Below are 273,003 nucleotides of genomic sequence, written 5' to 3'. Positions count from 1 at the left end.
CGTGCTTCGCACCAGCATTCGTTTTCTTTTAAGCATCATAGCCTGTCTAATTTGGATTGAGAAAAAATTAGATGTCTTTCAAGCTGAATGTTTTTGCTGTTTAACATTCAAAGATTTTCCTCTCTCTGTTTTCCTGATTTGTGTATTTGGAATCCTCTCCTGAGGTCAACAGGAATTCTGAGGTTGATTCAACTCTGGGGGCGTGAAGCAGGATGAGGAGAAGAAATTAGTCCCTTACTCCCAAATCCTCAGGCCAGTGTACCTTTGAGTGTCCAATTCAACCTTGTTTCTACTTCGTAATTTCCAGTTCATGTGCCTTCTTTTTCATTTACTTCCCAGACACTTCCAATATCATCCAAGGTCAGAAATTTGAAGACTTCACTTTTCCTGAGTTTTCTTTAAAATTCATAAATTTATTTATTCTACCAAAAAGCATTTATGGAACACCTACTATGCATACTGACCTAGATGCAAAGAAATAATAGCCATGGTTGCTGCTAGAGCTAAAATCTAGGCAATATTAGAGTCAGGATCTATTATCTGTTGAGCTAGCACCTGCCCTGGGCCTCTCCCCTACCCCCACTCCCCACTTTTCTTCTTTAATGTCATCCCTCCCCTTTGCCTCTCAGGCTCAGTGTCCCACTGTTCTCTCAGCTCTCCCAATTCTTTTTTTTTTTAATATAGAACGCTTCACGAATTTGCGTGTCATCCTTGCGCAGGGGCCATGCTAATCTTCTCTGTATCGTTCCAATTTTAGTATATGTGCTGCCGAAGCGAGCACCAGCTCTCCCAATTCTGAGGGCAGAGAGAGTATGCTCTGCAAATGCTAGGTCCTCAATATTTGCTGAACATGGCAAACTCAATCACACTAAGGGATTAATATCTACTAAGGCCCAATGCATAGCTCCTTAAGTCATGCCTTAGTTTCTAAGACATTTTATATTATTCATTCCAAAGTGAATTTATTTATTTCCCAAATAGTTTTATTCATTCTTTTCAAAAAACTGTTTGATTCATATTAATTTTGCAATGTATCACTCAAAACTATCTTTAGTGTCTACTCTGGACCAAGCTTCATACCAGATGCTGAGAATGCAGGCGCAAATAAGACACACGAGGTCCCTGCTCTTGAGAGCTTATACTCTTCAAGGGAGACAGACACTAAAAAGGAAACAAATACATAAAACATTTCTGTAAGAGAAAGAAAAGAAGAAGGATGAAAGAGCGAGTGTGTGATATGATTAGATTGAAAACGACTAGGACAGAATACCACTTGCAAGGATGGCCTTTCTAAGTAGGCTACATTTGAGCTGAGATCTGAAGGATGGAGAGGCATCAGCCCTGCAAAACTCTGGGAGCAGAGCATTTGAGGCAGAGAGAAGAATACCATAGGAAGGGCCTGAGGCAATAGCAAACTTGACATGATTCAAAGTATGGAAGGAGCCAACAAGACTTGTTGGAAGATTGGATGAAATGGGTAAGGAAAATAGAGTGATCAAAGATGACTCAATTTTTGGTTTGAACAACTGGACAGATAATGGCACCATTGATTGAGATGGGAAACTAGCAGGGGACATAATAGGGCTGGAGAAAAGAGAAAATTCCATTTTTGACATATTGATACCAAGATACCTTTAGACATTCAAATGGAAATTCAATTCCCAGCTGATATGTAAGTCTGGACTTCAAATGAGAGGTCAGAGTTAGAGGTTTAAATCTGGGAGTCAACATATAGATGGCGTTTAAAGCTATGGCACTAGATAAGTTGATGAAAAGAGAAAGTTGATAGGGAAGAGGATATAGAAGAGCACAGCCCAATACGTTATATGTGAGCCACATATGTAATTTTGAGTTTTCTAGTAGCCACAGTAAAAAAGTAAAAAGAAACATATGAAATTAATTTTAATAGTCCAGTATACCTAAAATATTATTTCAATATGTATTCATATAAAAATTAATGAGATACTTTACATATATTTTCATGCCAAGTCCTTTTTTAATTAATTAATTAATCAATTAATTAATTAACTTATTTTTGGCTCTGCTGGGTCTTCGTTGCTGCACGTGGGCTTTCTCTAGCTGCGGTGAGCAGGAGCTACTCTTTGTTGTGGTGCACAGGCTCCTCATTGCGGTAGCTTCTCGTTGCAGAGCATGGGCTCTAGGCACACAGGCTTCAGTGGTTGTGGCACGTGGGCTCAGTAGCTGTGCCTCGCGGGCTCTAGCGCACAGGCTCAGTAGTTGTGGTGCGTGGGCTTAGTTGCTTCACAGCATGTGGGATCTTCCCGGACCAGGGCTCAAACCCGTGTCCCCTGCATTGGCAGGCGGATTCTTAACCACTGTGCCACCACGGAAGTCCCTATGCCAAGTCTTTTAAACTTAGAGAGTATTTTATGCCTACAGCATGTCTCATTTCACACTAGCCACATTTCAATTACTCAATAGCCACGTGTGCATAGTGCAAGTTTAGAACTTAGCCCTGGGAAAACTCAACATTTAGAGGTTGAACAGAGGAGGAGGAGTAGTCAGGAAAGGAGACTGAGAGAATGGTGCCATGGAAGTCAAGAGAAGAAAGTATTTTTTAAAAGAGACTGGTTAACTGTGTCCAATGTTTATAAGAGGCTGAGTAAGATGAGAAAGAGCGATAGAATTCAACAACATGGAGGTCACTGATGACCTTGACTGAAGCTGTTTCAGTGGAGTGATGGGTTTCCTGGAAGGAAGCCAGAATGGAGTCAATGAAAGGTAAGGAAGTGATGACAGCCAGTGTAAACAACTTTTTCCAAAAATTCTGCTGTTCAGACAAGCAGAGAAATGAAGCACTAGTTGGAAGAGGATGTAGAGTTGAGGGAGGGTTTTTACCAAACCAGGAGATGCTAGAGCATGCTTGTAAGCTAATGAGAATATTCCAATAAGAAGGAAGAAATAGTTGTGGGGAAAAAAGGGGATAATTGAGGAGGGAAGCCCTTCAGAAGACAAAAGAGGATGAGCATAATAGCACAAGGAGAGGGGCTGCTCTTGGACAGAAAAAATGATTCTTCTATTATAATAGGAAGGATGATAGAATATGGATACCATATCCGAGTACAGATACAGACTTGTTTATAGATCTGGGTAACAGGAATCTTCATTTTACCACAGGGCTGAAGCCATAGCAAAAAAAAGAAAAACCACGAAAAACATAGTGTGCTTGTGGAAGGGGAAAGATGGGGAACTGCATTCTTTTTCTTTTCATGATTAATGTTAAGTGAAGACTATACTTTTTTCACGGTCTGGATTATTGGTGTCTACTACCCTCCAGGGTACCCCTTTCTCTGGATCAGGTTACCTGGGAGCCAGTTTAGTAATCACAAGGTTGTTGTTTTTTTTAGTTAATTAATTCATTTATTTTGGCTGCATTGGGTCTTCGTTACTGCATGTGGGCTTTCTCTAGTTGCAGTGAGCAGGGGTTACTCTTCATTGCGGTGCACGGGCTTCTCACTGTGGTGGCTTCTCTTGTTGTGGAGCACGGGCTCTAGATGCGCGGGCTTCAGTAGTTGTGGCACGTGGGCTCAGTAGTTGTGGCTTGCAGGCTCAGTAGTTGTGGTGCACGGGCTTAGTTGCTCCGCAGCACATGGGATCTTCCCGGACCAGGGCTTGAACCCGTGTCCCCTGCATTGGCAGGAGGATTCTTTTTTTGGGGGGATTTTATTTTATTTATTCTTTTATACAGCAGGTTCTTATTAGTTACCCATTTTATACATATTAGTGTACATATGTCAATCCCAATCTCCCAATTCATCACACCACAAACCCTACCCCGCCGCTTTCTCCCCTTGGTGTCCATACGTTTGTTCTCTAGGCAGGCGGATTCTTAACCACTGCACCACCAGGGAAGCCCTCACAAGGTTTCTTGATGATCAGAGTCCCAGGGCAAAGAGAATAAATAATCTTGAGGTCATTTCATTCAAGCTGTAAAAAGAGCCTGAGGAACTATCTCTGATACATATAACAGGGTACACACGTTTGTCACATTCAGAGTCTCTCTCCCCAGAATAATCTTGGAAATGGAGTGATAAAATCACCTGATCCAATTTGTGGGACAATCCACCTGAGGCCTATTTAATCTTATCCCTAGTTGAAAGTCTAGGCCTCCTCCATGCCTTTAAGAATTTTGAAAGACTTCTAAAGGGGAAATGTACTGAGCAGGGTCCCAAGCAGGAAATAATATTCTACTCAAAAAATTTCACAGAGAATAATTTATTAAAGGGCCTGTTTACAAAGATGTGTGCAGTTCAGGAAATAGCAGGTATGTAGAGTCACCCAGGGATGAGCAAGAGTTTGCTAAAACCTTCCCTTCCCCAGACATGCAGGGGCAAGGTGAAGAAAGTGTTATGGGAGCCCAGAGAATGCTGGAGCCCCGCGAATGCTGGAGCCCCGCAGGAGGCGCTGTCAGGCAGCTACTTTGAGAACATGGTAGTAAAGTAGGGAGAAAGAAGGGAAAAGAAATACCCCGATCCCTCTTTCTTCCTGCTCTTCTTTCCACCCCTGTGCCAAGCTTCTGCTCAACCCATTGGAAGCCAGAGGGCAGGGGAACCCAGGTGATGTCACCCATAGAGATCAGTGCTCCATGGTTCAAAGCAGGATAGGAAAGGATGGAGAGTGAATCTAGGAAAGGGGGTGGGTCGGGGGCAAGCAGAGTATAATTAGCACAGGAAGATAAGATATCCTTACATGAAACAAAGAAACAACTAAATGAAAGAACATATCAATATTAGGAATATCAACTAAATAGGACTATGTATGGAGCACTAAATATGTGACAGAGATGAAGGGAGGAGAGAGGGAAAGCTGAATAAAACTAGCTAATTCATAAGGCTATAGTAACTCTTAGCTTTCTTTAAGTTTTCTTACTAGACCAGAGGTTTGGAGAAGGGGGGATTGATTATTTTGTGTCTTGTTTTATCAAAGAAAATGCTTTATTTTCCCTTTATTATGTACAAGGCAGAAAATCCGAGAGGCAAAAATATATGTTTGACTTTTGGAGAAAAGGGATCCTCTGTAGATTTTCATATCCTCTTATCCCAGTCTCCCTCCACCTGCACCACTGGAAAGAGGTCTAAACCTCCAGGAGACAGTGGCTTACTGAAGCTTAAATTTGGACAAAAGCTTGATGCAGACATTTGAGGTTACTAAGCTTCTGTCACCATATGGACACAATCAAACAGAAAGCAATACTGCATTGTGGTTAAGAAGGTAGGCTCTGAAGTCAGATTGCTTAGACTTAAACGCTTGCTCTACTACTCACTAGCTGTATGACCTTGGGCAAGTTACTCCTCTTTTCCTCCATGCCATCTGTAAAATGGGGATAATAATAGTACTTATTCCACAGGGTCATTTTATGAGGATAATATAAGACACTTCACATAAAGTACTTGGGATACTGTCTGGCATAAAGTGAGTGCTTAAAAATCTTATTAATAAAGCCAATTTCCTGATTCCAAAGTATTCTGCAACCAACTCCATTTCTCTTGAATAACCTGGTCTTGGTATCACCTCCACATCTTTAGATTTGTCTCTGGAAACCGCACCCCCTCCAAGCGTGCGCGCGCGCGCGCACGCGCACACACACACACACACACACACACACACACACGCAGTAGATAGTGGAGTCCACATTTATAGCAAAGGTATAATCATATACTTTTTTTTTCCCCCAGCGGGTTCCCACCTCCCCCAGGGACGCGGGGCGCGCGCGCGCGTGCGCGCACACGGCCCCAGCCAACACGACGGCCGCCGGGTAGCCCCCTCCCGACGGCCGCGGCGGGGTGGGGTGGGGAGACCAGTGGCGCGCAGCGCGGCGACCCGGTGTTCACATACTTTTAAATTCATTCATGTGCTCACATATTTATTGAGCACCTGTTATGTTCTAGATACTGGATTAGGTGCTGAGCACAATATAAAACTGAGAAAAAACAAACACAGCCCTTGCCCGAGGAGCTTGTGATCCAATGAGGTATACAGACACTAATCAGATTACTACAAATAAACACTGTATGATAGGGCAATGATAGGATCATTAGTGAATCATGATATTACAGCTCAGTTTTTTCAGATTCTAGAGAAAAGGAGTTAAGCGGGCTTCTGCGAGCTACAAGTGAGACATAAAGCTGTGATGTCCAGTAGGGTAGCCACTACCCACATGTGGCTATTTACATTTTAATTGTAAGCAATTAAAACTAAATAAATTTAAAATTCTGTCCTTCATTTGTACTTGCCACATTTCAAGTGCTCAAGTACCATATATGACTAGAGGCTACTGTATCAAACAGTAAAAATGCAGATTTCCTGTAGAAAAATAGGCAAAAGCCATGAACAGACGATTCACAAAGAGATATATATAGTCTTTAAATATATAAAAACATATCAACTTCATTCATAATAAGAACAATGGACATTATTAAAGCATATTGAGATATCATTTTTCACTCATTAGATTGACAAAATAATCAAAACCTTGACAGTACACTTTGTTGATAAGGATATAAGAAAACAGATACTCTCATACATTGCTGGAGGGAATGTGGCAAAACTACATACAAATATACCCTTCAACACAGTAATCCCATTTGCACAAATTTATCCTGAAGTTATACCTTTAATAACATAAAAATACACCTGAACAAGATTATACATTGTAGCATTATTTGTAATTTCAAGATATTGGAACCTCCCTAAATATCTAACTGAAGGAGGTTGTTTGAATAATGCACTCATACAATGGAGTACTATGCAGCTGTAAAGAAGAATGAGGAAGATCTCAATGAACTGATATGAAATGATTTCCAAGAGATATTAAATGAAAAAAGCAAAGTGCAAAAGAACATATATAATATGCTACCTTTTGTGTAAGAAAAAAGGGAAAAACAAGGAAACATGCATTATCATTACAAAAAGAAACATGAAGGATAAACCAGAAAACAACAAAATGTGTTTCCTACAAGGAGAAGGGGTGGAAGGAGTAAACAGAAGGGAGTGACCCTTCTCTGAATGTAAATTTTTATATAGTTTTGACTTTTGAAAGCTTGTTAATATCTTACATACTCAAAAATAATAAGAAGGGAGGAAAAGCTAAAACCAAAATCCAATCATACAAATGAACACACTTTATTTCAAATGAATACCATGACCACACTAAATGGGAATAAAATTTAAAAAGGGAACTAATCCAAGGAATTTATGGACACATTATATCCTAAGTTTTGGAGAGGGTAGAGAGAGAAAAGGGCAAACAAATCCTAAACTCTTTTTAGCATGATTGTTAATTATAATGGTATGGGCAAAGCAATTCTGAAACAATTTTATATGTAATCTAAGATTGAGGAAATTGTTGGGAACCAAGTTTCTCACTGTGGAAGAAAGGATACGTAAGTATAGAATAGGGAGGACAAGAAAGAATCCTGCAGAGATAGGTTGGAATTAGAGAAACTGGTGTGAACTCATGATTTCTAAAATATGAATATGTGTGTATATACATGTTTATGTCTGTACCCATGTATATGTACATATATGCCTATATTTCCTAGCTCTGGCTATTCAAAGGAAAGAATAGCCAAAGTAGCAAATATAACCCAATAGCAATGAGCATATCTGGTGTCCAGATCTTGGTTTCTAATACCATGCCCCACTAAAAGGAACCTGGGCTCCTTTGAGAAATGGCTGATACCAGCGCTGGGGCAATGTAGGTACAATTGGAGCCTGGAACATCTTGTTATGCCAGATAGTAAGTGCTAGAAGATGACAGGAGCATATTACATGGGGGCCAGCTTGAAGAGTCTCCCACTGGCCAAATCTGGGACAATCTGAGCACCAAACTAAGTAAAAACAATAATGAACTATACACCATTGAGAAAAATAGCAATCCATGAGTCCATAATCTTAGATAGATAGATAGACAGACAGACAGGTAGATAGATAGTCAGATAGATAGATAAATGGGGGAGAAGGGAGGCCTCTTGCTTAGTGCAGAATACTGAGGGCCTAGAGTCAACTTACCATTAGGCACAGTGTCTAAATACCATGATACTTTTTAAATAATTAATTAATTAATTAAATTTATTTATTTATTTTTGACTGCATTGGGTTTTCGTTGCTGCACCCGGACTTTCTCTAGTTGCAGCAAGCAGGGGCTACTCTTTGTTGCGGTGCATGGGCTTCTTATTGCGGTGGCTTCTCTTGTTGCAGAGTGCAGGGTCTAGGCGTGCGGGCTGCAGTAGCTGTGGCTTCAGGGCTCTAGAGCGCAGGCTCAGTAGTTGTGGCGCACAGGCTTAGTTGCTCCGCGGCATGTGGGATCTTCCCGGATCAGGGCTCAAACCCGTGTCCCCTGCATTGGCAGGTGGATTTTTAACCACTGAGCCACCAGGGAAGTCCCAAAATCCCATGATACTTTTAAAGGCCAATGAAAATGTTTTAATTTTTATTTCTTTTAAAAGAAACCAAAAGAAAAATAAATGTATAACAATAAATCTAGCTTGGATCATATTAATCTTTATACCAACATAGTCATAAATATAATTTTAAAAAATTTTTATGGAGTAAAGGGCCCAGGAAGGCAAAATATCATAGGGCTCATGAAAGTCATAATGCAGCCCTGTGAGGTACTAGTGGTAAATATGGACAGGGTGCTAGATGGAAAATCATCATTTGGCAGTGTTCATGGTAAAGATAGGATCAAGAGTCATCCAATAGATGCTAAATGTAAGAGAAATTTGGGGGAAGAATAGAATATATGAATGGTCTTAAATTATCCCCCCCACTTCTTATTAGTTGCAAGGAAAAAAATTAAAAGATGATTATACAGTGGAGGTAGTGGGTACCACCTTGACTGCATGATGAAAATTAAAACTGTATTACCTGTGAGGGACAGATAGACATCATGTGCCTTCAGATGTAATATCCTGAGAAGGTTATGACATCATCTGTACAGTATCCCTACTAAAAGTGTATGATGATATAATCACGAGGAAACATCAGACAAACAGAAAATGAAAAATGTTCTATTTTTTTAAAAAGGTGGAGGTGGGGCGGAGTTACATTCTTTAAAAATGTCAATGTCAAAAAAAGGCAAAGAAAAACTGGGAAATGTTCAAGATTTAAGACAGCTGAAGAGACATGGCAACTAAATACTGTACCTGACCCTAAAATTGAACCTGTCCTGGAAAGAGAAAAGCCTATAAGGGACATTAATAGATCAACTTAAAAATTTGGAATATAGACAGTGAATTAGATAAAAGTATTCTACCATTGTAAATTTATGAAGTCAATAGCTATAGGGCAAAGCCCTATTCTTCAGAAATATATGCTCAAGTATTTAGGGGTAAGAGCTATGATGTATGTAACTTACCTCAAGTGGTTCAGGAAAAAAATTGGCATTTATTATGTGTGTGTATGGAGAGAGAGAATAAACGACAAAGCAAAGGGGATAAAATAACAATAGGTGAATCTTTGTAAAAGGTATATGACTGTTCTTTGTACTATTTTTATTTTTGCAGCTTCTTATAAGTTTGAAATTATTTCCAAATAAGTTTTTTTTCCAAATAAGTTTTTAAAAACAAAAAATAAAAAAACATATTAGACTGTCACATACAGATGTATAACTAATACTGTATGCATAACATTGGCTAGATTTTTCACATTATAAATAGTTTCCCATGTTATTACATAATCTTTGAATCTATCATTTTAAATGTCTGCATAGCATTCTAACAAACTGACACTCTAGAGTTTACTGGGCCATTTTCTTTATTGTTAAACATTTAGACTATATTCATTTTTTCCTGATTTAAACAATGTTCACAATGATTAAGCTTAAGAGCCATAAAAAAAAAAAGAGCTATAGGACCATACTACCTATATTCAAATCTCATCCCTGTGGTTTACTAGCCCTGTAGCTTTGATTAAATTACTTATCTCTCTATGCCTCAATTTCTTCAAGTCAGGCATAATATATAGTATTTATAGAAATGATGTGAACATTAAACGAGATGCTAATGTAAAGAACTTACAGTGGTGCCTAGCACGTAGTCAGCATTCAACAAATATTAGCTATTTGTGTAATTTTTTGTGCATTCAGCTTTTTTTGTTTGGGGAGATCTAACATTTTGCAATATTAATAGTTTAAAATAAAAGCAATATTGATAGTTTGGGATATGGAAAAAAGTGCATAATATAGATATAATAATGGCAATATTTTGAACAATGAAACCGATGGTTTTATAATCCTTGATTTCTTTAATTTTTTAAAAAAGTATACAGGAATTCATCTAATAAACAAAAACACATCTCCTGCTATCCTAAAGTACACCACTAGGTGGCGATATAACCAATTAATTGACAATATTAATTTAGGTAAATTTCAAACTCAAATTTACAAAATCCCAAAATAGAAAGAGGGTTCTTTTAAAAGAAGTGTGGTCACAGCAGACACATTAAATCTACGGCTGGTGACTAAGCTGAGGTACATCTGTCCCAATACTTCACTAGGTGTTAGGTTGCCCAGACGTCTCTGAACTGATTCATCTTTCCTCTGACCCCATTTCCACCCAGCTTAAAAACCCTTTCCTCTTTCAGACTTTCCTATCTCAGTAAATGGCACTATTACCATCCACCTATGTGTTTAAGGTAGAAACTAAAAGTTACTCTATTGTGGGGTGTGGGGTTTTTTGTTGTTGATTTCTAGTTTTGTTATACTCTTGTAAAAAATGGATGTAGTCCATGTGATATCAATTCTTTTGCTATTTCTTGAGACTGGCTTTGCAGTAAGATGCTGTAAGTTTTCCGTGTGTACTTAATAACATGTAATCTCTGTTAGGTGAAGGATTCTGGCTGTATCCATGAAATCAATCTTGCTAACTGTGTTGTTCATATCTTCCAATCCTTACTAATATTTTGTCTGCTTTTTCTGTTTCTGTAGGAAATGTGGTTAAAAAAAACCTCTCCCACTGTAATTTAAAATGTGTTTATTTCTTGCAATTCTGTCAATGATATTTTTACTTTATATCTGTTGAAGATGTATTGTAAGTTACATATAGATTCAGAATTGCTATACCTCCTTGGTAAATTATTCCTTTATTACTTATCTTAAAAATAAATTTATGGGACTTCCCTGGCAGTCCAGTGGTTAAGACTCTGCCTTTCAATGCAGGGGGCGCAGGTTCGATCCCTGGTCGGGAAGCTAAGATCCCACATGCCTCAGGGCCAAAAAACCAAAAAACATAAAACAGAAGCAATATTGTAACAAATTCAATAAAGACTTTTAAAATGGTGCACATCAAACAAAAAGAGGTACATTTAAAATATAAATAAATAAATAAATTTATTTCTAACGGTGCTTTCCACCTTAAAGTGTATTTTGTCTGGTATTAATATCACTACATTAACATTCTTTTTGGGTGATATTTGCCCATCATATATTTTTTCCATTCATTTGCTTTCAAATTTCTATGCCTTTATGTTTTAGCTATGTCTATGGCAAACACATATAGCTAGATATTTTCCTTATTATCTAATATAAGCAGTTCTGATTTTAACTGACAAGCTTAATATATTTAAATTATTGACATATTTTGACTTATTTCTACAATTCTATGATGTGGTTTTATTTTTCAATTTATAATGCATCTTTTAAACTTTTTTTCCTCCTTGCATGCCTTTTATTGGATGGTTCTGGTTTTATTTATTCCTCTTTCTTCACCTTTATTGATTTAGAGCCTTTATGTTTCTATCCTTTTGATAATTATTCTTACCTTCTTAACATGCACATTAGAAAGTCTAAAGTTAATTTACCTATTCTCTTCCCGAGTAATCAAGGGCTTTGTAAAACTTTATCTCCAATCACTTTCCTTCCCATCTTGCTCACTGTCGTTATCTAATATTTTAGTTTTAACATCTTCTCAATCTAGATTTTAAAATCATTGTTAATGTTGTTTACAATAAATGCTTATTTAGATATGTTCACATGTTTAGCAATTTTCTTGCTTGCCACTTCTTGCATTATGTTATTCCCTTGATTAAAATTCTTCAGTAGCTTCACATTAGAAACAATAATATCCAAACCCTTTGCCATAGTATACAACACTTCACATGACCTGGTCCCTGCTTGTTTCCCCAGCCTCCTCTCTATCACTCTTCCCCATTGCTCACTGCCCTCCAGCTACAATCATCTTTTTTTAGTTTCTGGAACATGCTATAACTGAACACCAATTTTTTTCCCCACCTCAAATACTATGCACGTTCTTTTCCTTCAGTTCAGTATGGTCTTCTTTCTATTCTCCCTATTGCTGGCTCTCTCTCATTCTTCTCAGCTTAAATGTAACCTTCTCAAAGTGTTCTTTTGCCATTCTATATAGATTAGGTCCTCCCCATCCCATATAATAGCCCTCTGTTTATTTCCTCTATGTACTGATTGCAAGTCATAATTACATTTTCAAATATGTGATTCCTTGCTTGGTGTCTGCCTCTCTGACCATATTGGCTCTATAAGAACAGCAGTGGGAGTAAAAAGAAAGCAAGTGTGAATGAGAAACATTTTAAAAGAAGGGCTTAAATTTTTTTATATCAAATTAGATGAGAGGGCAAGTAGAAGGAAAAGTTAAATGTAATTAAGTTTCTCTTTTGGAAGACTATAAGGATAGAGATACCACTTGACAGAAATAGAATAATTGGGAAAATAATTCAATTTGAATGAAATTGAGGAGGGAGAAAATTACTTCTGCTTAGAAGTATTAAGCCTTAAGTAACAGTGGGACATTTATGTGAAGATATCACATAGACAATCTGAATTATGGTAAGTAGAACATAGGTATGAGGTCAGAACTGGAGATGTAGTTTGGGGAATAACTTACATATTTTTCATCCCTTATCAATTTAATATTCAATTTCTCATTTAGCCATTCCAAACCTTCTGCTTTATATATTCAACAAATATTCTTCCTGGCTCTGTGCTAAATACAAGGATACAGTAATTAACTAAGATGGGTGCTATTCCTGCTCTCAGGGAGCTTACAGCACAAAAGAGGAGAAACAAATAAGCAGTTGCAATAGCGTATGATACACTCTGCCATAGGGATTAGATAAGCATGCTATTAGGAACACACAACAGGAAAAGTTAACCTAGTCTATGGGCCAGGGAAGTCTTTCTGGGGGTGGGGAGAGTAATGCTTTACTGAAACGCAAAGGAGAATATGGAGTTATTCAGGAAAAAAGGAAAAGGAGAGACTCCTTAAGTGAAGGACACATGTATGCAAAAGCTTTAAAGCAAGAAAAAACGTGCGTGCTCAAGTGTTCCTACCAATACTTTTTCCCAGAAACTATTCTCTACCCAACCATTTAAAATTGTTTTTTTGGACTTCCCTGGTGGTCCAGTGGTAAAGAATCTGCCTTACAATGCAGGTGACGGGGGTTCAATCCCTGGTCCGGGAACTAAGATCCCACATGACGGGGGACACGACTAAGCCTGCGAGCCACAATACTGAGCTTGTGCGCCTCAACTAGAAAGCCTGTGTGCCTCTACTAAGACCCAACACAGCCAAAAATAAATATGAGAACTATTATTTTTTTAAAAATTGTATTTCAAGTTGATTGAGGTATAATTTATATATAGTAAAATTCATCCTTTTATGGTGTAAGTTTCTGTGCATTTTGACAAACTTATGCTGTCATGTAACAATTACAACAATCAAGATATGTAGTATTCCTATCACCCTAAAAAGTTCCATCACACCTCTTTGTACCTCCCCTACCCTCAGCCCCCTCGCAACTGCTGACTGGATTTCTGTCCCTATAGTTTTCCTTTTTCCAAATGTATAAATGGAACCATACAGTATGTAGACTTTCGAATCTGGCTTCTTTCGCTGAGCGTAATGCTTTTGAGAGTCATTTATGGCGCTGCATGTATTAGTAGTTTGTTCCTTTTTACTGCTAAACAGAATTCCATTGTAGAGGTGTACCACAGTCTGTTTCATGTTGATGGACATTTGGCATGTTTCTGGTATTTTTAAAATATGGACAAAGCTGCTATAAATATCCCCATAGAGGTTTTTTTTAATTTTTGATTTTTGATTGAAGTACAGTTGATTTACAATATTGTGTTAGTTTCAGGTGTACAGCAAAGTGATTCAGTTATATATATTATATATATATATTTTTTTTCAGATTCCCATAGAGGTTTTTGCATAGGTATAAGTCTTCATTTCTCTTGAGTAAATACCTAGGAGTGGGTTTGTTAGGTCATAGAATAAATGCATGTTTAACTTTATAGGAAATTACCAAACTGTTCTCCAATGTGGCTGTACCATTTTGCATTCCCACCACAAATGTATGAGAGTTCTAGTTTTTCCACATCCTCAGCAGCATTTGACATTATCAATTGTTGGTTTTGTTTTATTTATTTATTTTTAAGTCATTCTACTAGGTATGTAGTGATGCCTCATTGTCATTTTAATTTGCATTTTCCTAATGACTAATAGTGTCAAGCATGTGTGTGTCTTTTCATGTACTTATTTGCCATCCATATATCTTCTTCTGTAAAATGTTTGTTCAAATATTTTGCCCATTTTTTCTTTTTCTGTTTTTGATTGTTTTCTTATTATTGAGTTTAGTGAGTCTTTTACATATTCAGGTTAACAATACTTTATCAGATATGTGTTTTGCAAATGTTTCTTCCCAGTGTGTGCCTTGTCTTCTCATTTTCTTAGACTGACTTTCAAAGACCAGAATTTTTTTCTATTTTGTAAGGTCTAATTTATTCATTTGTTCATTTCTACCCAATGTTTTAATCCCATTCCTTTCCATTTCTTTCTAGAATAATCTTCTTTTTCTGCCTCCCATCATGCAGAAGTCTCCCACTTTTTGCAAAAATCTTCACTTGCAGTTATTTCCCACCCTACATTGTTACTGTCCTTTTTCTCCTTCATTTCCCTGCCAAATATTTGGAATGAATGTTCCTTACTACTTAGTCATTCCTGAAATCCCTGAAAATTTGCTTCCATTCACACCACACTACCAAAACTAACCTCTGGATGTCACCAAAAAACCTCTTACGTGTCGATTCCAATAATAGTTTCTAGACCCTAATTCTCTACTTCCTTTTAGCATAACCCTTCCTTCCAAAAATTATTTTTTAACCTCTTACTTTCAGCGTTCCCAAAATGCAGATCTAAGGTGTATAATAGCCCCTTAGGGATTAATTCAGTTGTTGAATGCCATGTAAACAAGAGTTTCTTTACTGAATAAATTCAACATTTTTTTGGTCTGAATTCAGACAGAAGCAATAAATATGAAATAGATGTTAAATTATTTACAGGTTATTAATTCCCTTAAATGACTTGAATATCACCATTTGTTTTTTCAATGACTTCGTTGTCATTTTTTAAAAATCTATACCCCCAATAGCATAAATTTCAGCACAACCCACAACTGATTTTTTAAATTCTGAATTACTAGAGTCCAAATGAGTGGAATTTTACTCTAGCTTTTTCATTATAATATATATGTTCATATATATTATATATTTGGAAGAAATACAATCCAGGAACAATCTCCAAGCACAGGGACAGAAGTAGTTATTAAAATAGCAAAGTTTGTTTCTAATATTTATTAGGTAGAGAAATACAGTGAAATAGATTTTTCCCCTAAAAGTAAAATCATAAAGAGGCAGAGCAAAGAAGTTTCAGTTTTGATTTTACCCCATTGGGACCATAAATAGCAAACAGTTTATTTCTCTCAAGTATTCCCCTAACCACCACTGTTTTCCTTTCCATTTGCCTTCCCTTTCTTTTTTATTTCCTCTAATTAGCATAATGACCAGACAATATGACTAAATTAAATCATTCCATTTCTCTCAACTCTAGGTCAAGGTAATTACTTCTGGTTACCCTATCTCTTCTGCCAGCTTCCCTTTACCTGCTGAAAAGTCTGCTTTCAGATGGACAGCTCCTGCTTTGTTCTTGGACAGAGCAAAGGCTGAAATTTTCCTGAAGTTCATTAGCGTCATAAGGCCAGGCTAGGGAAATCAGTGCTCTGAGGTCTTGTATGTCTCTAGCATGAGAATATCAGTACATTCTGAGCATATTGGGAGGCAGCATAATATAGTAGAAACAGCTTAGGAGTTAGACCCCAATTCAAATCAAACTTGACTGACACGTAAATAAAGTCAATAAATCCTCTGAGCATGTTTCCTCATCTGTGAAAGAAAGATAAATAATACCTACTTTAACCGGAAACATGAGTAAAGAATCTGATACTTAATAAGTACTCAATACAATTTGGTCCTTTCCTCCCCTCTCCAGCAAATTCTTTTAATCGAGAATAACTTTTTATTCATTTATTTATTTACTTGGCTGCTTCGGGTCTTAGTTATGGCACACGGGGATCTTTGTTGTGGCACACGGGCTTCTCTAGTTGTGGCATGCAGGCTTGGTAGCCCCACGGCATATGGGATCCTAGTTCCCCGACTAGGGATTGAACCCACGTCCCCTGCATTAGAAGGCGGATTCTTAACCACTGGACCACCAGGGAAGTCCCCAAAATGACTTTTTAAAATGTCACCCTTTCTTGGTCCACTGATGCCAGGCCAATCCTTTCATACTTTCCATAGTGTACACTGACATAATAGTGAGATAAGGGGATATACTGCCTCCTGAACATATTTGTGTTTTAACAAGGACTCTCAGGCTAGGAGCTTTTGATGTGGCAAGGGCAGTGCTAGTGGTGATTTCTGTATTATGTTCTGGGAAATCTAAAAGTTCTATGAGGCATCTCAAGAAGTTTCTGAAAACATGGTAACAAGAGACTTATTTCATTTCTGCCTGCTCTGTGACCTATATACACCACCTTGACAATAGATACATTGGTCATCCGCATTCAATTGTACTACTTTGCATATAAAGGGCTTACAGTGTTCTATGAAGATCACACAGGAAATACAAGTCTATAAATAATGTTCAAGGCACCTTGTATATTTTGTCCTGAAATAGTGTACATTTATTATATGAAATAAATTACACATTAACATTAATTTGAAATTCTTTTTGTCAGATTAAGAGTACACATGATCTTTTTTTTTTTTTTTTTTGGCCGTGCCCCCTGCAGTGGAAGCGCAGAGTCTTAACTACTGGACTGCCTGGGAAGTCCCAAGAGTACGCATGATATTTGACTCAATAATTATACTTCTAGGAATCTCTCCTAGAATACACTCATACGTGTGTACAAATATGTATGTAGAACCGTATTTATTGAAGCTTATTTGTACCAACAAAGACTAGAAACAATTGCTTAAGTATTATAGAATAGTCATACAACAGAATACTATGAACCCATTAAATAATAAACAATTATTAATTAAATAGCAACTACATGCTCAGAACCTTATTAAGTGCTGAAGGAGAATAAAAAGAACTATAAGCCATGGTTCTTATCCTGGAGGAACTTATGACTTGGTTGAGAAGGGTCAAAGATGCACAGATTCCTGGCTTTAAATTATATGTCTTCTATGTGAGTCAACTTTTTGGTTTGCGTTCTTTTAAATGTTTATTTATTTATTTATTTAGGCTGTGCTGGGTCTTAGCTGCGGCAGCGGGATCTTCGTTGCCGTGTGTGAGATCTTTAGTTGCGGCATGAGACCTCTTAGTTGAGGCATGTGGGATCTAGTCCCTGACCAGAGATCAAAACCAGGGCCCCTGCATTGGGAGCACGGAGTCTTAGCCACTGGACCACCAGGGAAGTCCCTGGTTTGTGTTCCTGAAGAAGAATCTTCTGGACTAGAGGATGGCAAACTACAGCCCATGGGCCAAATCCAACTCCTTGTCTATTTTTTGTAAATAAAATTTAATTGGAACACAGCCATGCCCATTCATTTACCTATTGTCTAGTCTACTTTCCTGATACAGAGTTGAGTAGTTGCAACAGAGATCATATGGCCCACAAAGCCAAAAATATTTACTAACTGGTCCTTTATGGAAAAAGTTTAACTCCTCTTGTAGGCCTTTAAAAAAAAAAAAAAACCTTTAAAAATGGTTTGGGCACTTCCCTGGTGGTGCAGTGGTTAAAAATCCTCCTGCCAATGCAGGGGACACGGGTTTGAGCCCTGGTCCGGGAAGATCCCACATGCCACGGAGCAACTAAGCTCGTGCGCCACAACTACTGAGCCTGCGCTCTAGAGCCCACGTGCCACAACTACTGAGCCCGCATGCCACATCCACTGAAGCCCACGCGCCTAGAGCCTGTGCTCCGCAACAAGAAAAGCCACCGCAAAGAGCCCGTGCACCACAACAAAGAGTAGCCCCTGCTTGCCGCAACTAGAGAAAGCCCGCGTGCAGCAACAAAAAACCAACGCAGCCAAAAACAAAAACAAATAAATTTGTTTTTAAGAATTAAAAAAAAAATTATTTTTTAAAAAAAGCATTGGAGTTAAGGATGGTGGTTTTAAAATATGTCCGTAAATTCTTTGCTACTCTTTCCTTTAAAAGATGAAGCTGAAGTGCTGGGGCCCCCGTGTCTGGGTGGTTCGTGTTTGCTGGTGGCAGCCGCGTTGCTTTCTGATGGAGGAATGAAGTTGGTGCCTGTGGCTTCTGGGCTGGAATCAACTGTGCTCTCCCTGGAGGCAGAGGAGCTGAGCCAGAACTACGGCCAATACACTGGTAGTCGTTAGACTGACCACTGCTGCTGCAGGATGTGCAGGCTGTTACGTTTTGCAAGCCATGAAGCATATGGAGCCTCAAGTAAAACATGTTTCACAGTCTATCAAAATCTGCCCTCACCAGTGGCTATTACAGAGGTGAGTGTGAACCCAAAATGACAAAATAGGAAGCAGCATTACTACTAGGAGTGAGCCCTACAGCCAATAAAGGAAAGAGATGCTCATTGACATATTATGCATTTAAATCACCCAGACAAGGCAGGATCTCCTTAGATAACAGTCAAAAATCAATGACGCTAAAGATTTACTAGAAGTTCAAGCTAGAAAATGAAGTATATGTATGATGAATTTTAAGTTCATTTTCGTCGATGTATATGAGTACCAGCTTTTATCATAAAATACCTCAAAGCTGCAAAAAATAAATAATTAAAAATAAAAGATGAAGCTTAATTCTCCTCTCTGTGAGTGTGGACTGAACTCAGTAACTTCCTTCTAATAAATAGAGTAATGTTCAGTGACTCCCCTGGCGGTCCAGTGGTTAAGACTCCATGCTTCCACTGCAGGGGGCACAGGTTCGATCCCTGGTCGGGGAACTAGGATCCCACATGCCGCACAGCGCGGCCCAAAAGTAAAATAAAATAGAGTAATGTGCAAATAAGAGTGTGTGACTTCTGACACTAGATCATAAAAGATGTTACAGACTTCTCCTTGCCCTCAGATCACTTGCTGGAGGAAAGCCGATTGCTATGTTGTGAGGACACTTAAGTAGCCCTGTGGAGAGGTCCATGTGGCAAGGAACTGAGACCTCCTGCTAACAGCTAGCAAGGAACCAGGCCTTCTACTAACAGCCATGTGAGGGAACCATCTTGGAAGTGGAGTCTTCAGCTCCAGGTAAGGCTTCAGATAGCTGGAGTCCTGGCTGATGTCTTGACTGCAGCTTCATAAGAAACCCTGAATCAGAACCACCCATTTAAACCACTCCTGAATTCTTGACCCACAGAAACTGGGAAACAATATGTCTTGCCTTAAGCTGCTAAGTTTTGGGGTAATTTGTTATTCAGCAATAGATAACTAATACAAAACTGAAAGCTATAGATGCTCTAGAGCAGTGGTAAACTTTCTGTAAACTTTGTCTAGAAGGGCCAGACAGTCAATATTTTAGGCTTTTGGACCATATGGTCTCTGTGGCAACTACCCAACTCTGCTGTCACAGCAGGAGAGCAGCCACACACAATAGGTAAACAAATGGGCATGGCTGTGTTCCAATAAAGCTTTATTTACAAACACAAGCAGCAAGCCCGTGGGCCATAGTTTGCCAGCCTCTGCTCTAGAGAAACCAATTTTAATGATATTAAGCAATGATTAGAAACGAGTAATAGGAGCTGGGGGATTTCTCAGCTAAAGGCTGCAAAGCCAACTACCAAGGAAACTCCTGATTAGAAAAGGGTATGTGCACAATATGGTCACAATTCTTTTTTTAACTTTCCCTGTAAGTTTTTTGCCCAGAGAAGAGAAATAAAATAATTGGAAGGGTGATGAGATTTTTTCCCCCCTAAGAAATCCTAGAATGAGGACTGAGAACCCACGAGGCAAGAGAATGAGAAAACTGAAAATAGGAGAAAACTGTTCTTATGGTCTTTTCACCAAGCTGCTAAGACCTTTGAGCACCAGTGCCAAAGCTGGTGTTTTAAACATGCAAAGCAAGTTTGTTAATAATAGGAGGAAGATTATCTTCCATTAACACCTGGAAATAGGACAAGGAACTAAAAAGTAGTTGATAACTGTTAGTGAAACTAAAAAGGGACCCAAACTTTACTTAAGTCTATTTCGTACCATTTTTCTCTAAGTGTATCACATTTTCTTTGTGGTCCTTAGAACTTAGTAATTGTTCAGATCTGTACACTTACTAAATGTATTATTATGGAAAAGAATCATAACTAACGGGAATAACATGCTGACCAGATGTCTGTCAGAAGGAAGCCTGACTGAATCTTACCACCATAGTGAGAAGTCACTATTTTTAGTGGCAACTCCTCAAATTGCAGACTTGCAACCGTGCAGCCATGCAACCCTGACCTGTTACAATCACAGCTAAGATTTACTGAATGCCTACTAAACACCAGGTGCTGGGCAAAACACATTACATGCATTATTTCATTTTATCCTTCCAATAACCCTATGAGGTCAGTAGTAGCGTTATCTTCACCTTACAGATGAGAAAAAAACTGAGACTCGGTAACTTATTCAAAGTCACTCAGCTAATAAGGGGCGGAGATAAAATTTGAACCTGGGAAGTCAACATATGGAGCCCACAGTCTTGACCTACACCTGCTGCAGACCCTGAGGAGAAAAGTTTAAGTGCAACATTGTGTGATAGCGATGACCTTACATTTTCTTTCAAAGACAGTAAATTTAGTTGGGTGAAGAGAATTCAAATGCATTAAACAATTGGAAAACACTCTTACAAAACACAATAGTAACAATCATTCATTGCTATCTAGTAGAATAGCCTCTAATGGGCAGTTGGTTCGCAAATCAACATGTAAGGAAAAAAACTGAACATAGACTAATTACTCTAAAATTCCTTTAAATTGCTCATAAATTACTATTCCATAGACATAGCTTTGTAAGGAAACAACAGATTCACATCCCCCTTCTCATGCTCACCCTGGGATATATCCAAATTTTGGGTAATGGCTGAGCTGTACCTTCAAAATTTGAATTCTCTCTCCTTCTCTCTTTCTCTCTTTTCCTCTTTCTCTCCTTTCCTCCCTCTCTTGTTGTGTATATTTGAATGTACATAATTTTAAAATACTTATGATGTTACTCCATTGTCATACGAACCTAGAATGGAACATAAATGTGAGGGCACCAAAGTAAAGAAAAATAATAATTTTTCTTTTATAAACACAGCACAGGAATAAGTACCTCAGGAATTATTCTGACACGTGTCTGTCATGGCATATACACACTGTCCATTCTCCTAAGCAAACCATCCTAGCCTACCCTGTGCACGGACATGATTCAGGCATAAGAGCCTCTATCACAAGCAGAGCAAATTTCTCTTCCCTCCTAGTTGTCTAAAATCAGTACAAGGAAGTCCTAGCCACAGCAATCAGAAAAGAAAAAGAAATAAAAGGAATACAAATTGCAAAAGAAGAAGTAAAACTGTCACTGTTTGCAGATGACATGATACTATACATAGAGAGTCCTAAAGATGCCACCAGAAAACTACTAGAGCTAATCAATGACTTTGGTAAAGTTGTAGGATACAAAATTAATGCACAGAAATCTCTTGCATTCCTATACAGTAATGATGAAAAATCTGAAAGAGAAATTAAAGAAGCACTCCCATTTACCATTGCAACAAAAAGAATAAAATACCTAGGAATAAACCTACCTATGGAGACAAAAGACCTGTATGCAGAAAACTATAAGACATTGATGAAAGAAATTAAAGATGATACACAAAAAAATGAAAAAGAATTGAGGGACTTCTTTTTTTAAAACTGTTCACACCAACAACGTAGTTTATTTGTTTATTTATTTATTTATTTATTTTTGGCTGCGTTGGGTCTTTGTTGCTGTGCACGGGCTTTCACTAGTTGCAGCGAGCGGGGGCTACTCTTTCTTGCGGTGCACGGGCTTCTCATTGCAGTGGCTTTTCTTGTTGTGGAGCACGGGCTCTAGGCGCATGGGCTTCAGTAGTTGTGGCTCCCCGGTTCAGTAGTTGTGGCTCACGGGCTCTAGAGCGCAGGCTCAGTAGTTGTGGCGCACGGGCTTAGTTGCTCCGCAGCAGACATGTGGGACCTTCCTGGACCAGGGTTCGAACCCGTGTCCCCTTCACTGGCAGGCAGATTCTTAACCACTGTGCCACCAGGGAAGCCCGAGGGGCTTTTTGAGATGACAGATGACAGAACTTGGGTAACCAGGATCAACAAATTTAGGAGATGCTGCTTAGAAAAAGAAAAGTCAAGCAAATAGGAGGACAGGAAAGGACAATTAAGAATGCTCTGCCAGGGAACTGATTTCAGAGAAAGAAGGCAAAGAAGGAAGGTGGAAAGAGAAAACACTCTCTGCAAAATCCAGTACATCCTGCATATTCCCAGGTCTCATTATATTGAGCCAAGTCCAGGAGGGAGCTTATTAACTAACAGAACTGTCAAAAGGTTAAAAAAGAGAAAAAGGAGGGATTGAAAAAGGACTAGAACTAGGGTAGGGTGAGTGACACACTCCCCTTGGGCACCAAATTTAAGAGGCACCAAAAACTCAATCATCAAGATAAATAATATTTTAATGCAATAGTTTAAAAAATCAAATTGGCAAACTACCCCAGACACCTGCTTTGCAAATAAAGTTTATTGGAACCAAGGTCAGGCTCAGGGCGATTGAGGCAGGGTCATAAAAGTGCACAATAGCATTCTGTCTTCATTTCAGATTTGGTTTTTGTTCAACATAGATTGTTTTGCTCTAATTTTGAATTAAAAAGTACTACACTAAAACATTATTTATCTTGACTGCTGATTTCTGGGGCTCCCCTTAAATGTTTTGCCTTACTCACTGCACATTAGTCCTGACCTGGGTTGTAAAAGAGAGAGGGAGAAGGCAGAAAGAGATAGTCAGTGGTTTAAAGACTTACGCAGGGATTTGGGGTCAAGACCTAAAGCAGAAAAGTTGGAGATTCCATTTTATCCTGCTGTGTGCATTCTGTGCCCTGGGCGCCCTCATGCCAATGAAGGCTGTTCTTTCATTGAGCTCCTTCTCTTGCTTTGGCAGCTGCACTCACTTTTATATGCAGGTTCTGGAATGCTGGGAGCTGTATGGCAGCCAACGTCTCTCTTCTCCCTTCTCAAACATGACATTCTCTGTAATTCACTTACAGACACCTCTTTCCTTAGCCTTCTCACCCAGGGAGCCTGATCAAGGAATCTAAGAACTAAGCCTCATTTGCCTTCTCTGGGTATGCAAGTGAATTTGCATATATCTTGTATCCATTTGCATTCTCCTCACATGGGGCATTTAGAATAAAAACAACATTCATGAATCAAAATGAAGCTTGTTCCATTCTTTCTCTGTCAAAGTATGGTGCAAGTAAAAGGATACCGCAGTGTAAGAAAAGGGCTGAAATTATATTTGCCATGGTTATGTGTAGTTTTAAAAGCAATCCAATTTGGTGGCATTTACCACCACAGAATTGGCGTTTATAGGTTTAGCCTAGAAGAACGTAATCATTCGTGACTGAAATGGCTACCCCCTTCCTCTACCATTCTTGTAGAAATTTGAGCCAAGGGCCACTAAAAGCTGAAACTGCCCTCTTTTCCTCCCCCTGGTCACCACTTAAAGGGTGGGAAGCCTGATGGTTCCAGTTAATTGATTTCTTCATTTGAGATGAAATGCATGAAGAACCAACTAAAAAGGAGAAAAGGAAGAAGGAGTGATGCTTCTCATCCTCCCTCAGCCCTTTGGGAGCTAAAAGAACTAAGGGAAGGAAAAGAGTAGTCTGGTATGAACACTGCACAGAATTTCATCTAAAGAAACAAAGTGAACAGTGGACTACTGGTCTCAAAATGAGAGGGAACCCAAAATGATGAAAACTGATATGATAAATAACAAGGGCAAGTTCATTATAGAGTTTTTTTTTTTAAGTAGAACTGTTAAGTAAGAATATGTCAACATGCTTCCAGCACTAAGAGAAAAAGTACCTAGCCAGAGTGTGGGATCCTTATAATCTGTGTGACAGGTGGATAGTTCAGTAAATAAGGATGTCTCAAACCTTCACAGCTTGAGAAAAATCCCCTTAGTGCATTTAACCTCCTTATCTTATAATACCCAGCTCTTGAAGCAACTTTCTGGTTATCAGATGATTTGTAACCAAGAAAGGGGGTGCTCTAGAGAATGGATTTCTATTTTCAAACAGATACACCTCTTACTATAACTACCGAAGTGACATCCTGGTTTATAATTCAGAGTTTTTGTTTGTTTATTTTTTGTGTTTTTAAATATTTATTTATTTATTTATTTTTGGCTGCATTGGGTCTTTGTTGCTGTGTGCGGGCTTTCTCTAGTTGCGATGAGCGGGGGCTACTCTTCATTGCAGTGCACAGGCTTCTCTTGTTGTAGAGCATGGGCTCTAGGCGCGGGGGCTTCAGTAGTTGTTGCTCATGGGCTCTAGAGCACAGGCTCAGTAGTCGTGGCTAATGGGCTAAGTTGCTCCACGGCAGGCATGTGGGATCTTCCCGGACCAGGGCTTGAACCCATGTTCCCTGCATTGGCGGGTGGATTCTTAACCACTGCACCACCAGGGAAGCCCCTAATTCAGAGTTTTATAAATTTAGTTTAATTGATGCCTAATTCAGCTCCTGGTTGAACTGATAAAATCAAGCTTCTGACCAACCTGTCAACAAGCCTTATCATTTCTGTCTTTAAAATGTCATATGCAGGACTTCCCTGCATGGGAATGGTGAATTCCACCATTTTGTCTTCCAGGTCACTTATCCGTTCTTCTGCCTCAGTTATTCAGTTATTGATTTCTTCTAGTGTATATTTCATTTCAGTTATTGTATTGTTCATCTCTGTTTGTTCTTTAATTCTTCTAGGTCTTTTTTAAACATTTCTTGCATCTTCTGGATCTTTTCCTCCATTCTTTTTCTGAGGTCCTGGATCATCTTCACTATCATTCTGAATTCTTTTTCTGGAAGGTTGTCCATCTCCACTTCATTTAGTTGTTTTTCTGGGGCTTTATGTTGTTTCTTCATTTGGTACATAGTCCTCTGCCTTTTCATTTTGTCTATCTTTTTGAGAATGTGGTTTTCATTCCACAGGTTGCAGGACTGTAGTTCTTCTTTCTTCCTTGGGAACAGTAGATTTTTATAAAATACTTCTATAACCATTTAAATTTTTACAATGGTCATGTAGTTCTTTTATATTAAACGTTAATTTATAGTGATTGATAATGTAGTAACTGAAGTAATTCATATACTCTATATGGATTTATTAATTCAAATATATTACACACACAAAGTGAGTGTAAAAGTAAGCACTAACACATGCAAAAGAAAACATGTCAAACAATTACAGAATTTCTCATTAAGTAGTGGGATATTAGATGATTTTTTTTTCCTTTAAAATTATTTTTCTAGATTTTTATAAGGATCCTGGTACAGTTTTCTTGCTGCAGATAGCACTCATTGTTTATTCTTTCCTCTTTTTTTAAAAAAATTATTTATTTATTTATTTATTTTGGTTGTGCTCGATCTTCATTGCAGTGTGCGGGCTCTTCACTGCAGTGCGCAGACTTCTCTAATTGCAGCACTCGGGCTCTAGAGCGCGAGGGCTCAGTAGTTGCGGTGTAAGGGCTCAGTTTCGGTATGTGGAATCTTAGTTCCCTGATCAGGGATCGAACCCGGGTCCCCTCCAGTGGGAGCATGGAGTCTTAACCACTGGACCACCAGGGAAGTCCCTATTTATTCTTTCCAAGTTATAAAAATTATTCATTTTCAGAGTAGAAAACTTAGAAAATATATAAAAATTTAAAGGAACACTATCAAAATTCACCTATAACTTCAACATCCAAAGATAACCATTGTTAACCTCTTGGTTAATATCTTTCTGGTCCTTTTGCAGTGTTTTTCTTATTAAAAATATGATCATATCTGCTCTGTGATCTATGTTTTTGTTTGTTTGACATATTATCCAGAATATTTCTCCATGTCCATAAAGTATTCTGCAATATGATTTTTATAACTGCATAATATTCCATAATAGGAGATATTATAATTTACTAAGCCAACTCTACTTCTGGACTGTCCCAATTTTTTTTAACATTCTAAATAACCCATCAATGAGCATTCTTTTGACTATATCTTCACATCCATCCCATTATTTCCTCTGGGTAGATTCCTAAAGTTGAAATTTCTGGGCCAAAGGGTAAGGCATAAATTTTTTGTGTGTGTGTGCTACGTGGGCCCCTCACTGTTGTGGACCCTCCCGTTGCGGACGCGCAGGCTCAGCGGCCATGGCCCATGGGCCCAGCTGCTCTGCGGCACATGGGATCCTCCTGGACCGGGGCACGAACCCGTGTTCCCCGCATCGGCAGGCGGACCCCCAACCACTGCGCCACCAGGGAAGCCCAGGCATAAATTTTTTATTGTGGTAAAATGCATATAACATTCAATTTACAATTTTAACCATATAAAGTGTACAGTTTGATGGCATCAAGTACATTTACAATGTTGTGCAAACATCACGACCAACTAGTTTCAAAACTTTTTCATTATCCCAAACAAAAATCTCATACCCCTTTAGCAGTAATTTCCTAGCCTCTCCTTCCCCTAGCCCCTGACAACCACTAATCTGCTTTCTACCTCTATTGGGCCATAGAGACTGATTTGCCTCAGTATCTAGATTTGCCTATTCTGGATATTTCATATAAATAGAAACCTACAACATTTGGTCCTTTGTGCTTGGCTTCTTTCACTTAGCGTAATGTTCTTAAGCTTTATCTATGTTGTAACCTGTATTAGTACTTCTTTCCTTTATATGACTGAATAATATTCCTTTCTATAGATATACCACATTTTGTTTATCCAGTCATCTGTGGGTATTTGGGTTGTTTCTACTTTTTGGCTGCTCTGAACATTTGTGTGCAAGTTTTTGTTTGAACATCAGTTTTTAATTCTTTCAAATATACAATTGACCCTTGAATAACACAGGGGTTAGGGGTGCTAACCCTCCGGGCAGTCAAAAATCCACATATAACTTTACAGTCCCTCCATATCCTTGGTTACGCACCCTCAGATTCAACCAATCTCAGATCCTGTAGTACTGTAATACATATTTTTTGAAAAAAATCCATGTATAAGTGATTCCTGGCAATTTAAACCCGTGTTGTTCAAGGGTCATCTGTATACCCAGGAGTAGAATTACCAGATCATGTGACAATTCTATATTTAACTTCTTGAGGAACTGTCAAACTGTTTTCCACAGTGGGCTGCACCCTTTTACATTCCCATCAGCAACGTATAGAGTTTGAATTTCTCCACATCCTTGTCAACACTTGTTATTTTCTGTTGTTTTTGTTGTTTTTTAAAATGACCATCCTAGTGGGTAAGAAGTGGTATCTCATTTTGGTTTTGATTTGCATTTCCCTAAAGACTAATGGTGTTGAGCATCTTGTCATGTTCTTGTTGGCCATTTGTGTATATTCTTTGGAGAAATGTATATTCAAATTCTTTGTCCATTTTTTAAAATTATTATTATTTTTTTGCCTGCGTCGGGCCTTAGTTGTGGCATGCGGGATCTTCATTGAGGCATGCAGGATCTTTTTCATTGTGGTGTGCAGGCTCTTTGTTGAGGCGCATGGGCTTCTCTCTAGTTGTGGGAATGCAGGTTTCCTCTCTCCAGTTGTGGTGCAAGGGCTCCAGCTCCAGAGTGCATGGACTCTGTAGTTTTGTGGCATACAGTCTCTCTTGTTGAGGCACGCAAGCTCAGTAGTTGTGGCACATGGGCTTAGTTGCCCCATGGCATGTGGGATCTTAGTTCCTTGAGTAGGGATTGAACCTGCGTCCCCTGCATTGTAAGGCCGACTCTTTACCACTGGACCACTGGGGAAGTCTCCTTTGTTCATTTTTTGTTGTTGTTGTTGTTGCGGTACGCAGGCTTCTCACCGTTGTGGCCTCTCCCACGGCGGAGCACAGGCTCCGGACGCACAGGTCCAGCAGCCATGGCTTACAGGCCCAGCCGCCCTGCGGCATGTGGGATCCTCCCGGACCAGGGCCCGAACCCACATCCCCTGCATTCGCAGGCAGACTCCCAACCACTGCGCCACCAGGGAAGCCCCTCCTTTGTCCATTTTTAAATTGAGTTGTCTTTTTATTGTTGAGTTGTAAGAGTTCTTTATATATTCTGGATACTAATCCTTATCAGATATGTGATTTACAAATATTTTCTCCCATTCTGTGGGTTGTCTTTTCACTTGTTGATAATGTTCTTTGATGCACAAAAGGTTTTAATTTTTATGAAGTCTAATTGTCTATTTTTTTTCTTTTATTGCTTGTGCTTTTGATGTCATAATTAAGAAACAACTGCCAAATCTAAAGTCATGAAGATTTGACACTAAGTTTTTTTCAAAAGGTTTTATAGTTTTAGCTCTTATTAAATATAATGATCCCTATCTTTGATCCATTTTGAATTAATTTTTGTATATGGTGTGAGGTCGGGATCCAACTTAATTCCTTTGAATGTGGATATCCAGTTGTTCCAGCACAATTTGCTAAAAAGATTATTTTTTCCCCCATCGAATAGTCTTGGAACCCTTGTTTAAAATCAAAGTATTACTTTGAGATCAGAAAACAAAATCAAATAAACATGTATATGTAGAATGTGTCTCCTCTTTTCTTCTCTATTACTTCTATTACCTTTCATCATGTTTTTATGCCCTCATACTCAGATTAATGCAATAGCCTTCTAATTACCCTGCTTATCAGTGACAGAGTAATATCTCTTTACTACTACCATGTTATTTCCTTACTCAAGAGTGGGTCAGGTTGCTACTGTCTAAATATTAATTGGTGACTAGACCTCAGAGCATAGTTACCTCACCAAAGTACAGTCAACTGTACCTCTTAGCCTAAAATAACCAGCCAGCTTTACCCATTGCTTCTACTATAGATGGATCTGAAGGAAAATTGAGTTAAAATATATTCAAGACTGAAGGAATAAGGAGATATATCCTTTTTAGCAGGATGTAAAAATAGTATTTTGAGCTCAAAATTATCTGTCATTTATTCTTTCCATAAGCATTAAGTGGACACCTACTACATCTCAGGATTACAAGAAGGAAGAAGATGCAGATGCTGTGCTCTAATTGCACAGAGTTTAGAAGAGGAGACAGTTATTTAAAAAGATAAATTATAATCTAACATTGTAAGTGCAATAATGAAAGTGTGAATAAAACATTGTGGAAACACCAAAGTGCAGCAAGTTTAATAATAGGAATATTTCTTTTTTCCTTAATAGATCTGTTAAATTGCCACTATAATTACCTAGAACTATTTTTGTAGTATTTCCCATCACCAGTTTATCTTTTAATTCATTCATTTACAAATATTTATTAATTGGCTACTCAATGCAAACAAAAGCACAAAGAAATTTCTAATCTGGTTGGGATTGAGGTATGATATATGAAAAGCTAAAAAGTAATATAGCTGTGAAGTTTTCAGTAACTTTTTTTTTTTTTTTTTTTGGCTGCGCTGGGTCTTTGTTGCAGCATGCGGGCTCTTCATTGAGGGCCTCTCTCTAGTTGCAGTGTGCGGGCTTCTCTAGTTGCAGTGCGGCGGCTCTCTAGTTGTGGCGCCCGGGGTTCCAGAGCACACAGGATCAGTAGGTGCGGTGTGCAAGCTTCTCTCTAGTTGCAGCACATGGGTTTAGTTGCCCCACAGCATATGGGATCTTAATTCCCCGACCAGGGATCAAACCCACATCCTCTGCATTGGAAGGCGGATTCTTAACCACTGGACCACCAGGGAAGACCCAACATTTTCCAGTTTTGTGATATGTTTAAAAATCATATAAAATTAATACGTTACGGGCTTCCCTGGTGGCGCAGTGGTTGAGAATCTGCCTGCCAATGCAGGGGACACAGGTTCGTCCCCTGGTCTGGGAAGATCCCACATGCCGCGGAGCAACTGGGCCCATGAGCCACAACTACTGAGCCTGCACGTCTGGAGCCTGTGCTCCACAACAACAGAGGCCGCCACAGTGAGAGGCCCACGCACCGCGATGAAGAGTGGCCCCCGCTCGCCACAAGTAGAGAAAGCCCACGCACAGAAACGAAGACCCAACACAGCCAAAATTAAAAATAAATAAATAAATAATAATAATAAATCATATAAAATTAATACGTTAGAAAAAAATAATATAGTATGAGTCAATAGCTCTGACCTAAGGGGAAGAACCAGGTGAGCAGTATAAATTATCAGTTCTCAACCATGATGCCTCAATACAGCAATACGTTACTATAAATTGTGCAGCATGTCATAGTAATGTGTATCCATAATTAAGTTCCATAACGTAACCATTATCAGAGTTTGCACTTTATTTCACACACACACACACATACAGAATTGAAAGTTGTTCTTATGACAACATCATTCTCATTTATTTTCATCCTAATATACTTACTTGAGTGGTCTAACTAACGAATTCTCAAGGGGGAAAGAAAAATGTATCCACAAGAAACTCCATGAGGAATTAAAAAAATGGGTAGTACTTAGAGATAAATTGGTCACAACCCTCTATGTGGGAAAGATGAGAATGTGCATGATGTATCAGGAGAAATAAATAGACTGACCTACATGAGCAGCGGTTTATAGAGGGAAGTATAGCAACAAATAAGTTAGGAAGTCTTATAGTAGACAATTGTTTTTGCTGTTCTGCATCCCTTTAACCTTCTTCTTGTAATTTCATCTTGCAAATCACCCTCTCCCTCTTTTCTGACTGGATGAACTTTGGGTAGGATTGACTCTAACCACAGTCCAGGAGTGAATATGTGACTCAGACCTGGTGAATCAATGTCATAGTCCTCAATTTGTAAAGATGATTCAGGAATGGGCAATAAGACGCAATGAGACTTTTACTAAGAGAGCCACATGGTCTTATCTTCTGAAATTGCTAATAGTAACAATGCTGTGAGCTTGGAGCTGCTGACAGGTGAGCACTTTGTGCCAGGAAATGATTCAATATAGCAGAAGGAAGAACTGAGAGATGAAGAGAGGGAGTAAGTCCCAGTGATACCATCCAGCTCCTGGATCAAAGCATGACTGAAACCAGTAACCCCTAGACTTTGCAGTTATGTTAGCTGATATATATATATATTTTTAATAAATTTATTTTATTTTTAATTTATTTTTGGCTGCGTTCGGTCTTCGTTGCTGTGCACAGGCTTTCTCTAGTTGCAGTGAGTGGAGGCTACTCTTTGTTGCGGTGCACAGTCTCTAGGTGTGTGGGCTTCAGTAGTTGTGGCACACGGGCTCAGTAGTTGTGGCTTGTGGGCTCTAGAGTGCAGGCTTAGTAGTTGTGGCTCACGGGCTTAGTTGCTCTGTGGCATGTAGGATCTTCCTGGACCAGGGATAGAACCCGTGTCCCCTGCATTGGCAAGCAGATTCTTAACCACTGCACGACCAGGGAAGTCCTATACTAGCCAGTAGATTTCCATATTTACCTAAGCCATTTTAAGTTATATTTTCTGTCATATATAACTAATTCTAAATTATTTGGGTCTGTTGGCCAGTTATTAATGATCCTATGGGACAAGGTTAGAAATTAAGACTTGACCCTATGAGGGGGCCACTGGAAAAAAAAGTAGTTTTTAAAGCAGATGTGGGACAGAATGAACATCATTTTTTTCATTATCAAGGAAGCAAATTACCACAAAGAGTAATTTATTTTGAGATGTGCATACAGGAGTAGAAATGAGATTACATCTCAGACTTCCTAGACTATGACCCTAAGCTGCTTGCCCTCTATGTCATTCTGTTGTAGCTAGAACTTAGTACTTTCCAAATGTCTAATCCTATCTTTTACTTAGTTCACGTTAGACACAGAGGTCAATTAGGCTTTGAGCAAGTGAATTTCTTAAAGTATGATCCATCTTAATATGTTCAAAATAATATGGGTTTTCAATGAATATGGTAGTGATAATGTCGTCTATACCTTAACAGCCAATGAAATGTAGCAGAAATATAGTGCCATACAAAGAATGCATCTAAAACCACTCCCCTGAATATGAAATCCATGTTTTCAATGTACATCAATAATTATATCAATAACTGATTTGTTAAAAATAAAAGTTCAAAAGGGAAAACTAAGAGAGTAGGGTCCTACTCATGATTCCTTAACAGTTTTGTATGATTGAGTAAATCATGTTTCCTTCTCTATGATTCAATTTTCCTACTTCAAAGATAGAAAAATGTTAATACTGAACTTAAAATACAAGAAGATTTAAATATGGCCTTAACCATCTTCATCCATGTTCATCAGACACTTGAAGAACATCAGGGAAAGGTACTCTAGGAATATAGAAATAATAATAAAAGTTAAAGTTGAGTACTTACTATGTTCTAGGCACCATTCTAAATGTTTTACATGTATTAAACTATTTATGCCTTACAACAGCCCTATGAGGTAAATATCATTATCATCCCCATTTTGCTGAGGCTCAGAAAAGTTATGATTCTTGCCCCAAAGCCCAAAACTAGCCAAGGTTTGAACCTAGGCAACTGTATACTGTCTTTCTACTTACCTAATAGTGCAATAGATAATCTATAAAAAGAATAATAAACGTGAAGGAAAAAATTCTGAACAGGCAAAAGCGATGTCAAAAGTTTTTAATGGGGCTTCCCTGGTGGCGACGTGGTTGGGAGTCTACCTGCCGATGCAGAAGACACGGGTTCGTGCCCCGGTCCGGGAGGATCCCACATGCCGCGGAGCGGCTGGGCCCGTGAGCCATGGCCGCTGAGCCTGCGCGTCCGGAGCCTGTGCTCCGCGGCGGGAGAGGCCACAGCGGTGAGAAGCCCGCGTACCGCAAAAAAAAAAAAAAAAAGTTTTTAATGTCTTTCATTTTGTCATAAGGGATTCCCTCAGGCTCAAGGCCTATTGACTTTCATCTTAGGTGCAATTTTTAAAAGCGTGTTGGTATTTTTTAAACTCATGGAAGGTCAGTACCAGGATGGTAGTATGTGAAAGTGGGGAGAGGTGGTTACATTCTGGATATGTTATGAATTATATTACACTATGAAGCTGGCTTTTTTTTTTTTTAATTAGCAATCCTCAATACATGTAAATATTTTCTATCAGTTCAGTTTTCCAGAGAAAGATCTCCCCCTATCTCCTGCCTGGGGATACCAGTAGTCTGGCTGCTAGCTTTCTAGAGCTGGGTAGGGAAAAGAGCAGAGTGTCCTGTTTAGAATGCAGACTTTCATGTTTTCATACCCATTCCTCAGAGTCTGGTATGTCCAAGTCCAGAGCCTCTCTAGTTCAGTTTCTCCAGAGGATGACACCTTCTGTCTCCTGCATGGAAGGAGAGAAACACATCTGGCTACTTGGGGTAGGTGTAGGGAATGAGGATGTAGGTTCTACATGATCCCTGCACAGACTTGTAAATAATTCACCCCCTTCTAGCCCCTTCCCTCCTTGCACATATTCTTTGCCCCTCCAATTCCTGTGGCTTTCTGAGGATCCTTGGGACAAATTTGTGTGCCTATTGCTGGTGTCTGCCTCATCTGCAGTATCTAAGGTTTACCTTTCTCTGACTTAAGCCATTTTTCTTTTGTCCACCCACTTTTAGCCTTCACATACTGTGCCTTGAGGTTAAAGATGTTTCCTAATGTCATTGAATATGGAATTGATGTTTTTCTTTCTTTTTTTTTTTTTTTTGCGGTACGTGGGCCTCTCACTGTTGTGGCCTCTCCCGTTGCGGAGCACAGGCTCCGGACGCGCAGGCTCAGCGGCCATGGCTCACGGGCCCAGCCGCTCCGCGGCATGTGGGATCTTCCCGGACCGGGCACGAACCCGTGTCCCCTGCATCGGCAGGCAGACTCTCAACCACTGCGCCACCAGGGAAGCCCTCATGTTTTTATTTCTTGTTCTCCTCCTACAAATACGTTTAAACATATTAAATATGCCTAATATCACTCATAGAAAACTGCAAATTAAAACTTCAACAAGATACCCCTTTCCATCTATAGGATTAGCAAAGATTATTTGCAAAGTTATTGGCAGGCCTCAGTTTCTCACTGGCTGTTGGCTGGAAACCTCATAAGCCTTTCCATAGGTAGATTGTCTGAGTGTCTTCAAGACATAGCAACTGGCTTCCTCTAGAACAAGTGATAGAAGAGAGAGAAAGCCGAAGATAGAAACTACAGGGATTTTTTTAAACAACAACTTTATTGAGATATACATAAAGTTACACACAGGTTTTTGACTGTGTGGAGTGGGGGCAGGGGTGTGGGAAGGGGCAGGAGTCAGGACCCCTAACCCCCTGCATTGTTCAAGGGTCAACTGTAATTCATATACCATACAATTCACACATTCAAAGTGTACAATTCAATGGCTTGTACATTTACAGTTTCGCAACCATCACCACAATCAGTTAGAGCATTTTCAGTACTTCCAAAAGAAACCCTGAACTAAGCTATTGCACCCCCAATTCCCCCACTCCAACCTTCCAGCCTAGGCAACTATCAATCTACTTTCTGTCTCTACAGATTTGCCGATTCTGGACATTATGTATAAATGGAATCATACAATATGTGGAATCTTATGACTGGCTTCTTTCACTAAGGTTGAAGCATGTTGTAGCATATATCAGTATTTCATTTCTTTTTATTACGTGCTCTCTCTTTTTCACTGTCTTTCAGTGAAATTCCTACTTATTTATATTTACATATCCAGGTTTTTCTCTCTCTCACTTTTTTAGGTACAAGAAGGACCTGGGCCTTCTTGGCTCAGGATCTGGGTTAGCACTTCCCAACCTCAGAAACAGGTCCCTTTAGAACTGAGGTTCTAGTTTGGCCTATGGTCTTCGGGTCCTTAAAGTCTTTTATAACCTAATCTTGCAAGTGACATACCACTACTTCTGCCATATTCTGTTGGTCAGACAAACCAATTCTCATACAGTGGGGGAGAGGACTACACAAGGGTGTGAATACCAGAAGGCGGGAATCAGGGCCTTCTTGAAGACTGCCTACTACAGTGAGGATGTTGTCATGTTGCAATCCATGTTAGAAGTAAAGGCTTAAACCTCTAGCTTTGCCTCGTCTTATAGATCACCACTTACAAGATCACAAAAGCAAGCAAACAAAAAGCTCACTTACGTTGCATGGTATAAAGGAAAAGCCCCCACTTAGAGGGAGCTTTGGCGGGAGTCAGTCTTACTTCAGCAGCACCTGATGTCCCTTGATTAGTATAGAAGTGAATATCTGGTATTATGGGAATGAGGAAAGGAGGCGTAACACTTGGTTTTAAAAGAGAACGTTGAAGAAACCAATGGCTGATAGCAACTTGACTAAACACAGTATTAGCTATATAAATAAAGTTGAAAAACACTCACCTGGCATAAATGTATTCACCCTGATGAATGATTATCTCCAAAAATAGCTGTAGTACAATAAAGAAGAAAGTAACTGCAGCTTTCTTATGGTTTGGTCATGAATATTCACTCAGTCATTTTGTCAGTCAACAAATATTAATGATACAGAGGGGACTTTTGCACTCAATTAATATTCTCTGAGTTTCCCTTTGGGATATGACACTGTATTTAATAATATAATAAAGAAACATAAAACAAATACACAGTCCCTGCCTTCAAAAATCTTTCATTCAAAGGCAAAAAAAATAGACAAATGACAAACTGATATTTGTTTATTTTTACTGTTATGTTTTATTTGATATTTGTTTTTAAAGACAATAAACACAAGGAGCTATAAATGTTCTTCTTAAAAATATACATATATTGCCACTTGTAAATTCTTTTTCCATCTCCATGTGTTTTTTTGTTTTTGTTTTTGTTTTTTAAGGAAGATGTTGCGGGTAGGAGTTTATTAATTAATTTATTTTTGCTGTGTTACGTCTTCATTTCTGTGCGAGCGCTTTCTCTAGTTGTGGCAAGCGGGGGCCACTCTTCATCGCGGTGCGCGGGCCTCTCACTATGGCGGCCTCTCTTGTTGCCGAGCACAGGCTCCAGACGCGCAGGCTCAGTAGTTGTGGCTCACAGGCCTAGTTGCTCCGCGCCACGTGGGATCCTCCCAGACCAGGGCTCAAACCCGTGTCCCCTGCATCAGCAGGCAGATTCTCAACCACTGCACCACCAGGAAAGCCCTCCATGTGTTTTTAGTTATTGATGAAAACTGTTTATATACAAGATGAATTTTTTTTCAGTTAAAAAACACACAAACACATTTTAGGGTTCCATCGGTTTGGGCTTATTTTCCTGGTTATTGTGTGTGGGTCAATTCAGTGGGTAACAGTAGTAAGGTGAACATCTGGAGTTTTGAAATTTCTTTGAGAGATTAATTTGCATTGCACCATATAACCATGTCAAAAGAGGGCAAGTTGAATCTCTGGTAAATTAAAATACAAGGAAATATACAAAGATATCTTTACTAAACTTGATTCAGTGAAAATATTTCAGATCAACAGATTGTAGGAGCTTTTTACTTAAAATAGTTTTACAGATAGGTTTAACTCAAGACTAGATTAATTTATGATGAGTCAATAGTAAAGAATACAATTTTGCATATTTCCATTTCTGCAGAGCATTAACAAGAAATTTTAGTTTGTGCATAATTTGGTATTTACGCAAAATCAACTTAAAAGCAATATTCAAACTACCCAGTTAGGGGCTTCCCTGGTGGTGCAGTGGTTGAGAATCTGCCTGCCAATGCAGGGAACACGGGTTCGAGCCCTGGTCTGGGAAGATCCCACATGCTGCAGAGCAACTGGGCCCGTGAGCCACAACTACTGAGCCTGCGCGTCTGGAGCCTGTGCTCCGCAACAACAGAGGCCGCGACAGTGACAGGCCTGCGCACCGCGATGCAGAGTGGCCCCTGCTCGTTGCAACTAGAGAAAGCCCTCACACAGAAACAAAGACCCAACACAGCCAAAAATAAATTAATTAAAAAACAGAACAACTCACTCACTTTAAAAAAACAAACAAAAAAAAACTACTCAGTTAGCAGCCTCCACCCTATCTCAGTTTTTATACCCTTAGAAACTAACACACAAATAGATGACTTTCCCTCAAAGGAACTCCCAGGCACAGAAATGTCAAATGAGGCTGTAAACTCTTAATATAGAAAGGAAGAGGAAGTTTAAAAAGCTTTAGGTAAAGATGACTTTCTTCCATCCTATAAAAAGTATATATATACCATTTTATCCCCTCTAGACCAGCAAAAATTTAAGTGTAACAATACCAAATATTGAAGAGTAAGTGAAATTCTTATAAACTGTGGGAATAGTAGAAAACTGTTTGGCATTAATTATCTCACAAAGATGAATATTTGCATACTCTACAACCAACAACTCTACTCCTAGGTATATGACCAAGAGAAACCCTTGCATGTGTGTCCAGGAGGCATACATAAAAAATTTTATAGCAACAATGTTTACAATTATTTAAAAGGCTAGAAACAAGCCAACTATGTATCAACAGAAGAATAAATTGTGATATATTCACACAATAGAATGTTATATGGTACTGAAAATCAACAATCATTATACACAACAACATGAATGAATCTTGGAAACATAATACTGAGTTAAAAGAGCAAATCCCAGAAAACTACATATTGAGTGAAGCATTTTTTATAAAGCTCAGAAACATACAAATTAAACAATGTTATTTTAGCACATATACATTTGTGCTAAAACTAAATTAAGAAAAAAAAACCAGCACAAAATTTAGGATACTGTTACCTCCGAGGGCAGGAGGAAGAGATAGAGGAGAAACACGATTGTAGATGCAATTTACTGGTAAATATTCTAGTTCTTGGGTAGTTCATTACATGACTAAGTTTTATACCCAATATATGTCTTCCATATATCTTTTGCATGTATTAAAAAGAAAAAAATTAAGAGATTGACCTAATTTATCCTCATCTTCTCCAAGTGAGAGCTGATTCTTATTCTGCATATAAAGAAACCGAGGGTAATGATATCACGTACACGTAGAATCTAAAAAAGTTAAACCTGTTAAAAAAAAAACAAAAACAGAGAGTTAACATAATGGTTATCAGGGGTGGGGGTGGGGGGATAAGGGTGATGGTGTTTAAGGGTACAAACTTGAATGAGTAGTAAATAAGCCATAGAGTCTAATGCATAGTATAATGAATATAGACAGTACTATTGTATTACAATTGTAATGAGATAAATACTGCTACATTGGCAATCATATTACAATATACAAATGTATCAAAATAACACACTGCACGCACACCTTAAACTTACACAATGTTACATGTCAAATTTATTCAAAAAAAAAAAAAAGAAAAAGAAACTTAGGGTGGTATGACCCTATCTTCAAATAAGGAATAAGACAAAGAGTTCTGCAAAATAGAATCCCTCTCAAAGCTACTGATAGATTTTTTAAAAGAGAATGGTCTGTCTAACTGGAGCCAAGAAAATACAAGTGAAATTAAATCCAAGTGAATTAAATGGGAATTTTTTTTCTAACATGTGAATGGATTGTGTGATAAACTGAACCTCTTACCTGCCAGGAAATAGTGATGATCCAAGATGGGATCTCAGCATCACTAGGTGAAGTTAAAACTTCCAGAGATAAAAGGAGCAAGAAAAATTTCAGGAAAACGGGAGGTTCGGAACAGAATACCCAGGATAAAATGAGCAAAAAATACAAAAGCTAAATGGATTCTTTTTTTCACTTTTCTTTAACTTAGACTGTGCAGCAGAGAGGGGGAAGGGACAGAGGTAATAGAGATAATTAAGACACAGTCCCAGCTCTCAAGGAACTCATATTCTAGTAATCAGAGAAAAACCTTTCAATGTGTAAATGGAAGAGATACTTCTCTACAGAACCCATAAACAGTTTTTCAGATGGAGTAAAATGGCCCAAAACCTAGAAAAGGGAAGAATGCTTGGAGGCTTTCAAGAACAATGCAGGTGGTGAATCTAGTAGTGAGGAAGAGGACAGTTTTAATCTCAGGCCAATGCCGGTGAGCCTGAAATCAGAAGGGAAAAAAATAGAAAGAGAACTTGGCTTTGGGCCTTGAGTGAAGGGCAGGAAAAGTTGGTGCCACAGTGGGTGGGAGTTCACATTTATGGAATACTTACTGTGTGCCAGATCCTCTTCTAAATGCTTTTTATGAATTAACTAATTTAACCCTTATAGTATACCTATGAAGCAGTTGGTATTATTACCCTCATTTGATAAATGAGGAAACTGGGGCCTACAGATGTTAAGTAATTTGCCAAAGTCACGAAGTTAGGAATTTGAAAGCAGAGTTTTGAACCTAGGAGATTTGATTACCCAGCCCACATTCTTGACCACCACACTGAACAGAGGATGTTTCGCCTAAATAAAAATTAGGGAAAACAGAAGAGCTAAAAAAGTATTTCATCATATGAATTCATTAAAGTTTATATACATTGAAGTAAACTGTAAATATTAAGATTTTTACCCTGAGACATTATTACATCTTGGTAAATATTAATGGTGTGCCTCAAAACATTTTTTTTTCCAGGTGAGTGAAGCCATCTTTATTTATTTTTAACATCTTTATTGGAGTATAATTGCTTTACAATGGTGTGTTAGTGTCTGCTTTATAACAAAGTGAATCAGTTATACATATACATATGTCCCCATATCTCTTCCCTCTTGCATCTCTCTCCCTCCCACCCTCCCTTTCCCACCCCTCTAGGTGGTCACAAAGCACCAAGCTGATCTCTCTGTGCTATGCGGCTGCTTCCCACTAGCTATCTATTTTACGTTTGCCTCAGAACTTTTGTACTGGGCACTAGGAACATGGAACATTGCAGAACTAGTAGAGAGAAGCTGTGTCTCCAGGGCATGGTCTTAGGAGAAGAATCTCATCTTTTGGATCCCTCAGGAGACAGGAAGTTACTCAAGGTAAGCCTTGGCAAAGACCTCAATTTCTCATGTAATAAACTGATGTACTTTATAGCCAATCTCAACCCACATACATATTTATTCAGTCTCTCTTTGCTTTCTCAGCAATTTAATAACTGACTTGTTGGCTCATTTGCTTCAGCACTATGCTAATGAGGTAAAATTGATGGGTTTAATTCCTTTTTAGCTCTAGTGGCCATGAACTGCACCCCTAAACTTAGCATACATGAGCTGTTGAGTGACCCCAGAGAAACTGTTTGGCTCAGAACAAGTCTATCAACGTTACACAAAAGATAATGCTTTACTGAGTATGTGTCAGAACCTTCATGTTTGTATTCAAGGACAACACATTAATTTTCACAGAGAACAAATAAAGTGATTTGTTTAATGTCTCACAATGGATCTCTGGGACAATCAAGAATAGATTCTTGGAAAGTTCAACGTAATACACTTACTCAAATTGACCCTACCTATGTTATACAGTCATAATAAAGTCTTTGCACAGCCTCATGACATATACTCAATCAATCTTGATTTTAGGTAGCCAATAAATAACAATAAATAAAAGCAGAAACTATCTCAGTTTGTAATTACTTATGGAAGAACTCTTACCTGAGGACAAACTAATGAAAACATAATCAATTCCAACTCAATAACACAAATTTAATATTCCTAGAATAAAGTGATCTGAAGTAAGCTATGTAATTCATTGAGAGAAACTTACAAAGCAGTGACAGAGGTTTAGTTGGCAGATGCTACTGCTCAATAAACTAGATCTAAACTTTTAATATGATCTGACATTGGACAAGACCACAATAATAAGGGAGGTGTCTCATAATTATCCAAAGATATTCAAATGAAAAGGATGGTGAAAGATGAAGTTAAACTGGAAACTTATTAGAATGAGAATAAGTAAATCTCTAATGTCAGTTTGAAATAGAAACGGCTGAAATTATAGCAGGAGCAAATAAAATGAAAAACATTGACAGATATTTGTTTGTAAATAAAATGTAAAGTTTTGATGTCTGATACTTCAGAGTAGAAGGAAAAAACCATGCTCTTGGAAAGGGCTTATATTCGAAACTTCTCCAAAGAAGAAGGGAGGGTGAAAGGGATGGGGAGAGGGAGAGTTAGTTTAGTGGCAAAGAGTGCAAACTATGAAGGAAAATTGTCTAGGTTTAATTCTTGACTTTGTCACTTAGTAACTGTGTGATTTTTAGGTTTCTTAATCTCTCTGTGGCTCAGTTTTCTCATCTGTAAAATGAGTATAATAGAACTTACTCATAAGGTTGCTGTGAGGATTTTATGAGATAATAAATAGAGAGTATTTACACAGTGCCAGGTACATAATACGAGCATTATATAAACATTATACTTTTGAATTAACGTCAGTGATGATATTTAATCAGAGAACCAAGAAGAAATCTGATACAGGTCTGCAATCTTTTAACCCAAATCCTTAGGGCCAGATGTGTTTCTGAATTAAAATTCATTTCATATTTTAGGAATGTAAGATATTATGCTACCTATGTTTTACTTAACTTGTGTTGTCTGGGGCAGCATACCTTAATTAAACACATATTTCCACAATGAAATGCATCAATAGTCACACCAAATGGACCAAATGAAGACTTTAAACAGAGTCAAGTCAGTTCAGATCCATTTTTGCTACAAAATGAATTAAGAAAAAAGTTTTTGGATTTTGGAATTGCAGATAAGGGACTGTGAAGCTTTGTCTGTAGAGCCATAAATGTTATTGTATTAAATAATGGAATAATAATCATGGGAAATATAGACCAATGCTGATATTAAATGAAAAACTTTTCTGAAAACCTAATGAATTTTTTTCTCTCTTAAGAAAAAAAAATGTATACATAGTGTGATGTATATCTAGATTATACATGGGATGTTACCTGGATTGTACTTGAGTGACTGAGTTTTTGTGGCCTATATAAACACCTGGAACATCTCCCCAGATCTTCCCATGACTATTTCAGGTCTCTGATCAAATGCTACCTCTTCAGAGAGGCTTCTTTGATCACTCTGTTTAAAATATCAGGTGTGAGACATGCACATACACATTCACACACAATCACACAGAAAACTTTTTCCCCTTACCTGCTATTTTTTTCTTTTTAACACTTATCACTATACAGCATTATATTATATATATGTTTATTATATTATCTGTCTTACTAGACTGGAAACTCTGTGAGAGCAAGGACTTTGTTTTGTTCAAGCACCTAAAACAATGTCTGCCATTGTCAGATAGATACTGTTAGAACAGATAGATACTGTTCAATAAATGACTCAAGAAAATAAGGCTGATTGATAAACAGTGGTGGGTTCCAAGGACCAGTTCTAAAATAGCAGGTGATACTTTCCAAAACGAAGTTCAAGGGGAAAAAAGAGGGAAAAAAAGCCATCTAAACTAAGCATCAGTTGTAATATGTTTATGAAATATGTATATTGTGGGATTCCAAAATAGTAATTAAAAAACATTTCTCCTTTATACACATACTTATCAAGTAAATATTGATTTACTATCTAGAAAGTAAAAACTAATCATTACATTACATTTAATAATTAATTTTGAGTATTTAAATAGACAAGAAGAAAAATTATACTTGAAAGACAAAAATTCTATAGCACAAAATATTAAAGAACTCCCTTTGTATTTTTCCCATGGTATACTTTGATTCTTCCCTTCACACATTTTACTCACAACAGGAAGAAATGCAACTGATCTTCTTCTTCTAATTGCCAAGTGCTACTGCACTGGGTTGTAAAAATGGCCTAAATTAGCCTCAGAGGGCAGTGGTATCTGGTTGCATGTACATACCTACTCACGAATGTATTTAGTCTTGCTCCAGGTAATAAAATGGCAACACATTGATATCCTATAGTATGCAAGCATACTATAGGATATAGTATATCCTATAGTATGCTTGCAACACATTGATATCCTATAGTATGCAAGCATACTATAGGATATCCTATAGTATGCAAGCATACTATAGGATATAGTATGCAAAGGGTTTTGGGGTCACCATAAAATGTGCAACAAAGTTCAATGGTACTTTCCAGTCCAGATAGATCCACTCTTTGGAAAAGCCCAGCTTTCCTCTCCATCTCTAACATTCATATATTAGTTCTGACTTGGGAATTACTTTTAAAGAGAAGGAAAGAGAAGGGAAAGGTAAAAATAAGGAGTTAGGCCACAGTCCCTTGGCAAAAGTATCAAGAGTAACTACCTTTTTCAAATGACCATACTTGTAGCCTACAAATTGACATTCCATTGATCATGGTTAAAGGTAAGATGATAGTTTCATTTCAACATGTTACTTTTACTTTTGTCTTTTCCCCCCCCATTACTCTTAAATCAGGAAGGGAAAAAAAAAATGTTCCAACAGCACTCTAATGGTTTTCAAATTGTGTTACCGCGGATTATGCAAGGATTTTCTATTAGAATTGCTTGAAAAAAATAATGGAAACAGACTGTTTATATATATTTCCAACAGGACAAGGGACCTCTGAAATACGACAAATTAGCACACATATCTGCACCAGGTATTGTTAACCAATGACTCCAGGATGGGAAGAGGTAGGTAAAAAAGTTGAAGTCAGACAATTGATACAAAAAAAGATCAGAAGCTCATAGTTATATAATTTGACAATGAGATTGAGTTTAAATAATTACTGGCCCCTTTGCTCTCAAGTTGCATATTATACTTAGTGAGTTTCATCTGGATAAACACATTTTGCTGGTATTGTGGGTAAGAGGATGAGGAGTGATTTTTCCACAGCTCTATTCCCTCAACAGAGAGGATCCTGCTTACCTGCTTCTGAGAACTGGTTGAATATCATGTGAGTACTTAAGGAGTAAACTAAAGGGTCCACTTAATAACTCAGACACCAACGAAGAAAAAGTTATTCTTGTTTAAGTGAAAATTCAAGATCACCAGCATAGTCTGTTTTAGGGCACATATGAACTATACAAGCCTCATGCTTCTGACCCTTGTCTTCAAGTCCCTAAACTGGAATAAAACCAATAAATGCCTGAGGAGCCACTTCACACCCCAAACACGTGCAAACTTTGTTCAACAGAACACTTTACTGCCAAAACGGAGCTGGCAGAAGTTTGGAGCTAAGGCCCACAGGCTGCATGATTTGCTGGCGCAAGAGAGCTTAAAAATCTTAACATAATACTGCTGAGTTTGAGTTCTACCAATTTGCTTAAGACTCCTTCCCCAAGTTTGACTTAAGAAAAATGGAAGCTGCCATCAAGAAAGACTTTACTAACACTTCATCATCTACTCAGAAATGATTTAATTCCCCACTCCTGATGGTCATACCTCTATATTCCTTGGTGGTTGTATTTATATTGTAAATCTAAAGCAGTCTATTTTGAAATGCATGTAAATTCAGTTTTGCTTGGTTGCTTGGATATAGAAGTACAGGAAGAACGACTGTAAATATACAAGATTAATTACAACAAAGTTCTGCTTAGAAAACACTTGATCCAAATAACCCCATATATCCCAATTCATTACCCTTGAAAAATGGGGGAGAAATTAAGATATAGAATATCTGTAAATTTTTATCACTTTACATTTGTTTTAGTTCATCTTCTCACATCTCTGAGTTTGAGTAATGGTGTTTTATTTTTTACATGAAAAATGCAGGAAGCCAGGAAAGGAGCCAAGATGAGTTCTTCTCTTCCACAAGGGTCAACAATAAGGTCCTATTTGGAATCTTCATAAGTTTGATGCAGTTTAATGAGGAAAACTGCACCTGAATTTAAAAATTGTAGGGAATACTTGCAACTATACAACTAACAACTTTAAATTTGTAAACACTTGAAAAACATGCTGTATTGAGAAACTATGGTTTGCTTGGGAAGGTTATCTTGTGCTTTTTCAATAAGAGATCTTTAAAGATGCTGCTTACTCCTCATATAGTTAAAAAGTAAACATAAATTAAAAAGCTTAAAAAAGACCCTTTCTAATCTTTTCCCTCAGTAGCTCCATGTATTTTATTCATTCCTCTGAAAGCCTGTTTTTCCACCTTTAGAACCTCCTAAGTATTCTAATTCTCAGCTATGATTTCATATTTTCACCAGCTTCTAATCTGCACAATATAGTTGGAAGCATTTAGGACAAAACACTCTTTAGGATATCAAGTTGCAGAAGACTGTAGTTTTAAAGATATTTATATAGTAGTGCTGCCACCTAAAGATGAGGCGAATAAAGAAGCAATTCAAAGGAAATGACCCATCATTCTTAAGGCTGTCTCAAAATTTTTCTCATTTCTAACTAGGGATTAATAAACATTTTGCTGTTTTGTTAATATGGAAGTTTGTTTCACAATAAATTATTGCTGAGCTGTAATTTTCTATGGCAGAAATTTTCAAATTCAAACTTTTTAGAGTAATCTGTGATTTGGGGTCTCCAGGAAACTCCCCAAATTTGTTTCTCTCAGACATTAGGCACTGCCTACAATACACAAGTGTGGGGTTGGGGGAGGGAGGAATCAAAAGATACCCGGAAGTAAACTATTGAGGAATCTCTGGTTTAGTGGATAAAGCAGGTAATAATAGACCTATGGTGTTTCCCTTTATCGGTGACAGACTGCTTGCAACTCTCAACAACTGACATATTTTTGTAACTCAATTTTCTCGTCCATAAAATGGGGTTAATTTCACCTCTCTCCTACTTGCCTCTAAGGCTTAGCTAGGTAAGCGTCTTGGAAGGTCCTATAATAAGTGAGTTGACAAGTCTACTATTAAAACATAAAAAAAAAAGAAGTCTACTATTGCCTAATAAAAGAATATCTCACAGTGTATTGCAAAGTTACCTCAAAATAAAATATACTCAGTTAAATAAGGTAAAACATTGATAAGTTTTCTTAAATCACAGATTGACTTCTCTGAGAGCTATTTAAATAATGATAAAGATGGAAGGCTGTTTTTTGCTTATTTTGAAGCCGATATTTTTAACTGATCCATCTTCTATGTATGCAGTGTTGCAAGATGGAGATGTGACAGCATACAAAATGAGGGAAAAAGTTAACGTGTACCAAAAATCTTGTCAAACCTGGTCAAAGATTTCAAGAAAACTCTTAAAGGACATTTTATAGTTCTGCATTTCGCCCTAGCATAGTAATTTATGAATATTAACTCGTCCCTTTTACTCTCTCCCTCTCGGCCCAAGGACGCATAAATAATATTTATCAGGGTTTTGTCCTTAGTCACAGTCCCTCAAAGGGGCCCAGTTTCACCTACACTGCGTGGGAGGCTGGGCAGCAACCCCACGCTTCCTGTCAAGGATTCCTGGGGCTACAGCCTGAACGTGGTCTAGCCCGTTTCTTCTTTATGCTAATTCTGCCCTCCTAGCCCCTCTCGGCGGGCGTCTGAAGGCCACGGTGAGACCCTCCCGGGAGATGAAAGGCCTATCGCCTCCTAAGAGATGCGGGCGGAACGGGGGCGCGGGGCAGGGTGACAGGGTGGTAGCGACACTGACAACGACGCTGAGGGCCCTAAGTTGGAGCTGACGCAGGCCCTACAGGGTTCCCTCCCCGCCTGAGCCTGGCTTCCGCCCTCAGAGCCCAACAAGGGAGAAGTCCTCCCGGGGGCGCTACCGGCAGTGAGTGGAGGAAGGGTGGGCAAAGAGGCCGCAGGCAGCCCCCTCCTCAGACGCGCCTCAAGGCCTGGGCCGTGGGCTGTTGACGCGCCAACGGCGGGGAGGGCGCGCGCACGCGCGAAATGGGGGGCGGAGGGAGCGCGCTCGGCGGCCGCCGCCGCTGCAACTGAAACGGAGGAACGCGAGGGCGGAGGGCGCGAGCCACGGGAGGAGTGTGGGGGGGAGATGGTGGGTAGCGGGGAGCGCGCGCTGACGTCGCCCGGAGTCACGCACGGAGCGCCGGGTTACGCGCCGACGTCTGGCTGCCACGACTTGCCGTCTGCGGCGGCGGCGGCAGCGAGCGGATCCCGCAGGGGAAGGAGGAGGAGGGAGAGCCGAGGGGGCTGTGAGTGAGCGGGAGAAGCAGGGTGTGAGCCGGACTTGCCAGCGGGAGGGAGAACGAGAGCCGAGCCAGCCATCCGAGCCGCCTCCTCCTCCTCCCCTCGGCGTCCCGCCCCCGCCTGCCAGCCCGCCCTTCTCCCTCCTCAGCCGGCAGAGCCCGAGTGAGGCGCAGCTCGGCTCGCGCCGCTGTCCAGGACAGGTGTGCGCGCGCGCGCCCTCCTCCCCTCCCCCTTTCCTCGCGCCCGCCTAGCGCCTGCCTCGCGCGCGCCCTCCCTCCCTCCAGCCCGCGCCCTCCCTCACCTGCGGCAGGACAGCGCCCGCCCGCCCGCCCGGGTAAGCCCCTCGCGACCTTCTCTGCTGCCACTGCCACAGCTTGAGGTGCCGCCCACCTTGTCCCCTCTAATTGCCCTCTTATGCCCCAGGAATAATTACTGTAGCATTGTAGACATCCCCGCACCCTTCCTCCGGGGACCCTGGTAGTGCAGCAACGCGCCCCCCTCCCTCCGGAGCGCACGAACGAACGAACTCCTTCCCACCTCCAAAAAAGAAGAAAATCACACGCCCCTTTAAAAAAAAAAAAGCAATCCTACCTCCTCTGGCGCTGGAGACCACCAGTGGTGCCGTTTGCTTAGCAATGCCTGAGCCCCATTCCCCCTGACCACCTTTGCCTGGGGCCTGGGACAGTTCGCCAAACCTGGCCGACACTCCCTGCACAGCAACCCTGGCAGGAGAGGAGAGGAAGGAGGCTTCTAGGCTCCACTACCAACCCCTCCTTTCCTCTGTTCAACCCCCGCCCCACCCCCGCAATGCATACACCCTCCCAGTGTGCGTTGTAAAAATAAAAAAGAATACACTGGTGCTGACAGCGCAGACGAAGCCAGGCCCAAAGATGGGTGGCCCGAACAAGGCATTTTTGCTGCCCCACAGAGCTAGGTCAGCTCCACAGTCTCCTCTGCCTTTGTCCGAGGGCAAAACGGACGGATGTGAAGTTAGAGGGTCTTCCCTTTGAGCGACGGTAGGCCCCGGCAGCGGCTATGGGGAAGGGACCCCAACAAATATATTTGTCTTGAGCCTGATCTTGGGTAGGGAAAGGCCCAAGAGTCCGGCTGGGAAAACTTTCTTTGGTTCGTTGCTGTCTACCCCTGAATAAATGCTACTTTAATTTCCGTTGTCTCTGCGGGACCCTCTTGAGGCTTCTAATTCGTTCTTATATGGGCCCCTTTACGTTTCTGTCGGGCCAGGCGCTTTTGGACAGCTTTTTGCAGCGGTGTCTCTGCTGGTGTCCCGTGTCCTTGGAAGGAAGCCCCAGTGCTTTATAATAGGCTGAATTTGGTTTGACATCTTTTGGTAGATTGTCAGAGGAGAAAAGGAATTTTTTGATTACTTCAAGACCCTCACTGTTCCCCGCCCAAACTGACGTTTTCGAATTGCGGCTTTGAAAATTGGAGTGTTGACTAGAGTGTGGAGAGAGTTGCTGATTTCATTCCTTTGGGTACTAGTAAAACCATTTAAGAATCAGCCGAAAGAGAGCTGTTGACATTTGCATCGGTTCTGTTTGGACCTTTTGGGTACATAAAATGTCGGGTTCTCTGAATCTTTTATCGAATTTAGAATGTGTGCTACATTTATTTAATTCTTCTGCAAATGCTTAAAATAACATTTGGGGAAATGTGAGGATTCTATCACATGGATTGTTCTCTTCAGATTTTAAATGTTTAATTCATATCTTTAACCCTAAACATTGAAATAGCATTGGAGAGGCATAATTTTAAAGATTAGATGAGCTATAGAAAGGGAATAGACTTTTTAAAAATGGTCGGTGAAATACTATTAGTCGTTGTTGTTAAATGTTAAGATTTACTTGAAAGTTTCCCTTAATTTTCCTGGTAGCTAGCCATGAGAAGAAATGGGTAATTCCTCCACTTTGAACAGTTACAGTACAACATTCCAGTTAGTTTTAATGATTTGGGTATTGAAGATAATTGTCTGGTTTAAGACAGGCATTTAACCTAAGTAGCACTTGAAAACACAAGTTCTAATGTTTTTGCTTCTCTTTTATTTGGGAAATCTGTGATTCTGTGAAATATTAATGAGCGTATTGTTTCTGTTGGGAACTCCGTAATCAAAAGGGTTTATTACCCAGAGGTAGATCCCCTCTCTCCAAGTTTATTTTGTAAATGTGTATGTTAATTTTTACTTTTAGAATTAGATCATTTCAGACCGTATTTCAGGCTGAGGAAAATGAGGTTTTTTCCTTCTTGTTCAGCCTAGTATGTGTTTCTCTTGTGAACAGTTTTTTGTTGGTAAGATTTTGTTAAAGATGTAGAGATAGAGGGATTAAAAATAAAGCAATCTCTATTCTCGAAATGTGTGTGTAGTGTTAATAAGAGAGCACACTAAATCTAGAGACATTTATTAGGTTTTAAAAATATAAGCAAACTTTGAGGAGGAAGGAAATATTTTTTGATAGTTCTTTCATTAACACAGATATTTTGTGCATATTAATATATTTCGTTTTCCCTTTGTTTTTCCTACATTGTATTGCAATTATAATTTTAATTTTACAACTATTTGGTTTAAAATGACAATGCAAACATCTAGACACTAGAACTGGCTTTTCATTTACCAAGTTAGCATATTGTTTTGGTAATTAACAAATAGCTAGGTGTGTTTTTAAATCCACAACTTTGCTAATGGATTTTCAATGTTAGGATGCAAATTTAACTTTGAAGTTCTGTTTAAGGTTAAACTCTTTGTTTTAAGACTTTTCTCTCAGACTGCCTTTTAAGGGTACTATATTCTGTAGCCTACGGAAAGCCGCCTTTCACCACCCCCTCCATTCTGACCAAAAGCCCACACTTACAGGCTCATCCTGAAATAAACTCTCTTGTTTGAGTAGTGAAAATGTGTTAAATATCCTATTTATCATTGTATTATTTTGGGAAAGGCATTATTAACCTTGTTTGCTTTTAGATACATTTATAAAGTAGGCAAGAAGCTAATAGATAAAGGCAAAATTTTATACATATATAATAAAAAACATGAAATAAGTAAGAACATATTTATGTGGAGAGATCCAGGTCTCAGTTGTTTACTGATTTGAGCTTAAAATTCCCAGTTTATGCGTGCAAATGATATTTAACTTGTGTTTTGTCTAGAAACTTCATCAATTGCCTCTGCGCTGGGGAACTAAGAACTCAGTTCCTGTGACAGTCACTTTTTCAGAAAATCAGGGCATTCCCAAACTCAAACCAATTCAGAGCCCCTGGACATAAACGTTTGGGACAGAGGGCAAGAAATTTAGACTCCAAAGTTGGTTCAAGAAGGCGGGCAGTTTCGAGCCCTACTTTTTTGTCCTGGGGGAAGCGATCATTAGCATGGAAGAGTGACAGGGACCGGCAGGCGCGTGCCCCCTTATCGCAGCCCCACTGGCCTTGCTGCTTTGAGTTCTACTGAGGGGTCAAGGGCTTGGTTCAGCGCGAAGTAAACCCTTGAGGAAGAATAGCGGCTCTTCTAGAGCGGTCTTAACCAGGTCGTAGTAGTCTCAGCTTACAGGTGGAAGCGTAATGCCCCGCCCAGTTCTGTGCGGAGACCCTGCCACTCAGCCTTTGAGACCCTGTTTGGGGCCGGGGTCTATCCAGGGTCCTGATCGCTACCGTGCAAACCTAGAGGAGCCGCCGCTTCTTACACATGTATTTCTGTGTGGTGGGAAGTGCACCAACAGTTCCTATATCTCCTTCCCGACAGACTTGGGGACAGGGGAGGGAGTGCAGAAAAATCAGCACTGAAAGGGTACTACGCAGTGCTAGAGGATGACCCTAAATTAAGGGGAAGTTCTTTATGGGGCCCAAAATCTGGATTTCCATCTCTCACAGTGGGCCTCGTCTTCAGGGAGCCATTTCAGGAACAGCTGGACAGGTGGGTGGTTCTGAGGCTGGTTCACAGGACTATCCCAGTTTTCTTCTTGGGAGCCAGGGTGCTCTGCCCTGTTTCTTCCTCTTTAGCGGGAGGTAGCGAACGTCAGCCCAGAGCTGAAGTAGCTAATGCTGGGTTGAATGGGGCCCTTGCTAAGAGAAAAAGGTAGCTGTGAATACTTAGCAGGCAGGTTTGCCCAGGAGATGAAGGGCTATATCAGGGGGCTTTAAGGTCTCAAGCATTGACAAAGCTTATGCCCTGGGCTGGTCTGGGTTTCTTTATCATTAGTCCTCTCTTTACCCCTCTCTTTTCCAGGAAGCTTGGGCAGCCAGGTACTCAGATGTCTTGGGAGCTAAGAGTGAGGGAGGCAAGTCTCCTTACTTTTGGGGGCAGGGGTTGGGGGGTGTTAAATGGGAATGGAGCCTACAGATGAGATAGGGATATGCTTCTCAGGATGGAGGCAACAATCCATGCTTGAGAAAGCCAGGAATAGGGCTGTGAGGTCTGTATCACCTAAGCCCCTTGCAGAAGGTGATGGGGAACATGTAGGGGCATAGGCAGGAGGTGCCCTGGAGACAGGCCTTAGCTTTCCCACAGCTGCTAGGACTGCAGACTGCAGTGAGGGAGTATGAGCATTTGCTATCTATCTGGAAGAAGGAAAATAGGCCCTAGTTTATGCCTCAGATCTAGGAAGAGAGAAATTTTTTATTTCTGAGCCCCTTCCTGAGACCAGAGAAGACCCCCTTTAGCTTTCACTGGCTTAGCTGTCATTGGTAATGGTCGGTAACCTAGCTGTCTGTCTAAAAACCAGCGATCATTTAATGTTTTACTTTTTGAGAGATGGGGGCTCTCCTTGACACTTAGGAGTTTCTGGGAGGAGGAGTAAAAGGGGCGAGCGAACCTGCGTTAATGAATCCCGTAAGGAACTGCGTTTCCCAGGAAATTCCTGACATTTTTAGCTCGTGAATTTCCTAAAGCCTGCTTGGTTTTCTCTTCCATCTGGGTCCTTCCAGAGAGGAAGAGTGGGCTAGGGGCTGAAGGCTCGGCAGGGCCTGGTTTATCCGCAGAGCTGGCCGGCAACCCAGGCTGGGCTCAGCCCTGAACAGGGTGCCCCCCTTCCCCAAATCTCAGAAGGAGGAGGGGGAGGCAGGCGGGCAGTCGTTGTACCAGAGGGGGCTGGTTGAAGGTTTTGGGGTGAGTGTGGGGTTTCTTTTTGATTGTTGCTTGGGGAGAAGGGCAGAGCCAACGGGAAAAGGCACTGCGGGCACCCCGGCCCTGGTGCGGCTGCCGTCCTCTGCTCGGCTCCCCCCTGCCGGTGAGTGCGCCCGCCCGCCCGCCCGACTGTGCGGGGCTGCGGTTGGGGGGAGGGGGGAGCGGGATCATCTGAGGCCAGAGCCGCTGCCGTGCGCGGGGAGGGGGAGCGGCGGGAGCGAGGGGAGGGAAGGGCTAGGTGTCTGGTGCTCCGCGCCACTGCTACCGGCGCCCCGTCCTCATCCCTGGCAGCCCCTTCTGCAGCTAAGGTTTACCGCTGCACCACCTCTCTTCTTCCTCGCCCGCCTCTGCGGCCAGGGCTCTGCGGTAGGAGACAGTCCAGTCAAGTGACGGGTGGGCCGATCTGTGTCTGGATGGGGCCCGCTGGGGAGGGGGTGGCCGTGACTCGGTGTCCCCTCTCTGCAGCGGGCTCAACTGCGCTGCGCGGGCCCCTCCCCCCACATCTTCTTTGGGGTCACTGGAAAGCAGAGCTCAGGCCCACTCCCTGTGCTTAGTATGGCAGTCCCCTTCTCACGCCAGTCCCCCAACTCCCCGGGCCGAGGCCGCTCAGGGTCTGGCCAACAGCGACAGCCACCGTGGTGGCGGCAGTGGCGGCAGCAGCTGCGACGCGGCGCGTTCTAGTCCCCCCCCCACCCCAACCAGGGGTGCGGGGTGAGGGCCGGTGGGTGGGCGCCGCCTGGCGGGCGGGCGGATGGGGGACTGGCAACGGGGAGGGGGTGCGGGTCACGTGCTGGCGGTCGGGTGGGCGCGTACAGTAGGGCGCCCGGCTACTGTACTGGGGAGTCAGTGCCCTGTTACCGGGTCTCGTCTGTCTCGTCTCTCCCGCAGATCTCGCGAGAGTGGCTGACTGGCTGTGGGGGTTGCGGCGGCAGCAGGCGGAGCCGGGGAGGGAAAGCAGCGGCGGCTGAGGCGACTGAGGCGGCGGCGGGCGGAGCGGCAGGCGGCGGCAGCGCGGCGGCGGAGCGCAGCATCATGGCGGACCGAGACAGCGGCAGCGAGCAGGGTGGTGCGGCGCTGGGCTCGGGCGGCTCCCTGGGGCACCCGGGCTCGGGCTCGGGCTCCGGCGGGGGCGGTGGTGGCGGCGGGGGCGGCGGCGGCGGCAGTGGCGGCGGCGGCGGCGGGGCCCCGGGGGGGCTGCAGCACGAGACGCAGGAGCTGGCCTCCAAGCGGGTGGACATCCAGAACAAGCGCTTCTACCTGGACGTGAAGCAGAACGCCAAGGGCCGCTTCCTGAAGATCGCTGAGGTGGGCGCGGGCGGCAACAAGAGCCGCCTCACTCTCTCCATGTCAGTGGCCGTGGAGTTCCGCGACTACCTGGGCGACTTCATCGAGCACTACGCGCAGCTGGGCCCCAGCCAGCCGCCCGACCTGGCCCAGGCGCAGGACGAGCCGCGCCGGGCGCTCAAGAGCGAGTTCCTGGTGCGCGAGAACCGCAAGTACTACATGGATCTCAAGGAGAACCAGCGCGGCCGCTTCCTGCGCATCCGCCAGACGGTCAACCGGGGGCCCGGCCTGGGCTCCACGCAGGGCCAGACCATTGCACTGCCCGCACAGGGGCTCATCGAGTTCCGCGACGCTCTGGCCAAGCTCATCGACGACTACGGAGTGGAGGAGGAGCCGGCCGAGCTGCCCGAGGGCACCTCCTTGACTGTGGACAACAAGCGCTTCTTCTTTGATGTGGGCTCCAACAAGTACGGCGTGTTTATGCGAGTGAGCGAGGTGAAGCCCACCTACCGCAACTCCATCACCGTGCCCTACAAGGTGTGGGCCAAGTTCGGACACACCTTCTGCAAGTACTCGGAGGAGATGAAGAAGATTCAAGAGAAGCAGAGGGAGAAGCGAGCTGCCTGTGAGCAGCTCCACCAGCAGCAGCAGCAGCAGCAGGAGGAGACCGCCGCTGCCACCCTGCTACTGCAGGGTGAGGAAGAAGGGGAAGAAGATTGATCAAACTGAATGGAACCCCCCCCACATGCATACACACACACACACACACACACACACACACACAGCGCCACACACAGAGAAAATATACTGTAAAGAAAGAGAGAAAATAAAAAGTTAAAAAGTTAAAAAAAAAAAAAAAGAACTGTTAACTCCAAGGGAGCACCACCCACAGAACCTCCACCAACTGACAGTTTCTCTTCTTGACTTGCCACCCATCGCTGGATGTTGTCCACTTTATCCACCATATAAAACAGTAAGCAGCTGCTAAAAACAAAAAACAAAAAAAATACAAAAAGTAATAACATTATATGAACTGTGTTTCCTACTTGATTAAAAAATATAAAGAACTGAGTGTTTATTTCCCTAATTAACCAAGAACTTTTGTACACGTTTAAGCTATTATTATTAAAAGTGTTTGCAAAATGGTCAAGATTATAATATTGCTGAATTCTATAAAAGTCCTTTTCATGTTGAGCTAACATTTGACTTTAGCACAAAAAAGAGATATTTTAGAACACGTAAAATAATATTTTTAGTTTTTTCTCATTTTGTTACCAAATTTCAAACCTTACATGGAGGTTATTATAGTATATTTGACACCCTATATACCTGTGATTAGAGATGTGTATATATATGAGGGCTAGGCATGCTGTGTGTCTGAGCTTTGTCTAAATGTTATGCAGAAGTTTGTAGAGTTAAAGGTACGTAGGTTAATTCATGCAAGGTAAACAATAAGTGCTCTCTTTTATACAATATGCATTGCATCTGGACCTTAAACATTTAAAAATGGTCAGTGAAACTTCTGTGAACATGAAGAAATTATTAAAAAAGGCATTTAAATGAAATTTGCTAAGTTGTGATTTTTACGGTTGGAACCAAAGTTATTCAAGTAGTAAAAGAAAAAAGAGAAAGAAAGAAAAGGAAATCTCCCATAATATTTTTCTGCATCTGTTTGCTTTGACTGAGTAGGCGTTTTGTCATTATTGTGTATATGAGATGTACTTGTATCGTTCATAATATATTTTTTTTATTATGTGTAGAAAGATTTTAAAAACTTAACTAACGTGCAGCAATTTCCAGTGAACCTGTACTTGGACATCAGGTAGTGAGTCTATTTGTGGTCACTAGCACTGTCTCCTAAACTTATAAGAGGTCTGAAGCTATCCTTTGATTTTTGCCAGTGCTATTAACTTATGTAGACCCGTTAAAAAGCAGAGCAACACAATTATAGTTATCCTACTGAGCCATGGATTCTGAGCTTCATTTTAAAAGTGAAAGCCAAGTTGGTGTATGTAAAGGATTTCCATGTAGCTGTGGTGCTAGTTATTACTGGCTACATTATATGCTAAGTGTATTTGTGTTCCCCAAGTGTACAAGCCTTCTATCAAAAGTATGTTCTATAACTCATATATTCAAGGTGTAGGGTATGAAAATGCAAAGCTTAGGAGAGCACTTTACTAAGCTGGTGTCCTCCCAACTGAAATTGTTTGTAACGATAGTCTTTTACAGGTTTTCATTTAAAGATGTTCGTGTGCTTTTAATTGACAACTAACTTCTTGCTGCTGTATAGTAAAATATTAATATATTTTTATCATTAAACTGCTGCATGACTATCATCTTTGAGTGAAGAGAAAATGTTATAAAAAAAGATGCCTTAAACAGTACATTTTGGTTTGGAATTCTGTAGAAAGTATTTTGGTTTAAAAAAAATGGATCTTGTCTGACATAAAGAGTTCTGGGGATGGAATTGTTTTCTTGGCAAATCCAGCCATATAGATCTAACTGCTGTATGTAGAAGACACCACCTGTAGGAGCTGGAAGGTATCAGTGCTTCTCACATTGTAAAGCATTGGCCTAGGAAGGTGAAACAGTTGTCTGAAGGATTTTTTTTTTTTTCTGCTGGTTCTTTGGGTTTTGATTTGGTATTTTTAAGCTCCCTGGTTGAGTGTGTTGTCTTTGAGATCTACTGTATGTGTTGAATAACAAGCTATTTCCATTGTACTGTGCATTTTCCCATTAAATTGTTTGCTTTTAATATTCATACAATGTTTAATATGAGGTGACCGTACAATAGTTAGGAGTTTCTTTACTTACAAAATCACTGGAAATGATTAAATTGCTTTTCCCCTTCCCCCAAGGTGCATTTTTCTTATTTCCATATAGTAAAGTTGAGCTTTTACAGTGCATAATGTGACATTTGGAATGCTTATCAACTGCATGTAAACATTAATAACCTGCACTTTTTTGTCTTAAGGTTTGTTGAGCTGTTTTGTTCACTGTACTTTAACTGTGATATGGAAAAGACTGCATTCTCTGTGCTGTTACTAGTTAGGAAAGAGAATTGCTTTGATTTTGTCTCTTGTTTACTATAGCTTTTTAAAGTTAAGCCTTGTACTACAGGTTGTTGGAGTACTCCTAGATCAGTGTTTCATAGTAGCCAGCAATAAGTAGTGCAAGTCAACAAAAAACACAGCAAACTTAGGCAAAGTGTCCTTTCTTTGAGATGCGAGTTCTTTCATGAGGTTTTCTTTAGGGTCCGAGTTACCTAAAGTGAAGCCTTTCTTAGCTATAGACTTCAGATTCTGCTTGGAATCCTACCGGATCAAGAAGCACATGTATTGTGCAATTGTCTTTACACTATAACAGTTAAACACAATCTTACTCAGATTTTGAAACCAGTGTCTGAATTATGGTCAGTGGGTTTAAAAAGAAATCCACATGCAGATCTTTTAAGACTTCTTAAGACGTGATCATAGAAAAGACAAATGACTGTAAAGATGCTCTTTTTTTGCATCTCACTTTACCTCCCCAAGTCCCCTCCCAACCTTTCCTTCTCCCCTCTCCTGTTTCATCCTTTTCCCACCCTTCCCCCCAGGTGCTCGGTACTTTACCAAGGTTCTATTTCTCAGTGTTTTATGTTGGAGTTTTTCCTTGTTTTTATTTTACTAGTTGGTAAACCCTGTTTGTGCTGAAACAAAAAAGGAAATGGTATATTTGACCATATGTTTTATTCATAGAAGACAGTATGATCAAATGTGCCAAAAACAAGTAAACAAAACTTAATTCATGACAAGTATGCCTTATTTTTAATGATCTGCTTTGTCTTACAATTAAGGTCCAAGAACTTGGTTAAACTGTATTATTTGCCTAAGTATAAAAGAACACTTGAAATGCATTGCGTTCTTTAAAATGAGAGACATTGTCAAGTAATTTAATCCAGAGATCAGCCACCAGATTTGAAATGCCCATGTAAGTGTGTGTGCTTTAGTGTTGTTCGTTTTTTTGGTTTTTTTTGTTTTTTCTTTTAAGTCACCAAATCTTTTTTTAAGCTACTTTTTATTTGTGCCTCCTATTTATCATGCTGATGTTGGAAACAGCAGTCATCCAGCCACAGAGGGAGCTAAAGTTAACTAACCAGAACTGTAGAAATCATTATACATGCCTTTGACAACAAAGGAAGTTCATAAGAAAAGCCATGTTGGCTTTTCCTCCACTAGATACAGATTGGAGGTAGATGAATATTTGCCAAATGGAAAAAAAGACAATGTGAGTCAGGAAAGACAAACTTTTCCAGCTTCTCAAAAGCCATGGAGAGTAGAAACCAAAACCAACAGGGAAATAAAAAACCTTGAAAGTCTCACTTTCTAGTTGTCCCATTCAGGGGTTGAAATTTGACTCAAAGTGAAAAATGTATCAATGTGTTTTTTAGGTCTTCACATCTAGAGATGGATAACTATTCCAGTTTGATTTTTCAGGTATTGGAGAAAGCTGCTAGTAATTTTAACCCCTGCCTAAAGAAGATAATTTCATTTGGGAGCAAATACTTGTTGCCTTGAAAAATAGCACTGTAATAGCCTATGATAATTAGTTATAGAATAACCTTTATCCCTTTTAAACTATGCAAATTATTAAATAAGTGTAAATTAGGACTCAAAGATAGTTGATTATATTGCAATCAGATGGCATTCACAAACTTAACTGGAGCATATACAAATAAAATCTATTAGTCTAAGAGTTTTGTATGCTAACAGAAAAATATAATTTAGCTACCTATTCTAAAAATGGTGAATATTATTAATATTGTACAATAGGACTGGGAAGACTGCCTCCTTTTTTGAAGAGAGAGATTAAGGATTTTTATAATTGTTTTTCATCAAATTTTAATATTTTTGTCAAATTTTTAGGTATTTAATTTGTAAAACAGTTTGCTTTGTACTGGCATACAGAAAATAGGGTATTGATTTTAAACTTTTTGAAGCCAAGTGATCAAGTACATTTGTAATAAAAGTCAATGGATCTATATCAGTTGTACTCACTGTTTTCATTTCTTATACTTATTAATATAGGAATGCTGTGCTTTTTCTGCAGGAAAACAACTAAATTTGGGTGGAAGGGAGGGGAAAAGATAAGTCTGTTGATAATGAGAATCTGGGTGGGTACCATGGCCCAAATACTTTATGTAATCTTTAAGTCAGTTAAGATTTGGTATATTGAAAAAGATGTATAGGTCACTTTTTTCTACTTTTTTTTCTTATGAAATGATGTTTGTGGGGGTTGTCTCATTCATTTTTTCTGTGCTTTAACATTTTGCATTTGGCAATGTTGAAACTTTCTAAACTAACACATTTTTCTTTTATGATATTTTGGATTATCTGCCAGCCATGGTTGACCCCACCATGGGCATGATTATTTTTATCTCCCACACATGGTTCACCCTCTCTTCAATATTCCCATTCATTTTTTTCATGTTACACATACACACATTTCCATATGATTTCAGAACGGAGATTTCTGAAATTGTTCTGGTGGCTTTCATAGCTCCACGATTTGTTTTGTTATACATGTGAACATACTTTTAAGATTTTTTCCCCCATAAAAAATGAGATACCAAATCTGATGACTTTTTTCATTTTCAATATCAGAATGAGATCCGGCTTTCTATGTAAAAGGATGCTAAAACAAGAGAATCTTTAGCAACTTAGGTTTGGAAAAATTGGTGATAACTCTGAGTATAACATTTATAGTTGATGATCCCTAAATCTGAATATCTTAATGAGATATATATATATATATATATATATATATATATATATATATATATATATATATACACACACACTTCCCCATGAGAGTGGAATGAATAGGAAAGAGAATTTATTAGAATTCCTTAAGTGAATAAATTCACTAAAGTTATTTGTGCAAAGTTGTCGCTGAAGTTTATCCACTTTTAAGTCATATAATATTTCTGTTTATTTTCATTGAAAATTAACCAAATTTAGGCCATTCATAGTGAAATTAATGTAAAGCTTAAGCATTCACCTCTATTAAAATTACTGTTTTCACTCAGCAACATTAATTACCATGAAGAATTTGCAATAAATTTTTAAGAAAAGCTAATTTTAATATTTGAAGAGTTATTTGATCCTAAAACAAAACCTGAATTTAAGGCCTAGGCCATTTGATAGACTCTTTTTGAGCAGAAATTTCATTACTATGGGCTAAATGAAGATCATCTAAACTAACATTAGCATGGGTCAGGTAGAATTTCATAATGCAAGACAACCAGGTGAAAAGTGAAATACATGATTGGTTTCAAGCCAACAGTTTGTCATCTTTCAGCTGCTAAACTGACTACCAGATTTTGATGTTGAATGGTCCTAGGCAATATATGCCTTTAGGAAAGTTGAGTATGGCAAACGTCACTTGTTAGAAACATTTTTCTTGAAAAGAATTTCATAGCTATTCATTTATTTTTATTTTGTCCCCATATTGTGTTTGGCATTTCCTTCCTCCCTACCTTCCTCCTTCCCTCCCTCCCTTCCTCCCTCCCTCCCTTCCTTCCTCCCTTTCTTTTTTTTTTTCCTGATGTGCTTTGCTTTTATGGAAAATTGTCTTGTTTGATAGGTAGAAACATGGTGGTGAGCCTCTGTGTAAAATAAGGTTACTTCTTATGGACCAGAAATATTTTACTCATTTTGGAATTATAACATTTTTGCATTTTCATGAATACATACTTTGTTTTGGTGATTATTAGTAATTTGCTTGTTAATTAAATTTTTGTAGTATTTCCTGGAGAAAATTTAAGCTGAAGAGTCTAATTTTCTTGATTTAGGGTACACTTTAATAAGTCTAGAAGCCTCCAAGTTCAAGGACCAAACCTTTATAATCTAGAATTTTGAGAAACGTGGAAATACTCTTGTTAGCATGTGTTTTGCTCTAAACTGGATTAACGCAGAAGGATCCTAGGAGGACTTAAGATGTTCTTATTATGAAGTGGCAGTCAAATTTATGGAACAGGTGACTTATGTATTCACATTGACCAGCTCAGTGATGGCCATCCACTGATGAATTAATAGACATATGTTGGGGAATGGGTCAAGCTCCCTTTGAGCTGGAATGGGTGGGCAGTTTCCAGTGCAGGTAGTTGTTGGTGACATTTGAGCTACTTCCCTACCATAAACACTGGAATTTTCTTTTTCCCATCCTCCTTTTCCCCTGTTTTTGTCTCCTTTATCCTTCTCCTTGCCATAGGCCTACCAGTGGCACTCCAGTTTACCTCCTTAGGAAGGAAGTAAAGAAATTGCTGACTCCTGCCTTAGAAAAGAACATAGCTAACTGATCCCAGAAAGATTTCTGCATTATGAGGTAATTGGGCAGTTTTTTCTGACTGCTGTTTTCCCCATAGTCTTAAGTTGGCAGTTTGAAGAGCATTGAAATTGTTAAGAAATTTGTGAATTTAAGAAAGTAAGAAGTATGTGTATTTTGGGTAAGTTCCTGGAAGCTGAGACTTACTGGTTTGGAAATTGGAGAGCAGAAAGAGGAGAGCTGTTTAGTGTGTTTATGAATGGAGAGTGAGAGGTATACAAGGGAATGATTTCAAGGTAAAGTGGAAGAAATTTTTACTGGAGGTAGGAAAAGACACTGAGATGGAGTCTTAAATGAGAGTTTGTTTGCTAAGGACAGTGAAGTTGATGTTCACTAAGGAAGTTTCAGTAAAATCAGAAAATGGGTCCCTTGTTGGTTATGGGAAAGCTATTGGTCTGTAACTAGATGTTATAGTGATGATGCAATATACAAATCTGTTTTCAGGTGTAGGATGTTTGCTTTTCTGGACAAATTAAATAGCACAATTGTGGAATGGCAACTTTCCTGGTCAAGGCAAGTTGCTGCTGGAGACTTATTTTGAGGGGAAGAAATAAGAAAGTTTCAAACTTTTTCACGGTTACCATTTTTAAACTATCAGAAATATGTATCTTACATTCTCCTGGGTTCATGTTACAATGTAGTTTACCTTTGCTTTTCAAAATGTTCTTTAGATCAAATTATTTGATTTTATAGTCCACAAAGATCCATATTATGCCTTGCATTTATAGAACCTTGAGCCTTTGTTCCACATGAATTTCTAGAAGAGGACAATAAACCGGGTAAAAACACTGAATTGCAATTTTAGGCATCCTTTCTATTTCTTTTATATTTACAATCCTAGCAACGATTTAACATTGTAGACCTTATGAGATCCTCAATAATACTATATTTCTGAAATTAGACAACACACACCCCTCCCCCCCCCAACTCAAGTTTCTGTTTGTTCTCCCACTTTCTGTGTTACTTTAAAATTGTAGAATTCTCAAGAGTTCGTTGGTGGCAAGTGTTAATAATATAGTTTAGTACATCTTGGAAGTTCTTACGTCCTTTGTAGGGTGAAGTGATTGTGTTTAGATTTCTGTTCCCAGTATCCCAGGAGCATTGTAAATTATTTAAGATAAAGAGTTGCTATCATACTTGTTTTTAAAGTTATATAATTCAAGTATATTTGGATTAACTCTGTTTTCTAGTTTAGTATGGACTTATTCTCAGTGATTTTGACAGATTACTTTCAAGTTTCATTTTACCCAAATCTGTATACGTTAGTGATAAAACCTCTTTAAAGATAACTAAAAAAAAGAGGTTCTGATTTTGTATTTGGAATGTAGTGGGTTTTTTTTTACAAATGTCAAATACATTAATAATAGAAGAATTATTTTTATTTTAACTTATTTTGTAGAGTTGGCACTTATTATGGTTTTCACATAGTGTTGTGTGTCAGATTTTAAATTATTATAGTTACATACTATAACTTAAGTCAGTGTAGAGCCTTCTTAAATAACCCCTCCCTTAGGAATTGTTTAAAAAGAAGTGAATTCCCAAACCTGTGTCAAGAACCAGTGATTTAAATGACTGTGAGACAAGTCTTTGAAAGGCTTCCTTGAGTCTAGTCAATGGAGATAAATGATAGCCCATTTCCATGCTGCATACAGTTGTTAGGGTTTATAAAGTTGTCAATATGTAAAAGTGCAAAAGCAGGAAAGACTGTAAAGTTGCCTATAAAATTTCTAGTTTTCATTATTTGCACTATTTATCTTTGCACTTGATTTTTTGAAAATTAAGACTAGTCACTTTCACTTTTGTTTCTAGTCTTTTCTAATTTCTTACAGAATTATGTTTTCAGTATCCCTCCCAAAGCAAAACTTATATGCAATTAAATATTCTTTATAAGTCCAAGAAAATATTTCTTAGTGTTAGCTATGTAGAACAAAAATTTGTTTTGATAAAATTTTTAATATGGGCCTTTATTTGCCAATAAAATCCTTTGTAACTGTGAGTTTTATTAGACTATTTGAATAGACAAACTGAAAGCTTAGGATAGAAAAAAATTATATATATATATATACATGTATATACACACACACACACACACACACACACACACACACACACACACACACACACACACACACACACACACACACACACACACATATGAAGTGGTGTCTTTGAGATCCAGTTTCCAGCCTGAAATGGCCTGATTTTGGAGTGTTGATTTGTTTTCACTGAAGTCAATGAGATTTGAGTCTAGCTGGGTATTGGCTTTAAAAGCTGAAAGTGAAGTGGGTGGCAAGTGGCAGCTCCCTCTTTCATGTAGTTTTCCATAATACTCATGGAGTTTCCTCATGGTCTATGTGATATAACTGGTATCGAAATAATTATATTAAATGAATATTCCTTTTTGGAATTCAAGGTTGACTCACTTTTTGAGGAGGGGAGGGTGGCAGGGGATAAGAGACTTTATTTTAACTAGAGGCATTATTATAACCTCAAGATGTGCTCTAGAAAGAATAGGAGAACAAAAAGTGTACCTGTGAACATATTTTTTGTCTTAGTGAGATTGCGCGACACAGTTAGTGTTCGGAATTGCAAAAAAAAAAAAAATTGACAGTTTTGTCAATAGAACAGAAATGTGTTTTGGCTAAAATTATATTTTGTAAGTTATTTAATTACTTCGTTTTATATTCCCTTTCCCATAGCCTTTTAGGCACTTCATACTTAAAACCAACAAGTGAGAGGCCTCTTTTCAGATCTGGTTTATTTTTGGAATGCCTGAGTGTGTTTCTGGATGGGTGGGGGGGGTGGGGGGGGCGGTGCGGCGGGGCTGGTGTTTTAATTCTTGACATGCTCGTCTCAGCATGTTTTGCTATTCATTCTGGATCTTAAGTTTGCAAATTCTGCTGAAAATTCAGTGATGTATTTGAAATGAGAAACTTCTCTGTGACATAGTGTGAATGTTTGTGGCTGGACTCTATTGTGGAAACTTGTGGCTTTGTTTTTAATTGAGGTAGAAAGTTAAACTTCCGTTGTTCAGATTTTAGGTTTATCTAGTGGAATTGTGCCCGGTAGTTATCTAAATATGGACCAATTTTGGGAAATGAAGGTTGACAAATGTGTATTTGACTCTAGATAATCCTTTATTCAAAATCATAAAGGCTTACATCATTAGAGTTGTCTTAGGTTTTATGTTGTCTTGGGTTAAATGTGGATGATGATCAGCATTATATCTATGAACTTCCTTTGGGAAAAGAGAAAAATTCAGTCTCCAAACCTTTTCTTGGAGACTAAATTTACCATATATGGATAATGAAAAAATTTTAAAAAGTGGCTTTGATTATTTTTAAATGGAATTTAATCAGCTTAGTTATTTTTCCTAGTTTGAAGCACTTATTTCCCAAATGTGAATAAAGGGAAAAGATCAACAATTTGGCCCCCCCCTTTTTTGAGGCCATTTTTAGTTTTCTGCCCCCATTTCCCAATCCTGTTATAAAATGAATTACGGGTATCCCTCTAAGTCCCTATAACCCCTTTTGGGGGTCACAGATACCTTTGATAATCTGACAAAAGTGATGGACCCTCTCCCCAGAAAGAAAATACAACATATACAGATAATTTTGCATACAACCTCAGGGGCATCACACATCTTCTGAAACCCAAGTTAAGGATCTCTAAGTAAACTCTGTAGAGAAAATTTTAATGCAATTAATTGATAAAATTAAGAACTAAGTATTGGCATAAAACATTTCAGATTGGAATTATCGTTAGATGATGGCCCCTACTAGCAAAATGTGACATTCCAACCAGCTTTGTTAGACATTATAACATCCAGATAGAAGGAAAAAAGAAGCAAAGTTCTGAGAGCTATTTTTAAGGAGTCAGGGCATCTCTAGACATGGGAGCCACTCCTGGTTCAAGGCAGGGGTCAGGGTGCCTGACAGCTTCTAGCAGGGTAGAGTTTGATAAACCACAATGCTCAGGATGCCAAGGGGTTAGCCATTATCTTAACCCCTTTCTCACCAAAAGATTTTAGTTTTGTGTATTGGGAAACAAGACGTCACTAGGGAAGAAAAAGATTTGCCTTACAACTTTGCTGGAACACATCAGTTTGGTGACGTATGGGACACCGGTATCATTTTTGAGAAGGTGCATAAAACCAAAGTAAATTATTCTCTATGTAGAACATTATTTACTAGTAACATTTGTTTGGATGTATTAGCTTTGACAATTTTTACCAGTAAATATTGGTTTTATTTAAAACTGGGAATCCAGTTTATAAATAAGATAGTTGATATATCTGTCCTTTCCCCCATGTAAAGAATAGTTTAAAGGTTTATGCTTACTTTTTATTTTTCTCTCTTGATGCCATGGAGTGGGGTGGGGGCGGGGGAGATCTTTGAGTCAACAACCGACAAAATATCTTCTTCAAATTTAAAAATTGAGAAAGCAGCACCTTATTTAAGTCTAACTGTATACCATTTTAGTGCATGTATTAGTTTTAATAATGATTTTTTGGTGCATGCCTTTGGGCTTATTCAAAAGTGTACAATAGGAAAGTATACGTATTTCCTTTCTTAGAAAGGAGATGTTTTTCTACTTTGCAACATGTGATTACAAAAATCTTCCTCTGTGGGAAGATTAACCATGTATTGAACTACTGAAAAGTATATATTTTTAGATATACAGAAAGCATCTACATGGAGCAGCATTCAGACCTATATAGAAGTCATAGCATTCTATATAGGACCAAAAAGGAAATAACATTAAACACTTAAACAGACTTTGTTGGGTAGAAATACCTTTAGATCTTGCATTGACTTCCAAAAAGAAAATGCCACAGAAGTTTGCTGAAAACTTTTGTTGTTTGAATTTTCTCTGTCAGTGTATTTAGCCCAAATAGAACAGCTTTGGGTTAACACATACGTAAGAATCAAAAAAACAAAGCTAACTAAATAAATCAGTCTGGTTTGCCAATCCAGCTTGACTGAAATAAGTAAACTAATCACTTGCAACATGAAAAACTGTTCAACTCCTCTAAGGTTTTGACAAAATAACCTTGGCTGATGTGGGAAGACTCCCACTTTGATTTCTGACCTGACAGTGAAGATTCATGCTTGACATGATTTCATACCTGACAGTGTCTGTTTAAGGAGCTGTGGTACAGTCTGCTAATTCAATCCCAGATACCTGTTGATTACCTGTGAGATCTAGAGTCCAAAGTAGCCAGCAGCTGTATCCCTGAGTGCTCTGTGCCCATCAGATCTCTTAAAGTAAGCAGGGTTGGGGCAGGTCACAGCTCTGATGAGTGACCTCAGGTGCTGTGGACAGCCCCAGATTTAAGACTTGTATCTGCTTTCTTGGGAGTCATCACTGAACTAATGTCCCACATGGTGTTACTTACTGTAGATGCTCTCTCTTGGAGGAGGCCCAGAGCACACATCCTAATTGCTTGTGGTACTCAGAGAGGGGGTGCTAACTCTGATGCCCTGGCCAAATTCCAGTTTAGGGATGTGGGTCTTCTTGCTATTCTAATCGGAAACATGCATCGCTTCCCATTTTCCCTGTTGATCTCAGTGCAAACTGCACTAGTATATTTCTTTGCCCCGACCCCAAGTCTCTAAGATGCTGGTGTGTATTATATAGGCCAAGTTCATGCCTTATCCTAATGCTGGAAAGTTGAGGAATGAGTGAGCTTGGTGTCACAGTGCCCTGTAGTTGGAAGGTAAACTCTTGTGGTGTTTTAGGGATGAAGCTGGCCCTCTTCTTAGCATAAGTTGGGGAATGTGCACTGGCCGGAGGCTTCCAGCCATGAGGTGTGAACTGAAACCTATTTTCCCTCTTTTCTTATAGCATGTTGAGAAAATCTGTTGGGTTTTTAGCAGTCAGGGAAGGCCGGAGTTCTGCAGCTTTAATCTGGGTAACTGAGGCTAGTTTGAGCAAGTCTTTGGTTAATTAACTAGGTTCTCAGATGCCACAGACTCCGTGAAAAGTCACCATTATTTTCAATGGTTGTGATAGAATTTCCCCCAGTAGCCATTATTTTAAGATTATATTGCAGAGTTGCTTTATTTGAGCTTTTCGTGTATACACAATCCCAAACTGGAAGAAATAATAATTAAAAAAAGGAATCCTGCTGTGAAAGGTATATATTACTCTAGATTTTTCTTACTGTAAATATTGTAAGATTGTAATACTGTCGATATTTTATTAACCAACAAATGTTAATCTATGTGAATTCAGACTTATTTTAAATGTGCTTCTTATTTACTGTGTGTGGTCCCTGTTGCTGACAGTATTAAGTTATATTCTGATGTAAGATTAACTTTATTAAAGAATGTAAACATTGTTTCCTTATGGGAAAACAAATAAAGTATAAAGAAGACAATTCTTTTCATTAAAATATACTGTGTATTTACACTTGCTAGACCCAGCACCACTTATAAATTTAGTACACTGTTCAAAATTTTAGTTAACACAGCTGACATGGATGTGCTCTGTTTGAAAGTCTAAGAGTAGGTATTGTTGGAATATAAACAGTTTGTATTTGTCTGCTGTGAATCATAATCTTGAAATTTCTAATCGAGTTTGTAAAATTTTTATAGTAAAACATTTTAACGACAATTTAAAAATTTATCTTCTCTAAAGAATGGTCAAAACAATATCCTTTCAGAAATAGAATTGTTCTTTAATATCTTTCCAAAATGATTTTGGTTAAATGGACCAGATGTATGTTAGTTAAAATTTAAGACAAAGTTGTAATATTCTTTGAGTTTACAAGTTAATCCTTATTGGAGATGTGCCAATTATACAGTAGAATATCATTAATTTGCACTGTTTGGGGACCCCATTAAGAATGCTGAATTTTTCCAACTAAGAAGTAAGCAAATGCAATTTAAAAAGTAAATTTGAGCATTCTGTATTAAATATGTGCAGTTATTATCACATGAAGAAGCTCAGTGTGTCGGGCTGTAATATAACCATACTTGCTGTCATGTTCTCCCATCTCAGTGCTGGGAACTCACCATGTGGAAACCAAGCAAATGTGTTGTGCATCAGCCGGCTTGAGTTTGTTCAATATCAAAGCTGAAACTAGCGAGGTCTGCTGTACTGCTTATTGAAGTATTGTGATTCTTTTAGGCATTGATTCTTACAAAATATATACTGTAACAGTATACTTTGTACAGATTTAAATTTTATTTGAAAAAAATGAAATAAAGTAGGCAAAAAAATAAAGATGTTTATTTTTCATGTGACTATATAAACAGATCAGTCTTTTGTTTCAGTGCCTTTGGTGGGGGTGGTTATGGTTGCTCTTGGAATTTTTGGGGGGGAGGGGGGGATAGAAGCCATTTTAAGGATTCAGCAGCAGGTATACTTGCCTAATCATTAACTTGCTATAAGGATTAAGTGGGCTGTCTCACACTGGAAAACTATTTTCTATTTTATTTTAAAACAAATTTAATTTTAGAGATTTTATGTGAATGGCTTCCCTATCTTGCTTCTTGAGTCAGTTTTTTAAATTCTCTGGTGGTGTGACGGTTAACCAAGCTATCACAATTGAAGAGAAAGAGAAACTTTTGCCATAGATCATGTCCCTTTTCCATAGAAGGCTTTTTGTTTTCTGTCGTTTTAAATTTGAAGTTGGTTTGGGTTACAAAAGAGTCATGACAAAAGATGAAGAGAATCCTCTGCAGAAAATAGCAGTTGTGCTTGAAAATAAGATCCTTTCAAAAATGCTCGTCTAGTGAGTGGAGTGGTAGACAGTGAATGAAGTTACCAATAAAAATGTGGCACAGGAGTGATCCTTCAGAATAGTTTTAATGGGACCTTCTCAGAGAAGATTAGATTATCTGACCAAAAAGAACCATCCCAGTTATGGCCTCTGACTCAAAAAGCAACAGTGGCTTCAGGTGTATGGTATTTTCCTCAACCTTTAGAAATGGAGTTGGAAGTTTTATTTGTGCTTTCTCCTCATTTTATCTTTTCTGATGCTTTCACTTACTTTTAGGCTGGATATGAGAAGGTTTAGAACAAGCAGTTGCAGGAACAACGTTCCTGCAAAAGTCACACTATAGAAAATTTTTTCATTGTTATTTAAATGTGTATGATAGTAGTTATACTCTAAAAACTGATGCATGGCCATAGAAATATCTCAAGTTCACAGTAGCACAGTTTCAGGCTTCCCTGGGTAAATTCCAAGAAAGTTTTGTTGTTGTCATTGTTGTTGTTTTGGGTTTTTTCCTGCTAAAATGGCCCTCCTTTGTAGAGAACAGCTGACTATCTGTTGGACTACAGCTAACCACAGCTAGCTAGCTTTGGACCAGCTTCCACATCTGACAATCACCAACTCCAGTAAAAATAATAGACATTTTGCTGCATGAAAACTTAAAGCTGAGGGTTTTGGGTAGGTAGGGCCGGTACTAAGAAACTCTAATTTTCCCTAAGTTCGGTAGTGCCTCTGATTTGGGTGGCACACAGAGAACAGGTGGGTACTTCCTGAAGATTCCCCTCTCTCCTCAAGGTGGAATCGGACAAACTCCTGGGTCCCTGTCCCAGAGGAGGGCTCTCTAGTACAGGACGTTGTGGTAGAAACTCTAGCCACGATTTGTAGTAAGTATAAGGGAGTGAAAAGCCAGAAGCCAGGCCCCTTCCTAACTGTCCTGTGGCCTTAATCTTTAAAAGATTCCAAATGGGACTATGATTAAATATGCCCTGTGGTTATTTTGGAGGGCTGGAGGTGAGTTCTATTGCAGGGCTACAGGGGGAACATCCCAGACTTGGGATGGGTCTGAACTATATAGGGCAAGGCTTACAGGCCCATGTGAGCCTCTCAAGAAAGGGGCCCAGCATGGTCAACAGAACTATTAGTCATTTTTATTCAGCACTTTCTTTTCTAAAGTGATATAATTGGCAATTGCTTCCCACCCCCCACCTCCAATGGATGTTAACTTTTATTTAACCATGTGGTATGTCATTTACTTAGGCCCTTTTGCATGGTTTTTAGAACTCCCTTTGTTCCTAGTGCCAGTAACAATTTCTAAGCGGATTGGACTTTTTGACTTAGGGTACTGGGTTGTGGAAGAGGTTCTGCTCATTCAGGATCAGAGGAAAGAGATCCCTTTTTCCCTGTTTGGCTGCCCGGTAACCTCAGGGCCAGCACAGTCACTACTGCTTTCACTTCAGCACCATCCCCCACGCTTCCGGAACTTAAGGAGGAGGAGCCACTTTTTTCCTCTGAAAATGGGGATTCTACCTTAATTTTGCTAATCTCTGGAGTGTTTCCAATAACGTCGTTCCAGTTTTCCTACCAACATTGATTTTCATTCATTTTGATCAAATCATGCCATTTGGCACTTAGGCTGGCAGTGAGAATATGTCGCAAACAGACTCACTGAATGTTGCAATGTTTAAAAAAGCAGGATATCCCTACCTCACAGCCAGCAGGGTTGTCTAGTTAACCCCACCATCCTAGGAATCCTGACTCTCCCTGCATGCTCAGCTCACAACTCAGACCTTCCCCAGGGAGCAGGAGTTTCTTTGTCAGCCTCCTAGGGAGATTGGCAGCCGCTCTGACCTAGCTCGGCCTTCGCTTTCTGTCTCTGGCAGTGACACTAAGGGTGGGTCTGTACTGCCACCATCCTAAATTTTTCCAAGCCCCCCCACTTTTTTGTTTTTAAAGCTAATATCGAGTGCTTAAAATATGCAAGCTAAGTGTTTTATCTAGGTTATTTCATTAAATCTTACTACAACCCTATGAAATAGGCACTATTATTATCCCCATTTTACAGAAGAGGAAACTAAGACAAAAAGAGATTGAGTAGTATGCCCAGGGTCACACAGTCAGAATTCAAGTCATGAGTCCTGGCAAGCTGAGACCCTTGGTCTCAGACACTCTAGTGCCACCTCCTCCCCTAACTTGCAGGGTCTTCCTGACTTTGACAGTGCCTTACCTCAGGATGTATTTAGCTGGATGGCAAAGCCAGCGTTCCCTGCGGCAAAGGAAGATTTCTCTGTATAACTCAAAAGCCACATTTCCTGTTCTGAAGGTTGATTCATGAATGAATCCACATTTTCATTTCCCCTGCCCCTTTCATGGGGGAATGACTTACTCGGAGCAGGTCTGAGGAAAGCTGGCAAATGGCCCTTCCAGGCCTCTCTCCACTGCTCTTGCTTAAAGTAAGTACAGCGCTGAGTGCTATTCCTGCCTCTTCCCATCCTCACCACGGTGACCTGATCAAAAAGCTCTGTGAATGAGCTCTTCAATTCTGTCTAGCGGAGCTGTCGATTTCTTTCTTGTTCCCAGATTATACCCCCCAGCTGACACCCTATCATCCTTATGGCTGACCTCCTATCTGGGTTCATTTGGCTCCAGATATAGGCTCAAAAAGGAACAGGAGGCAGTCTCCAGGAGAGGATCTGGGTCTGCCCAGATTCCCCAAACCTCGCTATTTTCCAACAATTGGCCAAGTAATTGGATCAGTCAGGGCCAGCCCTGTAGTTTCCAGCTCAAAGTTTTGCTTGGGCTGTTACGTTTCTGAAGGCACTTTCCTGCATCCTCTAAAATACTACTTCCCAGATACTTCCTGACCTCTAAGGGAAGGTCCAGAGTGTCACTCTCCAGGGGCTTCTTCCAAAAATAAAATATGAAATTCCTTGGGACTTAGGGGTGGTTTAGAGGGCTGTGGTATCTATTAGAACTCTTGTCTGAAAAGGGACGATCATAATCCCTCATAATCCCTCATGTTTCTTGTATCCTCTAAAGCAGTGATTCTCAAGGTGTGGCCCCTGGACCAAGAGCATTAGCATCCCCTTGGAAATTGTTAGAAATAGAAAAAAATTTTTTTCCCAACTTTTTGGCTGCGCCACACGGCATGTGGGATCCTAGTTCCCCAATGATTGAACCCACAACTCTTGCATTGGAAGCACGGAGTCTTAACCACTGGACCACCAGGGAAGTCCCCAGAAATAGAAACTTCTTGGTCCACACTCCAGACGGAACTGAATCAGAACCTGCAGGAACCCAGCAATCCCTGTTGTAACAAGCTCTCCAGGTGACTGTGAGGCACAGTGAAGTGTGAGAACCACTGCTCTCTAAAGCAAAGCTTCTTTATCTCTTTTGGAGTTTTAGGTTTGAGACTCATGAAAGCTTGGGACCCTCTCGCCTGCTTCACAGACCTCCTCAAGTCCGTGTTAAGAATCCCTGCTCTGGAACTTAGAGCTTGTCCATGCCTCTCTGGCTTCCACCCTCTCCACACCACCTTGAGAAGGGGTGGCCACATGCTCCCTGTTTGTTCCTTCATTCATGTCCTGTTGGTTGTCGCTGAGAGTGGACAGCCCCCGTGCCAGAGAACACAGGGGAAACGGCTTCCTGCTCCATTTGTGCTGCAACTGTAGCCTGTGGCCTCTAAACAAAAACCAAATGCTTGGGCATGGGGCACCAGGCCAGAGCCTGGGCAAACAGAAAAGTGATTTCTTCTCCTGGAGCTGGGAGCTGTGTGTCAGAGCAGAACTGCTAAAAACTGTGGAGCTTCCTCTGACAGTCCTGGCTGGGGCATACTGACGGCAGCTAGAGCTTTGTCGGTGGCAAGTCCTGGTTATGCCTGTTGTCCCTGTTTAATTGTTTGCGGCACCCCTGTTCAGTTACACAGGTATCCTGGTTTGGGTAACAGATTATATGGTCCCCCATTTACTCACCTAATGGCTTCCTCACAGGTCTCCTTATGGCCGTTCTTGCCTCCTGTAATCCATTCTCCACACAGCAGCTTGCCCATAAATATGGTTACAAGACCCTTATGATCTGGCCCCATCTAACTCCTCAGTTTTCTCTCCTTCCTTTCACCTCCTTGTTCATCTCTCTTAAGTCATACTGGTCATCTTCCCGTGTCTTGAATGCATGGAGCCCATTGCCACCTAAGTGTCTTTGGCCTTGCTCTTCCTTCTGCCTGGAATGTGCTTCCCTACAGATCCTCCCACAGTGGCCCTTTTTCATAAACAGGCTTCAGCTTTCATGTTCTCCTTTCAAGGAGACCCCCTTCCAATCACTCTCCCTCACAGCACTGTTTCCTTTTTCTTCCTAGTGCTTATCACTGTCCAAAACTGTCTTTTCTTTTTCTGTTGATGCGCTAACACTGTGAGGGCAGGACTGAGGCATCCCCAGTGCCTAGACAAGCCTGGCACACAGCAGATACTCAGTAAACATCTCTTAGCTGGCGGTTGGACTTCATCCACTCCCAGAGTGCCTCTGGGGGCTGACTTCCTCATCCATGTTGAATGCAAGTACTATCATCCTGTTTTATCTCACCTCTTGCCCACAGGTGGCATAGGACAGGGACCCTGAATATGAGATGATTCTTCTCTGCCCGCTGCCAACTCTCCTTAGCTTCCTGCACCTCCCACCTCTGTACGGGCCTCAGCATCTCCTCTCCCTAGGTATTTCATCTCCAGATGAGGTTCTGGGGAAAGGGCAATAACCCTGGCCTCAACAGATAGCTTAATGCCCACTCTGCCCACAACTGCCCCCCAAAGCACTGTGGGTTGGGGCTCCAGCCATTCAGCATGCACTCAGGGGGCCCCTTGGCCACTGAGCATTTGATGGGCAGCATTCTTCTGGGCTTCTTGATGAGCTGGGAACTCACTCTCCCTGGAATCCACTAGTTGAGGGAAGGGAGGAGACTAGCTATCCAAGAGGTTATATGCCCTGTTTCCAAATGCCACAGGGTAGGAGGTGTCCAGAGAAGTATGGCTTCCATAGAGCACCAACATCACTGGTGACGTTTCACCAGATCCTGGCTCTTCTACTCTCTGTTACTTGGCCCTCCCCCGAGTCTTTAAAATGAGAGTGGTGACAACTAAACCCCCTCCCTCCCATAACATTCCAGGGCAGCAGTGAAAAAGAACCTCCCTCCTTCATTCTAAACCTGAGGAGGAAATGAGGCTCCTGAGCTCAGCTGACTTTAAAATAAATTTAGGCTCCAAGATAAATTTAGGGCTATGGAATATGGACTCAAATAGCAAAGTCATACAGAGATAGGAGGTAGAGTTTGAGAGTTTCCAACCAACTCGCCATAAAGTGAGACCCTGATGAGAACCAGGCTGCTGCATGGTGGGCAGAGGATAAGGAAGGGGAAGCAAGGACTTGGAGACCAGACCATCACTCTGGAGGATTTCCAGGGCCTTTGTCCGAGTTCTGGCCTTTGGGGAAGGAGCATGGAGGTGGAGGTTAAAAATATTAGGTTTGAAATCAAATCGATGCAGATCCAGACTCTGTCACTCACTAGCTTTGTGGCCTTCAGCAACTCTACCTAACCTCCCCTGGTCTCAATTTCCTCATCTATAAATGGGATAAGAGGGCTGACTTCATTTGATTGTTGGGAAGATTAAATGAAATCATTCCTGTGAAGAACTTATAGCACAGAGTAGTGTTTAATAAATGCTTTCATCATCATTATCCTTGCTGTTGTTGCGGTTGTCGGTCAGAAGGGAGACAAATGTGGAACTTGTGTAGCCGATAGGAGCCCTGCTTCCGTTAGCCTCTGCGCTCCCAGGTGGAGGAGCCGTGAAAAGAGCACATGCCTCTCGAGAGTGACCAGCTAGACTGCATTTGGCTGAAGGGAGGGGAACCCAATCTGACCCCTTCCCATTTCAGCTTTGGTCCTACCTACATACCTTTCTCCTGCCAGCCCAAGGAGGATCCAGTCTGTGGTGCTCTCTTCACAGGCCCAGATGTGTACTGGACCAGATTTATTTTTGGTTTGTCGCTTACTATCTCTGTTCCAGGCCTGGAATGTCTGAGGTTTTCTAGGGATGGTGGAGGAGAGCGCTCTTTTGAAAAACAAAATGAGGTCTCAGTCTAGGGGCTCTGCTTCCTTCTGGCTACAGGCAACAACAGAGAATCTGCCATCTGCCAAGGGTGCAGGATGACTAGAGGTCAATGCTGAATATTAATTCACCTGTTGGACATCTAAGATAGCAGTTAATCAGGCCTGGGGAACAGCTCTTGCATAAGGAAAGGAGAGATTTGCCTTTGGCAGAAATTTTTATTTATTTATTTATTTTTGGCTGCGTTGGGTCTTCGTTGCTGTGCACGGGCTTTTCTCTAGTTGTGGCGAGCGGGGGCTACTCTTCATTGAGGTGCTTGGGTTTCTCATTGCGGTGGCTTCTCTTGTGGTAGAGCACGGGCTCTAGGCTCATGGGCTTCAGTAGTTGTGGCACACAGGCTCAGTAGTTGTGGTATGTGGGCTCTAGAGCACAGGCTCAGTAGCTGTGGCGCACAGGCTTAGTTGCTCCGTGGCATGTGGGATCTTCCCGGACCAGGGCTCGAAGCCGTGTCCCCTGCATTGGCATGCGGATTCTTAACCACTGCGCCACCAGGGAAGTGCTGGCAGAAATTCTTAAGCTGGGGCTTTTGGGGGTCTGTAAAGCTCCTGAAATTTTATACAAGATTATACCTGTATGTGCAAGGTACATTTTTCTGAGAAGAGGATCCATAGTTTTCTTCAAAACTCTCAAAGGAAGTTACAGCCCAAATAGGTTCAGAATCACTGGTCCTGATCTGAGAGTAGAAATAGAACCCTCCTCTAGTGGGTCTCTGAGAAGCTGCATTCTTCAGCTTGGCTGATCAGAAGGACTGAAGAGGACCTGGAAGCAGGGCTGCTTAGGCTTCGAGCAAAAAGAGCTATTCTCTTTATTGCACCTAGGTTGACTGGCTGGAGCCTGACCTCTCCATTTGGAAGTTGGGGATTTTGAGCTAGCTAAATATCCCTTATTTTCTCTGAAGTTTGGTTGCAATATTATAAAGCACTCTAAACTGCCATATTTTGTGCCAGATGGGGGGACTGGCCTGGTGTCATCTCAGAGGTGGGAAGCAGGGTTGAGTGACTGTGCTAGGTTTGTGTGGTAGCAGTAATGGTGGGGGGTGAGGTGCAGGGGTCTCCTTATGTTGCCCTCATTTGGATGCTTGTTACATAGTTGGTACTCAGCCACAGTTTTTGCACTGATATGTAGTTGTTTCCTTCCTTTTGGAGACGTTAAATCTAAGTTCCATGGTCCATTTTTTAATTTCACCAAGGCAGTGGCTTCTCCTTACCCCTATGGCATCTTTTCATGAGACGCTAGGAGCCCCATTCTTCTCCCCAGCTGTGCTTATTTACTCCTTACCCCTCACCCTACAAATCCTGAAAAATAGCTCTGAAAGCCAACTTGGGGCCTTTGAGGTTGTTTGCTGCTCCTTGGAATATGATTCCATCATTGAGTGTATTCCAATTCTGGCCAGTCCTGGTACTGTCTCCTGCTTTCCTCAGTACCCATCATTCCTTGTTGCAGCTACTTGTTCATGTTAAAAAAATGGCATCTATCTCCCTGCTGAGAATTTTCCCCCTCCTCTCAAACCTCAAGTCCATGTGCTCAACCCAGCTTACTGGATGGCATCAGAATGTGGCAGAGGTTTCCTAAGGCTTGCCTGTCCTCCTACCTGAATCAGGCAAACACTCTCTTAGCTCAGAGTCAGCTCACAAGTAGGAAGTATGGGCTGAGACTAGCTGAACACAATGGTTCCCTGGCCTCCCCCAAGAGCAGAACCTGATCCCTCTAGGGTGAATTGGCTGACAGAAGCTCCATGGGACAAGAGTTTCACTTTTCTTTGGGGGCCTTGAGTTGGAGTATTCTCTAGACATGAAATAGAGTCAAGTCTCTAGGACATAGGCCTCTGATTTGGAGTCATCAGACCATATAAGGCCACCCAGCCCACCCAAGAACACAGGTACACCCATCCTCACTGCCACTAGGGGTCTGGACAGGGGCCACCATCCCAGGACTACCCTGATCCTCACAGAGCTGAGGGGTCTGATGGAGGTATTAAAGCCCACACAGGGCAACATTTTCTCCACATGCTCTTCCAAAAGGCTCTCTATGCAGGGAAAATGAGGTCTTGGGAGGACCTGCCTGAGCCACATCCCCTCTGTGAAAGATGGGCCTACGGACTGGAGACCATGATGTCTGACAGAGAGTCGGCCCTTCCTCCTCCTCCTCACCCAGGGCCAGCAAAACTGTTTCTGGTCCTTCCATCTTGCTTCATTGCTCCTCTCCTGCACACTGATCCACTCAACCCGCTCATTTTACGCTGGCTCTGAATAACTATGACTTGAGCTGTCTCTTGATTGTAGGGCTCTGAGGATGATAACAATGGAAAGCAGCCACCCTCTGGTGTTCGCTTCCTCCTGAACCCTGACTTCTACGAAGGAATTGTGAGGGAAAGGAAAGGCCTCCAAGGCCATCTGGTCTCACAGTCTGCTGCCAGGCAGAATGAGCCACCCCTTGGTCCAGGCCGACTTGTCCTTTTAACCTTATAATAGTTCCTTGGGTTATACAGAGGCTTTTTATTTTGATCAAATGTATCTGTCCTCTCCTTCATGGCTTTGTATTGTATGGTTTTTAAAGAAGGTTTCCCTTTGCCCAGATAATAAACGTATTCTCCCATATTTTCTTATATTTCTTTCATATTGGGTTGGCCAAAACTTCATTTGAGTTTTTCTGTAAGATGGCACGTAAAAACCCGAACAAACTTTTTGGCCAGCCCAATAGTTGTACTTCTATGTTAGTTCTTTAATCCATCTGGAATTTATGTTCATATATGGTGTGAGCTAGGGATCTAACCTTATTTTCTTTTCTTTGGGCAGAGGGTCACGTGCTGCCCAGAATTATTTATCCTATAGGCCATCCTCTCCCCCGTGACTTGAAATACTACTCTTCTCATATTCAAAAGTCCCGTAAATATATGTGACTGTCTGGATTCTCTATTCTGTTGCATTGAACTTTTTTATATTCCTTGTACAGTACCATTTTAATAGTTGTAGCTTTTGAGTGTGTGTCGATACAGTGTATTTTTCTCTTTCATTCTTTTCCCCCAAATTGTTTTGTTATTCTTACATATTTTTTCTTTCCAGATGTACTTCCCAGTCAGCTTGTCAAATTTCATTTAACAAGTCCTATTGGGATTTTGGTTGGGATTTTATTTATCATGTAAATTAAGTTGGGAGAGAGTTGATATCGTTACAATATTGAGCCTTCTTATCCAGAAATAGAATGTCTCAGCTATGTTCTTAAGGGCCTCCAGGGGAGACATTCTCTCTTCTCCTGACCCCTGCAGTCTCTCAGTGTCCATTGGCTGGTGTCCTGAGCCACCAGAGCCTGGTGTTGCAGTGTCCTGTGATTCTAGCTTACTCATTCCCTCTTCCCACTCAGAGATGGATGAAACAGTTGAGTATTTGCTTTTGCTCAGGAATTCCAAGCTTTATCTGTCCAAGACCTAAAAGTACTCAGGGGAATTGTCCTATCTCTTTTATGCCCTGCTTTTATATCCCATTCCTAGAATCCCCCTTCTCGTCTTGCTCTCTCAGGAATTCCAATATTTCAAATCTAGAGTAGTACGGCTTAATATTTTCTTTAGTCAGGATTTCCCTGAGAGTCTGGTTGGCCTGAAACACAGTCTCTCATTCTGACCTTCTCTCTTTTCACATTGTTGCATGTAATTTCTAAGCTTCATTCAGACAAGATGATAGCTTGGAAGGAGAGCTCACAGGTATTCGAGAGAATAGCAGTGTTAATGATTCTATGCCCGATGCCTATACTAAAAGGAAGAGCTTGTTGCCCCTGACTTGCCAACAGATAGCAGCCTATGACTCTGCTCACCACCCTCAACTTTACAGAGTGTCTAGGAATTCCCAGGCATTTTTGATTCCTGATTTCTGTGCACCAGCCTCAAGAGGCAGGTTGTTAGATCCAGCTGACTGCCAATGGCCAAGAGGTCCTAGCCCTTCTGCTCGAAACTCTTCCAGGGATAGCTGTATCCAGCTGTTTTGTTGCCAATATGAAAGCCAAAAAAGCCAGAGCTAAAGTTTTCTGGGCTCTCAGAGCAGGTGTGGCAGCCAGGAAGTAGGAAAAAGGAGCCTGACCAGGGTCCAGGTCCTCACCTCATCCCCCAGAATAGCTGAATGTGCTTTAAGGCCAGGTACGATGGCAACACAAAGATATAGGCAGTTTGCCCAAAGTGTTTGCATATACACCTGAGTACCAAGAAAGGCCATGGAGTCCAGACACCTGGACGTGCTTTGCCCGGCCATGTTCCTCTCCTGTTTCTGCATCCACTTGGCTGTCTCTGCATCACCTCCTCCTGTTTCCAGGTACCTTTGGGCAAGGTCAGCACCACTTACCACTAAAATATCCCCTTGATAAATCTTCACCTGCTGCTTATCCAGTGAATAAGATTTCAGGGTAAGGACTGCAGAATTTGTCATAACTTTGATTGGAAAGTTACTCCAAAAGTTACTCCATAAAATGATTCCTAGACATTTGTGTTTCAAAGGACAGAATGAGCCACTCCCGCATAGTGAACCAATTTCAAGGCCAGGAAATCTGCCACAGGGGCTGAAAAGTTCTATAACACAAACAGAGCTACAGCGTCTGATTCCTCGAGGTCTCGCTTCCAAACACAATATGCTGCAAAGAATTTTCCCTAGCCATCTCCCAAGTTGCTCAAGGCCCAGCCAGCCACCCAGTTTTACATGTCTAAATCTGAAATCAAAGTCCCAGGCAGGGAGAGGGATTGTCACAAGTAATTGCAACATCCCACAAGAATTTGTTTGGGAGTTAAAAGGAGCCAAACCTGGGCCTTCTCCAAAGCTTGCAAGTCTGAGTTTTTTGAGAACCACATTCGATCTGTTCCAATACGTTGAATGTAAACGCTTGTCTTGTGCCTGCTTGGCAGCTCTAGGGGACTCTGCAGGGCTCCTGTGGCCCACCATGGCGACCCGTGTGACTTCCCCTAGGAGAGGACAGTGTGGGGGACTGCCTGCTATGAGCCACAGGCCCCCAGAGTTGGCCTTAATCTTCTGAGCCCTGCTCGAAACACTATCCCAAGGGAAAAGGAGGAGTGAGGGCTCTGAGGGGCAAAGGCTCCCAAGTGGCTGCAGGAAGAGACTTGGATGGGAGGGGAAAGGGCATAGGCATCCTGCCACACTGCCACATCCTTTCTCAGCAACTTCTACACTCACTCTTCCCTTGCCCTCACCCTTACCTTATCTCATTTTATCCTTACATGTTAACTTCATGACATTATTTAGAGATGATGTTCTTTCTTTTTCCATATAGAAAATAACCACCTTCAAAGTGACAGCTTAGGGCTCAAACACAGTAGCTATTCCAGCTACATCTGAAGACAGACCAGCATTATTAGGGATACAATTGGTTGTTATGAACCAGACAGTTGTCGTCGTCGTCATCATCATCATCATCATCAAACAGTTACTACTTACTGAGCCCTTACTTTACGCACAGGCCCCTTGTGAGGCTGACATTATTACTTCCCTATTTAATGGAGTAGGGCCAGGCCTGGTGAGGTTAAATGGCCTGCCCCAGGTCTCCCAGTTGATCAGAGGGGGAACTGGGCCTCCAGAGGGCCTGAGCCATTGCCATAGCTCATTTTCTTCTGGAAGAAGCAGAAGGAAGCAGAGCCCAGCAAGGCGCCTGCCGGCCCCAACAATCTAACACTGCCAGCAATGGTGGGAAGGGGCTTTCACAGCATGTCTTACCTGGGTCCCAGGTCCCCTACAGCCGACCCAGGACCACAAGGCCATGGTGACTCAAGGATGAGGATGCAGTGGGAGGGGAGGGTGAGGGCCAGCCAGTTCTGTCTTGTTCCTTAGAGAACTCTCATGTCGTTGTAGGCAACGGGGGGGCCCAGTGCGCATGGGAGTCTTGCCTCCCTCCTCCCAGTTCTCCAGGACTTCACGGGGGAGGCTTTCTCCAAGAGGGGTTATTCCTCATCCCCACCACTCTGGCCCTAGCTTCAAAGAACGCAAAGAGAGCCAGAGCAGGCCAAGATCAATTTCTTCTTGAAGGCCAACAGTCCTACTGTCCCTCAGCCCAGTTTCTTTTCAATATAGCCTAACGTCTCTCTGTCCCCTCTGCTGATTTACATGGCAGGTTTATTTAATTAGCCAGAGGGGAGTCAAAGTGCAGCTTGTCCTCAGAGTTAATTAATACTTACTGAGCCACCACACTGTGAGTGATGCCAAGATTGGACTGTGTCCTCTATATCAGCTTAGGGAACAGACTTCAACCCCTTGTGCCTGGCTGGGATTGGAAACTGGAACCAGTTAAAGAGTAGGGATGATGGGGCCCTGAGCTATTGTGAGGAGCAGATGAGGCCGTGCACCTAACATGTTTGCCACAGTGCCTGGCACATAGTAGGGACTTAGATATTGATACTGTGTGTGTAAATTTGAAAAAGAAGTGGCAGGGAAAGGTGGCCGAGAGACCATGTTCTCCTCTGGGGCATGTTCCAAGGGAGAGAGGGGTAATGGTAGCAAATACCACAGGGAACACAAACCCTCAGGCACACTCCCACAAGCATTGTCCATGAAGAAACGCAGCATGCTTCTCCCTATTTTCACCAGGCTCCTTTAGAAGATGGGGAAGGACTTCTCTGGTGGCACAGTGGTTAAGAATCTGCCTGCCAATGCAGGGGACACGGGAAGATCCCACATGCCGCGGAGCAACTAAGCCCGTGCGCCGCAACTACTGAGCCTGCGCTCTAGAGCCCACGAGCCACAACTACTGAAGCCCACGAGCCACAACTACTGAAGCCCGCATGCCTAGAGCCTGTGCTCCACAACAAGAGAAGCCACCGCAGTGAGAAGCCCGCGCACCGCAACAAAGACCCAATGCAGCCAAAAATAAAAAATGAATTAAAAAAAAAGACACAAAAAAGTTGAACATGAAAGGATTGAAAGAAAAGAAGATGGGGAAAGTGCAGGTGGTTGACCCTGGAGGAATTCAAGCAGAGCATGAGTAAGTGGAGGTTCTCCTTTAATTGTGATCTGATTGCTAAGGGAAGGAAATCTGGCCTGGGCAAAGGAGTGCTGCTGGCCTATGCGATTCCTGCCAGGCCAGGGCCCTTCCCCTCCTTCCATCACCCCATCTCTGCACACACTGGAACCCCACTCCACTCTTACGTCAAAAGACTTTTGACCCTGGCTTTTCTTTCAAATGGTGCTTCCTTGGGCCCTCTCCTGTGGAGTGCCCTGACAGAGCCATCACTAGGGCAGGATTTGGTGACAGTGCTTGCCCTCTCCCTCTGCCTCCTCCAGGGCTGCCATGCCGACGAGCATCTCATAGTCTGCCCTGCCTGACTGCTTGGCTGCAGGGGAGTCCCGTCGCCCAAAGCCCTCTTTGCGGTTGGTGGCTTGGGACAGCCTGCCCTAACTCTCCCAGCTCAATATCTGGGCAGCTTCAGTCCTTCTCGTGGGAGTGCTGGCATAGCCAGTGCCTGGGTGTGTGGGCTCTTCACTCTTTGTCTGCCAGGCTTGACCCCATGATCCTATTCAGAGCCTGCCCCAGAGTCTGGATGAGAGGTTACCATGAAGCTACCCAACCCCAGGCATGGATAGTCCTTTCTGGATGCTAAGGCCAAGTAGGAAGACACACTACTGAGGCAAGACCCAGTGGCTGTCTCCGCTGCCAGAAAGATAGCTTTTCTAAGCCAAACGCTGAGGCAAGATACCTGCAGCCCTAAGACCTAGACAGATTTGGACAGGAGGGCACAGTGAGGCTTAGAAGTTTCATCCTGGGTTTGCCACATCTTCTGTACAAAGCCAGATGCTGGGTGGGAAGCATTCTTCCCAATTACCTGAGATGACTTTGGTAAGGAAAATGGAATGCGAAATGGGTCAGAGACTGACAGCCAGACTGTCAACTACAGCCCGCTCTGGCGGGCCTGAGGTTCTGGGGCCCCTGCGCCCCCTGCTGGCCCCTCAGACAGGCTCCTGCCCTTTGGCTTCCTCCTCCCCAGGAAGCAGCCTGGTGCTTCCTTCTCATCCCAGCGCTACTTCATCTGCTCCCTCCCGCCTCACTCTTTTAATCTTTTCACCTTTGGACCTAGCCTACAGCCGCTCCCTCTTCCTTCCATAACCTGGGCTTCCTCCTTCTGGACAAAAACCACTGAGTGTGACCCACGGTTTTTTTTGTTTGGGGGGGCAGGGGGGTTGTTTTGGTTTTTGTAGTGTATGACCCAGCCTCTTGAAGAAGACCTCGGAACTGTGCAAGTGGCAGCCTGCCTCAGCCAGCACCTCAGAGCAGGCTCTGCTGCTGCTTCCCAGAGGGCATCCAGCCTCCAGCTCTTCCTTCTCTCTGTCTCTCCCACTGCAGAAGCCCACCCTTACAGAGCCTCTAGGGGTGGCCCCTCTAGCTCTCCCAGACCAGCCCTCCACACTACTCCAGACTGGACCAGGAATATCTTCTATCTCTCTTTCCCTCCCTCCCTCTTCCTCTCCCTCTCCCCTTCCAAATCCTGTCCACTTAGCAAGTTCTAATGGCTCCGGTGTTCACACTCCAGCCCATCTCCACTATGTCCTCTCCTGAAACTCCTGCTGCCAGGCTACTTGCTATGACAACAGTCTCTTAGGTGTGTTTGTCTTCTGAGATTGGAAGCACCCAGAGGGCAAGGACTTTTAACCTCCTACAAAACCAAGGGCAGTGCTAGGCTCCCAATGGGCACTCGGGACCCCGTTGAACGCTGATCCTCTCCTACTAACCTACCAGCACTGCCTCAGGGCTCTCTGCCTGCGCAAGGTCCGGGGAGTGGCAGGTCCGGTGCGGCTGTGCCTTCAAGGCTACCATTGTCAGGTCACTGCAGAAGGAGGGAAGATGGGGGCCATTTCCCAGAATGGGTGAGAATGACAGGGAGGCTTTTATTTCCAGGGTGAAGGGAGGGAGGACCAGTCGGGAGTGAGGTGCCTGGGTGTCAGTTATTACGCTGGTGGAGAAGCCCACGCGCGATGTAGGGGACGTGGATCCCAAGAAAACCCCCAAACCTCATAGTTGCCTCGTCCTACCACCCCTCCATTCCTCCCAAGGGCGATCTGCCTCCCGGTTCGCAGCCCTGGGACAGATCCTTGCGTGACCTCGGGCGGCGCCCAGTGCTGCTGTGGACAGCTCATCCCGCGGCGGTGGCGGCGGCGGCGCCCGGCGTGTCCCCAGAGCCGCCAGGGGGCGAATAGGGTGCCCGCCGGCTTTTGGGACGCCCGGGGCGCCGGCGCTGAGCTCCGGAGCGTCCCGGCCAGGGAAGACGCGCCCGCCAGAACCTCCTTGGCTTCCCGCCGCCGCCGCCGCCGCCGCCGCAGCGGGGCCAGGCCGCTACTTCCAGCCCCGCCTTCGGGCCGTCTCGGTCGCTCTGGGCGCCCCAGGCCTGGGTGGGGGCGCAGCCGCTGCGCGCCCGCACAGGTGACGGGCCGCTAGCGCGCCCAGCTCCACGCGCACAGGGCACTGCCCGGCGGACTCGCCTCGCTCGCATCCCGCCCCTCCTTCGCCCTCTTGGCAGCCCCGGCTCTGCTCTCGCAGCCGCCCCGATTTTGGGGCCGGCGATTGAATAGGCCGCACCCCGGGCGCAGCAAATGGAGGACGCTGGAATTTAAGGAGGGGGCGAGGGAGGACGCATCTCAGCCCCCTGCCTTCTCCCCACCACTGCGAAGCGGCCGCGGGCGATGCGCAGGCCGGTCTCTGCGCCCTGGGGCTCTGGTCTGGCCCGGCGCCGGTGCCGGTACGGGTGCCAGGGAGAGACCCCGCGCGAGGTTGGCCGGGCGCAACCGCGCTGCACCTGTTGGAGCGGGCCTCTACGCGCTCGGACCCGAGCCGGCCTCCACGGTACACGCTACCCGGGCGTGTACTGAAGGGCCACAGTTGGCTTTAGGAAAACAAAACGAAATATTTATCTAGAATGGATGTATGCGTATGTCGGCTCCTCTCTGGGTCAGCTGGTTAGGACCATATTTCGTTAAGTCTCGGCCTGCAGCCTGAGACCCCCGACGGCTTAGGACCTGCCCCCTGGCTTTGGCACTACTGAGGATCTTTTGACTGGATGAGATGCTGTTTCCGTTGAAAAACAGTCTGTTCTTTGGAATCCAAATCAGCTTTTATCAAAACATGTCGGGCCTGACAGAGTTGGTGATAAACGTGTGTGTGTTTAAATTCTTTTTGTGCCCACACACTAGCCTGCATCCATTCTAGGTAAATATTTCCACCATTGAACAAAAGGAAGTCAAGTTTGTTTCGTTTCAAAAGGAGTCTTAGAAACAGTATCTCTCTACTTGTGGCTAGTCAATTACCCACACTTTATTTTGCTTTGATTTGGTTAGGTTTAGGGGGTTTTGCGACACTGGAAGCAAGAATTTAGGTTAAATTATGTCTCAAGCTGCACGTGAGCTCTGGTTTCAAATCCTAACATTTAGCACAGGCTTTCACAGCGGGAGTGCCAGGGTTGACATCTGTGTCGGCTGTATTCTGATTCATGCCGGTCAGAGAGATGCTCAGACAAACCCCTGGGAGAGGGGATCCTGAATGAGTGCACTCCTCTGCCCACCAGGAGGGAGTCAGGAATCCACAAGACAAGACGCGTTTGTCGGCTAAGGGAGCCAGCGCTATATGTCTTAAGTTGCTTTCAGGTTCTGGAATGTGGGATTGGCTGCAAACTCTGGACTGTAAATCTGTTTAGCATACAGGACGTGGGTCCCAGGAGACTCTCTACCTTCTCCTCAGTTCATCTGGACATGAAAGGTGGGCTCAGAAATCAACAAATCAACCAATGGTCAGAGAGCCTGGGCGATTCTGCAGCCCTAAGGGAGCCTCACCCATTCCGCACCCCCCCCCCCCCTCCGCAATACAGCACTAAGGCTCTGCTGACAGGGCAGGGATCCACCCCAAGCCCAAGGCAAGATCCCACCCCCGCTCCTTCTGTCCTTCAGTTCCCTGTGTGTCTGAGACTTCCTGGCTCTGTGAAGGCAAGGAGTAGCCTAAAGTCCAGAGCCTCACATCTAAAGAGTGGCACTTGTGGGAGCCCTGGCCCCAGTCCCCAACCTCAGGAGGCTCTGGAGATGGATGGGGTCAGGTGAACAGCTGGCATGACTGCAGCCTCTGACCTTAGCCCAGACACCAACACTGCTGCCACCCTGTCTTCTTTGAGCTTTCCCAGAGTTGAGCGCTCACCAGGTATGGCTCCCACAGAGTTTCCCCATTCACCGGAATGCAGCCACGTGCCTGGAAGAGCACTCTTAGTTCAGCCCACCCGAGACCTCAACTCCCATCCTCTTCTTGAGTCAGCACTACACTTCCCCCTTCTCAGCTCTGCTGGGGAGCCCTCTATTCCCAGGAGAGCTACCTGGAGGAGAAGGCCATGTCCTCACTGCCTCACAGGTGCGAAGGGATAGACATGAACACATCTGCAAAGGCTCTTCCTGGCCCCCCTTAAATCCCAGGGAGTCGTCCATCCCACACTATTTATTGGTTACTGACTTTGGGCCAGGCACGGTGGCAGAGGTCGGGGAATACAAAAATAAATGAAGCCATTCCTGCCCTTAGAGAGTCCATGGTGTCTGATGGAGGAGTTTATTCTTTAACTCATTCTTTCACTCAAATGAATGAGTCCCTTTGCCAACTGCTAGGGAGACAGCGAAGAAGACAAGCACAGCCCCAGCCATCCTAAGAGTACCACCTTGTAGACCCACAGTCCGTAGGGGAGACAGACATTAATCAAGCCATCTGGCAAATAGAGAACTATAAGCCATGATAAAGAGAATCACAGGATGCTTGTGAGCACGTGTAAAGGGCCGGGGCGGTGTGTGTGTGGGGGGAGGGGGAAGACCGGCTGAGGGGGAGGGGCAGTAGGAGGGGACTGACCGGGACCCAGGCCTGGCAAAACCTGGTATGGTGCTTATCTTCCTCATGAAACATGACCTCAGAGCTTCGAGAAGGCCCCTCCCTGTACCCTATCCCTCACCCCCACACTCAGGAATTCTGCCAGCCTCTCTCTCTGAGGATGCCAGTCGCTTTTCCTTGCCGCCCGTTGGTGGCAGGAGGCCACAGTGCCCCTTGTGGCCACTAACTGAAGTTTCCAGTACCATAGAGGGGTGGGGTTTCAGGCTGTGGAGCCGCTGTGTCCCAGCCTCCTGAGCTCCACCAACTAGCCTCAGTCCCTGGGCAGAGCCTCTCTCTCGTGCCTCTTGGTGTCACCAAAAGGGGACTCCAGGGTGGCCTGCCTGGGAATAATGCCAGGCTCCCTCAGCTGACACACAAGTGCCTATGCGGCTGCCACGAGTTAGCCAGCAGTAGCCTGTGGTGGATAAGGTGGCCTAGACCCACAGGCAGCTGTGCCTCTGCATTGGCTTCCTTTTGTCTTTCCAGATGTGGTGGATGTTACCTCCTGTGTGCTCCACATAGTGAGGCCAGAGCCTGGGATCCAGGGGAGTGCTTTACACACCTGCTTCCCTCTGTGGCCCAGGCCTTGGGGGATGTGGGTCTCTTGGCCTCTCCCTTTCCCCTCTGCCAGCCACTCCACATTCACGGTGGCTACAAAGCTTTGTGGCTGGATTCGGTTGCCCTTGAGACTCAAGCACAGAGAAAGAGGCCACTTGCCCTGCTGGTATCATCGTCTCTGTGGAGAGGAAAGTTTGAAAATCCTCATTGGAAAGCTAGAAGCAAGCACTGAGCAAAGGCATGATCCTTGTTAGCACTTTCTAGCCAGGCACACGTCCCAGCCAGGGCACTTGGGCCTCTAATGGCAGGGCTGCCCGCCTGCCTGAGTTTCTCACAGGAGGAAGGTGAAGCAAGACCTCCTTGAGCTTTTAGACGTGGAAGAGCTAAGGCTAGCGGCAGGACCACCTGGGGCTCCAGGCAGGGGTAGGGGCAGAAAAGGAGAGCATTCCATGCCTTAGAACCTGGTGGGCACCTTTCTCCTCTCATTAGGTTGACTGAGCTCCTCTTTAAGGTATTATAAATGTTCAATGAATTCTGATTCTGTTAGGTTGGACAGCATTAAGGTATCCTGGGTAGATGCTGGGAACACAGCAAGGGACAGGTAATAATAACAGTAACACTACCATGTATTGTTCACTTAATATGTGCACTCTGAGCTCCACGCACTGCATGAATTTTAGTATTTAATCCTTACGACTTTCTCAGAGAGAACTGCCATTGTCATCCCCATTTTATAGCTTAGGAAACTGAGGCTCAGAGAAATGAAGTAATTTGGCCAAATTCACACACAGCTAATTAGGATTAAAACTGAGATCTGTGTGCCTCCAGGGTTCACACCTTCCTTCTCTCCTACAGACCATCCTCCAGAGCCCAGAGCTGGGAGAGGGAAGAGCACTGGAGAGAAGGAGTGGGTGCCATGCTGGCCTCCGCCCTTGGTCAAGTTCATCCTGCCTCCACACAGACTGTCTTCCTGCGGCCTTGGGGATGGTGGCCTGAGGATGGGCAGTGAGGCCTCCAGATGCCAGGGCTGGGAGGTGGCTGCTCACTCATGTCTCTGAGAGCCGAGCTCCCCAGATACCTGGGCTTCCTGATCTGCTCCCCACCTTGGGCCTAGGTGGTGACTTCTCAGAGCCTGGCACCTGGCAGGCAGGTGGGCATAGGATCAAGGACACACCCTTGGAGCCGGAGGCATCTTCTGAGCTCAAAGCCAAACACGAACACATGGGCAGAGAACCTGCCACTGAAGCCACTCATTTATCCCGTGTGCCCAGAGCTTCCCCTGGAAGCTCTACCACATCACTTCGTCCCAGAGCTGCCCTCCCCTCTCCAGAGGGAACCACAGACCTTGGGAAAAGAGAGTCGCCGCTTGCCCGGAGTAGCCAGGGGGAGGGAAGGGGTTCAATATGGGGGTTATTACATTCAGTCCTTAAACCACCCTAAGAAGGTGCTATAAATTATTCATTTTACAGAAGAGGAAACCGGGGTCAAGGTCTTTCCCAGCTGGGAAAGCTGGGTCCCTCATCTGCCAGGTAGCCCCCTGTTAACTCCTCTGCTGCACCATCTCCATGGCCTTTATCAGGTGATGGCAGTGGGGGGCAGGGGTGGGGGTAAGCAGAAGAGAAAGGGGCCCTAAACCCCAGGTCTTAGAGAGGGGAGAGGCAGCCGCAGGTGTACATAAGGTGTTTGACCTAAAGCCCGAAGGTGACCACCACTCATTCGTTGATTCCAATTGAGCCCCTTCCACATGTAGGTCCAGCGATGGCAGCGTCCCTGTCCTCTGGCAGTGAAAGGGGACAGATGCTTTACCAGGCAAGTACCCTGGAGACAGCGTGTGGAGGTGTGGAGGGACAGCCAGCCCAGCCTGAGATGGGGAGGGATCAACAAGGCTTCCTGGAGGAGAGTCCTAAAGAAAGAGTAAAAGTTAAGTTAGGGAGAGGAAGGGATGACTGGAGGTAGGGGCAGAGGGGACCACAAGAGCAAGCCCCAGGGAAGCCTGAGCCCTTTGAGAGCCGCTGAGAAATGGGGGGTGAGGGGAGCAGAGGCAAGAGGAGAGGGTGGATGGGCAGGCCAGAAGCCACAGCGTTTCCAAGCCCAAGGAACCTGGGACAGCCAGACACCCTCCCACAATCTCCCTGCGGACATCGCTGCGAACCGGACAGGGAACATTCCAGCCTAATCGAAGCTCAGATCGGGAGCTCCAGAGGCTCCACACACTGGGGCCGGCCTCCCCCGGGGAGCTTGCCCGCTCCCTCAGGCCAGGCCCCAGTAGGGGCTAAGGGGTCCTCAAGGGTTCAGACCCTAAAGAGGCTGGAAGTTTTCCCTCTCCGGTATCTGGGGGGAACTGGGTAGGGATGGAGCAGAGGGGAATGGAAATGGAGCTGGAGGGAGGGCCCACCTGCCGGACAGAACCTGCCTGAGGAACAGGACTTCAGAGCCCTCCAGGTTCTCAAGGGGCCCCTGCTCAAGCCGGTATTTCGGAAAAGGGCTGAAGGGCAGGATTTCAGTCCCAGCCTGAGCCCAAGCCTGTGCTGCCCTCTACCAGGCTCAGCCTCGTCTGCTCTCGGCTTAAGTGGGGACACAGGCTAGGATATGGGAGCAACAGCCCCCCAGCCCTGGAAATGGGGTGTCAGATGGCCAACTGGACTGCATATTCTGTTGTCCGTTAGTCATTTTTATTTCTTCATTAAAGCTTCCATCCTTTTACTATGTAAACAGCATCATGCTTAGGAAAAGAGCTAAGGAGGTGGAAGGGTATGGGGACAGAAGTCTTAAATACATTACCTAATGTCACCAATTTCAGCCTAAGAGAGAAGTGACCCCTATCCTCTTTATACACTGGAGAAATTCCTGGCTCTAATCTCCCAGCTCCCTTGGTCTTCTCTCCACCCTGCCCCCCACCCCGTCCCCTCACAGAGAAGCAGGTCTCTGGCATTGGCAATAGTTAGAGACAAAGAAGCAGTGAGAGGAAAGGAAGAGAAACCAGGCTGCCTCAGAGTAAGGGGACCCCATCCCACCTCACAGGCTGGCAGGACACCACCTGCTGGGAGTGGGGGCGGAGTGGGGGAGGGCGACTCTCCCTTCTAGGACCTCTGAGCTTCCTAGTTCAGGTCCAAGGACCTGGTGTCATTATCAGGGGGACCAGGCCAGGAGGAAACCTCCCCCAGCTGACCTGGTTGACCTTCTTCCAGAAGCTGGCCAAATTCTTTGCATGGCCTTGTCCCCAAGGTGTCATCAATAACAGTAGCAGCGGCCACAGCAGCAGCAGCAGCAGCAAAGGAGATTATGCATGGAGGGTTGGCTAGGTGTCTGCACTGAGCTCCCACATTTTTCATTATCTTTTGAAGTCCCCACAAACCTCAGGAGATTTTAATAACCCCATTTTACAGATGAGACGACTGAGGCTCAGAGAAGTTAAGTGACTTCCCTAAGTCATATAGTTACTAAGTGACAGTGTCAGGACTCAAACGAGGTCTCACTGACTCCAGAGGGTGAACGAAGCTGGACTGCCTCATCCCTTCCCCCGCCACGCCCGCTCACTCCCAAACCCAAGGCCTCACAGGGCAGCATCTTCTACGCTCTGCAACCCTTCTGACCTCTTCTTCCTCACGCTCAGTTCTGCCCCAGCTCCTGGCCCACCTTTGCAGAGCTGGGGAGGGAGCAGGATGGTTCTACTGCTGGGGTGGAAGGGCCCGTGCACCCTGGCGCGTGGGAAGGGGCCCGAGCTCAGCTTGGCACACTGACTGGCTTGGCCTGGCCAGCAGGCATCACTCACACGTCAGAGTAGCCATGGTCACTTTTGTTAGTCGAGATGACTGCATTCGAGAGGGAAGAGGAGAGAAGGAGGGGCCCAAGCCCAAGAGGACAGAGTGGGTGATCGGGGACCATAACCTCCTAGGGGCACAGGTGAGCGGAGATTTGTGGCTCAGGCTGACACACCAGGCTCTGTAGGTGCCCTCAGCACCCACCTGCCCTGGGAGGTTCTCTCCCCACCTCTCCACTGCTGCCTGCTCTGACCCCACCATGCCTGGGGAACCAGGGACCACCTCCTTCACCTCCCAGGAGCCCAGGCTCTGGAATCAAAGGAACCTGGGTTTGAATCCTGGGACCCTAAGCAAGTTACTTTATCTCTCTGGGTCTCAGGTCCCTTAACTCCAAACTGACAGAAACTTGTGATAAAGGAGCTAAAGAAAGAATGTTTAATAGTAGTAACATTAATGTTTATTCAGCACCCACTGTGTGCCAGGATGTTTCATGTATTATCTCACTAAATCCTCAAAACCGCCCTAGGAGTTCAGTGCTATTATCATCGCCTCTATTTTATAGGCAAGGAGACTGAGGCTTAGGGGAAATAATTTGCCAAAGCTGACAAGCCACAGAGCTGGGACAGGCCTCCAGGGTCTGTGCTCTCAGCTACCTCGATGTGTGATGTGCAGCTGGCTTGAGTGTTTGAGCCCTCAGATCCTCTGGCTTGCTTCCTATTCCACTTTGCAGAGGGGCTGCAAGAGTCCCTGGTAGCAATGGGGAATGCTGACCTCAGGGGTTGGCACGCTGCCCAGGATCCCCTTCCTAGGCCTTTTTGAGCCAGTGACAGACTTCTCCTGGTCACCTCCCTGAAAGGCTCTTCTTCCTTCCCCAGGGCTGAGGCTGGGGATCTGCTATGGTGTGGGCATGTCCCCGGGTGACACAAGTGAGGACAGCAGATGTCAGGAGGATCCTGTGTACTGGGGTGCATATGTTTTGAATCTTCTCCCATCTGACCACTTAATTGATCCAGGAAGGGCCTGAGGTTCCACTGGGTCAACAGATGAGGAAACTGAAACTCAGAAATATTAAGTGATATGTGCAAAGTTGCCCATCATGTGCAGGGTGGAGGGAAGATTGTGGAGCCAGGTGGCCAGAGCCCAGAATCAGAAGTCTTAACCCCAAGCTCTTCTCTGTCAGGGGCAGACTCTCTAATTTGATAGTTTGGGGCAGGTGCAGCCTGTTAATGGGCCCAGGCACTGCCTGTATTCACACATGCTGAACTGTCAGGATCCTGAAGCCCTGTTCCTACTCCCATTACTCAATAGGGCCGTCATTCATTTATTAGGTTGACAATTATTTATTGAACACCTACTGTGTGCCAGATCCTATACTAGGCACCAAGGATGCATTGGTGACAAAAGCGGACCCGGTGCCTGCTCTCATGGAGCATATATACAAGTGGAAAAGAATCAAACAAATATGTGTCCAGTTACAAATTGTGATACACGCCAAGAAGGAAAACTACAGCCGATTCTAAGGCAGAACAACAGCGGGGGCATAACTTAGACTGGGGGGGTGGGGGCGAGGAGCAGCGGGCGGGAAGACCTTGTGGAGATGACTTTTATATACGAACATAACCAATCAATCAGCCAGTTGATTCACCCAGACCAGAGAGGTGGTCAAGTTCCACATGCTATGATTTCCAGAGTAAAGAGGTTTCCATTCGGCTTTCCTCTCCATCAAGGAAAAGCGCTGTTGTCTACGGCCGTTTTGCCATTTGCCTTGAGACTCCAGGTCCCGGTGATCTCAGAGTACAAGTGAGGGAAAATATAATCTGACTTGGTTTTTTGGATACAACAAGAAGTGCTGGGTCCCCCCTCGCCCAGATCGGCGCCGGCCCCTGCCTCCCCACACGCCCTCAGAAGTGCGGTGCTCTGTCGCCACCTGGTGGATGTAACAGACCACGCACGGGGTCGCCCGGCCTCCCGGGTCTAGGGTAGGATACGGAAAGCGGCTTCCTTCGGGCGGAGGCTGAAAAGGAGGCAGTGGGTTTGGATGACTTCCTGGCAGGGGGCGGGGATGGGGAGAAGGAGCGAGGGTGGATGGAGAACTGCTGCTTGAAAGTCAACTGACTGGAGACCGACAATGGCCCCATTGTGTCCGGAGCCTTGACCTTGATTTCCTGCCACTGTCGTCTCCCGGCGTGGCATCACCCGGGGCTGATTGGCCCGGAGTCCGTTCCGTGACAGTGGGCGGGCCCCGGGCTTGGATGGCGAGCACTGGGCTCCCCCGGGGGCTGAGACACGCGACTGGCCCTGTCCCCCCAGGAATTCCATGGAAGGCGGGTGGGGCAACGGGCCGACGCCTCTCAGAAGTCATTTCCTCCTTGCTGCCCACAGTCAGGAGTTTGGGGCAAGAACTCGGGACTTTCTTTGAAAAGCAGTGCTACCTTATGGTTAGGAACTGGGATCTGCAGTCTGAGAGACCCAGCTCCAAATTAGGGGATCCCTGGACACAGCCTTTAAAACCACCCACTCTTTTTTCTTCTTTCTTTCTTTCTTTCTTCCTTTCTCTTTCTTTCTTTCTTTCTTCCTACCTCTCTTTCTTTCTTACTTTCTTTTTTTCTTTCTTTTTCCATTCTCTTCCCTTCCTTCCTTCCTTCTTTCTTTCTTAGCACATACTGGGATACACATTCCCTTTGTAAAAAATATTACACAGTACAACAAAAAGTTACAGCTCCCCACCTTTGTCACACACACACACACACACACACACACCTTCAGGTAATGGCTACTGTTAGATTGATGTGCGTCCTTCCTGACCTCATTCAATGAATTTACATGAGTCTGTACATATGAAAATATATGATTCCTTGTATGTACTCTCCGGGCCTCAGTTTCCTAATCTGAAAAATGGGAATGAAAATAATAGTGGTTAATTCTGAAAAGTTACTGAGAATGTTACCTGAGATAATTCATGTGGAGCGCTTGGCTCGGCACCTGGCACACAGCAACTGTGACTATTCTTGTCATCATTCACCATCATTATTATCATTATCATTGGGACCCAGACCCAATTCTAAGGTCTGGATAGAAGCCCTGTCTTCCTCCACAGCCTGCTTTTCCCCCTCCCCCTTCTCCCTCCTAACAGCCTGTGATAAAAATCTGTGTTCCCTAATGCCTGTGTTTTTTAAAAACTAGAAAGAGCATCTGGTGTTTTCTGCATGTTCTCTCCTCCCCTTCCCTTCCTTCACCCCACCCGCCCCTTTCCTTCCATATTTGACCTAGATGTGACTGCTCACCCCACCGCAGAGAGAACATTCCATTCTGTGTCAGAAGAAGAGTTTCATGGCCCATACGATGCCGTTGGACCCACAGTGTTTGTACATAAAGGCTGTCTGCTGGGTAGGGGTAGGGCTAATGGCTGAAAGGGGGCAGGGTGGGGGGCGGCACGCTTTGTGAAAGAGCACATAGTAAAGCAGGTAAGTAAGCAGTAGGGTCGGCTGTTAGAGCAACCCAGGGTGTGGCCAAGGGCAAGTCATTTCACCTGTCTGAGCCTCAGTTATCTCACCTGTGCAATGGGGCTACTAACAATAGCCACCACATTCAAGTGCTATGAGGATAACAGGGAACCTGTGAAGGGACTTGGTACTGAGAAAGCCAAATAGTAGTTATGTTGGAAAACTAAGTGTCATGTTTGTTTAGCATTTTATGTTTGCAAAGAGAACTTCTAACTTCTTTTTTTCTTTTTAATATGAACTAGTTTTTGCTGCCTGGAGAAGGAAGTTTGGTTTGGATTTACAAGTCTCAGGAGAAAGGCAAATGCCTTTTCCTGGGCCTCTGTTGAAGCAGCCAGGTGCCACTTCCTGGAGCTGTTGCTGGTCCCTAACATAGCCACAGAGAGCATCAGGATACAGGACACCGAAGGACCTCACTGTTCCAGAGGATGTAGCAGGAAATACGTCAAATCCATGTGAGTAAGACAAGGCCAAATCACCCATTCCACAAACAGTCATGGAGCAGCTGCTTCATGCCCAGCCTGTACTACAGAGCCCTGCACAGCTGAGGGTCCCTGGAATACAGGGGTTTTTTTTTGGCAGGCTTGGTGGGGGGAACTTACTGCACATACAAGCTAATATTCAGTGCTTATTAGATGCCAAGTGTGTTATAAGGACAACAAACAAGTCTTAGATAAGATCTTTGTCCCCCTATAGCTTGTGTTTTATTGTAATTTTTAAAAACTTTATTGAAGTATAGTTGATTTACAATGTCATGTTAATTTCTTCTGTACAGCAAAGTGACTCAGTTATACATACATACATACGTATATATATTCTTTTTCATGTTCTTTTCCATTATGGTTTGTCACAGGATATTGAATATAGTTCCCTGTGCTATATAGTAGGACCTTGTTGTTTATCCATCCTATATATAATAGTTTGCCTCTGCTAATCCCAAACTCCCCATCCTTCCCTCCCCTACCCTGCCTCCCCCTTGGCAACCACAAATCTGTTCTCTATATCTGTGAGTCTGTTTTTGTTTCATAGATATATTGATTTGTGTCATATTTTAGATTCCACATATAAGTGGTATCATATGGTATTTGTCTTTCTCTTTCTGACTTACTTTGCTTAGTATGATAATCTCTGGGTCCATCCATGTTGCTGCAAATGGCATTATTTCATTCTTTTTGATAGCTGAGTAGTACTCCATTGTATATATGTACCACATCTTCATTATCCATTCATCTGTCGATGGACATTTAGGTTGTTTCCATGTATTGGCTATTGTAAAGAGTGCTGCTTTGAACATAGGGATGCATGTGTCATTTTGAATTAGAGTTTTGTCTGGATATATGCCCAGGAGTGGGATTGCTGGATCATATGGCATCTCTACTTTTAGTTTTTTTGAGGAACCTCCATACTGTTTTCCATAGTGGCTGCACCAATTTACATTCCCACCAACAGTGTAACAGGGTTCCCTTTGCTCCACACCCTCTCCAGCATTTGTTATTTGTAGACTCTTTAATGATGGCCATTCTCGCTGGTGTGAGGTAGTTCCTCATTGTAGTTTTGATTTATATTTCTCAAATAATTAGTGATGTTGAGCATCTTTTCATGTGCTTATTGGCCATCTGTATGTCTTCTTTGGAGAAATGTTTATTTAGGTCCTCTGCCCATTTTTTGATTGGGTTGTTTGTGTCCTCTTGTTGAGTTGTATGAGCTGTTTGTATATTTTGGAAATTAAGCCCTTGTTGAGCGCAACATTTGCAAATATTTTCCCCCAGTCTGTAGGTTGTCTTTTCATTTTTTTCTTATGGTTTCCTTTGCTGTGCAAAAGCTTATAAGTTTGATTAGGTCCCGTTTGTTTATTTTTGCTTTTATTTCTATTGCCTTGGGAGACTGGCCTAAGAAAACACTGGTACGATTTATGTCAGAGAATGTTTTGCCTATGTTCTCTTCTAGGAGTTTTAAGGTGTCTGGTCTTATATTTAAGTCTTTAGTAGCTTGTGTTTTAATGGTTCTTCTATACATGTTACTTTCCTCTGCTTTTTTGGGGGGTGTTAGATGCACATTAAAATTTATCTTTTTGAGTGTACAGTTCTGTGAGTTTCAACAAACACAGACATGTAACCACCATCACAATCAAAATATAGAATGTGTCCCCCTGCCAAATTTTCCTCTTGCTCTTTAGTGATAAATAAGACCTCTCCCCCAACCCCAGCCACTGGAAACCACTGATCTGATTTTGTCCTTATAGTTTTGCCTTTTCCAAAATGGATTCTTACAGTATGTAGCCTTGAGTCTGCTTCTTTCTTTTACCTTAATGCTTTTGAGATTCACCCACATTGTTGTACATATCAGCAGTTTGTCCCTTTTCTCTTTAACTTTTCATTCTAAAATGTTTCCAATATAAATTTAAAAGAATAATAGTGTGGGAATTCCCTGGCAGTCCAGTGGTTAGGACTCAGTGCTTTCACTACTGTGGCCTGGGTTCAATCCCTGGTCAGGGAACTAAGATCCCACAAGCCACACAGCCAAAATAATAATAATAATAATAGAGTGAATACCTTTAAATCTACCACCTAGATTCAATAATTGTTTGCATTTTGCTATATTTTAAAATAACATCTATAACAGGCATATATTTGCTGAACCATTGGAAAGTAAGTTGTAGGCACTGACACTTCACCTCTAAAACTTCAACACATATCACCTAAGAATGAGTGATGACCATACGTTATCACACCTAAGAAAGGTGACAATAAATTCCCAAGTGTCATCTACTATTCATCCATTTGCAAATTTCCCAAATTTCAAAAAAGACTTTTATAGTTTTTATCCAGTTGCTAGAGGGTTTTTGTTTGTTTGTTTGTTTGTTTTTGGCCGAGCCCGGCAGCTTGTAGGATCTTAGCTCCCCAACCAGGGATGGAATCCTGAGGCCCCAGCAGTGAGAGTGCCAAGTCTAATCACTGGGCTTCCAGGGAATTCCCAACTAGAGTTTTATTTCTAAACTTTTAGTTTTGAAATAGTTATAGACTCATAGGACGTTGCAAAAATAAAAGAGTCTCATGTACCCTTTAACCATCTTCCCATAAAAATGACATCTTACATTGAGCTGTAGTAAAATATCGAAACTAGGACACTTGCAGTGGTACATTACTGTTAACTAGACAACAGAACTTATTCAGTTTTCACCAATTTTTTTTTGTGTGTGTGGTACGCAGGCCTCTCACTGTTGTGGCCTCTCCCGTTGCGGAACACAGGCTCTGGATGCTCAGGCTCAGCGGCCATGACTTACGGGCCTAGCCACTCTGCGGCATGTGGGATCTTCCCGGACCGGGGCACGAACCCGTGTCCCCTGCATCAGCAGGCAGACTCTCAACCACTGCACCACCAGGGAAGCCCTACCAATTTTTAACCTGCATTCATTCGTGTGTGTGTGTGGGTGTATGTTTAGTTCTATGCACTTAAATCCCAAGTAGAGATTCTTGTAACTACCACCACGGTCAAGATTGTTACTGTTGAGCAGAAGCAAGAAGAACTACAGTCCTGCAGCCTGTGGAACGAAAACCACATTCACAGAAAGATAGACAAAATGAAAAGGCAGAGGACAATGTACCAGATGAAGGAACAAGATAAAACCCCAGAAAAACAACTAAATGAAGTGGAGATAGACAACATCCCAGAAAAAGAATTCAGAATAATGATAGTGAAGATCCAGGACCTCAGAAAAAGAATGGAGGCAAAGATCGAGAAGATGCAAGAAATGTTTAACAGGGCTTCCCTGGTGGCACAGTGGTTAAGAATCTGCCTGCCAATGCAGGAGACATGGGTTTGAGCCCTGGTACAGGAAGATCCCACATGCCACGGACAACTAAGCCCATGCGCCACAACTACTAAGCCTGCACCCTACAGCCCGTAAGCCACAACTACTGAGCCCATGTGTCACAACTACTGAAGCCCGTGCGCCTAGAGCCCATGCTCCACAACAAGAGAAGCCACTGCAATAAGAAGCCTGTGCACCACAATGAAGAGTAGCCCCTGCTTGCCACAGCTAGAGAAAAGCCCGTGTGTAGCAACAAAGACCCAATGCAACCAAAAATAAATAAATAAATTTATTTTTTAAAAAAGAGAAATGTTGAACAAAGACCTAGAAGAATTAAAGAACAAACACCTACAAGAATTAAAGAACAAACAAACAGAGATGAACAATACAATAACTGAAATAAAAAATACACTAGAAGGAAGCAATAGCAGAATAACTGAGGCAGAAGAACAGATAAGTGACCTGGAAGACAGAATGGTGGAATTCACTGCCATGGAACAGAATAAAGAAAAAAGAATGAAAAGAAGTGAAGACAGCCTAAGAGACCTCTGGGACAACATTAAACACACCAACATTCACATTATAGGGGTCCCAGAAGGAGAAGAGAGAGAGAAAGGACCCAAGAAAATATTTGAAGAGATTATGGTCAAAAACTTGCTAACATGGGGAAAGAAATAGCCACCCAAGTCCAGGAAGCACAGAGAGTCCCAGGCAGGATAAACCCAAGGAGAAACACGCTGAGTGAGACACATAGTAATCAAATTGACAAAAATGAAAGACAGAAAAAGTATTAAAAGCAACAAAACGAAACAACAAATAACATACAAGGGAACTACCATAAGGTTAACAACTGATTTCTCAGCAGAAACTCTACAAGCCAGAAGGGAGTGGCATGATATATTTAAAGTGATGAAAGGGAAGAGCCTACAACCAAGATTACTCTACCCGGCAAGGATCTCATTCAGATTTGATGGAGAAATCAAAAGCTTTACAGACAAGAAAAAGCTAAGAGAATTCAGCACCACCAAACCAGCTCTACAACAAAAGCTAAAGGAACTTTTCTAAGTGGGAAACACAAGAGAAGAAAAGGACCTACAAAAACAAACCCAAAACAATTAAGGAAATGGTAATAGGAACATACATATAGATAATTACCTTAAATGTGAATGGATTAGATGCTCCAACCAAAAGACACAGTCTCGCTGAATGGATACAAAAAACAAGACCCATATATATGCTGTCTACAAGAGACCCACTTCAGACCTAGGGACACATACAGACTGAAAGTGAGGGGATGGAAAAATTCCCTGCAATTTTTCCCTGAAAATTTTTTTCCCAATTTTTCCCTGAAAAATTCCCTGCAAAAATTCCCTGCATTCCATTTGTATTCCATGCAAATGGAAATCAAAAGAAAGCTGGAGTAGCAATACTCATATCAGATAAAATTGGCTTTAAAATAAAGAATGTTACAAGAGACAAGGAAGGACACTACATAATGATCAAGGGATCAATCCAAGAAGAAGATGTAACAATTATAAATATATATGCACCCAACATAGGAGCACCTCAATACATAAGGCAAATGCTAACAGCTGTAAAGAGGAAATCGACAGTAACACAATAATAGTGGGGGACTTTAACACCTCACTTACACCAATGGACAGATCATCCAGACAGAAAATTAATAAGGAAACACAAGCTTTAAATGGCACAATAGACCAGAAGGATTTAATTGATATTTATAGGACATTCCATCTGAAAACAGCAGAATACACTTTCTTCTCAAGTACACACAGAACATTCTCCAGGATAGATCACATCTTGGGTCACAAATCAAGCCTTGGTAAATTTAAGAAAATTGAAATCATATCAAGCATCTTTTCCAACCACAACACTATGAGATTAGAAATCAATTAAAGGGAAAAAACGTAAAATACACAAACACATGGAGGCTAAGTAATACGTTACTAAATAACCAAGAGATCACTGAAGAAATCAAAGAGGAAATCAAAAAGTACCTAGAGACAAATTACAACGAAAACACGATGATCCAAAACCTATGGGGTGCAGCAAAAGCAGTTCTAAGAGGGAAGTTTATAACAATACAAGCCTACCTCAAGAAACAAGAAAAATCTCAAATAAACAATCTAACCTTATACCTAAAGGAACTAGAGAAAGAAGAACAAACGAAACCCAAAGTTAGTAGAAGGAAAGAAATCATAAAGATCAGAGCAGAAATAAATGAAATAGACACAAAACAATAGCAAAGATCCATAAAACTAAAAGCTGGTTCTTTGAGAAGATAAACAAAATTGATAAACCTTTAGCCAGGTTCATCAAGAAAAAGAGGGAGAGGACTCAAATCAATAAAATTAGAAATGAAAAAGGACAAGTTACAATGGATATGGCAGAAATATAAAGCAACCTAAGAGACTACTACAAGCAAGTCTATGCCAATAAAATGGACAACCTGGTAGAAATGGACAAATTCTTAGAAAGGTATAAGCTTCCAAGACTGAACCAGGGAGAAATAGAAAATATAAACAGACCAATCACAAGTAATGAAATTGAAACTGTGATTAAAAATCTTCCAACAAACAAAAGTCCAGGACCAGATTGCTTCACAGGTGAATTCTATCAAACATTTAGAGAAGAGCTAACACCTATCCTTCTCAAACTCTTCCAAAAAGTTGCAGAGGCAGGAACACTCCCAAACTCATTCTATGAGGCCACCATCACCCTGACACCAAAACCAGACAAAGATAGTACAAAAAAAGAAAATTACAGACCAATATCACTGATGAATATAGATGCAAAAATCCTCAACAAGGGCCTTCCCTGGTGGTGCAGTGGTTGAGAGTCCGCCTGCCGATGCAGGGGACATGGGTTCGTGCCCCGGTCTGGGAAGATCCCACGTGCCACGGAGCGGCTAGGCCCGTGAGCCATGGCCGCTGAACCTGCGCGTCCAGAGTCTGTGCTCCACAACGAGAGAGGCCACAACAGTAAGAGGCCCACATACCACAGAAAAAAAAAAATCCTCAACAAAATATTAGCAAACAGAATCCAACAACACATTAAAAGGATCATACACCATGATCAAGTGGGATTTATCCCAGGGATGCAAGGATTCTTCAATATATGCAAATCAATCAATGTGATACACCATATTAACAAACTGAAGAATAAAAACCATATGATCATCTCAATAGATGCAGAAAAAGCTTTCGACAAAATTCAACACCCATTTATGATAAAAACTCTCCAGAAAGTGGGCATAGAGGGAACCTACCTCAACATAATAAAGGCCATATACAACAAACCCACAGCAAACATCATTCTCAATGGTGAAAAACTGAAAGCATTTCCTCTAAGATCAGGAACAAGACAAGGATGTCTACTCTCGCCACTATTATCAACATAGTTTTGGAAGTCCTAGCTACAGCAATCAGAGAAGAAAAAGAAATAAAAGGAATACAAATTGGAAAAAAGAAGTAAAACTGTCACTGTTTGCAGATGACATGACACTATACATAGAGAATCCTAAAGATGCCACCAGAAAACTACTAGAGCTAATCAATGAATTTGGTAAAGTTGCAGGATACAAAATTAATGCACAGAAATCTCTTGCATTCCTATACACTAACAACGAAAGATTAGAAACAGAAATTAAGGAAACAATCCCATTCACCATTGCAACAAAAAGAATAAAATACCTAGGAATAAACCTACCTAAGGAGACAAAATTCCTATATGCAGAAAACTATAAGACACTGACGAAGAAATCAAAGATGACACAAACAGACGGAGAGATATACCATGTTCTTGAATTGGAAGAATCAATATTGTGAAAATGACTATACTACCCAAAGCAATCTACAGATTCAATGCAATCCTTATCAAATTACCAGTGGCATTTTTTATGGAACTAGAACAAAAAATCTTTAAAATTTGTATGGAGACACAAAAGACCCCAAAGAGCCAAAGCAGTCTTGAGGAATAAAACAGAGCTGGAGGAATCAGACTCCCTGCCTTCAGACTACACTACAAAGCTACAGTAATCAAGACAATATGGTACTGGCACAAAAACAGAAATATAGATCAACGGAAAAGGATAGAAAGCCCAGAGATAAACCCACACACCTATGGTCAACTAATCTATGACAAAGGAGGCAAGGATATACAGTGAAGAAAAGACAGTCTCTTCAATAAATGGTCCTGGGAAAACTGGACAGCTACATGTAAAAGAATGAAATTAGAACACTCCCTAACACCATACACAAAAATAAATTCAAAATGGATTAAAGACCTAAATGTAAGACCGGACACTATAAAACTCTTAGAGGAAAACATAGGAAGAACACTCTTTGACATAAATCACAGCAAGATCTTTTTTGACCCACCTCCTAGAGTAATGGAAATAAAAACAAAAATAAACAAATGGGACCCAATGAAACTTAAAAGCTTTCGCACAGCAAAGGAAACTATAAACAAGACAAAAAGACAACCCTCAGAATGGGAGAAAATATTTGCAAATGAATCAACAGACAAAGGATTAATCTCCAAAATATATAAACAGCTCATGCAGCTCAATATTAAAAAAAACAAACAACCCAGGCTTCCCTGGTGGCTCAGTGGTTGAGAGTCCGCCTGCCGACGCAGGGGACGCGGGTTCGTGCCCTGGTCCAGGAGGATCCTGCATGCCCCAGAGCGGCTGGGCCCATGAGCCGTGGCCGCTGAGCCTGTGCGTCCAGAGCCTGTGCTCTGCAATGGGAGAGGCCACGGCAGTGAGAGGCCTGCGTACCACAAAAAAACCCCAAAAGAAAACCCAATCAAAAAATGGGCAGAAGGCCTAAATAAACATTTCTCCAAAGAAGACATATAGATGGCCAAGAGGAACATGAAAAGCTGCTCAACATCACTAATTATTAGAGAAATACAAGTCAAAACTACAATGAGGTATCACCTTACACTGGTTAGAATGGGCATCATCAGAAAATCTACAAACAACAAATGCTGGAGAGGGTGTGGAGAAAAGGGAACCCTCTTGCACTGTTGGTGGGAAAGTAAATTGATACAGCTACTATGGAGAACAGCATGGAGGTTCCTTAAAAAACTAAAAATAGAATTACCATATGACCCAGCAATCCCACTACTGGGCATATACCCAGAGAAAACCATAATTCAAAAGGAAACATACACCACACTGTTCATTGCAGCACTATTTACAATAGCCAGGACATGGAAGCAACCTAAATGCCCATTGACAGATGAATGGATAATGAAGATGTGGTACATATATACAATGGAATATTACTCAGCCATAAAAAGGAATGAAATTGGGTCATTTGTAGAGACGTGGATGGACCTAGAGACTGTCATACAGAGTGAAGTAAGTCAGAAAGAGGAAAACAAATATATATTAATGCATATATGTTAGATCTAGAAAAACGGTACAGATGAACCAGTTTGCAGGGCAGAAATAGAGACAGAGATGTAGAGAACAAACATATGGACACCAAGGGAGGAAAGCAGGGTTGGGGTGGTGGTGGTGGTCGGACGAATTGAGAGATTAGGATTGACATGTATACACTAATATGTATAAAATAGATAACTAATAAGAACCTGCTGTATAAAAATAAATAAATTAAATTTTAAAAAAAGATTGATAACTGTTACATCACAACTGTTCACATCACTAGGAGGAACTCTCTAGTGCTACCTCTTTGTAGTGAAACCCACTCCCACTTCATGCCTCTCTGGTCCTCCTCCCTGACCCCTGGAAACTACTAATCTGTTCTCCATCTCCATAGTTTTGTCATTTTGAGAATGTTGTATAAATGAAATCATACAGTATGCAACCTTTTGAGATTGAATTTTTTCACTCATAAGCGTAAGGTTCTTGAGCTTCCTCCAGGTTGTTGCATGTATGATCGGTAGTTGGTCCTTTTCTATTGTTAAGTAGTATTCTTACATGGATGTGCCACTGTTTAGCCATCCACCAGTTGAAGGATATTTGAATTTGTTTCCAGTGTTTGGTGATTATGAATCAAGTTACTGTGAACATCTGTGCAACGGGTTTGTGTGAGAACATAAGCTTCACTTCACTTGGGTAAATACCTAAGAGTGGTATTGTTGGGTTGCATGGTTAAATGTAAATTTTGTCTTTTTCTTTTTTTTTTTTTGCGGTACGCGGGCCTCTCACTGTTGTGGCCTCTCCCGTTGCGGAGCACAGGCTCCAGACACGCAGACTCCGCGGCACATGGGATCTTCCCAGACCGGGACACGAACCCGTGTCCCCTGCATCGGCAGGCGGACTCTCAACCACTGCGCCACCAGGGAAGCCCACATGGTAAGTGTAAACTTATGTGAAATGGCTAAACTGTTTTGCCAGCTGGCTCTACCATTTTGCATTCCCACCAGCATTGTATGAGAGTTACGGTTGCTCTGCATTCCTGCCAGCACTGGGTATTATCACTTTTTTATAAAAATGTCAGCCATTCTAATACATGTGTAATACTACCCCACATAACTCTTAAACCATAAGTAAGACCGTGTCACAACCCTTCTTAAAATATGCTTCACATCACACTCAGAATAAAATTCAAGCTCATTTCTGAGGCCTGCCAGACCCTCTCTCCTGACCTCTGGGTCTCACTCGGCTCCAGCCGCAGCAACCTCCCTGTTGCTTCTCTGACACCCTAAGCTTGTTCCGCTGGAATGTTCTTACCCTCAGTATCCAGGTGACTCAGTTTCTCGCTCCATTTACTCTCCGTCTAATATCAGCTTCTCAGAGGCCTACCCTGATGGTCCAAATGAGCCCCATCCCTCCACTCAGCTCACAGTTCTCCTACCCTGTTTTATTTTTCTTCAAGGCACTCATCTCTGCTTGATACAATACTGTATCAATTACTGAACTGTTTACTGTCTGTCTCCCCCATAAGGACAGGGATTGGCTTTTTGATGACTGTTTCCAGTGCTTAACCCAGTGCTTGGCACGTAGGAGACACTCAATAAATATTTGTTTAATGAATGTGTATCGGAGACCTCTTGTGACCCTCCTCCCATCCTGGCCCACCTTTTACTCAGCCGTCGCCGTGGCAACCAGTTTTGGGGCAGGTAAAAGCCCCCTGGGTTAGCTGCTCCCCACAGGTCTTGCCTTCTGCCCAGGCTTGTGTCTGGACTCAAGCACTGTGGCTTGGCAGTGTGAGGAACTTAACCCTACTGGGGCAACCCTGGACCCACAGATATATGCTTGCTTCTCTGATGCTCGGTGGACAGTTCTGAGGTGCCCTCCGTGTTGCTCCTCAGCAGATCCTCCCCACCGGATTGAGCCCCACTTGCCCACAGTGGTGACCAACTCTGCAACACACCATTGTCCTGCTTTCCTTCTTTCCAGTCCCCCTCTCCCCACGGCCCTACTCCTGTTCCCAGGGGCCTGGTACATAATAAATATTTATTAAGCGAATAAGGTAATTACTAGCAACACACATGCACACACACACACAAAAGAAAAGAAAAAAGAAAATGTATGTCCACACAAAGGCTTGTCATGAATTGTCATAGCAGGTTTATTTATTTATTTTATTTTAGATTTTTTAAAATTGAAGTATAGTTGATTTACAGTGTCATCTTAGTTTCTGGTATATAGCAAAGTGATTCATAGATAGATAGAGATATTCTTTTTCAGATTCTTTTCCATTATAGTTTATTACAAGGTATTGAATATAGTTCTCTGTGCTATACAGTAGGACCTTGTTGTTTATCTCTTTTATATATAGTAGTTTGTATCTGCTAATCCCAAACTCCTTATTTATTCCTCTGCCACCCTTTTCCCCTTTGGTACCATAAGTTTGTTTTCTTTTTTTTTTTAATTTATTAATTTATTTTATTTTTTATTTTTGGCTGCGTTGGGTCTTCCTTGTTGCGTGCGCACTTTCTCTAGCTGCGGCAAGCAGGGTCTACTCTTCGTTGCAGTGCGTGGGCTTCTCAGTGCGTTGGCTGAGCACGGGCTCTAGGCACGTGGGCTTCAGTAGTTGGGCTCTAGAGCGCAGGCTCAGTAGCTGTGGTGCACGGGCTTTGTTGCTCCGCAGCATGTGGGAACTTCCTGGACCAGGGCTTGAACCCTTGTCCCCTGCATTGGCAGGCGGATTCTTAACCACTGCACCACCAGGGAAGCCCATAAGTTTGTTTTCTATGTCTGTAAGTCAAAGCAGCATTATTCATAATAGCCCAAAACTGGAAATGGCCCAGGTGTCCATCAACAAGCAAATAGATAAATTGTGGTATATTCATACAATAGCTGACTACTCAGTAATAAAAAGAAACAAATGCTGATAAATGCTACAACATGAATGGACCTCCAGAACATTATGCTGAGTGAAAGAGGCCAGACAGGAGAGTACATACTGGATGATTATATTTACACTGGTTTTTTTTGTTTTGTTTTTGGCTGCACTGCGTGGCTTGTGGGATCTCAGTTCCCTGGCCAGAGATTGAACCCAGGCCACAGCAGTGAAAGCGCCAGATTCTAACCACTAGACCACCAGGGAAATTCCTGGATGATTACATTTAAATGAAGTTCTAGAACAAGCAAAATGAAGCTATGGGAACAGAAAGCAGAGCTGAGATTGACTGGGGCTGGCCATGGGGAGGGAGGATATTGACTGGAAAGAGGACTCAGGAAAATTGTACAGATTATGGAAATATTCTACATCTTTCGTAGAGTGGTGGATACTTGGGTATTTGTCAAAACTCACATAACTGTACACCTTAAACATGTGCGTTCTATTGTATGCAAATTATACCTCAATAAGGCTGATTTTTAAAGTGAATTAACTATAAATGCTATGAAGGGAAGAAAATATGGTATGTAAGAGAGAGTGGGGGAAGGAAGATTACTTTTGATTGGTTGGCCAAGTGATTCTTGAGGAGGTGACATTTGAACAGAGATTTGAATGTCAAGAGGGAGACAGCCATGGAAAGATCTAGGGGAGGCCATTCCAGAAAAAGGTCAATGCGGGAACAAAGACCCAGAACAGGAAGGAGTTTGGTAATCTTGGGACCAGTCTGAAGGCCAGTGTGACTAAGTGAAGTGGGTAGGGCAGAGAGGGGTACGAGACAGGGTGGAGAGTTGGGTGGAAGCCAGATCACGTACGACCTTATCAGCCCCAATAAAGGTGTGGAATTTGAAATGAATAAAATGCAAATCCCTCATGGGTCTAGTGGAGCAGAAACACATAAGCAAATAAAGGCAAATACAGGGTCATGGGTGATATTTTGAGGACGTGTACAGGGAAAGAGGAGGGAGTAGTCAGCGCTACCTGGGAACATCTGGGAAGGCTTCCCAGAGGAGGTGACATTTCAGCCAAGACTTGAAGGAAGAGTAGAAGAGGAGAAAGGGTATTCCAGTGGAGGGTGCTGTGTCTAGAGTAGCCCAGAGGTGAGCAGCTCCATGGAACATTCAAAGACCTGAGCATAACATAGGTCTAGTTGGAGTTTTGCCTCTAGGGGAGTGGCAGGAGATCTGAGGTTGAAGGGAAAGGATTTTAAATGCCTCATCAAGGACTTTCCTGCCGGTCCATTGGTTAAGACTCTGAATTTCCACTGCAGGGGGCAAGAGTTCGATCCCTGGTCAGGGAACTGTCCCACATGCCGTGAGGTGCGGCCAAAATACATAAATAAACGCCTCATCAGACTTGATCCTGCAGGGGATGGGAAACCCCTAGAGAATTTTAAGTAAGAGAGTATTAGGGCCAAGTTTATATTTCAGATCAAGACCTCCAGATTGGGCACATGGAGAGCAAGACTGCTGGTTCTGGTGTGAAATCACGGGGAAGGCCTGAACAAGGACCGGTGGGGCAAGGAGAAGGGCCAAACTCTGGGCTCTCCTGAACTCAGGGAAGTTCAGGTCTCTGGCTTGAAGGCCTGGCTTCCCTGCCGGACGGTGGTCCAGTTAAGCCAGACACACGAGGAGAGACAGGTTGAGGAAAACATCTACAGAGTTTGAGGTACCAGAGGGCCATAAATGCTAACTTTTATGGGCTCTGCTCCCTCAGAGGGCTTGTTACTTGAAGATTCCTAGGCCCTTGCTCCAGTGATTTGGAAGCAGTGGGTCTAGGATGGAGCCCAGGAAACTGCATGTGTACACAGTGCCCCTCCCACTCTGAGGCAGGTGGACTCCACACCTACAGAGCTGTCAATGTGACCTCACCAGGGAGGGGCCTGGAGCAGGAGGTGGACGACAGGCACACTCTCATCTGGACTGTGGCCAAAGCAGCCAGAAATTCAGGCAAAGGTGGTGTCCAAAATAAGGCTCTAGGGGTAGTGGGTGCAAAGGTCTCCCCTGCTGCAGCTAAAGAGTTGCACTAGAGAGAAACAACAAGGTTCTACTGTATAGCACAGGGGACTGTATTCAATATCCTATGATAAGCCATAATGGAAAAGAATATGAAAAAGAATATATATATGTATAACTGAGTCACTTTGCTGTAGAGCAGAAATTAAACACAATATTAGAAATCAACTATACTTCAATAAAATTAAAAAAAAAAAAAGAATTGCACTAGAGTGGCCCTGGTCATCATGTGTAACTCCTGATCACCTGACCAAGGAGCCACAGAAATTAGTGGTAGGGCCAAGATGAAGCAGATACCTTTTAACTTGTTCCCTCTCCGAGGGTGTGGATGGAGGGTAGCCATGGTGAGGATACATGGAGGCTTCGGTGACCTGGAGATGTGCTCTGTGCAAAGAGAGCAGCTTTTGTGCGCATCAGTTTACCCTTGCGACATCTCTATGTGCCTGGGCCTATTATTATTTCCACTTAACAGATGAGAAAACTGAGGCCCAAAACCATTTAGTAAAATGTTCTGGGCTCCAAGATGAGTATGTAGGGGAACTGGGGCTGGAATGCAGGTCTCTGGACACTCCTAATCATAGCATTACCCTGCCTCCCTGAGTGGGAGAAGTCACTTCACCTCTTAAGTCAGGGGTCCCCAAACCCAGGGCCATGGACCGGTTTCAGTCCGTGGCCTGTTAGGAACTGGGCCACACAGCAGGAGGTGAGTGGTAGACGACAAGCGAAGCTTCATCTGTATTTACAGCCGCTCCCCATGGCTCACATTACTGCCTGAGCTCCGCCTCCTGTCAGCATTATGGTGAGTTGTATAATTATTTCATTATATATTACAATGTAATAATAATAGAAATAAAGTGCACAATAAATATAATGTGCTTGAATCATCCCGAAGCCATCCCCCCCACCCCACCCCACCCCCGGTCCGTGGAAGAATTGTCTTCCATGAAACCAGTCCCTGGTGCCAAAAAGGTTGGGGACCACTGTCTTAAATGATTATCCAAGCAAGGGATGGGGGAGAGTACACGTTTTCCTTGTCCTTTCCCTTTCAGAAAGTGTCTAAGTCCTTACCATGTGTGTTTTCCAAAGGAAAGGCTCCCAGGGCCCAGAGGAGCTAGGATTTAGAGCCTCGTGGTACAAACCGACTTGTAGGGTCCCAGCCAGGAACAATTGCCCATCTTCTAAGAATCTCACAGCAGTGCCACATGCCTCAGCTTTATCCAAGCAACAGAAGGAGGTGGTGGAGGCGGCGGTGGCAGCAGCAGCCTCAGCAGCAGCAGCAAATCTGTCCCCAGTGCACGACAGCATTGTTTTGCTGTGATGGAATACACATGGCATATGTCTGCAAAGTTACTATCTTGAGAGCGGGTAGAAAGGGGATTTTTCATGTGCCAGATTTCACTTTCCTTTCTGAAACAATTCCTGTAGTAAACAGAGGTTTTCTGATCTTGCTAAGATCCAGAAGATGGGAATTCCTTTACACGTTTTAAGTAAAACTATTGTCTTGTAGAGTTTCAGTCTATTGATGGTGCAAAAGTTTTTTTTGTGGTACATGGGTCTCTCACTGCTGAGACCTCTCCCGTTGCGGAGCACAGGCTCCGGACGCGCAGGGTCAGCGGCCATGGCTCACGGGCCCAGCCGCCCCGCGGCATGTGGGATCCTCCCAACCGGGGAACGAACCCGTGTCCCCTGCATCGGCAGGCAGACTCTCAACCACTGCGCCACCAGGGAAGCCCGGTGCAAATGTTTTCTAAACGTGGAAGCTCTCCTGTGCCCCCTCCCTCCCTCCAAAGGCCAGGACAGGAAGAGGCACTGCCACCTATAGGCAACCAACTCTGTTCCAGTCTCAGACCACCCCAGTGATGAGACCACCGCCTGTCCTGTGGCTGCCATCCCCTGGCAAACGGAGTGGGTAGAGGAAAGGCTTGCTGAGCGTGGGAGGCCTGGGGCGGAGGGGGAGAGGCAAGGAAGGGCCAGGAGGCGAGCAGAATGTGACTTTTAGGAGGAGAATTATTTTGAACAACATCTTGTGTGCTGACAGCATAGTGATCATTATTAGGACCTCAGATGCAACACGAAGCCCGCCCTGAAGTTAAAATTTCCCTTTCCGATAAGCATGGCCTATCAACCCAGCCTAAGATAGCTCAATGCAACCTCCTCCAAGGTAGGGGGTTGAAATGCTCCAGCTGCTCCCTCAGTTACCTTTCATTAAGGACTTTGCCTTATTGGTAAACAGGGGCACCTGTTTGCCTTAGCCTTATCAAATCAACCTGACAACTACTTCGTGCAAGAACCAGAGCTGTATTTGCGTTTTTCTACCCACATTTAGTTTTGGGGGGTGCTGTTTCATGGAGGGGCAGACCTGTGGCCTGAATGATGCTCAGACAGATTTTGATTGGCTTTCACAGTGTTTTTAAAATTGGTTTTCACATCAAAATCCTGTTTGCCGGCTTCTCTTGAAAAAATCAGAAAACTTGGCCGCACTGGGCCACATTCGCCTGGGCCAAGTGGCCAGATAGTGGCTCCCTTTGCACAGAGTTTGCTCTCCAGTTTGCCGTAACCCCACCACTCCCCATCATCCCCCTTCCACACCCTAAGAAAAGGTACAAGTTGAAAGGCAGATATGGAGAAACGAGTTTCAGTCTTGACCCACCCCTTACCTCCTAGGGCCCCTTGAACAGGTGTCTACATCTCTCTGAAGCCTGTTTTTAATCCCTAGGAAGAAGAGAATAATGAGATAATGCATGCAGAGCACTGGCCAGAAGCCTCGCCTTAGAGGAAGCACTCACTGAGAATTTGCCCTGTATGTTTATTGGTGATTATGACTAATTCCTGTCAATGACGCAGGTGAGATCCAACACTGTATACAAATGGACACACCTACTGAAATGTAAGTTTGATATAAGCAAGGATTTTGAAAATCTGTTTTGCTTATTCCTACATCTCTAGAGCTTAGTACAGTCTCTGGCACATTGTTGGCGGTTGGCACTTAGTAAATGTGCTGACTGAATATGTGGATTTAATGTTTCCCTGAGTTCTTATTCTTCATATGTCATGTGCTAAATCATCATTAGTCCATTGTATAAATATAAATGCAAATGGACATATGGGGTGAGTATTTCAAATTTATATGGGCTGATTTTTTTTTCTTATTTTCAAAATATCAAAAGGTAGGGAGATTCTTAAGAGTTGATGGGAACTTCATACTCAGTTGAGTCACAGCCTAGGAGAAAAATGTGTTTTCCTCCAGGGCTGGGTTTCTAAGATCATTATCCGAATGCCAGGCCACTTCAGGAATCAGTGCTTCAAAAAGTCACAATTAAAATTGCACGGCTTTATGTGATGCCTCTTGAGAACTCAGGGTGCTGTAGAAACACATTTAAAGCATGAAGTGCTCCCTGAAGCACTTTCTTCAGAAGTAATACTTCCAGAGAGGAGAGTACACTTAGGTAAAACCAATGGTGAGTTCTATGCCATGATCTCAGCAAGACAACCTCTGAGTGCTGGAGTTTGCACCCCAGTGGATGCAACTTTCCTGGAAATATGAAAGGTGAGTTGGCTCCCAAGTGGATTCAAAGCTATCCTACCGGAATAATATTGGAATACTAATGTTACATGTGCCTACAGGACTCTTCAATAAGCTTGTGGTTTTGGTATCGGTGGCCTGTAGGGGTCAGCTGTGTTTTTTGTTTGCTAGGCATCCGCTCTTCCTAGTGCTGGTAACTAAGCTTCTATTTTCCTGGGGAAGCTGTTCCTTCCAAATTTTAAACTGTGGGGTTTGGGGGGGTGGGCTAACCTTACTCCCAGGCTCCAGAGGACAGCATGGAACTAGCCAAGATGTCACATCCTCTGGCTGCAACCACACATTCAGAGAAAAGCAAGTTACCCAAAGCCGATGCAAACAGTCAGACTCCAGTCTGGAGCTTTTCTTAGTACTGTTGGGAAAGAGAAAGCCTTTTGTCTGCTCGGAACTTTTTGCTATGAGAATGTAATTCTGACACTCTCAGAGGGACTGCCTGAGAATGCAGAGAAGAGAGCTGAGAGATCAAGAGAGGAGACTCCTGGTGATACTGTTTGAGTGCCCGGATCTGGCTATGCCTGAAGTTCAGATTTGCCTCTGGACTCCTGGTTTCAAGAGCCAATAAATTCTCTCTCCCTCTTTCTTAAACTGATTTGAACAGCATTTTAGTCACTTGCAATGGAGACACTCCTGACTAGCAAATTGGAATTCGAAAATGTAAATCAGAAGAAGAGGCATAAAACTGTGAGACTCATTGCTCAGGTAAAACCCAAAACCTTAAACCATGACCAGAAGCAAACTCATGCCTCTTTCTACTTCACATGAACCTCAAATTCCATTAGAACCAGGCAGAGCAGTGAGCTAGTGAACAGCAGAAGTGAAATTTTCTTCTCCTTTCTTTAACATCCTCACACACAAAAAGAATCTGGTCATTCTTTTCTGGGTTTTGTGCATGTGCTGTCCACACTCACTGGCTTTCCTTTCACATGTGTTCATTTGTTTGCTTCCACGGTGGGGGGGGGGAAGACATTGAAATAAGCCAGAGGCCAAGTCTTAGTGGATTTCTCCAGTGCTTTAAAACTCTGTTCTTAGGGGAATTCCACAGTGTTTGCCATTGAGTCTGAGAGCTCCAGAAAATCATTGTCTGACTTGTGCAGCATGTAGAGATGTTCATTTAACAGGGTTACTGAGCGCCTCTGCCTGCCGGGCTCTGACCGCCACACACGTGTGAGCAAGGGGGCACAGTCTTTCTCTTTTTCAGGAGGGGTGGTTTCTAGTACTTCGTCAGCCCTTCCTTACCCTTTGGGGCTGCACCTCTGCCCCTACTCTCCCTTCTGACCAGGTTGAATTCTGCTGCTCAATGATTCTTTACAAAACACTGCATCCCATTCCCATTTCCCATTCTGAGGAGCTTCAGTGGTTTCCTATACTTTTTGTATTAAATCGATACTCTTCTCAGGCCTTAATAAAACTAATACTAATAATAAAGAGAAGTGAATAGTTTGGAGCACTTACTATGTGCCAAGTGCCACATTTAGGTTTCATATGCATTATCTTAGTTAATCCTCAAAATAACACTATAGATACACTGGGGGTGGGGATGAGGGTGGGAAATAAAAACACTGTAAAGCGGATAACAATGTTATGCCTATTTTTTTCCAGATAAGGAAGCTAACGCACACAGAGGTTAAATAACTTACTCAAGGTCATGTGGCCAATAAGTGATGGAGGTCGACCCTGTCACTCTGGCTCCAGACCCCATGTTTCTACCAGAAGATTTTGCTATCTCAGAAGCTCCTCTACAATCTGCTGTGTCTCTACCTTATTTCTCACAACTGTCCAATTTCCACAGTCCACTTAGGTTGATCTTATGTCTCTGCCCACCATTCTCTAGTGTTATTGCCCTTGCTTATTTGTTCATTCATTCATTCATTCATTCAGCAAATATTTACTGAGCCCCTGTCTCAGGTGTTCATGTCGTCCAGATGATATAACCAAGAATGCTCTCTTCTCTCACCACTTCTCCAAATCCTCCAAATTTCAGGCTTTGTTCCAGACCCTTTCTTTTATACATCCCACTTCAGCCAATGCAGCTGGCATGGCATCCCTCTCCATGAATGCTGAGGGCAGAGAAGGGCATGACATAGTTTAGCACTCAATTTCACAGGGGCTTTGTGACCTCTCATGCTGTCTCACTGTCTTAGCAGGAGTGTGATGTCTGGAGGACCGAGTCAGAGAACTTGCTCCTTTCATATCCATCACAGTGTGGAGTCTAGATTAGGCATCCAAGAAACATTCTTTCACCCAATTGGTGACTGAACAAATGGGGTCCAATGAAAATACAACGATTTTTTTTTTTTTTTTTTGTGGTACGCAGGCCTCTCACTGTTGTGGCCTCTCCCGTTGAGGAGCACAAACTGCGGACACGCAGGCTCAGCGGCCATGACTCACGGGCCCAGCCGCTCCGCGGCATGTGGGATCTTCCCGGACCGGGGCACGAACCTGTGTCCCCTGCATCGGCAGGCGGACTCTCAACCACTGCGCCACCAGGGAAGTCCACAACGATTTTTTTAAAAATTAATTTATTTATATTTTTGGCTACGTTGGGTCTTCGTTGCTGCGCTCAGTCTTTCTCTAGTTGCAGTGAGCTGGGGCTCCTCTTCATTGCAGTGCGTGGGCTTCTCCTTGAAGTGGCTTCTCTTGTTGTGGAGCATGGGCTCTAGGCGCGCGGGCTTCAGTAGTGTGGCACTTGGGCTCAGTAGTTGTGGCGCACGGGATTAGCTGCTCTGCGGCATGTGGGATCTTCCTGGACCAGGGCTTGAACTCATGTTCCCTGCATTGGCAGGCAGATTCTTAACCACTGTGCCACCAGGCAAGCCCTACAATGATTTTTTAAATGGCCTTCTGAAAAACTGTGAATCTGGGTTCTTCCTTTGACCTAGAATTCACCTCAAGTTGATGACAGTCTCCTGAGGTAGGTATTATACCCATTTTACAGATAAGACTGAGGCTCAAGGAAGGTGGGTAACTTGTCTGATTTCACAAAATGAATATACCTCAGAGCACAGTTTCCCAACCCCTGCATCATGCTGCCTCCACAATCCTTGGATGGTTCTCCTGAGTTCACAAATGTTGAAAATCCATTGCAGTTCCAGTGGCTAATGGACTTTCACAAAAAATATGCTTCGTCAGGACCTTCCACACAGACATTTTTATTTCTGGGAATGGAAACTTGTGAAGAAACTCCAGTGACTTCTACATCTGGCTGGCTGCTTACTCCTGGGACTTGAGGTCAAATCCTAGAAAAGAGTCATGTGGGATGTGCTCCCTGGCCATGTCTCTGGTTCTTGGATGCTGCCAAGTAACATTCCTTGAGTTTGTACTCATCTGATAGCACTCCTTCCTCAAGGGGGTGGTGGGGATGGGGGTGGGGAACGTTCTATTTTTTCCTTTGGTGGTTATGCCCTGTCACACCCAAGCAGCTCAGTAAAAGGGGAGTGGCCAAGGACCTTACTGAAAACACCGTTCTTTCATCTCTTCTTCCCCAGCATGACCCCATATGTCCCAGCTGCCCTCTCCAGCCTCGCTCCCTTGCAGGGACAGTTATCTCCGCCTTGGCCCTCACCCTCACCTTGCCCTGCCCACAGTAGAGCCTCAGAGGCCCTGTGCTTTCCCCTCGGGCCTACATCAGGTTCTTCTCACCTGCTCCTCCTTCTCTGCAGTCCTCACTTTTGCAGCCTCTCAGCCTCCCTTCCCTTAATGCTATTAGTACACGTTTCCATTCAGCAGCCTCTCCCCAAACCACTGCTCCTTCTCCTTTCTCTAGATCCCTTCTCCATTCTCTCTGCTCCTAGCACTTCTCCCCTCCACTGCCTCCCTCAAACCTCATTCTAGCCCAACTCTTCCCCAACCTGTCCCTAACCTGCAGTTGGAGTTCCCCTCCTCAGATCTGCCACCCCAGGTGTGGCTGCCCCTGCCCTGCTCCCACCATCCTGCTGCCTCCGAATCTCTGCCCTTTGGGACCTGGGCTCATGTTTTAAATCTCTTCTCTCCTATTAGTACACCTCTGACTGGAGTCATGACTCTACTTTATCTTTCACAGCTGTCTTTTATTCCCGTTTATATGCTAGTTTCTTTTTTTTTTTAAAGATTTTTTTTGATGTGGACCATTTTTAAAGTCTTTATTGAATTTGTTACAATATTGCTTCTGTTTTATGTTTTGGTTTTTTGGCCACGAGGCCTGTGGGATCATTGTTCCCTGACCAGGGCTCAAACCCGCATCCCCTGCATTGGAAGGCGAAGTCTCAACCACTGGACTGCCAGAGAAGTCCTGCTAGTTTCTTTTTTAAATAAATGTATAAAAATAAAGAAGTGTCACTTAAAATGAAACTATTAAGTAAACAGCACAGGTGGTACTTGGATATGAGGTACACCACCGATAAACTCCTGATCTTCAAGAATCGTGCCTCAAGCAGCCTGGAATTGCTCATTGCTCATTGCACACATTCTAGTGTGCTCACTAGAAGTTATTTATAAAATAACTTTTTGGTTTAAAATCCCACAGGCTGAGAGGGAAGGACGACATACATGAAACCTCCATAGTGGTGCAGGGACTAGAAGAGTAAAACTTAAATGGAACTCAGAAAGTGAAGGGACGAAATAAGCAGTGGCTTTCAAACCAGGACCTCCATGGAGTGTTAGATTTTCATTTTGAAGCTGATGGTCTATGTCTAGCAACTGGAAAGTCATAGAGGTGCAGGCATACGATTATAGTGAGCAAGGGGAGGAAATTGAGAAAATCGATATCTAATCTGAAAAACAAAAAAGCTTTTCAAGTAGGACGTCCGGGCTTGTTCTAGGCTTTGCTCTGAGACTGTTTCAGTGCTTTCTCTTTCTGTTGGAATAGAAGGAGGCCTTCAGGACAGGAGGTCTGGGCCTGGGCTACAGCCCGTCTCCTCCCCTCTCCTGAATGAATTAAGTCTTACTACTTTCTCCAGCAAAGGCTGCACTACTTGTTGAGAGGCTTATGGGGAAAGTTGCCAAAGAGCAATCCAGTTATCAGCCTCAGCCCCAGCCCTCTCAGGTACAGTTCGCGGAGCAAACCCTCGAACCTAGTTGGGTCTAGACCCAGAAGACACGGAGAGGAGCAGCCCACAAGCGAACCTGCGTGCCACGCACTGAACCGGGTATGGTGGGGACACAGGCCCTGCCAGCCAGGCACTTGCACTGGCGGCGAGGGGATAACGTCTGGAGTCTCGGAGCACTGATCGAACTTGATGCCTGTGCCTGTTGGAGTCTCAGGTATCCATCCCAACTCGGAGGCCTGAGCAGCCAGGCCAGAGACGGACCTGGAGGCTCCGCGTCGTCAACAGCCCGGGAGCGCTTCAGGAGGCGCTTCCAGGACCAGCTGCAGGGAACTGGGCTCTTGCTATGACTCCGCCCACCGCCTTGCCCCGCCCCGTGCGGGTTGCCAAGGTGATCAGGTGACTCTGAGCTCGTGGCGCTCGGGCCGGTTGTGACGTCAGGCGCGCCCAGGCTCCTCACTCGCTCCTTGGCAGGTGCGGCGCCACTAGTGCGGTCTCGTCTGATCCCAGCGGGTCCGGGCCGAACCAGTGCCTAGCAGTTTCGAAGAGAAGAGAGGTAAGGTGAGGCGGAGCCGGACCCGGCCAAGATGGGACCAGGGAGGGGGTGAGGCGCGGGCAGGGCCCTTCCGGGGTTTTGCGCACCCCCGAGCTCCCCAGAGGGCGCCGGAAGAGCGAAGGGCCCCGGGGCGGGATGGGCCGGCTCCGGCCGAGGAGCGCGCACGGGCTGGGAGAGAGGCCAGGAGCTGGGGAGCGGTTGCAGCCGGCCCGATGCCCACCCCGGCTAATCGCGGCTGCTCCTCCGGGTCCCGTCGCAGCGCCGCTGGCGGAGGCCGGGAAGATCCAGCGCCGCCCGCCCGGCCTCTGGGCAGTGGACTAAGGGGCTCCGCGTTGCGAGAAGTCGGCTGACTGAGAGCTGGTCTCGCCACACCCGGTCTCGGGAGACGTCTGCGGGAGGCTTCTGCATCTCTTCGCCTTGGGCTGCGATTTCTAGGGCGCTGCCGGGGATCCACTCCGTGCTCTGAGCCGGGGCTGCTGGGGGCGGGAGAGCGCTCGGGAGCCCCTCGGGTCGGAGCAGGGGCGGGGGGTGTTCAGGAAAGGTGTTGCGGGGGGAAAGGAATCTTCACTATTGAGAACGGTGTCTAGGGATCTGAATAGACCTGTTGGAGGAAGTGAAATCTGAGCGGAGCCCTGAGGGGGGCGGCTAATCTCCGGCAGCTGTGGGCTTTGGACGTGTAGAGGGAGGGAAAGGGGACCTCTGGAGAAGGAGACCTTGAGCCTCGCGCTGGAGGTAAGGGAAAGACGATTCGGCGACTTACTGGACCGAGTGCTAGGGCGGTTTTGGCGGCGGAGGGGAAGTTTGGAGATTTAGGTTAGGGCCGGTTGGGAAAAACTCTTTGAGCGCTCAGCTGAGGGTTTGTGTACTGTGGGGAGCCATTGAAGCGTCGGCTGGGTTGGGGTAGGGGAACACTGGGATGGGGAGACATCGAGGAGGCAGTTGTGACAGCCTGGAAAAGAGGTGACAACGCCTAGAACTCTGGTCCGTTGGGATTCTGTGAACCCTGCTTCTGAAATCTTTGTATCAGACAAGGATGTGGGAGCAGGCAGCCAGGTGCCAATTACCCCGGCCATTGTTAGCAGATTTTTAAAAAATTCGTTCTTATGCGGGAAAGGAAGCACGCAGCTGCGGCTCATTTTCTCTTCTCATTTGGCCGGGTGAGTTAATGACTCTCTGAGGGCTTTGCTACCCTTGATATGCACTGAGGTTGTATTGTCCACAGCACTTACCCTTTAGAAATTTCAGCGTGTTCTACAAACACCTCTTATCCCCAGGGTGAAACCCAACCCTGAGCGAGTAGTAGGAGATTTAATGGCAGAGAAGTTATTGAAGGATAATCAGTGCCCCAAACATGAATGGGGGCATTGGGGAAGCTGAAAGGAGTCCCCTGCTCTTTGTTAATTGTAGAACAGAGTTCCCCTTTCCTACCTGCTACCCTCAGTTTGTGGGCTTCTTAGGTAAGGCTGCTTAAGTGTTAATTGGCCATTTTGTCTTAAATTCTTGAGAAATAGGAAGAAGATATTTTGGTTTTTGAAGAGGAATGATTTGGTGATATATGGGTTTTTTTCCAGCTCTGAAATTTACTGATCCTGTGAACAACAAAAAGCACACAGTTGTCCTTTTTAGATTGAACCTTTCACAAACTTCTGTTTTCTGGGAGGAAGTGAAATAGCTGAAACTTCTCACCAATTTGTTTTGTATTTGTTTGACTCCAGAAAACAGAATTGGACTCCAGGAATCCTGTACAGTAAAAGGCAGTTGAGGGAATTGCTGAGAACTTGGCAAGGTGGCTGCAGCTGGTTTATGCATTAAACGGAGAAACCAGCACAGCACTCAAGGGAGGACAAATCCAGAGTGCTGGCAGCTGGGGAGAGCGAGCTTCCCAGTCAGATCAGCCACATCATTCTCTGTAAAACATGTCTTAAGACAGGTCATTTGAGCATTGAGCAATGTGTGTTTACCACATATTTCTACTTACCTGAAGAGTCCCCCCCCCCCCTCCGTGTACCTATTCATTGGCTGGGCTTGTTATGAAAGAGCTTTTTACAGGGCTCTCCAGAAGCCCCATAATATTAAGAATCGCTGGAAGTTAGATTTCTGGGCCACATTTTTAAAAAACTGTTAACCATTTTCTAAATGGTCTTTGGAATTATTTGGAACGGCCAACTAATCATGCTTCCTTTGGAAACAGTCCACTCCCCCTCCCCCAGACACTGTAACTATGTGCTGTCAGGGCGGTTAAGTAGGCCGAGAGTTTTGGGAAATTTTCTGCTTTCATTCACCCCGGCTGCCCCCACAAATGTTCCCATTGGTAGAGAATTTAAGACTTCAATGTTAGGAAAGAAAGATAGTGTTTCCCTCAACACAAGCAATGATAAACACCAGGCCTGGCTGTTCTGTTGAAGAACAGAAATACCCCCCCTTAAGGGGAACTGGGCCCAGGTGGGAACCAGGGCTAGGGTATGAGCCAGAGACCCCCACGAGCGTTCTAGGCCTGCACCTTTGTCACCCAAGGGCAGGCCCTCCTTTCTTGGCTGGAAACAGTCCTCAACCTTGAAACGGGGTAATGGACCGCAGCACACCATAGCAGGTCCTCTGCACAGCAAGGCCTCCTAAGGGTTTGTAATGCAGAGACTCTGCCTGGGCAATGGAGCACGGACCGCTTATGGCCAACTTTTCAGCATAAAGCTCTACACTGCCCTCATGGAAGCCAAATCTCTTCTGAAGCACAGTAGTCAATTCCTGGATCCGTCAGCCCTTCCTCACCAAGAACATTCTGTGTCCTGGTGGCCAAGATAATGATTTCTGTCCTGGTTGGTGTAACTTGGACCTCAACTCCAGAGTACCCATCTTCAGCCAGCTCCCTAGTGAGAAACTCGTTCAGTTCAGCTTTGAATATGCCGTCAGTGACAAACTTCCTCTTCTTGGAAATCTGCACGGCCATTTTGCCACCGCGCTCCGCCGAAAGGAAAGGCTTCACAGAGGGCCCCCCCCCATAAATTTATTTATTTATTTATTTATTTTTGGCTCTGTTGGGTCTTTGTTGCTGCGCGCGGGCTTGCTCTAGTTGTGGAGAGCGGGGTGGGGGTGGGCGTTACTCTTCGTTGTGGTGCGTGGCCTTCTCATTGTGGTGGCTTCTCTTGTTGCGGAGCACGGGCTCTAGGCGCGCGGGCTCAGTAGTTGTGACTCACAGGCTCTGGAGCACAGGCTCGGTAGTTGTGGCGCGTGGGCTTAGTTTCTCCACGGCATGTGGGATTTTCCCCGCCCAGGGCTCGAACCCGTGTCCCCTGCATTGACAGGCGGATTCTTAACCACTGCACCACCAGGGAAGTCCTTCACAGAGGTTCTGAAGGAATATTAATGGGAGGCTTTTATGAAATTTGAGCTCCTCTAAAGCAGAATATTTTAATTTTTGGATGATTGATATTTTTTTGAGATGCAGTGAAATAAAAAAAGAGGGTGGACATTCTAAATTTTTTTGGTAAAAGCCTCATTCAGCACCCTAAGGCTTTTTTGTTTTTGTTTCCGGGTGTATTTGGGCTTGGTTACCAATAAGCCAATAATCAGATCTGGAGGCCTGAGGGTAAGTGCATGTTTGCATTTCATATGTAAATAAGTTCAGACTGTTTCACACTTTATCCAGCTGGTTTAGAGTGCCTGGAGTAAACCTTGCAGCTTCTTGGGTTTTGGACCCTACATCCTTTCAACCCTAAAGGAGTTATTCACTAAGCACTTCAGAGACTGAAGTGGGCAATAATGCTCACTAAATTGAATGAGGAGTGAAATAGTCATCTTTTAAAATTTCATTCTCCTGAGTCACTCTGCCAGTCCTCCATCAGATAGAGATTCAAGTGCTTGCTGATGTGCCCAGGGAACTACAGAACTACAACATCCGTCTCTCGGACTTGTGACATTTGTTGTCTAGGCATAGTTCTCACAGGGAAGTTCTGACAGGAGAGGCTTCCTGTTTTTCTCAGGCTGAATTGAGTGCTGTGTTCTAGGCCTCCAAGCTCCTCACGCTTGACCAGCCCTACTAATTGGCTTGGCTGTACAATGGGAGTCAGCAATTAAAACACAGCAGTTTAAAAGCAAGGGGATTGGGCATGAGTTGACCCTCCGGGCTCTGGCCAAAAAGGTTCACACCATTTTGGGCACTATATACAAAGGGCTCTTCAAAAGGCAGTGAGCTTAGAATGACTTCTTTTGTAGTTTTTAGGAGACGTATGTGGAATATTAGTACTGATTTAGGCCTCAAAACCAGAGCTAGGAAACTGGATGGGCCCTCAGTTCTAAAGCAAGGGAGGGAGTTCCCTGGTGGCGCAGTGGTTAAGAATCTGCCTGCCAATGCAGGGGACGTGGGTTTGATCCCTGGGCCGGGAAGATCCCACATGGTGCGGAACCTCTAAGCCCATGCACCACAACTACTGAGCCCGCGCGCCTAGTCCTGTGCTCTGTAACAAGAGAAGCCACCACAATGAGAAGCCTGTGTACCACAACGAAGAGTAGCTCCCCAGTCTCTGTAACTAGAGAAAGCCTGCACGCAGCAATTAAGACCCAACGCAGCCAAAAAAAAAAAAAAATTAAAAAAAAAGCAAGGGAGATAAATGGTTTGAATCCAGTGTCTGTGGGTAGCAAGTCTGGTATGGCTTTGTCAAAAACAAAGGATGGTTTATATTTTTCTGAACCTTTTGATTAAAGGCATACCTCGTTTCATTGTACTTTGATCTGTTGGGCCTTGCAGATACTGCGATTTTTACAGATAGAAGGTTTGTGGCAACCCTGTGTCTGTCGGCGTCATTTTTCCAACAGCACTTGTTCACTTTGTTTCTCTGTGTCACATTTTGGTAATTCTCGCAATACTTCAAACCTCCATCAGCAAAAAAGATTACAACTCGCTGAAGGCTCAGAAGTTTGTTAGTATTTTTCAGTGATAAAGTATTTTCTTTTTAATATTTATTTTATTTATTTATTTGGCTGCGCCGGTTCTTAGCTACAGCATGCGTGTGGGATCTAGTTCCCTGACCAGGGATCCAACCCGTGGCCCCTGCATTGGGAGCACGGAGTCTTAACCACTGGACCACCAGGGAAGTCCCACAGTGGTGAAGTATTTTTAAATTACGGTGTGTACATTATTTTTTTAGACATAATGCTGTTGTACCCTCAATAGACCACGGTATAGTGAAAACATAACTTTCATCTGCACTGAGAAACCAAAAAATTTGTGTGACTCTCTTTATCGTTGATATTCAGTTTATTGTGGTGATGTGTGTGAATGATTTAAGGGAGTCTTGGTAATCATGGTGAGGGGAGGGTTTGATCTACCTGAATTTACTCATTGGAGAGTAATGCCTTATTCAGAGATGCCTTTCATCAGTTCTCTGATTTGTGTTAAAGAGTCATTAGTCTCAAGAGAATTGGCCCAGAAAATAAATCACGACTGAAATCTACCTGGCCTCCTGGCCAGTGTTCAAAGAAAGGCAGGGGTGGGGAACAATTGAATTGCAAAGGTATTTGGGAATAGGAAGACCTGGGAAGTGGTGCTAGACTTCTGCTCTCAGTACTTCACCCATCAGCTTTCAGTATTGGGACCTCGGGCAGGATCATTTGGGGACAGTATGTGTGAAGAGGGGGACTTCTGTAGGAATGTGCCTATCTCATGAGTCCTTGTCGTTAAACCTATACTTACTGCTTTCCTGCTGCCCGCTAGCTTCCCAGAGACCCCAGACCCCGTGTCCCCCCTTCCCCCACCCCCAGCCTTTCTTCCACAGCACCCTCTCTAAAGGCTGGTGTGATTCATCAATCTCTGATCCAATTTCTGCGTCCTCTGGTTCTGCTGACTTTGCTGAACTAAATCTTGGTGATATTCGATGTGTGATGGTGGCAGAACTCCAGCGAGGGGTGGTTGCATTCTAAGGGCTTGGAGGTGGGTGCTTCATCTGTTTCTCACACTTAATTTGTGTTCCACCTGCATGATTTTTGTCTTATCTCTTTGCCATCAGTACTATTATTTAACATTTTTCTTTAAATTACGCCATTTTTTAAAAACTCTAAAAGTTATTTGAAGGGGAACCTATGATTGGCTTAAATTGGAAACCACTATCACCTGCCACAAATAGAAAGCAAATATTAAAAAGCATAACTATTAAAATTAAGTTGTCTGTCCACATTCCCCAAATCGTTCCACATACTCCAGTTGGAAAAATACTGCCTTCATCCAAAGACATGACTCACTCTGTTAATTTTTTCAGGTGGCAGTAAACAGGTGGTAGGAATGGTTTGGGGGTAGGCAGGCCTTCAGAGAGGGCCCCTTGAATCCCATCTTCTGAAACTCTGCATGGCTATATGACACCAGGAAGACAGCAGAGTGAAAAACAACATGCAGTCAGTTGAAAACACTGGTGTTTTGACATGAGGTTTGCCAGAAGGAGGCCCAAGTGGTGGTGAGCCTGTATACTACATTAAACTCTAGGCCCTCCACCAGGGATGTGACTTTATTGATGCTGTGTTCTGTTGTTCTTTCTGTGCAGGTGCGCTCTTGGAAAACTCAGGTTTTTGTTCAGGGTGGATGCAGTTTGTTTTCTTGTTTTTGTTTTTAATTCATCAATACTCCATACTACTTTGGGCCCCTTGTCTTCCATACATACAGTTGCTCTTGGTGGATGTTACTAATGACAGAACTCTGAAGTTATCATCTAGCATGTGTTTTTTCTAACCTTTTTGTCCATAATGCGTATTCCTTTAAAAAGATTCTATGAAAATGAAAGCGGGGGGAGTGAGCTGCCCTGGGATGTCTGGTCCTTAGGGTGCTCACATGGCAGGTGTGACTGGTACTTGCTGGTGTTCAGTGAAATTCACTCTTGTCCTTTAAAGCCGCCCTGCGGTGCTGACTGAGCTGCCGCTCCCGCAGAGGGTCGGTCAGGAGAGCGTGCTTTAATGGTGGAGCAAAGCCAGGGCTGGGCTGGTAGCCGGCAGGAACCAGGAGTGCTTAGTTAAATTGCCAGCACATGAAGCTGTAGGGGCCTTTTTCTAAGCCGTCAAGATTTCAGTTTTCCCACAAAGCCTAGTCTAATGCTCTGGGAGGGGGCAGGCAGAGCCTGTCTTTCAGGGGCCGTGCTGGTGAGGGACCTGGCCTGGGAAGTGGCCTTGTCAGGCTTGTTGGGAGGGATAGACTGTCCCTTTCTAGTGTGTCCTGTCAAGTTGGCAGGGAGCAGAGTTCCTCCCTTTTCTCTCTCTCCCTGCTCTAACCTATTCTTTAATCTCCCCAACTCACTTTCTCTGTTAACAGCTTTCTTCCCTTTTTCTTTCCCTTCTGTTCACTGCTGCTTTTGCTTCCTACCCTCCCTCTTGCTGGGCTCATTTTCCCTCCATTGTCACTTTGAGGGCTGGCTGTTTGAAGCTCCAGAGTTACAATGCTCTCCTGTACATCCCATGACTAGATGTAATTCAGAGGTCCCCAGCCTTTTTTTCTGAGCAGGAGCCAGCCTTCACTTCCCCATGGCTTTAAGATAGCAGCATCAGTGGGGTGCTGACCGGAGTTCCCGAGCTGAGGGGTGGGACGCAGCTGGTGGTTGGAGTTCCCAAGGGGGGAGTGGGCAGTGGGGGGGTGGGCTTGCTGGCATTATGGGAGCTGTCAGACAAGGGGCTGAGTGAGGTCCACCTTTGGGGTGTCCTTCCAGAAGCTGAAGGCAGAAGGCTGTCCTACATTCAGGTAGTCCTCTGGCTTCTGCAGAGGAACATCCGTGACTAATAAAGGCTGGAGAAGGGGCCCTTGGTGAGGTTGGCCTGAAACCCATGGGACTGTTCACAGCTGTGGATCCTGCCCTGGTGCTGGGACAAAACATGTTCTCAGTGGTAGCTGGATGGTTGTTGGAAGCATCTAGAAGTGTGGCTTTCCTGCTCAACAAGTGAAGAAATAGGTTATTTTCTCCTAAAAGCCATGGGGCAGACATTACCCAAAGATATCTTTCATTTTTTACTGTGTGTAGTCATCTCTCAGTAGTTCCAGGACCCCTTCATACCAAAATAATGTGGATGCTCAAGTCCCGTAAATAAAATGGCATAGGGTTTGCATTTAACCTACGCACATCCTCTGAATACTTTAAATCATGTCTAGATTACTTATTATTTTTTTTATAAATTTATTTTATTTATTTTTGGCTGTGTTGGGTCTTCGTTGCTTCGTGCGGGCTTTCTCTAGTTGTGGCGAGTAGGGGCTACTCTTTGTTGCGGTGGGCAGGCTTCTCTTGTTGCGGAGCACAGGCTCTAGGCGTGTGGGCTCAGTAGTTGTGGCTCATGGGTTCTAGAGCACAGACTCAGTAGTTGTGGCGCATGAGCTTAGTTGCTCCGTGGCATGTGGGATCTTCCCAGACCAAGGATCGAACCCGCGTCTCCTGCATTGGCAGGTGGATTCTTATCCACTATGCCACCAGGGAAGTCCCAATTATTTTATTTCTATTATCAGTGGTACTGAAGGGGAAGAGGAAGGCAGCTAGAGTTCTTTCTCTCATATCCTCAGTACTGGGCTTGTCATGTAATAAGTACTTAATAATGTTGAATAAACAAATGATTAGGTTTGCCAATAGTATCTGACAAGTAAACGAATAAAATTACATGACTCCTATTAAAAGAGATAAAGGATAACTATAGAAAAAGAAGCTGCAGTGATCCTGAAAGTCTACTCTTAGTAAGGCTGTTTGTGAGCGTTATTTCTGACCAGAGTGTGAAGGTTGAGTAATCCGCATTTCCCTTTCTGCCTAACTCTCAGTGTGATCATTGCTTCCCGTTAGAAGCCTTCTCTGACTTCCCTGACCTACTGTCTCTACTTTTTAATTTTTATTTATTTATTTATTTATTTATTTATTTATTTTTTGCGGTACGCGGGCCTCTCACTGTTGTGGCCTCTCCCGTTGTGGAGCACAGGCTCTGGACACGCAGGCTCAGCGGCCATGGCTCACGGGCCCAGCTGCTCAGCGGCCATGGCTCACGGGCCCAGCCGCTGCGCGGCATGTGGGATCTTCCCGGACCGGGGCCCTGCATTGGCAGGCGGACTTTCAACCACTGCGCCACCAGGGAAGCCCTGTCTCTACTTTTTATAGAAGGAACAAATGACTGTGTGAATGGAATAAACGAACACATCAATGCCAAAATTTAACAAAAACTGTAAACCTGAGATGATAGAGCAGCACCAAACCAGTAATTCTAAAGCTTTTTTTAGCCCAACAAACAATACCCAAAATTATGGGTATGAGAATCAAGAAAAACTGAGGGACCTAGAATATAAAATAATCTATTTACGAAGATCCCTAATTAGGGAGTTCAGAAAAGACACAGAGGAGGTCTTCAGAGTAAAATCAGCCCTTTTTTTAAAAAAAACTTTACAATTTTATAAATTCCCAAGAAGGATATGTAAAGATGGAGGGATAAGCATGACTTCTGGCTTTGAAGATAAGAATAGTCCCAAGGTAGGGGAAGTCTGCATGTAACCAAGAGAATTTTTTTTTTAACCCCATGTTTGGTACTTAGCCAAGTGACTTTTCAGTTTGAAGCAGAGAAAAAACATTTAAAGAACTTAAGAAGCTGAAGTGTCTTGTGAAAAAAAGAATCATGGGACTTCCCTGGCAGTCCAGTGGTTAAGACTCTGCACGTCCACTGCAGGGGCTACGGGTTCGATCCCTGGTCGGGGAACTAAGATTCCACATGCCGCATGGAGTGCCTCCCCCCCACAAAAAAGAACCACAATTACAAAAATCACTGTAAAAAGCAGTGAAGAGCAGATATAAAATAGTTTATCCACAAGGGAAAATTAATAATAGGGAAGTTGGGACACTAGAAGGGGTCTACAGAAGCATTCTAGGCATTTAAAAAAAAAAAAGAGGTGGGTAACATGAAAATACCAAAAAGCACTAAGAAAACTTATTTTTTTTCTGACTATATAGGTTCCTTATTGAAATTTTCAAACATACAGAATAACAATTGCCAATAATTCCAGCACCCAGGGAAAACCACTATAAATGTTTTTTTCCTTCTAGCCAAATTTTGTCTGTCTACTGTTACTGTACACTTAAAGCATGAAAATCTTTTTTTTTTTTTCCCCATTTTAATCAAGGCTTCTCAGGACGGTCCCCTCAGCCCTTCCCAGGCTTGTCTGCCAAAGCATGAAAATCTTAATGTACAACTCCAAAACTGTTCCATGTAATCATGACTCAGCTCAAGATGTGGAACATCTCCATCATCCCAGAAATCTCCTCTTGTGCCTCTTCCAGTCAATATCCGTAGATTCGTTTTGGCTGTTCTTGAACCTCATATAAATGCAGTCTTACAGTGTGAAGTCTGTTGAGTCTGGCTTTTGTTCATCATTGTCTGTGGGACTCATCCACATTGCTGCATGTAGTAATTGTTCTTTCCTTATCACTGGGCAGTGTCTATTGTATAACTGTACCGTAATCTTTCTGTTCTGCTGTTGATGAACATTTGGATGGTTTCCGGTTTGGGGCTATAATAAATCAAGCTGCTTTGACCATTCCTTTTTTTTTTTTTTTGGCCATGCTGTGCTGCATGTGGGAATGTGGGGTCTTAGTTCCCTGACTAGATATTGAACCTGTGCCCTCTGCACTGAAAGCACGGAGTCTTAACCGCTGGACCACTAGGGAAGTCACTGACTATTCTTACATGTGTCTTTGGTGGACTTACGTGCTCATTTTACTTCAGTATATATCTAAGAGTAGAATTGCTGGGTCATAAGATAAATATTTCCAAAGTCATGAATATATTATAAACTTTGTTCTAAAAGTGTGACTGTGTCCAGGGTACAGTGTGAATTATTCTTTGTTTATAAGGATGGAGATCAAGGTTCATTTTTTTAATTTTCTCCCATTAGAATAGCCAGCACTATTTATTGGAAAGATTAATTTTTACTTTCTGAGTTGCAGTGATGCCTTTCTATTAAATTAGGTGACTACTGTGTGGGTCTCTTGTAGAATTCTTCATTCTGTAACACTGATCCATTTATTAATATTTATTTTAAAGAAAATGGGATCATGCTTTTACATTTTTCTACGCTTACTATTAATATCATGCTTCAAATTGAGAATAATTGCAAAGGAACTATTATATAGATGTACCGTAATTTATTCTTTTCTTTTTTTTTGGACGTTTGGGTTGTTTTTTCTTTTTTCTGTTTTGTTCTTTTATGTTGCAGGCTTTCCTTAAATGTCTTGATAATCCTTGTTCATTCATTTATTTATGAGGCAATAAAAAGCTGATTAGAAGTTCTGCGTGCATGGGCTTTTCTGAGGAGTGACTGGGTGAGTCATTGGAGTCTCCTCGAGTATTATCAGTAATTTTTTCCCCTCGGGCTGCTCAGTTTTTCCAGAGGAACATTCTCCACTCTACTGCCTGCAGGGTCAGTGCCATGCTACCAGGTGTCTTGTCATTAAAAAAAATAACTTTGAAAACTATTATTCTTTCCTTCATCTCTGCTTTGATGAGGTCTTTTATTGTGATCTTACCTCCATGGGCCACTTTCCGAAAGAATAGTTTCTGCTCTTCTCATTGTATGGTTGAATGACTGAAAATCCTATGACTTTGAGCATGTCTTGAGTGGGATCATCAGATAAGAGTGTTCAATGCAGCCTTTTTTTAAAAAATTTTTGTTTTATATTGGAGTATAGTTGATTTACAATGTTGTGTTAGTTTCAGGTGTACAGCAAAGTGATTCAGTTGTACATATACATGTATCTATTTTTTTTCAGATTCTTTTCCCATTTAGGTTATTACAGAATATTGATTAGAGATCCCTGTGCTGTACAGTAGGCCCTTGCTGGTTACCTGTTTTAAATATAGTGTACACGTCAATCCCAAACTCCCAACTTATCTCCCCACCCCCACATTTCCCCTTTGGTAACCATAAGTTTGTTCTCTAAGTCTGTAAGTCTGTTTCTGTTTTGTAAATAAATTCGTTTGTATCATTTTTTTTAGATTCCGCGTATAAGCAGTATCATATATTTGTCTTTCTCTGTCTGACTTACTTCACTAAGTATGATAGTCTCCATGTCCATGTTGCTGCAAATGGCATTATTTCATTCTTTTTTATGGCTGAGTAATATGCCATTGTATGTATGTACCACATCTTCTTTATCCATTCATCTGTTGATGGACATTTAGGTTGCTTCCATGTCTTGGCTATTGTAAACAGTGCTGCAGTAAACACTGGGGTGCATGTATCCTTTCAAACCATGGTTTTCTCTGGATATATGCCCAGGAGTGGGATTGCTGGATCATACAACAGCTCTATTTTTAGTTTTTTAAGGAGCCTCCATACTGTTCTCCATAGTGGCTGTACCAATTTACATTCCCACCAACAGTGTAGGAGGGTCCCCTTTTTTCTCCACACCCTCTCCAGCACCTGTTGTTCATAAACTTTTTGATGATGGCCATTCTGACTGGGGTGAGATGATATCTCATTATAGTTTTGATTTGCATTTCTCTAACAATTAGCAATGTTGAGCATTTTTTCATGTGCCTGTTGGCCATCTGTATGTCTTCTTTGGAGAAATGTCTATTTAGGTCTTCTGCCCATTTTTGGATTGGGTTGGGTTTTTTGTTTTTGTTTGTTTTGTTTTTTGTTTTTTTATATTGAGCTGCATGAGCTGTTTGTATATTTTGGAGATTAATCCCTTGTTGGTTGCATCATTTGCAAATATTTTCTCCCATTCTGTGGGTTGTCTTTTCACTTTATGGTTTCCTTTGCTGTGCAAAAGCTTTTGAGTTTAGTTAGGTCCCATTTGTTTATTTTTGTTTTTATTTCCATTACTCTAGGAGACAGATAGAAAAAGAAATTGTTGTGTTTTATGTCATAGAGCATTCTGCCTGTTTTCCTCTAAGAGTTTTACAGTATCTGGTCTTACATTTAGGTCTTTAATCCATTTTGAGTTTATTTTTGTGCATGGTGTTAAAAAATATTCTATTTCATTCTTTTACATGTTAGCTGCCCAGTCTTCCCAGCACCATTTTTGAAGAGACTGTCTTTTCTGTATAGTCTTGCCTCCTTTCTCATAGATTAATTGACCATAGGTACTTGGATTTATTTCTGGGCTTTCTATCCTGTTCCATTGATCTATATTTCTGTTTTTGTGTCAGTACCATACTGTTTTGATGACTGTAGCTTTGTGGTATAGCCTGAAGTCAGGGAGCCTGATTCCTCCAGCTCCATTTTTCTTTCTCAAGATTGCTTTGGCTGTTCAGGGTCTTTCGTGTCTCCATACAAATTAAAAAAAATTTTAGCCATGCACATGGTTCATGAGAAAAAAAATTTTTTTTTCTAGTTCTGTGAAAAATGCCATTGGTAATTTGATAGGAATTGCATTGAATCTGTAGATTGCCTTGGGTAGTATAGTCATTTTGACAATATTGAGTCTTCCAATCCAAGAACATGGTATATCTCTCCATCTGTTTGTGTCATCTTCAGTTTCTTTCATCAGCATCTTATAGTTTTCAGAGTACAGGTCTTTTGTCTCCCTAGGTAGGTTTATTCCTAGGTATTTTATTCTTTTTGATGTGATGGCAAATGGGATTGTTTCTTTCTCTTTTGTTGTTAGTGTATAACAATGCAACAGATTTCTGTGTATTAATTTTGTATGCTGCAACTTTACCAAATTCATTGATTAGCTCTAGTAGTTTTCTAGTGGCATCTTTAGGATTATCCGTGTATAGTATCATGTCATCTGCAAACAGTGACAGATTTACTTTTTCTTTTCCAATTTGTATTCCTTTTATTTGTTTTTCTTCTCTAATTGGCATGGCTAGGACTTCCAAAACTATGTTGAATAAAAATGGCAAGAGTGGACATCCTTGACTTGTTCCTGATCTCAGAGAAAATGCTTTCAGCTTCTCACCATTGAGTATGATGTTAGCTGTGGGTTTGTCATATATGGCCTTTATTATGTTGAGGTATGTTTCCTCTGTGCGCACTTTCTGGAGAGTTTTTATCATAAATGGGTGTTGAATTTTGTCGAAAGCTTTTTATGCATCTATTGAGATGATCATATGGTTTTTATTCTTCAATTTGTTAATGTGGTGAATCACACTGATTGATTTGCAGATACTGAAAAATCCTTGCATTCCTGGGATGAATCCCACTTGATCATAGTATATGATCCTTTTAACGTATCGTTGGATTCTGTTTGCTAGTATTTTGTCGAGTCTTTTTGCATGTATGTTCATCAGTGATATTGGTCTGTAATTTTCTTTTTTTTGTGGTATCTTTGTCTGGTTTTGGTATCAGGGTGATAGTGGCCTCACAGAATGAGTTAGGGAGTGTTCCTTTCTTTGCAATTTTTTTTTTTTTTTTTTTTTTTTTTTGCTGTACGCAGGCCTCTCACCGTTGTGGCCTCTGCCGTTGCGGAGCACAGGCTCCGGATGCGCAGGCTCAGTGGCCATGGCTCACGGGCCCAGCCGCTCCGCGGCATGTGGGATCTTCCCGGACCGGGGTATGAACCCGTGTCCCCTGCATCAGCAGGCGGACTCTCAACCACTGCGCCACCAGGGAAGCCCTCTTTGCAATTTTTTGGACTAGTTTCACAAGGATAGATGTAAACTTTTCTCTAAATGTTTGATAGAATTCACCTGTGAAACCATCTGGTCCTGGACTTTTGTTTGTTGGGAGTTTTTAAATCACAGTTTCAATTTCAGTACTTGTGATTGGTCTGTTCATATTTTCTATTTCTTCCTGGTTCAGTCCTGGAAGGTTGTACCTTTCTAAGAATTTGTTCATTTCTTCCAGGTTGTCCATTTTTTTGGCATATAGCTGTTTGTAGTAGTCTGTTATGATCCTTTGTATTTTTGTGGTGTCAGTTGTAACATCTTTTTCATTTCTAATTTTATTGATTTGAGCCTTCTCCCTTTTTTTCCTGATGAGGCTGGCTAAAGATTTATCAATTTGCTTTTCCGGTCAGCGGCCTGAGGTGACCTCTAAAAATGGTTCGCTATTCACTTGACCCAGAAAATCCCACAAAATCATGCAAGTCGAGAGGTTCAAATCTTCATGTTCACTTTAAGAACACTCGTGAAACAGCCCAGGCCATTAAGGGTATGCATATCCGAAAAGCCACTAAGTATCTGAAGGATGTCACTTTAAAGAAGCAGTGTGGGGCTTCCCTGGTGGCACAGTGGTTAAGAGTCTACCTGCCAATGCAGGGGACACGGGTTCGAGCCCTGGTCCGGGAAGATCCCACATGCCGCGGAGCAACTAAGCCCGTGCGCCACAACTACTGAGCCTGCGCTCTAGAGCCCTCGAGCCACAACTGCTGAGCCCGCGTGCTGCAACTACTGAAGCCCGCATGCGTAGAGTCCATGCTCCACAACAAGAGAAGCCACCGCAATGAGAAGCCCACGCACCACAATAAAGAGTAGCCCCTGCTCACCACAACTAGAGAAAGCCCGCGCGCAGCAACGAAGACCCAATGCAGCCAAATATAATAAATAAATTTAAAAAAAAAAAAAAAAAAAGAAGCAGTGTGTGCCATTCCGTCGCTACAATGGTGGAGTTGGTAGGTGTGCCCAGGCCAAACAGTGGGGCTGGACACAGGGTCGGTGGCCCAAAAGAGTGCTGAATTTTTACTGCACATGCTCAAAAATGCAGAGAGTAATGCTGAACTTAAGGGCTTAGATGTAGATTCTCTGGTCATTGAGCACATCCAGGTGAACAAAGCCCCCAAGATGCGGCGCAGGACTTATAGAGCTCATGGTTGGATCAACCCATATATGAGCTCTCCGTGCCACATTGAGATGATCCTTACTGAAAAAGAACAGATTGTTCCTAAACCAGAAGAGGAGGTTGCCCAGAAGAAAAAGATATCCCAGAAGAAATTGAAGAAACAAAAACTTATGGCCCGGGAATAAATGCTGCAAAAAATAAATGCAAATGAAAGTAAAAGCAAAAAAAAAAAAAAAAAAAGATTTATCGATTTTGTTTATCTTCTCAGAGAAGCAACTTTTAGTTTCATTGATCTTTTCTATTGTTTTCTTTGTCTCTATTTCATTTATTTCTGCTCTGATCTTTATTACTTACCTTCTACTAACTTTGGGTTTTGTTTGTTCTTTCTCTAGTTGCTTTAGGTGTAAGGTTAGGTTGTTTGAGATTCTTCTTGTTTCCTGAGGTAAGATTGTATTGCTATAAACTTCCCTCTTAGAACTGCTTTTGTTGTGTCCCATAGGTTTTGGGTCATTGTGTTTGTCTGTAGGTATTTTTTGATTTCCTCTTTGATTTCTTTGGTGCTGCATTGGTTGTTTAATAATATATTGTTTAGCCTCCACTTTTGTGTTTTTTTACAGTTTTTTTTTTTTTTTCCGGTAATTGATTTCTAATCTGAGTGTTGTGGTTGGGAAAGATGTTTCACATGATTTCAGTTTTCTTAAATTTATCGAAGCTTGCTTTGTGGCCCAGCGTGTGGTCAGTCCTGGAGTATGTTCCATGTGCACTTGAAAAGAATGTTTATTTTGCTGTTTTTGGATGGAGTGCTCTATAAATATAAATTAAGTCCATGTAGTCTAATGTGTCATTTAAGGCCTGTGTTTCTTTATTGATTTTCTGTCTGGATGATCTGTCCATTGATCAAAGTGGGGTGTTAAAGTCCCCCACTATTATTGTGATACTGTCGATTCTTCCTTTTATGGCTGTTAGTATTTGCCTTGTATATTGAGGTGCTCCTATGTTGGGTGCATATATATTTATAATTGTTATATCTTCTTGGATTGATCCCTTGATCATTATGTGGTGTCCTCTTTGTCTCTTGTAACAGTCTTTATTTTAAAGTCTACTTTGTCTGATATGAATATTGCCACTCCAGCTTTCTTTTGATTTCTATTTGCATGGAATACCTTTTTCCATCCCCTCACTTTCAGTCTGTATGTGTCCCTAGATTTGAATTGGGTCTCTTGTAGACAGCATGTATACAGGTCTTGTTTTTGTAGCCATTCAGCCATTCTGTATCTTTTGGTTGGAGCATTTAATCCATTTAAATTTAAGGTAATTATCAGTATGTATGTTTCTATTGCCATTTTGTTAATTATTTTGGATTTGTTTTTGTAGGTCTTCTTTCTCCCCTTCCTCTTTCGTTCTCTTGTGATTTGATGACTAACTTTAGTGTTGTGTTTGGATTGCTTTTTCTTTTTTGTGCGTTTTTTATCTATTTTAGATGTTCAGTTTGCGGTTCCCATGAAGGTTTTTTGTTTTTTCCCCCACCCTGTGGAATCTTACTTTATTATTATTTTTTTAATGTTTTTACATCTTTATTGGAGTATAATTGCTTTACAGTGGTGTGTTAGTTTCTGCTTTATAACAAAGTGAATCAGTTATACATATACATATATCCCCATATCTCTTCCCTCTTGCGTCTCCCTCCCTCCCACCCTCCCTATCCAACCCCTCTAGGGGTCACAAAGCACCGAGCTGATCTCCCTATACTATGCGGCTGCTTCCCACTAGTTATATAAACATGATTGTCTTAAGTTGCCAGTCTTTTAATTTCAAATTCATTTCTAATATCCTACATTTGTGCTCTCCTCTTCTCGTGAGTGCTGGTTTTCATATCATATTTGTGTGTGGATGATTTCCTACCTTTACTGTATATTTGCCTTTACTGGTGAGCTTTTCCACTTATAATTTTCTTATTTCTAGTTGTGGCCTTTTCTTTTCCACGTAGAGAAGTTCCTTTAGCATTTGTTGCAAAGCTGGTCTGGTGGTGCTGAATTCTCTTAGCTTTTGTTTGTCTGTAAAGCTTTTGATTTCTCTGTCAAATCTGAATGAGAGCCTTGCTGGGTAGAGTATTCTTGGTTGTAGGTTCTTCCCTTTCATCACTTTAAATACATCATGCCACTCCCCTCTGGCCTGCAGTTTCTGCTGAAAAATCAGCTGATAACTTTATGGGAATTCTCATGTATGTTTTTTTGTTTTTGTTTTTCCCCAAGCAACTTGTGGGATGTTAGTTTCCCAACAGGGATTGAACCCAGGGCTTTCACCCAGCAGTGAAAGTGCTGAGTCCTAACCACTGGACTGCCAGGGAACTCCCCCCTTGTATGTTTTTTTTCTTTTTTAAAAAAATTTTTAATTTTATTTATTTATTTTTGGCTGCATTGGGTCTTCGTTGCTGCACACGGGCTTTCTCTAGTTGCAGTGAGCGGGGCCTACTCTTCGTTGTGGTGCATGGGCTTCTCATTGCAGTGACTTCTCTTTGTTGTGGAGCACAGGCTCTGGGCGCATGGGCTTCAGTAGTTGTGGCTCGCGGGCTCTAGAGTGCAGGCTCAGTAGTTGTTGCGCATGGGCTTAGTTGCTCCGCGGCATGTGGGATCTTCCCGGACCAGGGCTTGAACACCTGTCCCCTGCATTGGCAGGCGGATTCTTAACCACTGCACCACCAGGGAAGTCCCACCCCCCTTTTATGTTATTTGTTGCTTTTCCCTCGTTGCTTTTAAAAAATTTTTATTTTATTTATTTATTTTGGTTGTGCTGGGTCTTAGTTGCAGCGGGTGGGCTCCTTAGTTGCGGCTCACTGGCTCCTTAGTTTGTGCCAGTGGTCTCCTTAGTGGTGGCATGCATGTGGGATCTAGTTCCGTGACCAGGGATTGAACCCACATCCCCTGCACTGGAAGGCGGATTCTTAACCGCTGTGCCACCAGGGAAGTCCCTTCCCTTGTTGCTTTTAATATTTTCTCTTTGTCTTTAATTTTTTGTCAATTTGACTATGTGTCTCAGCGTGTTCCTCCTTGGGTTTATCCTGTATGGGACTCTCTGTGCTTCCTGGACTTGGGTGACTGTTTCCTTTCCCATGCTAGGGAAGTTTTCAGCTATTATCTCTTCAAATATTTTCTCAGGTCCTTTCTCTCTTCTCCTTCTGGGACCCCTATAATGCAAATGTTAGTGTGTTTCATGTTGTCCCAGAGGTCTCTGAGACTGTCTTCATTTCTTTTCATTCTTTTTTCTTTATTCTATTCCATGGCATTAATTTCCACCATTCTGTCTTCCAGCTCACCAGTTCTTCTGCCTCATTTATTCTGCTATTGATTTCTTCTAGTGTATTTTTCACTTCAGTTACTGTATTGTTCATCTCCATTTGTTTGTTCTTTAGATCTTCTAGCTCTTCGTTAAACATTTCTTGTCTTCTCGGTCTATGCCTCCATTCTTTTCCTGAGATCTTGGATCATCTTTACTATCATTAATCTGAATTCTTTTGCAAATAGATTCAATGCAGTGGTTTTTTAAAAAATTTATTTATTTTATTATTATTTATTTATTGTTTCTGGCTGTGTTGTGTCTTCGTCACTGCGCGCGGGCTTTTCTCTGGTTGCGGTGAGTGGGGGCTACTCTTTGTTGCGATTTGTGCGCTTCTCATTGTGGTGGCTTCTCTTGTTGCAGAGCACGGACTCCAGGTACACAGGCTTCAGTAGTTGTGGCATGTGGGCTCAGGAGTTGTGGCTCGTGGGCTCTAGAGCGCAGGCTCAGTAGTTGTGGCGCACGGGCCCAGCTGCTCTATGGCATGCAGGATCTTCCCGGACCAAGGATCGAACCTGTGTCCCCTGCACTGGCGGGCGGATTGTCAACCACTGTGCCACCAGGGAAGCCCAGATTCAATGCAGTTTTAATGGATCTTGGCTGCTGCTTGATTTGAGCTGTCTCTTTTGGAGCTATGATTTGTCTTTAATGCTACAATTTCCACTGTTTACATTTGATCCTCAGTGTAACACACTCTATTATAGTAGAGCTTACATTTCACCTGACCAAATTTATAAGGGAAAACATTCATGTTTTAAAGTTTTGTATCATACCTTAAATTTAAAGCTCATTTATATTTTGCTTATGTTAAGTGGTTTGTACTAGACTGTGTCAATGTGAGGGAATCTTTCTTTACTTGGGTTCGCTTCTGTACAAACATGGGAACAATGGATTCCCACTGGGTGAACTCCTGCTTTTAAGATGCCAGCTCTGGAATCTTTGATCTTGACACAGATGCTATTTCTATGACTTTTGCTGTTCTCTTACTGGGATGTTTTTCCTGCTTAGAGGAAACTGAAAATAGTTCCAGATTTTATTCCTCTAAGGTGACTGTGTTCTGGGAACACAGGACAGAGTGTGGGGTGGGGGTTGGTCATGACAGTAGAGCATCTGTTATGCCTTTATAAGTGCATCTGAGTAGTACATGGGGTTCCCCTGACCCCAGACATTAAGCAATTTCTCAGGCAGAGGGAGAAAGTTACATACTAAAAATGAGGGGGAAACATGATTGAGGGAGAAAGGGGAGGACATACATTTGGGAGAGTTTTGAGGGTCCCAGGAATAATGAGGAATAGATACACATAGATCGATCAAGAAAAGTCAGGAAACATTGAGGTGTGAGGTTGTGATAGTTCTAAACGCTTTATTCTCTGTGCCTTCTCACTGCTCATTGTTCTTAGAAGGGCAGTGTCTTCAGAGAAATATAGGTGTAGACTTTGCTAGAGGGAGAATGATCATTATTACAGGGTCTTGTTGGATTAATGAAGTTAAACTACAGTTTTGATGGAATTAGGTCAGTACAGAGGACACACACACACACACACACACACACACACACACACACACTGAACTTCAGGAAAGAGTAGTTATGATGGCTGTGTTCTACTTCTGTGACTTAAAAAATAACTAATGGAATAGCTGTAGGGAGGTTAATGAGACTGATTTCTGTGTTAACCAGGGCTCACTAGGTTTACCACAGCCTTCCAGGCAGGAGAGAGGGAATGCAGAAGTAGTCAGCAGTTAGGTGCCCAGGTTCACGTGATGATTGCAGTGTTTGTCACCGTGAGCCTTTGGTTTAGGGTAAAGGGAAAGGCCATTTCCAGGTCAGAGTGTGATGCCACGTTGGCATAGACCAGAGAGCAAAGAAGGGAAAGAACCCTAGTTCTTTTCTGAATCCCTCCCAGGCCCCTGAAGAAAGAAGAATGAGAGACAGAATGCAGATGAGGTCAAAAGAGAGATCTTCTAGCCATTCCGATTTCATCTTACAAAGTTTCAGTTTATTATCCCCTCCTTCAAGTGATACTCTCCTCACTCCCACCTCCTCTCAACTGAGTTTAAGCCCCTACTGCTACCCAGCAGTCTGTTTACCACCTTTTCTAAAAACTACCATCCTTATGTTTGTCTTTTTAACCTGTTGTCCAGGGGAAGGATTTGAAGCATATCCATTTCTATACCCCACTACTTAGCACAGTGCCAGGCACAGTCAGCACTGCATAAATGTCTGCTTGCTTGAACATCAATCAGAGGGGTTCATTAGCTTACCTTACTATTGGTTCCTAGTAGTGGAAATTCTACAGAGGTAGCTTAGGTTAGGTTGGTGGGTTTTTTTTTGTTTTTCTGTTTTTTTTTTTTTTGCGGTACAGGGGCCTCTCACTGTTGTGGCCTCTCCCGTTGTGGAGCGCAGGCTCAGCGGCCGTGGCTCACGGGCCTAGCTGCTCCACGGCATGTGGGATCTTCCAGGACCCGGGCACAAACCCGTGTCCCCTGCATCGGCAGGCGGACTCTCAACCACTGCGCCACCAGGGAAGCCCTAGGTTGGGTTTTAATCTGATTTATGAGCTATTATAAAGTCATCTGGAATCCCATTTCTTTCTTTATTTTTTTAAAAATTATTTAGTTATGTATTTATGTATGTGTGTATGTGGCTGCGTTGGGTCTTAGTTGCTGCACACGGAATCTTTGTTGCCACATGCAGGACCTTCATTGCAGCCTGCGGGATCTTTTTTGTTGTTGTTTTAGTTGTGGCATGTGGGATCTAGTTCCCTGACTAGGGATCGAACCCAGGCCCCCTGCATTGGGAGTGCAGAGTCTTAACCACTGGACCGCCAGGGAAGTCCCTGGAATCCCATTTCTTTCCTTCTTTCTGCTCTACCTTTCTGAAGTATCTACTTCATCTTAAGGCTGGTGGCTCCCTCACGGCTGCAGATTGGCTGTCAGCAATTTTGTAGGCCATGTCCTTGCTAGACCGTGTATTTGACTGTGTTAAGGGGAAGGGAAGGTTGGGAGTGTGTTAGGAGAGGCCCAAGATTTTTGTTGTTGTTGTTGTTAAATTTATTTATTTTATTTATTTATTTTTGGCTGCGTTGGCTCTTCTTGCTGCGTGCGTGCTTTCTCTAGTTGCGGCGAGCGGGGGGCTACTCTTCGTTGCGGTGCGTGGGCTTCTCATTGCGTGGGCTTCTCTTGTTGCGGAGGATGGGCTCTAGTCATGCAGGCTTCCGTAGTTGTGGCTCGTGGGCTTCATTGCTCCGTGGCATGTGGGAACTTCCCGGACCAGGGCTTGAGCCCTTGTCCCCTGCATTGCCAGGCGGATTCTTAACCACTGCGCCACCAGGGAAGCCCAAGCCCCAAGATTTTAACTGATCAAACCACTTTCGAACTAATCTGAGTGCCCAAAGGATGCCATTTGTGATTGGCTTAGTCCTGGAGTCCTTGAATCAGTCTTGATGGAAAAGAGGAAAGGGTGACCTGGATTGGCTTAGGTTAGATTGGGCTCACCCTGGAACTGGTAAGGAATGAGCTTCCCCCAAAGCACATAAACTACAGGAAGAAAGAATGGATACTTAACTGGAAATCTGACTTATTATGAAGGGGGATGTGGTTGTTGCGTGGGCAGCCAGCAAAGTCCACTGTTTTAATGCAGATTTTCTAGGGAAACTTACTTTATGGCTACTCTGTTCTTCTTATAGAGTCATTTATGAATTTATTGATTGCATATTATGAAAAAGAACTAATGGTGAAATTATTAAATTTTGAGTATGAGACTCTTCCCTCTATTAACTTACTCAGATAGGTAAAACGTTAAATATCAGTACAGGAGAGGGGTGAGTACAAGGCAGCAAGATGATAGCAATCATGTTCATCCAGAATATATGTACTTTGTATTCCCCAGTAATGCTTTTAATCAGGAAGTCATTGTGTCAGGCACTTCGGGGGCTACAGAGATGATAGAAAGGAGATGCTGGCCCCCTCCAGACTTCAGGCCCAATCAAGAGAATGGATAAAAGGCTTTGGGGACTGGGAAGAAATGGCCTCCCTCACAGAAGCAAACCACCGAGAGCAGGAACCTGTAAAACAAAGTGGGGGCTCCTGGGGAGTGCTCCAGAGTCCTGGGAGCCTGGATGGTCAGAGGAGGTGCTTGGCATGCTCTGTGGACATCTCTGCCCTTTGTGTAGTGACAACCGAGCATACTGCTCAACTGCTCAGAGCTGTGGGTCTCAGGAGAGCAAGCAGATCACCCAGTGCCCAGGGTGGGGGCAAGCTTTATACTCACTGGTCACTCACTGCCAGTGTTGCTGCTTGTTAGAAAACCCCATTGTGGCCCAGCCCTGTTTGTTGGAGGATTTCTGTCACCAGGTCAGCCTCTGCTGATCTGATTCATAATTAATGCTGTTAGACTTTCTGCCTTCTTCTTAGAGCTATCCAGTCACATTTATGGATATTTTAGAGAATTAAAAAACAAAATAATAATCGGTTCTTCATTCAGCACATTTACTGGGGCCTGCCTTGTGCCGGTCACTATGCTAAGCTCCAGGGTCATGGTGATGACCCCAAACTGATGTGATTCCTGCTGTCACAGCCTGTAGTCTAGTGGGGGGGGCAGACAAAAGGCAAACAGATACATAAGATATTTGCCAATTGTGATGGTGAGAAGGAAACAAAATGGGCAGAGCTGAAGATGTGCAAGAGGTTTAAGATATCTTTAAGGCAATTTGTAAATGATCTCATGATTACAGTTTTTATCCTAACGATTTCCCCAGATTAAATGCAAATAACTTTCATTGTCTGTCTCTTAGGTGTACTCAGCAGGTCCCTGATGAACCAAGGGAACCCTCCACCGTATCCAGGGCCCGGTCCGACGGCTCCGTACCCACCTTATCCACAGCAACCGATGGGGCCTGAGGGCTACCCTCCAGGACCTATGGGGGGACCCTACCCACCTCCTCAGGGGTACCCCTACCAAGGATACCCACAGTACGGCTGGCCGGGCGGACCTCAGGAGCCTCCTAAAAGCACAGGTACTGTGATGTGAATGGGGCATGTATACAGTTGGTCCTCCATATCTGCAGGTTCTGCACCCACAGATTCAACCAACCACCAGATTGAAAATATTTGGGGAAAAAAAATTCCAGAAAGTTCTAAAAAGCAAAACTTGAATTTACTGTGCTCCAGAAACTACTTACATAACATTCACGTTGTATTTACAACTATTTAAATGACATTTACATTGTGTTACGTATTATAAATAATCTAGAAATGATTTAAAGTATATAGGAGGATGTGCGTAGGTTATATGCAAATACCTTTCATATAAGGTATTTATATATAAGGGACTTGCGCCACCGCAGATTTTGGTATCATGTGGGTCCTGAAACCAATCCTCCGTGGATACCGAGGGGCGACTGTATGTGTATTACGTAGGTGTGCATGTGTGCAGTCCAGTGTCACCAATGGAAATGTTTGCATGTTTTCTTTGGCAGGGAAGAAACTCTGGCCTTTGTTTGCCATGTGACATTTCCAAAGCTTGGTGACTGCTTAGGGTGGCTTCTAACTCCTGAGAAGGACTTCTTTCTTGGGAGGGCTGAATCAATTCTGCCTCCTTTCTCTTGTCCCCTGTGGGGCTGATGACTTCCTGGCCGACATGTTTTCTGAAGGCATCTCCTCGAGCAGTGAGAGGGGGCAAAGTACCGGTTGGATTCTTGCTCTGGCAGCCAGTTTTGCTTTACAGGTTTAGCCTGTTGGGGTTGTTTTATGTCTCAACTTGTTGACCCTCAAGTCATCCTCTTGCCCCTGCTATTGGGGTGGGTTTTCTTTACTAATATGTTTTCATAATTCTATTTAACCTGCTAGTTGAGTTGTCAGTAGGCTTCTGAGTCCTTCTTGTGTGCTGGAACAGTGCTACTCAAAGTTTACTGTGCAGACAAGTGCCAGTCCCTGAGCAGCTATCAGGCTGCAATGAGATAAATACAGAAAGTGAGAGTAAAAATTTTAAAACTTTGAGAGCAATTTGACATTGCTGTGACATTCGAGCATGGAATCTTGCGTTTTACAAAAAAGTAGCAGTCTGTGAAGGGTTAGGAAGGAAACATCTTGAGAAGCACTGTGCTACATGTCTTGGTGACCGTTATGACCTTTTGGTTTGCAGACTAGTTGCTGTCTTAGAGCTTTCAGCTTTTGAATATAGCTCATTCTTACCGAGTGCTTATTATGTGCCAGGTGCTCTCCTAAGAGCTTTATATACATTCACATTTAATCCTTGCAACAGTCTTATGAAGTTATTCCCATTTTACAATGAAGTAATTGAGACACATTGTGGAGTAACGACTTGCCCAACGCCACCCAACTAGAAATGGCCAGACCCCAGATTTAAACCCTGAAAGTTTGACTGTGGAATCTGTACCTGTATGTTATTGCTGTACTGTTGTCCCTTTCCTGTCTTTTCTGACCTGACACATTTGTCTGAATTTAGGGCCTTAGGCTGCCTCCGAGATTTTCCTATAGTTTAACCCCTTACTAATCAAAAGTAGTAACAGAACTGACAATTCATTTTATTTCAGAATTTGAGGGTTCTTTAAAATGGGTGGATGCCAAGGAAGAAAAATAGGTTTAAGAGGAATTGTGCGCTCAATATGGGAAAGATTTTACTTTTATGGGGTCGAGTCAGGGGCTGTATTGAGATTGAATAGATTTGAATAGCTTTAAAAGACTTAGTTTATCTTGAAGGAAAACTTTTACAATCCATGGTTCTGTTTTGTTATAAATTGTTATAACGTGCTTGGAGGACTGCAGGAAGTGCAACCAGTATAAATCAGAGCAGTTGGCATCCAGGTCTATGACATGAGAGGGGGATTTCCTTAAAATAAATCTCAGTTTCTGGGGTTTCTGCTTCAAAACAAGGTAACCCTGTGATGAATGAAAGAAGGCCGACTGAAAAGACCACATAATATATGATTCCGTTTATGTGCATTTCAAGATTAAGCCAAACTAATCTATGGTGATGGAGATCAAAATAGTGGTTACTCCTGGCTGTGGTGTCGGAGACTAGGATAGGGTTTGTTATTGACTAGGAAGGACACAGGGAAACTTCTGGGGTATTAGGAGTTTTTTTGGTTTTTTGTTTTTGGCTGTGTTGGGTCTTCATTACTGTGTGCAGCCTTTCTCTATTTGTGGCGAGCGGTGGCTACTCTTCGTTGCAGTGTGTGGGCTTCTCACTGCGGTGGCTTCTCTTCTTGCGGAGCACAGGCTCTAGACGCGCGGGCTTCAGTAGTTGTGGCTCGCGGGCTCCAGAGCGCAGGCTCAGTAGTTGTGGTGCATGGTCTTAGTTGCTCTGCAGCATGAGGGATCTTCCCGGACCAGGGCTCGAACCCATGTCCCCTACATTGGCAGGCGGATTCTTAACCACTGTGCCACCAGGGAAGCCCTAGGAGTATTCTTTTATCTTAATCTGGGTATAAACATTTTCAAGCCACACACTTAATATTTGTGCACTTTAGTATATGTTATATGTCAATGAAAAAAAAAGTCAGCCCAGCGTTTGTACTAAACAATAGATTCAGGCCAGTGCCTCCCTAGGTTGTGTCTTTCACCCACAGCCCTCCTGCTGTATGGTTTGTAGGCCACTTCTGGGCCTGTATTGTTTATACTGACTGTAATTACCATTCAGTGGATTTGGAACATTATAGAGCTTGTCTAGAATAAGTGCTTCCTGGGCTCAGTGGACCTTGTCCCCTCATGCAGAAAATACAGGTTTGGCCCTCTTTCTTACGTTTGGTGTAATTTAAGTATTACATCAGCGTTTTTGAGGGAAAAAAAAATATCTTAATTATTCTTAGGATTAAAAGGCTTTTTTATTTCAGTGTTATCAATTTATCAATGATTTCATAAATGCAGTTGAAAGCGGTTTAACATCCTTTTCTACAGGATTTCTCTCTCTGTCATCAGCCTGTGCATTGTTAGTTGCCCAGACCTGTTCTATACCAGGTATGGCAGGGGATGCCAGGTGGTCAAGTTCTTCTCTCAACCTGGGGTCCAGGTTCTGTGAATGGGACCCTCTGACTCCCCTCTCTCTAAGGGATGTGCTTTTTAGGGACCCCTTTCATTTCTTTCTCTTTATATTGCTCCTGGAATCCCCAATCGGAATCATTCTTGGGGCCTGCATTCTAAGCATGTGTCTTTGAGCTCTCTGCAGAAATTTAAGGGTTTTTTCCTCTAGCAGGATGATTTTAGATGTATCTACTACTGCATATGCCATCTCTCAGCTGAAGTTCATGTGTGTAGTCCCTTCTGTTAACAGCTACCTAGGTGGAAATTATTTGTTTTAGGGTCTTAGCTACTCTTAATTGGTGTCTGGTAATTAGTAAGAGTTTAATAAAGTGTTGAATGGACAAGTCGGTGGGTAGATGGCTAATCTAAGCAGAACCTTCTTTGGTAGTCTATTTTTTAGTTCAAATTTCATTTTTTCAGATATTGTATTTTTTTAATTAATTAATTTATTTTTGGCTGCATTGGGTCTTCGTTGCTGTACGCGGGCTTTCTCTAGTTGTGGCGAGCAGGGGCTACTCTTCATTGCGATGCGCAGGTTTCTCATTGCGGTGGCTTCTCCCACTGCGGAGCACAGGCTCCAGGAGCACGGGCCTCAGTAGTTGTGGCATGCGGGCTCAGCACTTGTTGCTCGCGGGCTCCAGAGCGCAGGCTCAGCAGCTGTGGCACACGGGCTTAGTTGCTTCGTGGCCCATGGGATCCTCCCGGACTAGGGCTCAAACCCGTGTCCCCTGCATTGGCAGGCGGACTCTCCCCACCAGGGAAGCCCCAGTATTTTTTTTTTTAAGCCTTTGTTTTTCTCAGGAAACCAGCTTTTTGGAAACCATGTGATTGGAAGCAGCAGGTGCTTGTGGGAATGAGGCTTCCCAGGGAGCACACCTGCAATACGTCAAGGATCTCCTGGGGAGATTTTTAATAATAATAACAACTATACCAACTAGTATTTCTTGCACTGGCATTAGCTTCACTGGCATAATCTTCATAATGACCCTGAAGCATTAGTCCCGTGTTATAGAGGTGGAATCTGAGGCTCAGAGAGGTTGTGATTCAGTTATTTATTGTATAACATACCACCCTGAAACTCAGTGGCTTAAAACAACAGTGATTTATTATTTCTCATGATTCTGTGAGTTGGCTTTAGGGGATCTCTCCTGGGGTCACTTGCATGACTTAATGCAGCTGTCACCTTGGCTGGAGCTGAAATGTCCAAGACTGCCTCGCTCACGTGACGAAGGCCTGGGTATAGCTCCATGAGGCCTCTCTCTACACATCTCCCTTTCCACGGCAACTAGCTTCCAAGAGTGTGAAAGTAGCAGCTGCCAGGCTTTTAACGGCTAGGCCCAGAGCTGGCACCGCCTCACGTACCCTGTATTCTGTTGCTCAAAGGCTGGCCAGATTCAGCAGGAGGGGAAATAGATGCCATCTCCCCCCACTCCTGCGTTTTTGGCAACAGCTTTATTGAGATAGAATTCACATACGATACAATTCTCCCATTTAAAGTGTCCAATCCAGTGGTTTTTGGTGTATTCACAGAGTTGTGTGACCATCAGCACTGTCTAATTCCAGAAGATTTTCATCACCCCGAAAAGAAACCCTTTGGCAATCACTCCCGATTTCCTTAACTCTCCTCCTACACGAATCTACTTTTTGTCTCTATTGATTTGCCTGTGTTGAACTTTTCTTATAAATGGAATCACGTAATATGCGCTCTCTTATGACTGGCTTCTTTCACTTAGTGTAATGTTTTCAAGGTTCAGCCACGTTGTAGCAACTATCAGTGCTCCATTCATTTGCCAAATAATATTTTATTGTATGGATATACCATATTTTATTCATCTGTTCATATTTTATTCATCTGTTCATTAGTTGATGGACATTTGGGTATCTGCTTTTGAGCTATTTTGAATAATAAATAATGGCTGTTATAAACATTGGTGTAAAATAGATTCCATCTTACTAGGAGGAACAGCATGTGAATACAGAGTGAGAGGAATCATTGGTGGCCATCTTGGCAGATAGTCCACCACGCTCCAATCTTTCCTTTTAACAATTCACCTCTCTCCCATATGCAAATTATACCCATCCCCTTCTAAGACCACCAGATGTCTCATCCAGTAACTCCCTCGGCTTGGAGTTAAGGATGTCACCATCGAGGATGGCCTCTAACCAGCCATGCTGCTCCCTTCACTCCCTACTCCTCATTCCCATTCTGCCCAACTGTACGGAGAGATCAAACAGAATATCAGCACTTCTGTGAAGCTTTCCCTCCTGTATCCCACACCTCCCATAGAATTGACCACTCCTAAGTGCTTCAGCTGCACCCCATACAGACTTCTTTCAAAGCATCTCCTCTCTCCAAATTCAGTTAGTTTTCATGTTCTCTCTAATTTACCTCTTTAATGTCTGACTCCAGTCAACCTTGCTCATACTATTTTAGTTTAGGCTTCCACCATTTGTGTTGGTCAAGACTCTTAAGATTGCAAGTGACAGAATCTCAGCCTTAAATATTAACCAACAACAGAGGATCATCGGAGACCTGAGTAAAGGCCCCAGATGATAGATGGTGACCAAAACAGACAGGAAAAAGGGACACTGAGGGAACAGAGGCAGCACAAGGAGCAAAAACCCTACTACAAAAAAGGGGGGGAATCTTCTAATATTCTTAGATATGCAGGGAGATTTCTTACTGAAATAAGAGTAGGGATGCTGTATAAAAAGCAACTCAGGGGCTTCCCTGGTGGCGCAGTGGTTGAGAGTCTGCCTGCCGATGCAGGGGACACGGGTTCGTGCCCCGGTCCGGGAAGATCCCACATGCCGCGGAGCGGCTGGGCCCGTGAGTCATGGCCACTGAGCCTGCGCGTCTGGAGCCTGTGCTCCGCAACAGGAGAGGCCACAACAGTGAGAGGCTCGCGAACCACGAAAAAAAAAAAAAAAAAAAGCAACTCAGGATACAAAAGCACTTAGGCAAGGAGCATGTGTCAGCCCAAGGATTGTGTTCAAAGACCCATTTGGATAGCCAGGTCTTGCCAAACCAGAACTTAAGGCTTTTTGCCACAGGTGGAAGCTTGACATATGTTTTGGTTATCTATTGCTATGTAGTAAATCACCCCAAATCTTGGCGTTAGAGATTCTATAATTTGGGCAGGACTTGGCAGGAAAGATTTATCTCTGCTCCCTGGGCCTGGAACATAGGAGATAACCAGTTTGCTGAGTTGAATATATGTACTTTCTACCCTTGAATGGGATTTACAAACTTTCTTTCTTGGCTTTCATATTTATAGTTGTCTAAAGGGGCACCATTGGGTTGGCTCACACCAATAATACAGAGGAAGAAGCTGTTCGGTTTGGCAGATGCTTTGGAAGAGAGAGAAGGATGGGAGCATGACTGCTGGCTGTCTCACTGCTGGGAGGGGTCACGTGATGCCCGTGCTGAGAAGCTACTATGTTTATGCGTGTCCCGTCCAGGCTTGGGCTTTTCCACTCTTACTGGCTTGGTTTGACCCTCTTGTTTCCCGTGAAGTTAATTTAAGTTCAGTCGTATTCTGTCACCTGTTTTCAGTTTCAGTGAAATCTTGTACTTCTGGTTCATCATAACAAGGAATTGTTCTTTTGAGTGCAAAAAAAAAAAAAGAAAAAAGAAAATCCCCCATCCAGTATCCCTTTTCCCCCTCTCCCTCCTTCCACGTGGCCTCTCAGTGTGGCTGACTTGGGCCTCACAGTGTGACAGCCTCAGGAGGTCTGGGCTCCTTAGGCGTTAGAGTGCAAAAGTGGCAGCTGCCAGGCTTTCCTTTAAAAAACAAACGAACAAAAAACTTTTCATTTTACTTCTAATTTTGAAAATATTCCAGACTTACAAAAACTTTGCAGAAATAGTACAAACAATTCTGTATACCTTTCACCCAGATTTCCCCAAATCTTCTGCAACTACAAGGTAATGATCTCCCCGGCTTTTTTACTGCCCAGGCTCAGAAGTCTCAGCACATCACTTCCACCACACTCTCTGTCAAAGCAGCCACAGGTCTAGCTAGCAGAGAGTCAAGGGGAGGGGAAATGGACTTTACTCTTGATGGGTGGGTGACAAAGCCACAGTGCAAAATGGCACATGGGTGGGGAGATCTTCAGAAACTCTACTCCCAAGTCCCAGGGGTGATGGGGGAACTCATGTTCAGTGAAGCATTCTAAATAACAAAACTCTAGGTTCTTATGAATATGCCATAGTAACAAAACTGTTTAAAGTGAAAATTAAACACAACAATATCTCCAGTCTTAGGTCAGAAGATAGGCCATCTGTCTTTCAAAGGAAAGTTCTGTGAATTGGTTAGAAAGTCATGAAGTCCGAGGTTTTTAAATTCTCTCACCAAGTGGTATGGACTTATATACAGTACCAAATGTAAAATAGATAGCTAGTGGGAAGCAGCCGCATAGCACAGGGAGATCAGCTCGGTGCTTTGTGTCCATCTAGAGCGGTGGGATAGGGAGGGTGGGAGGGAGGGAGACGCAAGAGGGAGGGGATATGGGGATATGTGTATATGTATGGCTGATTCACTTTGTTATAAAGCCGAGACTAACACACTATTGTAAAGCAATTATACTCCAATAAAGATGTTTAAAAGAAAAAAGAAAGAAAGAAATTCTCTCACCAAAATTGAAATGGCTCCCACTCAGATACCTCAAATCATTGGGAATGTTATAGAGTTCTCAGCTGATCACCCTTCCGAGCTCATGGCAGACATCACTCATCAATTCTGGCTCTAGCTGTTCAGCCCCAAATTTGGCTTCAGAATCCTCCTTACCGAAGGATCCTAGGCAGCCGCTATGAGTGAGGCTTGAATTGTTAGGTAAAATGAGGCCGTTTTACCGTTCCTTGCTAGGCCGAATCCCTCTTTTTAGAGATACTAAAACTGAAGTACAGTGAGGTTTAGTGACTTGCCCAGGGTCCACGAGTTTTGACTAGGATGTAAGTCCTGATTCCAAGCTAAATGCATTTCTTCTTTATGGCCTGCTACTGCGATCCAGCACTGATTCCACAGCAATTCCCAGACACCTTCCCTCCACCTCCTCCCTCTGCCTTGCCCCCAGCCACCGAAACAAACACAAAAACCTGGTAGTTATAACAGGGTACCACTTTCCTAGTAGACAGGTGAAGTGGAGTGTGATAAAAACTGCGTTCAAATCCCCTTATTAACACGAGGACCTGGGCAGATTGTTTAACCTCCCCGATCTTTGAGTGTGCCTGCCTCCCCTTGTAAGCTTCCTGAAGGTGATTTTTTCTCTCCTTCATCTCTGCTTCCACAGAACCTAGAACAGTGCTGACACGTGGTATATGCTCAGTAAATATTTGCTGGATGGATGGAAATATCACCAGTTCGAAAGGTGGTTGTGAATTCATGCTCCATGTCTGGTCCCCTTTCCCTTTGAGCCCCTTCCCTTGCTATTTAACTCTTGTGAGTCCAGATACTGCGGTTTTATTCTTCTGGGTTAGGACCGATATCTGACAATGTATCGACGTAAAATAAAATGAATTCTGCTCCAGCAGAGTCCTTGGGATGCCCCCATGGAGTTCAGAAGCCTGATTGGCCTTTGAACCGGATTTCTCAGCCTGTAAAAAAGTGCCCCTTTTCTTGCTCTTTGTAATTTGAAGAAGCAAAAGGGGGGAGCACCTGTTCCAGGAGAGCCCTGCCGGGTCACTGGCCAACCAGCAAGATGCTGTGAGCGGCCTTTCCTCAGTCCACAGTCAGAGTGCCGGCTGGTAACATGGCATGGTGCCCCTGCACACTCCCTTTGGTGTCTGACGCTGCTCTCATCACTCAGCGCAGGGATAAACGAGAAAGGAGTTTAACCGTCTGGCATCTCTGGCTAACTGGCTTGAGGTCTGGAATTACAGCTTGGCTTGTTTGAGCCTTTTATGCTTTTTTTTCATCAGAAACTCCGATCAGGCATCGTCATTGCCCCGAGAAGACTTTTCAGCATAGATAAAGTCCAGCTCAGTACCTTCTTTCTCTGCCAGGCATCAGATGACAGAATGTCTCAGCAAGGACACTGCCTGGTGCCACCTAAAGCCGCATTGGCTTAGGAATCTAGGTGGAGTTTCTCCAGTTCCCTGAGTTTCTGTTTCCTTATCTGTAATATTGGTATTATAGGACTGTGGCGAAGCCGTAAACAAAGTCATATACCACGTAGAGTGTATGGGCAACAGGGACTTAGCACCCTCCCTTGGCCCACACCACTTTTCTGAATTTTTGCTTGTGGTTGGATGGGGGGTGGTGAAGACCGGAAGCCCTCAGGGGAAAGGTGGGGAAGCCAGTTGCTGAGGGTCATTCCTGATCTACCCTGAGAATCCCCACCCGTCTGAGACAACCGTAGGACGGACAACTCCAAAGTCATGTCATCTGCAGTTTGTAGCCTTATAACTGGTCTCCCTCCTCCTGCTCTTGCCCCCTGCTGTCTGTTTTCTCCCCAGACCCTCTAGAAGCTTCCCTTATCACTCAGAGTAAAAGCCAGTCCTTAGGGTGACCAGCCAGGCCCTCCATGAGCGGGCTGCCCCCATGCACTGCTCCACCTTCACAGGCTGCCCCATTCCCACCCCGGCCTTGGTATTTGCCATTCCCTTTCCCTCTCCTCCGAAGTCGACTGGGCTTGTGTCCTCTCGTGGTTCTTGCTCAGCTGTCAGTCACCTAGTCAGAGAGGCGTTCCAGCCACCTCCCCTCTCCCTCTGCCCCATTTAACCAAGTACCACAGCCTGGCACACTCTCCCCACTATGTCCACCTCTTTTCTCTTGCCAACACATTGTTCACATGTCCCTTTGGCTGCCTTTCTCCTCCTGCTGGAATGTAAGCTCCTTGAAGGCAGGGACTTTTGTATGTCATGTTCACTACTCGGTTCCAAGTATGTGCTGACTGGCTGAGCGTCCCCTCCCCCAATGTCCTCTGCCTGCACAGGTGTCTTTGCAGCATTCTACTCCCAGCTTTACCTTGGGTCCCTGTTCCTCCTCATCCCCTCTGTACAGAACCCTGGGAGTGGCTCCAAGGAGCTGCTACTAACTGAGTTTTTGCTGTGTCACGCCTGGTGCTGAACACTGTATATCCATTTAGTCAGCGTGACAGCTCTATGAGGTGGGTCTCACTAAAGAAGAGTTTGCCCAAGGTCAGAGCTAGTAAGTGGCGAGCAAACATTCTAACACCGTGTGTGACCTGAGAGCCTGTTCTCCATGACAGTGCCCCTGAGGCTCCTCCACCGGGATAGGTGCCAGCGCCCGAGGGCTCTGCCCCGTTGCTGCCTTCCAGTCTGGCCAAGGTCCACGCTTGGCCTACCTTGTGCTGCTTCCTTCTTGGTCTCCTGGTTTATCCTGATCTCTGCCTTCTTCATGGCAAGGGTTGACTGTCTTGTGAAATACTTCTTTATATCTTATCCTCACTTGATCTTTGTTCAGTTAATTCATTTAACCTTCGTCCTTCCTCTTGCATCTCTTAGCACACGTTCTGGGACATTCAGTTGAATCTTCTAGTGCCCAAAGGGCATTTTCATGGAATTCCTTGGAAAAGTGCCCTTATGTCTCACATGGGCTTGGGCCAACATCTTTAAAACTTCAGCCAGCCCTGTCAGAATCGGGAAACTTGTGGTTTCTGACTCAGCAAGTAGGTCTGGTCACATAGACTCTTTGCTATGAGAAGAGAGACAGACCCAGTGGCCACAGGAGGGAGGTCTCTAGAAAGGGAGGAAGAAGAGGAAGATGAGTAAGGAAGGGATATGAGAGGGAGACAATATGGTTCCCAGACCTAGCACGGTAGCTGGTAGGTAGTAGTGCTTCCAGAAAGATCTACAGAAAGCATGAAATCTCAGGGCCTATCTAGATGAAGGTGCAGAAACTGGGGGCAAATGGGACGGTTGCCTGTGGTCTGATCCAGCCTGAACTTGGCCCCTCAACTAGGAGAAGGCGGGCTGCTTATGGGGTCCTCCTGGGATGCGTGGCTCTTGGTAAGGGCTCTGACCCCAGCTGTTTCTCTCAGCACTGCAGGGACCCCTTTCCCTATCTTAGGGAGGGCAGGGACCTTCATGGCCCATCAGGCTTAGAGCTTGCTGATTCTTGCTTTGGAGGGGAAACTGCTCCTTCTTACTTTTTGTCATGGTCTACTGGCTTCCATTTAGTGGAGGCTTTGCTACCAGCCTGGGTTTCTTTGTGATAGGCCAGAAGTTTTGATTTACCTGAGGATAAAAAGGTTTTTGTGGAAGCAGTTCCTCACCTAATACTTGGGCGTGCCAGAGTAGAACCTATACAAGTTAAGGGCTCAAACATTTCTTTTGCCCTCCTTAATGGTTTTCTATTATTCTTAGAATAAAGACCAACATTCCAAAAGGTCTTGAGAGGTCCTTCAGGGTCTAGCCTTGCCAGCAGATTCTGTTTCAGTTTCTCAGCCTCTCTGGGCCTCTCCTCCCATATGGCTTTTGCAAATGGTATTTCCTCTGTATGGCTTGGAAAATTCACACCTCTCTTGACTCAGTACAAATAACCTATTAATCCTTCCCATTTCACTCCTGTGTCATTTCAGTGATGCTGAGTGATACCTTACCCCCACCCCGGTCTGGGTCAGCTTCTGTCCTTCATAGGACTCTTGGGTTTGTAATTTTACAGCCTTGGCTCTAGTTAGAGAATTACGGTCTCCACCACTGTCTGAAAGCATCCTGATAGTAGAGACCTTGTCTAATTTGACTGACCACTTGATTCCCCAGTAACTACTTGTTGAGTGATTGAAGATGAGAAGTTTAAAGATAGCACAGGGAACTCTGCTCAATATTTTATAACAACCTGGTTGAGAAAAGAATTTGAAAAAGAATAGATACATGTATGTGTATAACTGAATCACTGTGTACACCTGAAACTAACACAACAGTTAACTATACTCCAGTATAAATAGAAAGTTTAAAAAAATAAAGATATGCAGGAGAGAAGACAGGGTGAGTTTCTGGAATAAGCTTTTTCAAGTGTTAAACTCTGGGTTTGAATTTGCAGAAAAGACTGTTTTGCACTACTTTTCACTCCCTCACGTTATTTTTTGGTCTGGGTTCTGAGCAGAATATTCACTGTGGAGCACTGTTGTGATACTGGCAGTCACAGGTGTGTGAATTATCAGAGCTGAGAGATGCAGCTTTGGGTCATTTTTGCCTCCATTGAGTGGTCTGGTCCCTAAACATAGTAATGACTCTCATAGAAAAAAAAAATGTTTTCCCATTCATAGTCCAGATACCCCATCATCTCAAATCTTTTTTGTGTTCTTATTTCCTAGGCAGGTCTTACTTACGTGCACGTGTCATTTGCACCTGGCTGCCATTGTAGTGTAGATTCCATTGTGTATTGTTTTCCTCCCAACTTACTTTGTCATAAGCAAATTTCCTATAAGGCAGGATTTCTCAACCTCAGCACATTGACGTCTGGGCCGGATAATTTTGGCGGGGGCAATGGGGCACTGTCCTGTGCATTGTACAATGCTTCGCAGCGTCTCTGGCCTCTTCCCACTAAATGCCAGTGGTATCTGCTCAGTTATGACAACCAAAAATGTTGTCCAGACATTACCAGATGTTCCCTAGGGGCCCAGAACCTGCCTTTGAGGACCACTGCGATAGAGTCTTCATAATGAAAACTGTACGTTGGGCTTTTGAGCCCAGTGGAGAAAGAGGCCTTCCTAATCAGCTTCATTAGCAGCTGAAAAATTCATGACTTTTTCTGGTGACCTGCCCAGGAAGAAGGCTCAGGGAACTTGGAGCTATAAAGAATTCCCTCTTGACCTCTTACTGGACAGACAGGCTTTGTTTCTGAGCCTCTCTGCAGGTGGGATGGGAGAATCTGGGTGTTTGATACCAATTCCTAGATTAAAACCAGGAGGACAAGAAGAGTTTGAAGCCAGTGGTCTAAGCTTTTGAACATTTAATATTAATTGTCAAATAGTTAATAAATAATAGTTAAATAAAAGAGCTAATAATTATCAAGTGGTTACGGTGTGTCAGGCATTTTTATGTGTTAACCCATTTAGTCCTGAGAACAACCCTCTGAGGTAGATCTTTTCTCATCCCCGTCATGTAGATGAAGGAACTCAAGCAGAGAAAGCATGAAACTTGTTCATGGTCTCACAGCTAGGAGGTGGTAGAGCTGAGATTCAAACCCACCAATCTAACCCCAAAGCCTGTGCTCCTCAGTGACTACCATTTATTGAGCACCTAGTGAGGTGCCCAGCTTTGGGCTGAGAGCTTTATGGGCATGGCTTCAATTCTTGCAATAGTCCTTCCAGGTAAGTGGTGTTATCCCAGATCTTACACATATGGAACCTGAGTCTTAGAGAGGCTGTAATGTTTTGCCTGTGGTTCCCCAGGTGTCTGACCCAGAGCCTGACATGCTTCCGTGTGTCATGGGGCCTCCCATGAATGAGTAGAAGTTTTGTTTTTGTTTTTGTTTTTTAACTTTGTCTTCCTTTCTTTTTGGAATCTCACCACTCACTCGTTCAACAATTGTGAAATGCCTTGTGTAATTTAGTGCCAAGCACTAAATAAATGTTACTGTTTCTAATTAGATCTTGTTCAGGTGCTTTGTGTACATTATTTTTTTTAATCCATACAGTGGTCTTGGTGGTTTCCTATTTCAGAGATGAGGACACAGGTTCAGAGAGGTGAATTAACTGGCCTAAAGTCAAAGAGTAACTCACTAAGCCATGAATTGAACCCAGGTCTATCTGGTTCAAATTGTATTCTTAACTTTCATGCTCATTTGCATTCCTTTAGGAAATACCCTTGAAATACTTCAAAATATTAATAATATTTTTATATAATATTTTATATTATATATATAATATTAATAATAACTTGCATTGTTAACAGCGGTAAAGAGGTGGGCTCTCTGAGTATGACGTGTGTTCTCTGGGACACTCAGTTGCAACTCTTTTCCTTTCTTTTCACAAAAGCAGATGCGATTGGCCTTTAGTGAGTGAACTGGGCTCTTGGCACCAGTTTTGATTCTCATTCCCCGTATTAGTGACCTCAGGCTTTAACTTGATAGATCTGCTTAGCTAGGCCCGTTCTTAGATGAAGTCCCGTGCGCCTGTGCCCCGGCCCCTGCCCTGTGACTGCACTAGGTCTGGGAACTGGCGTCACATGAAGACAGTCTGGTCACGAGGACACTGGGGGACCAAAGTCTCCTAAAGATGGCCTTGGGTTTTTCCATCTTCTTGGATGTAGAGACACAATCTGTTTTGGTCAAATGCTTCATGTAAAACACTCTGTTTTGCCTTTTCAAAAGCCTTGGCCTGCCCAGCGCTCAGGGGTAATGGAGTATGAAAGGGCAGCTGCTCTTTGCAGATCCAGTTTACTCAGCTGGTCAGGGAAGTGTGCTCAGTTGGCTGGACCGGGCTGGCCCAGGAAACAGGGGTGTTTGAAGTCCTACCCTGCTCCCAGACCACTCGCCCCCAGGTGCAGCCCGGGTTTTCTGCTCCAGTACTGCATGCCTTTCGTTCACATCTCGCATAAGCTTTTTAAAGTTAGGTTGATGTAAACAATGAGGAAATTAGTTTGGTGGGCAAGGAAAGGAAGGCTGCTTTGGGTAAAAGGCATCCAGGGAAACTGGAAGGTGCAGGTGGGATAGATCAGGTCGTCTCTAGGATTGGAGCCAGGACCGTGGTGTTGGGACCGCCCTGTGAGTGAGGTCACCTAGGGTGGCGGGGGACTTTCACTACGATGCGTCCTTCCAAATGGCAGTGAGGCATTAGCTGTGCCGAGGCCGGCCCAGGGCCCGAGCACAGTCCGTGTGGCTCTGCCTGCAGCCCCAGCCGTTGTGGCCCAGCGCCCATGGGCACCCACTTCCCCGTGGTCAGTGTGGTTAGCCGCAGGGGAAAAATCTATATTCTGCTTACATTGTGGCTCCCCAGAGCTGAGACGCTCCAAAAAGCGGGACGCAACACAGGACGATCATAACTAAAATGCTGACAATGAAGATGGCGAGGGCTGGTGTCTGTAGATGAGGGGTTAGCCCAGTGTTCACTGACACCAGTGTGGGGACCACGCCCAGCGTGGTCAGGGGCCAGAAGAGTGGCGTTCTCCGAACCCTGATTTAGTGCAGCTCTGCTGTATCCCAGGCCACTTACTCCTAGGGTACAACCGGGTTCTCACATAGAAAAACATGGCTTCATTCTAAATTACAGGAGTTACTTTTTAAATTACAGGAATATCTCTTCTTTATAGAAAGTAAATAATACCCATTCTTTTGCTATCCAGAGACAGTAGTTAACATTTTTGTATAAATCTTTTGGTCTGTGTTCAGTTTTTTATGATGCAGCCCTTTTTGAAATTTGACTAGTATGTTCATCTCTGTTCAGGAGATATATTTGCAGCTAATATAAATGCTATGTAAAATTGTTGTTGGGTGTTTTGGGTTTTTTTCTTCATCTTAAATTCATCAATCTGTGTACCCTCAGCTGCATCTTGGTCCCGTAGAATGTGAGTCTTGTGGGTGGCAATCAGTGGTTTCCGGTGAAGTCTCCATTGCGGATGTCAGTCTCACGCTGCTGACTTCATGCTGGGCGCCCCCAGCACCCCCTCCCCCCCCACTCTACAATACAGTGCTTTTCCTTCTAGCCATTTATTTTTTTTACAGCAGCAATAATACTTATAATGTATTATCTGTTTACTTTGCTGCTTTTCAAGGCGTTAATCATCTAATCTTTATAAGAATCCCAAGAGGTCGGTGGTGTTACTGTCTCCGTTTTTCAGGTGAGGAAGCCGAGCCACAGACAGCTTAAGGGAAATGCATTTTACCGAAGTGGACTATGCCAGCTGTAGCAAGCTCGGCCCCCAAGCCCAGTGAACCTGCATCCGCAGCAGCTGGACCTTGGGGGCTACAGCCCTTGGGGGCTTCCTCCCCTGAGAGCTGGTCTGGCAGGGGCTGAGAGACCCACTGGGACCGGCCAGTGAGTGGACCGTGACGGTATTTGTAGCCTGCCCTTCCCTTCTGCTGTTGGACCCTTGCCTTGGCTCCCTGAGGGAGTGGCTTCCTCCTCCAGGAAATACCAACTTTCCTATCCACTCTTCTGGAAAGCCTTATCAGCTCGCAGCCAGGAAGCTTGCTGCTGTGTGCCGTCAGGGCTGTAACTCTTTTAGTTTTGAGAGGCCAGTACTGCTTCCCTCCTTGTTCCCTGCTGGCCTCAGTGGCTTTTTTCTCATTATATCAGTGGTGTGCTGCATGTCCAAGCTAGGATCCTGGTTGGAAAAGGTGGCTCACTCCCTAGGGTGCCCTTACGCATCCTCAGCCTCCTAGACCTTAGAGGTTTTCTGAAGCTGGAGAAGGGCATCCCCACCGCTGCCCCACACACGTGTAAGTGCATGCACACGCACACACGTTTCCCCTAGAGCTTGCACCTGGGTGTGTGTGGCGGTGATGTGGAAAGCTTTGTTCTTGGTGTCCAAGGCATCAGAACCTTTCCCAGGGACACAACCTGCTTAAAGACCATAAATTGAGAATAGCCTAGGAAAGATTTCAGTGCTTTTCAATTGCATTTTCCTTAGGGGAAAAAAAACATTTCCATTAGCCTTACTTTTTGGTAGTGTCTTGGTTCCCTCTGAACTTTTCCATTTAACCCTGAAATGAGTCCATTTGGTAGCCTGGGATACCTTGTCAGCCTGGAGGATTTTGGAGCATGCAAGATTCTTTTCGAGTTGTTCTTAATGGGTAGAAATGGACTTTTGCTTCTGAGAATAGGTGTATCATGGGTAGTTCATAAAGGATCAATATTCTCCGGCCCCACCCCTCCCCCCAAAAAAGCCCTGTCCAAGTACCCTTGGGCAGCCATGGGTAACCATGAGTTCCTCAAGGCTGTGGGCACAGTACCCTAGGCCTACAGATCTGAAGGAAAGGCTCTCAGGAAGGCCCTCTGGAGAAAGTGTCTTCTGGGGCTGCGGGGCCGACTCTCCCTGGCCCAGCCAGGCTCGGGCCCCTGAGCTCCTTTTGCTTGCTTCATTCTTTCCCAAGATGATCTCCTAGTCACATGGATCCCTTCTGGGATAGAGTGATGGCCCTGATACCAGGGACTGCCCTCAACCATTTCAGGAAAGTTCAGGATGAGCCAAGATCTCTTGAAGGACTTAAACTGACAGAAGTGGGAGTGACACCCTTCCTTATTAACTTAAGACTGACAGGGTCTTCATATTTTTTCTTAATAGTGCTTTGCCATTGCTTCACAGAATAGCCAGCTAAGCCTGTATCTGCAGCTTGCTCGCAAGGTAGACTGGAAACAGCTTTTCCAACTGAGGTGAAAGGTGCAAGACAAATCGTTCATTCACTCATTCATTCGTTCACTCATTCATTCCATGTCCCCTATATGCCAGGCCTACCGAGTGCCCTGTGCCAGACTAGGGGCATGACGTGGTGAGTGACGCTGGCATGTTCGGCATTTTTATCCAGGTAGAATCAGGAGCTACGGGTCACCAGAATTCGTCTTGGAGAGCAAAAGGAATTCCTCAGCAAGACCTTTCCCCTGTGCAGACCTGGGAGAAGGGTAGGGAGGGTGAGGGCTTGGCAGAAGGATTCTTGGTGGTCGTCAGCTCCAGCTGCTGCCGTGGTGGGGCGGATCACTGGGGCAGCTGTGAGATTGTGCCTCATTAGGGGGCAGTGCCCTCGGCCCTTCTGGGTCATTGCCCAGCAGCCTGGCATCCTCAGGAGGTGGCCCGGCAGTACGTAAGGGAAACAGACACCTCTTTTACCCTATTTCCCTGTCACTTGTTGGTTCTTCAAAAAGACCTCAGTTCATTGTGTAGAAGGAAAAACTGTTTATAGACTCTGCTAGCAACCTTACATAATGCCCATGTTGCTTCCAGGTGTCTCAGCAGTTAGGGAGTCCTGCCTTCTGTCCTTCAGGTCTCTGTCTTGGGAGTAACAATGGCAGCTAACAAAAACCAAGAGTCTGCTGTATACTGGGCACTGGCCTATGTGGCTTAACTCATTAAGTCCCCAAAAACCCAATGACGGAAGAGGTGCTATTATTATTCCCATCTTACAAGTGAGGAAACTGAAGCTAGGAGAGGTTGTCACCCTTCAAAGTGGCACTGAGAGCGGACCCGGGGGCTACGACTCTACAGCCACCTCTCCTCATCTCCACGGTGTTTCTTGGCGAGCTGCTAGGAGGCTGGGGTCTGTTTGTGCTGTGATCTCAGGGGCGCTCCTGGCTGAGGACGACAGCAGGGAGGCAGGAGTGAGCCCTAGGCCAAGTGTGCCGGGCTTTCAGAGTTTGCTGAGAGCCCTTCCATTCTCCAACCTGGCGGGGCTGTAAATAAACCCACCGCTTTGGGCAGCTGAACCCCGCTCAGTGGATGGGGAGCAATCAGCTGCCTTCCGTCCTTCCTGACGTGTTGGAGGCTCCCTGCGTACCCTCTCCATCTCCAAGGCTAATCTCACCTAGCTTCCCACCTCAGCCTTTCATAGCAAGGATTAGCCTGTCTCTTCCTGTTTCACTGGCAAGGTGATTGGTCATGCTGTTGGAGACTTGTTTTTGGATTCAGCTTCAGTGACAAGCCGGCTAGAACTAGTAGAGTTGACCATGGAAGGAAGTTGTCTTCCTGAACTCCAGCCCTGCCTGCCTAACAGAGTTCTAGTCACAGCCCTGCAGGCCAGGCCCCCGCCTCCCCTTCTCCCCTGGGGAAGTCTCTGGCCTCACCTTTGCCAAATGGCCCATCTCAGTGGATGTGGTGGTAGTTTTCAGGACCCTTGGTGGTTGACTTTTGTGTGGCTTGCGGCGGTGTTACAGAACAGCAGGGACCGTTGGGGACTGCTTGGCGGAGCCCAGGTCCCCCCCACAGTCCTTTCCAGATCTATAAGGATGACCTTTGGTGCTGTGAAGTGGTGGGCGGTGTGCTTCAGGGGGCAGAGGGTGGGGTGGGGGGGCACTCGTTACAAGTCAGGTGTGCCTTGCTTGGATCACCTGCTCACCACACCCACTGAGAGTGGCTCTCCTGTCCCGTCCCTCCCTTAGAACTCACCATGTACCAGGGCTCTAAACTGGGGTGCCTTCAGGTGAAAATACAGCTATTTTTACTGTCTGCCAAATTAAGCTTGACCAAGGAGGAAGAAAACAACCTCGGGCGTTTTACATAAATGTGTCTGCTAGGACTGTTAATCAGTAACTCGGGAACCTGGTACGTGCAGAAGCCAGTTGTCGTCTGTATACCTAAGATAAAGACACATTTTGTGTTCAATAAAAGCGATATGGTGGTGTTTGCCTTGTTAGAAAATGCAGCAAGACCTATTTGGACGAGGCTCCTGAGGCCGGCACTCAGTGTGAGTCAGGCTCATATTGCCGATGGCAGAGCAGCCTGTGCCTGTCTGTGCCGGGGCACTAATTGTAAGAACCCGCAGCCACTTCCGTGGTGATCTCTGCCCATCTGGGCCCATTCCAAAGAGCCAGCTCCCCTCAAAGGAGCCTCTCCACTTTTTTGTGTAACCCGGTGCCTGAAACCAGAAAAATAATTTTCCTGTTTCTGTTTAGCATCCAGAATCATGGCAGTTGTTGTCTTATATTCAGGGGCCGCTGACAGTGGGAGTTTGAGGCTTCTATTTCTGTTCTACTCCTACCTTTTTTCTCCTTGCTTTGTTTCCGTGATTCCCTGGTTCCGAGCGTCTTCCCTGCTGCTTAGCAGGGTATGAAATAACAGATCGTGCAGTTCATCACCGTCACCACCACTCCCTCCTTGGGGCAGGGGGTGTCAGGCCATGATGACTCTATCGGTCAGGAGAAGCCAGGGCTGTAGCACAGCCTGGGCCAACCTAAAATGCTGCCTGTTTCTGGGTGAGCTGCTCACTAGCCAGCATTTCTTTAAATTTTCTTGTAAAGGAAGGAAAACAAGGACAGGGCAGTAGTAGGATTGATATTCCTCTCTCCTTAGCTCCTTCTGAAAGGCCCTGTCCTGATTCTGGATTCTAGTTTTGAACATTGGTCCCCCCGCCCCCCAGTATGGCATGTCACCATGCACTTCCTCAGATAGGTCCTTGGCTCTTCTTTCCAAGGTGTCTGTGAGCTGCCTGAGTCAGGCACCGTGTCTTTCATCCCGGACTCCCCTGCAGGGTTGGCTGTGTCAGGGAAATGAGGAGTGAGCATGTGGGGTGGGAGGGAGCCTGAGCAGAGTACCCGCCGCCACAGCAGCTTCTCTCTCCTCCAGCACATCCTCTGTGAGGTCTGGCTGGAGAGGTCTGGAGGGGTCTTCGGGCTGGAGGGCAGGTGGGCACCTGGCAGACAGCGGATCTCCTTTTTTTGATGGCTGTGATGGGCGTCTAGCCGTCTGGCCTCAAGGGCAGCCCGGGGGAAGGCGGGATCAATCACACCACCAACCCAGGAGAACTGAAACAGCTGCTGGGACAGAACGTCCCTGAGCCACCAGCCTATAGAGCCTTGCCTCCTGCAAAGCTCCCATATCTCTTTCCCTGCAGGGTGTTGATATGCCTGGAATCCTCATGAATAAGCGGAGGATGAAAGAAAGTAGCGTTTATCATTTCAACCACTTTTAAGTGTACAGTTTGGTGGTATTAAGTCCATTCACATTGTTGTGCAACCATCACCACCGTCCATCTCCACAACGTTGTTCATCAGCCCAAACTAGAACTCCTTACCCACTGAAAAATAAACCCACTCTCCAGTCCCTGACAACGACCTTTCTACTTCTGTCTCTGAATTTGGCTGCTCTAGGGACCTCATGTAACAGGAGTCATATGGTATTTGTCCTTGTGGGACTGGCGTACTTCACTTAGCAAAAGGTCTTTAAGGTACACCCGTGTTGTAGCAAATGTCAAAATTTCTTTCTAAGACTGAAGAATATCCCATCGTAGGTATAAACCGTGTTTTGTTTATCCTTTCATCCATCGGTGGACACTTGGGTGGCTTCCACCTTTTGGCTGTTGCGAATACGCTGCTGCGAACATGGGTGTGCAAATACCTGTTGAAGCACCTGCTTTCAGTTCTTTTGGGTACGAGTTGTAAAGCACAGGAACAGGATGTCTTTTGAAGGTCAGTTTCTGATGACTCACCCTTCTCCACTGGGGGCTAGACTCACAGGCCAAAAGGTGGCTTTACTCACTGCCTAATTTTAGACTCCAGCATAACCACCACTGGTCACTCGTAACGTCAGGCTTCATTTTGATATTTGATAGGCTCTCACAGCATGTTAAAGTTCCAGTTTTACACATTACCTGTCACTGACTGCACCTAGCTGGCCACTTCCTTGTGATTGTGGAGGCACCCTTGTCACTCGATGGTGGGCACTGACGCTAGGCAGTGCACCTCATTACACCCGCTTGCTTCCCGGGGGTGCAGGCTCTTGATGACTTCGCCCCTCCTAACCCAAGTCAGGCTGGTCTTTCGGTCTCGACCCCAGACCTGGCTCCGTCCTGGGACCCGAAACCCTGAGCCCACTGACAGCTGAGGATGTTGAGGTCACTTGTCTTCCACGCGCAGCGGCTTTGGGCAGGTGTGGTGTTACCCCCCAGGTCTGCTGGTTCTTGTCATCTGTTTTCGTTTCATCCAGTTCTTATACAACATTTAACGTTATAAGAATTGTACATCATTTCTTTCCTAGGAGAGTAAAATACTTTTCTGAAATACCTTGACATTTGGAATTGCTGCAAGCACTGGTGTTCCCTGCACCAGCTTAGACCCAGCCCTAGGGGCCCCATCTGGGGGACGATGGGCTTTCGATGGATTCACGTGTCCTGTCACGCATGGGTCTCTCTACCTCTGTACGAGACTTCCTTTGGCCAGCGCCCGTCTATATTTGTCAGACGGGTTAGGAAGTAGAGATGGGAGCCCAGGGAGAAGACCTGTACCCTGCACTTGAGGACCTCATAGTCTAGTTACAGCATTTAGAAACCCTGAGGATAAACTAGCCATTTCTGAGGCAGTCCTGTTTTCTTATCATTTCCAATGCCGCAAGTAAAAAACTCATTGCCGGCCTACAAAGGGAAAGGCTCCTGCTCTTACCCCCAGGCTCTGTTCTGGGCCCTGTACCACACGTACTGTACGTAGCCTCCCCTTTTCATCTAAGGGCTTCCCTCGGGCCCATCTCTGTCTTGGTGCTGCATTCTTCTTAAGGACTGCTTGGTATTTCTAAGACTAAGGTTTTTGAATGATTGTAATGATAGTGTGATAGCAGCAATTCAGAGTCAGAAAGATCCTTGATGGGCTGGGCCAGGTCAGGAAGGCTTCTCGGAGATGCGCTGAGCCGCAGGTGGTGGGTCCTGTCCTGTCAGCGATGCAGAGGAGGAGGAAGGCGGCTGTTTCTCTTCTGCTGTTCTCGGGGCTGACTGTTGCTTTCTCCTGCTCTGGCACGTGGCACTAGTACACGCTTAGTACTGTGCCGCCGTTTTAGTCCCCTGATGGTCGCCTTATTGGGCTTGGTTTTAGATGCTGGAGGATGAAGGGAGGAGTTTGCCAGACAGCGGATTAGATGCTTCTCAGAGGATCTGAAAGATCTGTGTGAGGTGTGGAAGAACCTTTCACATAGTAACCCAACCTGGAGCAAGATCTCTGGCCTAAACCCTGGGAGCTAATGAATCAGGCAGCTGTTTCTGGAGCTGACCTGGAGGAGAGGCAGGTGAGCCATTTCTCTGGCAGGGAGAGAAGGAAGAGGCTGTTAAGGGTGCACAGCCGGATCTGGGAGGCAGGCAGGCATCTCTGCTCAGGTGTCACACTCTGTACGGGAAGGCTGAGGACCTGCAAGTGGTCTGGGAGGGACTGTGAAACCCACTGTGGGCTTTCCTGCCACACAGCCTTCAGGTCTTTAGCAGGCGGGTGGGTTGTCACTAGGCATGGGCCTGGCAGTCAGGATGCAGGTCTGTCTCTGGTCCTTGGGTTATAGCCCTTGTGCTGTTGTCCTGTTTGTTCCCATGCTAACCGGGTCCCTCTTCTGTCCCAGGCTCAGTATATCAGCTCCCCCATCCCCTGTTCTGGGCTCTGCCTGAGGTTTCCAGAGTCACACTTCCCAAAGACGTAACCATGTCTCCCTGACCCTGAACCTGGGCTCTGATACCATGTGGTTGGTTGAGGCCAAAGGAAAATTGACAGGGACTGTATGTATGTGTATGTGTGTGGGGGGGGGGGTGTGTGCGCGCGCGCATGCACGTGCACGCATGCCCACGGGCAGTTGGGGTGAGAGCAGGGCCCGGAGTTGGCTGGCAGTTCTCCCTCCAGCAGTCGTCCGTCCTCCTGCTGTGGCGCCACTGGAGGTGGCCTGGCTCTCTTCATCTGCCCCCTCCCCTCATAGTGGCTTTGAGCACACCCCTCCCTTGCGATGGACCTGTTAGCCTCTGCCCAGTGAAGGGCTAGCTGACCTTGCAGGCCCTTTGCTTCCAGAACAGCCTATGACTCTGCCTCTTGGCCTCTTGTTTATTTCTGAGGCTTCTCCCCTGAGTCCGGGTGAGCCCCCCACCCCTTCCCTCTGCCGGTTTAGGCCAGCTCTTTAGTCAGTCCTGGGAGGGGTCTGCCTGAGAGTCACCCATTTGAGTAACAGCAGTAACACCAGTGAGCATTTATTGAACGCTTGACAACGTGCTAGGCACTGTGCTGTCAGCATTTTGCCTGCCTGATCTCTCCATTTTCCCAGCAAGCCTGTGGGGTACAGCTTACTGCCGTTACTCCTATTGTACAGCTCAGGAAGCTGAGGCTAAGAGAGGTTGCTACCTGCCCAAGGCTACATGGCCAGTGAGTTAGATGAGCCTGTATTTAAATCCAATTTGATATGGCTTATTAAAATCTCTGCCCCTAAATTCTAATTGTGGTACCTCCCATTAGATTGGAGCAGTGTGTCTTTGGGAATTGTGACCTGGATTGGGGCAGCAGTATCAGGTAGGGAAGGGTTTCTTCCCTGCTTCTCTCCAAACTTCCCATCCCCAGACTCTGCTGACAACCCACTGCTTACCCATCCCACCGCCCCTCCTGCTGAATCTCGGGTTCCTGCGAAGAGTTGTTGGAGCCTCTGGGGCCGCTTTAGCAAGGAGGAGGGAGGGCTGGGCAGATGGGGACGAGCTTGTCTGAGAACACAGCCAGTGCCCCTGCACTGGGTTGTCTTTTTGTGTGCTGTCGGTAGGGTGCAGAGCGCAGGCTGGGTCTGTGCTAGGCAGTCTCTGCCTGCGGGAGGGATGTGCTAATACACACCTTGCCCGCTGCAGCCGTCAGCATCACTGGGGTTCAAGGCAGTTGTCTCTCTGCTCCGTGAATACGGCCCTAAGTGGGCTCCTGCCTCCTCACGGCAAAGCTGTCCTCACCCTGCTTTCCACAGAGACCAGAGTTCTGTGGCCACCAAATACAGGCCTCCGTGTTTGAAGCCCAGAGGAACTTCAGCCCATAGAATGAATACTTTTCTTTGGATTATTAGTTAGCCAAGTACCAGCCTTCACACTGTGCATGTGCCTGGAATTGGGTTTCCTGACTCGTGAAGGGGAGGCATTGGCCCCACTCCTTTTCAGGAGACCTTCCGGTGCTCTCGTGTGGTATGACGCTCGCTGAGCCAGGGCTGGGCTGTGCCTGCTGACAAGCAGCCTTACTCGTGGGGGCAGGTAGATCCGATCTGAGTCTTGCAAAAGCAAGGGAATTTGGCCCTGAGGTGCCCAAGGCCCTTATAGGTAGGGCTCGGTAGCGGGGTTGCTGAACGTGGCCGGATACAGGCCCATGGGATCCATGCAGCGTGACTGAACAGTCTAGGTGGCCACAGAGAAAGCACTGTAGGAAGGAGGAGCCTGGATGTCTGTGAGCAAAGGAGCGACTCGATGGGCAGGCGGGTGTAGAACAGTGGGAGTGTGCCGTGTGAGAAGCCGGGAAACTGGCGTGTCAGTGCTACCTTCTGGTTGACTCTGGACGGACCACATAGCCTTCCCTCATGCGGTTGCCTCCTCTGTGAAATGGGACCACAGTGTGTTCTCTGCCTGTGAATGTGCAGGGATCTACAGACTTCAGTCCAATGATGGTGAAGAAAAGGGTGATGAGGGCTGAGTCTGGGAGCAGCAGGCAGGTGCCTTGGTGAGAAGGCATCTATCCCACGTCCCAGCACCCTGGGGTGCTGCTGGAGGGCCCCAGAGGCAGAGCAGAAATGTGGAGGGGATACTTCCAGGACGAAGGAATGGAGGATGAGCCCAGTGACTGTGTTGCTGGGGTCAAGAGAAAGCCAAGGGCTGGGGCGGGCGCTGCTTTCAGGAAAGGTCAGGTGCAAAGGCACTAAAGTTGCTGACAGCGCTGAGGGAACAGGCTGGTAGGGCGGACAGCAGCAGCGTGGGGCTCTGCTGAGGAAGTGGGAGGAGAAAGAAAGGCATGATGCTGGCACTCACATGGGTGACAGAGAGAGGGGAGCCGAGGTGGGGGGGGGGTGAGGGACCTGAAGGTGGCCCCTGGCAGACCATGGACTCCCCAGGGGTTTGCAAAGGCTAGACTCACTGTACCTGCTCCTCGGTGCCCTCTTTCTGCAGGACCAGGCTCCAGTGGGCTTCTGACTACCTGCTCAAACCCAAAGGGGAGGAAGAGAAGAGGCTGGGGTTGGTTTGGGAAATGCCACCAGCTCGTGTTGTTGGAGAGGGAAGGAGTGGCAAGTGGGGCTGTTTGCGACCTGGCGTGGGAGTGTTTCTGGCTTATGGGGCTCAGTCTTAGGAATTGCACCAGCGTGAGGACCCTCTGGTCTCCGAGCTCCTTGCAGGGAGGAGTGGTGATTTGATACAGCTGCCGCTTGCCAGGTTTGCCCAGTAGGAACCCCAGTGTGTGCCCAGGGCTGAGTCAGCAAGGCCTGAGGGGAGTCAGAACTGCATTGAAGGCAAATCTGATGGATGAAACTGAAGGTCACAGGCCGTGAAGGGAGCGACATAACTGGGAGCACAGGTTAGGGGAGCTGGGCCAAGGGGTGTCAGTAGGTAACTGTGACATTGGGGAAGGCATCCAGGACTGAGGCCAGTGCCACCAGGGAGCCCAGATCAGTGGTTGCCAGCTGCCCCCAAAGAAAGCCCCTGGAGCTAGCACTGTGGCAGAGGCTAGAAGAGGTCCGAACTCTGCTGAAACTGGACAGCCCTCCCTCCTGCCTACAAGGACCCTGGCAGTGACATTGGACGAGCGGCTTTGAGTGTGGCTTTGGAACCGGACAAGCCTGGATTTGAGAAAGATATAAAATGCAAAGCAGAGTAAAAGCTCCCACCCCTCCCACACTCTGATCTATGTTTCTTGCATTCTTTCAAAAACCTGTATGTATATGTGTGTGTGTGTATATCCTTTTAATTGTACAAAAATAACAATGCACTGCTGTATACCTTTTATCCCTTGCTTAATTTACTGGCAACATGGAAGAACCATCCCGTTCTTTTTAATGGCCATTTAGTATTCTATTCTGTGGTATGCATTAGCGTACCTAATCAGTCTCCAGGTGACAGACATCAAGGTTGTTGCTAGTTTGGGGTTATTTTGATACAGCAGCAGTCACAATGTACACATATTTTTGAACAACGGGACAATTATTTCTGTAGAAAAACCCTAGATACAGGTTTTCTGGGTCAAAGTTGTATGCATCGCCCCCCCTCGCCCCCTCCCAAGGGGTTTCTACCAATTCACACTCCTGCAAACAGATTTTGAGAGTTACAAATGATAGTAACAGAGCTGTTGTGAGGATTAAATGAGATAATGTGTAAAGCTTTCAGCCAGTCCCTGCCACATCAGGCTGTAGGGCAGGCCTCACTGCAAACGGAATCACTTTGATGAGTCAAGTGCTGGGTTGGGTTTCGTAGTCAGCTTGGGGAAGGGGAGGTGGCAGGAAACAGTGGTCTGACAGCTGCTGAGCAGATGTCACCTTCATTCACACATCCAGGAAACTACCTGATGTGCGCCAGACACTGGAGCGGGGATGGAGCAGGGAACCAGATAGCGTGGCTCCGCCTTCACGGAGCTGACAGTCTGGAGAGAGAGGGAGACCTCGAACAGGTCTCCACAGATTGTGCTAAGTGCTTGAGCAGCACAGCACATGTCTGCTCACCGTGCCCTCTGACTGGGTCTCTCTCTCCCCGCCCCCGCCCCTCCCCTGCCCCCCAGTGTACGTGGAGCAGGAAAGGAAGACGGACGACACCGGGTGTCTGGCGGCCCTGGCCGCGTGCTGGGCTGCTCTCTGCTGCTGCTGCCTCCTGGACAACTTGGACTGAGCAGCCGAGACCCAAGTGCTCCCTGCAGGCCTGCCTACCTTCTGTTACTGGAATAAACTACTAGTGCTGCAGTTTACTTTTTTTCTTTCTTTAAAAATTACCTAATCTACAGACTTCAAAATTTTAGCATCTATGATAGGTGTGAAATGGTTATCTCACTATTTTAACTTACCTTCCTCCTTACTAGTGACCTTGAACATAAAAGATGTTTTTGATTTGCCTTTACAAATCTTGTGAATTGCTTGTTACATATCCTTAGCCTGTTTTTTCTATTCGTTTGTCTTCTCTTACTGATTTGTAGGGAATCTTTAAATATTCCACACACTAATATTTGTCACTTTTATAGGCTTGGAAATACCTTCTTCTTATCTGTCTCTTAACCTTTTTATAGTGTATTTTCTAGTATGAAAGTTTTGTTTATTTTCTATTTTATTATTTTTGGCTACGTTGGGTCTTCGTTGCGTCTTCGTTGCTGCACGTGGGCTTTCTCTAGTTGTGGCGAGCAGGGTCAACTCTTCGTTGCAGTGCGCAGGCTTCTCATTGCAGAGGCTTCTCTTGTTGTGGCGCACAGGCTTCAGTAGTCGCAGCATGTGGACTCAGTAGTTGGCAGCGTGTGGGCTTTAGTAATTGCTGTGTGCGGGTTCTAGGGTGCACGGGCTCTAGAGCACAGGCTCAGTAGTTGTGGCGCACAGGCTTAGCTGCTCCATGGCATGTGGGATCTTCCCGGACCAGGGATCAAACTCATGTCCCCTACATTGGCAGGCGGATCTTAACCACTGTGCTACCAGGGAAGTCCCGAAAGTTTCTAAATGTCATGTTTATCAATCTTTCCCTCATGCTTTTGTGTGTTTTAATCTTTGAAAAATCATTTTCTATTCCAAGATTGCAAAGATAAGCCTATATTTTCTTCTAAAACTTTTTCACAGTCTTTTTTTTTTTTTGGCTGCATTTGGTCTCCATTGCTGCACGCGGGCTTTCTCTAGTTGTGGCGAGCAGGGGCTACTCTTCATTGCAGTGCGTGGGCTTCTCATTGCGGCGGCTTCTCTTGTTGCAGAGCGCAGGCTCTAGAGCACAGGCTTAGTTGCTCTGCGGCATGTGGGATCTTCCCGGACCAGGGCTCGAACCCGTGTCCCCTGCATTGGCAGGCAGATTCTTAACCACTGCGCCACCAGGGAAGCCCTTTCACATAGTCTTTAGTCCACCTAAATTTGTGTTTGATCATGGTGTAGGTTAGGGTTCTGGTTTTCTTTTTCCATTTTGATAGTTCCAGCACCATTTATTGATTAGGTCACCCTTTCCCCACTGATTTGAAATGAGATTTGTCATATAACAAGTTCCTACATATAAATGGGCTAAAATCATAAGTCTGGTGTGACAAGCATCTTCCCTGCCCCCAGGACATGCATACACACATACTCCTTTTTCTTCTTTAGAATTTTCTTGGATGTTCTTAGCCATTTACTCTTTTACTGTAATCTGGATTTTAGGATGAGTCTGGCAGTTTCTATGGAACACTACCATGTTTGGCTTTAATCGGAACAGCATGTAATTTATAGAGTAATTGGGGGGAAGAGTTGATGTATTTAAGAGAGTTGTCTTCCTATCTGGAACATGGTATCCCTTCGTTTTTTTGGACTTCTTTTATGTCCTTAGATAAAATCTTATAATTTCTTCACGTAGCTTTCGCATATCCTTCGTTGGTCTTTAAAACTGGAAGTCTTCTCAGGTACCTTGCAGGCTTAATGCTATTGTAAATGGACTCTTTTAACCCAGTTTTATCACAACATTGCCTTGGGACACTTTAAACTGTGGGAGGAGCAGTTCTTCAATCTGCCCCAAGTGCACTCCCAGGCAATCACCCTCCGACTGACACTCAGTAGATGCTGAACATCTCCAGTGTGTTAGGCGATGGACCACAGAGAACAGACCCCATCCCTGCCCCCATGGGGCTTACACTCTAGGGAGGGAACCAGACATTAAACAGTCCCACAGGTATTATTGACATTCTGCTTTCCTATGAAAAGAAGATATGTATTGCTATGAAAACATATGAAAAAGGGGACAGTCTGCACAGTCTGGGAGGGTGCTGAAAGATGAATAGCTGTTAATAGGCAAAACAATGGCAGGAAAAGCAGGTGCATAGGCCCAATGGCAGGAGAGAACATGCCTCATTTGAGAAACTAGAAGAGGAAACTGGTGTGGCAAAGAACAGTGGGGTGTTGGGAACAGATGAAGAACAGGCAGGGGCAAGACAGGGAGCTCACAGCCCCACTTAGGGATTTTGGTTTTTGTCCTGTGAGCAGTGGGAAGCCATTGACGGATTTTAAGCAAAGGGATGACATGATCAAATTTGCATTTTTAAGAGCCCCCTTTGACTTCCATGTAGAGAATGGTTTGAGGCACAAGTTCACATGATGATGATGGAAAGACATGAACATACTTGAGAAATTTGGAAGTAAAATCACAGGACTTGTAGATGGATTGGCTGTGGGGATTGAAGAAACAGGGAGTGGGGATGACTCCTGAGATTCTGACTGCAACTAGATGCCTAGTGGTGGTGTTTGTGGAGGTTGGAAACAAAGGAAAGGAGTATATTTGCTCAGGAGGAAGAAAATCATGTTGGGCTCTGAATGTGTTGGGTTAGACTGAGGTGTTTATGAGACATTAGAGTAGAGATGTCAGGTAAGCAGTTGTATATACACCTGGAGCTTGGAGGAGAGGTTGGGCTGGAGATTTAAATGTGGAAGGCACTGGCATATTGGTAGTAACTAGAACTGTGGGAGTGAATGAGATCACATCAGGTAGAAATGTGGAGGGAAAAGAGAAGGTGGCAGTGTAGGGCTGAGCTTTAAGGAAAACTGACTTGCACCTGTAGATGATGAACCTGCAAAGGAGTCAAAGATGGAAAACCAGGAGAATGGGATGTCCTGAAAGTAGAAGAATTTGTATTTAGGGAGTGATCAGTAGCATCATTGCTGGGAGGTCAGGTTAGAACTCAAAAATGTGCATTGGACTTAGCCACACTATTGTCACTGAGGGGTGGACTTCCCTCCAGCTGTGAAGGACACCAACAGAGGGAAAGACAAGATTGCTAGGACCAGAATACAGGATTGGAGGAAGGCAGGCATTTGTGTAGGCGTGGAAGAGACAAGCTCAGAGTGCAAAGAACCAGCTGGGCGCCATGAAGGCTCAAAGCCTCTGCTAAACTGGAGAGAACCATGCAAAAAAACAAGTTCCAGAAGGGTCAGACACCAAGTAAGGGAGTCAGGTTATTGTCACTCAGCTTTGAGCCTGGACAGAGAAAACACTGCTCCTCAAGCAAACTGTGTCCCCTGGGGTGGCTGTTGGAGGATCCAGCATGTAGATTATCAAGCATGTGACTATCCTTGCTGGGGAGGCCCTTCTGAACAGCAGCAAGTATAGATCCATCATGACCACCATTTCAGCCTTTCTGATAGTTTTCAGATTTTTCTAATATAAATTGTTTTATAAGAAACTCTCCATGCAACTCCAGTGTGGAATAATACTACGGAATTGCAGTTGAGGCAAGGACGGGCCATCCCCTACCTTTTTATAGAATCCCAGGGACCTGAGGAATGCATCTGAAAGCCTTAGGTCGTTCTGGATCTTCCAGTACATTTGGCTAAGGGAGATTTAGGCTGGATGGGTTTTGCCTCTGGGATACTGCCTTATAAGCAGAATTATCAGAGTGTAATTGCTGGTGTATTTTCTGAAGATCTGGGGGGTACTTTATTGCTGAGTAGTATTCCATTGTCTGGAGGTAACAGTTTATTCATTCACCTGTTGAAGGACATTTGGGTCGTTTTCACTTTTTGGTGATTATAAATTTATGTACAGGTTTTTGAACGTAAGTTTTCATTTCTCTAAGGAGTGAAATTTCTGGCTCAAATGATTAAGTGTATATTTAACTTTAAGAAACTGCTACTGTTTTTCAGAGTGTCTGTACCATTATGCATCCCCATCAGCAATGAATGAGGGTTCCAGTTGCTCTGTATCCTTGTCAGCACATATTGTCACTGATTTTAATTTTAGCCATTCTGATAGGTGTGCAGTGGTATCTCCTTGTAGGTTTTTTTTCTTGATTAAACAAGGATTGTATTTATTTTGAAATTACATATCATACTCAAGCTGCCCTCAAACGTAATTTTCCATTATCTACATTTTAATCCTTGTAGTTTTAATTTGCATTTTTAAAATGGCTAACGATGTTGTTGTGTACGGATTCGCCCTTCTTATACTATCCTATTTGATGAAGTGTCTGTTCGAGTCTTTTACCCACTTATAAGTTGAGTTTTCTTATTGTGGAGTTTTGAGAGTCTTTATATGTTCTAGATAAAGGCCTGTGTTGGATATTATTTGCATATATTGTCTCCCAGTCTGTAGCTTGTCTTTTCATCTCCTTAACAGATTCTTCTATGGAGCAAAAGTTTTAAATTTTGATTAAGTCCAAATTATCATGCTTTTGTTGTTAGGCCTCAGAACTCTCTAATTCCAGGTCATGAAGATTCTCTTCCATGTCTTCTGAAACCTTTACAGTTTTGTGTTTTACATTTAGATCTATGATCCTTTTTAGGTTACTTTTTACATAAAATGTGAGGCTTAAAATGGTTGAGGGTTTTGTGTGCCAATTTTTTCAACATTTGTTTGAAAAGACTATCATTTCTCCATAGAATTGCTTTTGCATGTTTGTCAAATGTCAGTTGGCCGTGTTTATTACCGTCCTCTCTATTCTGCTCCTTTGATCTGTCAGTCCCTTCACCAATACCATAACCATCTTGACTATTGTAGCTTTATATTAACCTTAAAATAAGGTAGTATGAGTCCTCCAACTTTATTTTTCAAAATTATTTTAGTTATTCTAGTTCTCTTGCCTTTCCATAAATTTCAGAATCAGCTTATCTACAAAAAATACTGCTGGGATTATGATTAGAAGGCCTGGTGGGTATTTAAATGGCATGACTTGCTCCCTCTTATGTGCCATAACCTCTAAAGAAGCAAGGCAGCCTGCCTGCTCCTTCATTTGCTATGTTGTGATTATTCCAGCTTATGATTGATTATATTGGTGTCTTTTGAAGTTTGGCGGTAATGAGGTATGTCTACATCGAATTGGGCAGGAACAGCCATGAAAAGATGACCAGTATGTTGAGGGGCTTGTGGGCCAGGTCATGCTCTAGGACAGGTCAGCCACCATCATTCACAACCTTGGTCTCCATCTGTCTCCCTCCTGAGCAGGTAGAGCAAGACTTGCCAGTCATTAGAGGAATCTCCCTGCCTCGGGCTCTTTACACCTCTGCCACAGGGTCATAAAACTGTCCTGTATTGGGCATGATCCGATTGTTTCTCTAGATTTTCCTTAATTTCTTCTGCCTGGCATAACAGCCTCACTCATTTATTTCTCAAACAGCCACATTAGAAGTATATTCATGATATGTCATGAGATAATGAACTGCTTCCTCCTTTCTGCTGTAGTAACACTACCCATGACATCAGGGTTTCCCATGCTCATCTGTTTGACCTTCCCCAGCTCACACCCATTGTTCCTGTGGTCTGAGGCAATGGCACAGGCAGACTTGGAGAGGAAAAGCGGGTGCTGAGGGAGCGCTGCACACATCCTCACCCTGTGTCCTCCCATCATTGTTCTTCAGGCCCCTCCCCAGTCTCTTGGCTGACTTAAGGATAAAAGAAAAGCTGCTTTCTATTCTCCAAACTAACACTGGCTGTTCTGTCTCTTCGCCTCAGGGTATATGAGATTACTTGCTGAAGTCTTCTGTCACCCTAGCCAACCATTTGAGTTTCCCTTTTGGTCACTTACTTTTTCTCATCAGCGGAAGCAGCAGTTCTTGGTTATCTCCTCAGATTTACCAAAAAAAAAAAAAAACAAAACCCTAAAATTATCTAAGTTTTTCATTGTATAAGCTCATCTGGATAGAGCACCCCACCCCCAAGCTGCTGGGCCCTCCTGTCAGCCTGTGGCATTTCTGTGGATGTGCCAGCCCTGCCCGCTCCTGGGCCTGGGCCGCTCCCTGTGGCTGTGTGGTCAAGACCAAGCTCTGTGCGTGCTGCTGGGCCAGCAAACAAGTTGTAGAGGCTGAACTGGAATGCCTGGCACCTCTTAGGTCTTTAGCTCTATGAACATTAACAGTGGAATGTCTATGAAATTATGAAAGATAACGTTTGAAATGTACTATATGATCTCATCCCATGGTGAAACTTGGCTGTTTGTAAATTGAGATTTTTTTTGTCCCCCTTTTTTTTTTTTTTTTTGCGGTACGCAGGCCTCTCACTGTTGTGGCCTCTCCCGTTGCGGAGCACAGGCTCCGGATGCGCAGGCTCAGCGGCCATGGCTCACGGGCCCAGCCGCTCCGCGGCATGTGGGATCTTCCCGGACCGGGTCACGAACCCGTGTCCCCTGCATCGGCAGGCGGACTCTCAACCACTGCACCACCAGGGAAGCCCTGTCCCATCTTAATAATGATATTCACCTTTGTCCTCATCCCATTTTCCCATGTCATCTAAGGCAGTAGCTTCCCAAACTCTCTTTCCTTCCTATGGAGGAGGATGCAGGGGCTCTAAGAAGTCAAGTGACTTAACCCGAAGTCACCCAGCTATGGCAGAATAGAGCCAGGACCTCTCAGCTCTGGTCTGCAGGCCCTGGTCTTGACCTCTTCTGTCAGTACAGGGTAAAAAAAACAAGCCTTTATTTTTTCTGTTATGTAAGTGGGGTGAGTGAGTTCCAATCTCCTGCTTGTAGAACAGCATGGCCTTTACTGGAAAGTACCGAGCACTGCTAGATCTCCAGCCACACACACCCAAACTGGCAACTTCCAGCATCGCATTGAGTTCCGCGTGACGAAGAGGTGGCATTCGTACGGTCACACACCCTGTTCAAGCTCCTCAGCAACCTTCGTGCCTTCTGTGGCATCTCCATTTGGGAGGTGGGAGGAGTATGGTCCTTTCACTTTAATGTTTTGTGACGATGGGCAGAAAACGCTATCAGCTCCTTTACCCCATTTCTGCACATTTCCTAGACTAAAAAACAGATTGGAGGGAACTGTTTCTCGAAAGAGACTCTCTTATCCCCAGAGAATTTAGTCCTTTTCCTGAAATTCAATGAACAAGGCCACCCATCCTGCTGGAATTTTCGAGGTTTTGAGTTGTGAACTGATCACATTTGACTGGCTTTAAGGTGTAAGGAGAAACACCCTAGTCTTCAGTTTTAAGTCTTTTTAATGTGTACATCCCTTGTTGACTGTTCTCTTTCATATTATGTTCTTCTACTGGCCTTGGTGTCTGCGTTTTCTTAATGCTAGCCATAGACTCATCACGTCCAAGCAAATGCTCACATGTGTATGTATGAGGGTTTCTTTACTCCCTTTACCTAAGGAAATGGGACGTTTCCAAATATTTCACCCTATTCTCTTGAGGCGCCTCAACAGCTAAAGTTGTTTGTATTCCGCCTTCCTAGCCCCCAGTACACACACAGCCCCTTGCTTCTCCCCTGGGTTGTCTCCTTCCCCATTTCTGAGCAGCTGTGCTTCGTGTGGACTGCCAGTTCCTCTGCTTTTGTCATCCTGTGATGATTTGGTGCCACACATATGAATACCAATCCGAATATGGATTGGTTGGAGGAACCCCTCCCCGCACACAGACTCAGAATAAGAAAACAGATTTCTGGTGATTTTTTTTCTATAGGATGTCATCACATTGTGGTTCCCATTAAGTCCTCCCTCCTTCACTCCATGGCAGGCCCTGGGCCAAGCACTTTACATTCTTATGTTTTTGTCACAAAACATAGGCTCTTAGGCACTGCTTCCTCCCACCACTTCACAAGTGTGAAGGCTGGGGCATGGGGAAGCTGACCGTCACTTGGGCAGTGCCCCTCCAGAGCCCATGTACATAGCTCTTGTCCTTAGATAATAAAGCAATTCAAGTGGTGGGGTGACCAAGGAAAGTCTGAAGTAGATTGAGGGGGATGTTCCAGCTACACCCCACCCCCAGGAGGTGCCTTGTTCTGGGCCAACACACCCACCGAGTGGTTGTCAGGAGGGACCCTGAAATTCACTCCGTCTCCCAGTTGACTGCTGGACCAGGTCCATTCTGCCCTCCCTTTCGGACACACTGTGGAGTAGGGTGAGGGCTGGATCTTGCTCTCCCACAAAGACAGTGGATTTCAAGGGAGAACCAGGCAACAGAGGCGAGGCCTTTCACCTGTCCACACACGTTTCAGGTCACTTGCAGCCAGGCTGCTGATTTAAAGTGAGCCTAATCTTTTTTTTTTAACATCTTTATTGGAGTATAATTGGTTTGCAATGGTGTGTTAGTTTCTGCTGTATAACAAAGTGAATCAGCTATACCTATACTTATATGCCCATATCCCCTCCCTCTTGCATCTCCCTCCCTAACCCACCCCTCTAGGTGGTCACACGGAGCTGATCTCCCCGTGCTATGCGGCTGCTTCCCACTAGCTATCTGTTTTACATTTGGTAGTGTACCAAATGTAAAGGCTCTCTCACTTTGTCCCCTTCCCCTTCCCCCTCCCCGTGTCCTCAAGTCCACTCTCTTATGTCTTTATTCCTGTCCTGCTCCTAGGTTCTTCAGAACCATCTTTTTTTTTTAGATTCCATATCTATGTGTGTTAGCCTACGGTATTTGTTTTTCTCTGACTTACTAGTGAGCCTAATCTTGATGTGCAGAGAGCACTGGGCCAGGAGGCAAGAGGGCTGGGTGATAGGCCAGGACATACCTTTAATTCACTATGCGACCTCAGTTACCACCTCCCGTCTTTGGGCTCAGCATTCTTTTTTTTTTTTTTTTGCGGTACGCGGGCCTCTCACTGTTGTGGCCTCTCCCGTTGTGGAGCACAGGCTCCGGACGCGCAGGCTCAGCGGCCATGGCTCACGGGCCCAGCCGCTCCGCGGCATGTGGGATCTTCCCGGACCGGGGCACGAACCCGCGTCCCCTGCATCGGCAGGCGGACTCTCAACCACTGCGCCACCAGGGAAGCCCCAGCATTCTTTTCTTACCAAAAAATGACTGGCCACATGATCTCCAAGGCAGTTTCATTCGCAGTTCTAGCATCTAGGATGTTCTCAGTTGTCCCAGCTTCTACAACCACTTCTGTCCCAGTGGCCCAGCAGGTCTAGCCCAAGGATAGGGCCACAGGAGGTGGTGGCAGTCCAGTCATACTTACCAGACTGGTATGACATGTCCAAACGCACTTAACCGTTTTTGTTGTTTATGAAACAATTTTACTATCAGGTTTACTGTTCATAAAACTGATCGGGTTGGAGAGGGCTAAGGTACAAGCTGGCCTGTGACTGAGCCTGGGAAGAAAGAGGCTTGGGCCCACTCTCCGGAGGTGGTAGTGAGGGCAGTGAGGCCGAGGTGGCCTGGGGAAGGTCCAGAACTGAGCAGGCAAAGGCAGCTGCTGTCGCAGAGCCTGGGCCAAGGCTGTGCCAGTGCTGCCAGCCCCGTATCCCTCCTCTACCTGTGGAGGAACAGGAAAGTGGAAGATATTCCTCACCTCTCCTGCTCTTAACCTCTAGACTCCAGTGAAAACTACACGCCCTTGATTGCTTCTACTATTCCCGGCCAACCTTCACCCCCTCATTGTCCCCCCTCTGTATATTTACCTGGTGCTCATGGCCTTCAGAGCAAGTGGCACTGCCTTTAGGGCACCTTTTCTCACCAGTGCAACCCCCTTGTTCTTGAGTAATAAATGATCCCACTGCACGTGCACACCCAAGGAAAGCTGAAGTGCATCCTCAGCGAGCTGTGTGTTCTCCTCTCTGCCCCTGCACGGAAGGGGCAGGAACCATCCTATGGCTTTCCTGAGATTTTACTTATTCCTAAGATGTGGAAAGATCCTTCCCTCTCTTCTACCTCTGGTCTGAGCAGTAGGAGGGCTGTTCGGCAGCCTCTGATACCTCCTGGAAGGCTGGCCTTCTGTTGGTTTGGATGCTGGTTTAGAAGATGGGGTGACTACAGGCCTCCTGCCTCTGGCAAAGCTGTCATCTCCACTGGGGGCACTTCGGGGAGGTGCTCTGGCTGTGGTGGTCTTAGTAGAGAAGCAGCTTGGGTGCCCATCACTGGTCTTGGTCACAAGAGGCCAAGGTGTAGCTTCCTTAATTAGCTCCCGGAGCAAGAAGGTCCCAGACGTCAGGACTCTCTGGGAAGCCCGTCTTTTTGTTTGCTTCTCCTTACTAGCTCTCTGGGTTGGGACTGTGCACAGATGCAGAGACAAGTAGAATGGCCTAATAAGGCTCAATTACCACTTCAAAGCCCTTGATTAATCATTTAAAATGTCTGAGCTGAGCAAGAAAAGGTTTCAGATTCCAGGATGGGGCTGATGGGGCTGACTGAGGAACTGGAGCCTTCAGCAGAGTAAGCCTCTGCTCACATTTCTGCCCAGGTCCCTGTGTGGTCTGGAGCCCCACTTGCCCACTGCCTGCCCAGAACCAGTAGCCCATGTGAATGGCCCCCCTGGGGTTGTACAATATGGTTGTCCTAGAATTTGGGACTGCTGGTTGGTGTGGCTGGTGGCCCTGGAGAACACCCCAGGGCTTGGTGGGCAGTTGGGCACAGGGGGATGCATACCTCTAAGCATCTTGCATCTGTCTTCTCTGCTTCCAGCAGAGAGGCAAGAAGGCAGATGGGGAGCCTCTTCCAGAATCTGCTCAGCTTCCCACAGGTTCTGCACCCAAGACCTACCTGGGTCTTTATGACCTATTCTGGGCATCTGAGTCGGATCTATATGCTCATACACCTCTCCCTGCACATTCCCCCAATGCCCTTCACCACCACCACCACCTTTGCACTTGCATTCACACGGCAAAGCTCTGAATACCTGGCCCTCTGTAGGCCCCACCCCTGGGCTGGGGCTGAGAACATTGAAGGTTGGTACCAAAGGGCTGTGTGAGGCAAGAAAGACAAGCTGGTGAAGGACCCCTGGACCTGATCTCCAACTCAACCAGTTTTCTGGAAATGGAGAGTCCCTTCAGTCCCTTGCCTGGGACCAGGGCACAGGCTCCCGGCACTGGTTGAATAGGGTGGTCTTGGCTCCTGAGACACTAGATAGGAAATGGGATGGTTAGCCTTTGGGCTGATATGTATGTGAGCCAATCTGTAAAGCCCTGCCTGCATCAGAAGGAGCTGGAGCCCAGCCTGTCCCCAGGCTGGCCACAAGGGGGCACTTAATCCCTAAGTAGGCACTCAACGTGAGTAGCCTCTGCAGACACCAGACCCTCTGCTCCCCACTGGGCACTGACTGCTCCCAACTCCACCCATTGCACTTTTGATCCCTCTCGATTTCTTTCCTCCTTTAAAAGAAAAAAAAATTTTTTTATTTTGGAGTAATTCTAGATTACAGAAAAGTCAGATAGTACCGTTTCTGTTGTTGATCCAGCTTCCCTTAATGATTAACATATTACATAACCATGGTCCTGCCCAGCTTGCCAGTATAGGCCAGTTGCCAGGAAGGCCCATGTGGCCTGGGTGTGGAAACACCTGTATTAGAATCATCTCTGACCCAGCTCCTGCTGGGTAACCAGTACCACCAGAAAAGCTGTGGTGTACACAGTCCCCTGGCTTCAAGTACCCAGGGAGGCTGTCCTGGCCCAGGACTCATGCACTCAGGTGTATCCTAACGGCTCAGCCAGGGCAGTATGGGAGCTTTCAGGCAGATTCACCTACTGGGTGGCAGGGATGGGGACAGGTGGCAGATTAGCAGAAGCCCCAGGGTGGGGTGGTGTCCTGGGGCAGACTAGGCCTGCAGCTCAGTGCAGCAGGCACCCTCTAAAGGTGCAGTACCTCAGACTCTGCAGGTAAAGCAGGGTATCTAGGCAGATACAGTTGTAAAATATGCAATTTCTGGGTCCCACAGCGCATGCTGTGAGGAACTGTGAGGCCTTCCTCAGAGCTTTCTCCTGGGCCAGTCATCCCTGCTTTTGGTGATGGAAAGAAAAGCAAGGAAAACACAAGTCACTCCTACCTCCGCACCTACCCTCCCACACACGCACTCTTCCACCCCCATCTTCTCAACAGTCTGGAAGCATAGGTTCTGTCCTCAGCTAATGCAAGGGAAAAAGTCATAAGGGATTGGGAAGACTCGGTGCTCCAGCAAATACGTGACTCGGGTTTCTAAGGTATGTACAGCACTAACTACCCCTGTCAAGGTTGATGCAGCCCTCTGGCTTGAAGTCCTCTGTTCTGTAGCCAGACTCATTATTTCTAACCTCTGTAAGCATTGTCAGGGAGTAATCAGCTCAGTCTCTACTGCCCCAGGTTGTGGAGTATGGCAGGTGAAATAAGCCCTGGCAAGGACAAACTTGACTAATGGAGAAAGGTGATACAGGAAGGAAGACTGGGACATTTTTGTTTCCCTAAGTTACCTGAGGTTCAGTGGTTTTGAGAGGAAGAAGGGCTGGGAGCAGGGGAAGCAGTGAGGAGACAGGTGTCCCACAGGGTTGTGAAGATCAAGTGGTGCTGAAAGGCCCTCAGCACAGGTCCAGGTCCAGGCACATCGTGAGCACCTCTGTAAACGCCAGTTTAAGAGAGACTGCAGGACCTGGCACATAGCAACCCAGCCTCGGGCTGGGTCTCAGGCCTGGGCTAAACAGGCTGTTTCCAGAGCTGGCAGAGGAGGGGGACTTTATGTCCCAGGGGCAGCAGAGTAGCAAGGAGAATACAGCAAAAGATTATTCAAGGGCGTCCACAGCAAACTGTGTTCTCAGTTTCCCTGTCCAACACTACCCATGCATGATCATGGGAGGCTGGGAACTTGGGCAGGTGGCAGGTGACACCCTGCTGTGGTGATCCCAGAGTTTGGAGTGCCCAGGCCTTCAGTGGGTGGGGTGGGCTCCGGCTAGAGTGAGAGAGGACTGTCCTTCAGCCCGTTCACCCCTGTGCTCCTGGTCCCTATGCTACCCAGTTGGGGCCTGAATTCACATCCTGCCTCTGGCTGGTCCTGTGCTGAACAAGAGACTTACCTCTCTTAAGTCTTGATCCTTACCTGTGAAATGGGAATGACGGTATCTCAAAGTTACTCTTAAGACTAAATCAAGTAATGTGCCTTACCAGACCTCAGAAAAATAAATGGGTTGTCACCTCCTCTTTGACTAGGCTTGCCTGGTGGTGGGTCTTGTCTCCCAGACCCTGAACAACTTTGTCTGTGTTGAGAGGGGCCAAATGAAAACAGGCTGAGATTAGACCTGTGCTGTGAGAGAAGGGAAAGGGGATGTCTCTGTGCAGGGCGGCTGATACAACAGAACCTGGACAAGCTCACACTAAACCCAGCGTGTTCTAGCTACTTACCATACCAGGCTCTAGAGAAAAGAGTTGCCAAGAGAGGAGGTATAAAAATAGATACACAAAAATAGAACTAAAAGATGCCAAAGGACTGGCTTAATTTATAAGATTCATGTATTCATGAACTTTCAAAAAGTTTAAGATCCTTACTGCTTATTACTGAGTTTGATGATGGTTGTTTTGAGATTTTCTTAAAAGTGCCTGCAGATCCTTTGAGGCCAAGGTCAACCATCAGACATTCTAATGGGAAGCGAGGCTGACGTGAGCCACAGCTCACGAGTAAAGGGTGGTTGGGGGTCCTTCTTGATCTGGGGATTTGTTTGGCACTCAGATCTCTTAATACAGCGCTTAGCCCTGACAGGGCTCAGATTTCCTACTCCATTCTGGGGAAACGCAAGAGTACCAGGCTCCAGCCATAGCCTCCCACTTGCCTACGTTTTCATCCTGCCTACCACATTGCTTTGTGCAAAAGTTTAGAGGCTGGAGCACATACTGCATTGGCCAGGTATGAAAACCAAGATTCTTGGTTAATCTTTTAAAGCCTAAAGCCCCCTTTTTAGGAGATCTTACTTACTCTCTTGCTCTTGGGAGATGGCTTAGATGTATCTAAAGAAATGCCCCCCAGTTCCCCTGTAGGATTCGGGACAGAGTGCTACCTGGTTTATAAACCAAGTAGGGTTAGCCAACTCTGGCCAGAGAGCAATGGACATTTCTTACTTAACTGGCTGCCTTGGTGAGGCCACTGGTTAGGTTCCCTAGTGCTTACCCTCCTGCAGGGATGAATGTCCTTAGGAGGAGGAGGGAAAGTAGTTGAGCCACCCTTCCTCCATTCATCACCCAAGACTGCATAAGTGGAAAGGCTGCACAAAGTCTGCTCAGTGGCTTTGAGCTGCTGTATGTAGCTCTCCCTTGGTCTGGGAGGTGTTGGCCCTGTAGAGCATGGGGTTTGTGCCCATTCATTTTCACCCTCTCTCCCCTTCCCCATCCAGTGTATGTGGTGGAAGACCAGAGAAGGGATGACCTGGGCCCATCTACCTGCCTCACAGCCTGCTGGACTGCCCTCTGTTGCTGCTGTCTCTGGGATATGCTCACCTGACGACCCTGGCTCTCCTGTCTTGCCAGCTCTGCCGCCACCGCCAACAAGCGTGCCTGCCCCCATCTCTTCTGATTGCTGAAATCAATGACTAGCTCTGCACAGACACTTCTACCTTCAACGCAGTGGGATTCTAGATTAGCAGGGGTTGCTGCTGTTTAATTCAGTGACTTGATCTTTTTAATGTTCAAATCCATTTCTTATTGGTCTTTCACAAATGTGCTAAATGACTTTCATTTTTTTGGCCAAAGGCTTAGTGACAAAATATATATTTATAATTTTAATACATTCAAGGTAGTGGCATGATATAACATACCACTGAATGATTTCTCTGCTAACACCCTGTATGTTTCAATAAATTTGTCTAAACTTCAACTGTCTCAGTTATTCCAGATACAATCTAAACCCTGGGTTTCTCAGCCACTGTCCAGTGTCCAGTATATGATGAGGAGCCAATCTACCTTTTCATCCTGGCTGCTACTAGGAAGGCAGGGTCCAAGGCCAGGTGTCCTTCAGCCAGGTCAAGGAGTCCTCACCGAGCTAGCATTCTCTCTCTCCCTAGTCCCACTGAGATATGGACTCACCAAGGAGCCACACTGGCTTTTACCCAGAGCATAGGAAAGGGCATCTCGGTAACTGTGGCTGCCCCAGGGCCTGCTCTGGAAGGAGAAGCCACAGTTGGGGCTCAGGTCGAGACCTGAGGCTTTCTCTTCCTGCTGTCCCCTCCCAGAACCCAACCCCTGTCCACTGACACACAAAGAAGAGAGCTGTCATAATACAAACTAGTCAGCCACACCATCCATCTCAGTTTTGGCCGCAGGGTGGCGCTGAGCCACCATAGCAGCAAATCTAATTTTCCTTCTTCAGCTGGCCATCCCTGAGAGGCATAGTTGACAGCTCCTTGCCTAACCTCCTCATCTGCCCACTTTCCCTCTGAATCAGCCAGGTGCTGATAAATAACTACCAGCTCTCTTTAAAAACAAACAAAAAGCCAAGATTTTGTAGCATCACCTGATTTCTGTGGAGTAAATGGTGGGTCCCACCGTAGCGGATTTCAAGCTACCAACGTGATATCCTGAACACGGAGTTGGGAAGACAAGGGCAGCAGTGCACTGCTATGCAGTTTTTCCACCATCCAGATACAATAGACTGCTCACCTCAAAAACACAGATAATGGCTAAATTTAGTAAAGTAATTTGGAAGGGGTAAGTTCTAAATACTTATTAACCTTATTTTTAATATAATGGTAAATTTACAAACTTAATTTTTAATAATGGCTACTGTTTAACAACTGGCTTGCAACAAAATTCCTGAAAATTAAATAATTGGCTCTCCCGAGCCAGTGCCAGCACACCACTGCCCCCACGCCTCCAGGAGGCCTCAGGATTGTAATGTCCACCCTATGAACTGACCAAAGGGAGACCGTCTTGGAGTGCTGCTGGTTTATTACCAGATTTTCTTTTACAGTGTTTGGGAGGAAGTGGGAAAGGAATCTTTAGGCAGACTGCCACTGAGGCACCACTGTTGTGTCCACTTACATTCATTCAGCTGTGCCCTGCTCTCCTTTTCCTTATCTGCATACTACATGGAGGCTTAGAAGTTGAGAGGTTTACCTAAAGGAACAGAAAAAAGAAGGCAAGGCTTCAATGCAGAAGGAGCAGGCCCACAGCCCTGGAAGAGAACAGGGAGGAGCTGAGGTGGAGGTAGCCTCTGCCTCTCTGATCCTCTGTTCTCATCCATCAGCTCAAGAAAAGCAGACTTAGCAGAGTGGGACAGATGTCTTTTATTGGTCTGACCAGTGTGACTAGTCGTAGGCCCAGGAAGAGCTCTCCTATCTGTCCCGGCTCCCATCTTCCCTCTCCTGGGGGTTCATGACTCACCCCCAGGGAAGAAGGGTGGCAAGCAGAGCCAGGATAAAAAATACAGGGATGGGATCTGAAAGGGGCTCCAGGTGATGCATAAAACATAGGGTTACCAGACCATCCAGATAAAATGTCCATCAGGCAGAGCAGAAGCAGTTTCCCTATACAGGCCCCTGGCCAGGAATGGCAGGGGTCAGGGGGAAGAGCTTCCCTAGAGGCTTCCTACTGTGCCCTTCGTGCCATCAGCATCTCCCGGATATTGTCCTCAGCTTCCTTCACACTCCGCTCCAGGTAGGATTTTTTCTGCTGCAATATGAGAAGGAAATAAGGGTTAGGACCAGGGGGAATGTGCCAAGTTGGTAGATGCAGCTTCTATGCCCAATGGTATGGCTTCTCTGTGACCAGTGACTTCCAGGAGCCTATTGTCTATTGGGAGCCAAGTATACACACCTGCCCAGAGTGTTCCCCCAACCCGACCCCTGGGCACAGGGAGGGGGTTGCTCAGTACAGGAAGCAGGAGTGCTCTCTGGATGGCAATAGCACTCTTCCCCCAGAAGGAAGCAGACTCTAAAAACAGGCGTCTTGATACATGAAGTTATACCAGACAGACAAAGGCCAGGAAATTCCAGGACAAAGCTCTGGCCCCATAACAGATTGTCTCTCAAGGTTTTCCATGGCCCAGGCCAGGCGCCTGTAGCTGCCACTGCTGCAAAATGGACAGCATACCCTCTGCTCTGTCCAGCAAGATGATAGATAGGCTGCATCACACGTCTCACCGAGGCAGATGAGTCAAGATGAAATCTGCTTTTCTAATGAAACTGCTGCCTGCCAGGAATCCAGGACAGTGACACACTGAGTAAAACAGACCTTTTGGAAGTTTACCTCCTACCCCATCTGCGTCCTAAATTAAAAATCTCAACTTAAGACAAAGAACTTCACTTTCAGGAGCCACACCTGGACCAGGATTAACAAAAGATTAGTCAAAGGAAATCATGTCTGTACATTATTTGCCCTGTGGTCACCCCAGAAGTATGGTGGCTTCACCACTGGTCCCTGCCCTGAGGACACCGTTGTGGCTGCATTCCCACTTAACAGACATGAAATGAAGTCTCCCTTTTTGGGGAATACTCAAAATAATCCTCTCCCCAGGGTGCATGTGACTGAGCCACACTAGAGCCAGAAATGCAGAGCCCTAGCCCAGATGCAGCCAGTGCCCTTCCCTCACCCCTCCTCCCTTCACCCAAGCAGCTGGGGGTTCACTTTGACTACTGAAGTGCCCAGGTGACCTGGGGAAGCCAGGGAAAGGCTGGGGCAGAGGGCAGGTAAGCAGCCTGGTCTCAGGCCTTGCTTGGGAACTGATCCCCAACCTCTGAGACAGGAAAATGGAATGAAGTGCTTCTATTACCTGAGGCCTTCACCAGTAAACCTCTCAGGTGCCCCTTCTACATATCCCTGCCTCTTAATTTTTCCCACTCTCTGTCCAGATTTTTTTTTTTTTAAAAGAAGATGTTGGGGGTAGGAGTTTATTAATTAATTTATTTATTTTTGCTGTGTTGGGTCTTTGTTTCTGCGCGAGGGCTTTCTCTAGTTGCGGCAAGCGGGGGCCGCTCTTCATCGCGGTGCACAGGTCTCTCATTATCGCGGCTTCCCTTGTTGCGGAGCACAGGCTCCAGACGTGCAGGCTCAGCAGTTGTGGCTCACAGGCCCAGTTGCTCCGCGGCATGTGGGATCCTCCCAGACCAGGGCTCGAACCCGTGTCGCCTGCATTAGCAGGCAGACTCTCAACCACTGCGCCACCAGGGAAGCCCCAGATATTTTTTAAATGATACATTTAGAGACTTTATAGTTTCCTTTAGATGCCAAATGCTGAGGCATCCACAGTATTTTTTAGTAAAATTTTATTGAAGTATAGTTGATTCACAATGCTGTGCCAATTTCTGCTGCACAGCAAAGTGACCCAGCTACACACATATATATTCTTTCATGTTCCCCTCCACCATGGTCCATCATAGGACACAACATAGTTCCCTGTGCTACATAGCAGGACCCCACCGTTTATCCATCCTATACATAATAGTTTGCATCTGCTAATCCCACAAATCTTTATCATAGTTCTTACGTGAACCTCTGGTTCCTATTTGTCTTCTAACTTCAAATTTCTTGAAGGCTAGAAAGAGCCTTTACTCATCTCCCATCTGTCCAACTTGCACACAATTCCTTACAAAAAAACAGGAGCTCCACAAAAACTCATAGTGACCATGATTATTCCATGGCTGAGGAAATTTGTTTAATTACACTGCTAAACCTGATACAGTCCTATCACTGTGATATCAGAGTGGGAACTTAAACTTCCTTTGATAAACAACTTGTGGTGAGTAAAAAAGAGGCAAATACTAGTAACTCCTGATACACAGCTGAAGAATGTACATGTCCTATGTGTTGTGCAGCAGCTAGACAGCAAGTGCCATGCACCATTCTGGGCACCTTTTGGGTCCCAGACCCGTAGGAATCTAAGGAAAAGGCTTGTGGAGCAAGTGGGGTTCTATCCTGGCAGTACTCAGCCAGTGCTCAGGAGCCCAGGTCTGTTGCATTCCATCTCTGCCAACTTGCTGCCCCAGCTAGCAAAACCATAAACTTGGAGCATCAGCAAGAGCTTTTCTCCCTACTGCCCAGGCCTCTGGCCAATCAAATTCAGGTTGTAATTCTCAGCTTTAAAATTCTTCACTCTGTCACATCTCTTCCTTCTATCTTCCACTTCCAGTTTCATTACTTTTTCATGATTTTTACTACTGCATATCCTAAAGTCTTCAAGTTTCAAAAATAATGATGAACCTGTCTTTACATCTTTAGTTTAAATATACTTACTGGACATTAAAAAAATTTTTTTTCATCCCAACAGATGGGGCATCTCTAGCACAGACCTGCTTTCTAACTGTATTTCAATAGCTCCTGTCTCATCCTCAAACATACCTAAGCCCAGAAGACCCTCATAGTCAAACCCAGACCAAAGCACATGATGTGGGTTGAACTGTGTCTCACAAAAAGACGTGATGAAGTCCTAACCCCCGGTACCTGTGAATGTGACCTTATTTGGAAATACGGTCTTTGCAGATGTAACCAAGTTAAGATGAGGTCATACTAGATTAGGGCAGGCCCTAAATCCAATGATTAGTGTCCTTATAAGAAGGCCACGTAAAAACAAAGGGATACACAGGGGAAATGCCATGCACTGATAGAGGCAGAGAGTGGAGGGTTCCATCTGCAAGATTAGGAAGGCGCCAAGGATGGCCCACAACCACCGTAAGCTAGAAAGAAGAAAGGAAGGAGTCTTCCCTAGACCCTTCAGAGAGCATGGCCCTTTGTGTAGGAACTCTCTTCCCCAGATATCTACATTACTTGCTCCTTCACATCCTTCAGGTCTTTCTCAAGTGTCACCTTATGGGAAATGCCTTCTTGATCATATGCGGCTCCATACTCTCTATTCTCCTCACCTTGATCTTCCTCCTTAGCACCTATCACCACCTGAAGCGGTATTTGTCTGTTTTCTCTTATGAGAAGGAAAGGTCCATGAGGGCAACACTTTGTTCTACTCTCTAATATAGTCCCAGTGTCTAGAAGAATCGCTGGTTCATAATAGGAACTCAATAGTTGAACACAAGTGCATTTATCGTGGGAAATGATGCCTTACTGATTTACTTGTACACACACTCCTTTTTAGTTTTCCCTCCTGACCTGAATGACGAATACCCATCGGAGGAAGAAAAGGCAAAAAATGACCATTCTCCTTCAAGGTGGTTTTCAGTTTTTGACATTGCCCTCTAACCTCTGCCCCTAGATAAACACAGGTTTAAAACTCAGACCTCACTGATCCTGATGGGGACATGAAAACCTTGCTCCCACAAACAGGCCCTAAGGGTCAAAGCCCTTACGCTTTATTCTCAGGTCAACTTGTAAAACCATAAAACCATCCCAATTTCCCACGTCCTGGAGTTGAAAATCCTTGAGAAACTGCTCCATGTGATGTCAGTGTCAGGGCCACTGTGCACTACAAGGGGATAATAATTGCTGTGGAAACTCTAGGAGGCATGTGAAACCCCCACCTTCCACCGGGAGTCCTGGTAAGGCATTTGCTGGCCTCACTGCAGCACCTTTCCGTCTTACTGAGCAATCTCCCTCAGAACCCTGTCTGTAGGAAATTCTCTCCTGGCATCAAACCACAGAGCTCTAGGTGCGGCAACATTCCTGTGGGGCCTTGTCCTCACGTAAAATTCTGAGATTTCCTGTGGGGCTCAGCACGGCCAGGGAGATGACATTGTTGGACTTACTGCTCATCAGCCTGAAGTTCTTCTTTCCGGGAGTCAGACTGAGGGGTTGGTGTTTCATTCTCATTCTCTCACAAAGGAAAGACGCTCAAGTCCCTAGAACTTTTCCAACATGACACAATCTCTCAAATAGACTCCTGAGGTAATTCATCTCGTGACACTATCTCTATAGACTTCTTCTTTTCGTAGGAACTTTGTCTCTTTCTCTAAATTAATATTTTTCCTGTTTGTATTATCTTAGGGTATAGAAAAGTCTTTTCCCCTCTCACCTTTTATTTCCCCACTTGTAAAATGAAGATTTGGGTAACACCAAATTAAGAACTCAAGAGCTTCAATGAATCTCATGTTTTCTCAGTCTACAGAACTGTAAAATGGCCAGAGGGGGCCAGCTGCCCATGATGGGGAAGTTTAGCAAGAGGCCAAGAATTCACTGAAGGCTGAGGAGGCATGTCTTGGCGGCCAGGGTAAAATGTGAAGAAGGCAGGGAAACAAGAGGAAGAAGAGAAAAACAAAGGCAGTGCAGGGGCACAATGAGAGAACTCAGAAAGGGAAATGAGACACGGATGGGCAGAGATCTGAAAGTGCAAGTGCTACGACAGCCTGAATGGGTGAGGAGCACTCACCAGAGGCAGGAAAGGCTGGCCAAACATGACCAGGAATTTGAAGGTAAGAGACAAGTGATCCAAGGACAGATGTCCACTTGTGAACTCATCTGGGTTTATCCACTTCACCATTAGGGACACAACTAGGCTACAAGGTAACTGCTGAGCTACATACGGCTGGGAGACAAGCTGAAAGAATGAGAAAGCAATTTTAGGCATGGAGCAGGAGAATAAAGAGAAATCTAAGAAGGGGTTACTGTCTCTGCATCTTTTAGAAACTGCTTTCAAGACATCTTCCAGAGGTTCCTCTGCTGAAAGACAGGGACAAAAGACTTGGATCAAGTTGAGCAATGACCTTGGTTTTTCTCCCAGATGTTCTTTTACCTACCTGCTAAAGAGACTCTGACACTACTACCATATGGGGTCAGACTCCCAAATCCCACCTATGATCACAATGGCTCAATGTACCCAAGATAAACCTCTGCTCTACTCAAGTACCTTAGAGCAGAGATATACCAGGTGATGGTGGTGGGGGGAGAGGGTGGATTCTTATTTCTTCCAAATGATAGTGTTTTTAGCCTTTTAGTCCACCTAAAGTTTATGTGATCTCTATCTACTATTGTCCTCCCTAACACATAAGCTTCATTTAAGTCCCAGAGAAAGACCAGTACATCAGACAACCTGAGAAAGAAAGAAAACAAGCTCACAGGTAAATGAAGAGCAAGGAGAGGCAACTGTTCCAATGCACATGGCAGAGATCAGGCTTCAGCCAAAGAATCATTATATTTATAGGCACCAAACTTAAAACGATAAGCCAATAATCATGTCAAGTGATAAACAGCTGATGTAGGTAGGGACATTTGGCTCAAAGAATATTAAGGGGAGAAGGAACCCAATCACCAACTTAAATATCTAAAACAATGGCTCTAAAAGTATGGTCCCCAGACCAGCAGCACCAGCAACACTGAGGAACTTGTTAGAAATGCATGTTCTTGGGCCCCACCCCAGACCTACTGAATCAGAAACTCTAGGGGTGGAGCTTGGCAATCTGTTTTCACAAGCTCTCCTGGTGATTCTGATGCAAACTGAAGTTTGAGAATCTTCAAAAGTGGAAGTCAGCAAAATTCTTCTATAAAGGGCCAGACAGTAAATATTTTAGGCTTTGTGGGGTTGTCTCTGTCACAACTACTCAATTCTGCCACTATAGTGCAAAAGCAACATAAAAAACGTGCAAACAAATGGGCATAGCTGTGTTCTAAAAAACACAAAAACAAGCAAGACAGACCTGGTCAGCAGGCTACAGTTTGGCAACCTCTCTTCTGAAAAAAGAGGGAGTCTTAAAAGGTAGAACTGAATCTAGCACATAGGGATTTTAACTTGCCATGAAAGTTGCCTAATGAAAGCATAAATTTCCATCCATGCATCATTCCATTCATTCATTCAAGCCTACTGCCAAATCATTTCTCCTCTTTTTTTCCTCCAAAAATCCTGGTTCCTGAAGGTTTTAGCATCACGGTGTACCATCCTATTCTCCCTTCCTTGCTGCTGCAATCTACCAATATCCTGGGTACTGCCCCTCATTCATCAGAGGCTCTTCCTCTCCACCACTGCTGCACCACTTGAGGTGACTTCAACAAGAATGGAGATGATCCATCCAATACCATGACCTTCTCTCCCCTCACATTTTTTACTTTACCCCACCTAAGCCACCCAGCCCATGTTCATACCCTAGAGATTCGACAACACCAGTAACTGCACCACCTCCAAAATTTCAATTTCACCGCCACTACTTCCTATTTTTCCAGGTCGTTTTGATCTGGTAACTCTCCCTCCAGCACTTCTTCAACCATATCACTCAACAAGTTTTTCATTATTCATTCTGCTTCCATGACCTTCTCCCCTCCCACCCAGCTCAGCTTCCACAGTCCTTCATTTATATTTATTCCCCTCTGAACTCTCTTTTGCCCCTCTCTCCCTCTGTTGCATTTCCCTGGCAAAATACCAATCCAAGCTAAACCCAACCATCTACCTACTCCATGTTTGTACCCAAATAGCTGAATGTTGCTGGAGAAAAACACTTACGTGTGCTGCATGGTTTTACTTTAAATTTAGGACTATGAATCTCAAATAGGCACTCACCAGCGTCCAGAAATTCTATTAAATTTTCTTAATATATTAAATTCTCTGCTCTCCAGGGCTTCCTTGGTGGCACAGTGGTTAAGAATCCGCCTGCCAATGCAGGGGACACAGGTTGGAGCTCTGGTCCGGGAAGATCCCACATGCCGCGGAGCAACTAAGCCCGTGAAGCACAACTACTGAGCCTGTGCTCTAGAGCCCATGCGCCACAACTACTAAAGCCCTCATGCCTAGGGCCCGTGCTCCGCAACAAGAGAAGCCACTACAACGAGAAGCCCGCATACCACAACAAAGAGTAGCTCCCGCTCGCCACAACTAGAGAAAGCCCGCGTGCAGCAACGAAGACCCAATGCAGCCAAAAATAAATTTTAAAAAATTCTCTGCTCTCCAAAGTAACTATTTCATACTTTATCTTGTCTCCTCAAATCTCCTATACTCTCTCCTCCCCGCTCATTCCCAGCTGAGAAAACAGCAGCAATCTGATGAGAATTATCTCTTTCCACTACCAAATCTACCACCTGACCTACACCTACCTATACATAACACTCTCTTCTTTCCCTGTGTTAAAATGGATAGAGGGGTTGTGTTTTGATAGAAGCAGAAACACAACACTTCCACTTGGGTGTTGAATCCATCCCATTCTCAAAAATTTCACTCCCACAGTTATCCTTTTTCTTTCTTCCTAATCTTCAACGTCTCTTTCTCTGCAAATTCCTTCTTGGTAAGGCAAGTCATACACACACACACAAAAAACACCTTTCTTGTCCTCACATTCCCCTGTAGGTACTGCCTCCTTTCTCTCCTCCCCTTCTTGCAAAACCTCTTGAACCAATTGTTTAGTAGTTGCCTCCACTTCCTTACCTCCCATTATCTCCTCAAACCTCTCCAATCATGCTTCCCATCTACCCTATTGAACTTACTGTAGTGCAGGTCACCAACGATCTCTATGTTGCCCAAAGCAGTGGCTACTCATCTATTCTCTTCTTACTCAACCTGTTCTTACTCATCAACAGCATTCAACACAATTCTTGAAATACTTTCCTCTCTTAGCTTTCATGATTCCACACTCCTATTTTCTTCCTACATTACTGGCTACCCCTTCTAAGTTTTCTTTTGCTGACTACTCCTCCTCTGCTCAACTTCAAAATGTTGACATTTTCTGGAAAGCTGTCCTTAACTTCTCTCCATCACTCTCTCTTAGAAACCCTCATCTAGTCTCATAGCTTTAAACATCATTATGACTCCCAAATTTATATCTCCAACCTAGACCTCCCCTTAATTCCAGATTTACACATCAAATTGCTTATAAAACATATCTTCCTGGATGTCAAACCCAAACTTAACATGTCTAAAACAAGCACAACTGATTTATAGTCACCCCACACCCTCCCAGTCTTCTCCATCTCACTGAATGGCAGTCATCCAATTGCTCAATTTAAAAACCACAGAGGGCTTCCCTGGTGGCGCAGTGGTTGAGAGTCCGCCTGCTGATGCAGGGGACACGGGTTCGTGCCCCGGTCCGGGAAGATCCCACATGCCGCGGAGTGGCTGGGCCCGTGAGCCATGGCCACTGGGCCTGCGCGTCCAGAGCCTGTGCTCCGCAACGGGAGAGGCCACAACAGTGAGAGGCCCGCGTACCGCAAAAAACAACAACAACAACAACAACAAAAAACCCACAGAGACAAAAAAATACAAAAGCCAACAGAAGCCATCCCTGATTCTTCTCTTTTCCTCGAACCCAATATCCCCCCGCAGCCACCCATCAGTCTTAACTTACTTCCAAATACATCCCGAAACCATCCTCTTCTTTCGATCCAGCTCCACTGCTACCATCCTAGTCCAAGCCGCCATCATCCTCTCCTGGATGTTTGTCATGGATATTTTAACATGTAATTCATGTTACTTTCTGCTCAAAACCCTTGAAAGTCTTCCCATGACACTTCGAATAAAATCCAAACTCCTTAACCTGGGCAATAAGACCCTGCATGATGTGGTCCCTGCCAACCACTCCAACCTTATTATGACTCTTCCCCCTTTCACTTGCTTAAACAATTGCACCAAACTTCTTCCAACCGTAAGACATTTGCATCATCTGTGCCTTCTAAGAACCTGGAATGTTCTTCCTTTGGATACTTCTAAGTGGCTAGCTGCTACTTTTCATTCAGATCTTAGCTGAAATTTCACCTTTTCAGAGAGGCCTCCCCAATAACTCTCTAAAATATCACCTTTAATACATGATATTTTCTTGTTTATATCTTTACTGTCTGTATCTGAATGTAAGTTCCATAACAGTAGGGAATCTTCTCTGACTTGATTAAAGCTTCATCCTCAGCACCAAGAACTGACATAATTAATTTAACCAACATTTATTGAGCACTCAATATATGTTAGACCCAAAGAGCACTGGGATTAGAGCAGTGAACAAGTCAAACACTTATTCACAGAGATTACGCTGTTGCAGGGCACATAGACATTTAACCACCATTGCAATAAGGGCTCCAAGGGAAAAGCACAGTGTCTAATAGAGGAAACACCTGGTATAATCAAGGAAATCACAGAAGCACTTTTGAACAAGCTCTGAAGGATGAGTAGGAATTAATAAAGTGGAGAGGTTAGCATGGGGAAAGAGCAATTCCAGGCAAATGGAGCAGCAAGAGCAAAGGTCAAATGAAGCAAGACATGTCTGGGAACTAAATGACAGCCAGTGAGGCTGAAGTACTGAAGTGCGGGGTGGGGCAGGGAGGGATAGATAATATAGAAGGATGAGGCTGGTGAGATTGAGTCAGATCATACAGGGTCATAAGCCATATTAAAAATTTGGTATTTATCTTAAAGATGATGAAAAGCCACAAGGTCTTAAGCGGGAGAAACAAAAAAATCAAATTTCCATTGAAAATAAAAAATTACTCTGGCTGCAACACAGAGAATGAGTTAGAGCACAGCTTCCTGCAGAAAGCCCAGTGAGTCATGAATGGGTAATAGATGTGTCCAAGATATTGACCCTTTGAGTCCCGAGAGTGGCCGGGTACGTTCAGGGCAGCCAAAGCCCCCCTGGGCAGTTGCCTCCACCTTGAGCACCCTTTGTCCACTTACCCCAGTGAATCATGCAAATACTCCTCTAGGTGCTGTGATGTAAAAAGGGTTGGGAAGCACTGGTTAGAGAATACAAATGTGAATGTTGAGAAACCTACTAGGAAGCCATTGCAATAATCTTGGAAAGAGATGACAGTATCTTAGTGGTGGTAATGGAGCTAGAGAAGAATAGATTCAAGAAATATTCAAGGGCTTCCCTGGTGGCGCAGTGGTTGAGAGTCCGCCTGCCGATGCAGGGGACATGGGTTCGTGCCCCGGTCCAGGAAGATCCCACATGCCGTGGAGCGGCTAGGCCCATGAGCCATGATCGCTGAGCTTATGTGTCCAGAGCCTGTGCTCCGCAACAGGAGAGGCCACAACAGTGAGAGGCCCACGTACCGCAAAAAAAAAAAAAAAGAAAAGAAATATTCAAGAAAAAAATCAACAAGAGGACTTCACCAAGTCCTTCACCATAACCTTCATTATTTATCAGAAATTAGGGGGGGGTGTCAAGAATACCTCCCAAGAGGACCAGGTTTGGAAAAAAAGATTATAAGTTTAGTTTTAGACACACTGAGTTTAAGGTACCTGTGAAACATCCAAGTGAGATATTAGAAGAGAAACAGATTGGGGCAGAAATTAACACACCATTGTAAAGCAACTATACTCCAATAAAGATATTTAAAAAAAAAAAAAAAACAGATTGGGTGTGAAGTTCACAGAAGAAGTCTGGGCTAGAGATACAATTTTACATATAGGTAGTACTTGAAGCCATGAGAATGAAATTCCTAGAGAAGGAATTCAGAATAAGAGGACTTAGCCTTATAAAAGTCAACATATAATAAGAATGAAAGGAAGAGGAGGAACCAGCAAGTAACACTAAAAAGGAGGGACACTGTGTCATAGAAACCAAAAGAAGAGTAGTTCAGGAAAAAGGATGAGATGACTAGAAATCACTGGATGTGTTCAAGTAGGAACCATGACAAAACATGTCAGAAATGGTTGGGGGCAGGGGAGGGGAGTGCTCCATCAAGTGGCCTCTAGGATATCTTCCAACTTTAAAAAGTCTAGGGAATTCCCTGGCGGTCCAGTGGTTAGGGCTCCAAGCTCTCACTGCTAAGGGTCTGGGTTCAATCCCTAGTCGGGGAACTAAGATCCCACAAGCCACGTGGTGCAGCCAAAAAAATGAAAATAAAAAGTCTATAGCTCTTTGAGACCTGACCCTAAAACTTCATGAAGGAAAACTACCCAATATTTTAACTGTCACAGATGAGCCCTAAGAGTATGTGTACTGTAGTGTCAGGATAAATAATTTCACCTCCTAACTTCAAAGGAGACACTGGGCTTTGTACAGATCCAACACAAGCGTTGTAGAAGTATCAGTATAATTACGCCCAAGGAAATTATGAGAAGGGCTGAAATGCTATAGTCAGGAAATAAAGATGCAAAAAAAATGTCCTTCAGAGACATGCCACAACTGAGAACTGCGTGTTGTATAAATCTATTAACAATATACTAAACATGACAAGTATTTGATTCAGGATCTGCGTAAAAGAGATCAGAAAAAGGATGCACAAAGACCACTACCAATATCACAACCCTGAGGTCCTTGATTCCTTTCTAAAACAAACCAAAAAAACCCTAAAAATTATAGCCCTCATAGGACACTATTCTAAGTACCATCATATATGAGAAATAAATGTACACAGTACATAATAAAGAAGTCTCATGAAAACAAATTTTACAAAAGCAAGACATTTCCTCGTATACACTGTTTTACTTCTGCTTCTCCAGGGTCAGAAAGCCAAGTATCTATCAATAGGACTATTAAAACTCTACAAGTCTTCCAAATGAGCAAATAAAACAAGTTTTACTATTTCAGTTGTCTTTAGTTTACTCTAATCTTACAAGAAGAGCAAGAGGATCAAATCAACAGTGTTTACTATGGAGTTTGGCCTGTAGGCATGGTAAAGGTGTAGGTGAATAAAGGTGTGCCTTCTGAGAGCGGAAGTAAGGGCAACACCTTGCATTCTTGGAAGTGGAGGTGTAACTGACTCACCTGTGGCAGCAAGACTAACATACAAGTATGTGTGGCAAAAGCCTGAAGTCAGTCTGATCCTACTCTCTGCTCCAAGCAAGTCCAAGAATTTCTATTTTCTTATAACTCGACAACAAAAAAATACACAACCCAATTAAATAATGAGCAAAGGACCCTCAAACAGACATTTCTCCATAGAAGATATATTAATGGCCAATAAGCACATGAAAACATGTTCAACATCGGGCTTCCCTGGTGGCGCAGTGGTTAAGAATCCGCCTGCCAATGCGGGGGTCATGGGTTCGAGCTCTTCTCCGGGAAGATCCCACATGCCACGGAGCAACTAAGCCCGTGCGCCACAACTACTGAGCCTGAGCTCTAGAGCCCGCGAGCCACAACTACTGAGCCCGTGCTCCTAGAGCCCGTGCTCCCCAACAAAGAGCAGCCCCCGCTCAACGCAACTAGAGAAAGCCCACGCGCAACAACGAAGACCCAATGCAGCCAAAAATAAATAAGTAAATAAATTAAAAAAAAAAAAAGATGTTCAACATCATTACTCACTGGGGAAATGCAAATAAAAAACACAATGAGATACTACTGATACTTTACACCCACTAAAATGGCTATAATCAAAAATGGAAAATACGTGTTAACAAAGACATGGAGAAATCAGAACCCTCATATACTGATGGTGGGAAACGTAAAATGATACAGCTGCTATGGAAAACAGTTTGGCAGTTACTCAAGAAATTAAAAAGACAAAATTATCATATGACCCAGCAATTCCACTCTTAGGTAGATACCCAAGTTAGAGAAATGAAAACAGGTGTAGTAACAAAAACTTGTGAATGTTGATAGTATTACTCATAACAGCCCAAAAGTAGAAACAACCCAAATGTCCATCAACTGATGAGCAGATAAACAAAATGTGGTATATCCATATAATTGAATATTATTCAGCCATAAAAGGAATGAAGAATTGATACATGCTACAACATTGATGAACCTTGAAAACATTAAGCTAAGTGAAAGAAGCTAGACACATGCTGTTATGATCTATTTATATGAATATCCAGAACAGGCAAATCTATAGAGACAGAAAACAGATGAATGGTTACCAGGAAGGGGAAAAGGACAGCAAATGCTTAATGGGTAAGGGGTTTCTTTGGGGGGGGGCACGGTTGGTAATGAATATGTTCTAGAATCAGACAGTAATGATGGTTGTGTTTAAAAACAAGCATGACACGGCAAGTTCCTAATGAATTATTTTCAGAGCAAATTAGTCTTTACTCCACCCAAAGACTGAGAGTAACACATACACAAACCAGCCAGGATAAAATAAACTGACGTACTAATTTCTGAAAATTAACTTTAATGTTATCAGCAGAAGCATGAACATTTAATGAGTTAATAAGGTACTCTGGGAGAGCCAATGGACAAACAAAGGCAAGGAAACTTCTATGTGATCACATTACTACTTTCCAATCAAGTAACATATTTATACAACTAAAAAAATAGAGATATGGCAACCGGAAGCCCATAAAAGGACCTGGAGAGAGTGAAAACAAGTAAAAGCTCAAAGCCACTAAAAGCACAGATGCATGACTCATCGGCACCTCCTCTGCTGATTTGTATAGGTCATCAGAGGGTAGAACTGGAGAACTATAAACACACTCTAATATCAAAGGGTTATTTTATAAAGCTTTCAAAAAATCTCAGCTTTCTTTTTACTAAGAAAGAGAAAAGGAAAACTCATAGTTATACCTGTCGGTATCACCAACAAATCACTGTTCTCTAACTCTAGGCTAAACCTCTAGGTCAGACAAGCAGCCCAGGGCCTTTGCTCATGGCTCTGAGTGTTCTGAGGGGCACTGAGAAGTCAGGGGTCATTACCCAGTGACACTTCTCCATCTAGGGTGATAAGGGGTTCACAGCATGATGAAATCACTCTATAGACCAGGTATCACAGCTGCCCCTTGTCCCAACTCCACACCCACCCAGGTTACCATGGAACTGGTACAAACAAATAGTTTAATATGCTATTAGCTCTGATCTAAGTAGCTGACATAACACCAATTAAATTTATAATGACACTGGAGTAATAAAAGAGCACTTGGCACACTTCTCTTTGCAAACATGATTCAAGGGGTGGTTTTCCTTTTGCCCCTTCTTCAATTTCTAGCTGCTAGGCCACTTAGAAGCCACTTAATCTCTTTACGCAAAGAGTTGGTGTTTAGGGCTTTATCATTTTATAAGAAAAGGACCACTAATATTAGAACTAGCTACTGGGAGTATCCAACCATGGCATAAGAATCCTCATTTCTTTCAGAGTAAAAGTGAATGATACAGTGGTTGGAATCTAGAATCCTGGGTTCCCACTCAAATCTCCCTCTCTTCCTGACTAATTCTGGTTCTGGCTCTGTGAAGGACACATGATCTCCATTTCTAACACATGGGCAGAGGCCATGGATACTTGTCTTGGCTTCACCACAGAATCCATGGCTGTGAGGAAATGAGAGCAGCAGATATTATTAAGTGCACCAACCTGCTGGCGCTTGCATCCTTGAGCCCACTGACTAGCCTTACCAATGTCTATATTTATGCTACATATGGAAGGAGTCATCGGGCCTTTTGGCCACTTTTACATGCTATACACTAAAGCTATCAAAAACGGGTCCTTTGAAGTTACATTTTCTTATGGAATACCCTACAGCAGTTAAACTGAGTAAACTACATATATTTATTAGTGTGGGTAGAGCGCACACACACACACACAAAGCAAGTTATTGAAAGACATGAACAATATGATATCATCTATTGAAAATGAGATGTCATAAAACATGGATTGGAAAGATATACCTAATACCTGATAGTAGTTTCTTCTGGTGAGTGGGAATGAGACTAACGTGGAGCCAGGAGGCAAGTTACAAAGGAGACTTCAATTTCATTAGCATGGTTTTATTTTTGTAAAAAACAAACAAAAATATATATTACAGTACTCTAACATTTGTTAGTTCTGGGTGGTGAGTACACAGGTGTTTGTTAAATTAGCTTTGTACATTTGTGTATCTTTATTTTTTTCCCAGTTAAAAAGAAACCTTTATCTTATAAGTACATGTTGGCAATATGCTCAATCAGTAAATAGTTACTGAGCATCCATAATATGCAAGTAAAAAACTCCTGCATTTACCGAGTATTTACTGTGTGCCAGGCACCGTATCAAGTGATTTACATGTATTATGTTATGAGGTAGGTACTTTTTGTAAGGGAGAAATGCTGATCCTCTTCATCTCCAGTTTTCATCAGCTATCAGTCCTGGCCTCTTCAATCTACTCTCAGGAAGACTACTAGCTTTTCCAATTGGTGTGTTTGGAAAAAGCAACTATGGCTCAACTCCTTCCGCTCTGCCAGGATCTGCCTGCTTGCAGAAGGTACACATTTTCCTCATAAGTTTGACAGATACACTCTGCCTGCCTCTGCAGAGACAGACCTGTGGTTGTCCCACACTTCCAAAGATTTGCTGGGTAGCTACATCTAAATTTGTATGCTTAATTCTGGATCAGTATTAGAAACCATTATTACTGCTGCACACCTAAACCACATCCTTCAACCTAAGCTTTATCAGTTATAAATGTAAAATACATTTAAAATTTTCATATAGATTTGGCTTTCAGTTGATTCCATACTTAAGCAGGAAATAAAAGGGTTATTTATTGTCCCTATCCATCAACCCTGCTATTGTTGCTGTTTTACAGAAGAGTATATTTAGTCTTGGAGACACTAAGTAATTTACCCAAGGTGGTATAGTATGTGGCAGTCAGAGTTCAAATTCATATTCATTTGATTCCAGAGTTCATATTCTTTTTTCTTTTTTTTTTTTTTTTTTTTGCGGTACGCGGGCCTCTCACTGTTGTGGCCTCTCTCCCGTTGCAGAGCACAGGCTCCGGACGCGCAGGCTCAGTGGCCATGGCTCACGGGCCTAGCCGCTCCACGGCATGTGGGATCTTCCCGGACCAGGGCACGAACCCGTGTCCCCTGCATCAGCAGGCGGACTCTCAACCACTGCACCACCAGGGAAGCCCCCAAGTTCATATTCTTAATAATTATGCCAAGGCATTACGCTACGCATATTAGGGCAAAGAAAAGCAGTACCAATTACTTTCTAAGAATTTGTAAGATGAACTCAAAAAATATTCTGAAGGCTGAAGCTTTTCTTAGTATATACTGAAAGAGGGTAGGAAAGTGTATGTTTGTATATGCATATGTGTGAGTGTATACAAGGAACCGTGAAAGTACTAGTTATTATAAAATTCTTTTAGGGAACTTTTAACCTTCAACTCTAGTAGGCATGTTTGCTTCCACCCATTAAGTACCCCGTCCCTCAAATTTTACTCAAGAAACCACAGATACACAGCAGGGTTTCTAATCTCCTGTGCTTTAAATGAACTGTGTTGAACTACTCCCTCCCAGACAGCATGCTCAGCTCTGACATTAACTTGATGTCAGTCTCTACATTCTGCAATCCCTCCTCGGGGAAAGCAAACCTTCCCTCAGCAGACCAGGCCTGCCTAGCTCCAGGTCAGTGCTAATAAGAGAAAGCCACAAAGCACTTGAAACTTAGGTCCAACTTAGCTGACAGCCCCTGCTATCAACACAAAACCAAGGGCCTGCACAGCCCCCTAACCATGGAGGAAGTTGGTCCCATCCCTTCAGCTTGGCCCCTTCACAGCAGAGGCTTGCCTGTGTGGGTGTTCACTCAGTTCTCTGGACTCACACTGCACACTATCCACACCTCTGTAAAGAGCTTTTACATCCTGCTGCAGTGCCCCTGGCTCAGTCTGTGAACCTTGTTTATACCTCCTGTACCTACCTTTTCTCCTTAGTTGATCTAATCCAGTCCTAAGACTTTAAATGCCACCTATAAACTGACAATTTATAGACAATTCTCAATCTTATTTCATTGGCCTGGAGTTCCGGATTCATACTTCCAACTGTCTATTCAACATCTCTACTTGGGTATCTAATAGCACCTCAAAGATAACAAGGCCCAAGCCAAACTTTCAATTTGCATTTAAAATTACTTTTGAGGGCTTCCCTGGTGGCGCGGTGGTTGAGAGTCCGCCTGCCGATGCAGGGGACGCGGGTTCGTGCCCCGGTCCGGGAAGATCCCACATGCCGTAGAGCGGCTAGGCCCATGAGCCATGGCCGCTGAGCCTGCACATCCGGAGCCTGTGCTCCGCAACGGGAGAGGCCACAACAGTGAGAGGCCCGCGTACCGCAAAAAAAAAAAAAAAATTGCTTTTGAAACTTGAAAACTGATTAGGAAACACTGATCTATGAATTATCAATAGTACATATGTTCCCATAAACATCTGGAATCTCTGTGGAGCCCATCACACATGGAATGCTATGTGGAAACCACAGTCAATGAACAGCATTGCACTGGGAGTAACTACTTGCCCAGAACAAGGAGTACTTACTTATACAAAGTGAGTAGAAACAATGCTGATTTCATTCATTTTACCCTTAACTTGTTTCCCTTAGGCCTTTCCAACCTCATTTCTCACTTTAACCCTTCATTCCACCACTCTACTTCCAGACTTCTGTCCATAGTATTTCTTTGATTTGAAATGCTCTCTCCTCTGCCCCAACCCTATGTAGCAAAATTCTAACTGATCTTCAAGGCCCAGCTAAAATGCCTCCTCTCTCATGAACCCATTCCAAATCTCTCCACCAGCTCAATGAATGATATATGTGGGAGGAAGGAGGTATGATTCCTTCATAACAGGTTCAAAACTTTGAGTCCTCTCTTTCATCCCTACACCCAGTTGTCTTAGCTCTACCTTAGAATATACACAGATTCTGATCACCTCCACTGCCACCACCCTGGTGCAAGCCAACATCAATCTCTCGCCTAGATATAATGCAACATCCTCCTAACAAGTCTCCTTCCTTCCACCCTTGCCTCCATAATCTATTCTCACCAAAGCAGCCAGAATGGTCCTTTTAAAATGTAAATCAGATCATGTCATTCCTCTGTTCAAAACCCTCCCCAAACTCCCAACTTCATACCATAATCCAAAATCCTTAATATGGCCTACAAAGCCCTATATAATCTCTTCCCTGATACCTCTCTGATTTCACCTCCTACTATTCTTGATCACTCAGCTCCAGCTAAACTGGCCTCCTTGCTATTCTCCCAACTCATCAATTATGCTCTCACCCCCAGGTTTTTATACTTGCTGTTCCCTCTGCTTGGAACCCTCTTCTCCCAGATGTACACATAGCTTGCTCACTCCCTTCAGGTCTCTCTTCTCAAATTTCACCTTATCAGAGAAACCTTCCCTGTCAACACTATATAAGACAGCTTATACACTCTCACCATTCTCTGTCTCTTTACGCTGTGTTGTTTTTCTTTATCAATTATATTATTTGTTTATTATCTGTCTCCGCATCCCATTCTCCAGAATATAAGCTCCAGGCCATCAGGGCCTTTGCTAATTATGTCTTTGCCTATAATAGTGCATGGCACATAGTAAATACAGTAGACTGTGGGTTCCTTAATGTATAAGATTGAAAGTAAGAACAAAAAGCCTCCCTAGTTAGTCAAAACCCTGTACTCTGTATAATCAAGACACCCAGCAAACGTTTAATGATTTTTTTTTTTACATGCATACACACTTCTTCTGGCCAATTATTATTGGCCAGAGCCTCATATCATGAATCTTAGAATTGTTTAGTCCCCCAAAGGAAGGAAAAATCAGTTGTAAGTGGAAAGTTCAGCCTCTGATATTGAAAGCATCAACACTTAAAAATTAAGGCAAATGATATTTTACAATTCAGTTCAAAACTTGATCCATTTTAAGGCTTCAACTATTGTACCAGAAGCTCCTTCTTCCTCTTATGTTTTCTATCACCACCTATAGCTTGTTTCCCTCTCGTACCTTCTCTAAAGAGAGAAAGACACTGAGCTTGCATTAATGAAGGCTCTGAGTTTGAACCCCAAAAGTCCAGAAACGGAAAGTGATTTTTTTTTACAAATTTCTAGAGCCAATTAAACTCAACCACAAATGATACCAATCTTGAGCTACTTGTAAAGATTTTAAGTGCTGCCATGTATGTCATTCCACATGAATCACAAGACTTCATCATCTATATAGCATAGATATTATTGAAGACTGTGCTCTAAATTATAATTTGAGACCCTTTAGTTCAGTTAAAATGATTATGTATTTCATTAAATTAGGGAGTAAAGCAGGTTGGTGACTTAAAAAATGCCTAAAAGTAATAAGCACTCCCAAAGCCTGCAGTGTCCAATTGCTCAATTTCCAAAGCTTTAGGTAAATACCAGGATCTTCATTAATATAGGCTTTCCCAAGATACTCCTTACTAAGAATCTCTAATAAAAGCAATCCATTTTTTCCTTTGGTGCTAAAGTAGCCAGGCTCAGACGAAAAAAAAAACCAAAAAAACACCACCAAAAGAATTACATAAAGGGATTTTTGGATAGGACTTACAGACACAAAAATCAATAAGCAACTTCAGAATATAAAAATCAGTAAACCTTCAGGTGAGTTGACACAGAATGTAGAACACCAGAAATATAACTGAAAATTGGCTCCCAGTTCTCACACACTCCATCGCTGGTAAATACATAGCAGAGGATAGGAAGCATATTTAAATCATCCCTTCAGTGATCTTCAACAGCTTTACAAACAAGTACTAGACTGCTATCTCCATTTTACAGAAAGTTATTTCTATTATTAGGAAGAAGTTAAGGTGCAGGGAAGTCAAGAGCCAAATCCACATAGAGGTTTATGCTGGTAATGGGGGTTAAAATTACGTGCAGGTATACTGAAGTCACATGTGTGGTTAATTTTATCAAACAACCTGACTCTCTGGGAACACTGAGTTAGGGCAGAAGAGAGTACTAAATAAATGTCTTTATTCTCACAATTACTCCTCCATTTTAACTACCATCTTCTCTGTCTCACCCTCTCTCACAAACTAACTGCACATTTCCACTGTCAAAAGCCACATTAAATTCGAGCAAAAGACCACAATCACCTAGTTAATCTCTAGTACAACCACTGATTAGAGGATGCTCTTGAGACCCCCAGCTCTGGCTCTCCACTATAAGTGGATGTGGGTACATGAGCCCTATGGGGTTTGGGAAAAGAGAGAGCTCAAACAATGTACTTGTCAGCACTTTAAACAAAAACCCATTCAATTAGAATGGCACCATGTTCCTTTTGCCCTTTCTCCTTAGGAACTAAATTAAACAGATTACAGACAGTGGCAAGAGCTGGCCTTAGAACAGTCTCCCCCTTATTTGTTATTTTTAGCAATTTAGTCCGACAACGCCTGACAACTAAACATGCCTAGAATAGCTAAAGGGAGGGGGGATTATCAGATACTACCAGCAAAAAAACACTAGTCATCACTTCCTCCAACCCTAAGAAAGAATCATTTTCCATGTCTTTATAGCATCACAGAGTTTGAGCTTTTAGAGTCTCATATAAAAACACAGCACATATAAAACATCAGTGGAAACTGATAATGCTTCCTGACCTGGAGTATTGTTCCACCCTCATGTGTTTTCTTAAAAACAAAAGCATAATAAAATGAACTAAATTGTTTTACACAAAAGTTAGGACTACAATGCATGTGTGTCCATTTTGGAAAAATTCCAGCACAAGATAATTATGTACCCAAAAGAATGGCCTCATGAATAGTGATGGAATTCATATATTTTTATTATACTGGTGGCAGGTGAGAGATTTGTTTCAAAACAAGACAAAGTGAGGTGGGAGAAAATCATAATTAGCAAGACAGCATCAACCATAGACACTATTTTTAAATGAAATAATGTAGTAAAAATTCTTTGAAAAATGAATAAAATTGTAAAATAAAAATGGTAAAGTCCTAAGCAGTATAACTATCTGCACCAGCAGATTAACTAAAATTCATTAAAACCCATTTTATAACATTTACCACTTATAATAAAAGTCCATGTACACTCAAAGAATTTAATAATTTTTCAATATTTTCTGAATTTTTTTTGCCACTAAGTATCATGTATTTTACATGACACTATAGGATAAAGCACTACAAATGATAAAATGATGTCTCCCTGAGTATGTTACTTTATGCATGTGGAGTTAATAAGCTATTACACAGCTCTATCCAAAAGTATCTCTAAAACAGGTGATACCTAATACAAACTACCTTTAAGCCATCACACAAACATCTCTGTGATTTCAGTTATTTAAGCAACTACTACAAAGATATCAAACAATACGCTGTCACCTCGTATTACATTTTAGCTGGCAAAGCTGTAGGCAGACAACTAGTTTTATTTTACCTGCAAAAATAGGATTACAATTAATAAATTAAGGTAATGATCTAAACAGAAAGGAAACTGGGGTTTTTTTGTTTTGGTTTGCCTCCCTCCATCTTTTCATTTTAAGGGGACATTTTTGCTCCTAAAGTGGCAATTCAGAAAAAGACCAAGGTTATAATGATAAACTTAATAGAAGTGACCCTAGATATCTTCTAATCCAACCCTCTTGTTTTACAGATGAGGACACTGAGGCTTAGAGTACAGCAAGGGCTAGAATCCAGAACTCCTAACTCAACAGAAGGTATTTAAATTAGGAATTTAGTATTTAAATTAGGAATTTAGGGTAATGAATGTTCTTCTATAAGTCTAATAGACTTTGAGATCTCCATTCATGGTTCAAATATCAGCTTGGATTTTGTTCTTTTGAGCTGATTAATTACAGTGTGCTCATTAATACAGGTGTGACCTGTTCCACATTGAGTATTGAACAACTCATTTCTTCTGGCCAGCATCTATTACTTCAGATTAAAAGAGACTTGTCATATAAAGACTGATCAGAGTAAGAATCTAGGGTAAAGAAAAGTATACTGATTAACTTCACCTTACCATCTAGTTACAAGAGCAGGGAGGCATGCAATAACACGAAATAAATTTCAAATTCTAACTCATCAAAAGAAATAATTCACTAAGCAGCCTGAAAATGAATGGAGGAACTCTCAGGCATGGGAGGGCGGAGGCTAAGGACAAATATTTATGGTCAGACAAAGAAAAGTACAGACCATATAAAGCATACAGCAGCAAAGGATGAGGTCAACAACCCTCTGAAGCATTCAAAGGGATAGTCTGGTGTGGTTATAGACAAGTGTTCCAAGGAGGGGAATCAGGCCACCCCCGGAGTGTATCCTAGAAGAAAATAACTGAATCAAGATGCAAAAGGCTGAATTCTGGACTAACTGGAATGCAAATCCTTTTGTAAATCTTAATCACAAAACGAAGACACACAGCAGTGAACAGATCAAATCAAAGGAGTGTGTGTGTAAAATATCTGTAATATGCATGTCACAGACAAATAAGAAAGACTGTCTATAAAGGGCAAGTCTATCTGGACTGTTTACATCTAACTTCTTACCAGACCTGAAATATTTCTACTGATCAAATGAAATATATCATAGATAGTTTACATTTGGGCAAATATTAGCACTTGAATCATAACACATATATACTGACCAAGATATTGGTAATATTCATAATAACCAATAAAGAATACTCAACCAGAAAAAGAGCATATATGGACTTACTCAGATTCATTCTTCTCTGAAAGTCACAGAGGAGGATCACACAGCTACATTAAGCCCTAAAACACCAGGATGTGGAGAATATATATAGTTCACTATAACTCTAGCCTTCCAACCATCAGGCTCTTTTAGACAAGTCTTAAATAACTAAAAACTATTTTAAAACAAACATCCTTTTTTATAAATGTTAAGAATACAAATGAACTCTATAAAGAGATAAGTATTCATATGTGAAATCCCAACATATGAAACAATAAGAGAAACTTCACCCAAGACTCCCAAAATCAAAACAACATAGAAAGAGATTAATTTACTAATCTTGTAATTATTTTAAAAAAAATTTTTTAAGACACTCAGAGGTGCCTAGCTATCTAGTTACTACTGAAGGTGGGAAATCACCAAGCTAATGTTTAGAGTAGAGACATTTTATACTTTACTGCTCTCTAGTACTCAAACTCTCCTGGGTTGGAGTAGGAGATGTCTCTGAAAAATAGCTCTCCTCAGCCAAGAGGCTAAGAGAGAAACTGTGCAAATGCTCCATGAGAACACCTTGACTTCTTAAGGGTAAAAATGAGCTGTCTGGAAAGATAAATTGTGGTACAACTATATAATAGAATACATACAGCAATGAAAATGAACAAATCACAATCTCAACATGAATGTACTTCACAAACACAATGTTGAGGAAGAAGCGAAGCAAAGCAAAAAATATGGAGACGGATTTTGTTCATATAAAGTTCAAAAACTGTCTTGAGGGATATACACATAGGTAGTAAAACTATATTTTTTATGAAAGGAAATAATTATCCAAAAGCTAGGGTTACCTGAGGGAGGGGGAGAGCAGGCAGGAATAGAAGGGAGAAAGAAAGGTAGGGGGCGGTGCTCTGGTGGTCTGCCAATTTTTGATTTCTTGGTTCGGATGATTGTAACAAGTGTTTGCTTTATAATTATTGATTAAACTACATGTATTTTAATAGATATTTCTGTAAGTGCTATATTTCACTACAAAATAAATAAATGACTAATTTTTTTTGATGGATTCTAAACTTTGACCTGTGCAAGCAGATGAACCATTGGGTGTAACTCTTGTTTAATATATAAAAAACATTCTTGGGCTTCCCTGGTGGCACAGTGGTTGAGAGTCCGCCTGTTGATGCAGGGGACGCAGGTTCGTGCCCCGGTCTGGAAGGATCCCGCGTGCCGCGGAGTAGCTTGGCCTGTGAGCCACGGCCGCTGAGCCTGCGCGTCCAGAGCCTATGCTCCGTGACAGGAGAGGCCACAGCAGTGAGAGGCCTGTGTACTGCAAAAAAAAAAAAAAAAAAAAAAAAACATTCTGCCACTGGCTTTGCTCTCACCTGCCCTTCTCTCTTCATTGAAAACACAAGTAAGAATCAGTGCTTATCATACAGTAGTGTCCACCTGACATCACGTCCAAAGAGGGTGTCCCATCATACACACAAAGGTACTAGCCCAGGGCTTCCCTGGTGGTGCAGTGGTTAAGAATCTGCCTGCCAATGCAGGGGACACTGTGAGCCCTGGTCTGGGAAGATCCCACATGCCGTGGAGCAACTGAGCCCATGCGCCACAACTACTGAGCCTGCGCTCTAGAGCCCGTGAGCCACAACTACTGAGCCCTCGTGCCACAACTACTGAAGCCCGTGCGCCTAGAGCCTGTGCTCTGCAACAGGAGAAGCCACCAAAATGAGAAGCCCGTGCACTGCAACAAAGAGTAGTCCCCACTTGCCGCAACCAGAGAAACCCTGCGCGCAGCAACGAAGACCCAATGCAACCAAAATAGCTAAATAAATTTAAAAAAAAAAAAAAGGTACCAGCGCTAAAGTGAGGTACTTAGGGCAAAAACTGGACATCCATCCAAGTGCCTACCAGTGCCTACCCATGCTACGGAAAAAATGATCCTCATCAGGCAGAGTAAAATCTCCTCAATCATGGAAACTCCAAAACATTTTCTCATCAGAGTCTCAGAACTCAGCCAACTGCAGAGTGTCACAGGCACCTCCTATCCAGTTTTCTTGCCACTAGTCTTCCTACTTGTTTCAGGAACTACTGTCTGACCATAATAGCCATTTTTGTGGAAGAGCCAGGACTTTCACAGTTTCTTAGATTTTACTTATAGCATGGGCTGGAGGGCTATTTCACAACCCTGGGATTGTAACATTCTGCGTCAGAAGTGGCATTATGTAGGCCAGAATGTCCTGGTTTCCTTATTCTTATTTTTACTGTGTCATTGCTGAGCTAACTAGGGTGGTGGAAGGGGTGGTAACCACGTCAGAGAAAGAGGGGAAGGAAAGTGGTCAACCAGTATTTGCGTGTGCCTAAAATATAATGGGGATTTTAAACTGAAGGCAGATGAGCCTGAAGCGGTAATTCAATGAGAGAGAACATAGGAGAATAGTGGTCAAAATGTGTTCAAATATACCACTGAAAGCTTATCTCAAGGATTCCAAATACTTGAGATTCAAAAGGCAAGACATCAAAAATTCAGCTCTAGCTCATCTGAATGCTGAATCTAAGTTTTTGCAACTGCAAAAGAAGTCCACAAGTAATTATTTTCTTTTTACCTCTAAAAAAGTGAGCAAAAATATAGGATGTATTTTTCACTCTTTAGAAGATACATATCTCTTCAATCTATCAATAAGGTTTTAACTCAACTTTACCTAAAGTTGAATTTTCTTAAAAAAAACTATACTTTCTTTTTGTAGCAATGCTGTACATTTCAAAAAGAAAATTATTTTTACAAAGACAGATGAGACTCATGAAGTCCTAATTCCAAATCCCAATTATACTCATGTCATTTTTAAAAAGTACAATTTTGCATTTTCTAACATATACTGTATTACGTATTATATACTCAGCCATCTTCTTTAAAATTATTCATTATCAGTATTTTTTTTTAAATAGAGAATTCCCTCAATGACATAAATAACATGGTTACTCTATCATACTAAAGCATTTTATTTTTTCTCTTCAATCGGATTACCATCATTGGTCTGCTAATCGCCATTAAGAGAAATGGTGACATTCCCTCCCAGAACCTGATCAACCATCTCTATAAAGGCAAGATAAAAATCTATATAACACTATCACATTATGAGTCTGTTATGAAAACACTTCCTAGTCAAACCCAGGAAAGTGATTACAACCTGAAGAACCCAACATAGGGGTATTAAAATGTAAAATATGGAATTTTAAGAAGAAAAAGACAATCTTCCCAAGGTTAAGATGGTACTTGTCTTTACCCTTCTAGTATGTAATATAACTCCCTATCAAGAAGACATGAGGGGGCTTCCCTGGTGGCGCAGTGGTTGAGAGCCCGCCTGCCGATGCAGGAGACACGGGTTCGTGCCCCGGTCCGGGAAGATCCCACATGCCGCAGAGCAGCTGGGCCTGTGAGCCATGGCTGCTGGGCCTGCGTGTCCAGAGCCTGTGCTCCGCAACAGGAGAGGCCACAGCAGTGAGAGGCCCGCGTACCGCAAAAAAAAAAAAAGAAGACATGAGGGCAGAGACTTCCCTGGTGGTCCAGTGGCTAAGACTCCATGCTTCCATTGCAGGAGGAGCAGGTTCGATCCCTCGTCGGGGAACTAAGACCCCGCATGATGCGCCACATGGCCCAAAAGAAAGAGGACATGACAGCAGCATTACAGTACCCCCACCTCTGCTCCATAAGAAGAAAAGGGCCAGCAAGTGAGACACCAGGCTGGTTGACAATGTAGACACAGCATACTACAGTTATCAAAAGCTAAACAAATTCTAGGTTAAGTAGGACTGGGGAAAAAAATCTGGAGAGGGCAAACATAAACAGTAAGAATGGAGGTGGAGGGTTCCCTGGTGGCGCAGTGGTTGAGAGTCCACCTGCCGATGCAGGGGACACGGGTTCGTGCCCCGGTCCGGGAGGATCCCACATGCCGCGGAGCGGCTGGGCCCGTGAGCCATGGCCGCTGGGCCTGCGCGTCCGGAGCCTGTGCTCCGCAACGGGAGAGGCCACAGCGGTGAGAGGCCTGTGTACCGCAAAAAAAAAAAAAGAGAGAGAATGGAGGTGGATAAAAGCGAGTCTAGAAAATACTAATGAAGATGGGCTCTCCGATCAGACTAGCACCTATGTTATGTCATGGAAAAGAATGATCCATAGCGTCATTTATATAGACTGCTGGTAGGGGGTGGGTAGGCACACACAGTGCGGCCGAGTTAATAGCTCTGGTCAAAAACTAGAACTTTGGACCCAAACCAAAAAGCTTACTTCATCAGAGATGAAAATGTGCTAAATTAAACAGCCTGGCCTTTGTCTGCAGAGTTATGTATAAATTATGCCTCCTCAATTTAATTTAAGGTATCTGAGGGTAGAAACTAATAATGATAATGATAATTAAATAAGATGAAATACGCTGGACTGACAAGAAATACTAGGGCCCAGAAGAAGAGACTGTATATTTGAAAGGCAGAGTAATAACTGGAAGGCCTTGGGAAAAACTATTTAGAGCTCTGAATCTGCATCAAGCTTCCCAAGTAATAGGAAACCATATTTGTAATTACTTCAACTGATGATAGTTTATATGCCCAAATCCTCACACTGTGCTATGAAACTAGTAGAATAATTAGACAGAACAAGGGAAAAGCACTTAATTTAACACTGAGGAATCAGAAAATGCTTCTCAGAAGAAGTAGCCCTAAACTAAGATCTTAAGGATTAACAGAGCTGGTAAGAGCAGAAGGAGGAAGTTCCCAGGCGGAGAGAATTACTTTTGCAAAGACCTAGTAGAAACAAAGAAAACATAGCAAGTTCTAAAAACAAACTATTTCTGCATGTCTGGAGCATACAGTGTAAGAGAAGGAAGAGGATATGAGGGACATGAGAGAAAGAAACAGGAGTCATTTCATAAACAGCCTTGAAGGTATGTTAAAAAGCTTGAATGTTACCCTAAGAACAATGATGGGGTTTACACAGAGGAACAATACAACAGATTTAACATTTTAGAAGGTCATTCTAGCTTCAATATGTTAAAAGGATTAGAACAGAGAAAGTTGGAGGTGGAAAAACCAGTTAAGATGCTACTGCAGATGATGGAAACAGCTGGTTTAAAGGTGAGAAAAAAATTCCAGAGGGAAATACCATTTAAAAGAGAAAACAGTGAAGAAGTAATATTCAGAGATAGTAAGAAGTTTCCAGAATTGATGAGTAACTAATCCTCAAACTCAGAAAACTCAACTTAACCCAGATAGGATTAAGAAAAAAAGCAAAAAGACTAAATCCCCACCTAAACATATACCAGAGAAACTACAAAGCATGAAAGATGACAAAACAATATTAAAAGTAGCCACAGAGAAAAGACAAAGGAACAGAAATTAGGCTGATAACTTCTAAACAGCAACAATGGAAGCCAGAAGTCAATGGAATGCTATCTTTAAAAGAGCTGAGAAATTCCTAAACATATAAAGCAAAATGAAACATATCATCTCAACTATGCATACAGTAATAATGAGCATTTACAGCACCCAGATAGTAGTTTCTAAATACCACTGCCCACTAAACTGAAAGACTAAGGAGAAATTCATGACTATCATCAGAGGGAGATCTGACACAACTCTCTCATAACTAACTGAATAAGGAGGAAAAATAATCAGTAAGAAACAGAAAATCTGAACACTGCAACTAACAATGTATGTGTGCATGCATGCACATGTGGGTCTGTGCACATGTGTATACATTTCAGGCTGAAGTAACAAAATTATAAAGGTATGGCAGTCAAAAAGTATAGGATTGCTTCAGGGAAGAGAAGAGTGTGTGTAGTGGGTGATACCATTAAAAATACAGGTTAGGGCAGTATTGGAGAGAACACTAAATGCAGAGGCAGGGATCATGCAATAATTGAATGTTGAGGTAATAAGGAAACTATGATGGTAGGATAAATGGAAAACAAGAAACAATATAAACTAGATTTACATTACTAAAATGGAAAGGTAAATTGTCAAATGATGAAAAACATTATATACAGCATAATCCCTCTTTACTCAAAAAAAGTGTATATATGTGTGTATGAACTTGTTTATAAAATAAAGTTTTATAAAGTGTAATGATACACATCAAACCATAAAAGTGACATTTTGAGAGTATGCAGAAAGAGGAGAAAGTCATTATTTTTGTTTAATCATGTTTTAGTTTTTGACTGTTTTTTATAGTATACTTACATCATTTTTATAATATAGTGTATAAGATGAAAAATTAAAAACACAAAATAACTTCGTAGGGTAGAGGCTATAGTTTAACTCTGCTAGTTTTTTGTAGCTGTTAATTAGCATTTCAAATACCAACAAGCTAGCTAATCTATTTCTATTACCTGACAGATATCAGGATACTCTTACCAGTATTTGAGAGACTCCGTGAAACGAAACTTGGAAAATGAATTTCCTAATATTCATCAGAAATGAATAGTATGCTAAACTCATCATCTGTGGCAATTTTACCTTGATGATTTTTTTAAATTATAAAAGTTAACACAGGGAGATGCAAGAGGGAGGAGATATGGGGATATATGTATATGTATAGCTGATTCACTTTGTTATACAGCAGAAACACACCATTGTAAAGCAATTATACTCCAAAAACGATGGTAAAAAAAAAAGGTTAACACATACTTGTTACAATTTATCCAACACAGAGGTTATAAGAAAAAAACAATTTTATCCCCATGTCCCATCTAATTTCTTTAGGGTAACCAGTGTTAATTTAATATATATACCTACAAATCATTTTCTATGTTCATATACAGATCTTGATTTTTGTTTGTTTCCATAAAAAGAATTATTTACACATTACTCTGCATCTTGCTACTTATTCATCAGGACAATTTTTAGATATATTTACCAACAAGTGCAAAAACACACTTTTTTTGGTAATCTACATGAGATATTTTCGTTCAGTTTTTTTAAGATACTTTTGTTTGGAAAACTCAATCTAGAAGAGTTGGGCTGACAAAATAGGATATAATAACAACCTGGTTACTACAGGATAAGTTTTCTTCTTTTTTTTTTTTTTGTTTGCTTATTTGTTTTGTTTTACAATACATTTTCTGAGCTACAAAGCCACTATCAAGTTTGTTTAAATTCTCATTGGTAGTCAAACAAAAATAACCCTAAGTAACCTAAGACACAACATGCTTGCCCCAGCCATGCCAAGTCAGTGTCCCTGAGAAATCCCCTGAAGGCTACATGGGGTGTCTCACCAATTCATCAGAGGGCTGAGTCAGATTCTGAACCACTGCCTCAAATAGTATTCAAAGAAATTAGATAAAGTGACCTATGAAGTCACTGTATCCACCCCCATCTCAGGAAATCTTGGTCCCAAAAAATAATAACCAGTTTTTTTGTCCTGTCCAACTTTTACTATATACAGGATAGACCATTCACCAAAGCCCAAGAAGACTATTTCATCTGAGGTTTTAATGTATAAAGAAATGGTAATAATAAACTCCAATTTTCCAAAGATTTACTAAATTATTACTCTTACCTATCATCTTTTTCCCTAGCTTAAAAAAAAAAATTGTTTTCCTCACTGGAGCACTACCCTTCGGATAGTTAATTAGTTATAGCTTACTACTCAGTCCTTGTCTAGAATTACAATGTGTGAAAGAGTCATATAACTAGATCCTTTGACTACTATTATCATTACCTACTCTCATGCCCATCCACCACAACATATGGTGTTTAAATATACACTGTGCTTTTATTTTATTATATTTTTTAAGAATAGACATGTTCACTTAAAGGCAATGGAAGAAATACATTCAGGTTAACAATATCCTATCTTCTTCAAAACTCCCTAAGGTTTCAAGAGATTAGTCTTTTTTCTGGTCTTACACACTGCTGTAAAAAGACTGCTTCATAGCTCTAGCACAATTAGAAAAAATGAAAACAATGTGACATGACCTTGGCAGGCATACATTTTCATTTAATATGACACGATAATTACTTTTTTCCTAAAAGTCGACTACGACTATCAGTATTCAGTCAAAACTTACTTACTTCCAATTCTTTAATTTTTTCTTCCGCTATCTTCTGTTTCTCTAACAGCTGATTATGAATTGCCTCCTTGGATTGAAGAATAAACCTACAAAGCACAAAAAAGTTGAAGATTAAGCCACGTGACTACTATGTTCATCAAAATCAACAACTATATGCCACAAATATTAAACTAAGAAAACTAGAAGGATGATCTCCAATTGAGAACAAATAAAATGTATTACTATGTTATGACAAACTCAGGAAACCTCCACAGGTTGAAGCCTTCTTGGCTGAGAAGGAATAAAAGCTTAAAAGTAAATTGTGCCTTCTGGTCTTAAGAAGGGAATCGGGCTTCAAGTATATTCATAGACAAAAGGAGAAAAAAACATAAAGGGATAAAAATCTACTGTAGGCTAGAAGAAAAGTTAACAAACAATAAAAATCCCCCGTAACTTTAATTTTTCAGTTTCCTGTATCAACTTTTATCTAGATATCTTTCAAACAATATTTGTAAATTACAGCTCCTCCTCCAACCTTTAAAAAAAATTTTTGTAACAGCAGTAACTCATGACCTTTTAAAGTCACAATCAAGTACTGTGTTAGGATCAATGCATTAGTGTTTATATGAGTTCCTCACACAAAAAGCGCTGTATAAGGCCCAGTATCTTTTATTATTATATCCAGAGTGTATAATACCTCTGAAAAGCTCAAAATGCACAAGTGGAAATTTTCAACTTTTTCCATTTTACATTCAGGCACATTATTTACAGTTGATGAGGGTGGAAATATGGGGAAACTTTAAAAGTTAATACTGAGGGGCTTCCCTGGTGGCGCAGTGGTTGAGAGTCCGCCTGCCGATGCAGGGGACACAGGTTCATGCCCTGGTCCGGGAAGATCCCACATGCCACGGAGCGGCTAGGCCCGTGAGCCATGGCCACTGAGCCTGTGCATCCGGAGCCTGTGCTCCGCAACGAGAGAGGCCACAACAAGTGAGAGGGCCGCATGCCACAAAAAAAAAAAAAAAGTTAATACTGAATCTGTTTTGTGACTTTAGGTTCATAATTCTTGCTGTGGGCAAAGGAAGAGCAAACTATTTTATAGCCTAAAGCAAGTAAATTGAAATATTTCCCTTCCACTGGAAGAAAGGGAAAATCTCAATTACTCAAATCTCTTTCAGGACTGTCCAACTGGGTTATAACAGATTCCAAAAAAGAACAACAACGAAAAATACAATTAATTAAGTAGATTGTTTCTTCTCTTTGAACATAACTTAGAGTTTAGCAAAAAACTAAACATCATCTCATTACATGCATGATTTTACTAACAAAGTCTTTCAGCCATGGAAATAATTTTCAGAGTAAAATATACATTTTTAAATAGCACTGATTGCTGGCCAGTGAATAGTATTCTCAAACAACAGGTCATCAGACATTATCTTTATTAGTGTCTGGGAAATTTTCAAAGCTAAGATTAGAGGTCAAGTCATTACTTATGTGGTCTTTAAAAATAAAGTATCTGAACAGATACTAAATCTCTTGAGCAGAAAATAAAATTACTAGAAAGCAAGAACACTCAACAACAAAAACATGTTTTTCCATGGCCACACACCCCTGAGGTATCTATATTGAACTGTGCCAACTTCAAAGGCCAGAGAGATGTCATCAAAGCTGGCCAATCTACAAGCCTGAGGACATCTCAGCTATGAGAGTTTTAAACAAGGATGAGTATGGAGTAAATTCAAATGTCTATCTCAAAGAATAATTACATAGACAAAATTTAAACCAAAAAAAATTACAGAAAATTTAGTTCTCAATTTTTAAAATGCCAAAGATACATTGTATGAGGATTGGAAAGAGCCCCCAGAAACATTTGGATTTCTGGAAAAAGTCTTTAGAAAACACCTTTTTCTAGTGTTAAAAGACAATGAATTCTCAGACGTTATTTTGAAGATAAAGGATATATCATGATAATGTAATTATGAGTGGTACATGATAAATAAGTATTATGTACACTACTTCTCAAAGTAGAGACTCTCACAGACATCCTGCCTGATAGTTTATGGAAAGCCAAATGGTAGACAAAGGATTCCACAGTTCAGAATGCCACAAAGGAAAACTAAAGCATGAAATGAAAAATTATTTTCATATAACAGATATGCACAAAACATGCTTATTAATACTCAGCATCATATAATCTACAACAGTCACTGCTTTGTATTGATAAAAGGCCTCTACATTGGAAATCAATGCCATGTGACCCTGCACTGTAAACTATCAAGGATATGTAGCCTGCTGTTTCATTTCCTCATTTATTTGTAATTATGCCATCTGAAAAACGTAATTTATGATGGCTTTTGGTTTTCTTTATTTGAGAAACATCAGAAGCTGTGTTCTGAACTCTCCTGCAGGCTGATACATAACTTCTATTTTCTAATGATTCAGCATATATAAAAAGTGTTGTTCACCTGCAAAAACACAATCTAGGATCAGTGGCAATGCTGTTTTTGGGTACACTTCCAATGTATGGTAACCTGAACATAGATTATTCAGAAACAACAATGTGCTTACGATAATGCATTTTGTTTGGGTGGGAAATTTTTAGAATATGAAAACATATTCTAGTGGCATGTAAAGAATCTGCAAATTAAGTAGCACGCAAAAGGCTAGATAAAAATGATCATATCTTGCTCCTTTGCCTCACTCCACTGGTGATGAAAACTACTTGCATGTGTGCACAAAGATCAACATGCAAAAAAATTTTTTACTTCATAATTTTTTAGCAAAACAAAAACAAACAAAAACCTAAATCCCTTAGTAAAGAAGCAATTAAAATTTATGCTACATCCATATTGTGAAAGGTTGAGTAAGACTTCTATTATTGGCATTATGCAGAGTAGACATCCAGAGCAATGCAAAAAAAAAAAAACTTTTCTTTAACATTTTGCTGAGCAACCACAAATTAAAGATTTCACAACGTGGAGAAAAGGGAACCCTCGTGTACTGTTCGTGGGGATGTAAATTGGTGCAGCCACTATGGAAAACAGTATAGAAGTTCCTCAAAAAATTAAAAATAGGGCTTCACTGGTGGCACAGTTGTTGAGAGTCCGCCTGCCGATACAGGGGACGTGGGTTCGTGCCCCGGTCCGGGAGGATCCCACGTGCTGCGGAGCGGCTGGGCCCGTGGGCCATGGCCACTGAGCCTGCGCATCCGGAGCCTGTGCTCCGCGGTGGGAGAGGCCACAGCAGTGAGAGGCCCGCATATGGCAAAAAAAAAAAAAAAAATTAAAAATAGAGCTACCACAGAACTACCATATGATCCAGCAATTCCACTCCTGGGTATTTATCCAAAGAAAATGAAAACACAAATTAGAAAAGATATATTCACCCGTATGTTCATTGCACCATTATTTATAATAGCCAGGATATGGAAGCAACCTAAGTAACCATCAATAGATAATGGATAAAGAAGATGTAAGATGTATATACATATATAAATACACACACACATATACACATATATGATGAAATATTACTCAACGGTTTTTTTAAAAAGAATGAAATCTTCCCATATGTGACAACATGAATGGAACCAGAGGGTGTTATGCTAAGTGAAATTAGTCAAAGAAAGACAAATACTTTATAATTTCACTTATATGTGGAATCTAAAAAATAAATTAGGGACTTCCCTGGTGGCACAGTGGTTAAGAATCCACTTGCCAATGCAGGGGACATGGGTTTGATCCCTGGTCCAGGAAGATCCCACATGCCGTGTAGCAACTAAGCCCATGTGCCACAACTACTGAGCCTGCGCTCTAGAGCCCATGCTCCACAACAAGAGAAGTCACCACAAAGAGAAGCCAACGCACTGCAATGAAGAGTAGCCCCCATCCACCGCAACTAGAGAAAGCCTGCCAGCAGCAACAAAGACCCAACGCAGCCAAAAGTATATTTAAAAATTAAAAACAGGGCTTCCCTGGTGGCACAGTGGTTGAGAGTCCGCCTGCCGATGCAGGGGACATGGGTTCGTGCCCCGGTACGGGAAGATCCCACATGCCGCGGAGCAGCTGGGCCCGTGAGCCATGGCCGCTGAGCCTGTGCGTCCGGAGCCTGTGCTCCACAACGGGAGAGGCCACAACAGTGAGAGGCCCGCGTACCACAAAAAATAAATAAATAAAAACAAATTAACAAACGCAGCAAAAATGAAACAGTTATAGATACAGAGGGCAAACAGGTGGTTGCCGGAGTGGAGGGGGGGTAAGGAGAAGAAAGAAATAGGTGAGGGAGATTAAGAGGTACAAACTTCCAGTTGCAAAATAAATGAGTCAAGGGTATAAAATGTACAGTGTGGGGGATATATTCAATAACTATGTAGTATCTTTGTATGGTGACAAATCGTAACTAGACTTACATGGTGATCATTTTGAAATACATTTTGAAATACACTTCTATACATTTTGAAATGTACTAAAATACTGAATCACTATGCTATATAACAGAAAGTAACATAGCATTGTAGGTCAATTACACTTCAAACACAAACACACAAACCAACTCACAGAAAAAGAGATCAGATTTGTGGTTACCATAGGCAGGGGGTGAGGGAAGGGGAACTGGATAAAGGCAGTCAAAAGGTACAAACTTCCACTGAGACAAATAAGTACTAGGGACGTAATATAAAATATGGTAAATAAAATTGCCACTGCTGTATGTTACATATGAAGCTGTAGAGTAAATCCTAAGACTTCTCATCACAAGGAAAAAAATATTTTTTTCTATTCTTTAACTGTGTATCTATACGAGATGATGCATGTTCACTAAACTTATGTGACAAACATTTTATAATGTATGCAAGTCAAATCATTATACTGTGCACCTTAAACTTACACAATGCTGTTTGTCAATTACATCTCAATAAAACTGGAAGAAAAAAAAAAAGATTCTACGGGGGCCAAAATGAAGTGAAATCAGAAATTGTGGAAGGTAAGAAAGCAATAAATTGGTTTTCACCAAGAGAGATTCTGCTTAATCCTAGAGACCTTCAGTATCCACACTGGCACAGACACAGGAGATAAAACCTAGGCACCATCCAAAGTGATGATGTTATTAAGAGAATCCTCAATTAAAGGGTTCCACCTTCAGTCTAAGAGTGAAAACAACAACAACAACTTGTCTCTCAGTACGGTAAAATAAACTTGTCTATCTATACCTTGGTAGTAAGTAAAATGAAAAAACAAAAATGTCCCCTAAGAATTTGTAACCATAAGGTGACTTCCTCATGGGTTCTGGTCCAAATTCACCCTATAAGGGAATTCTCCGGGGGTTCACTGGTTAGCACTCCACATTTTCACTGCCAATGGCATGAGTTCAATCCCTGGTTGGGGAACTAAGATACTGCAAGCCACACAGCTCAGCCAAAAAAAAATAAAAATAATTTTTAAAATTAAAAATTAAAAATTCAACCTAGTTATGGTCTAGAAAATCTCAAGCACAGAATTTCATTTACAGTGTTCCTAATTACATACATGGCAAAGGTGAAGTAAACCTGAAGATGGGTTAATAAAAATTAATCAAACTAAAACACAAAGAGAAAAAAAGGTGTAAAAACGAATAAAACAAACCAAACAAAAACAGGATACAGCAGGCAAGACATAAGAGACAATATTAAGTTGTCTAACATATGTGTAATTAGAGACGCAGAACAAGAAGAAAAAAAATGGAGAAACATCTGAAGAGACAATGGACAAGAATTTTCTAAAACAAATGAAAAAAAGAAGCCAAATCACACTTCCAAGACACTCAGAGAAACCCAGACAAAAATAAATACAACAAAACAAAACTAGATGTAACATAACCAAATTATAGAAAACTAAAACTAAAAAGAAAATCTTGAAGGCAGCCAGAAAATGACATACTGCATTAAGAGAAACAATGATAAGAGTTACATCAAACTTCTTGTCACAAGCTATGCAAGGAAGACAATGGAATGACATTTTCAAAATACTGACAGACAAAAGCTATTAACCAGCATTACATACACAGTGAACATATACTTCAAAAATGAAGGAGAAATTCAAACAAACAAAAGCTGAGAGAATGTATTCTAGCAAACATACATAAGAAATTTTAAAGGTAGCTGTTCCAGCAGAAGGAGTATGATAACATATGGAAACTTATAAAGAAATGAAAAGCACTGGAAATAGTATAAATTAAGATAAATATAAAAGGCATGCTTTTCTCATTGTTAATCATTTTAAAAGATAGTTGGGACTTCCCTGGTGGCACAGTGGTTAAGAATCTGCCTGCCAATGCAGGGGACACAGGTTTGATCCCTTGTCCAGGAAGATCCCACATGCCGCAGAGCAACTAAGCCTGTGCGCCACAACTACTGAGCCTGCGCTCTAGAGCCCATGAGACACAACTACTGAGCCTGCGTGCTGCAACTACTGAAGCCCACGAGCCTAGAGCCCGTGCTCCGCAACAGAAACCTGCGCACCGCAACAAAGAGTAGCCTGCACTTGCCACAACCAGAGAAAGCCCACGTGCAGCAATGAAGACCCAACGCAGCCCAAAATTAAATAAATAAATAAATTTTAAAATAAATAAACAAACAAAAAAAAAAGATAGTTGACTGTCTAAATCATGGGTTGGCAAACTGGCTTGCAGGCTGAATCGGTCACACTCATTTGTCTATAGAATGTCTATGGCTGCTTTCTCCCAACAATGGCAGAGTTAAGAGAGCTCTGACAGAGATCATATGGCCAGCAAAGCCAAAAATATCTACTATATGTCCCATTAAAAAACAAGCTTGCTGGGCTTCCCTGGTGGCGCGGTGGTTAAGAATCTGCCTGCCAATGCAGGGGACACGGGTTCAATCCCCTGTCCAAGAAGATCACACATGCCACAAAGCAACTAAGCCCGTGTGCCACAACTACAGAGCCTGTATCCTGGAGCCCGCAAGCCACAATTACTGAGCCTGCGTGCCACAACTACTGAAGCCCACATGCCTAGAGCCCCGTGCTCCGCAACGAGAAGCCACCGCAATGAGAAGCCCACGCACCACAACGAAGAGCAGCCCCCACTCACTAAAACTACAGAAAGCCCATGCGTAGCAACAAAGACCCAACACAACCAAAAATTAATTAATTAATTTTTTTAAAAAACGGTCAAGAAGGTTTAAAAAAAAAAAAGACACTGGCGGCAGTAGTTCTGGGGAGTACTCACTGGCGTGAGCCCTCCTGGAGGCTACCATTCTCTCACCAAGACCTGGCCCCATCCAACAAACTGGAGGCTCCAATGCTGGGATGCTTCAGGCCAAAAAACCAACATGGTGGAAACACAGCCCCACCCATCAGCAGAAAGGGAGCTTAAAATCTCCCTAAGCATACAGGTGCCCAATAAACACACCCCCTGACATGGCCCTGCCCACCAGAGGGACAAGACCCAGCTCCATCACCCAGTGGGCAGGAACCAGTACCTCCGACCAGGAAGACTGCACAAGCCTCTTAGACAGCCTGATCCACCAGGGAGCAGACAGCAGAAGCAAGAACTACAACCCTGCAGCCTGTGAAACAAACCACAATCACAGATAATTAAACAAAATGAGACAGCAGAAGAATAGGTCCCAGATCAAGGAAAAGATAAAACCCCAGAAGAAAAACAAAGAATGGGAGATAGGCAATTTAACCGAAAAAGAATTCAGAGTAATGATAGTAAAGATGATCAAGGAACTCAGAAGAAAAAATGGTGGCACATAGAGAAGACACAAGAAATGTTTAACAAAGACCCATAAGAATTAAAAATGAACAAACAGATGAACAATACAATAACTGAAATGAAAAATACACTATAAGAAATCAATAGCAAAGTAACTGAGGCTGAAGAATGGATAAGTGAGCTGGAAGACAGAATGCTGGAAATCACTGCCATGGAACAGAAAAAAGAAAGAAGAAAAAAAAATGAGGACAGTCTCAGAGACCTCTGGGACAACATTAAATGCACAACATTTGCATTATAGGGGTCCCGGAAGGAGAAGAGAGAGAGAAAGGACCTGAGAAAATATTTGAAAAGGTAACAGCTGAAAACTTCCCTAACATGGAAAAGGAAATGGTCACCCAAGTCCAGGAAGCACAGAGAGTCCCAGGCAGGGTAAACCCAAGCAAGAACGTGCCGAAAGACACAGTGATCAAATTGACAAAAATTAAAGACAAAGAAAAATATATTAAAAGCAAAAAGGGAAAAGCAACAAATAACGTACAAGGAAACTCCCATAACGTTATCAGTTGATTTCTCAGCAGATACTCTGCAAGCCAGAAGGGAATGGCACAATATATTTAAAGTGATGAAAGGGAAGAACCAACAACCAAGAATATTCTACCCAGCAAGGCTCTCATTCAGATTTGATGGAGAAATCAAGTTTTCCAGACAAGCAAAAGCTAATACAATTCAGCACCACCAGACCAGCTTTGCAACAAATGCTAAAGGAACTTCTCTAAGCAGAAAAGGCACTACTGGACACAAGAAAACTGAGAATAAAAAAGCCACCGGTACAGGCAAACATAAAGCCAGGAAATCATCTACACACAAATATGACATCAAAACCAGCAATCGTGAGGACAGCACAAATGCAGAATATTGGAAATGCATTTGAAATTAAAAGACCAGTAACTAAAAACAATCTTGTTCATATATAGACTGTTATATAAAAACCTCATGGTAACCACAAACCAAAAACCTACAATAGATATACACATAAAAAAGAAAAAGCAACCCAACACAACATGAAAGATAGACATCAAACTACAAAAGAACAGAAGAGGAAGGGAAGAAAAAAGACCTACAGGGCTTCCCTGGTGACACAGTGGTTAAGAATCCGCCTGCCAATGCAGGGGACTCCGGTTCAAGCCCTGGTCCGGGAAGATCCCACATGCCATGGAGCAACTAAGCCCATGCACCACAACTACTGAGCCTGCGCTCTAGAGCCCACAAGCCACAACTACTGAAGCCCGTGTGCTTAGAGCCCGTGCTCTGCAACAAGAGAAGCCACCCAATGAGAAGCCCGCGCACTGCACCGAAGAGTAGCCCCCGCTCGCTGCAACTAGAGAAAAGCCCACATGCAGCAACAAAGACCCAACACAGCCAAAAATAAAAATAAAATTTTTAAAAAAGACCTACAAAAAAATCCAAAACAATTAACAAATGGCAATAGAAACATACATATTGATAATTACCTTAAATGTAAATGGATTAAATAGTCCAACCAAAAGACACAGACTGGCTGAATGGATACAAAAACAAGACCTGTATATATGCTATCTACAAGAGACCTGCTTCAGATCTAGGGACATATACAGACTGAAATTGAGGGGATGGAAAAAGGTACTCCATGCAAATGGAAACCAAAAGAAAGCTGGAGTAGCAATACTCATAGCAGACAAAATAGACGTTACGATAAAGACTGTAACAACAGACAAAGAAGGACACTACATTATGATCAAGGGATCAATCCAAGAAGAAGATATAACAATTATAAAATATATATGCACCCAACACAGGAGCACCCCAAAATATAAGGCAAATGCTAACAGCCATAAAAGGAGAAATCAACAGTAACACAATAATAGTGGGGGATTTTAACACTCCACTCTCATCAATGGACAGATCATCCAGACAGAAAATCAGTAAGGAAACACAGGCCTTAAATGACACATCAGACATTCCATCCGAGAGCAGCAGAATATACTTTCTTCTCAACTGCACATGGAACATTCTCCAGGATAGATCACATCTCAGGCCACAAATCAAGCCTCAGTAAATTTACAAAAATTGAAATCATATCAAGCATCTTCTCTGACCACAACACTATGAGATTAGAAATCAATTACAGGAAAAAAAAAAAACTGTAAAAAACACAAACACATGGAGGCTAAACAATATGTTACTAAATAATCAATAGATCACTGAAGAAATCAAAGAGGAAATCAAAAATACCTAGAGATAAATGACAACAAAAATATGTTGATCCAAAACCTACGGGATGCAGCAAAAGCAGGGCTAAGAGGGAAATGTTCAGCAATACAATCTTACCTCAGGAAACAAGAAAAACCTCAAACAAACAACCTAACCTTACACCTAAAGCAACCAGAGAAAGAAGAACAAACAAAACCCAAAGTTAATAGAAGGTAAGAAATCATAAAGATCAGAGCAGAAATAAATGAAATAGAAACGAAGAAAACAGTAGAAAAGATCAATCAAACTAAAATCTGGTTCTTTGAAAAGATAAACAAAATTGATAATCCTTTAGCCAGACTCATCAAGAAAAAAAGGGAGAAGGCTCAAATCAATAAAATTAGAAATGGTAAAGGAGAAGTTACAAGCACAGAAATACAAAAGATCATAAAAGACTACTACAAACAATTATTGAATATATGCCAAAAAATAGATAACTTGGAAGAAATGGACACATTTTTAGAAAAGTACAACCTTCCAAGACTGAACCAGGAAGAAACAGAAAATATGAACAGACCAATCACAAGTACTGAAATTGAAACTGTGATTTAAAAACTCCCAACAAACGAAAGTCCAGGACCAGATGGCTTCACGGGGGAATTCTATCAAACATTTAGAGAAGAATTAACACCTATCCTTCTGAAACTATACCAAAAAATTGTAGAGGAAGGAACGCTCCTAAGAATCTGAAAAAAAAATTAATATATGTATATGTATAACTGAATGACTTTGCTGTACACCTGAAACACAATATTGTAAATCAACTATACTCCCATAAAATTTTTAAAATAAATAAGCAAACTCAAAGACATAGCAATAGAACTACCAAGACAAAGCACTCCGAGAAAAAAAAACAGGAAATAAAAAAGAAATGAGGACTTCCCTGGTGGCGCAGTGGTTAAGAATCCGCCTGCCAATGCAGGGGACACGGGTTCGAGCCCTGGTTCAGGAAGATCCCACATGCCGCGCAGCAACTAAGCCCGTGTGCCACAACTGCTGAGCCTGCGCTCCAGAGCCCGCAAGACACAACTACTGAAGCCCGCACACCTAGAGCCTGTGCTCCACAAGGAGAGGCCACTGCAATGAGAAGCCCGCGCACCGCAACAGAGAGTGGCCCCCGCTCACTGCAACTAGAGAAAGCCCACGCACAGCAACGAAGACCTAATGCAGCCAATAAATTAATTAATTTTTTTTTAAAAAAAGAAATGAGCTGGGACTTCCCTGGTGGTCCAGTGGTTAAGACTCTGTGCTTCCAATGCAGGGGACGCGGTTTCGATCTCTGGTTGGGGAACGAAGACCCACACGACGTGCAGCTTGGCCAAAAAATAAATTAATTAATTTAAAAAGGGACTTGCCTGGTGGCTCAGTGGTTAAGAATCTGCCTGCCAATGCAGGGGACACGGGATCAAACCCGTGTCCGGGAAGATCCCACAGGCCACAAAGCAACTAAGCCCACACACAAATACTGAAGCCTGTGCGCCCCAGAGCCCACATGCCACAACTACCAAGTCCATGTGCTGCCACTACTGAAGCCCCTGCGCCTAGAGCTCGTGCAGCGCACCAAGAGAAGCTAACACAATGAGAAACCCATGTGCTGCAACGAAGAGTAGCCCGTGCTCGCCGCAACTAGAGAAAGCCCATGCACAGCAACAAAGATCCAACGCAGCCGGAAAAAAAAAAAAAAGAAATGAGCTATCAAGCCATGAAAGGACATGAAAAGACATGGAGGAAACTTAAATGCATATTGTTAAGTGAAAGAAGCAAGTAATGAAAAATGCTCTTTTACTCTGTATGATTTCAAACATATGACATTCTAGAAAAGGCTGAACTATAGAGAAATAAAAAGATGAGGGGTTTGAGGAGGGAAGGATGAATATGTGGAGCATAGAGGATTTGGGAGACAGTGAAACTGTTCTGTATGATAAAGTAATGGCAGATACAAAACATTATACATTTGTCAAAACCCATAGAACTGTACAAAAAGTGAATCCTAATATAAACTACGGACCTTAGTTAACCGTGATGTATAAATATTCCTTCAATTGTAACAAATATACTACACAAATGCAAGATATAAAAAGAGGAAGAAACTGGGGAGGGGGAATGTGAGAGCTCTTTGTACTTTCTGCTCAATTTTCTTGTAAACCTACAACTTATGCTCTAAAAAAGAAAGTCTACTAATTAAAGCAAACAAACAGGTTGGGGACATGTTAAAAGGGTACAGGAGACAACCTGAAACAAATCTATGGAACACAGCAATGTTCAAATATAAACTCTGAGTGATTCTGCTGCATCTTAGTACAATACTATTCATGTTCCCCTCATCAACTCCTATATCCATAAACCCTCCTTCCTCTTCTCTTCCAGTACCGATATTACAAGCATTATGCAGGCTCTAGGCTAAGCTATTTGTACCCAAAGTCCCTCTGAGAACTCATTTATTTTCAAGGCTTCAACCTGGCGAATGACTCTCAAAATATTATCAACCCCTATCACCTACACTATCATCTAATGGTCATTTCTACTTGTATGTTCCACATCTCCTCAAATTCAACATGTCCCAAATTAAACTCACTTTTTCTACCCATACCAACATTCCCTACAGTTTCCCCATTTCAATTTCAGTCTCTATCAGTGATATCACCACTTGCCCACTCACCTAAGTCTCAAACCTGCAGCTGTTCTGTGTCCCCATATTCCCAATTTATCTCTAAGGCTCATTACTTTCTTTCATACTCACCCTCCTTCCTCTCCATCCCACTTCTGCCACTTTACCTTCTGCCCTTATTACTATACTCCTGAATTACTTCAAGAGCTTCCTACCTGTACTCCCTGATTAAATTCCGTAATTCATCTTAAATATTTTACCCAGTTTTCATGTAGCTAGCCCTGAACTGTTGGTCACTCCAATGATTGTTTTTGATGATTTTAGCAGACGCTATTGGTTGGCTACCCAGTATCTGCTCCTCTTACTTTGTTGACAGAGCCCCAGTTTTGTTTGGGTAGCCTGCACTGTCAAGAGACTCAGGGAGGTGAATCCTGTGGTAAATCTTGATTGGTCTTACCCATTCATGGCAGTTCCATACCCCAAGATTTAAGCCAAGCATGTAGCTCAGTTCTTGTCATGAAATGTGAGAGGTGGTCCTTTTGAAGACTTCTGGGAAAGATTTCTTTGCTCCCACAGAAGTGACACAAAACACATGATACTTTCTAACTCTGGATGTTGTCACATCTGAATGAAATCCTTGGAACTCCTGCAACCAATCTGAAGATGAAGCTGGCAAACACAGAGAGGAGGGCAGAGGCAAGAGTACTTAAAGAAGTGGAGTTAAAGCCCAATATACAGTCCCTGAGGAGGACTGATATGCACAGCATGGATAAATCGTGGAAGTACTACGCTTAATGAAAAAAAGCCACAAAAGGAGTACATATGATAATGATTCTATTTATATATTCCATATAAAGTTCTAAAATAGACAAAATTAATCTACAGTGACAAATCTGATTATCAGTTGCCTAGAGCAGGATCTGGGGGAGTGGAGGACTGACTTGGAAAAAGCAATAAGGAACATTTTAGAGTGATGAAAATGTTCTATATCATGATTGGAGAGGTGGTTACATTTGTCAAAACTCATCCAACTCTACTCTTAGAATGAATGCATGTTACTATATATAAGTTATAGCTCAATAAAGCTGACTTAAGAAAGATACATAATTAGTACTATAGTAGGCCAGATGGTTATACGTGCCAGGAGAAAAGTAAAGCCAAAAAACAGAGCATACAAGAGGCAAGTAGATGGGAGGTGGAAGTATGTATATACTACTTTTAAATAGGATGGTCATACCCAGCAATCCCATTACTGGGCATATAGCCAGAGAAAACCATAATTCAAAAAGACACACGTGGGCTTCCCTGGTGGCGCAGTGGTTGAGAGTCCACCTGCCGATGCAGGGGATGCAGGTTCGTGCCCCAGTCCAGGAAAATCCCACAGGCCTCGGAGCGGCTGGGCCCGTGAGCCATGGCCGCTGAGCATGCGTGTCCGGAGCCTGTGCTCTGCAACAGGAGAGGCTGCAACAGTGAGAGGCCTGCGTACCACCAAAAAAAAAAAAAAAAAAGACACATGTACCCTAATGTTCATTGCAGCACTATTTACAATAGCCAGGTCATGGAAGCAACCTAAATGCCCATCAACAGACAAATGGAGAAAGAAGATGTGGTACATATATAAAATGGAATATTACTCAGCCATAAAAAGGAACAAATTGGGTCATTTGTAGAGATGTGGATGGATCTAGAGACTGTCATACAGAGTAAGTCAGAAAGAGAAAAATATCATATATTAATGCATATATGTGGAATGTAGAAAAATGGTACAGATGAACCAGTTTGTAGGGCAGAAATAGAGACACAGATGTAGAAAACAAACGTATGGACACCAAAGGGGGAAAGTGGCAGGGGGGATGGTGGTGGTGAGATGAATTGGGAGATTGGGATTGACATATATACATTAATATGTATAAAATAGATAACTAATAAGAACCTGCTGTATAGAAAAATAAATAAAATTTAAATGATAAAAATATAAACAGGGCTTCCCTGGTGGCACAGTGGTTAAGAATCCGCCTGCTAATGCAGGGGACAAAGGTTCGAGCCCTGGTCCAGGAAGATTCCACATGCCATGGAGCAACTAAGCCCGTGCGCCACAACTACTGAGCCTGTGCTCTAGAGCCTGCGAGCCACAACTACTGAGCCCACATGCCACAACTACTGAAGCCCACGCACCTAGAGCCCATGCTCTGCAACGAGAAGCCACCGCAATGAAAAGCCTGCACACCGCAAAGAGGAGTAGCCCCCACTCGCCACAACTAGAGAAAAAGCCCATGTGCAGCAACGAAGACCCAACACAGCCAATAATAAATACATAAATAAATAAATTTAAAATAAATAAATAAAATGAATAAGGTAGTCATAAAAGAGTGGATATATGTATAACTGATTCACTTTTTTGTACAGCAGAAAGTAACACAACATTGTAAATCAACTATACTCCAATAAAAAAAGATTTTAATATATTAGTAAATAAATAAATAGGGTGGTCACGAAAGGCCTCAATGCCTATTTAGTAAAGACCAGAAGGAAGAGAAGGTATAAGCCATACAGACATCTGGAAGAAGGTGGCTTCATTCAGAAAAACCAGAAAATACAAAAGCCCTTGTCTTTTTCACTGATAAAATTTAAAAGTCATCTGAAGATTCTGACTAGAGTGATCTGAATTTTGTTTTAAAAGAGTCACTCTGTCTGCTCAGTTGAGGACAGCTATAAAGTGTAAGGATATAAGCAGGGAGCCCAGTTAGGAGGCAACTGCAATCCAATGATAGTTTAGACCAGGGTGGTAACAAGTAATGTTCAGATTCTGGGCAAAATTTAAAGATGGAGTCTTTGCTAATGGACTGAATGTAAGACTGAAAGAGAGGAGTCAAGGATGACTCCAAGGGACTTCCCCAGTGGTCCAGTGGTAAAGAATCCACCTTCCAACGCAGGGGACATGGGTTTGATCCCTGGTCAGGGAACTAAAATCCCACATGCCATGGGGCAACTAAGCCCACGCGCTGCAACTACTGAGCCCTCGCACCTCAACTAGAGAAACTGCATGCCACAAATTACAGAGCCCATGCACTCTGGAGGCCACGAGCCACAACTGGAGAGAAGCCCACGCACTGCAATAAAGATCCCACGTGCCGCAACTAATACCCAAGGCAGCCAAAAAAAAAAGGATGACTCCAAGATTTGAAAGAGCTGGAAGGATAGAAAAGCCATTTGCGGGACCTTCCTGGCGGTCCAGTGGGTAAGACTCCGCGCTCCCAATGCTGGGGGCCCGGGTTCGATCCCTGGTCGGGGAACTGGATCCCGTATGAATGCCGCAATTAAGAATTTCGCATGTCACAAACTAAAGATGCCTCATGCCGCAACAAAGATCCCACATGCCGCAACGAAGATCCCGCATGCCGCATTTGGCTATGCTGGCATAGCCAAAATAAATAAATAAATAATAGATAAATAAATATTAAAATTGTTCCCCTCCCTCCAACCATCATTCCAACTGCCTTTAAAAAAAAGGAAAGAAAGAAAAGCCATTTGCTGAAATGAGAAAGACTGAAGGAGGAACTGGTTAATTTGTAACTAATGAGAATTTTATTTTGGTCAAGTCAGTTTTGAGATGCCTATTAGACCATCAAATGTAGATATAAAGGAGGCAGGTGGGTATATGCAACTTGGAGTTCAGGAAGGGTTCTAACCTAAGATAAAACTCTGCCAGTTGTCAGTATATAAAAAAGCATTTAAAGAGATAAGCCTGGATGAGATCACTAAGAAACTGAGTATATACAAGAAAAGAGAAAAAAAATCCAAAGGCTGAGCTAAGCCCAAGATCAATCTAATATTTGGAAACGGGAAAGAAAAGGAACCAGTAAAGGAAACTGAGAAGGAATGGCCAGTGAAATAGGAGGAAAACCAAGAGGTGGTATCCTGGAAGTCACAGGAAGAAAGTGCATCAAGGAAAGAAAGATAAACTGGACTAAATGCTTCTAAGTCAAATAAGATGAGGACTGGGAATTCACTATAATTATTTAAAAAATCATGGTCCCTTCAGGAAGCCAATTCCATGTAAACATTCCTTGTTCTAGATGAGTAACTCACATACTGATAGGTTCAATCTGTACTAATTAAAAATCACTGTGTATTTTTAAATCAAACTATTACTCTTGAAATAGAAACAGTAGTATGTTAATCTATTTAAACATGACATTTATTTTTGGTGACTACTTGGTATTCTAAGCATTCTGGTAAATAATCACCTCTGATGTTTACCACTTTTACTCTGGCCTCATCAAACCCCAAACATTTCCACACATAAGCATCAAGCTATGCTACAAGTTTTTCCAAGATGTGATCTTTATTTTCCTAGTAGGTTAAAATATAACATTGGATAAATGAGAACCAATGGGTAATAAAAAATTACTATCCAATGAGTACTGAAGGACACAAACAGAATACTCTTGGTACAAAAGCAGAAAGTCACAGAGAAATATAAATATATTTTGGCACAAGTGCAAAAGACTCAGACACACACATACAGGATGCATATTGTGGTCCAAATCTTTTTACCCTGAGCCAAACAATGTAAAAGGCCTGGCTTACGGCAGTCATGCTCTTATCTATTTAGAGATACATTTTCAATACTGGGCTCCTGCTGCTGTGCAAATTTTGATATAAGAATATTCTAGTCCTCTTCAAAGCCAAAGGGATAGTGTCTTCCAAGTAATCTGGTCCATTTCAAGGTAACTGATCTTAGAACAAGAGTTGATAATGAGAGTTTCTGGCCAGAACAATGAGATAACATTCTCCCAGACATGTCCATTCAAACCTGAAATCTAAAATTAAAGTGGGTATACATTCTTCACAAAACCACAGGCACAGGCTTCCCTGGTGGCGCAGTGGTTGAGAGTCCGTCTGCCGATGCAGGGGACACAGGTTTGTGCCCCGGTCTGGGAAGATCCCACATGCCGCGGAGCAGCTGGGGCCGTGAGCCATGGCCGCTGAGCCTGCGTGTCTGGAGCCTGTGCTCCGCAATGGGAGAGGCCACAACAGTGAGATGCCCACGTACCGCAAAAAAACCCAAAAAAACAAAACCACAGGCACTAATGGTACATGCAACACACTACAATCCTAATTATTCCATCTGGGCAAAGGATATTTGCAATTCACAGCAATTCCTGATAGAAGTAATAAGAAAGAAAAGAATACCAATAAGTCATTACCAAGTGTGTATTGATGTATATGGACTGACTCTTACCTTTTAAGTCAATATTTTTTCTGAGTTCCTTTTGGGTGTTTCATTAAGCAGACTATGTTCCTTTTTTTTTTTTTTTTTTAATTTTTGGCCGTGTTGAGTCTTCATTGCTGCTCGCGGGCTTTCTCTAGTTGCAGTGAGCGGGGGCTATTCTTCACTGCGGTACGCGGGCTTCTCATTGCAGGGGCTTCTCTTGTTGTGGAGCATGGGCTCTAGGCACGTGGGCTCAGTAGTTGTGGCTCACGGGCTCTAGAGCGTAGGCTCAGTAGTTGTGGCACACAGGCTCAGCTGCTCTGTGGCATGTGGGATCTTCCGGGACCAGGGCTCAAACCCGGGTCCCCTGCATTGGCAGGTGGATTCTTAACCACTGCACCACCATGGAAGTCCCAGACTATGTTCCTTGACATGAACATGTCAGTCCTCTCTCAAACAGATTAGATAGCAAGTTGTTCCTAAATTTGCCACTACGAGATAAGTGGCAGCTAAAATCACAAAATTCTTGGTACAGCTTAAAATTTATTGTTTTTCACTTCAGAGAAATTCACCCAGTGTTAAGTCAGTTACAGCACCCAAATCCCCAATGACAAAGTAACAAAATTCAAGATTACTGCTATCTTTATTTTTATTTACATAGGAACAACAAAGTAATTTTTTTTACCCTTCCCTCAGTTAACTACATTAATTCTTGCTTATCACCAATTGGAATACACTGCACTATCCTCTTGTGTTGATTGTTACTTTCATGCAACAAAAGCAGATCAAAAAAAAAGTCAGGCCTTTTGATGTCAGGAAATGCACAAGGAAACTCCTCCAAGTAATGGTAACAAAATGAATCAATTACATTTAAACAAGTTCTAGCCTAAACTAAGCAACCCTACAACAAAGACACATTAAATAAAAAAAAATTTTTTAATAAAAATTTTATTTCAGCATGTTTGTACATCCCAAGGTAAGTTTAACAGACTTCTTTTTCTTTTCTTATAATAAACTCCTAATTGACACATTTTCGAAATTAATGTCCTGTGTTTCAGTGAGATTGTTTGGATTCTGGAGAACATGGGAGGGCAAGAAGGGAAAGAATTTTTAAAAGTATTCTTCTGCAAAAGAAAAATGGCTATGTAATTCCTACGCAAAATGTTTGTTAACTTCCCCTGCCATAAAACCAGTGATGTCATTCTACACTGCAGTAATCACAGTTATAACGAACACCGAGTTTTTAAATCACTGACAGCTTACAGAAATTAAGAATATTACTCAAAAATCTCCTCTCCCTAGAGTACCACATCTGTGGAAGAGGAGACTATGCCCAGCTGGGGTTATATACATACTCAGCATCAACAAAACTGAAGTCATTTTCCCTGCACACCAGGAAAAGTTGTTTTTTTTCCCCTTAGGACTCTGAGCAATGAAAACCATGACTTTATATGGCTCTGTATAAAAATACAAGAAGGCTGGATCACATTCTATTAGGAAAAGCAGCTCAACATCAAAACTCCTCTTCCTTTAAAATAAATCTAAAAAAATGACTAAAAAAATTTCTTCCTACCTTTGAAAATTATTTTATCTTTGCTTCATTTTCTCTACTGTAAACTACAGATTAATACTTTCAAAGAGAGTAAAAGGAGCTTATAAATTCGAATTTGCTGTGTGGCTCTCACAGCAAAAGTAGTTTGTATTTTTTTTTCTCCTACAGTAAGCATTAAATAAAATATCTAAACTTGGTTCTAGTGAGAACAACAATATAAACCATTATTACTATAATATCAATAATACTTAATATTTACTACACCAAGATTTGTTGTTTATTAGGAATGAAATATAGTACAACTATATCTTCAGCTTTAAAATTACCTCGAGGGGCTTCCCTGGTGACGCAGTGGTTAGGAATCTGCCTGCCAATGCAAGGGACAAGGGTTCGAGCCCTCGTCCAGAAGATCCCACATGCCGCAGAGCAAATAAGCCCGTGTGCCACAACTACTGAGCCTGCACTCTAGAGCTCGCAAGCCACAACAACTGAAGCCCGCACGCCTAGAGCCCGTGCTCCGCAACAACAAGCCACAGCAATGAGAAACCACCGCAATGACAAGCCCAAGCACTGCAATGAAGAGTAGCCCCCACTCGCTGCAACTAGAGAAAGTCCGCGTGCAGCAACAAAGACCCAACACAGCCAAAAATAAATAAAATAAAAATTTTTTTTAATTTAAAAAATTGTAAATAAATAAAATTAAAATGACCTTGAATTGACTGGAATACCAACTCTACATCAATATGAAATTGTAAAATGGTTGCAAAACTTGAGGTAGCATGATTATACCCCTTTTGATTAATATTTAACATAACTAAACCTAGAGCAACTGCAAATGTTTCATCTTGGCTTTTCTAAATGTCACAATTCAAATTACAAGTCAACATTCAAACTAACAATTAAAATCACAACAAAACCAACATGACATTTTAAACAAAGGGCAGTTCAACCAAACTGTCACAAAGAGTTCAGATTTCTACATCCTAATTAGCTGAAAAGTTGCTCGATTATTTAGATTTTTTTTAAATTTTGTTACCTATCAGAAATATACCTACTATTTTCATTTTCTACCTGTGCCACATTCATCTTAAGTTTTATACTTCTGGATCTTTCAACCATTAGAGATCAACCATCAAATTACTTCAACAAGTAGAAATAGCAACACCGCTCCCAAACAGCAATTTCTGCATTGCTAGACACTTATCTAGTTGGTAGATTTATACCATTGTTCATTCTTAGTTCCTTAAATGTAAAAAAATATCCACAGAATGGTGGCATACCTCTAAATTAGTTTAAATATGGTACAAAGTTATTTTTAGTTAGGTTCAAGTTTTAAAAAGGCACTAATCATTCTTCTCAAAGGCTAATCTACTCAAGTTCCTCCCATATTAAAAAAATAAAAAGCCTCATTTATCTCTTTTGGAAAGAAGAAATGTTATTTATGTAATGTTCAAGCACAAGGATATTAGAATAATGTACCTAATATCAAATCAGGGTCTGGATCATACCTATTGTTAATAAAAATAAATCTGACCTTTATTCTGATGATGGGCCTTTCAAACACCAGCATGACTAAATGTCATTTATGTGTTCTTTCAAATGTAATTCTAACTTTTAAAAATACTCTTATCTTCTACTATGCAAAGGAAAAAGGAAGAAAACTCCCATAAACGATTACAAGCTGGTTCTTATTCATGAAAAAAAAAATACAAGAAACATTCATTTGAGATCTGTTCCCTCCTTGCATGCTAGAAAGATGAAGACAAACACTTCCAACTATTCAGACAGATCATTCCACAGTTGTAACTTTCATCATAGTTCTTAAAGCGGTATGGTGAGGTCAGCTCACAAACAGCTTAAGTAGCAAAACTAGAAATTGGTGGTAGTAGTATCAGGCTACATAACAGCCTCTCCAAAGAATATGAAGTAAGAGAACTAAAATGTGCTGGCAACATGCCAAGAGACTGGATAGAATATAGCTTTGAGCAATGAATATGCAGAGCTTACAGTATATAGCAATTTATCATCTTACCCCATAGCCTGATTTTCCTTGTTTTAAACCAGAAATAGCCATATATAAGGGGTATTTAACAGTACCAGTTTTCTCCATGCTTATGACTGGGAAAGGCATATGGGCTTGAAATGACTTGGTAACCTAAATACACACCCTAAAATGAAAAATCTGATTTCCATCCTATGTGAGGATGAGTAAGGTAAAATATACAATTGTATTGATGTTATTCTGCACAGAATAGCTTTTATTCTCCAAAAATTATACTGCCCTCAGCATAATCCTAGAGGCTTGGGTTTTTCTATATTGTCAGTTCTGACTATCTCTGCAACTGGTTGACATGTAGAATTTGTCAACCTTCTCAACAGATTTAATAAAGAATTAATTCTGTCAGATCAAAGGACATAATTTTGGTCAGAAACAATTCCTTTGACCTTAATCAAAATATATGTTACTTTTAGGGCTTCCCTGGTGGCGCAGTGGTTGAGAGTACGCCTGCCGATGCAGGGGACGCGGGTTCGTGCCCCAGTCCGGGAGGATCCCACATGCCGCGGAGCAGCTAGGCCCGTGAGCCATGGCCGCTCAGCCTGCGCGTCCGGAGCCTATGCTCCGCAACGGCAGAGGCCACAACAGTGAGAGGCCCGCATACGGCCAAAAAAAAAGAAAACAAATATATATATATATATATGTATGTTACTTTTAAAATTTCACCTTTATTGAACTATATATTTTAAAAGCATAATAAACTCCAATTCTTAAGTCTCTGACACTTCCTAAACATTTTCTTTCTAAAGAACCAAAAGAAAATGCTGTTATTTTAGGCGAGCGAATCATATTCAATTCAAATCCACATGCATTTAACACCTATTTTGTGCCAGACATTATACTGAGAACTGAGGAAACAAAGATAAATATGTATATGGTCTCACAGAGCTGACAATCCAGTTGGGAAAACCAGACCATTTCAAACTCAATCAAGTTCTGCCCCCCACCCTCATACTGCCACCCACGTGCTCTACTAGCTAGAGGAACAAAAGCTCTGGTATCCTCCAGGAAAGTGTAAGTAAATCTGCCAGGCAAGATGGAAAAATCTTCCGAGAAGATAAGCTACGTCTTGAAAGATGAGAATTTCACAAGGGAAAGTGGGATACTGCAGGCCAAGAAGGACAGAAGGAGCAAAATCAAGAAAGCACAAAAACATGGCATGCGTGAGGAAACCCACGTGGCAAGGGTAGGGATAACAATTTTGAGTACATGTGCTACTACTTTCTACCCTCAGCCCATGACAGACCTCACTGATCAATTAAAGCATGTTTAAGTCCACATGAGACTCAAACTCCTTCTCAACAGATAACTCAAAATCAATGGAAGGAGGCAAGTCCACGAGATGAAATTTATGTGCTATCCTCAGCCTGGGAAGAGAAAGTGGTGGGATTTGAGGCTAGAAGGGTAAATTAAGAACAGATTATGAATGACAGTGAATGCTAGGCTAACAAGTTTAGATTTTATTCCGTGGGCAACCAAGGGTGAACAGAGGATTTTATGAGAAATAATGACATGATCAACTCTGGCAGATGTCTGGCAGATGTGCAAAGAAAGCTTTTGGACCAACAGAATAAAGGCAGAAAGAACAGTTCAAGAAGCTATACCTTCAGGACTTCCCTGGTGGCACAGTGGTTAAAAGACTCCATGCTCCCAATGCAGGGGGCCCAGGTTCAATCCTGGTCAGAGAACTAGACCCCACATGCAAGCCGCAACTGAGAGTTTGCATATCGTAACTAAGGAGCCCACCAGCCGCAACTAAGAAGCACACGTGCCATAACTAAAGGAGTCCTTGAACCGCAACTAAGGAACCTGCCTGCCGCAACTAAGACCCGGCACAACCAAATAAATAAATTAAATAAATATTTTTTAAAAAAAAGAAGCTATAGCTTCTCAGTCCAGGCAAGACACAATGAGGCCTGAATTTCAGCAATGGCAAAAATCTATTGCAGGTTCTAAAACAAAAATGTAATGTTTTAGATTTCATAATTCTTGGTGCCTTTTTTTTTTTTATAACTTTATTTATTTTTGGCTGCACTGGGTCTTCGTTGCTGCGCACCAGTTTTTCTCTAGTTGAGGCGAGCAGGGGCTACTCTTCATTGCAGTGCGCGGGCTTCTCACTGCAATAGCTTCTCTTGTTGCAGAGCACGGGCTCTAGGCGCGTGGGCTTCAGTAGTTGTGGCATGCCAGCTCAGTTGTTGTGGCTCACGGGCTCTAGAGCGCAGGCTCAGTAGTTGTGGCACACAGGCTTAGTTGCTCCACAGCATGTGGGATCTTCCCAGACCGGGCTCGAACCTGTAACCCCTACATTGGCAGGCGGATTCTTAACCACTGAGCCACCAGGGAAGCCCCTAATTCTTGGTTTTAAAACAAGTTTGGGAAGAATTAGTATTCTAATTAGAATTCCCTAATAATACTCAAAAAGGAAAAGAAAAGACAAATTAAGGGAAACACTAGAATTAAAGAAGTGAATCACAATTCAAAATTACTCAAGACTATAAATTCAGAAATAGATATTTCAGGTTTAGCATCAAGAAAGAGAACATCCTCATGACCAGACTAATACTCAGCAAGTCTTTTCTTCCTGAGGGCACTAATACTCTAGCCAACAACACTACTTACCTTACATGCCCCTACAAATCCCAGCGAGAGGCAGAAAGCACAAAAGTCAAATTTAAAACCGTATCTCAGCCTTTAAACTCTAAAATTCTTTGTGAATACAACCCATATGTAGCACTTTGGGCAGTATGCAAAAAAAGCAACTTCCTATCATTTCTGCAGAATGTTTAATAAATGAAAGTATTCTAATTAAAAATTAGAACTTCACTGTAGATCAAAAGGCCAAAGAGAAAAGTTTTTCTGTTTTGGAAAAAGAAATTCTTTAGCTGTTGCAAACAAAGGCTAATGAAATCCAGGTGCAACATATCAACAAGCATGCTCGAAAAGCTAGCATTACTGTTTTAAGACCTAAGGATATTCAAACTAAAGATAAAATTATCCTGTAGTGAATGCCAACAATGCACTTCATACTACATAGACACATATTCAAGGGTTCTACTTTGTTCTCATCCCAATTCTTTTGTGTCCCAGTAACAAACTCTCAAATTGGGATTATCTTCCTTTTAAAACAAGCTAAAATGAAAAACATGAACTCCAGCAATAAAATTTATTTGTGGTGTATTGTTTATTCTGAGAAAGCAAATCAGAAGAACAGTTTGTCATAATCAATCTCTTTTCCAGAAAGATATGGATTAGCTAGTCATGAGCAGGGTCTATTTCTCATGATGTCATTCTAAAGTCATCACTAAATGTTACACATGCCATGCTTCCTTCAAATCAATCACAAAACAAGTCATCCTAGACTGAGGTCAAATTCCTTTCCAACTAAAAGAGCTCCAAACTTAAGTAATGGTCCACTTACTAAGTAATAATCAGAGACCAAATTCCAGAAAAACCCTCCTCCTGTACCTCCCCCACCTAAAAAAAAAAAAAAAAAAAATTAGTCTCCTTTTAGCTCAGTGTAATGGAATGTGACCTGTAGTTAAGGGGTTTTCCATTCCTATTTACTGCTTAGAGAACATGAAGCAGATCTATTCTCTCTCAGAAGGGTAATGTATTCTTTTAAAAGAAAAAAAATGAAGTGTAGGAGGTTAATCATATATAATAATTAGAACAAACAAAAGGTAAGTTGATTTACTAGATTTCTCATGTTCGACAGAATGAGTATATTTAAATCACAACTGAATGTTTATTTTTATTTTACAACCTGATCAGACATCTAAAAGATTTATGATTTGTGTGACTACTAATAGCTAGGTAGGGAAGGGGAAGTTAAAACTACAACTACTTAAATAAATCTTCACACATGAAACTACTATAAACATCTTTTCACAACAAATCATATCTTTATCATTGAAGTTACACACTTAAGTACCTAAGCATGGAGAGAAGAACAGGGAATAAATATTTTTAAAATGTACTTCACAGTTTAAAATTAAACACATTTATCTGGAGTTCAGTTTCTCATTTTTCAAAAAAAGAAGATATTTTACTAGGTGATCTTTAAAGCTACTATGATACTTTAACGCAAGTTGTAAAGTGAACAAATTCTATGATTTAATTCAGACAAACCTCTTTGAAGATAATCCCCTTAAGGATATACTTTACTTACATTCTTCCTACACCTTCATACATGTTAGTCTCATCTACCAAAGTCATAATCTCTGTATCTGTAAGATGTGCATGCTTTTTCGTTCTGTTTAGCTGTTCAATCTGTATGTCTGCAAGCTTCACCTTCTGTTGAGTGTCAATCACTTTGGCTTGAAGCTCTGTGAAGGCCTAAAAAATAAGTCCATGATTTAGTAGGTGCAACATTTTACAGGAAACATTTAAGTCAAATCTAAATATATTAAAATAAAGCCTGCTAACCAGAGACAAAGCTGTGAAATTTACCACAGCAAACATCAATAAAAATCAATATAATTGTAAACAATCAAGCCACTATGCTAAATACATTTGACTCTTGAACAATTCGGTGATTAGGGGCACTGACCCTCCGTGCAGTTGAAAATCCAAGTATAATTTATAGGTGGCAGTTCCTATACAGCAGTTCCTCTGTATCCTTGGTTCTACCGAGTGGATTCAACCAACTACACATCGTGTAGTACTCTAGTATTTTCTATTTTTAAAAATCTGCATACAACTGGATCCCCGCAGTTCAAACCAGTGTTGTTCAAGGGTCAACTGTACTGAATTTACTCAGTCCTCAGAAGATGCAACCTATTTGAAGCAGAACAAGGGTAAATAATAACCATATCAAGTAGCAAGTATCCGAGGAGTAATAAAAGCACTAAATGCAAGTCACAGGATGAAACCCAGAGATCCAAAACAAGAAACATAAATGTAACAACTCACTACATCTGTATTACACAACTAGGTGTAAAGTACTTTCCCACATTTGTTTGAAATATTAACATGTGAATATTAATATGAGAATACTGACAGGTATAATAAAGGTCTCATTTACTCTTTTCAATAATCCTGAGTTAGGGATGGCAGTTTCACCACCACAGTTTACAAATTAACTAAATGTTTTAAAGAGATATAAATGACTTGCACAGGGCTGAACAACTACTAAGTGGAAAAGCAAGTACTTAAATCCATTTCTTCTGACCTCTAGTTCAGGAATCTTTCTACTCTACTATCTACAGTAATATTCAGAAAATGAATATTTTAAGAGAAAAACAAGAATTTCAAAACATTGTTAGAAGAATTGCATCATGATCTTCATACGCACATACCAAGCCAAATTTGACACTTGAGTACCCTTACTCAAAGATAAACGTTTCTTGGATACTCATGAAGTGCCTAGAATGACTTTCACATGCTCTCAAATTTATGCCTTAATAATAACATTTGCGGCTGCAATACACAGCAAAAGCTACTACTTAATTTTTATTCTCACTTTGTTCTCGCCGACTAGTAAGGTTTCAAAAGATTCATTTCGGGGGGAGAGGAAGTGCCTAAAGTTTCCTACTAGTCTCCACCTGCCGCGCCCCCACCCCCCGGCCCCCGCCAAAAAAAAAAACCTTATAAAGATATTAGAAGACCTTTAAACATGTTTCTTTTTCAATTAATTTCATTGGTTGTCAAAACTACCCAATTTAAGTCTGTAATCATTTCCTTAGTTTGCATTCACTGTCCACAGGTTTCCTAGCAACAAATTCAAATAATACTGAGCGGTAAGTCCATTCACAGCTGTACTCTATTGTTAGCTCTTTCACTAAACCCTAACTTAAATTTGAACTTTTAACAGAAAAAAAAGGTGAACTTTTATAACACTTTAAGACACAGTTTGCTAAGGAAGCTGGCATATTGTTAATGCTAAGATATTACAGCACTAGAGACCACATAAGGACTAAAGGTACAAGTTTCAAACAAGAAGCAAGACACACACACATAAATCCTCAGAGCAATAATACGCAGCTTCATTTATTAGGTGGAAAAGCTATTTCAGCTGTCCTATTTCTTATGCAGAGGTTGACCAGGAGACAGCCTTAAGTAAAATTTGCTCTTCTAACGAACCAAAACTAATGGTCAAAAGGTGGGAAGTAAGGCAGAGAATACTGGATTCTAGTCCCAACCTTGGTCTGAGTCTTTTCTGAAACTGTTTCCTTTTCTAGAAAAGTATAGGTTTAAAGTAGGTAAAGTCTAGGAATCCCGACAACTCTTTAAGCTGCGAAAACGTTCCTGAGTAACAACACATTTATAGGCAATTGTTTGAAAAGAGAAAACCAATTCCTTCTGATACCGATTTTATCTGGAAAACTTTGTTTCTTTTTTGACAAGTCTTTAAATAAAAACGGGGGCGGGGGGGGGGGAGCTAAGACCAAAGCCCTAAGATGAACACTGCTATGAGAATACCTAACTGAACTGTATGTAGCGACCTTACAAGGTATGGGATTGAAGATGTGGCCTAAAAACACAGGTTGGACTTGGATTTTTTCAAAGCAAATTAGAATGCAGAATTAGATGCCTCAGCTCGGGCAGCCGTCTCAAAGGGCTCCAGCTGGAAACGCTCACTTCAGGCCTCACTATGGAACTGAAAACTCCAAGCTCAACGAAAGGTCTCTGGAACTCGGAACTAGGGAACAGAAGAGCCATCGGCCCGTCAGACTTAACCAGGCCCAGCGCAACCGGCTCTTACCCAGCAAAGAGCAGCTCGCCCCCGACTCCAGCCTAAAGAGAGCCTGTCCCGCCTTAGGACTCTGGGAAACCATTCCCCATTTCCCTGGAGCCTTCCGCAGAACTCGAGTCTCACTCGATATTCTTGTCCACAGTCCCCTTAGCTTCCAAAGAAAAAGTCTCTGCCTGCTCAAGACCCTCTTTTACCTTCTTCAACTCCAAATCCACGGGGGCCGCCATCTTGCTTCACTCCTGCGCCTGCGCAGTGGGAGAAGGCCGGAAAGAGGATGGGGGAAGGGCGCTCCTTGACGGTTTGATTTCCCCCCTCCCTTCTGCGCCTGCGCTTGAGTCTGGCTGCTCGGTTTTCCAACATTCTCCAGCGCTGGCAACCCCCGAAATATGCAGGATTCCGATTCAGAGTACATCTTCCCCACGTGACCTATAGGCCTGCCCTGTTTCTCCACATTCTTCCAAACACAGCACAACGCGCAGATTTCGTGTATGGTTTTAAGCATTTTGACAAATAGCTTAATTTGTGCTGCTAAATTGAGATGTATGTAGATTAGGCCAAAACCTCTTAAGTCATTCATGCCTTCGGCGAGTCCCTGTGCTGTCAGGCATGAGAGAATTGGCATGAGAGAGTCAGCCTGAGAGAATCAGCCTGAGCTTCAGGCATGGCAGTGTGGAGAAGACCAGAAGGCTTAGGTGAAGTGTTCTCCCAAAGAACTTATTTCTACTGAACGCTCCTGGAAGACCTTCTAGACATAGTGGTTCTCACGAGAGGCCACATTAGTTTGTTTAAAAAAAAAAAAAAAAAAAAACAGATTCTCTGATCCTCATCCCAAACTTAATTACTTAGAATTTTTGCTATGGGGCCCAGAAATTTGCACTTTTGCAAACTCCCCTTATGACCTGGTGCAAGTGGTCTGCAAACCACATTTTGAGAATCTGCTATAAAGTACCTGTCATTTGAACCAAAAGAGTAACTAGTAATTGGACTTCTGGACATGAAAGAAATATATGTCTTACCTACTCTAAAAATCTGTGGGGGAGAAGAAAGGGCAGGGAATTTGGAACTAGACAGATCTGTATTCAAGGTTTGGTCTACCTTGAGCCTAGGTATGTCTGGTTCCATATACTAGTTGTATAGCAATAGAGTTTGTCTCCTCATTTAATATGAGAATAACCCTAACAGGGTTATTCTGAGGAATAAATAAGATCAGGATGAAAAGCTCCGAGCATAACACAATGCACACAGTAGGTACACGATAAATAGTTGTAGTTAAGTTCATGTAGTTACCATTGTTGTGTTTGTCTTTCAAACGGGCCACATCCTCCTTTATGTATTTTTTTATTTTTTACATCACATCACACAGACCATAAATAATCTCTCCTCAGACTCTCAAGACTACATCTATTCCTTTTTCAAGGCTCTTTCTATCTTAAACAAATTTTTTTTCGTATTAGACTTACTAGCAATCCAAGTGTCCATCAGTGAATGAATGTATAAACAAAATGTGGTATATACCAGGGGTCCCCAGCCCCCGAGCCGAGGTCCAAGCAAAGCTTCATCTGCCTCTCCCCATCACTCACATGACTGCCTGAACTATCCCCCCACCCCACCCCACCTAGTCCATGGAAAAATTGTCTTCCATGAAACCGGTCCCTGGTGCCAAAAATGTTGGGGACCGCTGGTATATACATAAAATGGAATAGCATTCAGCCTTTAAAAGGAATGAAATTCTAATTCTACTTAGAATTCTAATGCTACAACACAGATGAACCTTGAGGACAGTACGCTAAGTGAAATAAACCAGTCACAAAAAAGACAAAATACTGTATGATACTATTTATATGAGGGACTTAGAGTAGTCAAAATCATAAAGACAGAAAGTAGAATGGTGTTGCCAGGGGCCAGGGGGAAGGGACAGTAAGGGGAATTCTTGTTTAATAGGTATAGAGTTTCAGTTTTACAAGATGAAAAGAGCTCTGGAGATGGAAAGTGGTGAGGGTAACACAGCATTATGAATGTTTTTAATACCACTGAACTGTACACTTAAAAATGATTACAATAGTAGATGTTATATTATGTATATTTTACCACATTAAGAAAATGAAAAAATGTATTTATTCTTCTTTCAAATCTACATGTTCTTTTCTTTTTCATAATGATATGCAGTGATATGTTCTTGCCTAAGTGAAAATAATTAGAACATAATGAACATAATTATTTTTAAGTTTCTTTACAATGTTTTATCACCTGAAGTTTTTTGGGTGTGAATTCTTCCACTGGGGGCGTCTGCTAGTCTTTCTTATGAGACTTGATTTTCTCATTTGACTCTTAAGTTTTTGATTAAGTTCCTATCTTCAGTGTCTAGCATGTCCTGGACGATGGAAACATCTCACATTCACTTCTTTTTTTCTTTTTTTTTGGCTGCGCCGCGCACCTTGTGGGATTTTAGTTCCCTGACCGGGGATTGAACCCGGGCCCTCAGCAGTGAAAGCGCCAAGTTCTAACCACTGGACCACCAGGGAATTCTTCCACATTCACTTCTACCAGAGCCCTGTGAGAGACATGAGTTCCAGACCAATTTTTAGGGTGATTCTTGACACCACATGAGTGAAGCAAATTTAGCAAAAAATAAACTTTGCCCTGAGCATAAAGTTGGCAGAATGTGTTATACATTTATAGACTGGCAGCCACTGTAATATGTTTCCTTTTTTTTTTTTAATATTTATTTATTTATTTACTTGGTTGTGCCGGGTCCTAGTCGTGGCAGGCAGGCTCCTTAGTTGCGACACGTGGGCTCCTTAGTTGCAGCATGCATGTGGAATCTAGTTCCCTGGCCAGGTATCAAACCAGGGCCCCCTGCATTGAGAGCACGGAGTCTTAACCACTGTGCCACCAGGGAAGTCCCTGTAATATGTTTCTATATGTCCTTTTTATTTGGGCCTTCAAAATAAATATTTCCTTTCTCTCTCCAGAGCTTCTAAAATGGCAGGAAAAGACTGTCTATGAAAGCCCTAAAGAGTCTGCAGTCCTTGGACACTTGCCTGGAGAATAACCGCTCTGTGCTTGCTTCTATTATTTTTATTTAAAAAGAAAAAAAAAACAAGAACAGACTTCACGCTGAAAGCTTCACTACTACAGGGATATACTCCTTCTGAGGTTCAAACAGTCCACAGTGGTGGAATTTAAAAGGTGATCCTCTATTACCCTTCGGCTCTGCTAATCCATGCACAATACACTTACTTATTCATTCAACGAATATTTATTGAACATCTGTTAGGCACTAATCTAGGGCCTTGGGATATAACAATTAACAAGAGACAAATTCCCTGACCTCATGGAGCACACATTCCAGTGGGGAAAGACAAACAATAAACATGCAGGGACTTCCCTGGTGGTCCAGTGGCTAAGACTCTGCTTTCCCAATACAGGGGGCCCAGGTGCGATCCCTGCTCAGGGAACTAGATCCCACATGCCACAATTAAAGACAAAGATCCCTCACACGGCAACAAAGATCCCGCGTGCTACAACTAAGACCCAGCGCAGCCAAATAAATAAATAAATATTTTTTTAAAAAAAGATTGTATGTTCCAATAGCTAGAATAAACAAATCTATTTTTTAAAAACATGCAAACAAATAACTTCATATATTAATAGGTATTATTAAGAAGAAAATAGCAATGTGGTTAGAGACTGACTGGGTGGAGGCCCCTTAGATGTGGGAAGCTCTCTGGAAGGCCATAACATTTGAGATGAGACCTGAAAAATAAGAATTAGACAGCTATGCAAAGAGCTGGGGAAAGAGCATTCCAGACAGAAGGAACAGCAAGAGCAAAGGGTTTAGGATGGGAGCAGACTTGGCATATTTGAAGAACAAAAGGAAGACATCAGTGTGGCTGGATGGGGAGAATGGTAGAAAACCATTGGTATTCTTTTTTTTTTTTTTTTTGGCTGCGTTGAGTCTTCGTTGCTGCACGCAGGCTTTCTCTAGTTGTGTCGAGTGGGGGCTACTCTTCATTGCAGTGCGTGGGCTTCTCATTACAGTGGCTTCTCTTGTTGCGGAGCACGGGCTCTAGGCACACGGGCTTCAGTAGTTGTGGCTCATGGGCTCAGTAGTTGTGGCTCACAGGCTCTAGAGCGCAGGCTCAGTAGTCGTGGCGCATGGGCTTACTTGCTCCACGGCATGTGGGATCTTCCCGGACCAGGGCTTAAACCCGGGTCCTCTGCATTGGCAGGCAGATTCTTAACCACTGTGCCATCAGGGAAGTCCCAGAATGTTATTCTGAGTGTGATTGGAAGCCATTGAATAATTTCAAGCAGGGGATTGATATGATCTGAAGAGATTGATATGATTCTATTTTAAGGAGACCATTGTGGGTTCTAGGTGGAAAATAGATTGGAAGGAGCAAGTGTTGAAGCAAAGAGACCAGTTAGGAGACTACTCCAGTAGTACATGAGACAGATGCCAATGGTCTGGGTGAGGATGATGACGATGGAGGTAAACAGAAGTAGTTGGATTCAGGTAGAGGTTACTGAACTCAATGAAGGAATGGATTGGGGGTAGGGGGTTGGCCATGAAATAAAGAGAGGAATCAAAGATGATTTGTAGGGACTTCCCTGGTTGTCCAGTGGGTAAGGCTCAGTGCCCCCAATGCAAGGAGCCTGGATTCAATCCCTGGTCAGGGAACTGGATCCCACATGCATGCCACAACTAAAGATCCTGTGTGCCGCAACTAAGACCCAGCACAGCTTAAATAAATAAATATTTTTTTAAAAGATGATTTGTAATCTCCAAATAAGTATGCTGAGTGAAAGAAACCAGACGAGAAAGAGTAACATGCTGTATGATTCCATGTCTAAAGTTCTAGAGTATGCAAATAAATCTAAAGTGACAGAAAGAAGATCAGTTGTTGCCAGGTAGATTGGGGGTGGTGGAAACTAAGGAGGAGGCAGAAAGAAGGGGTTACAAAAGAGCATTAGGTAACTTTTGTGGTGATGGATATATTTATTATCTTAATTATTAAGATGGTTTCCTAGGTGGGAATTTATCAAAGTGTACACTTAAATATATTCAGTTTATCATATGCAATTATACCTCAATAAAGTTGTTTTAGAAGGAAAAAAAAGACTCCTAGGTTTTTGACCTGAGCAAACTTGTTGAGTAATATGTCTTTTACTGAGAAGAGAAAGTTAGTTCTTATGATATAGCCTACATGCAGTCTCAAAGCCACTCTCCAGGAATAATAAGAATAATCTTTCCTCCTGGGAATAGACTATATTTGTTAGAGTATAGGTTCAGCTGCTGTAACAGAGTTCCAAAATAGCAGTGGCTGGAACAAGATAGAAGCTCATTTCTCTCCGTTACAATCATCCAGACAAAAGCAACACAGGGTAAGTATGTGAGTTCTACAATGCCAGAGTTCCCAGGCTCCATCTATCTTATCCATGTGATCCAAGATGACTCATCACCACCATATCCATAGCTTAGCTAGATGGAGGGGGAAAAGGACAGGGGAGACTCACTCTGTCCCTTTAAAGGCATATCCCAGAAGTTGTAAATGTGGCTCTGTTTGCATCATATTGGCCCAGAGAGAATCACGTGGCCATTCCTGGTGACAAGAAAAACTGAGAAATGTAGTTATTATTGTGGGCAACTATGTGACTAACTAAACACCAGGAATTATATTATTATGAAAGGGAAATAAAAGAGAGATACTGGGGAAAAATTAGCAGTTTCTGACATGGGAGCTTTTCAGCTTACAAAGCCATTTCTCATTAATCAAGTTGTTTGATCTTAACAACTTTCTATGATGGATACTCTGAAGGGTTCATTTCATTTGAGAGAAAGTTTAGCAGAGTGGTTAAGAGTATAGACTTTGGAATCTGACCACCTAGTTTCAAATCCTGTTTCTACTGTTTACTTGCTGTGAGATCCAAGGAAAATTATTTAACCTCTCAGGGCTTCTGTCTCTTCAACTGTAAAATAGAGATAATAACAGTACCCATCTCATAGGTTGTTATCAGGATTAAATGAGATAATGCATGCAAAGTTCCTGATATACAGTTATACCTAATCTACATTAACTATTATTTGGTGTCAGGTATTGCAAACATACAGATAAATAAAAGAGCATTTCACAGTACAGTGGGGGTCACAGATAAACAGAGAGTTATAAAAGAATATGAAAATTCTTCTGTAGAGGAAGTAACCCCAGGAGTTGGAAGAACACAGAGGAGGGGCTCCTAACCCAGGAGTCTTGTAGGAAAAATAAGAGTTTGTGGCAAAGAAAAGAGAAACAATATTCCTAGAAGAGACTAAGACACCAAGGCAAGAGCCTAGTGTCTTTGGAGAAATACAAATTGTTTGGTATGCCTGAAGCACAGAAGCATGTCAACCACCGAGAGAAAGGGACAGAGAGATGAGGGCCAACGGTGGAGGGCCTCCCAAGTCAAGCTCATTGAATGCAATGCAATGGTCATTGAATACAATGCAATGGTCATTAAATACAATGGAGTGCTGTAAGCAAGGGAGTGACTGGTCACATTTACACTCCAGAAAATTGTGGTGGCTGTTTTAGGTGGCGTGAGAAGAAGATGAGAAACCAGATCAGAACTAGAGCAGCCTTCCAGACAGCAAGGGGCCAAAACTAAGGCAGTGGAAGAGAGGAGAGCCCCAGCGTTCATCTGCTTTTCGAAATTCCTTTCCTGTCTTTAGCAAGTTCTCTCTTAACCTTGCCTTACCTCAGCTGCTTTTGCATCACTTAATTTACTACAGAAATATCCTCTTTGATAACATTTCTATATACAGGTGATCAACCATCATGGTTTGTCCAAGACTATACCAGTTTTTGCATTGAAAGCCCTGTGATCTGGGAAACCCCTCAGTCCTGGGCAGGCCAGGACAGCTGGTCAACCAACCTATAGAGCTTTACAGAGAGGCAGTGTAATGGTTAAAAGAAAAATTCTGGACCCAGATTGCCTGGATTCACATCCCAGCACGATCGTGTATCAGGTACAGGACCTTGAGCAAGTTACTTTACCTCTCTGTAGTTCAATTTCCCCACATGAAAAATGGGGGTGCTGCAATGTAGTAACTACCTCACAGGGTCATTGTGAGGATTAAATGGGTGAATATATAGAGGTGGCCCTCTGTATCCACGGATGCAAAATTCAAGGTAAGGGCTGACTGTAAGGAACTTGAAAATCCCGAGATTTTGATATCTGCAGGAGCGGAGGAACCAATCCCTGGTAGACACTAAGGGATAACTATACTGAGTATTTGCAATTTAGATTGGCACCTAGAACATTGTATTTTTCATGACTATTTTGAAATTGTAGCTGTAATAACCTTACTGCCTTCTGGTTTATTTCACTTCCGTCCCACACATCCCCTTGCTCTGTCATTCTTTCTTGGATGTCTCCAGATCCTTCACTTGAAGCTCTCAGTCACCTCACCCAAAGATGGTGAGAAAAAGTAGTTCTGAGACTCGGATCTGTGGGTAGCCTCTGAGAGCATTAAATTGAATTAAAGAGAATTTAAGGTTTTTAAGACTCTCTCCCAAGTGGGCTACTTCCTGATATCCTCAGGAAGGGGGAATTTGCATCTGTTTCCTTTGACAATGAATTATGCACAATGGTCTGCCTAGTAGTAGGGTGGGATGGGGTGGGGCATTTGTACGGCTTATATGGTTCTGTGAGGGCTTTAGAGACAGGGATAGGGAGTGATCCTTCCCAGTGACACATTTGCCAAGAAACTGAAGTAGCTCTTCTAGCTGGCTAAGTTAGGTTTGGGGCTGGGACATTCCTAGGCGGGAAAGGGAAGCCTTAGCTGTGCTTACCAAACAAAATAGTCACTGTAAACTACAAGGAGAGGAAGTGAGTTGTCCTAAGCGGGAACTGTCAGCGGCTTTTCCCAGGCACCTTGCCGCATTTGATTCAATCTGTTTATGAAAAGTCCAAAGAAAATGAGTATTTTCAATCAATCTGATGATTTAACCTTGCCTAAGAGATGAAGCTGGGTAAGAGAGCAAAACAAAGACTGAGATAGTTATCCCATTGGTCACCAGAGAAAGTGAGGGGGTGGGGCCTGCCAGAGGTGAGAGTCAAGGATAGGAGACTCAAGAATCGGGAAGCAATAAGGTCAGGGAAATCAAAAGCCTAGTGGAGAATCCATGTCTCTATCGCCGCAGCTCACCCCAAATGGAAAAAGTTCATTGTCCTTTAAAACAGGAAGAAGAATACAATGGGGTTGGGTTGAGATCTGGACAAAACTCCACATGAAGTTTTTAAATAGGCACCAAAAAGCATCAACACAGAAGAATGTTTTTCTACCCTCAGAGCTGTACTTAGGATGTGGTGACTAAAGCTTTTCCCCAGAGCACCCACATTTAGCAGCTCCAAATTTTTTAAATAAAGAATTTTAAATTATAAGAAGCTTAAATTTTTAATATTTTTCCTTTTATAAATTAGAACATGAGTGAGTGTAGCACCTAGTAAGCAGGAAACTTAGTTGAAACAGGAAACCACGCATCATTCACCTGTTACTAACTTGCATGTGTAGCCACAAGCAATTCCAGACTTACATTTGACCAGTTTAGCCTCCAAGTGGAAAGAGACAAGGCTTCTTTCCTTTATGGTTCCAGAAAGAGTCCCAGAACTGGATTTTCCGGGCCTAAGTTGATCATACGCCCGTCTTTGAAATAATCACAATAGCCAGAGGCATGGAATGCTCTGATTGGCCAGGTGCAGGTCATACAGCCTTTCCTGGAAGGTTAGGGGTATCAGCCCCACCCAAAAAGCACGTGGGCTGAGGGAAAAGTGTCTTCTTTACCAAAGAGTAAAGTATAAGTATCAAAGGAAGAGGTGATGGATATCACAAATAGGGAAAAAAAAAAAAAAAATAGGTGTCCACTACACCTTAGTTGCCAAAATTTCAACTTTTTCAATCCTCTCTCCTAATGAATAGGCCAATTCCATTTCGATAGGTACATGAACTTTATGATAGTGAATCGCTATTCTTCCTGAGATAGTGGAGGTCAGGGACTTCAAGGAAACAGTCTTGTTTTGCAGTGGAGTCCTTGGATCATTGGATGTGGAGGGTCACATCCAAGGGGACTGAATCTAAGACTTAGTGTTGTTTGGTTTTTCTAGCTCAGGACACTAAGTACTATCTCTTTGTTTTATTAAAGACAAATTGTAGCAGCCACTGTTGATAGGGATGTGGAAGTTACCACTTCCTTTTGTCCCCTCAGCTAAGGTCAAATGCTAAGGTCAGCTTGGGCTTGGGAAGATGGCAAAGGGTAGCTGGCTGTGGGTGAGTAGCCTCCATGACCTCGTAGGTCTTTGTCTTTTTAACCATAGGGATTAGTAGAATACATAAGAAGTCACAAGCAGGAATACTTATCCTGAAACATCAGCATCTGAGGACAGAAAGCCACATAGAATTAGACGGTGAACTTTGCAATGGATCTTAATTAGTCCATCCATTTTGTCACATACTTATTTCCATTGTGTTCTGCCATCTGAAGTTTAGTATAAAATTTCCAGGAAAAAATCCTAGACTCAGAGAGCTGGAAGGGACCTTTGAGTTCTTCTAGCCTACCCCCTTGCTTTATAGTTGAAAATATAGAAAATATACAGAAATATGTAGAAAAATATAATATAGAAATACAGAAAATGAGGCGCACAAAGGAGAAGTGGCTTGCCAAGAACGTAGCAAATTGGTATTCAAGCTAAGGCTAGTGCCCCGGAGTCTTGGATTCCCTTCCAGAGTTCCTTCCATTCCACCCTGTGGCCTTTCTTGGGTGGATCCTGGCAAGACTATACTGAGTCTCAAAAAGAAGAATTTAGAATCAAAAGGCTCCATTTGTCTGGGGAATATGGGACTCCTTTTTGTACCCAGTTACCCTCGACTGCACTTAAACATACAGATCTTGGAAAAGGGCTTCAATCCCAGGGCACAAAGAGAAGTTGAGATAGAAACAGCTCTAGGCCTCTGCTCCCTAGAAGCAAGATTAACCTGGTGTTCTTTTAGATTTGGACTATGCATTGGGAATTCTGGGTACTCCATAAACAGAGCCATGCTGCGTGGCTTACGGGATCTTAGTTCTCCCACTAGGGATCAAACCCACACCCTCACAGTGAAAGTATGGAGTCCTAACCACTGGGATACCAGGCAATACCCCAGCAATCTTTGAAAGCACTGATACCTGGGCCCCTCCTCCTGGAGAGGTGGATTCAGTAGATCTGTGCTGGAGCCCAGAGAATCTGCATCTTTTAGAAGCTCACCAGGCTTAGAAGCTGCAGCTCTAGACGAAAATGTTAATGGAAATGCTTTTCTGGGAGGGAGAAAAAAAATTACATCAAAACTTGGCACTTTAAAGCCATTCTGATGTAAACGCTTCAGGTGTTTATGACAAATAGAAAATGAGAATTCCTGGAAAGGGGAGGAAGTTGAAACCCAAGAAGCCATAGAGGGAACAAAGGAAATAGAAGGCGGCTGAGTTTCTGTTTTACTACATTGTGACCACAGCTTACACTCTGACAAATAGCTCTTAGCCCAGACTTTGTTTCCCTGACTCTACCCTCCAGTGACAGATTCTGTGAATTCCCAGTCCACAGGCAGAAGAGGATTAATGCAAATCAACCACTTCTTGGCATTTTTATAGTTTCTGAACAAAAAAACTAATCATACATTGGCTTTGTCCATGTGTAAATGAAACAAATATTTAAGTACCTACAGGATGCTAAGTGCTGCTCTAGCAGTGAACAAAATAAACACCTTCCCAGTCCTCATGATCCTTAGAGTCTGGCATACGTGGTGGATGCATATCATAGAACTTACTGAGAACTGGGGTTGTAAAGAGATCCTTCCCTTTATTTTAGTGGCTTCATCACACTAGTTTCTCTTCTATTCCTAGACTGCATCAAGCGTTTTCTTTCCTCCAGGCTTTATACGTGCTGGTTCTCCTCTAGAACACTCTTACCTGCACTCTGCCCATCACCTACAACTAAACTTATGGGTGTCAGCTACAAAGCCCTTTCCATAAAGAGGCATTTAACTGACTCCACAATTTATGTATACGTTCTTTTTTATATTCTTTTCCATTATGGTTTATCACAGGATGTTGAATACAGCTCCCTGTGCTATACAGTAGGGCCTTGTTTATCCATTCTATATATAATAGTTTGCATCTGCTAACCCCAAACTCCCAATCCATCCCTCCCCCATTCTCCTCCCCTTTGGCAACGATAAGTCTGTTCTCTCTGTCTGTGCTGACTTCACAGTTTAAAGTAGCTGCCCTGGGGCTTCCCTGGTGGCACAGTGGTTAAGAATCCACCTGCCAATGCAGGGGACATGGGTTCGAGCCCTGGTCCGGGAAGATCCTACATGTTGTGGAGCAACAAAGCCCGTGTGCCACAACTACTGAGCCCATGTGCCACAACTACTGAGCCTGTGCTCCACAACAAGAGAAGCCACTGCAATGAGAAGCCCGTGCACCACAACAAAATGTAGCCCCCTGATCTCTGCAACTAGAGAAAGCCCACGCACAACAATGAAGACCCAATGCAGCCAAATATAAAATAAATAAAATTTTTAAAATAAATAAATAAAGTAGCTGCCCCTGTTATTCTCTCTCAGAGCACCTTATACTTTTTCTTCATGGCATTTATCACAGTTTTTAAAAAAATTTTTATTTATTTTATTTATTTATTTTTGGCTGCATTCGGTCTTTGTTGCTGTGTGCGGGCTTTCTCTAGTTGCTGTGAGCGGGGGCTACTCTTCATTGTGGTGCTCTGGCTTCTCATTGCGGTGGCTTCTCTTGTTGTGGAGCTCAGGCTCTAGGCACACGGGCTTCAGCAGTTGTGGCACACTGGTTCAGTAGTTGTGGCTTGCGGGCTCTAGAACGCAGGCTCAGTAACTGTGGTGCACGGGCTTAGTGCCACCAGGGAAGCCCTATCACAGTTTTTAACAGTATATTTATTTGCATGATTATTTTTAAACTCCACCTTAAAAAAAATTAATGCACACAGTAAACACATATTAAATGAAAACTGTAAAAGGGAAAGAAAATTAGCTTCCTGTTCCTGACACCCTGGTTCTCAACTCTTCTTCCCACAGGCAGATGCTATTATATTCTATAAATATTCTATATAGCTCTGTGGGTCCATGTAATTATTTGTTAAGTGGCTATCTACTAGTCTGAAAGTAGGTACTGTGTCTATTTGTTCATTGCCTTATCCTTAGTATTTGGCACATAATTAGCACTTCATCAGTATTTGTGGGGTAAATGAAAGGATGTTAAAAGAACAGAGAAATTGGGTCAATATCTGAACTGCCAGCTTTTATGCATCTTCCCTGCCCCACTCAGCTCTGAGCACACAGTAAACTTTATCGATGCTCCTGTGCTCTCCCAACTCTCCGTTTACACCTCCTTGAGAGCAACTTCTCACACGGTGCTGAAACTATAGTTCCCTTGCCTGTCTGTCTCTCCCAGTAGTCAGTGGGCTCCTTGAGGGCTGGTACCACGTTTAATTCTGGAACGCCGTTCCCAGACGTTAATGAACACTTTCTGACTGGCTGCTTGTCTAACCTGATGCATCAGACTGTTGGCTCCTTTGCAATTCTGTTCTCAGCCTGTCAGAGCAGCTCAGAGTTGTTATTTTTCTGATAAAGACTAGCATTTGCTTCAACATCTCTAGTTTAGAGAGGTGCACTTTATTTGAGCCTTCCTGCAGATTCTCATTTCTTTTAGGACTCAGTTTCCTCAACTGTAGAACGGGAATAATCATGCCAAACTTCCAGAGTTGTTGTGATAATTAAATGAGGTCTTATGTAAAAGCATCGAGCACATCAAAGGTTCAATTCCCCACACCCTTTCAGCAAGAAGAGTCTAGGTGTCTGTTTTACTGAAAAGGAGAGAAGCTCTCTCTGCGTGGGAAGTAGGGTCAGACAGACAGGAACTTTAATTCCAATTCCAGTTCTAACATTATTGAAACAGTGAGATGTGAATCACTAATAACGTAAAAAATTTGTCCTTTTTGGACAATGACTTGAAATATAATGGTTACATGTTAAAGAAGCTGCTGAGTGATGCACCCTCAGGACAGAATACAGAGACTTAGAAGGTCCCTCAAGGCCATATGCAGTCTGGTCCCTGCCTGCCCCTCTGTCTCATCCTGCAGCACTCCCTCCCTCCTCCCTTCTAGGCTCTAGCCATACTGAACTTTCTTTGTTCCTCCATGCATCCTTTTGATGCCAGGCCTTTGCATATGCTCTTCCATCTGCCTGTCACTTGCTTATCCTAAGCTTAAAAATTTCTTCCCCAGGAAGACCTTTTTTTTTTTTTTTGTGGTACGCGGGCCTCTCACTGTTGTGGCCTCTCCCGTTGTGGAGCACAGGCTCCTAACGCGCAGGCTCAGCAGCCATGGCTCACGGGCCCAGCCGCTTCGCGGCACGTGGGATCTTCCCGGACCGGGGCACGAACCCGTGTCCCCTGCATCGGCAGGCGGACTCTCAACTACTGCACCACCAGGGAAGCCCAGGAAGACCTCTCTTGACCTCCTGAACCAGAATAGGTCACTGTGTTGTAGGTCAACCTATAAAACCCTGTTCTTCCCCTTTCCCAGCACTCATTACAGATGTAAATTCCCAAAGGGCCTTATTCAACCATCTATGTATTCAACAATCATTTCTAGAATTCCTACTATGTGCTAGGTGTTGTTCTGGAGGCTGAGGATACAGTGGGAGGCAAGGTAAACCACAGACCCTACTAAAGGACACTTATATTCTAGTGAGAAAGGAAGACAATAAACAAATTAATATAGGGACCTCTGCCCTGTTCATTTCCGCATTTCTAGAACTGGACATTGTATACCCAACGCATAGTAGATACTCAAAAAATGCTTGTTGAGGTGAAGGAACATGAAGTGAGTGTGAGTGGCAGCCAGCCTCAGGAAAAAGGCAAGGGTGGCCAGTGTCAGAGCCAGCATGACTAACTACTGCAGGGATCATTTCACCCTGAAAATCTGTCCAGCTTTCAGGAAGGACCAAAATGGGTTGGAGCCTACCCTCTCCTGTTGGTCTCCAAGAACATGAGACTGGGGTGGGGAGAAGTGGCTTAGCTTCACTTCTGTCTGCCCTGTGCCTATGTAGACATGTAAAAATGGGGATAAGTGAGTGGGTGCAAGCCCCAGACTTGCCAAATGATCTTATCCACTCCTGTGCCTTCCTGTGCCAGACACTGGCTAGCTGGTGGCCAAACCCATTTCCTCTTTCTCATGGACACCCACCTATACTACATTTTCCCACTTCTCTTATAGTTAGATGTGACCACATGATGAGCTTTTGTCAGTGGAATATGGACAGAAGTGATAGAAACTCCCATGCACGATCCTTCACGCTCTTTCCACATCAAAGTGACCTCGGAAACCATGTATTAAAGGTGGCAGAGACCCAAGATGGAAGGACTTAGGTCCCTGAACTACTATTTGGAGAAGAGCCTCCCATTTATTAGGACAGCCATTATTTAATTTACTTTTTTAAATATTTATTTATTTATTTATTTTGGCTGTGCCGGGTCTTAGTTGTGGCACATGGGATCTTCGTTGCAGCACACACATGGGATCTTTGTTGCAGCATGTGGACTTCTTAGTTGCAACATGCACGTGGGATCTAGTTCCCTGACCAGGGATCGAACCCAGGCCCCCTGCATTGGGAGCACAGAGTCTTGCCCGCTGGACGACCAGAGAAGTCCCAGGAACACCCATTTTAGACTTGATCTGAGTGAGAAATAAACTACTGGGCAAGTAGTTACTGGGCATTTACTTGTTAGAACTGCTAGCATTATCTTAACTATATACTTCCTTACTCTCTCCGGGACAATGGTACTTCTCCAGCCCAGAGCCTCCCCTGGGCTCCAAACTCAGCTCTACAGCTATGCACCAGACATTCCTATTGACATGGTCGGATATATATATAAAGCCTTTTTCAGATTCTTTTCCATTATAGGTAGTTACAAGATATTGAATATAGTTCCCTGTGCTATACAATAGGTCCTTGTTGTTCATCTATTTTATGTATAGTAGTGTGTATCTGTTAATCCCAAACTTCTAATTTATCCCTCCCCCACCTCCTTTCCCCTTTGGTAGGCATATGTTTTCTATGTCTGTGAATCTTCTTCATCCATTCATCTGTTGATGGACATTTAGGTTGTTTCCATGTCTTGGTTACTGTGAATAGTGCTGCTCTGAACATTGGGGCGCCACACTTACTTTAAAACCCTACGCTGGCTCCCATCACCCTGAGGATCCAGTCCAAACTCCTTGGCACTGTCTTGAAGGCCCTGCATGATCTGACCCGGCCTCCCTCTACCTCTTCACCCCTTCTGCTGACCCCAACCCAGCTGTCTACACTCCGGTCACACCAAATTCATTTCAGTTCCTCATTCACATCATCCTCCCTCCCTGCTCTGACTGTTCCCTCTGCCGAAGAATATTCTTAACCCCTCTCTTCCCTTGGGCCACATCTGCTCATCCTTTAGGCTTCAGCTTGAATTTCACTTCCTCAAGGAAGTGGTCTCCCTGACCCCTGGAGCCGGCTCAGCCACTAGCACCTCCTACTGCCCATCATAATTCTCTTGACACTTGATTGATGTGACTTGTTTAATTGTCTATCTTTCCTGTTAGAGTGCAAGTTTCTAGAGGGCAGAGCCTGGGTCCTGTTCACTCTTGCGTTCTTAGCTTCTAGAACAAAATAGGAATCACTGTATGAATGTTAAATGAACACATGCTATCAGTGAACTAGCTCAATAATCGTCAACTTAAAGTTGCCATATGGCATCTCTCGGCAGCCTCTTAGGAATATCAGTGCTCTTTCATGGTAGCAAACAGTTAATTCTCAGAGTTTCTCTGTGATCTGAGTCAGCGATGATTCGCCCCGACTTCTTCACGAGGAAACAGAACCCCAAGGGAGCAGGTGATCTGCCCTAGGGAAGCAGAGAGGAGAAGCAGTCACAGGGCTCTAGCTATGACCATATTACCTCTACCTCCGCCCTCCTCCCCCTCCCACCCCAACCCCAGCCACCAACTTTTCTTGTTTCTGAGCACCAGGCGGAAATGTAATGTCATGACACATTGGGGCATTTCTTTCTTCCCCTGCATTTTTCTGATGTGACTCCAGCCTGGGGGTTGGGAGAGCACAGGCCACAGGGGGAGGGAAGCGGGTGGTGGGGAGGTTAGCTGCCCCCGCATTCCTCGGCGGCCTCCGTTTGCATAGTTCTGAGGGAGAAGAAAGCAGTTAGCAAGCTTTGGCAGAGGCACTGGGCATTCAGCTCCTGTTCTGGCAGCTGCAGTGGTTGGGACCAACACACGCTCTGCCAAGGCCAGGGAGGCAGGCCCTCTCCTGGCCCAGGCTGCCAAGATGCGGTGGAGGAGGTCAGCACCTCTGCCTAAGATGGGGAATCAAAGAAAGAGCCCCCTTCTTTCTGCCGAGTCTGGCAGCCAGTTGACCGTGAGCCAGTAAGTGTGCGTATATGGGGTGGGGGTGGGAGAATAATGTCAGGGCCTCAGGACAAATCCTTCCAGGTTGGAGGGCTGGTGTGGACATCGGAGGGTCTGGGGGTGCTTAGCCCTTGCACACCCTGAAGATGCTGGAGGGGAAGCCCCTGGGCAGATGTCCCCACCCAGCTGCTGGGGCCACTGACATCGCATTCCAGAGAGGGCTGCAAGTCACAGACCGTGGCTTGAGAAAGAGCGTGCGGCCTCGCTCACCATGGAAACCAGGCTTCCTAGGAAAAGGTCACATATTTGATGTGGCTGTCATCCGGACACCTTAAAAGAGGCCCTGTTCCTGTTTTCTTGAGGACACCCGCCAGTAGAGAAGGCCTGAGACAATGGGGGTAGCAGCTGACCAGTTTGCCCGGCTCTAGGCGGGCCCCTGTCACAGTTTCCCCTTCTCAGCAAAGCCCAGCGTGCACACGCTTCCACAGCCTGACTCCAGCTCATACCCATTGGGTCAGCGCTGCAGACACAGCCATGAGTCTGGCAAGGAGATTGGCTGTTCCAAGAATCTGGAGAAGGAGATGCCAACAAGATCTATGAGGGTAAAAACTAGCAGAGGGCTAGAAGTCAGAACTTGTCAGTAACTACCATGTATTGAGTACTTACTTCACACCAGGTACCATGATAAATGCTTTACATGCACCATAATCCTCACAAAAACCAGAGTAAGAAAAGTGAAGCTTTATGCAACAAGAGATTATCATACTAGGTGAAGTAAGTCAGAAAGAGGAAGACAGATACCATATGATATCACTTATATGTGGAATCTAAAGTATGACACAAATGAACCGATCTATGAAACAGAAACAGAATCACAGACATAGGGAACAGACTGGCGGTTGCCAAAGGGGAGGGGCTTGGGGGAGGGATGGAGTGGGAGGTGGGGGTTAGCAGATGTAAGCTATTATACATAGAATGGATAAACAATAAGGTCTTACTGTATAGCACAGAGAACTATATTCAGTATCCTATGATAAACTATAATGGAAATGAATTTTAAAAAGTGAAGCTTTAAGAGGTTAAATAACTTGTCCAAGATTATTATACAACCAGAAAATGGCCTGGTCAGGGTTTGAACCCAGCTTTGCCTGATGCACAGCCTGAACCCTTAACCTCTACCCTATTTTCACTCACTCTTTTATTCATGCATTCATTCATTTATTCAACTGTCCATTCATTCATGCATGCATCAAACATTTAGTGAGAGCCTCTGATGTTCTGGGAACTGTATTGGGTACTGGCAGAGAGAGCTGCAAAAGGACACGCCGCATGACCTCCATGAGCTCACAGTGAGAAAAATAGATAAGTGAATAATGACAATACACAGTGTGATGGACGCCATGGGAGAGGAACACCAAAGGTGCTATGGGAAGAGGACCAATTTTCCTTGCATTGTCCAGGCCCGGTTCTGTGGAAGCACAGGGGAAAAGTGACTAACCCAACTGGGACTGGCTGACTTTCTCCAGAAGGTATCCAAACTGGAAAAGGATATTTGTACCTGCAGGTTTGAACTTGGGTCAGGCTTCTCAGGCCTCGAGTCTCAGGGTCTGGAGTTGTGTTGACTAAGCAGGAGAGCACACTTACCCCCTAATGGACCTGATCAGGCCCTCCTTACCAAGCACAGGGCTTCCCAGGGCCACCAATCCACTCAGTACCCTCAAAGAAACAGAAAGAAGTCAGGCCTTCCTAGAGAGCCTTCGGTGAGGGCATGGTGTACATAACCAGGCTTTAACCCAGACACAAATAGCATAAAGGAAGAACAAGTGGTAGCTTCTTCCTTATTTCACACTCCCAGTGAAGCATGCCTGCTGTCAAAAGCTGGGGGACAGCAAAAATAAAACTAGTCTCTCAGGGACTTCCTTGGCGCTCCAGTGGTTAAGACTTCTCCTTCCAATTCTGGGGATGCAGGTTGGATCCCTGGTCGGGGAGCTAAGATCTCACATGCCTCGTGGTCAAAAAAACAAAACATAAAACAGAAGCAATATTGTAACAAATTCAATAAAGACTTTAAAAATGGTCCACATCAAAAAAAAAAACACTAGTCTCTCATCATAGGGAAACCAACCCAATGACTTCTAGGTTACAAGGAAATGAGGGTTGGGGAAAAGGGTGACTTAATTCCTCCCATCTGTCTGGTTGCTACATCCACATCATACATCTTTGGGGAAGCCTCCCACGCAGGCTCTGATCCACTAACCACAGCACTCCAGCCCTGAAAGGGGCCCTTTTCCTTAGACGCCCTGTTGGTTAGTAATGGCCAAGATGCTGGGAGGGAAGAATGGAGGGAGGGAGGGATGTTCTCTGAAGAGCAAGAGGGCAGCTGGCTTCCTTCACAGCTGTGTGGGTGGCAGTGAGCTAAGAGGTCCTGTTCTCTTTCTCCATCAATCAAGAAAAAATGTGCAATTTTAAAAGTTCAAAAAGGAAATCCAAACCCAAACAACCTCCAAATTATATTAACATGGTGGTGGCCTGACACTCCAGAAACCAACCATGGAAGGGGCAATTCTAACTTCTTCCTCCTGCTCTCAGGCAAGGGTAGCCTTTTTCTTTTTCCGGGGTTGGTCTCCATGGAGCAACACTGCCTGGTGTCCTGTTCCCGGAGGCCTGGCCCAGCTTGGGCGCCTCACCACAGCAAGGAGGAAAACACAGAGGCTTCTCCTCTCTTCTCTCTTCGGAGAATGGTGGTCAAGATAGAAGCTCGTGGTCAGTAAGAATTGCATTAGGTAGTAATAGCCTTGTGGGAGGTTCTTCATTCCTCCAAGTTTCAGGGCCCTCTTCCATTAAACTGGAGATAATAATACTACCGACCTTTCCGAGGCACTGTAAGGGTTAAATAAGGTCCTCTCAGAGAAGAACTGTGAAACACCATATAAATGGCAGGTGTCCTTATTTTTCTTTTTTTCTTTTTCTGTCTTCAGGTCCTTCTTATTTACCCCTTTTGCTTCCTTTTTTCTCCTCCTTGCCTCCTTCTCCCTCCCATCACCCTCACTGTAGTGCCCTCCTTCATCCCATTTGGCCTTAAAATGTCCACAGAAGAATTCTCTTTATTTTTAATATAAATTTATTTATTTATTTATTTATTTATTTATTTATTTATTTTTGGCTGCGTTGGGTCTCCGCCGCTGCGCACAGGCTTTTCTCTAGTTGTGTCGAGCAGGGGCTACTCTTTGTTGTGGTGTGCGGGCTTCTCATTGCAGTGGCTTCACTTGTTGCGGAGCACGGGCTCTAGGCACGGGGATTCAGTAGTTGTGGCTCGTGGGCTCTAGAGTGCAGGCTCAGTAGTTGTGGCGCACGGGCTTAGTTGTTCTGCAGCGTGTGGGATCTTCCTGGACCAGGGCTCGAACCTGTGTCCCCTGCCTTGGCAGGTGGATTCTTAACCACTCAGTCACCAGGGAAGTCCCCACAAAAGAATTTTTGATTTCTGTGGCCCCTGTGAACTTGCTCCCCCATTCATTCCCATCTTGATGAACAGAACCATTATCAGGCTAAAATCCAAGAAATCATCCTTGATTCTTCTCTTTCCCATAGTGCCTACATTTGATCCTTCAGCCTGTCTTATAGGTGGTTCCTCCAATACGTATCCTGTATCTGACCATTTCTTACCACCTGCTCTGCTACCACCCTTCTCCTGGCCACCATCGTGTCTTGCCTGGATGACTGCAAAGGTCTCCTAACTTTGGCCCCCTAGGACCCCTTCTCTGTATGTCAAAGTCATACTTGTAAAACATAAATCAAATCATATCACTCCTCTGCTCAAAACACTCCACTGGCTTCCAAATTGTTTACCATCCGGTTCTTACCTCCCTCTTCAACCTCCAATGACTATGCTACAACTCAGGGGTTCCTTTCTGTCACTCACACATACTAAGCTTATTCTTTGCATGCCTGATCCTGCCTTGTCCCAGTTCAGATGTTACCTCCTCAGAGAGACCTTTTCTGAGCCACCTATGTAAATTAATTCTGTCCCTACTGACTCTTTAGTAGATCACTCGTGTGTGTGTTATTTCTGAAATTATCCCATTTCTTTATTTACACATGTATTGTTGGTCCATGTGTCAGTCTTGCCCACTGTTCTCCAGTGACAAGAATATTACTTGGCACATTGTAAGTGCCCGTCAATTTTTTTTTAATGATAAATGAATGTACTTGCTCCAAGATTACTTCTTCTCCCCCCCACCTTACTCCATCAAAATGCCCTCCCTCTTCTTCAGAGCATGGATATCATTTGAAAGTTGATAGAGAGGCCTCCACAAATAATCGCTGAATGGATGAAGCTAAAATGAATTACGGGGCTTCCCTGGTGGTGCAGTGGTTAAGAATCTGCCTGCCAATGCAGGGGACACGCGTTCGAGCCCTGGTCCGGGAAGATCCCACATGCTGCAGAGCAGCTAAGCCCGTGCGCCACAACTACTGAGCCTGCGCTCTAGAGCCCGTGAGCCATAACTACTGAGCCCATGTGCCACAACTACTGAACCCACGTGCCACAACTACTAAAGCCCGCGTGCCTAGAGCCCGTGCTCCACAACAAGAGAAACCACCGCAAGGAGAAGCCCACGCACCTGAACAAAGAATAGCCCCCACTCACCGCAACTAGAGAAAGCCCACACGCAGCTACGAAGACCCAATGCAGCCAAAAATAATGAATAAATAAAATAAATAAATTTATTAAAAAAATAAAACGAATTACGTCAACTAAGAATGCCAGCCTCTTAATGTATAGCTATTCCCAGGAGTATTAGCATTCTCAAACAGGAAGATTGAATTTTCAGGCATCGTTGACAAAGGGAAAAATTTCAGGCCAGCCGAGTTGAAGTGGTATGTTTGGACTGAGTTTCTGTTCCTTGTCTTCTTAAATCCACATATATTTGTTAAGACCCTTTAGGGCTCCTTTGAAACCAAAGCTGCCGTTAAAATGTAAAACAATAATTGAAAAGCATTGCTTGTTTCTAAGAAAAGTATTGTGGATTGAGAATCAGAGGCCTGGGTTTCAATCCTGGATGTGCCACTAATTAGCTTCTTGGACAGGTTGCTGATGATAACTATCATTTACTGAGCGTCTAACATGTGGCTGACCCTGAGCTAGGCACTTGGCTCACATATATCATTTCTGCAACTCTTCCAGGTGGATATTTTTAGTATGTCTATTTTATAGATAGGGAGGAAGGTTCAGAGAAGTCAGGTATCATTCATGAGGCCACATGCTAGTAAACAGTGAAGCCTAGACTCTGACTCAAGTTTGTGTCAGTCTGTATTCCTGTTCCTTCCCCAGCACCCTGATAAGGCATCTTGGGGCAGGAGAAGAAACTCTAAGGAGTTGCTCTCTAAAATCTTTTTCATGTAATTTCTTCATTATATATTTTCTGGATTTGAGAAGAAGAGAACACAAGTGTGGCCCTGAGAACTCATTTGAGAATGTAGCTTAGTGGTTAGAGTACAGCCTTGGATATCAGACTTCCCAAGTTAACAGCCTGACTTTACCGCTCACCTTAAGCATCTACGTCATGCGTGGAGTCAGAGCACCTACCTCCTGGCCCAGTGGGCCCTACTTAGTGAGTACTCCATGAATGTTAAATATTTATTAACCTAATAATGATTACTATGTACGTCATAAAAGAAAGTCTCTCAAAGGATACTGAAAGGAAAGCTCACAGAGAAGAGGTAGATGTTTCTCAGTACTCACAAGGGCCCGATCTCTTCTGTTGGCCAATCTTGAGAAGTGGCTGCTGGTTCAGAGGCTCCCAGAGTCACTGTATCAGCCAAGTAGATGCCCAGGGGAGTTCCAGTGAAGCCAAGGAGAGCTTTTATCAGCAGCAGGGGCAGGAGGAGAGAGCAGCTGAAAAGCAGGAAGCCCAGAACCCACAGGAAACATTAGCTGGAGAAACAGTGTGCTCGGAAAAGCCCAGCCCTGAGTGAGGACTGGAGGCTTGAAGCTTAGAGGCAGGAAAGGGAGCCCCACGAAGAGTTCAAAGTAACTCATTGCTCCAGAGTTATTTCTGTACCATTTTCTCTGACTACCGAAGTAATACATTGGTATTTTACAGAGATTTATATAATGCAAACAGCAAAAGAGTCCCCTACCAAAGTTTTTAGGAATCTTTTTATTGAAGTTTAATACCTGTAGAAAAATGCACAAATCATACTCAATGAATTTTCTCAAAGTGAGGTGCACATGGGAAGCCAGTACCTAAATCTTAGAATATAACATTATCAGAACACCAGAAGTTCCCTTATCTTCCCCCTTCCAGTCATTATCAATCCCAATAGTAACCCCTTTCCTAATTTCTTTCCCCATAGATGAGTTTTGCCTGTTTTAAAATTTTAAATAAATGGGATCACACGGAAGGTATCCTTTTGTGTCTGGCCTGTTTGACTCAGCAGTATGTCGTGAGATTCATCCATATTGCTATTTAATATTTCATTGTATAGATATACAACAATGTATTTATTCATTTCATCATCAAATACTGATGAGTATTGGGGTAGTTTCCAGTTTTCACTTATTGCAAATAATGCTAAGATCACTCTTGTACATATCTTTTGGTGAGCATATGTTCTCATTTCTCTTGTGTATATCACTGGAAGTGGAATTGCTGGGTTAGAGGCTATGCATATGTTCAGCTTTGGACAGTCAAAGTACATGTAAGATCTCTCTGTGGGCTCCCGGAGAAACTTCACAGTGTCACAACTCTCAAAGAGAAGAGGATGCGGAGGGGGCATCCGGTAGCACTTGTCTAACGGCCTCCCAGTGGAAGTCTCTGCTTCCACTCTATCCAGGACAACATGACCTGTCTCGAATTCCATTCATCCTGTCATCCCCATCCATCCTCCCCAGCAAATGCCCTTCTTTAAACCCAATCACACTTCCAGGGCAGCACTGCATCACATACCTGTCCACTTGCTGGCCTTGGATTGGATTTTAGTCATTTCTTGTATTCTTTCATCCACACAACAAATATTGTGCGCCTACAACTCAATTGCACTCTTTTACAATCTGGGATTGGAGCAATGTACACACCCCTATCTTCATGGAGCTAGCATTCTAGTAGGAAGAGATAGACAAAAACAAATAAGAATATGTTAGTGGTGATGAGGGCAATGAAGAAAAATAAAGCCGAATAATGAGAGTAAGAGGAGTGGGGTGGGAGAGGAATGTGCTATCTTATAATAGGGTAGTCAGAGAAGGCCTGCAAGATCTGGATTATGTTTTAAATGACCACTGGCTATTATGTTGGAAATGGGCTATATGGGAGTAAGGTGGAAGAAAGGAGACAGGAGGCCACCACAAGAGTCTAGGTAAGAGGGAATTCTCTGATGGTCCTGTGGTTAGGACTCTGCGCTTTCACAGCTAAGGGCGCAGTTTCAGTCCCTGGCTGATGGTGAATTGGACTGGGATGATGATAGTGACAGTGATGAGAAGTGGCTGCATTCAGCATATATCCAAAAGGTAGGTCTGACAAGATTTGCTGATAGATGATAGATGGAATGTGGAGCGTGAGAGGGGAGTCAAAGGTGACTTGTTTCCTCCAGGAGCAACGCCTGCTTGCACAGACAGCATAGGCCCTGACGCCAGGGTCTGCCCACTGAATGGGCAGATGTCTTTCCCGGTTACAGCCAGCCCAACTTCCTATGTGAAAGATCTATTCTCTACTGTCTCAGAGATGGTATGATATAAGTACTAAGACAAATGATTAGAATCAAATTACCAGTTGCAGCTCTCTCACTTACCAACTGTGTATCCTCGGGCAAGTTACCTAACCTATCCAAGCCTCAGTTTCCAATTCTGGAAAAATGGGACAATAGTACCTCCTACATAGGGTTCTTGGGGATACTGAGATAGTATATATAAATAGGCCTGGGTTATTTATGGGCTTAGAAAATACCTACGTTAAACTAGCTCCCAGTTAAAACAATCAGACAGAAGGCTATGGAGTAAGGGTTATCTTTATTTGAATTGCAAAGTATAAATATAAACCAGGTTTGGAAATTCAGGTTTGTAACAGTTCAGTAATGGCACCAGAAACTTCCAGAAGGGACCACGACAGCATACCTTTGTAGTTTTGGTGAGGTGGGTGGGTTTACACAAAAGCCCTCCTCACCTCCAACCTTCTCTGTAGCAATTGGTAGGTTATCAATTACTAAGAACAGTCAGCTCCCATGTTTCCTGTTCCTCCTCAGCCTTTTTCTTTGCTAATCCCTTTTCTAGATTATCCTCTGCTGCATTGACCCCTGCATGGAGTAGCACCAGAAGAATGGCAGGATAAGAGAAATGTCTTGACACAAGGGACAGTGAGTTCCCACTCTGTGGACCTGCACCCATGGAGGGTGAGGGGCCAGGAAAGCTTCAGGCATGGAAGCCCAACTTCTTCTGAGACTGGGCAGGGAGAGGACACAGGGGAATACCGATATCTGTTACATCTTGACATCAGCACCTTGGGCTTTCAAAACACAAACGGTAGACACAATCGCCTAGGTAAGACTGCCGTCCAACTCATAGAGTGGATCTGACAAAGTTAATTCCTACAGCCTGACCATACAGAACTCCCCCTGTGGCACTCAGATCATGGAAGATCTTCCGAAATGTGGACAGACAATAGATTACTACAGATGGATCACAGAGCCATCTCACATTTGCAGCAGAGGAGACTAATGCTGAGCCAGATGGTGGGGGATGCAGGGTGGAGGGCCAGGAAATCGCCAAAGTAACAGTCTAGGCACTTGAAATATTATTGTTAGATTGTTAAAAACTAAATAAATTAACATACATAGAATAAAATAAATATATAATTTAAGAGGCATTTTACAAACAAACAAACAAACAAAAATAGTTGTTATTTTTCCATCTGGGTAGAAGTCCCAAAATTCAGAGTTCTCAGGTTTATGGTATTTCACAGTTAACTCATCAAATCCAGCACTGAAGGGTCCAAATGGCAGATCCCTTGGTGGCTTGTTGAGTACATGGCTTCTCAATCTTTGTTACTTTCTTCCAGTCCCCGAATCTTTCTTTCTTCCTCTCCTTCCTTTTTTTTTCAGGCAAAGATCCTGGAGCATATGGAATTTAACTGGCATTTTAATCCAGAAGATAAGTGTTTAAACAAACTTATGGGGGTAAGTAGGGCTTGGTGGAGGAGAATCAGAAGGGCACGAAGGTCCCTCACTTTTGCTTTCTTCTGACCCAGATCCCACTGGACATATTCTGTTTGGCACTTGAAGGCTCTGGTATTTTGGCAAAGCAGTTATGGGAGGCCCAATTTAGATGGCAACTGGGGATGAAGGAATCTTCATGGCTAGTTGTGAAGTCCTTCCCCTCTGCAGAGTCTGTCATCAACTTGTATCTTCTCAGAGGTAGCAGTCCCCAGCTGATTCCTAAAGCACAAGAAGAAGGCATTTAAAGCTGGATCCAGCTTAAGAGGTCTTAAGAGTCTCCTGAGTCCAGATTTAAGAAGTGGAAAGAGGGCTTCCCTGGTGGCGCAGTGGTTGAGAGTCCACCTGCCGATGCAGGGGACACGGGTTCGTGCCCCGGTCCGGGAGGATCCCGCATGCCGTGGAGCGGCTGGGCCCGTGAGCCATGGCCGCTGAGGCTGCGCGTCTGGAGCCTGTGCTCTGCAACGGGAGGGGCCGCAACGGTGAGAGGCCCGCGTACCGCAAAAAAAAAAAAAAAAAAAAGAAGTGGAAAGATCTCTGGGAAGGGGTGGGAAGGAGAAGAGACAAGGATGAGAGAAGCTATCTTCTCAGGCATTGGTCTTGGGTATCTCTCTAGCAACTTCCACCCTAAGTGGAGATGCAGCACTGAGAACCTTTTTGAAAACAATTCTGCAGTGGGACCCTGACTCCATAGCAGCCCAACCCCTAGCTCCTAGGTCAAGAGAAGAATTCAGCATGCCTAGAAACAGATCCAGGAAAGGTGGTGATGGTACCATTGGGCAAAGGATGGACCATTACCTTGAGCACAGATTTCTCTCAGTGGGACGTAGTCATGCCCAATTTCACTTTCTCTTCATTTTCCACGTCATAACCTCCTCTCCTGTGGTACCTGAGGAAAGTAAGTTTTGTGAGCAAGCTCTGCCTGCTAGAGGGTGCAGGCCCCAGAGCTGGTCCTTCCAAAAGATTCTGGCCCAGTGATTCTCTCCATACTTGGAAAAGCCCAGAGGATACGGCAGCTCAACAACCTCTGGCCAAAGGTCCAACTGCCCCAAAGGATGCCTGTCTCTAATGGCAGGCTACAATTTGCTAAGAACTTTCACCTCATTTATACAATCCTCACAACATCTTTATGAGGTAGTGGAACAGAGATTACAATCACTGAAAGATTACAACCCTTAGAAAGACAGGTAACTTGATCCAGGTCTCACAACGCATGAGTTGCATGCTTGTAAATGGGCACAGAGTGCTTAGTAGGTCTCCTCAGTCTAGAATATAAGCTGGATTGAAAGCATGGCCTGGGGACCAGATGCCCCAGATTTGGAAGGATATACCAATAGCACCACCCATGCCCTGACTACCAAACCACACCCTAATGCCATCAGAGAACAGAGTCAGGAAAAAGAATTGTGTGAAGATGTGGCTCCATGGGTGGGTTGCTGAGCCTGCTGTGAGAAGCAGGACCTCCTACGGCCTGGCAATTTTTTTCCTGGGCTCTGGACACTGGACCTATGTCATACCAGAGAAGCCAGGTTCTTGGAGAGCCTGTACCCAGGAGTGTTAGTCAGACTCCTAGCCCAGGATTTGGGGGGTTAGAGGGCTCATGTGACCATCAGGTAGAAGACCCTGGAGGAGGAGAAATAGAAGTGATTTGCAAAAACAGCCTGTAACACTCACCAAAACATGAGAAGCCCCACGATGACCAGCAGACAGACGGATGACAGCACCACGACCACCACAACCAGGATGGTCGTGTGATCATAGGTATATAAACGATTTTTCACTGGGAGGCTCAGCCCATGGCACCTCTCTCCATGGTAACCCAGGTGGCAGCTGGTCCAAAACAGAACAAAGCAGAGATGAAGTTAGTGGTTTGGCTTCACTCTTGGCAACGGGCCACCTACATAAGCCAGAGCCTACTCCTCACAGCTTCAGCCTGTCAGTCCCTAACGGTGATTCCTGTCCTTCCTCTAGCCTTCTCTAGAAGCCCCTCTACAGGCTCTGTGGCCTTCCTCCTTCACTCCACGCCCTCCCCTTCTTCATTCCCTTTGGTCCTCTGGCACAAAATTCCTACTCCAGGCAGGGAAAAAGCAAAGGAGGACTTCAGGTCTTGGCTAGATTGTTCCACGTGTGGATGATTAATGACATGTGTGTTAAAATGTTCAGAGGACTTGGGCACAAGAGCTGGTGGGTTGGACTGAGGGGATTCAGTATCACTCCCTCTTGTGAGGCCCCTCAACACTCTGACCCAGAAATAAACCCAGCCTTCCCCACCAATGCTTCCAGCGTCCAGTCTCTCTGCCACTGCCCAGCCTATTAATAGGCCCTGCTCCTTTGCCAGAAGTCATTTTTCTCAAGTTTCCTTCATTTAACTCCCAGCTCCCCCTGGGTGCAAGGCCCAACTTGAAAGCTGAATTTTGGACTTTGGCCTCTGAACGCTGGGCTATCAGGCCTACTTCATCCCAGGACAAAGCAAACAAACCAAGAAAACATCTTCTTGCCTAGCTGTCCTGCCAGTACATTTTAGAATGTCACAAAAAAAACCTTGGCTTTTCTCACTCAAGAAATAAATCAGATGGCAACTGCCTCTTCTAACACAAAACTTTTCCTGGAAGCCCTTGGGAAGACTGACAAGTGCCTACAGTTGAACAAGCACATTCACGTCCCTTTCTTTTTTTGCGGGGGAGCTGCGCGGCTTGGCTTGTGGGATCTTAGTTCCCCGACCAGGGATTGAACCCAGGCCCTAAGCAGTGAAAGCGCGGTCCTAACCACTGGACTGCCAGGGAATTCCCTCACATCCCTTTCCTTATCTGAGCATCCCAGAGATCCTTTGATG

At 43.3% G+C, this 273,003-nt stretch overlaps 4 protein-coding genes, 1 long non-coding RNA gene, 1 other non-coding gene and 1 pseudogene across 10 annotated transcripts in view; 4 read left to right on the top strand and 3 right to left on the bottom strand.

Annotated features, from left to right (window-relative positions):
* Positions 1-674: 674 nt before the first annotated feature.
* Positions 675-781, bottom strand: LOC132423812 (U6 spliceosomal RNA). Its single transcript, XR_009519115.1, has one exon. It is a non-coding gene; the product is annotated as a U6 spliceosomal RNA (small nuclear RNA).
* Positions 782-18,665: 17,884 nt separating this feature from the next.
* On the top strand, positions 18,666-19,001 carry LOC132422061 (mitochondrial import inner membrane translocase subunit TIM14 pseudogene; annotated as a pseudogene).
* A 27,673-nt stretch (positions 19,002-46,674) lies between these two features.
* PURA (purine rich element binding protein A) lies at positions 46,675-56,594 on the top strand. Of its 4 annotated transcripts, none has more exons than XM_060008718.1 (2): positions 46,675-46,733; positions 53,348-56,594. In XM_060008718.1, the coding sequence occupies exon 2, from the start codon at positions 53,492-53,494 to the stop codon at positions 54,461-54,463; it is 972 nt and encodes a 323-aa protein (XP_059864701.1). In that variant the 5' UTR covers positions 46,675-46,733; positions 53,348-53,491; the 3' UTR covers positions 54,464-56,594. The 4 variants fall into 4 exon arrangements, with proteins under 4 accessions (XP_059864701.1, XP_059864702.1, XP_059864699.1 ...); XM_060008719.1 differs by lacking the exon at positions 46,675-46,733 and adding an exon at positions 47,255-47,531; XM_060008716.1 differs by lacking the exon at positions 46,675-46,733 and adding an exon at positions 47,255-47,665.
* Positions 56,595-63,949: 7,355 nt separating this feature from the next.
* IGIP (IgA inducing protein) lies at positions 63,950-68,360 on the top strand. The gene has a single exon (XM_060008715.1). The coding sequence runs from the start codon at positions 68,031-68,033 to the stop codon at positions 68,190-68,192; it is 162 nt and encodes a 53-aa protein (XP_059864698.1). The 5' UTR covers positions 63,950-68,030; the 3' UTR covers positions 68,193-68,360.
* A 49,491-nt stretch (positions 68,361-117,851) lies between these two features.
* Positions 117,852-184,035, top strand: LOC132423227 (uncharacterized). Its single transcript, XR_009518954.1, has 3 exons — positions 117,852-117,986; positions 141,825-142,046; positions 183,557-184,035. It is a non-coding gene; the product is annotated as an uncharacterized lncRNA (long non-coding RNA).
* A 927-nt stretch (positions 184,036-184,962) lies between these two features.
* Positions 184,963-244,735, bottom strand: PFDN1 (prefoldin subunit 1). Of its 2 annotated transcripts, XM_060008713.1 has the most exons (5): positions 244,667-244,735; positions 241,947-242,113; positions 216,365-216,449; positions 194,360-194,442; positions 184,963-185,828 (listed from the first exon to the last, which is right to left on the bottom strand). In XM_060008713.1, the coding sequence occupies exons 1-5, from the start codon at positions 244,697-244,699 to the stop codon at positions 185,798-185,800; spliced, it is 399 nt and encodes a 132-aa protein (XP_059864696.1). In that variant the 5' UTR covers positions 244,700-244,735; the 3' UTR covers positions 184,963-185,797. The 2 variants fall into 2 exon arrangements, with proteins under 2 accessions (XP_059864696.1, XP_059864697.1); XM_060008714.1 differs by lacking the exon at positions 194,360-194,442 and having other exon boundaries at positions 185,002-185,828.
* Positions 244,736-269,797: 25,062 nt separating this feature from the next.
* Positions 269,798-273,003, bottom strand: part of HBEGF (heparin binding EGF like growth factor) — a 12,460-nt gene continuing 9,254 nt past the window's right edge. Inside the window, exons 4-6 of the mRNA XM_060006893.1 lie at positions 271,845-272,000; positions 270,969-271,059; positions 269,798-270,392 (exon numbers count right to left, since the gene is read on the bottom strand). Of these exons, the coding sequence (XP_059862876.1) occupies positions 270,987-271,059; positions 271,845-272,000 (229 nt within the window). The 3' untranslated portion in view covers positions 269,798-270,392; positions 270,969-270,986. The remainder of the gene's footprint in view (positions 270,393-270,968; positions 271,060-271,844; positions 272,001-273,003) is intronic.

This window comes from Delphinus delphis, chromosome 3 (genome assembly GCF_949987515.2).
Source record: "Delphinus delphis chromosome 3, mDelDel1.2, whole genome shotgun sequence".
NCBI lineage: Eukaryota > Metazoa > Chordata > Mammalia > Artiodactyla > Delphinidae > Delphinus > Delphinus delphis.
This window is presented reverse-complemented; position numbering and strand designations above follow the sequence as displayed.

Bases quoted from the DNA above. Each gene is read 5' to 3' on its own strand.
- PFDN1 (XM_060008713.1), bottom strand. From the start codon at position 244,699: ATGGCGGCCCCCGTGGATTTGGAGTTGAAGAAG. The intron at 242,114-244,666 runs GTAAAAGAGGGT...CTTATTTTTTAG, and splicing joins TGGATTTGGAGTTGAAGAAG to GCCTTCACAGAGCTTCAAGC. The intron at 185,829-194,359 runs GTAAGTTAAGAC...CTCATATTGCAG, and splicing joins GTTTCGGGATGTATTTGGAA to CAGAAAAAATCCTACCTGGA.
- PURA (XM_060008718.1), top strand. From the start codon at position 53,492: ATGGCGGACCGAGACAGCGGCAGCGAGCAGGGTGGTGCGGCGCTGGGC.
- IGIP (XM_060008715.1), top strand. From the start codon at position 68,031: ATGTGCAGTTATTATCACATGAAGAAGCTCAGTGTGTCGGGCTGTAAT.